At 38.8% G+C, this 272,765-nt stretch overlaps 3 protein-coding genes across 5 annotated transcripts in view; 1 reads left to right on the forward strand and 2 right to left on the reverse strand.

Moving 5' to 3' along the window:
- The window catches only part of RDH10 (retinol dehydrogenase 10), a 26,288-nt gene extending 15,194 nt beyond the window's left edge, over positions 1–11,094 (forward strand). Inside the window, exons 3-6 of the mRNA XM_036378585.2 lie at positions 5,652–5,750; positions 7,056–7,201; positions 7,513–7,644; positions 9,696–11,094. Of these exons, the coding sequence (XP_036234478.1) occupies positions 5,652–5,750; positions 7,056–7,201; positions 7,513–7,644; positions 9,696–9,819 (501 nt within the window). The 3' untranslated portion in view covers positions 9,820–11,094. The remainder of the gene's footprint in view (positions 1–5,651; positions 5,751–7,055; positions 7,202–7,512; positions 7,645–9,695) is intronic.
- Positions 11,095–48,041: 36,947 nt separating this feature from the next.
- On the reverse strand, positions 48,042–218,951 carry STAU2 (staufen double-stranded RNA binding protein 2). Of its 3 annotated transcripts, none has more exons than XM_036378678.2 (15): positions 218,865–218,951; positions 199,191–199,398; positions 197,999–198,129; positions 193,223–193,382; positions 190,813–190,948; positions 166,706–166,865; positions 163,062–163,169; positions 156,822–157,034; positions 154,204–154,341; positions 150,960–151,091; positions 146,897–146,957; positions 133,213–133,520; positions 109,518–109,631; positions 50,012–50,100; positions 48,042–49,166 (listed from the first exon to the last, which is right to left on the reverse strand). In XM_036378678.2, the coding sequence occupies exons 2-15, from the start codon at positions 199,387–199,389 to the stop codon at positions 49,073–49,075; spliced, it is 2,043 nt and encodes a 680-aa protein (XP_036234571.1). In that variant the 5' UTR covers positions 199,390–199,398; positions 218,865–218,951; the 3' UTR covers positions 48,042–49,072. The 3 variants fall into 3 exon arrangements, with proteins under 3 accessions (XP_036234571.1, XP_036234572.1, XP_054372209.1); XM_036378679.2 differs by lacking the exon at positions 218,865–218,951 and adding an exon at positions 200,483–200,502; XM_054516234.1 differs by lacking the exons at positions 109,518–109,631; positions 218,865–218,951 and adding an exon at positions 200,483–200,502.
- Positions 218,952–232,208: 13,257 nt separating this feature from the next.
- Positions 232,209–264,555, reverse strand: UBE2W (ubiquitin conjugating enzyme E2 W). The gene is made up of 6 exons (XM_036401219.2): positions 264,518–264,555; positions 246,244–246,335; positions 243,145–243,247; positions 240,541–240,696; positions 239,330–239,405; positions 232,209–235,095 (listed from the first exon to the last, which is right to left on the reverse strand). The coding sequence occupies exons 1-6, from the start codon at positions 264,530–264,532 to the stop codon at positions 235,082–235,084; spliced, it is 456 nt and encodes a 151-aa protein (XP_036257112.1). The 5' UTR covers positions 264,533–264,555; the 3' UTR covers positions 232,209–235,081.
- Positions 264,556–272,765: the final 8,210 nt, after the last annotated feature.

Genomic DNA, 272,765 nt, shown 5'->3' on the forward strand with positions numbered 1-272,765 from the left:
TTTTCAAGGCCTTTTCTTAAACCATTTGATGATGACTTCCCCTGTAATCCTGTAAGCGAGGTTTTAGCCTGTGTTTATAAACTGTATGTAAAGTTGCTGTCTTCTGAAAGGAGTTGGACTATATGACTGTAGCTGAAAATAACTTTAGTGTGTTTACTGATAAGCTTGCCATGGGGTTTTCTGCCTTTCAGGCACTTTCCCTTTCAACATATATAGTGGTGCATTAGTGCAATACCACATAGTTTGGACAAACCTACTTACAGGTAGGGCTGCAGAAAAATTAGAGGTGCTCTTTTGTGGGACCTTGGTGCACTTCTCTCAGTTACTGGAATGGAACAAGGAGCTGGGGCATGTGGAAATCTCTATTGGTTCTAGGGTGGAGCGGCCACATGCTGTCCTGCACAGGAGTAAGAGAGCTTGCAATGCTGTGCTGTAGGCTGTGAAGAAGAATGGGAAGAAAAGAAGACTCTATGTCCATGCTAAAGGAGAAGGAGAATATAACATGTATTTTAGATTAAAACTTTTCTTGTCACTGTTAGTTAAACTAACAAATTAGCAAACGTGGGGCAGCAGGCTGCTATGGTCTCTCGTACCCTACTTCCTAGAGATATCTGAATGTGAGTCCTTGCCTAACCACACCAATTTTGCTTCTTGGATTTGCCTGAATAGTTTTTAATATGAAGATGAAACAATACATTTACCCAAAAGTGCACTCATTTGTGCTGTTAGGCAGTTGCTCTGGCTGTCAGGAATAGCTGTGGCTTGGGAGAAAATGCTTTCTCTGTTATACCAGTACACCACTGTTGTGTATAACTAGTGATGTGAAAACTCACCTCCTTTGATATTCAAAAGAATAACCATGCTCCTTACCTGAAGGCACTGTATGGAAAATGAGCTTTGGCATAGACTTTGGCATAAAGATACTTCAACTTTACAGTAATACAGCTTGTTTGTGCCATTAAAATAGTTTAGAAAGACTGTTGAGAGAAGGCAGAAAGTATGAAGAAATGTATTGTATTGAAAAAGAGAAACCTGAAGGACTTTATGTGTTGGTACCTGTTTATTCCTTTCTTTGCTATAAAGGCAATTCTCTAAACATGAGGCAGCACATACTTTTCTACTTTGGTGTGCTTTCGGCATTCAGTATTCATTGTTTTGAGCTGCATACAGCTAAAATTGTTTTCTGTGGATGCTTGCTTTCTTCTTTAAAAATAATTAATCCAAAATTTAATTAAAAAAATCACTTTCCCAAACACAGTATTTCTTCATATTCTCATTTGCTGTATTTAGACTAATTTGTCTTGACATTGCAGCTGTGCTGCTCTTTGTGTTTCACAATCTTTGGAGTTTTGTTTCATTAAGAATGGAACTAAAGAATTTGGGGAAGGGGAGGGAAGAAGTGCTAGACTGTTAGAAGTTAATTTGCCGTAAACCAAAATGTTGAGAACAGATTACGAAAGCTATGAAGTGACATGTAAATGCTTGTTCAGTTTCACACTTGTGAGAAATAAGTCATTTAAGCTGTGTGCACATGAAATAGAAGTTTGGTTACAGCTACTGGGAATAGTTTGGTCTTATTGGTATATTCAAAAGCATAGAGGAACATGCTCACAAGATTAGAAATTGATCTCTAGGTTCCAAAAAACTTAAAGGCTGAGCTAGTTTGAAAAACTAGCTCTACTCTGTTCACAACAGCTTTATACATTCTGTCTCTCCTACCTAGTTTCTACCTATCTAAAGTATACTGCAGGTTAGAAAATTCATGTTCCCACTGTGCTCTTGGGGTTTGCTTTTTGATTTTGGTTTTTGTTGGGGTTTTTTTCCCCTTAAAAAAAGAAAAAGGTAATTTTGGGTGAAGAAGATGCTTAACTTGCATTTCTCAATGTTGAACACTTGCATAACTTCCCTGACTGTTCGCCCTGATGCATCACAATTCCTTTCATCCTCTATATTCTACTTACTGGTTTCTCCTCAGTGTTGAAAACTGTGGTGTGTTTGTCATGAATAAATGACCCAGCTCTGACTTTAAATACTTCTATGTTTTGGTTAAATGTCTTCCTGTGCAGCTGTGAGAGGTAAAACTGAAGCTTTGAGGATCAAACCAGAAGGCAGATAGTTCAATTAAACCACTTGACTTGATTTGAATTATTTTGGGGACCTGGTTCATGACCTCTAATGCCATGGACAAAACCCATCTTTTGCTTGGTGTCTTCTAATTTATTTTTTTTTAATGGAGGATTAGCATGTCCATGCATCACCTCAGAAGACTAATGTGGTCTGTGTACCTGTTCAGACAAACTCCAGATGGGAAGGCCACCCAGGAGGCATCTTGCCCAAAACCAGTCAAACTCTTAACTAGTTTGTCAGCAGCACAACAAGCACACAGAAGACTTCAGGTCTGGTAGGCAGATGTAGTTGAAGCTGAAAGAAACTAGAAACAAGAAACTAGGTTGATCTGGTTTATGTAACGGGTAGAAAAACTGGGAATCAGAGTATGGAGGAAACTGCTTTGATCAAGGACGTGTGTGGTGCCAGAAGCTCAGTAAGAACACTGATTTATTTAGGGATTGCTTATACCACGAAAGAATAACTTCACTTTGGGATTGTTTTTCCCAGCGAGAGGAGGATGGGAGGAGCAGTGGGCAAGCATTTACTCTGAGCCTGGAAATGCATCCCCCGGTAGGGTGTGTCTGCCTCTGACAGTGCTTGTTTTCAAGTGCTGACTCCCAGCTGCTGCAGATGGCTGGAGGATGGCAGCAATTGAGATGACTTTCTCTAACATCCATTTACTGGAGATGCTGGTAGTGGACTGCTAAGTTTTCTACATATGATAGTTATGCTATCTTTATAAACTCCCTCAGCTTCGGATTTTAAGTGGATTTTTGGGATAGTGTGCCATGGCAAAGTATAAGGATTGCTCTGAACAGGCTGTCTCAACACTGAGGTCCCATGCAAAGATTTCCATGAATTTCTAATTGTCTTTAAAGCAGAGGAGCTGTGTTTTTTTTCCAGTTGAGCCATAAATGGCTTTTAAGAGGTGACTTACATGACGTGACTGTAGTTCTGCTGCTGGGAGTTGTTCAAGTCTGCACTTGAGATGCTGAAGACGTCACCCAAAAGTGTCCTCAACAAGCTGTACTTGTCATGTGACAATTTCATCTGTTTGAAAATGGATTAGTCTAGCCACAAGCTCTGAAAACTCAATTTTTATCATCTTTATGTTTTGACATAGTATAGCATAGTTGAATGGGCTTTCTGGAATTTACTAGTCTGGTTATGTTGCATATTTATATATACATACATATATGACTTTGAAAATTCTCTTCCTCGGCCAAGCTAAACATAAGACACTTAAAGACACATAGTTGTAGTTCACCATTTTAAAAACCACAAAAAAAAAAAAAAAAGAAGAAAAAGCAGTGCCATAGCAAAGATAATAGCTTGGTGCACTTGTCTGTTCATCTCTTGGAAGACAATACTGACTCCTACCTTGAAAGTGGTAGAAAAAAATCTGTCACTACTTCTTTCCCTTCTTTCTCTACCCCAAGACAAGCTTCAAGGCCCCTTTTCTGTAGTTGCTGTGGTTTGCAGCCAGAGCTTCAGTCTCCATTATCAAGCTTTCTGGCAATGTGAGGTGGCAATCAGTCATTCCAACGTGATGTGGACAGATAGCTGAGACATAAGTGGAAACTGCTGATGGAGCTGACAAATGTTGGGGAGTGGAGTAAATGGTTTAGCAGGACTGAGCTGGGAGCATGGATGTGGTACAGGGATAGCACAGAGGATCAGGGCTGGCATACACACCATTGGTGTTGCAGTGTGCAAGGCAGGCTGCAAATAAAGAGCGCTCTGTAAAACTTCAGTGCCGTCCAAGCGAAGCCTCTTTTTCGGGTGGCCATGCCCGATGATGACTCGGCTTTGTTGCCATGCAACATGGGAAGAGAGGCTGAAACTTTGTGTGCCTGGCACAGATTAGTTTAACAGCAAACTGATTTCTTGTCAGAGGCTCTCTGTAAGAGGTTTAGAGATCCCTGCCATGAGGAAAGAAACAAATGCAAGGCAGCTTGCTCTCAGATTATTTTTTTTATAATTAGCTTTGTTACGTAGTTATGACAGAATCTAGGAGTTGTATGAATCAACAGTAGAAAAGGCAAGGAGTCAGGAGGTCTGTTAATCTTCTATCATCTGCCAGCTGTCCAGTGAAAACACTCTTTTGTGTGGTGTTAGGAGGTCTGGATTAGTCATTTAACACCTGCAGGCAAAAATGTTGTACAAGAACATGTGAAAATCATTAGAGCAAAACTGTCCTGACGTCTGTGATTGGAAAATGCAGACAGCATAAGAATGGAATTAGATGGATTCAGCTGTAGTTTGCATGTCTTTTTAAGAATGCAGCTGACAAGACTCAGACCAACAATTAAGCAAGTAGGAAATACTTAAGGGGCATTTGCATGCTCCAAGTTTGGATACAAATTACATGGGAAGAGTTGGTTTTTGGCAAGATAAAGCATTTATGGTACTGAGCGAGTTGGAATAGATTGGTAGCTCTGTCACTAATAGATTAACATATTAACTAGGCATGTTTGTGATTAAAAAGCATTGTCTGAAGTTCTTGGGCAATTTAGAAGTGATCTCATATAGTACACTGACACCCTAAAAGCTGAAGTACGTCATAACTACAGGTACCATTTTACTGCTTCATTGATTTTTGTTTTAAATATGGTGCCCTGCTCAATAATTATTTGTAATGGGGAAGTGTTGAGTCAGCTTCAGAAAAGAGATGACAAAGATAGGTATTCTAGTAGAGGTGATCTTCCAGCAAGTACCTTCAATGTGTGTTGCTTAAAACTTATTTTAAAAGGTGTTAACTCTGACTCAGGTTTTTAAACAGAAACAAACTTTGTTAAAACCAAAATATAAAAATTGGAGGTTAAAATTAAAGTTTCATCTTGAGACTTGCTTTGAGTTTATTTTGTTTTATTTTTAAACTTTTAAGGAATTAGTAACACAAATGTGTATCTTGTCTTTTTAGCTACACAGTGCTATGGATCCTAATAAAGATGGGAAGTAATTTAAACTAGCAGATGTTGGCTCTATTGTAGGTAAAAAGTAACAACAGCAAAAACCCCACCTGTAGTGTTTCTTTTAATATAAAGGTCCTAAGGCAATAAATTACTTGGATAAAATTAGCAATATCTAACTTAAAAAACACTGTCAATAATTAGAACTGATACTTGGTACTGGTCTCAACAGAGATGTGGTGGATGGTGTAATTAAACACTTTGCGTTTCGTTTTCTGTTTTTTAAAAAATGTGGCTTCCATTTTAAGGTCAAATTATTTCCTTCTGATAACTAGTCTCTTCTGCTAAAATAAACGTGTCTGAGCTCAATTGATCCTTTAACCTTAGGATTTCTGCAGATATAATCCTTGCTGCCCTGCTCTCTGGATTCACAAACAAGCTGTAGGTTTTCTGTTATCATTTTTGACAAACTCAAGTTCAAAACCTGTAAAATGATTGTATTGCTATATTCTTGATAATAAACTGAGAGTTGCTGAGAACTCATTGCTAATGTAACTTGTTCATGAAGTGGTTTTTCTTTTCTTTATGTTGCTTATGTGTACTTTGTTTTTTGTTGTTTTCTTTTTGTAGACCACTAAAGCATTCCTTCCCAAGATGCTGGAAATGAACCATGGACACATTGTGACAGTTGCAAGTTCCTTGGGGCTGTTCAGTACTGCTGGAGTGGAGGTTTGTTAGACTATAATGAACAAAAAATTTGGCACTTTTTGCCAAAGATAAGTTATTTAAATATTATCAGCTAGAGGAAGTAAGGTCAAATCTTCAAAGATATTTGGAGATTATGGTGCTGAGTACCATATCAACACACGGCTCCCTGTGAGTGGGAGCCACAGGACTTGGGCAGGCATTGCATTCATTTACTTGGATGGTGGAGTTGGCACTGAGAGCCAAATCCTAGGGTGGCTGGGGCTTTCAGAATGCCAGGTTATCTTTGAATTACCTGATAAATTTAGGAGCTTGAAAGGAGTCATTTAGCCTATTCCTGTCAAGCTATTCAGTGCTAAGCTTGAAACCAAAGGCAAGGGCTTTCAAAAGTAAAATGTTTCTTGTTTCTGTGGGGAAATGATTGCAAAAGTTCTAGAATGTATGGCTCACCTGCTTCTGGCAGGTGTTTGAGAACTCCAGTTTGTGAGACTTGTCTGGTGCATAAAAATGAGTTAGGACTAGAGCTTGTCATTTTTAAAGTCATTAGTACAAATGCAAGTGTGAACAAAAAGCATTCAGTTAGTGAAAGTTAATTAAGGTGTCTAAAATAATAATAGTCTTATTACCCCATAAGTGTAGGCTTCTTTGCATACAGGTAAGGCTCAATCCAGGACCTTAAACTGCAGTGTTTCATAACCTAAATGAAGGAAGATGGTGTAACTTAGGGCTTTTTAGAGTATTTACTGTCTTGAGAAAGTTACAAGGAATTTCCTAAACTGGGTGTGACCACCAACAGAGATGGACACATCCAACTGAAAACACACTAAGTTCAGCAGCAATAAAAAGTTATTGCATAGACAGCAGTAGTGTTTTTGTGCATCCCATAGAAAAACTCAAATCTTGGTTGCATCTTCTGTTGAAACTAACCTTAAATATAACACTTTTAAGATTTTTACACCTATGCCCTGCCAACTCTTCAAGCTTTTTCAAATCTGACCCGAGGTAGTATTAGGTATCTCAGTCCTTTGTTGCAGCATTTATTATTAAGCAAACTGGTAATTGGAGTAACTTGTCATGTGAGCCTGCCTGATTCAAAGACTTGAATCCAAGTAATATCCTCCTACATTCAGCTTTCCTGCTTTCATGATTCTGTGCTAATTACCTCAAAAGTAAAGTGATAAATGAGTTGATGTGGTGCACTATTCAGTGGGTGTCTTTTGTTGTTGCTTTGAAAATCTGTGCAGAATCACTTCAGGTATGCTGGCTTTGAAAATCATTCATATCTGTCCTGTTTTTTTTTTTTCCCTGCTTTGTTTATTGCCAACACAGGATTATTGTGCCAGCAAATTTGGAGCTGTAGGCTTCCATGAGTCTTTGAGCCATGAATTGAAGGCTGCTGAAAAGGATGGAATCAAAACTACTTTAGTCTGCCCTTATCTTGTAGATACAGGAATGTTTAGAGGGTGCAGGATCAGGTGAGTAGAATTCTCCTTCTGCTCTGTGCTTGTAGTGCCATAAAAGTATTTAAAGGTAACTCAGGTGTTACCATAAAAATATTAAATATTATCTCTGCTTTAGTATATGTTAGTGTTAGACTCAAAAAGAGACTTTCAAAATTCATGGTCTTCTGTCCTTTTGTACACAGACAATGCAAGTTTTGAGCTATAGTCTTTGTAACTTAACAGTGAATATAAACAAGTTCCAAAGAAATTGAGTTAATGAACTGTTCACTGGGGTCTATGGTCCTTTGGGTGTCATATTAATCTGTCCTAATCACATGTTCCAGAAAAGAAATAGAGCCTTTCCTTCCACCCTTGAAACCTGAATACTGTGTGAAACAGGCTATGAGAGCCATCCTTACAGACCAGCCAATGATCTGCACACCTCGCCTCATGTACATGGTCACCTTCATGAAAAGGTAAGAACTGAAGTGCCAGTTATTTGGCAATGCAATCCACAAAATACATGAGCATGTCCAGTTTCATGATACAAACACCCTCCCACCCACACAGGCCATAGGTGCTATTTTGCTAGAATTCATAAGTCTCTGTTGGCTTGCAAGCTTGTAGGTTGCTTGCTTGGGAAGCTTCATTTAACCAAGGTCCTGTGTATCTATGCATCTTTGTTTTAACCTTCTTGTATCTTCCATCCTCCTTGGATTCCTATTTTCTTTTTAACAGACTATTAATTCCACTGTTTGAGTTCCTCTTTAGGAACGGGGCATGAGGCAGCTCTCAGCAGAGGAATCTCTAGCTGCTTGTTTCTAGAACAAGTGTGTGAGGAGGCCCTTCCTACCTGCAGATTCTTCAGAACTTGCACAGATGGTAGATAAACTGAAAATTGGTACTTTCAGAACTAATTTTCAGAGTCTTAAGTTTGGCAAAAGGTCTATTTAAAGGAATTACTTCTTTCATTCTAACACACTGCTGTTTGAGAATGAAAACTGTTTTAATCTGTAACCAGGCTAACATTTCAGTGATGCCAGATAATGCAGGAGCTGCTTCAATTCCTGTGATATAACATCACTTGAATTCTAGTTTATGGAGAGCAGCTTCACAGGCATCTGTGTTTTGTTTTAAATCTGTAGTCTGTGGGAGGAACATATAAAATATAGTATTGTATTATTTTCTTTCTGCAAGTGATGGTTGAAACTGAGCACCTTGGTGTTTTTTATTCCACTTACAAGGTGGTTATTCTCCTCTGGCCCAAGTATCTCTTGGTGGACAGGCTCACCAAAAAATAGAGGTATATTGACTGCTCACCTCTTTCCTGGAAGAGAGAGATGTGTGTGTCTATTCTGACACCAAATGAAGGCCACTGTCAGTATATTTAAGAACTAACTCCTTCACCCAGAAGCTCAGAGGGTGCTTCAGTGCTTCCTGCACAGGCGGTGCCTTACAGCAGCAGCAGCCACATCAAAAGCCCTTTGGGTTTTCTTGGTTCAACACTTCAGCTTCCAACAGGAAGATCAAAGCTTCTGTATAATCTGTGCCCCAGGCAGCAGCCTTTAGATCAAAGGCCCTCCAGTCACTGCACAAGCAGTACTGCTGGCACTGGAGGCACCTGTACCAGTGACATCTACTTCTTGGTGCTTCAGTGGTCATCACTCCTAATGGCTGGAATTGTACTGCTTGCCACTGAACAAGTGCCTGCTGCTATTCCCAGGGCCTGAGGAATCCCATTTCATTCTTTCACTAGAGCCCCTGAGTCTTACACTTGAAATAAAAACAATATTTTGTTCATGTGAGAACAAGGGGAGGATCTGTAGCCAGGTATCCATCACATAATCACCTCTTGGAATTTTATCTGGAGGGGGGGAAGGAAATTGCTCTCTTTTACTTTGGACCTTTCTTCTTGAGGATGGATGATTGAGTTTAGAATCTAAATCAAGGTTGTTAGACATCTGGTGATCAAAGAATGGCATTAACTAACACTAATCCCACATTAAAGAATATCTTAAATGTCTGATGACCTCTGCTGATGTGGCTTTTAGCAGATGCTTTGCTTTTACCAGGCCTTCTGTGATGCTCTTGCCCCCCCCATCCCCCCTGCCCCTGTTATTTAAAACAAGCTATCACGCTTGTGAAGAAACAGAAAATCTGGTCTAAGATGGAAGCATGTGAATAAACAGCTTCTTTCTCCTTTCTGCTTGCCTGTATGATTGGGACTCTAGAATTTCAGTTCTCTCTGAAAGTATTCCCGTGAAATAAAGATCCCTTAAGTTTTTAAGAAGGTACCAATATATATATAATACCAATATATATATAATATATATATATAATATATATATAATATATATATTATATATATATATATAATACCAATATATATATAATACCAATAGGTATTATATTGTTTTTAAGGAGACCAAGTGCATAGTGCATGCAAATACATGTACTTAAAAGTGCATGTAAGCAGAGGTTTTGTCTTATGCTATCTTTTAACAAATCTATAACCTCTTTTTTCCAGTATTCTGCCATTTGAAGCAGTGGTATGCATGTATCGATTTTTGGGAGCAGACAAGTGTATGTATCCTTTCATCGCTCAACGGAAACAGGCTACAAACAACAATGAAGCAAAAAATGGAATCTAACGCTTTTGGATGGACTAACATTTATAGGTGAACGCAATAATGTTACATGACTGAATTGCAAAGTGCACTTGCATCTAACAGATGCAAATGTCAACATCTTACTGTGGCATTCTCTTGGGTCCTAAACCTGTGTATTGAACTCTAAAAATCAATGGATTTTTATATACTGTAAATAAAACTGACTAGAGTACTTGGGAAATGTGATAGGTAACTCAAATGAATTTACAATGTAGCTGCCACCATTGTCCTTTAGAATATCACTGTATGTACAGTAAACTAGTCATACTACTTGTTGTAGGGATGCACTGTGTGAAATCTCTTCCTTAGTCTGCTAAGGCTTCTAAGAGCTGTCTCCAACCAGAAGATGGAATGCTTCAGAAGTGGTTTGACTTTCCTTACGTTACTTAGGAAGGGAGGGAAATCTTGCAATTTAAGCTACTGCTCATGATCTTATAGCAAATTCAAGGACAATTTCTGAATGCATCTCTTCACTTGTTCACCCACGTTCTCTAAAGGACACATGGCCAAATTGTGGTGTAATTCTCTTTTGTTGCAACTGTGTGTGTTCTATTTGAACAAAGATGAAAAGAAATTTGTAAATCTCTGCCAATTCAAAGGCAAATGAATGTCTTACATACTGTCAAAGCAAACTTGTACTGGGCATCTGGTTTTTTTTAGGAATGCAGTCAGTGATTTCATTTGACTTTTTTTCCAAGTTGACTTAATTTGAAATATGCTCTGTTCCATTTCCCTCTATATGTCAGAGTCCAATTTATTATGGACTACATGTTTCATTTCTTCTTCCTCATTCTTACTTCTGACAGAGTTCCCCCACCCCCCAAGGAAACTGTTGTGTTGAATTCTCTAACTGGACTTGTGCCTAAAAGACAAAGCAACTCAGCTGAGATACAAACTGTTTATGTAAGTGCTGGTCATATGCCAATTATTAGCAAAGGAAAAATAGAATAATGCCTGATGCAACTCTACATTCAGAATATGAAAGGGTGTAAAGATTTTTTTTTGAGTTGTACTCACGTTGTAGAACAGCAAATGACATTTTTACAGTATTTTTTGTAAAGCGAACAATTTTGTGCCTTGAATTTGGTAATCTGTATTAGTGAAGCATTGTAAAAGTGAAATTCTACCTCTGTATCTTAATGTATACCATCCACTTGTAAACTACTATCAGAAAAATTGTGATTACTTTTTTAGAATGTCTTATTAAATAGTGACCAATGCCTGTGGTTATTAAAGTGAGCCACCTTTTCCTTAAAACAGTGATTGGAATGTTTCCTTTAAAGACTGAACTAACACTACTTGTTCCACAACTCTTTGGTGTCAACACAGATCAAATATTTATGGCTCAACTCCTGTATCCACTTTGTCAGCTACATGGTTTACAGTGTAATCTACTGAAGGCTATCAGTAGGTACTGTGAAATTGAGCTTTTGACAACTTTGTCTTCCAAACTCACTGATGAAGTAGGTGGTTCAAGAGGTTATGAAGAGTATTAATTTTGCTGTTCTATAGAACTGCTTTCAGGTCTGGAAAAAATGATCTGGTGTGGATGCAGTTTCAGTGAGTTAAAAAGTAAATGTAGTTTCAGTACAGCTGTAGCTGTTACTGTAGTTATATACATAGCACACATATAAAATAAAAAAAATTGGTATCTGTGTCAAGAACAGTGTTGTTAACTAACTCTATTTAGAAACTAATTGAAAGTAGAAGAAAATGTTTACATTAAGCCTTACTCCAAATTCCATGCTCTTTTTCAAGTCATTAGAAGATTTCCCCAGGGCCAAATTACCTCCCATGTTCTTACGACAAAGTCACTAAAAGCAAGTACAACAAATTTATTCTATTGCATAGCATCATTGTATTGCACTTTTGTTTTCTAAGATGTCTCAATCTCTGCTGCTCTGTCAGACTAAGAAGCAACTTTTAAAATCTGATGTATTGATACTTGACACTAACTAGCCTGACAGAAAAGGAAAAATAAGAGGCCGACCACCAATACCAAGGTGCTCTATAAAGCATTCTGCCAATTTACAATGTTTACTTAAAAGCAATTTCAAGGCTTGCAGAGTTTTACTTTATTATTGGAGGTGCGATCATCCTGGTTTCTTTAAATTTGCTACCTTTTCTCTCAGTTCTTCAGCTGTGTAGCTGGGGGGTGGCTTGTGGCTGTTGCTCTCTGTGAGCATTTTTCTAAAACTCATTCTCTTAACTTTTCATCTTCTATTCAAAAGTCAGTGATACACACAGAGAAAGGGAATACTAGATGCCTTCTAGATCTAATGAGAGTTGCTTGGGGGGAGAATCTTTGAGGGTGTATAGTGCTTATCTTGCAGAGTGGGAGACTGAGCCTAAATTCAATTCAGGCCTCCAAAAGAATTCAGCTTGTTAGTTTTTCTGATACACATGAGCTATTTTGGAAATAATCCCAAAACTCCTGTCATCTCTAGTCACACCTTAAAAAAAATCATGTAAAGAAGTCAATCTCAGCTCTCCATTAAGGTTTTCTGTTGACTGGATCGCTTCCCAGTTGAATCGGTGATTCCTACAAAGCAGGAAGAGATTTGTGACAGGATGGAGTGGAAACTGGGGTATCCCTTGTTTTTATTGCCCTAAATTGCTGCAAATACCATGTGATGGTGAGAGTTTCCTTTAACACTACAATCAGAAACTATGAGAATTGTGTCTCTTCGGGGCTGTGACTGATAGACTGTGCTAATTCACATAAAGCCAGCCTAGTTTAAGAAGCTTGGGTAAAAGTTCTAATTTAATACTTTAGACTAGTAGCTTAATGTAGGAACTTTTTCCTTCATTCTGTAAGACAACGCCATGAAAGATTACTGTTAAACCCAGATGAGCTGATGTGGGTGCACCTCTTGGTATTTTTTGTCTTGCTGTAAAAACCTGGTGGGATGTGCAGCTGATGAGAGTTTTCTCAGGAAGCTCCTATCTTAATAGTGCTAGGCTTATAGCCATGTAAACAATGTGTTTGAAGATCATTCTGTAGCAGTCTGCTTCCCAGTGAGCAGGACAATTTGCATCATTGGTTCATCTACGGGAGGCTTCTAGGGCTTCTCCTCTATTTCCTAGTCTTTGAAAAGAATCTAGAGGTTGCCAGACCTCTAAACTTGATGTACCAACTCAGCCATTGGAATGAGATAGACAAGTTTAGTATCGTTGCTTTTGGTGTCAGTAGTTTCCTGTATCATGTGCTCGTAGGTTATTTTATGTATTAATGTAGTTGCAGCTTGGAGCACCTAAACTGGATGCCCACTGTAGTATGAATTGTTCTTCCCCCCCATTAGGCCTGTCTGTGTATTTAGAGTTGGTAACACACAATATATATATGTTTACCTTACCTCATAAGTACTTGTGGAGAAGATCTGAGTGAGGTGAGCTAATCAGGAACAATACTCTTTAGCTTCATAATGACTAAATAATTCAGCAGCAACCATTATTCTTAACATTCAAACACCATCATAATCTGTCCTAACTCTTGTGTATAGACAAACCCTTATGAGTCTTATCTTCAAGAGCAACTTGGGAAGATTCAGAGGGATCAGAGCTGTGTAGTGAATGCGCATAAAGGAGTAAGTTATGGGCCACTATGGTTCTGAAAGTGTGCGCCTGCTCAAGAATTTGATGCATATAAAATCATTAACCTAACCTCTGAATTTGATTCCTAATTTTTTTTGTGTCTCTGGATAGATAAGTCCTCTGCTCAGCAAAAAGGGATAATCATAATGCAAATGGTAGTTGACCTCAGGAGTTTGTTTCTTTCCATTAAAACCCAGTACAGACACTTTGAGGCTCTGCTCAGCTTTCCATTGCAGCCAAGTTCATAGCCCACAAACAGGAAATAAAACTATCACAGAGATGAGGTCTTCTAACAGTCCCTGGAGCTGCAGATCAGGAAGAATGGTTGATGAGGGCACCTATTTAAGTGTTACTTTGTTCTGAGGCCCTGTAAGCCTAAATTCCAGATGTTTTGTCACACAGCTTGCAAAAAAAGGCTGGAGAGTCTAGGAACAGTACCCTACAAAGTTAGAAATGCAGTTACAGAAACCCCAGGCCCTTGGTATGCTAATTAGCTGGCTGTGTTTTTTCCCTGACCATTAAATGCTGATGTATCTAGTGACACAAAGTGTGGCTTTATATTGGCTTCAGTGAAATGAAGAAATTCATAGTAACTTTATTTAAACATAGCTTAAGTAGACAACCCAAATATTTAAAATAACTTTAGAAATAACATTCCAGCTTACATACTTATCTATCTGCTTAGTGCTGACAATACACAAACAATTAATTTCTTCCACAATTTTTTTTAAAAAGCTTTTGAGCTAAATGATGAATGTTCACAAGTCAGGATCAAGTGTTTGTGTGTGTTTGTGCCTAAGTTAAGTTGGCAGGATGTTTGGTTCCCTCTTCCTAAGCAGTGTAATTGTAGCACTTAGTTAAGGAGCCACAATGTATTTGGAAAAAAATCAAACCTTTAAACACATCCCTGTCTGTAGGCTGACCAAACTGCCTTTAAAATGTTATCTATTCTGATTGAAAAAAATTTGGCAAACAATATGCCTGGGCCAGTGCCTATGGCACTGGAATGACTGGAGCTTTTCTCTCCTAATCCAATTATCAATAAAAGCTGCTGTGGCAGTAAGATATGGGGAATAGCTAATGCTGAAGCATTTGGAAAGCTAGTAGCTGTATGCAGGGACAGGTTCTTCGTGGGAAAGGAAGAATGGGGTGCTAAGATGGCTCCAGGGATCTCTCCTTTGTACCTGCTCTAGCAGCTCCTGTTGCAGGGTGTGTGCATGCACAGTGTCTGCTCGTGCTGACATCCAGCCCTCCCTTCCCATGGCAGCTGCAGGCAGCCCCAGCCCGGAGCTCATCCACCAGGGCTCTTCCACACACAGCCCTGCACAGGAGTTATTCTGAAATAGCTGCACTTAAGTGTGCAGAGCTCTGTGCGTGTGTGTGTGTGCTACCTTTATATCTTGCATAAACTGTTCCAGCCCAGCTTAAACAAGAAGGATACTCTGGAGCAAGAAGTTATGCGCTCTGGGACTTTGGACTAGCCAGTGCCTTTGGAATGCCTGTCACACTGCCATTTCAATCAACCATCACATCTAAACAAGCCCTCAGAAGATAATTACAAACTTTCATTCAGATGCAACCACTTAAGATACAGATAAGCAAAGTTAGCTTAAACTGTTCTATTTTCTTAACAGGCAAGTGCATTTGGATCCGTGTTTAGAACAAATCTTACTCAATACAAGTTAGGTCTCTGCACAGATCAGTAGTTAATGGGCAAACGGAAGCATCCCACAGTGATTAAGGATGTTAGGTTATCCTGCCGTGCTGAGAGCCAGGAATATTGACCTCTGCACTGTTTTAGAAGAGCTTCTCCCTACTTAAACCTTTGGCATGTGAGGTAAGGAGTTATATGTCAACAGCAGGATTGGAGCAGCGGGTGGAATTAAGGTCTCCCAAATATCTCCAAATTTAGCTAGTGTCAGTGCTCTTCATTTTATTGGTGTCTTCAGAGGTCTCACCATCAAGTCTTGTCTCGTGGCTCCTATTAATTCAGCATGGTAGCAGCAGTGGGAGCCCTCATACAGATACAGCTCCAAGGGCCCAGTGTCTCCTCAAGACCTTTGCTTTCCCAGGGCACCCCTGTGAACTGCAGTGCTTGAAATGCTGAGGGTTGCCAGCTTCTTATCCAGAAAGTCCTCACCATGGTGGAAAATAAGCGTGACGCAGATGGGACCAAAGCTTCCATTGGAGACATCATAAACTAGAACAGTCCAGCAGAAGTATTGACATGTGGATTTCCTCATCTCTTGTATCCACAATCCAAACAACCTGATAAAAAAATGCCAGCTTTTCTCTGCTTGCAGTGACTCTAAACAAAGATAATGTAAACTGTATTTTATTTTTGAATTACAGAAGTGATCACTTGTTCAGTTCTTTAAAAATTTTGACATTAAAACTAACATATGAGTCATGTAATACATCATCTGTTAGCATGTGAAAAATAAGGTACTCCATTAGTCCCAGGACTAACCTGGGAATTTTGGAGGAATACTAGAGTGGTTCTGAAAATCCAGGTTACTCAAGCAGTCATTCAGTCTCTTTAACATTTTTATTTTGTATAGCAAACTAGAAAAAGAGAAGCAATTAGAAGATGTATAATTGTTCTTACTAGATGGGATAACAAACTAACTAACAATAGGCCTATGAAGAGTTTATAAGCTTTGGGAGTATGTTTTAAAAATAATTTGAACTATATTTTAATATGGAATCCTTATTTATAGGCAGAGCACTTCTGAGCCACAGCTGTTGGTAGATGGTGTTTTCTCAAGGAAATAAGTAATTTCTCCTTTGCTTGAGGGAACAGTAGTAACTTTCACCAAGCCACAGCCCAGGCCAGGTTGGGGCTGGGACTGAGATGGGGACAAGGACCAGAAGATAATTTGTCCCCAAGTTCTTCATACCTAGAAAAGATGCTAACTTTCAGCTGAAATTATTGCCTACAAAAGACTTGGAGGTAATTGTTCCCAGAGTCTCCAACAAGCAGCTTTTACCTTTCTCTTTTTGGTGTTATAAATATTTGCAGTCCCCTGTGGAGGTCCTCCTCTGAAGACCTAGAGCACCTAATAAGAGCAGTCAGGTCAGCCAAGGTAACCCCTTTTTACTGAAGGGACAAAATTGCACATGAAATTCTGCAACCCTTGAGCTTGTGGGACCCAAGTTTCTTGTTTTCTAAAAAAACCTGCATATTTTAATTTTTTTTCCTTCCCCCGATACTTGAATGATCAGATGTGGAGATGCTGTCAGTGTTCCTGGGATTCACCTTGGGAAGTCAAGCCTTTGTTACTAAATATTTGGAAATGGACCTAAAATTATACTCTCACTGGGGACTCATAACACAATCTGCTGCCTTGAAAATTCTTACACGAAACAGCTTGTGGGACTGGGATGGCTGGGAAGCGGAGAAACTAATACGGCACTCTGGGCCAGAGGGAGCAAGGCAGAGCAAAGCTAAAGCCCCACTGGGAAATTCATTAACCGCAGCTCCTACAGCTGCTGTAACTTCCTGCTCTGTCACTGTCTGGAGCTTTTCCTCGAGTCTCACTCCCTGAAGACAATTCCAGTGTCTTGGTCAGGATTCTGAGCTTTCTCACCTGCTGAGGTGCTGCATCCTGGCCTCCTCTTCCTGCCGGGGCTGCCAGCTCTGGTCCCAGGGGAGCGGGAACCCAATTGCATGGGCAGTGCGAGAGCTCCCCATCTGCCGTGTGATTTTCACCAGGGGAAAGAGGAAGTTATTTACCATCATCTTTGTGATTTTGCTTCTCTCCCAGCCTACACTGGGAAGTTTCAAGTGCCCTCAACAAAGCAGGAAAGAGAGCTACCACCTGCACTCTGGTCCATGCATGGAGGTGATTTTTTTAGGCCCAGCCTTCTAAGCTAGAGAAGTTGTCCCTCAAGCCTCTGTGATGCACCACCTAGAGCCCTATGAAAGCATCTTTAGTCCTGGAAAAGTCAAACATGAGGACACAGGCAAAGAGCACATATCTGCAGGGAGCTCCAGTGCCCATGGGCAGCCATTCTCTGTCAAGCACATTTGACTTCTTCCCAGGCAGGAGCTTGTTGCAATGCATCTCTATCAAAGAGAAAGGAACCACACATGGGAGAATCTCACCCATTAAAGAGGACCGAGCAATGCAGTGGTCACTGAAACCTGGCAACAAGTCCTTCCCAGCTTCACCAGTACCCTGGTCTCTGAATGGCACGTCATGCCCAGTTGTGCCATCAACCATGTAAGGTGGTACCCTTGAGGAATGGTTCCAGATCAAATTAGGTCTTTCCACATAGGAAGTGTGGTTGAACTGCTTTCACCCATCACGGTTGTTTGGCCAGAACTGACATTTGAAGCCATTGAGGCAGAGTCCCATTAAAATCAGCAGGACTTGCTGGAGCTGGTCACTCTCTGATGAAGCAGCCATTGCTTGTGTGCCAGCAGCAGAACTAACTGGAAGGATTTCTCTTGTGCTCTATAAAGATCCATCTTCAGCTGCCTGGCAGCTGTCTGGACTAGATAAATTGTTGACTTTCCACCTGGTGTCCTGTGAAGGGTTCCTACTGATGTAGTGTCGTATAGCTTTGCCTCTCCTGTGCCAGTGCTGAATTCCCTGACTCATGGAAACCCAGCCATGAGTACTGGCTGCAGCTGAGAGCTGGTGAAGGACAACTGAGATGCTGAGAGAAGAAAACATAAAGGCTTGCTGTGTAGTAGCAGTACTGTGACATTAAATCACTGTCTACTGTTCCTTTGAGTGTTCCACTGGTTTGTTCCAGCTACAGATTCCTGGCAAAAATTGTTATTTGTTCTCACACATTACTTAAAAAAACATTATTTGCATTCTATCTTAACTACAGCATCTTTTTTTTTTTTTTTGTGCAAATCCTTGCTGCATGAGTACCTCTGCCTTCTTCCTTAGACAGTCATGCTGTGTTAGGTCAAACCACAGATTTTCAAACCAATCTGTCTTTGAGTTTGTAGCTTGACTCACTTGGACACTCCATTTAACTTCTAAATCTGCTTCACATGACAGTTCTGTATATCTCTAAGCAGTGAGTATGCTTGCAAAGAGCAGTGATTATTAGCAAGCATACATGCAAAGCAAGCTGGCATTTGAAAACAAAGCTTGAGCACAGAGAAACAGAATTTTATAGCTGTCTACAATGCATGAAAAGCAGATCCAGCAAACAAATACCCCCCTAGTTCTTGAATCTGTATTTTGAACTGACTTTCAACCAGGTGTTTCCACTTTAATTTGATCCCAGGCATTCCTAGAGGTGATGTAAGATCCAGATCCACAAGGTAATAATGAAGTCAAGAGTTGAAAAATTATCAAGGCCTAATCTGGCAATTTAGTCCCTTGTAAATCATTGTGGTTAGTTATTGCAGAGCCCTTCTTACCAACCAAGTTCTCTTGAGGGTTTGCATCAACTTCACCACCTGTTTGACTGTCAAAGAGATAAATTTCCTTGAGGGGAATCTCCCACTCCTGACTTTATTTATGTCAGGGGTGGGGGGAAGAGAATAGATTGACTGGGAAACTTCAGCAACAAGGGTCTACATGTGCTGAATCAGGGATTGATGCAATTCACTCACTCTGTTTGATATTACACATAAGGTCCCAAAATGAAACGTAGAATTAAGAAGTTCATCTGGCCTCTTTGCTGGATGAAAAGCTCTAATGAAATATAGACAATTGATGCTTTTTCTTCTTTTTTCTTTTTTTTTTTTAACAATCAGATGCAAAAGCCAAAAGATCACATCGGTTATTCTGTAACCCAATACTTCATGTTTTTCAGAGCACCTGTGCATTCAACATCTCAGTAGCTACTACCCAAAAAGTCCATCAATGAGTTTGAAAAAAATCTACTGGGAAATAAACAAAAAAACAGAATAAAAAAAATAGATCAGTGGGATGGAGCCTTCAGCTAACTTTCTGGTTTGCAGGAGCAAGCCACGAGTTAACTTGTAAGCTCTGACATGTGTTAATGAACTGAGTAGCCTGTGTCTTGAATCAAAGATAAAGCAAAATACTTTCACGAGTTCAAGATAGAGACTGTTACACAAAGTATAAGCTCAAATTGCTGCTCAGACTTTTTTTTTCATTCTTTTAAGAAAATCCTTTGAAACGACTGAAACTTGAGTGGACTAGAAGTAAAGAACGAAAAAGATATTTTAGGTTTTAAATCTGTTATTTTCTCACAGAGCAGTTGCCTATGGCTGTATTTTCTAGAGTTTCCTCTGTTTGAAATGGTATAGCTTCTAGTTTGGGCTTTGTAGTGAGGGGTTTTGGGTATGGACACACATGTGCCACAGCTCTTATCTTTGCCTCCTCTCTTTCAGCCCCCCCAGTCTGCATCCAGAATCTATGGCTTATTCTGTGTGAAATCTGCCCAGTGGCAAGCAGTCTGCTACTGCTCACAGCAGTTTTCCACACATGTCTCATAGGTGACACTATATTAAACCCAGTCAATTGATGCTGCCTCTGCTGAATGGCAAGAAAACAGCTTCCACTGCTTCCCTACCCCATCAGTGCTCCCCACCACACAAAGCAACCAGTGTGAAAAAACCTTTTACCTGAATTTAGACAGTGTCACATTTCCTTGGCTCTTTAGGGATGCTTTTTTGTTATTCTGTACTCTTGGAGACTGCTGGCAGCAGTGGAAGGGAGGCTGTACCTCCACTGGTGTGAGGGTAGAGAACTCCTTGTTCCTCCAGGCTGGTTTACCTGCCAAGGCAGTGAGAGCAACCAACAAGCTGCTCTTTATCAACAGGGTTTTTCAAAGATTTATGAGAATATGTAGGGTTGGGAGGGAGTGGAGGGACAGCCTTTCAGCCACAGACAAGATCTGTATTGAGAGATGTAAACTAAGGAACTACTCAATAGAGGTAAACCTGCAGAGCTCTGGAAGATGCCATGAATAAAGCTGGGAATGAAAATGCATCTGAGAAAACTGGAAAAAGTAAGTAAGATGATACAGAGTTTAGGGAATACTCAGGATATGATTCAGAGATTTTTTTTTCAGGGTGAGAATCCTGCATGTTCTTTATGATCAGCTGTATTGTGGGCAATGCCAGAGCTGGGGTCTTCATCACTCTTTGTCCTGCTCTCCCCAGTGGGAAATGGGGGAGAGGGACAGAACCAGAACTGAAGCTCTAAAACACAACTTTTGAGGGCACTGGAAATGTCTCCATGTAGATGGAAGCCTTTCTAGCGCACTGGGAACATGGCGTTAATTAAGCTGTCATTGAAGGTATACTCTATATCCTAAATGGCCAGTGGCATTTTTGGAAAAGACTAACAAGTTTTAGGTCCCAAATCCCAACAGTCCACAGCCCAAAAGACCTTGGGCTGTTTACAAATCATTCACTGGGTTAAATCCATTACCTTACTTTGATTATACTAATGTTACCCTTTTTTTGACCCAAACTTTAGCCAAATATGTAGAGCTGCAGGTGTTGCATGGGAAACAGAAGATGGAGTCAGCTGTCTCTCTGAGACAATCCTGTTTACTTACAAAAAATTCAGAAAGTATCCTTTCTCTGGAGGTCTCAAGCTGCAGGTGACAGTCCTTTTGCTCCCTGTTTCACATCGCTGTCAGCCAGTGCTCTGTTTGGGATACTGCCTCTCCCCAGGCTTTTCTGAGAATCACATGTCTGGACAAATTTAGCAATGCAGGAACCACCCAGGCAACATAGGAAGTGGTATGACACTGTAGCCTGTTTTTGGAGAGTCTTAGAAATGCATCTTTTAAACTGTCTTGTCACTGAGATAAAAATTAAAATATTGAATAAGCGACCAGAATTCAGCTGCTTTCCAGGCAAGTCCCAGAACATTCTGCTGTGGGGCCATGGTCCAGTCCATGCTGCCTCATTTGCTTCTGGCTCACCTTCAGCTAAGGGAGGTTCTGAAGAGCTACATGGTGGGAAAGGTCCTGTTGCAGACAGGGGTGGCACAGCTTTGGCTAATGCTTCCTTCTTCAGTCAGAACATTTCAGGTTTGTTTCCTAGAAGAAAGACCTACTCTTTGTCAGGGACCCAGTTTTCTTCTTTCTGTTTTTAGCCTAAGGGCCAAATGAACATTCAAAGCAAGCTGGGATGGGACTTCTTTATGCCCAAGGAAAAAAGTGGGTGGATAGAAGGATTTGCAGTTTTGATTTCTTGTTCTTTGAGAAAGTCAGACCTGTAAGCCTTTTCTTTTGTGTGACTAGAGATCTTCCAATTTCCAAATGTAGAGCAGCTCAGGCAACCAGATGTGCACAACTCCCTGACAAATTGCTGACTGCAGCAGCAGATAAACAGTCATGTCTGTGTGGTCATAGGTTGTCCTGCGTCCAGGCTGCTCAGCTCAAGCAAATGTGAGTTGGCTTTAAACTCTCATCTCCTGTCTTTAGCCCCTACATCCTCCCTTTGCCTTCATCAGCAAACTGGAATTAGCTGTATCCTCTACTGACTTGGGCAGGTGGCAGGTGAAGTGTGTGGGAGACTTGTTGATAGACGGTGTATTTGTGTGTGTGGAAAATAATCACCTGATCTACAGCCAATTTCTCTCCACTGTGCTGTGCCAGCTTTCAGTGAGAACCACCCTTTCAGAGGAGAGCTGGGAGATTACTCTGGCTTTTGTGGGCCAAGAGCTTAGGAGACACATGGAAAAGCAGGGCAAGAGGGATGAGAGGCTGGGATGTGATGATCACTTTGGATGACTGGCCTCGACTGGCCAAGGTGACAGCGACCCAGGAGGACACAGTGGGCAGAGGGATCTGATAAGGGCAAGTGCCAGAGTGAATTGTGCAATGTGAAGAGTGCATCGACCCTAAGTGGAAGCCATCTCCTCAGACCCAAGTGTAAGAAAAGTGAACAGAGTTGTGCAAGCAATTTATTCTGGCATTTCTTAACTGTTGAGTCCTTGGATCATTCAATTACAGTATCTTTCACTGTGTTGATAAGAACATAAGAAACATACACATGCTTAAGATATATTAAAATGAAAAAAAAAATGCCCCAGCAGTTCAAAAATAATATTGGTCTTATAGAAAACTAATTAATATTTTCCCAATCCCTCTTTCTAACTGTTATCTCTCTGAAAAATGAGCAAGAAACACTGTAAAAGATAAAGCTGAAAAAGAAAGAGCCAATGTAATCAGAGTTGCACAGAAATTTGGGGTTAAATCCCACTGGCTATTTTTAAAATATAACCCTATAGGGAGAAGATTTTGTGTGTTCAAAGGTATGAATTAAGACCATGTGAGACCAAACTCTGAATTTCCTGGCTCATGTCAGCCTAAGCCATTATAAAAAAGTGTGTATAGAGGTGTGGGCACTTACAATTCATGCCTTTTGGCTATCTGGGATACGCTTTCATGTTATTCATATATGAAATTTAACAAAAAACTTGGAAGAATAAAGCCTGAAGACGTAAATCTTCAATTATAATTTGAATACACACACTTAGCTATGAGAAAACAGCCAAATCAACCAGTAATTTTCCAAACATGTGAGTTTAAGATGATTTACTGGCACTTGGGTGCACGCACATGTACACACACACAGAGTTGCTTGCATCCAGCTGTACGAGAAATCTCGGAAAATATCCCGGTCTGCTTTTCAGAATTACGGTAAGAAGAATGTGACACCCTCTGCCATTATGTTTGCTGCCAGTGATTCAGGCGGGGGTGGAGGGGGAGGGGGAAAGCTTTTGGCAGAACAGCTCAGGGTCCCCCTACACTTGAACTTTGAATAAGCAGTGACTGTATCTTCAGGAGAACTGTGGGTGTTAGAGCAGGACAGTGAGATAGAGCAAGAGTAAAAATACCTCAGCAGGGGTTTTCCTTCTGCTTTATGGAAAATGATGCAAACCCATTCGTGAGTTCCTTGTAATGGGAGTGAAAAGGGACACAGGATTATTTTTTCTTTGATTAAGGCAGACAGTGGTCATCATTCTTAGTCACAGCTATCTCACAGAGGCTGAGCAGCTCTTCTGTCTTCACCTGGCTTCATTGCTCATCCAGTGTCCTGGGAGACTATTCCCAACCAGATTTGAGAGGGCTGTTTGGATGAGAGGAGCTTTAAAAAACAAAGTCTGCTTCCTTGTGATTAATCCCTTTCTGATTTCTGATTTCTGGAGCCATCTCCAGCCAAAACTGTGGCTGATTCTGCTTCTGCTGATACTACATCCCTCTATCTATCTATCTATCTATCTATCTATCTATCTATCTATCTATCTATCTATCTATCTATCTATCTATCTAATTTGCTGATTTATCTTTGCCTGAGAGGAACAGCTCAAGAAATGTTTGAGAGTGTTGTAGCCTTTCCCATCATCTTCACATATGCAGGACTACCTGAAAGTGAGGGTTAAAGGACAGAACTGTCCTGGTTCAATTTCAGGATCCCAACCTTTGCTGAATCTGTGAGGCTGGGAGACTAAACCCAGCCTTCCTGGGGCTTTGCTGGGTCAGAGCTTCCTGTCCATCCCCACAGTGAGGGGCTTCACTGCAGCTGGGCTCCTCAGCAGTGTTTTCCCCCAAACAGGCTCCTGGGAGCAGCAGCAGAACCCCATCCTGCACTGGCATCATTCTTGCCTCCATCTGTGCTTGGGCCACTGAGAACACCCTGCTATTGCTGTCCCTGGAGTGTTTGAAATGAGGGCTGAGGAACCCCAGTGTGAAAGAAGAAACATTCATGTCTTAAAAATCAGAAAAAAAGCTGCTTCACAGACTACAGCCTGTGAGAAATGAAGGTTGCCTAGTGAAAAAACATAAATGCATTTACCTGGGCACGCCCAGGTACACCTTGTTTAGACAATCAGCACCCACTGGGTCTTTCTGTTCTTCCTGAACTTAACTCAAAATATAAACTTATTTTCCACATAGACTTTGTTAAAGATATGGGCACTTCAGGTGTATCTGTCTCATGTGTTATGACCAAAATCCACATTAGATCAGCTCATATAGCCAGCTGAAGTTTTTCCTCTGCCTTTAATGGTTATTTGAGACCCACAGCTAGTATCTAAGAGCTTCCTGACTGTTTATAATTAAACTGTATCCCTGAAAATATTACTAAATCCTATCAAATTCTTTTCATATTTCCTTCCAAATCAACTTTACCCTTATGAGCTGAGAATTACGTATTATGCCTCATGGCAGGTTTTCAAATAACATACCAGAACTGTGTTTGCCACTTGCTAGCCCTAGTAAATTTGATATTTACTCTGTCATCAGCTAAAGTGTGTTGGGCTCCTGTTGTGTGACTTTGGGGATTTGCTGGGGTTTCTATAAAACACAGGCCAGCTGCAACAGTGAAGGCAGTTCACTTTAATAAGCTAATAAATACATTTAATGACCCTCATTATGTCTCACAGTGATATCTGGTATTAAAGTGCAAGTGTTAGCCCTAGAAGAATGTAAAATAGAAAGTCCCCTGCTGAAATGGTGAAGTCTGTGTGTGTGCATGTGTGTACACATAAACACACACACATATGCATATAAACCCATTGGAAGGTTCCTAGGGAAGATTGCTATGGCGTTTATTTTTCATTAACTCTTGAGAGATTTCAGCTGTCTTTGCAGATCGAAAGAAGACAATATTTTAAGCTCTAGGAGAGTAGGGTAGATTGGAGTCTAAGGATAGACCTGCCCTAACAGGAAGGTAAGTGCTTGCTGGCCACCAGACACACTGCACCCAGACTGTGCCACTGGTGGGTAACTGCCCAAAATAATTCCCCACAGGGCATCTTGTGCTTTCTACTGGACTGGGGGAGGAGGGTCTGAAATCCCACAGCTTTGAACTGCAGTGGTGAAATTGGTCACCAAGCCTGCAGGGGGTGTGTGCACCAAAAGGCTCCCCTTGGGGCTGACAGACTGGGAAACAAACCAGTCACCTTCATTTACACAAGCTGGAGATAACACCAGCAGTGCAGGCACCGAGTCTCCTCCACCCCATGGAGCTGTTGGCTTCCTGGGCACTTTCCTAAAGTGATGCCATAGATAATCCCCTGGGCCAATGTCCTGGGGTGGTCCTCCAACCACCTGTGAGACTGTTCTGCCTTCATGTCAGGGAGGGGGACACCCTAAGGAGCCTGGGGAAACTGGAGGTCCATGTATCTGCTTTCCTGCTTAGTCTTTGCAGCCAAAAAAGCCAAGGAGGGGCTATGACTGTGAAGAAGGGCAAAAGCCTGTGTGTGCCTGCACATTGTAATGTGAACACCATGGAGGACACAGCATCAGCAGGTACCCAAGACAGCTGAAATGAATCTCCTCCAGTGCTGGAACTGGCCAAGGCAAAACAGCACAGCCTCTGGAGGGACACCATTACCCCAAGGGATGTCTCCCCTGCTCAGACTGCTATGGACTCAAGCACAGCATCATGACTACTATTAGAAGGGTAGGGAGATTTGTCACTTCAGGCTAAATGGAGGCTACAAGGGGTTTTAAAAAAATCCACTCCCTGAGCAGGTTCGTGAGGTTGGATGGACAAAATGAAAGGGACATGCAATATGGGGAAAACATTTGAAGTAATTAAATCAAAAAAGAACAATTTCTTATTTCAAAACAAATCTTCTGGTAATGTATTCAGCATTGGGTTGATGAATCAAAATATGCCAATCACTAGATCATCTGTACCCAAATGTCAGCATGTGCTCTAGGCACAGACATATCTTTTTTATGTACAGTATAGATAAACTCATGAATTAACAGGCTAGAATGAATTGGAGCACCACAGAAATCAGAGGAGAGAGGCTTGAGTTTTTTCTATTGTCACCAGAAAAGCAAGATTATCTTAGAATTCCAAATATGTCCAATCTTTATTTTTAGTTAATATGTTAATCCGCTTAGCAAAATCTCCCTCTCTTGCAATGCCCCTCTGCTTTCCTGCTTGTGGGAGAGAAAATGATCTTGATTATGAAAGAGTCCACTCCGGCCTTGTTTTTGGTCATTTTTCCATAAACACAGAAACTTTTCTGTGTCAGTCAGGCAATGTACTTGCACTGTGACTTTCCAAGCCAGGCCACGCTCCTGCACACTGTAAGTGGATGTGAGGGAGCTCTGAGTGTGTGCCCACATGAGCTCTCTGCTCTGGGCCCTTTGCAGAGGGTCCAGAAATGCCATGGTGAGCTCTGTGTTCCTTCTCTCTCCATGCACAGCCAGTGTTTTCACCCCACAGGGGCCCCAGATAACTGTCTAGCCTCATCCAAGCCCTCTTCTGGGGGCAGTGTGTAATCATCTAATCATGATTACAATTTCCCTGGCTGCTGGGAACATGGGTGCTCACATCAGATATGCCTTGTGGGATTCTCTGATAGTGGCAAGTACAACGAGCCACATTTTTGCTTTGATCAATGACTCTCATCAGGAACAAACTGATGAATGATAGCTTTTGGAAAGAGATTTTGTAGCAGGTCAGGAAGATATAGGACAGGCTGTAAAGCACTGGACCACAGGGTTTCAGGGACAAAGGAACTGTTTGGACAGCAGGCTGCAAGCAGGAAGAGCCAGAGAGGAGGCTGGGACCTGCAAAACAAGCTGGTCACCCAGCAGCAGAAAGATTGTTCTCCTCAGAGTTCACTAACTGTTAGTCACCAAGAAAATATGGAAAATGTAAACTATGGGTGAACTTCTCCTGGACTAGAAAGCTAAGCTGACTCCCAGAGCATCCCCTCTGAACGAGAGACAGGAACAGTATAAACTGCTCTGAAGTCAGCCACCCATGTTCAGTGACATGGCCCGAGTTTCTGTGTCCTCAGCTAGAGTCAGGGGGTTAGAGCTGACTATCTCTAACCAGCACTGCTGTGTTTTCCTTTGCATCACCACAGAACAGTGTGGCCACATGTTGTGACTCATCCTAGGAGATTCCATACTCTTTTTCCTCTTTTTACTCTTGCCTTGCAGCAAGAGAAGCTGTGAGAAGCACAAGCTGTGGAGGATCACAGCCTCTGAAGGCACAGAGGAAGAGACCTGTCTTCTGATAATAGTTTAAATCTCAGGTCTGTGGGTTTGAAGTGAGATTTTGTGAGCCTTACAATGGCAGTAGGCTCACCAGCCCTGCTGCTTGCTCCCATGGTGGACTCTTCTGTAGATGGACGTGGATATTACAGTTATTTTCTCATTTCCAAATGTGTGAATGCCCTTGAGAAAGGCTGGTAGAGAGGCTGCTCTTTGGCAGGCTGTCAGGTGACATGCCAGGACACAAACCTTGGAAACAAGGGCAGCCAGGGAGCATCACCTCCCTGGTAGATTTTTCCTGTCACATGTTACCAGGTAATATTGCAGGCTGCACAACCACCACTGTCAATTCCCAGCTGCTTTAGAGAGTTCTACACCACAAATCAGGAGAGCCTTGGAGACTTCTACAGCCCCAGGGGCTATGTGCAGCAAAATGATAAAAGCTGGCCATGTCTGCTGGATGTGACAGGATCGATGCAGGGCATTTCCTTGAGGTTCACTTGCATTTTCCTGCAGGGAAATGTGCTCCCAGGCAGTGCCTGGGGGAATGCAACTTGCCTCCAAAGGAGAGGGCTGGATTTAAAGAGATCTGGGGGATCTGCACTGCACAAGGGCACTGGCACAGCCGGTTGCATGCTGAGAAGGAGCAGTCATGCGCTGGTGAACCCACCTGGGCTGGGGTGGCCTGCCAGTGCCTTTTGGTGGGAGACCCACAAGCAGGCCTTGTATTCCACAGAAACCTGGAGGGCTTTCCACTGTTCTGTGAGTTCGTGGGAAAGTGTCATACCTTTTTTTTTAAATAAATTTTCTTGTTTCAGATTGTGATGATGTCAGTCCAGAAGTTTGAATCTCTGCCTGGCTCCTGCAGTCCTCATTAGCTTTGCTTTGGCAATAGCTGTACATTTGCTTTAACAAAAACAGACAACTCTTGCTGTGGCACTTCCTAGTGTTTTGGAACCAAAAGGTGCTTTTACAAGCACTTTGCAAGACGGAAGTCCTGCACCTGCCAAGGGAGCTAGAAGGGAGCTGAACAGGCAGCTGGCTGGGCAGGCAGGCAGGCAGAACAGGAAGCAGAAATGGTGCACTTCCATTTAGCATTTCAAAATTTTCAACACAAATTGGCTTCCATATATCGTGTTTTCATCAGAAAGAGAAAAACATTTATCTAGAAAACCTTTAGCTATCTGTGGTGGCAGGGATGATGCCACTATCTGGGCCATAGGAAAACCAAAGGGAATCTTTCCCTTGTCCTGAATCAACTCTGAAAGAAGCTCTTGTAGATCATCAGGAGGAGGCCTTGCAGCTCCATTCACAGTCCCTAAATTGCCTCTTCTGGATGTACTACATGTTGCACCACTGGCAGTGGTTTGGCCTGAACTGTTAAGATTATGTGTCTGGTATTTCTGTTGACTAAGAACAGAAGAAGAAAAGAGCTTTTCATTTCCTCTGCTTCCAGTGCCTTTCCCAGTTTTTATTCATCTTGATAACCTCAGCCATTCTCTGCTCCCAGTTTGAAAGAGCTGGGCGAGTCTGGTTGAAAGCAGACTTTTTTCCACACAAACAAAAGGCTCCACCACATCCTTATGGTGACAAGAACATTCAGACTGGGGGTACATCAAGAGATGGGAGCCCATCCTTTTAATTAAAAAAAAAGAGTTATTTAATTTATTTGTTTTCCTTTAAAAATGCCCGCTGAGGTGACACAGGCTCAAAGCAGACTCAGCCTACATAACCTGAATGACAAGCCCCCATGTGGGATAGACAGTGAAAACTTCCTGCTCAGTGAAACCCAGATTATTTCACAGAAGCACCCCCAGAAAGAAAACTGAATGTTGTTCCAGACAGGAAAATCAAGGTATGTGATTTATCTGTGTCTGGCCTGCCTCTCCTGTGCTCTTACCCCACCTTCCTTCTTCCTTGTATGCTTTCTGTCTTAGACTGGTAAGCTCAAGGTGTTGAGGGAGGAGAAGGCTGGCTGAACTTTCATTTCCTGCAAGGGTTTCCTGCATGATGTAACAATGAGAGGGGGAGCAGCAAACAGCTCCTCAAGCATTAACTGTGTCAGGATGTTTGAGATTGTGTGAAGCAAACGGTGCTCAGAGGCTCGAAGCAAAGTTTTTCTCCATCGGTAAGTTTAATCATTGGGGGATTACTTTTTAAAAAGTTTTCGTTCTCCTCAGCTCTCATTGGAATTTGAAGGTTAAGAAGGGGCACACCAAGCTGAAAGGAAATGTCCCCTCTCTTCAAGTTTATTATTGAAAGTGGCCAGATGTCATTTGTTTGTGACTAGAAAAGGGAAGTTATATTACAGAATGTGACACTTCAAACCCCATGGTAAAAACAAAAGCAAAAATGGAAAAGCATTCAGCTGCTCTCATTTACATTTGTGATCCACAGCCTGAGGCCCTTTGACATGGATGTAAGAACTGAATTTTACCACTCTTATGTACACTGTGAGTGTTGTCTGTCCTGTATGATCAATTGGGAGTGTATGAGATGAATCCAGAGTTATCTGGACTGGTGGGTGGTAGTCTAGTGGAGGACATGGACTACATGAACTGGCTTCAAGTAATATAAGATTAAGGGTTTTTTCTTTCCCAGTCCCAGCCGGAATACCCTCTTGTACTTGGACTAAGACCTGAGAGTTGTTGCCTTGTGTGGGATATGAGATCTGCTAAGAAAAGCATTGTAAAGTTCTTTAGCAATGAACTAATTATTCTGGCACTTGATTCGAAGCAATAATGGGAGTGGAGGAGGTAGAAACACCCTAGCTTGTAGCTATCCTACTAACTTTGATGAAGAGGTACCAGACAAAACATTTGTTACCATCCATTCCTGGATTCACATGAGCATTAAGGATCTCCTGCCACGGTCAAAGAATGAGATGGTTTATACTACCCTGTAGCACTTACAGCAGCAAGGCTTCAACATGCCCACTTGAAATAATTTAGGCTGCCTTTGTTTTTCAAGGAACATGAAAGAGATAAACTGACTAGTGAATTTATGGGTTACAGCAGAAATTATACAGATGGCATAACATCAGATTCAGGTTCCCTCCACCCAACCAGTTATGAACTTCTCCAGTGAGAGAATATGCTGGAATAAAAGACACATTCACTATACAAGTATGATTCACCCTACCTTCTCCATAAGTCTTCACAACAGCCAGATAATTTCTATGCCATGAATAGCCAAAGAATATGAACAAGAGATGAGACCAGGAATTCCTGTCCCACTGACTTCCAAGCATGAGCAGAATGTTCCAGCTATATCAATAAGTGCTGGACATGCCCTGAAAAACAAATAAAAATCTCTGTGCTGTCACTCAGATTGTCTGCAAAGTGCTCTCCAGAAGGATTTCTTTTACCAGCCAGGAATTATTACCCTTGAGTAATTAGATCTTGGATCTAGGAGATATTCAATTGGAAAGCAGTTAAAAAGTGCTCAAGGTTTTTTTTTTTTTGGGCAATATAATGGAAAAAATAAAACAATAGTACCAAGAAATGTTCCCAGGCACCAAAATGTGTTTATGTTGCTCAATTGTTGCTAGGGTTCCTGGCATATTTCTAGCTAATGCTAAGTAAAATTCTCCCAAAATTTTCCCTGCCTATGTCAGGAGATGACACAAGCCATGAGTTAGATCCATAGGTAGAAGGACTCTGCCTGTCCCATGCTTTGGTGGGCAAGAAAGCTCAGGAATATGGATGTAGCTAGAACATGCCTCTAGGTCTCAGGGTTGGCAGAGTTTGAGATACCAACATAGATACAGCTACTGGGACAGAAAAAGAGAAAATATTTTTGCTCATCCACTCCTACCTCATTAGTAATACCCCCAGCATGTTTTGGAAGACTACAGGAGACATACCAGGAAACTACTGGAGACAAACTTCACACTTTTCTGGGAGAAAAAACAGCAAGAAAGGAGGTCAAAGAACATGCCCAAGTACTCAACAGAGAAAGTAGCTTGTCTCACATGAGTAAATTTTACTCTGAGCCTAAGAGTCCTCAGGCTTTTTCAGGTGCCATCACAAAGAGCTGCTATCTGTGTTCCAGGCCATGTGGAAGCAGAAGCACTCAGCTTGTATCTGTGTATCAGCTGAAGATGCAAACATATTTTGATTATTGCTAGTGACACCTGTGCCACAGGATAAGACCACTCCTGCTGCAATTTAACTCTCCATAAAGAAAACTACCTGAAAGAAGAAGAAAGGAGGGCTTAGAGAGTCACCTAATAGCTACCTTTCTGGTCATACTGTTATAATGAAAGCTTGTCAGTATCTTATGAGGATATCTGTCAAATCATCCTGGGCAATAAGATGAGAAAAAGGGTTGATAAGCCACTGGCAACGTGATATACATCTGTATTTGCAAACTGAATAATGGGGTGTCCTTTCAGAAAGAATCAATTGCTCAATGACCTCTGCAAAACAGAGGTGAAAAAACTGGGTTCCCATCTCAGGATCAGGTGAAAATGCTGCCTGGGCTAAAGCAGCAAGACACACTCCTTACCATATCCATGTGTGATTCTCCAGACACTGAATGAGGATGAAGAGTCACTCAAAGAGCTGCACAATCAGTGTGCAGTGTAATCAGTGTACTGTGTAATCAGTACTTACCTACTCAGAAATCAGAGGTTTATGAACAATCAATATGGATGCCAACTACACTGTTTTTCATTAGACTCAGACTAGGGTGGAATCATGCAAAGCCTCTGGAACAACACACCACCTGTTAGTTACACTGAGGACTGTTACAGCCTCTGTGAGATACAACTATTGGCTCTGTCTTGTGTGTGTCAGCATTATCCAACCCAGCTGGTTGAAATATTCTGGATTGCTTCACAGATCTGGTACAGATAGCCTGTCTCTGAGTCAGTGAACTGCCAGGTCACAGTGAAAACATGCTTTTCCTCTGTGCTGTCTTTCTTCACTAGTAATAGCCTAATTTCCTAGGAATTTGACATATACAGATTATGAGTGATTTTGTACATTTTAATCTGATCAGTTGCTCACAGTAACTGATCGTTCCTCAAACTGAAGAAATGAAGGTATTTCACAAGGGAAGTTAAACTCTTAAGTCTACTCTTCAGGCTGCACAAAGTATAGGAACTAAACTCTTGCTTTAATGTGCAATCACAAAACAAATATGAGTGGTGACCCTGACACAAATCAGAGCAGACTTGATTTAGTCAGAGCACTGAAAGTGTTTGTAGGGTTTTTCCATTTGCCATACAGCCTAAGGTCAGACTGTCCCAGCTGCAGATAATGCAAAACTCTACTATAAGTGAGGGGTAAGGTCTCAATAAACTCATTTGGCTTATTTTTCTGTAATAGCTATACCAAACAAGTGGCTGACACAGGACTCCACAGGGCATCATGCAGCAGGCAATCTGCAGGACCAGGTCCAATTGCAGTCCAGAGTCCAATGCCCCTTCCAAGGGTGATTTGTGCCTAGATGGAGCAAATCTTTGATATGCTGTGTGGAGCAGTCATCAGTCTTAGCAGGCCAGGACAAAGCTGAAAGGTGAACGGAGTGAGTGAGAGGAAGCCATTTCAATTGAAAAGAGGATCTCAGAGATTTGTGTTCCTGGCATATTCCTATGCTCAGCAGGGCTTTCCAGCACAAATTAACAATGGACCAATTTATATGTGCTCAGTGGATTTGGGCTCACAGACCAAGCTCAGCCAGAGGATTCCAAGAACATTCCTTGCAGAGCAGTGTTTGCCCTGGAACTGGATGCTGTCCGTCCAGAAATACACCAGATGAAGAAGCAGCTGCTGGAAAGGAGGCAGAAAGCTGGCTTCCATGAACCCTGTACATACTGCTCTATGCTAATATCCATGAGGAAAGGGGGATTCTCATCTGAATCATGGATTTGGTAAACAGTAAGGACACATAATGAGCTCATGCTGCAAAGTAAGGAAGACTGACATAAAATGGGTGAAATGTCAACCCTGGGGAAAAACACAGTGATACAAAGTATGACTACAAGGCTGGACATGGCAGAAGCAGCATCATTGGTGTCTTCTACCACACTACATGAAAATGGAAATGAGAACCAAGTCTATCAGTGAAGAGCATTTGAGATTGAATCACAGGAGACAGGAAAGGCATATGTCTGTGCTGATCCAGGTCAAACATAAGTAATGGTAAGATTATGGAACAGAAGCTCCAAACCTGGAGCAGCCTGTAAGCCTCATCTAACAGAACGAGTGATGAGGGAGTGTGGGCTCATCCACGCAGCAGTTTTGAAAATGGGACAAAGTGGCATCGTAGTGCAGTCAGTGCTTGGCTATTTGTGTAACAGGGCTGTGGGAGAGGAGCAGCTCAAAGTGGATTCAGAAGGACTCCTGCAGTGATGCTTTGGGGGGTGCACTGAGCCAGCCCAACCCCTGTGCTGGTACAATTGTGTCAATTGGGCCAGGGCCTACCTGTGTGTCTGTGTAGGGGTCTCCATGCTGTCATCTCCTTTAGCCTGGGGACACTTGGCCTAGCCCAGAAGGCAGCCAGCTCAGGCTCAGCAGGATATATCTGCTCAGGATCCTCACCACCCAAAACCAGCTAAGCCATCTTCCAGCCCAGGCTGACCGTGACATCCACGGTGGCCTCCTGCTGCTGGTAATTTGCAATTGTCCATCAAATATGGCGAAGACCCGAGTGAAGTGGTTCTTAGTACAGCTTGATGATTATGAGTAATAGCAACTGAATGTGATTTATATATGTTTATGTTTATTTATATATGTTTATGCCCCAAAAGGTGATTGCACAAGAATTAGGCTGATTATTGCTCGGTCACCTCTACATGCCAGTTGTAAAAGTCAGTTGGGATTTAGAGCAGGTCTCATTCACGTTTAATTTCTTAAGAAGCACACAGCTATTAAGTTCAAGGTACTGAAGCATCAGCCATGAACACACATATACCTGAGGAAGTTGTGGTGTAGCTGTGACAAGGGGGTGTATTCTGATGAACTTAAATGTCTGTCATGTAGCTGCCAATCACAGCTGAGTCAGACAGGTCCTGACTGCTGGAAGTGGCACTTCAGGCTTGTCGTGTCCCCTTTTCTGAAGCATAATACAAACTGCTTCACAGGGTGGGAGATTAGTCTTGAAGACCTCCATTACCTCTAGGTTTTAGAAAAAGGTTCTAGAGCTCTACGAGTCCTTATTCTCCTTAGCACATCTACAGCACATCAAACTGTTATATTAAACATTTGCAATGATAATCAGTTCATGGGAAACTGCTTTTAGTATTTGAACTTGTCATTCTCTAAATGTAAAATCACTTAGAGTGATGGCCAGGAAGAAATTATCGTTTCACAATGATCAGAGCATGAAAAGGTACAAGATGGGTTTGCTTAGATAATTTCTAAATAAACATTCAGATGAGACAAGGCTGTGGAAACATGAGGCATGATGATAAATTACATGTACAATTTATAATGCAAAATATGTTGCCTCTTTGACTTAAGAAGCTGGGTGCCGTGTTGAGAAACACTGAAGTTCAGTTTGTTCATGCTGAATGAGGTGGGGCTCCAACTTCCCTGAAGTATTTTGGAAATCCCTACCCCTTCTTTTTCATGATCTTAAATGCAGCATGTCTGTGGACTTGAAACACTTCCTAACACAGCCTTTTGGCCTGTATCTTAACTGAAGAGATTTGACCATGCTGCTGAGCATGTGCTACCCTGGCTGGTTCAAAAAGCCAAGACACTGCTAAATTCTGACACTGTCAAACAACACGTTGAATTTTCTTCAGTGGTCTTGAATCTCTGCGATTACATCTTTAACACATCAATAACTTAGCCTCTGGTTAGCAAGGATTGCTGAAGCATGACTAATCAGCAGATGAAAGTGTCTTTGTGGGGATTAGCTTTAATGAAAAGAAAAGGGATAGTTATTTTGGTAGTTTGAAATCTTCCATAAATCAAAGCGAATACTGACAAAGCAGGTTCATACGGTAAGAATGAAGCTATTGTGAATAAAATTAAGGGAACAGCTACTTTTATATAAATCACAGGCCAGGACAGAATTTGTAAGAGAGTTCATGGGAACAAGATCATTTAACTTCTTCAGGTGTAAATAAGTGATATTTAGCTAATGTTAAAGCATCCCTAAAGAAAAACAGATGGATGAGGGTCCTTAGTAGGGAGTTTCTTTTTTGGTTTTAATTTTCTTTGCATGCAATTAAGACCGAGCTACTTTATCTTGACCACTTTATTCTGTGCAGGGACAAACATCCAACATATAACTTGGTCTTTACCACTGCCAGAGAGGAAGACAGAGGAAGAGAAACTTCAGCCTTGATCTCTGATAGGAGTTGTTTCTGTCTGGTGTAAATTAGAAAGTTTCTTCATCTTCTGTAATGTGGCTTGGAGGAGCTCACAGGCACCATGGGGATAGTGGCAAATAGAAAGAAATGCAAACTCCACACCTTCTGGGGAGTATTCATGTTCAGATCCTGAACTTTAGACCTCCTATATAGTCCTGTGTGGTTAATGTGCTGTATAAATAATCACCTCTTGAGCTCCTCCAGGCAGTGACTCAGAGCACCCACGCTGAAAGCTTAACCCTCTCCGATGACTGTATGGGAAGGCTGGAGTTAGACTGTATGTGTTGAGGTACCTTACAGCTCCCTTCCCTTTATGTTCCTCTCTTGGTTTATGCTGTGCCTTCTCCATTGCTTTATTGTGACTTTTGCATTTATCACAGATAAATTATTGCAGATGTGTGACTGAACCCCAAACTCTTAATGTTCCAGAGGGTCTCTCTACCTCTGAGCTAATGGAACATTCTTTCAGCTAGCCTGAGGCAAATGTAAAAACTGCTCAGATCCAGGTTCCCTTGCTTTCACCTGTGCTTTTGTACTGCTATCCTATGCACTGTTTGAAAAAAAAGGCTTATAAAACATTCGGTCTGCATGCTGCAGACACTGATGTAAATGGTTCACTGGAAATCACAAATGCTTGCTTGTCTCTCTAAAGAAATGTAGCATTAAAGGTAAGGCTCTACACAGAAATATTGGCTTAAAGTACTGCTCAGTTACACTTTTGGAGAGCTTCCCATACTCTGGCATCTTTCAGTTTGGGTGCTTTTTGTTGATTTTTTTTCTTTTATTCTGTCTTTTTCTTGTGCTCTTACAGTACAAGCTTTCGTGAGTCTCGTGATCGAGTGACAGAGCTCTACTGAAGAGTTTGTGAACCAGGGCCTTACTCTAACCTACTCAGAGCTCAGCTTGTTTTCATACTTCTAGACAATTTCCACATAGCTGAGGCTAATTATTATATATTTAATATGCATCTCTTTTCTAACCAGTTCCAATTTTTCTTTCTCGTGGTACAAACATGCTCTGTATTCAGAGTCAGTGGAAATGTGTGGTGTGTATGTGTGTGTGTCTGAGTTCTAAAATCAGTTTGATTATTTCAAGTCTTCTATGGAAATTACAGCAAATGACTGTGTTATTACATAGTGACAAGAGTAGAATTAAAAAATAATTTTCATGGCAGAATTTACCATACTGCCTATTATAATTACTCTTTTATTAAGTAGTTTTTAGGGTCATGGGGAAAAAATAAAAACCCCAGACTAACCAAAAACTCTGTAATTCATGATGTTTACATGATTCATAATTTATAATGGGACGGAAAAGGAACATTATGTGAAAAAATGCTATGCACATTTTTGCACAACATTCTACTGGTATATGAATCATGCTTGTCTTGGTTAACTCAAGGGAAATAATCCCAGTAATGTATGTAAGGCAGTCATGCCCACATGTCTGGGGTTTTTTATATCCAGATTTCAGTGGAAAGAGAGATACTTTTTAAACAGATGGCAAACAAGCCCCTTTCCCCCCAACTACTTAGCAAATTTAATAACATAGCTAATTATAGTACTGTGTATGTTAATCCATTCATGTGCTTGCTCCATATATTTAATGTCACAAGTCAAAGAGATCTATGGAATTGCTGGGCAATAGCAGCTAAATTACATCCAGACCGTATTCTCTCTTTAGGCATACTTTTGAGACTGAATCTCTTGGGATTTCTGTTGGCCATTCAGTAAAAAAGCTAACATAAAATTCTATAGCTGCAGCCTGGAAGTGATGTCAGGAGAAGCAGAAATGCACTCAGAGGCTTTATTTGCCTGGTCTAAGGTGATGTCCCATGTCACATTTATTCTCAAGGGTCAGAAGGGAGAAGGTGAGGACAGTTCTTCCTGGTGAGTTTTCCCCCTTGGCTGCTGCTGTGTCTTGGGGCTGAGATGCTCCCAGGGCTGGTGGCAGGAGCACCACAGCCATCTGATGAGTTTGAAGGACCATTCCCTTCCTCACTCAGAGCTACTGCATCTTCTTTAATCCATCTGGACCCTCCACTCCACTGTGGAGGACTGGTCACAACTCGTGGAATAGTAGAGCAAGCCACCACCAATTCCAGCCCATCAGGCACCTGCCAAGACCTGCCTGTTGAGGGGCCAGGAACCACCTCCAAGTCTGTGGAGCATCAGCCCCACCTTTGACTGCAAGCTGGAGAGAGCTCCTTGGTGCTGCATCTCATGCTATTGTGCATGTGTTACAGCTGAAGCATGTGTGACACCACTCTTGCTTTGAAAACATCCCTTTGTGAGGGGAGAGGTGTGCTGATCACCTCAGAGGACAATGGCTCACTTGGCTGTGACTGACAGCCTGGAGTGCCTTGTACCAATAAAAGCCTGATCTCAAGTGTCAGATGCTCTGAGTAAATATATATGGGGTTCTTACATCAAAAGCTGTCTGTACAGTATGGAAAAAGAGCTCAGAGCCAGACCATCTCCTGGCTAGTTTTGTGTTTGTCATATGTAAAAGATTTTTCAGGCAGGAAGATCTAGCTGTTTATGTCACGAGTTCTTTTTATGTAGAATTCAAAGCATATTACTAAGAAAGTATAAAAATTTAGGTTAAAAAATGTGAAACTTGTAAGAGAAACCAGTAGTACTGTCTGGAACAGGTTAAATACTAAAAAGGGCAGACAAAATTAAGAGTATCTGAGTTCCATAATCTGTGGATCTGCCTACACATATCTGTTTGCTTGAAGTGCCCTTTGTGATCTGTCAGAATTATTTAAAAACTTTAAAAAATGTATGGAAATGAATTTAGTCACGTATCACAGACTAACTCAGGAAAGAGAAGAGTCTCACAAATCACAGAGGGATTAAGGTGGGGGGGTGGGGATTCAGAAAAGTGAGGGTTGGTGACGTCTGTTTCTGTGCAAGTGCCATCCTCACCCTCCAAGTGTAGGGGCGAGGTGTCTCTCAGTTCATTTAACCATTGTGACACCCATTTGGTTCCCACAAAATGCAGAAAATTCAAAATATTCATGCTGCAGAAAGTGACTGAAAGCTAATCTCCTATTTGAATTTCCCTGTTAACTCCTGTTATTTTGTTAGTTTCATAATAATTTTTTTTTCTCCCAGATTTTAACTCTTGGAGCTGTCAGAAAAGCCAACCTACAGTGAATTTACAGGTTCCTACACAACCTCTCAGAAATCCTGTGTTTTTCCCCAGCCGCTTGGCCTGTCCCTAAAACTCTTGGTGGGGTGGAGGTACTGATGTTCAGCCTGTTTCTGCTGCAGGCTTGTGCCTGAAGAGCAACAGTCTCATACCTCTGTGCAAAAGTCTTCACCTGAAAAAGCCTTCCAGGAAAGATTTCCACTGAGACCAGCCCAGCAACTCAGCCTTCTCTGCTACTGCTGGCTTTCTCTGGAGCCACATCTCGACCTGTGCTTTCACTTGGAAGGCAGCATCCCTTCAATATTTATCTGAAGTGCCTTGAAATCCTAGAACAACCTCTCCCCTGACCCCCATATCCCATATTCTTCCTAAAGTCTGTAGGTTCCTTTTAAAAACAGAGCCTGCCCTGCCTGCCTGTCTCACTGGGCAGAGAGCCTAGTGCCTCTCGTCCTTGATGTCTTTCTTACTACTTGTTTCAGCTGGATGTTTTCTCGGTATTTAAAGGCTTTGTTGTGTTCCACACTTTCAATTAAGGAGGAAAAATGCTCTCTGTGTTGTAAGAGTGAAACTGGCAGTTGTATACTTTGGTTTGTAGCATAAACAGTTGCACAAGGATTCATTGGCAACCTTCCCTTCACTAAGGAGGCTATCAGCTAAATGTCACAGATGTGCCTGGGACTTGCCAAGAGCTGGAAATGTACTGGGAAACTTCTGAAAATGCCCTCAATTTAAGGGAAAAAAAAGGATGCAGTGGACACATGTTAGCTGCAGCAGAGGTTGGAGACTCTCTGAGTGTCTGGTCAGCATCTCTTCTTGTGCATCCCTCCTTAGCTCTGGAGTCTTCTTCCTCCTTCGTCTCTCCCTCTGCTCAAAGCCAGTCTTTTTCCTCTCATTGAGGAAGAAGTGAGCAGCTCATTTCTTCCGTGTGGCCTGTAAAGCTGAGCCTTTCCTTCTCAGCAACAGGATCACAAATAACATAAAGCATTAAAAATGCCCTGGCCCTTGACACCTTCGTTATAACTAAAGCAACAGCGTGATCTTGTTGCTGGAATGCTTGCTCTCCCTTCCCTCATCACCCATCATCACTTCATGGTTTAACTACAGCCTAATCCTGCAAACACTTCCTACCCAGCAGAGCACTTAGCAGCACCTAAGTAGCCCACTGACATTGGTGGATTATTCCAGGTAGTACATCCTAGGAAAGCTAAAGAAGTGTTTGTACCACTGGGCCGCTCGCTTTGCAGGCTCTTGGGGGATATTTCCTTCTGTCTATAAAGAGGCCTGCACACGCACGGTGCTGTATAAATAATTAATAATAACAGAACTCACACTGAACTAGCACATAGGGGAATTTGTACCCCCGGCTTTCCTGGCTGCTAGAAGGAAAATCACAGAATTATGGAGTTTACAGAAAGCCTCCTGATAGCATATCTGGCTTTGTTGTGTTCCCTGCACTTTGAGAAAGTGTTATCTCTTCCTCTGCACCAGAGGAAACATTGAAGGACCTTCACCTGGCAAGAAGTGCACAGGAAACATATTTTAAGTTAATTCAAAATCTGATTAATATCTCCCAAAGGTAAATTAAAGCTCTTATCACCCTGTCTAACCTTTAATTGCACAACACAGGAGGTCTGGGTTTCATCAAACTATTGACTCTTTTTGTTTAAGATTTCTTTGGCTTTCAGGAATTTTGCACAAATTATTCCTTGGTGAAGGCCTTAAGCAATAAAATAAGCTGCTAATTTTATTTCCAATGGACTCACCCTTTTTGTTCTCAAATTTTGTTGAATTTTTTCTCTCAGAAATATGATGGAATGGATTTGAATAGATCCAAATTATCAAGCAAAAATAAAAAATTAAACCAGGAAAAGCAAATATAGAAGTAAAAACAGAGCTGAGAGGCCACAGAAGTTTGAAGGTCTTTGTCATATTACAACACAACTTCTGGCTTAAGAAGAAAAGCAAAATACTCCCTTTATGAATATTTTTAAGAAGGAAATCAAGCTGAAGTTCTTTGTTGGAACATAGTCTCCTCCTGACTGAATCCATGGAAATGAGCCTTTCTGTAAAGGCTCTATGTCATGATCATACATTTCTCAGGCTTACATCATCTGTTGCTCAGAGAGAAGTTTATCACTCAAGTGCAGTAGTCATGAAGAAGGTAGTTTCCTCCTCTGGAAGAAGACATTTCCTTGTGAGGAGGGTGATACACCTACCTCACATTCAGCTGCTCTGCTTTCCACGTGCTTTTGCAAACCAGACTGAGCTGTAAAGAACTGCACAGGGTAAGATTACTATGAATTTTTGTTGCACTGACAATGTCTCTTAATAGCAGGCAGAATATAGCTTTACACCTCCAAAGAGTGCTTTAGCCACCAAAACATGGAAATCACTGGGCTACGTTTCATCCCCACAGAAAACATTCCATTCTTTACAGAATAATTTAATATTCAGTGGTTCAGAAAGTACAAAAGTGAACACAAGTGACTGTCTCATCATCAGCTGATACTGATATTTCACTATTTTAAGGAAATAACTTGGAACACTAGACTTTTTCTATCCTAGCTGGCAAGTACTCTAAGTACCAGGTAATAGGAATCATGTTCCTGTCTCACTAATTTAGTAAATGTTGAATAGATCTGTTCAAAGTGAGGAGGATGAGTTGGAGAGCTGTATGATGCCTTGTTTCGGCAGAGACTACAGCCTGGTGGACCAGGGCATTCCAGAAGCAAGATGCAGAGGAAGAAGTTAGTCTCCAGTCTTAGCTACTGAGTAAAAAGCAGATTTTTGATGGCAAGAGTTCGTCCTTCACCAGTATGTTGTATCTTGCTCAAAGCAGTAAAAATCCCTGAACATCTACAGGATAGGGTATCCTCTCCTTGGGAGGAAGGGAGCACCAGAGTCCCAAAGTGAGTGAAGGAGGAAATAATTCATGTAACTAAGATCAAAGTGCTTCAGAACATTCCCAGAAATGGGGATTTACATGGGCAATCCTCTGCTTTGAGAAGTTGTCCGTCTGTGCACTTTAAGATGTTTTGTGTTATACCTGGGATACACAGAGATTTTTCTATACTTAGTTTGTCACCAAGTGACCTAGTTTGGCACTTAAAACATTTGTGTATTTAGATAATAGGTGCTTCTGTTTTCAGTTTGGTGGACAGATCATTTGTGTACATATATTCACATGTACATAGACACATGCACAAATGTGTGAAGCTTGGATCCATTCACACACACAGAAACACACAAGTGCATACATAATATTTAAGTAAAGTGTTTATACATAATGATTATATATATATATATTTATAATTAAGAAAAGTTTGAGTCCATTTTAAAAAGCCAGTATTGGTCCCTTTTTACAGATCTTGCAAAACTGCCATTTTGTCTTAGTTCTTCAACTGAAAAAATATGAAGGACTTCTGTTTGTAGAAACAAAGGGTTTTTTGGTTAACCAAAATTTAAAAGAAAATAGCAAAAAAAAAATCCTGAAAGCTATTAAGTCTCTAATTTCTCACAAACTCTTGTTCACAAAAAATGTTTTCACAGTATTTTTGAAATATGTGTGGAAACTTTTTCTTCAGCTGTTGTGCAAACACAGCAGTTGGGAGTACAACTGATGCTAAGGGAAGAGACAGAATTCCTTAAGGCACAGAAGCCTTACACTTATCCTTTGGGTTCCTGCAAAATCTGCTGCAAAATTTTGTACATAAGGTTGTGAAGGCCTTGACAGTGTCCTCCCTCCTTAACAAGCAGCTTACTTTTGTAAGTATTCACAAGTAGATCTGCTGGTATTTCAAAAATAGTTTCCAAATGACTCCAAAGGTGATATTCAAGATAATTGCGACCAGTTGGGATCACATTTTCAGAAGATATCAGAAAAACTCCATCCTTTCTGATATATTTTAACTAAGTCAGTGCTATTAACGTTCTGGCCCTGGGTTATTTTGTCTATGAGTTAGAAGAAACATTGAAATAGTAGCAACATATTTCTCAGTGCTGTGTTGATCACATGCAACAAGTATTTCACAATAATAAGAGTATTTATGTTGAAGTGAGCTGCCTAAATTGACTGCCCAGCTTTGGGCTGGGTGACTTTTCTTTTGCAAGGAACTATTGCATTTCTGTGCTCATTTAATTGTTTACTCCTACCATGTATTGTACATGGGAGCTGTAGTCCCTACTTACCAGATATTTAACTACAATATTTCTACAGCATCTTATAAACAGTTCCCAGTTTTACAAATTATCAGTGGGATTGAACCTTCATTCACATGGTTAATGCGTAGTTGCTGTGCTGCACTGGATGGGAACTTCTTCCTGGACAAGGAAAAAGCTCTGCACCTTTTTTACTTTATATTTTGTTTCCATATAGGAGGAGGTCAACTTTGGTTTGCAATAAATTTTCATTTTATAAAAATAGAAAGCAAAAAAATTCAGCTGAAGCAATTGGGTTACCACAGACAGATGTCACATTTTGATTTTTTTTTCCCCTATCCTATTTAAACATGTCTGCTTTGTTTTGAACCACATGTGAACACCTCCTATCTTTAAACCTAAATAAATTTTAAAAATTCTAATCTATTTCCAGCCAGTTCAAATACAGTTAATTTGGGGTAGGGTGGGGATTGGAAACAGACCATTTAAACCATTTAAAAATAGGGAATTAGATAACATTGACTTTACTATTATTGTCCTTAAATATTTTTAACAATTACCAGTGGTTTAGAAAAAAGAAATTTATGCTGCACATATAATAAAAAACAAAAGGACATAAGCAGGTTTAAATTATCTGTTTAAACATACAAATGTATATTTAATATGTTGTAGTGAGGAACATAAACTGTTTTATCCATGGTAATTTTCTTCTCATTTATTGTGTGTTGTTGGATTAAACTTCATAGGTATTCAGGCTCCCCTAGATTCTGGCTATCACAAATAAAAGAAAATGTGGGCCTTAAATAAGTTATATTTTTATGTTAGCAACCACTTTGTTTAACTTTCCTTCTTCTCATAAATCAATTATTGAGGTCTACTTAATTAAAAACGGATTAGAAACATTTTCATTGTTGATTTTTAAATTTCCTTTGTACTGAAGTGCTATGGAGTTAAAACACCAAGCACAAAAGTGCACAGCCAACCATGACTAACTGCATAAAGCAAATAACAAGCTGTACCATCAAAAACAAGAGTCAGCACTGCTCATGTGGAATAACAGAAATCATACCACAAAACACTTCACACACGTCTCATCCACCGGCGTGCACACTTGCTCAGCTCATATCACACCTCAGGAATGCAGTCACAAGCAGCAAGGGACTGCGGCAGAGGTAAATACCCCGAGGGAAGCAGCATTTCCCTGTGCCTCATCTTGGCAGCTCCTCACGCCTTCGGCTTGGGGATCATCGGCCACGGGGAGGGAAAGGCAGAGCAAGCTGTTGCTCAGGACATGCTTCCCTCCTTGCAGCTCTTCTGGAGGTGTCCCTGGGGAGCTGTGCCAAATGTACACCTTGAACAGTATTGCCCAGTGCAGGTAACTTGCCATGTTTAAGCCAGAAGGCTGATGGAAGATAGCCATTATCCATTCTCACTGGTCACAGAACCGTGTCTCCCCAAGGCACACAAAATCATCATTCCATGTTGCATTCTAGGCTCTGACAGTCCCTGTCTTTATTATCATTAAAAATCACCTCCCACCTTCTGCTCGGTTTTCTCAGGAGTTGCAAAGGCCATTCTTATTTGAGCAAAGAAAATAATAAATACCTGTTTTAGGATGCAACTAAGAGTGTGGCATGCTGGATTTGACTGGGAGAGGATAGAAAGATTACCACGCTTTTTTTTTTTTTTTTACTTAGTGTTTCGAAACAAACAAACAAAAACCCAGCCCTCTGTCTATTAACTGGAAAACAAATCCAACTTAAAATTTTTGCTCAACTCTCACTGCAGGAAATGGAAACCTTCTGCTCTTTCATGGGGAATTAGAGCAGGCCAGAAAGATGAGAGCAATAACAAGCAGCCACCCACCAATAAAATGCATGTAGTAAAGCACTGTCAGAGAGATCAAGGGCTTTGCATACACTTTAGGAAGGATTAGATTTCGTTGTCACTTCAGGCCAAGGAGGAGGAGATTCCATATTCCTGCAGTCATTCATCCCAGCTACTCCCCTACTTCTAAGGTTGCTCTCTACTCTCATCCAAAGACCCTTTAAAAATGCTGCTGATAAGTACTAAATATTTTAAATCCCATGACTATGACTTCCATCAGAGGAAATTAAATGCCAGCTTAATTATCTCTCAAATTCAATGAGGACTCTAGCTGAAGGGTAAATTCAGCTCCACTGGGAATGGAAGGGGAATGCTGGGATGGCTGGGAACAGAAATCTGCACCCAGTTCTGCAGCTCTACAGCCCTGGTGCTGCTGTATTTTGTATTTGTCAGAAGCAGCACATCTGTCCCCTTGGAGACCAGTGCAGTCTGGAGTGTCCCTGGAGAACAGGGCAGTGTTCCACTGAAGATGATAACTCAGATACAAGATTATCCATGCATATTCCCATCCTTTATGCCATATCAGATACCCCCTTCTGTCAGCCATGAGCCTTTTCATGTGCAGGTTCTTCATTTGCTGACACCCAGAAGGTGTTGAAAGATTTTTGAGAGGATACCTAAGTGACCTGTTTTCTTTTTAACATAATTCCTGCTGATTAATGAGTTCTATAGGTTCAAAACTGATGACAATTTGTGTTCTGAGTCCTTAAAATAAGTGTTGAGAACATTGTAGTCTGCTAGATAGGCAAACTGGCTATCCTAGGCTTTATTCCTGATTCCTACCTTACTCCTAAAGACCAGTTTGCACCTTAGATCCACTTCTGTAAAACATGGCATTTGCTCATCTTTAAAGTGCTCTGAGACACAGGATGAGATGTGTGGTATGTGTGTGCAATGGAGAACTAAACTGTACTTGCTGCTTTGCAAAAAGAAGTTGGACAAAATCTATACCTTAAACAACATATAATCTAGAAATGAAAATAAAATAAGAAACATCAACCGCTGTCAGAAAAACAAACAACCGTTTTAGAACTAATAGCAACATTCAAACATATTGATGCTCTATCAGTGTCCATCATTATTTACTTTTTAAACAAAACTAAATATAAAATCTGTTCAGTTCCACGTGTACTTATTTTAGAAAACAAAAAAACAACAACAACAAAAAAATGAGGTTAGTCTAGAAAAATAAAAATATATTCATTTTTAGATTATCAGACTTAATTCCCAGCAGCTTTCAGATACTGACAGCTCAGGAACAAAGAGGAACAGCTGTGAACCAACCAGACTAAAGACTGGAGACAAGTCCAGTGGTTGGACTTGTATATCATTGATATCATTGATGCATATCATTGATGCAAGAATTTTGCTCAAGCTCTTGGGAGGTTTCTAGCAATAATGCCAAACTAAAGTGCATTTCTTATATGTGTGTGAATACTGCAGAATATTCTTTGAGAAGATAAATGCTGCATGTAGAACAGACTGAAATCTCTCTACTGACACAGAACCTTGGAATGCCTTAATGACACCAAAATGACACTGTGGTGTTCAGGTGCAGTGTCTTGATGAGCTCCGTACAGAGGTCTTTGTGATGCTGTTGGTACCTGTAGGGAGCAGGAACTCTTTCTTCAGATTATTCCAGAAAAAGCACTGTCAGGCTTCACTGGGGCCTCTGTGATGAAGCTTTTAACCTGTGGCTTGGAAGGTGCTTTGAAACAGCCATCTGTGTGCACTTGACATAAGGCTGCAGACTTTCTAACTTGTGATTACAACAATCATTAGTCAGCCCTGCTTTTGGAAAAGAGTTAGAACTTCTGCTACTATATGACCCTCCTCCCCCAGTCTGCTCCATGTCTCTACAGTTTTGAGAAAAAGGAGTGAGCCTCCCAACTCAGTTACTTGCCTTTTATGTCAGAATCAGAATCAAGCATAGTTCTTACAAGCAAGAGAATGTGAAATAAGAGTTTCACAGAGACACTCTTTCTCTACTGTTGCTTGATTGAAGAGGCTGAATGAGCTCTCTTGGGCCTAGACAGCTGGTTGCACACATTTGGTTGCAATTTGATCATTGAGAGTGAAGTGAGCATCACTTTGTTGCACTCCACATGCACTGGAGTAAGCCTGGTGTCCAATGCAGAGCCCACCTGCAACAAAGCAATTAATCTAAAATTTACTGAGACAGGGAACACACCACAGAGGTTCTGTTGATGCCAGGGAGACCATACTGCCAGTCTCCTTGTCACATTCTCCCCAGTAAGCACAGCATCTCACTCTTAGGACAGAGGAATGGGTTTGCCTCTTGCTTTTGTTCTTGCTCTCCCTGAGAGGGGACAGTAATGCCATTTGTATCCTGCATACTGGCAGGTACAGCTAAAGCACAGACTGCGGCTCTTTCTGAACTCTCTGAGCTGTCTGATGAGCTGAAGGAGCAGAATTTCTGCTCCATCTGCCAATTAGGCAGGTAACATATCCCTGAGAAAGGTGGTGTGTAAGAGCTAATTATTTTTGTGTGCTGCTGCCTGAATAACTTGAGTCTGCCAGGTGCCAAACACTCCTGGAAATCTGTGGGAACTGAAAGGCTCAGCTTGTTCCTGACTCTTTTATGGAGTCAGACCCTAGAAAACTTCAAACTTTTAGAACAAAGACTCCTTATCTGCTGGGCTTGAGAGTGAATCATACCCATGAGAAACATGAAGTAGAAAAAAAGGCCTCCAAGCACTGGTTCTGGCAGAGCAAGATGTGTGTTCCCCTAAAAGCCCATCCCAGAGGTGAATCAATGCCACTGTGCCTTGCACCATTTCCTCACATTGCTGTTCCTCTGCTTTTCTGCATGAGTCACTGAGTTGTGATCTCTGGTTTTGGTGCTTCTACAATCTTGTGCAATGTTGTCATGGCTGTTATGCAGTTAAGCTTTATCTGTTGCATGAAATGAAATAGTCTGTATTTTGGATAGATAATAGACCTAAATACCAGCATGTCTGGTCCAACACAGTAAGTTTGTAGAAAGTGTTAGCATGGGGACAGGACAGCTTGGTTAAAACCTGGCTCTAATGTGGCAGCCAGTCATTTGCTAGTTTTTAATGGTTTTCTTTTCCTTTTTTTTCTCTTAGTTGTCTAACTGTGAGTGATAAAGAAAGAGAAGACACTGTCATTGTACACATGAACTGATGTGGTTTTACTGCATTTGGCCACACACTTAAAAGAAATATGCTGGTACAGAGCAGCCACAAGTCTTATCTCTGCTGCCACTCCTTTCACAAAAGAATGATCTTTACATCAACAGTTTCCACGCTTGGCTTGATAACGTTGCAGTCCTCCCTTTTGCTGTTGGTCCGAATGCAGAGATTAAAAACACTCAGTTGATGCAAATGGTGGGTTGGTACAACACACAGAATGGGGTGTAGATGTGCTTCACACAACAGAGAGCAGAATCGACGGGGAAAATGTTGCTTGGAGGCAAGACGCCTCTTTAATTGATTATGGCAAGGAAAATCAAATACCATATTTGCTTTTTTCCTGGAGTATATCGAAAATGATCATAACTAACATCTGTTCATGTTAAGCAAATACTTGTCAAGATTTAAACTTCTGTTTGCATACAACTCTGAGTAGTGCATCTTAAAGTCATACATATTCATATAGAATGAAGAATGCATAATGTCTGCATAAAAAGATAAGCTGTATGACTATATATGAAGACAACAACTACAATTCTCACAGCACTGTCATTGGTTAATTTTAAAATATTCAAGCATTATTTAAAAAACAGTAAGCTGAACTTAAAACTACACTACAAAAAATTGTATAACTGAACCAATGCTCTCTTGTTTTCCTCAATATTAATCAATTTTAATCAATTGTAAAGTTTCCCTTTTTTTTTTCCCTAACACTTTTTGTTAATTCATTGTTATTTTAACCTCCAGTAACACGATCAGACTTCTTCTGCCTCTGGGCAATTGAGTTATGCTCTGATCTCGAGTTCTAAGGGAAATGTTCAATTTTATTTTTTTCCACAGTTGAATAAACAGTACCATGTATACTATCTCTTGTGTTAGAATAGTGTTGTCTTCACATAAGACTCAAATAATGGTATTAGTCATTCATTTCCTTGTACACATACACCCTATTGCGTGTTGACAGGTTTATAAGGATGCAGTGGCAGCCGTGGGTGCTGGGAAGCTCCTAGACGACAGCCTTTGAATCCTTGCAGTCCTGAGCAATGGTGCCTGAGTTAGTCTGTTTATTGTCTGCTTTCTCTCCCAGATGCTTGACTTGTCTGAAAGATTAATACATTAACAAGAGTGGTAAGGTCCAGGGTTGCACATCTTTAAGACATGTTTATTACCAGATGGCACATGAGATTCAAAGGTCATTGTGGAAGGTAACATTTTAAAGTGAAACAACAATATTTATGTTCAAATACTATGCTGATGAGATCATATGGAAAAATGTTTCTGATTAAATTAGTTTATAAATAGACACAATATATCTACTGGAAATTCCAAATGCCAATTTTAGTCTTACTTCTTTTACTCTATTACTTCCTAATTTATTTAGTAACACAAGACTACTTTCTTACATAAACAGACTAGCAGCTGAAAAAAAAATCTTTACTGGATGGACAATCCCACTTTCTTAAATAATTGAAAATCCAGTGTGAAACCCTGTTCTATTGTCTACTGCTTAAAGCTAAATTCCATATCAGAGTTTTTTAAGACCTGAAAGAAATTTCAACTTTTAAATTCTCTGAGGTAAAATTCAGCTTGCAGTCATAATGACTTATTGGCAGATAGCTATGCTTATTTACAGGCAATATCATGTGCTACAAGACATTTGACAAAAATCCTGTTATGCTACTTACACAGAACCCATACAATGAAAAGAAAATCCTTTTCTTTAGCATTTCCACAGGACTGACTATCTCATAGCTAATTAGTAAACATTATCAGTTACACTAAACCTGAAATCGTGTTTTTCCTCTCAAATTGTCACAAACTGCATGCAAATTCCAGAGGAAATAGTTTTGCATAGGTTTAAAAGGGCAACTAAGCTCTTAATTAACATTTCTTATCTACCATGCCACACAGGCATTAAAATGCAGAGGATTTAAATGGTACTTACTTTTCATGAGAACCGTTCTCAACTTTCATAGCTCCTTCCACTGGATCCAGTCCTTGTTCTGAAAACTGTTTCAAGGCACTTAACGCTGCCTAAAGAAAAAATGAATTGTCAAAAAACCCAGTGGCATAATTATATTAGCACTAAATGAAGGAAGGTGAGTGTTTTGATTTTCTAGATTCAATTAATTTCCTGTATATCGAAGCCATCCAGCCTACAGGGCTAAGAGAGTGGGTGCACAATAGCTCCATGATAAAGATCTGTGCTTGTGCATGGATTGAGGAGATCTCCTTCTTCCTGGGCATATCAGTGACTCCCATTTGTGCCAATGCAAGCTTCATCACTTATAGAAAGAATAGGATAGACTTAGGATTCTTGGCTTTCTGGCTGTAAAGTCTCTCCAGCTTCCCCATATACTTTCCTAGAGCCCACACCTTCCAGAGATCCTATGGACAAACTTTTGAGTTGCAAGTGGTTGCAGAAGGTGTGAGAAGTGGGAAGAGGGTCAGCAGGACACTACCAGCCCTCCAAAGTCAGATCTGGAACAATGTTACAGCCTGAGGTTTTATATACAGTGAGTGAAATGTGCTAATCAGGGGGAGCCTATATGGAGTGATTAGGGAGAATCAGGAATAGAAGAACAGTCAGTTTTTGTCTAACATTTTCCATTGCATTCTTCATTGACCAACTTCTGCCTCATCTGCTATGAGTCCTCTCTTCTTCTCTTGCCTCTATCTGCTTTGGTAAAAAAAATTCTTTTCTGTAATTGATTCACAAAAGATTGATTATGAAACTCTCTGACATCACATGGCCGACTTTGAAGATAGAGCCAGCACAATAAAACAGCTGAGGTCACTTCTACTGAGAAGGTGAAATGTAAAGCAGAACTGCAAAATGGATTTTGCTTTTTAATCACTTCCTCCTGAGATGCATTCAGACCTAATCACAGGGGAAAGAAAAGGTGACTTTTCACATTGTGCCCTAAGCTAACACCGCAAGCAGTGGAACTGACTGGAGGCCCTAAACTGCTGTTCACAGTGAAGCAGCAATTGCTGCTGTCTTCTTATTTGTTGGGACAGAAAGAATCTGTGACTCTATCTTCCTTTCCCTCAGAGAGCAGGGACCCTGCCTGGAACAGGAGCTGCCATTGTAATGAAGTATTAGATTTGCCTTTGTACTAATTCTTTGCCTGGATTCTCTCAACAACTCCTTCGCTTGAAAGGTATGTTTATACAACTTAAATATTATTAGACAATGTGTATTTTGGTGAGATGAATAACAGCACAAAAATTGCCAGGCTGCCCCAAAGTAAAAGACCATGTGTCCCATATTTGTCTATAGTAATGACTAGCTGCTAAAGCCTCAGAAGGTTGTACAAGGCACTCCCACCCATCATGCATGAAAGTAGAATCTTTGTAGTCTGTGAAATGTTATGGTTTGTTCCCTGACCAAAAGAAAAAAAAAAAAAAGGTGAACATTTTATAAAGTCTCTTGGTAAACCTCAGATTATCACTGTTACCTACAATCCACTCCATCTTGACCATGTATTGTGAGCCCCCTGTATGAGATCCCACTACTGGATCTTTCACTTTTGTCACTCACTGAGTTCCCCAAAGAGATTTTCTCTTTCCTCATTTCTTCTGGTTTTCTTGATGTTTTGATATATTTCCATTCTTCACAAAATTTCTTTCTCTAGCACCTCATAGTGTTCCTTCACAAGTTTCACATGTGTATTCTCTACTCCCATAAGACCTAACCACCATCTATCTTTCCATCCTTGATCTTGACTGCAGAGCAAAATCACTACTCATCACAAATAATTCCTCTAGTGGCAATGAGGATTTTCAACTTCTGTCCTTGTAACTTTTCTGTTCCAGTAACCCAACATACTTCTCCATCCCAATTTCTCTCTTCTCCTCCTCTCCCTGAGGTCCTTTTCATCACAATGCAAGCAGGACTCATCATGTGAGGAAGGGGAGTGATTTGGGCTCCCGTGTATCCTTGTACTTTAACTGGTCATGGGTTAGCAACTGTGAGAAGGAATCCAATGGGTAGGGACCAGCACCCAAGAATCTCCTGTCTTCTCACAACCATTTTTTTCCTGATGCACATTAGCAAAACTATCAAATCTCCTTCCTTCTTATGTGTGGTAAACCAAAGCCCATTACCAGGTAGCACTTCAAGGAGGGAAGGAAGCTGAGACATCGGCTCCTCCCACACAGTTAAACTGCTACCTCACATGTTTCTCAACCCACCTTGTTTACTTTTTCATACCCACTCTTAGCTTCCTGGTCTGATGTGTGAATTGCAAACTTATTGTGGAAGAACTTTGTGTTCAGGTTATTTGTTTGTACAATGACTTGGACAAAAATGCCCTAATCATAGTTTGTAAGTAGAGCCAAGTAAAGTTTCATTCAAGATCAAATCACAGATTGATCATATGATCTGCAGAACAGTCTGGTCTCAATTACGGGAAAATGAAATCCCCAAATCATCAAGAGATTAATTAGACCAACACAAACATACAAATTCTAGATTTGGTGAGTAGCTCTGTGGCTTACTACTGTTTTACTCACAGAACTGGCTACTTGCAAGGCATCCCACATAAATTACAGAATTACAGAGCAGCTTTCAGGGTTGTTTTCCAGGAAAACTGATTTGAAACTTCCTAGATGAATATTAGCCACTAGCTTAATAGGATCAGATCAAGAGAGCCCCTCTCCTCTTCTAACAGCAAGGGAGGTACTACAATACAAAATAACGAACACTTTGCCTATAAGCACGGATCATTGGGTATCCATGGGAACATATGGCTGTCAATAAAGTAAATACAGAACAATTAGAGAAAATACATAAAATGATAATATGGCTCAAGGTGTGAAATGATAAGCATGTTTAAAGCCAACACAATTTCCAAATCTTAATGCCTGTAACATGGCACAGTCTTATTTCACCATCTCACCCTTCTTCAAGCCATGCCTTTCCCAAACTGAAATATGACATAAAAGATAAAATCTCAGACCTATTGCATTTATGAAACCAAATATCAGAGAGAGCAATCAGCAGGGAAGCAGTCCTGTGCCTGTATCCTTGATCTGCCAGCTACAGGTATCAAGGTGTTTTTGTGAGCACTGTCAAAGTCTGCATTTTTCCAGCTCCTAAATGCGCTCCCACCCAGGACTCCAGCAGCTCCCAGGGCTAAGCTTTTCTTCCCCAGGTTCTCCCAATCTCCTACACCTCACAGTCCCTCTTTAACTTCCAGTTTCCTAATGTGTTCCAGGTTATTTATGAGGTCTGATTTCTTTTTCATGGAACCATGTCTTACTCTCCGTAAGTTACCTGCGGGGGAAGCCTAATTACTTATATCCCAATATTTGCAACAAGATTTGAGTTTTGGAAAAGTTTATTTCCTTTTTAAAAGGTTCATTCATGGGATGTGGCTGAAGGGGAGTACAGAAATGGTAGAGAGAGCCTTGCAGTGTACTAAACCCACTCCCCCCTTTCTTTCCCCCATAGCCTGCTTGTATTTGGAAGGATCAGCACGCTAAGAGAAGCAGGTGAGTAAACAATACTCTGGATCTTAATTGATGTCTTTAATGTTTCTTCTCTCCCCATCATGCCCCTAGACAGACATGAAGATTCTGGATTCAGGAAGGAAGCTGGTAGCTTAGGAGCTGTGACCTGAATAGTCAGCTGAGCGACACAGAGCTCAAGTAATCTGCAGTGAAGAAGAGTTACAAGCAGACACCAGGGTAATTTAATCCATGATTCAATTCTATTAGTCCCAATAGATTTACACCACTTGGCTTAAATATAACTTATGAATGGCAGATAACTTAGGTTAAATGAAAAGGAAAGAAAAGAATGGAACATTTGACAGCAAATCTGGTGAACAATTTCCTCTTTCAAAGGCTCAACACTTCCTTCCATTGATATTTTTCTTACAATAGAGCATCTGCACAGATACAGAGAAATTTTTCTCTCCCCCAGAAGATTTTACAACTGTTTTGTGAGCGAAGCCCCATAGGTTACAGAACAGATGTCTTTACACATTTCTTGTATCACTTGTTTTCTGTGTAGCTACAACAGTGCCAAAAATCCGATGCCAACAGGATGCACCGCGCTGCTAGCTGTTTGTCTTGGCTGCCATTTCCATTATTAGTATGTGTGTGTATCAGGATGGGGATGGATGTTTCCAGTCATTTTTTAGCTTTCCTCAAGTCAATTGGCAATTAGTAAATAGCACTGAAACTTGTAAATATTCTTCCTGTTTCTTACTCTGGGGATTAAGTGTCTTATAATGACAATCTAGTAACATTAGATCATTCTCTAGCAAGAGCAGCAGACAGGCACTCCACTAGCCCATGTGCATTTAAGATCACATCCTCATGATAAAATTTCCACATTTGTTTTAACACAGTATGTGGTTTGTGTTTTTCCTCTTAAATCTATATTACATTTCAGCTTATTCTGTGAAACTGAAAATTGTAAAAGTTTGTTGCTCTCCTCTGTGGCTCTTCCAGTTGACTTTACCAAGGAGGTCTGAGACAATCCTAATAAACACTGCTTCATACTGTTAGTTCACTGGCAATATGCCTCCTAACATCAATTTTCTAAGTACATGAAAAAACATATTCAGCTTGGCTTTAATCAGTGTTTTCTGAAGACATAAAATTACAGGCAGAAACTGCAAGACTGACTTGTCAGGGTCTAGAGAAGTTCATGAAGGACAAGATTTTATTGCATTTAGTAGCTGGGTCTTAGTTAAGGACTGAGTTTGCTGAGTCAAATGATTCATTGTGGTCATGTTTCTTGTAGTCACATGCCATATGCATCAGCAAGTCTCTGTTGCTCAAGTTTAGGCTTGAGAACATGTTTGCATACCAGGTTACCATCATAGACTCTAGTCCTGGATTTAAGTTTCTAGCCAAAAGCCTAGACCATGGTAGAGCATGAGCAAAACTGGTAGTATTTACAAACAAATCAATGTTTATTTATTTTCTAAATCAAAAGTGTCCCCCTAATCAGTGAGTTTCTTTACCTCTCCCTGACTACTGAGGCCTCAAAAGGCAATGTCAGCTATGCAATAACATTGCAGCAAAGCTGTCTGCCTCAGTAATGAGATGCACTTCATGAATTTTTAATATATGGATTTTAATTTCACATTTAAACGCTATTGAAAAAACCCCAACAATATTACAGCTATAGAGGTGAGTTTGAAGGTTCAGTGCCCCAAAACTGAGCAACTATTTAAATTTGTATGTATTCAAATTATTGTTCTTGGTGATTGCTTTTCATTTCTCTAGATGAAGAAATTTTTTACTAAGCTTCCACCTGTCTTTAACTTGCCCACACTCAATCTTTCAGGCATAGAGAAATGCACAAAGAGAAGATATATTTCTTTGTGTAGACTTACAAATATGCACACAAAGTAGCTAAAATTTGACTCCTTAACATACCTATTTAATTCTCTTGAATTTGCCAGGTTGGCTACATTCAAGGCAAACAAAAACCAAGTATTGCAAACAAATCCCTTTTTCCCACAGCTTCTGTTGTAAATGAATTTACTATATTGCAAGCAATAACTCCTGCTAGGAGTTTTCATCGCTTTCCTTTCAATGTGCTGTTCTCTCCAGTTGATTAGATTTCATGCGAACCAATGTTAAAATCTGTTTGAATATTAAGTTCGGAAAGGCTTTTCACAGCACACAGTGTAAACCTTAATTAAATGACTTTAAGCTCTTTCCTCATATGGTTTATGATAAGCATGAAAAACACAGGATTATAATCTGATTAGCTCGTGTAGTATACATGGAAATAGCATTTTCCAAAACTGATTAATCTCTGCACAAAGGCATAGTCACCTGATAGGCACTACACTTAAGGCTACTGATGGCACCTGTCAAGAGAAGGAGCTTGGAGGATAGGAGGAGTTCACTATTTTCAAACAAAGAATGATGATTCACAGATGTAGCTTAGAACAAGTCCCACGTTGTAGTTAATGCTGCCTCCAGGCAAATCATGCAGCTAGAATTTAAATGACACACAATCCATGTACAGCCTGACCTTGCCAGCTTTCTGGGGGTAATCCTAAAGTAAGGATTAACTGTTCTTGAACAATTTTTCCAGCATATTAAACAGAGCTTCTATCAACAGCATGCATGTCACCTTCTTCCACCTAGTTTTATTGGACACGTGTACTCATTCCTCCATGCCTCTTAATATGCTGAGAAGTGCATGGAGTGAAAGACACTATTCAACATGGAACTTCATTTCCATAGGTTTTGATCTTCAACCTAAATTCATCTACATCTATTGAAGAGACTGCTTAACAGTAGAGAGAGTCAATTTGGCATAGCTTATTTTCCATGTGAACCACCACACTCAAAATCTGACTGCCATTCTTGCGGCCATGCAATAATTCCAGGAGTAAGGAATGGTGAAGCATTCTCTTAAAGCCCAAGAAAGAGCTGCATAATCATCTGGGGTGAGACAGATCTATTGTTCTAATGGTGATAGAAAGCTTTCCAATCACAAAGAAAGAAAAGCTGAAAAGCGCCTATTTAAAAATTAGTAAAACGGTATGTTTTTGTGTGAAGAGGATTTAATAAATGATACTTAAAGTCAAACACATCAAAGTTAACAGAATATAAGAGATTAATCCAGCATGGAGAGATTAGTCTAGTAGCCAAGTTTAGGTTGTATTCTTACTTGCAGGTAGGAATAAGAGAAGAAGGGGTTGCTAAAGGATCCGAATGGGACTCGGACTGTACAGGACTGTTCTTTAATCTGCATCTTCTCAGACTCCTCCCACACACATATTCCCACTTGAAAGGGGCAGTGTGCTCAAGTGCTACCAAGACATTTGCCTTCATGACAATTTATGCAGGAAACCAGTAAGCTGATGCTTGTCCATGAACATCTCAAAAGAGCTTTCAGGTTTAGTGCCAGTATCTACTGAGGTGTGTCTACATTCTCTCAAGGTGAAGTGAGGTGTGAAAGTTGGGCCCCAGTACCAGCACTTAAAATAAATCTTAAACAGTTAAAACAGAATTAAGTGTTAAATAAATCTTCTATCAGATATTTTCAGTATCTTTTCAGTGTATCTGCTATAGATTTTGTCTAGAATTCAGGAAGTTCTTTTAAAGTAAATTTATTTCTAAATTCAAGACTCTAAATTTTTCCTTCAGTGGCTGCAATTCCAAGAACAAATACAGAAAGAATCATGAATCATCACAGCTTACTTAAGAACATGAAAGAAAATATTTTAAAATAAAATTTCCAAGTGTTTGCACTACTAATATACAACAGAATTTCACTAGACAGAAATTAATCCTAACTTAATCTTGCTTCTAATTTTATATCTGTAGACAAAAGCTACTTAAACACTAACTTTCAGAAGGAGGTAGACATTTAAGTAATGTAGGGGCTTTCAGTAATTAGAGACTTCCAAATGAGAGTACTCAGATGGCCAATTATTGTATCGGTAGGTGGAGGTTTAAATTATGCAACTAAGACAACGCTCAAGCATGATTGAGGAGCTGCAGACAAAAATTATAGGAAATTTTAAGAAAGACAGCTTCAAACATAAAGCTGAAAACAGCAGAATGCATATCCTCAGGCAAAATCTTGCACCAGCATTGAAAAAAGGCCATGAATCTCTCTCTCATCACTGATGGCTGGACAATATCCTTGTCAGCTGCGTTCTCAGAATGATCTGGTTTATTATTTATTTATTTATAGGCATTTCTCCACATCACTGCAACAGAGTTGCAAGTCTGCTGCCATTAACCCTATATACATTGCAGAAGATTTTGACCTCTTGATTTTAAATAATTTGACTGAGATTCCTAATTGTGTAAGAGTTTACAGTGACTTCTAAAATCTGCTGTGTTAAACAATCCTCTTCCTTCATCTGACCTCCAGAGCTCCATCCTGGTTTTGACATCATTGCCACTGCCTTCACTGCATGGGGGTCAACACATAAATGACAGGGAATGGGCCCGTTACCCACATAATAATGAAGATATAACTAGAACTCTTTTAACAAAATTAATGAGCTATAAGCATTTATTCTGTTATTTAAATGGTTTTCTTAGGTAATTGCTTATACAGAGCAGTCAAAAACCCAAAATATATTAGAGGATTTTTATGAATTCCAAACTATCCAAGCCAAAATCAGTATACAACAAGATTCAAGCTATCAAGTATTACTCAATACTTGTTTCCACATGGTTACTCTTTCACTTAGTAAACTGAACTTGTAAAATACTCTCACTAGTGTTTACATACTTTTTGTTTCTCCTTGCCAATATCCTCTTCTTCATGAGACAAAGCGTCACTGAAGAACAGAGGTAGTTTAATTAATGTTGTTTTAAAAGAGAAGGAAATCAAAGCGAGAGAACATGAGCACAGAAAGTGCTGGCTCAAGGTCAGACAATAAAAGTAAGAATCAGTTTTACTAGTTTGCATGCATTTTGTCATAGGCCAAGATAGAAAGAGGGAGATTCTGAATAAAGGCATTTAATGATAGAAAATTTTGAAATCTGCACTGCAGCCATTTAATTCAAATGCCTCATTCCTTTCACTATCACTCATCAAGCTATCATCTTCCCAACAATGCAAAACATTTTCTATAGAGGAGAAAAAGTCTCCCTTTTAGGAGGAGATGACTGGTGAGAGCCTCTCACAAATTTTTCTTTGCTGAAACATTCTAAAGAGTACTTTTCTCCTTACAATGTTGAACAAAACTACCTATTTTTTTCTTTAAATTTGACATATTTTTATGTCTAAAGACCATACAGTTTGCTTTAGACATGGGAGCGATTTCCTAAATATCAGATTCCTTGGTTTTAGCAATTTTAGAATGAAAGAATGTTTGTTCTTTCATACTGAGTCCATTACCTTAAATTTTAAGCTCTTGTCAATCTAAATATGACCAGAAACTTCAGTTTGAAGACAAAAGCAATAGATTACCCTTAATGCAAAGCACTGGCCATTGGTTTCTTCAAGGAGCAAATTGTAGCTGGAACAATGGGGGAGTTTAGGGCTGTAGATTCTTGCATTACAACATCTGTAATGAAGCCCACATACTAAATTGTATCCTATCTCTGCTTCTGTGAAACTCTACTCCTGTGGCCAGCACACTGGCATTCAGAGAAGGATACTTCCACCCTCAGAGCCCTAATGACCAATCCCCCCTCTTCATTCTCCAAGTCTCATTTTACAAGTGTGCATGTATGTCCAACAAAGTACCAAATCTAGATTGACAGCTAAAAGCATTATATTTAGCATATAAGGCATGTAATTAGAAATTTGAGTGTTTCCAAAAGGAAAAAGTTTTTGATTCTGATCTTAGAGTATTCTTTCACTGCATTAGCTGGTATTTTTTCTCCTAATTGAAGTTGATTTAAGTGCAAGCAGAGTCAGACCCAAGAGCAACAGGACAAACTTCTCATCTGAAGTAGTTTGTAACATAATTTTGTCTTCGCTAACTGTTGATGGCTCATCCTCATCCCATTTTAACCTACAACCATCAGCTCCCTTAATGGAAGTGTCTATAAAGATCTTCTCTAAAATATGCTTTTCCAGCACACTTAATGTCTTTTAATGTCTTTCCAATTAAATCCAGATGTGAAAAGCTTAAGGAACAGTTCTCAGGACTGAAAAAGATGACATAAATCTTGCAGCTGACAGAGATCCCACTGAGCTCAGTTGGGGAAATTCACAGAGGACTTCTTGTGGGCCAGAAAAGCTGCTGGGTATAAAGACAGATGTGTATACTCCTATTAAAAAAATTTAAATAAAAACTGACTCCTACAATGAGGTATCCACAATTATCAGGGACATTACTAACTCAATCCCTCAATGTGCTGAGCACATCCTGTGCTGTACAAATTTCCCTCATCTTTTCGGGAAGTTTATCAGAGTTGCAGGGGGTCACATCTGCTTGGGAAAGAGCCCCTCACCTTTCAGGATTACACCTCTTAAACCACTGGAGGGGCTGATACTGGAAAGCACTGTCTGTCTTGCTCTCTTACTGCTATCAACAGGGAGGTAACATACTCTGCAAAACAATCCTGAATTTCGGTCCACTCTCCTTTATCTCTTCCATAATCGAGTTCCATATTAAATTGTGGTTTTATTACAGAAGACTCCCCAAATGTGATATTAATCATAAATTCTGACCAGTATGATGGGAAACTGGTCATTCTTAGTAGCTGACTACCACTGCTGTGCAAGTGTTGTTTGTGCAGCTGTCAATTTGGGGTTTGTTTTGCTGTAATCACTTGCACACCCTTAGGATTTTTTTATTTTATTTTATTTTAACAACAGTACATCATCTTATTTCCCAAACACAAACTGTAAATGTAGGCTCAGATCAAGCTACATCTCTCAGAAGGACAGGAAATACTAATACACACAGTTTGTATTAAAGAATGTCTCTAGAAAACTGCCCAATGCTAACATCTTTCATAATTTCCTGCCTTTCTGCTACTTAGTTACTTTTGAAATTAGTAAATTATCCAGACATATCAATGATTTTTTAAACAGCTACATCCTTGTGAGATGTCTGAAAAGGGAAGAATGTTCCAAGACAGAAGAAAACCCCATTTCTAACTGAAGCTTAAATTTGGGTCCATGTTCATTAATGATGGGAACTTCAATGGAGACATTTTGTACAGCACTACTTAATTTCTTTGCATTTTTCTAATGTCCATACAAAGCAGGATTTGGTGTCATGAGTGAGTGTACAGAAATATGGAACTAGCTACCTGAATTAAAGGACAATCTTGCATCCTCAAGTACAAGAAGTGATCCAATACCGGGATGTGAACAGTAGTGCAAACCTAGTGCTGAAAGCAGCAGGCTCCTAAACACACACAGACACACACACACACACACACACACACATACACACACACACAAACTCTCTTGAAGACAAAATTCCTCTGGTTAACAGCTTGCTTTACTTTTCACAATGGCCAGCACTTTTCAGACTATCACTCCTTCAGGGCTGAAGGCTGGATCTGACTCCCACCAAAATCACTGCTTCATGACCATCACCCAGGAGTCACGAGGAATGCCCTTCCCTTGGAATGAGCTGCTGCTGCCATGAGGATCCCACTCTTGGCTAGCTCAGGGAATGAGCTCAAATCTTTTGCACTTTGCTGCCAGGGACCACCAGGCCAGCTCTGATTTATAGCTTTTTCTTTACAGTTTTATGATACAAGAATGTTCACTTGTAATTACAACAGCATTTTGTTGGCTCCCTGCCTTCACTTGGGTATGTGCAACACCATATCCTTCATTCCAGATTTTTTTATGTCAGGACCCCAAATTTGAGAAGAAGTACATCAGTATTACAAGGATGGTGCAGATCTTGCTGCTCCTTAAAAAGAAGACTTGTACATATTTTTTCAGGGAGACATGTAAGCAGCTGGATCTGACATTCGACTAAGAGCCTAATGGAGAGTTGGTCAAAATTCTTCCTCAGAAAAATACTAACTTAAGAAAAAACTTTGTATGGGAATGTATGATTTCTGAGAAAAGGTTTTTTAGGTCCAAGATAGACTCTTCAGTCAAAATATCACAGACAAGTGCAAAATATAACCACTGCACTAATGAGTGTTTGGTTGCCACATTCATATACTTGCTGATTTGTCTCTATGAGAAAAGTTCAACAGGTCTCTAGTTTATTCAAAAGTGAATGGAAATACTTGTACTCTTGATGTGTTTTGTGGGATAAAAAAATCTGGTTTATTCAAAAGAAGGTGACCCTGCCATTAAGCTGCTGTATCACTTTGAAGAAACACTTTAGGTCAATATTTTTCAGACATACACTTAGCTCCTGACTTTGAGATAATCAAGTTGTACATTTCCATCACTTGTGGTTTAAACTTGATTTTTTCATTTTCAGTAGAGGCATAACGTCCTTCAGAGAAAATTCCAGGTATTTTAGATACCACTTAACAGTTAACTGTCAAGCAATTTCCAAGTCTTTTAAACAAAGAATACTTCTGTGCTAGCTTAATTTATAGAGCCATATATGTCCCACTTTAAGTGGATGTGATTAAGAAGAAACACTAAGCTTAGATTATTCTACTAAATGAGAAAAGTTTAAAGCCAATAAACTGTATCTAGGATTTTAGCTGGGAGATGAAATAAAAGGCACATTTGTTCCTGGTCACTGAATTTTTAACCTGGGTCTGTTGCTCCTGCTGTTAAGCTCCTATACATTCCTTACTAGCCCGTAGTGTCCAGCATTCCCAGCTCTCAGTGCTTGGAATTAGAGGTGAACTGCAAAATAAAACCAGGGTTTTTTGAGAGCTAGTGTATGGGAAGCATCAAATATTCTGACAGAAGGAGGCAAGTGAAAAGCCTATTTTTTAAAAAGAGGTCTTCTACAGATTCTTGAAAATTTAGATTACATGTATAAAAATTCCAAGCTACCATTTAGGTCTGAGAATTCTGGCACTATCTGAAAAGTGGGAAGATGCTGCTGAATCTGGTGGATAAATGAAAGTTGTACACTGTCTAGCTCCTAGTTGTACACTGTCTAGCTCCTTAGTAAAGAAAAGGGGAATTTGAGCCTTATGCTCTGACTCAGGTCTCCATCTCATGTGTGAGAATACTTTTCAAGTGCCCCAAGGTTTGCCTTTAATATACAACAAGCAGGAAAGAAAAAACCCTGGGTTTCTAGCACAAAACCTGAACCTATACTGTTTCTATCTCTCCTGTGCCTTTTCAAGCTTATATTATTCTTTTTTTTTTTTAAGTAGAATATTTTGACTTGTGTTTTTGCAATGCAGGAGCTCTAATATAACTTAATTGCTTCTCCTTTTAAGCCAAAATCCTGTGAGAGTATTTGGGTATTTCCTCAAGGTGAAATAAACTAATCTGCCTTCAGTGGCTCATCACTCTGGTTATCAAGTTAAATGACACCATTGCAGAAAAGCCTCATAATACATATTCTCCCCCTGCCTAGTCCAGTGCTGCTTTTTTACACACAATTTCAAGCATTTCTTAGCAAATGTGTCTTGAGGTGGACGATTATTCCTCACTTAAAATCAGCAGCAGCTACCTTCCTGTGCATCTTTTGAAATAGTAGATGCGCTTTTTGTTGGATTATTTTTTATTTTCTACTGCTTACAGGTCTCCTTTTTAAAGGAAAGGCCAAATCTACCCTCAAATTCAGCTTCTGTTGCTGTTTGTATGTTGATTTAAGTAGGAACTGGCCTTGTTCACTTGGATTTGCTTTAGTCATTAAGACCTACTTCAGTCTGCTACTGCACAGGTAGAAAGATAAAAAGAGTAGTAAGTGGCACCTTCAGTCATCTCCATGATTGCTGTCCTGTGTGTTTTTCTGGTAAGAGTGGTACATGTTGGGTACTCTGTACTTCAAAATGTGCTTCAAGAGAGGCAGCAGGAACCAGATTTCCTCAAGAACTTCTTAAATTCAGGAACCTCTCCAACTAGTGGGTCACTAATGAAGGTTAGACACTCCTTGTCTCTGATTAACTGAGCTCTGCATCTATGGACCTGCTTTTACTCCATTTACAGTTGCAGTCAAAAATATAGATATATGTCCAAAAACTTTACTGAACAGCTGGGGTTTAGTCTGGAAGATCTGCTAACAGCTATTTTATCATTTCATTCTAGCATCTAGTATTAAAATTCATTAACCACAGCTGTCAAAAAGAGCTAACTCAAAATCTTGCTAGTTACAAAATAACCTGTCAGGATTAGATTCAATTAAAAATTCAGGTGCTTACAAATTAGGCGCTGTAAGAGTGAAGTTTTAAACATCACATCCCTGGAATAAAATCAAAGGTCTAAAGTTAAGTACTCAGTTTTTTTACTCAGCATAAAGATCAGAGACAGGTTTCTCTGAAGAATGAGCTGAGAAAGCTACATGGTGAGTCTGGAGCTACCTGCAGGCATTGAGGTGCTCCAAGCCTAGGGGTGAACTCCTGGTCCTCTCTGGAATTCCTCTGCAAAGCCAGGACCAGAGGCAGGCCTGGCAGCTTGGTCAGCTGGTGGCTACAAATGTACAGTGCTCTCCTGAAGACAGCTGGCCCTTCAGCTCTCTGAGAGGCCTGAGCAGAGCTTGCTGCTGTCATTGAGAAGGTGACCAGCAGAGAAGTGGGTGTAGGTGAGACTCTCCTTTTTGTCCTTTTCTCAATGGCACAGATGTGAGCACTGCTGTCCAGAGTATGAGACATACAGATTTCAGATTTCTTAGCTTTAGATAAACAAGCTACATATCCTTCCTCCTAGGTGACAATCTAACCTCCAGGATCAGTGATAGGGAAGATTCAGCTAAAAAACAAAAAAGTCAACATACATGGATCAAAGAAAGGGAGGAGTCTGACTCCACAGGCTGATCACAGCAGTTACTAAGCTGTCCTGAGGATCACCCCATGCTCCCTAGATAACTTCTGTTCTTTATCTAATTGGTACTTTAGCAGTAAGTTCAGAAGTGATAAAAGCAGGAATTGCAATCCACTAGTTCTGCTTTTGGGGGCTTCTTTAAAAGGTAGGATGCAATAATATTCTTTCTCATCCTTTCTCTGTGCAGTCCGGAGTATTTTAAGATTTTGTTATATGAAGGCTCCAGTTATCTGGGAAGGTAGATAAATAGCTGCACATGCATTTAGTCAGTCTCCTGTGACATGTAATTATTAATACCTGAAGGCTGTGGGAAGAGTTCATGTTTCCTGAGTAAGCCTATGTTACTGGGTAAAGCATGGAAACCACCAGCAACTGTCCAACCACAGCTAAGAAGAAAAGCCCTCAGGATGCTGTTTCATTTAACATCCTTCTGTATAAGGCATTTTAATGAACATACAACTCAATTTTAATAAAAGATTTTATTAAGATAAATAATAATAATCCTTCACTATTCAAGCTCTTTTCATGCAAATGATTCAATAAGCCTGCACATGTATGCAAACCCTTTGAGAGGGTTTCCAGGATCAGGATACAAGCAGTTTTATGTGCCATCACAGAGTACAGTTAAATTAGTTAAAATCAACACACTCGGAATAAAAGCAAAAATACTAATGTAAGTTAAATGACAGTAGAGACTAAAGCTTTATGTCCAGTCTCAGTTAGTTCTAAGAATTTAATAATTTTAGCTGTTACATAAACAATAAAATCAGAGCATGAAGGAAGCACTAGAGTTCTAAGGCTGCTACCAGAAGCAGAGAAAACCCACACATAATGTTATGCATATTAGACCGTAATATTCCTCAGGCACAAATAAGACCTAACTGAAGCCATGCTTGGGATAACTGTCATGCTATCGAGTTACAGTAAAGAGGAGATCAGACTTATTCTTTCCTTCCCAATGAAATCAGTATAAACAAATCATATAATGTTTGGACACCAAACTCCTGAAACAAAGAAACCTAGAAAATCTCTTAAAACCACCCACAGACTCCCCATGCTGGTCTGTGATTATACAACTGGAGAAGATCATCCAAACTGTGATGTAAACCAATGTCAGTCTGCAAAGGATAGTGCTACAGTGGTTCTAACAAAAAATAAAGCAAGTCCCTGGAAGAGCCATCAGGAAGGAATACTTTCATACTTACCATCCATTTTCCCTGTAAATGAGGAAAACTTTTTTAAAGCTTAGAGAAAGAACTTAACTTAATCCCTACACTAAGGATACAAGACCCAGACTCTCTTGTGTGTTTTTACTCTACTGCAAAACAAATTCGGCTAAACAAAAGTGAGCCTGGGACCAACCAGAAAGGAAAATACTTCTTAATGGACCCCACTGCTTTATGTATTTCAACCTGCTCCTCTATGAAAATCTTTTTGTCCTCCTTATTTGTATGTAGATACATTCACCTTCATTTTTAGAAATACACATGCAAAACAGTATTTTTTTTTCCTGTGGACTACTCACCAAGAGAGATGATCCAGTGGTGAAAACCTTTCCATTCTATCAGTAAAATATAGTGTTTCTGTAGATTGCATTTCTACCTCAGAATTGTAGTTTTGCTCCTTGCCTATCATCTGGAAGCAAACTGTTCTAGACTTGAAAACAACATGTGCCTGTCTAGAAGAGATGTGAACGGGTCCAGCTCTCTTTCTGTAGACATGCCCTGGAAAGTGTAAACCTCTGTGCACCCTTAGGTGAGGCTTTACAAGACTCAGGACACACAGTGCTAAGGATGCTAAAGCAGTGGACTAACCCAGCTGCCCTGAAGGTGGGCTCTATGACATATCCATTTTTAGCCCTGCTTCTACTCAATTTAGATTCCACAAGGCTAAAAAAATGTTTTACTGAAGGAGGGAGCTAATGGTACAGTGCAAGACCATTTTCAAATATTCTGGCATTCTTTCTTTCTAGCTATGACATAGAGGAATTTAATATTCACATGTGTTTAGTAAAGAAACTTACTTCATTGGAATCAGCCACCCCTGCAAATTGGTTGATAGTTTATGTTTCCCTAACATTAATTTCATTCTTGTTTCTAAGCCACAATTGACTGAACTGTAACTTGGTATCAACAATGGGGATTAATCATACAAAAGAAAACAAAAGAAGCAGTAATGAACTGACAGCATTTGTTAGTCTTCTCCAGTAAGGGTGCAACAATTAGCAATACAGTGAATATCAATCATTCAAATGCTGAAAAAACTGTCTGTATAACGAGAAGAAATGAAAAATGGTAGCCGACAAAAACTCAACAATCTTGGAGAAAAAAAATACCGAATAATTATTATACTTAACAGACTGTGAAAGAACACTTCATTAATAAGATGGCAAAATATTTTGTACTAGAATTAATAAATTCTCATTCTTAAGAAAGTATGTTCTGCAGAATTTACATGAAGTTTGTTCTTTCATATAGTCAAATGCTTCTTATATATTACTAACCTTCAATCTTTTTCAATCTTATTTACAATATCATGCCTGACTAAAAGCTGTTCTACTGGCATCAGTGTTACCAGCAGCTGCACATTGAGTTATCAACACAATTGTACATGAAAAGTGCTTTTGATGAAACATAAGAAAAAACATTTTATCTGTTCTTCATGATCACTAGCTCTCTTGTGTTTTAACTACTGCAAGGATTCAATCAAAGCTCATCGTATATGAAGAACTAAAGTCAATTAATTTCCTCCAATATTTTCACATGATTTTCCATATGCAATTTTAACTTACAATGTTTATAACTAAATATAAATTATTATTAATTATAAAGACAAAATACAAAAGTAAAAAAATGTATTTTTTGAGTTATGTGTTCAATAAAATATAACTCTCACCCTTCACTGGAGAAGGGACAGAAAGAGGTCTTCAATAAATTTCAGAATAATTTGCTGATATTTTCTATATCAGAGTTACAAGTTTACAACATACACTGAATATTTTAATAAACATGCTTACTTGGCTAATAATTTCTAAAAAGAGCAAACCCCTCCTTATAACAGCTGCAGTGGCCCAGATGTCACAAAAGCAGAATGCCTTTGCTATGCAGGGGAGGGGCAGGCTTTCCCTTTGCACAGGCACGTGGAGGTCCCAGTCAGCACAGGCACATCCATGCCTGATGGGGTAAAACATGGAATGAATTTATTTGCTTCTGTACACATGGCAAAGGAGCTTCAGACCTGGAAAACAGCACTTCCAGCCCCATGCATCAGTTTCCCTGCTCTGCTACAGTGCAACTGCCCAGTTTTTCTGATTTGGCAACAGAATCAATATTTAGCCTTGAAAAATTGACTCATTCCATGTTTACCCCATCAGTAGAGAATATGATGTGCATGTGCTAAATAACAACTTACTGAGTAGTCAGAGCTGCTTGTTTCTGATGAACAGCAATGTTTGGCAGGCAAAGTTGCTACCCATGCTGTTCGCTTTATGCAAAGGTAACATTTTTTATTGTGGTCTCTTCAAAGGTCTTAATACACCATCAGACTAAAAGAGCAGGCAACAAAAGCTCTGATTTCTCCTGGAAAACAGCAAAGCTTCTTCCCTGTAAAGCATTGTGGAAGATCCTACTTGATACTGCTAGAAACTCCAGCCCTCTGCTTTCCCTGGGAAGCAGCAGCACAGAGCTTCTAGTCTCCTCCCAAATTTGTTAGTCCCTCTGTCCCTAATTCATGTTTTTTACCATTCCCTCAGTAGCAAAATATCAGTCATTGGGCCCATTGCACTGCTGTGCTGCTTCAGCCTGCAGGTTGCTTTGGGTGACAGGTGGATCCTATCCCTGGACATTCAAAGAGCTAAACATAGTGTCTAAGGGGAATGGAAGAAGCAGGTTTCTGCCTCTAACATCCTACAATTGGAAAAGGTAAGCAGAGCATGAGGAGAAGCTTGAAATTAGACAGAATCTGTGATCCTCATCATGCAAATGAAGGACTTAGTCATGCAGTTTTCTGTTTGGAGAATGCTACCAGTAAGGAGTAACTTGACAGCTGCACTCTCATAATAGCCAGTTTGGATTCCTCTATACTCTTCAGTCATTGTTTTATTACTTTGCATTTAGACATAGAAAATTCCATGCACCTGCACTATGCAGCATTAAACCCCATATCTACTAAATCTGCCAACAAAGAAGCCAGCTCAGCCAATGGAATTATTTGATGTGGTCACTCACTAAAAGTGTGTTGAAAGCACAAACCTCTCTCAAGCCCACCCCTGTGGAAACAACTGCAGCTTTTTACTGATGTGGGCAGAACCCAAGCGAGTAAGGACAATTTGAGCACACTTGAAAAATAAGTTATTTTTGAAACAAAGAAACAAAGTTTCTTTGTTCAGCTTTTACACGTTTCTTGACTTGTATTACCCACTTCTCCCTTTCCCATTCCCAAGGAAGTTTCCATTAATCATCCCTCTAATGGAAACACTTGTGTCTGATCACTGAGCAGTGGACACAGGCATAGTCTGTGGGCATGCACTGAACAAGAAGCCCAAGGGAAGCCTAACTGAAAAGTTTGGGAAAGCAAGGATGCCTTTTTAAAATAAACTTTGGAGAGGTCAGCGGGACAGCAAGGGGTCAGCACCAGGCAGCCATTGGGTGGATGGCACAGGAGAAAGACAACAACACTTGTCATTAATTATATCTGTTGGAATGCTACACATTTTCCCCCCCAAGTGGTAGTACTCCAGACATCCAAGCACAATCTCTCCCACGTCCCACTTGACCCCAGGCAGGCACATGCCAAGAAGCTTTCATACACTAGAAGCCAAGAAGTAGCTAATACAAGTGGAGCTTTAAGAATTTAAATTGTCCCTCCACTTCAAAACCCTCTGTTCCTTTAGTTCCAGGCCATCCTCACGACTGTCTCCTTTACTAGTGAAACACATTTTCTCTTAGAGCTAAATATGGCTACATTTCTGTGCCCAGCCTCAAGCTAACAAAACTCTAAACTTTCATTGGAGAAGAATAACTACAGGGAAGTAGACTCTGCTCAGAAGCGCTCTACTCCTAAAATCAATCCTGCAATGTAAATGTAAATGGTAAATGTACCATTTACCCAGGTCTAGAGATATCTGATCTACAGAGGTGATGTCTCCTATAAACACTTTTTGCAAAATGTCTGCAAATTCCAGAATGAGTCACTACTGCCAGTGCTCTTGCAAAACCTTGAACCATACCTATTTATAAAGCTAAAGTTTCATAAGCAGCAGTATCTTTTATTTTAACAAAAAACCCAATAAACTGTTGGGCGCATAAGAAATGGCAGGCTAGTAATTAATGGATGGACCCATCCTCACTTCATCCTGAATTCACCAAGCACATAGTCAAAGTTCATTGTTGTGTGCAGAAAGAGACAGAAAGAGTCTAGGTATCCCTAGAGTATGAATTATCCTCTCCTAAATAAACAGATGGGAGGAATGAGCCTTTGGAAATGCTTCTCTCTGTACTTCCACTACAGAAAAACTCATAAAATTAACTCAACCTGGAAGCATTGTAGGCATCTGAAAGGTATGCAAGATGCTTTAGTGACTATAGTTTATGAGGAAGCTTTGAGTATTACAACTCCAGCACAGTAGTTATAAATCACAGTAGTTGTAAATCACAGCAGTTATAAAATATGGAATTAAATTACCTGTCCATGTCGTGAAAAAAAATTCTGCTCACTTCTGCAAAGAGTGGCCAGAGATGTCTTAAAATTAGCCTGTGGGGTTCTTTGGTGTATGTGAAACAAAGAACCAGAATTGGGGCGGGGGAGAGTCAGGAGACCTTGTACACTGCAGAACCGTGTTTTGTGCTAATGGAGGGACAACAACTCGAGCAAGACCAATCTGGGTATGCTAAGCCTTGCTAATGGATTCTGATTATTAAGGGGGGAAGAAAAGTAATGCCTGCAGTGGGGCAGGATTCATTACAGGCTACACTATTCTGTGGCTTAAGGACAAATTCCTCTACGATACAAGCAACCTTCCTACCTCAAATCCTTATTTTGGGATTACAGTAGAAAATAATTTATCTTTTTGTAGAGAGCAAGGAGACTTTTAGAAAGAGAGAACTCTTCCATCAGATAAAAAACCAGACCATTGTCCGTGTTTTCACTTGACTGATGTATCCAACAGGAAGAATTTAAACTGTGCTACTGTCTTCCAGTTCAAGCTTCAGGATGGGCTTTGAACCCACAGCTTTGGAGCCCAAGTTAAGTCACCAAACTTTTTCGAGAGCCCTCCTGTAACTTTTTCTCTGTAGTTTTCAAGCTTTCATCAAGTCATAAAACATGGGAAAAAATAGGCTCACTCTACCAACAGAAAAATATCGTGTAAGGAAATATATGCTGTGGTAAGTATCCACAGGAAGGTATTAATCATTTTTTTTACTAAAAGAAGGAAAAACCACCCAGTGCTGAAAAAGTAGTAGCAATGTAAAAGTAACTTGTTGCATGGATAAAGAATTCCAGTGTGAATGACAGTGTTTGTCTTTTGGAAGTCTGTTCTTCAATACCACAAGAATTGTGAGATTTAGCATTGAACAAGAGAGGTAAGAATAGGGCCTAAGTTACATATAAGAATTTAAAAAGCAACTTGTCCTGATTTCCCCCCAGAAAACAGTAAATGAGCTAAATAATTAGCCTGGTTGTGTTGATTTAAACCATTTGCAAAACTGCACTTCTGAGTTGTGTTTGCATTAAGCAGAGCCAGATGCCAGGCTTCCTCTCTACTTTGAGAAATTCATCATAGCTAGAAACTGCAGGAGATAGAGAGACAGGCCCAAAACACCATGTAAGCACAGTGAATTCACTACTCAAAACCCCAAACAAAAGTGGAAAAGACACTGAATTACAAAAAGAAGCACTCACAGGTAGTAGAATTAGTTCCTCAGATTTCACCTGAGACCTCACTATGAAAGCAAGTTGGCATCACACCCCAGTATGCTTCCTTCAGTTTAGCTCCATGCTCTCTCTCACAACGTGCACTGATTTTCCTGGCCTGTGCAACTTGATCTGGTGATGAAAGTTATAGGTTTGTGAGATTTCTATGCTCTTCTGTAGTTGTAAAGCACATAGGTTCATTAATTCATAAAGGAGGGAACTTGGGTTGGTCTAGTCTGTCCTCTTATGATACTACCATCCTTGAGTGTTGACCAAAGCAATCCTATCCTGTTAGGGACATTTAGAAGCTTTCATGGGTAAGCATTTTTCTGTTCAGAACAGAAGAATGTTCTGTTTGTCATCTGAATTTCCATACCTTCAGATTTTTGCTAGTGGTTCTAATTATGTCCTTCTAAGGTAGATTAAGGAGTCCCTTAGGAAAAATCAAATTTTTTCCTAAGTATTTTTCCTTAAAGAATCAAGCCAGCTCACAGTTTTTTTCCTTTAGACGTTACACCAAATGAGCTTCCAAGTCTCTCACCAGAAGGCATTTTCCCCACTTCCTCAAGCAAATACTTTTTTGTGGCTGTTTTCTAAACTTACTTCAGTGTTTCCATATCCCTTCAAAAATGCTGACATCAGGACTATAATTCCTCCAGCATCAGCTTGACCAATGCCATATACAAGGATATATCTTGCAACTCATAATTACTATTACTTGTTGTATTCATGTTCAAGGGCTCAATGGGATTTCTTACTCAATTCCCCATCCTATATGACCCCTGATCACCTAATTAGAAGCCAAAATTCTCTGTGCTGACAGTATGGCTTTGATCCCTTGTTCCTTGATGAATAAGTGTGCAGTTAGCTGAGTCAGAATGCACTTTGTGGAATCAGCAAGCCTTACTGCATTGTATTCTACAACTTATCACCATTTAACACTCTGCTGGCCTTCGTGCTACCAGCAAACATTACCAAGAGATGATTTCATGCTTACTTCCAGACCCCTGATGAAGATACTGCCTATAATGTTGAAATGTTTATTTCTGTATAGTGTGGAGAAAGAGCAATACAGTCTTGTGTACTAGAAGAGATTTCTCCAGGTAACTCAGGAAGTGCTGTATATATAATAAAATGCTGGGTCACATTTTCTGCCCTAGTCTCCAGTTTTTGAGTAACTTAATGATAGCACTGAAATGAAGACATTTATATATAGACACTGCAGGCCAAGTTATTCAATTTCTGTGTAGATTAGGTACATGGACCCTCCATTTTGATCCTAGTATGATGCCTTAAATTTTAGCTTTCTTTTTTTTTTTAGATTCTGTGCTGCCTAGGTGTGTAGCTCTGAGCTTCATATTAAGTTTCAGTAAGTTCTCTTCACAGAGTAGGTAGAGAAGACAATCCTTTTCCAGCTTGAGACCAAGGACAACCTATAAAAATTTCAGGCCCAAAAAAGCATAAACTACAGTGGACTGAAGAGAGAAAACAAGAAGCATGGGACTTCACAACCTGAGGGTGTAATTGGACAATTAACCCCAACATGAAAATAGACCAGAACTTACAAAAGTGTGAAACCTCATGGCTGGTTGTCCATTTTGTGACCATTTTGGGTCCATCTTGGGTGTAGCCCTGGCTGGGCTCTTGTGCTGCCCAAGGTGTATCCTTTAAGGCCTTTTAATAAATACCTACTTATTAGCTCTGTCTAGCCTCTCTTCTAGGCCAGCCTCTCAAGGCATCAGTACATGGTATGCTCAAAATCCATGGCCTTCTCATACTTCCTTGGCAGATTAGGTTTAAGAAATACATATGAGATCAAAGTCTTGAAATATGTGTCCAAGTCAACAGGGTTAAAAATGAGAAAAGAAAAAGGAAGGAATACTTAGCCTTTGTTATATTGTGAGCATAAAGTTGATTATTGACAGCAATATCAAAGCTGAAGCTGGGAGCTTTCAGTGCTATACACCTTGTTAGTCCAGAATACCATATTCTGCTGAACTGAAATATTTGCAAGTATCCAATATTAGTGGTGCATTTAATCTGACTGGTATCTAAGCCTCATCCAGCCTCTCACTCCCTCTCCCAACAGTGGGATGGGGGAGAGAATTGGAGCAGCAAAAGTGAAAAAAACCCTCATGAGTTGATAAAGACTATTTAATAAGTGAAGGGAAAGGAGATAGAACCATGTGATATAAAGGCAATCACTCACCACCTCACACCAGCACAGCAAATCTCAGCCACTGTCCAAGTGATGGTTATCTTGGAAGGACTCTCCCCCTGCTTTACTGCTGAACATAATGGAATGAACAGCATGGAATATCTCCTTGGCCAGGCAGGGTCATCTGTCCCAGCTGTGTCCCCTCCCAAACTCTTGCCCAATCCAAACTGCTTACACTGAGGTAGATTGTGATAGAAAAGGCCTTGACTCTATGCAAGCACCATTGAGCTGTGGCTAAACAGTGGTGTGACACTGGTTTTGTCACAAATCATAGCTGTAGCCTCACACAGGATGCTAGGAAGAAAATTAACTCCATCCCAGCCAGACCCAGTACACTACTGGACAACAAAGGAGAAATCACAGGTGCCGAATTCAGATTACAAAAGCAAATGTTTGGTTGTTTACAGCTCTGCTCTAGCCCAAGTAGGTGTTTACTTTATTTTGATATAGAGTATATAAAGTTGAAAACAGCTTTATATCCTAAATTCAACAGCAATGCCCACCTCCTTTAAGCAACACTGTATTACTTTCATGAAAATAAAAGCTATACACATTATAAATGATAGAACTCTTTCCACACAGGACAAAGGCTGTTTTTAAGATAAACTGTGCTTCATTGAACTTGTACTGCCTTTTTTAAATATAGATCTTTACACAAATCTCATTTGTCTTTATTGCCTTGCAGTCTTAAACTTCATGCTCAGCCTGCTTCAGTATTTGAAAATCAATTAGTTCAAAGTATTAATGTTATGAAGAGTTGGTTGCACAGTTTACACTAAAAGATTGTTCAAAACATTCAAATTGCTTGTAATTATTTAGAGTGGCCTCGCTTAGATGTAAAAACAATTACTATGCTTATATCTTACTCTTTTGTTAGCTTACCAGCTCATTTTAATTTTCAAAATTCATATACTTGCATACTACTCACTGTGTAGTAGCAGCCTGCACTGTCTCAATGACAGGATATTAAATACCCTGCACTCTGTTTCCATTTAGTGTAGAAAGGAATCTAGGTCTGCTGCATCCAGAAAAGGAATTAAGTTATCACAGAATATTGATTTCAACACTGAGAAATTATGTGTCTTTGATGAAAAATTTAAATTTGAAATAAAGTTGAAGTAAAAATAAGATAGAATGTTATCTGTTAATTTCAAAGAGTATTAGAAATATGAGACAAAATTAAGAACTGAAAATTTGGGTTTCTGCATCATCCTCACTCAACTCTGATGTTATTACTTGCCAAAATAACTTGGGTTTGTTCCCATAGCTTAGCTAAAAGTTTATTTGTTGATATATGATCTCACAAAAATCTTTCTCTGAGTTGGGATGGGAAAACAGCTTAAACATCCAGCCCTTCCTCTGGAAAGGTTTTGTAAAGGCTCCATTGCTTTGGTCAGACTTTTGTGTCTGGGCTCATAATCTGGGAGAGCAAAGCCATGAATCCCTCAAAGTTATTATTTTATATAAAGTGACCAGTTCTCAGGCTGTTATTTCAACCAGGGAGGTTGGCAAGAAAGATGAGGGTAATACCTACCTATAGTATAACAGGCTCTTCCCACTAAGCTCCTGAAAGCTGAAACACTGTGGATTTTCTATCTTATAAATATCCAGTTAAAGAAGAAAAAAGAATCAGATTATCCATGAATTTAAGTGATATTGGGATCCCATTACAAGCATAAACTTTTTTACGTTCCATTTCCTGAAGCATTTTCTTGAATTCTTTGTTGCAGAGTTCAGCTTGTTGAACAATGGGGTTTGAAGTTTGGAGGAGGAAGATTTGGATACAATGGAATTATCTGAGATGTGAACACCAGCCAGGAGAACAACCACAGAGTTTCAGCCCACTTCAGGACCAGACCCAGCATATTTCACTCACCTTGGTGAGTCCTCCCTGGCCATCCCTACCTACAGGGATGATATCCCAGGAAAGTCAGGGTGCTGAGAAGGCAGGAGGGAAGGCTGCCAGGCACCTGCTTCTTGTCCCTGTATGAGGCTAAGAGACAGACAGAGTACCAGCCTCAGGAGCTCAAAAGTGATTTTCTAAATAATGAACTCAGATATTTTTGCCAGTAGTTACATCAAATGATCAGAAAATTGGAGAAAGAAGGTTGGCAGACATTTTATTAATCTGACTGTACAAATTAAGAACTCCATTATTCTGAAGTTTGTTCTTTTCTAGACCTGCCAGAAGCAGGATATTGTGAATCTAAGGTTTCCACACATGGAAGAAACATCAAATCACATTACAAATATTCAGGGAAAGGAGCTGTGCTTTATGAAAAACCATATTCGATTCTCATTATTAGTTATCAACAACATCCATCCTCAGTGAAAAAAATTCTGATTTCTTTACTGTGTAAAGCTTGAAGGAAGTACACAGGATGATTTTGAAAAGCGGATTTGTTTTCTTCCATTTAATATTAAATCTGGCTCCTTCCCTCTGAGGAAAGGAACACCGCTTTTTTATCTTCTCTTGAAATATTTTTTTCTCTCTAGTTCTGATGAAACTTCACTACTTCTGATGAAGGAGGAAGTGGAGATGCCAACATTTGATGCTGATTCAGAGGCACCCACCACATGCTATAAAAGCTGCTGCCTGAAAGGGATTATGTGTTCCTTGAACTATTATACGCTTAAGGAGATATGAATAAACTTCCAAATTCCAAAATGATTGAAAAAATAGAAATACACCCACAGAAAAGAAAAAAAAAAGGAGAACCAAAAAGGAACTAGAAGAAATTGAATCAATTCATGACAAATTTTGCCAACACATTTCATATGAATAAGATGTCAGATGTCCTGGAGTTATTTCTACAACTAGTCTACAAACAAGAACTGTCAGTACAAGAAAAAAATGGGTTGCATCTGCTTATTCTTTAGTTCTAGAATATTTACAAACCTGTAGCAAAGAATAATCCAAAAAGGCTTTCTTGTTCAGTAGATGACACAATGAGGACTCAGAAGACTAGTTTGTTCTGCTACAATTTTGAGCAGCATTGAGGCTAAGTCATGCTAGACACTGCACAGACCATACATAAGTCCTTTGACCTCATCCTGTAGATCCTACATCAGAGAGTGAAAAGCATCTAAAAAGGGACCAATTTTTCAGAGCTTTCTTAGTCAGACATTGTCTCTTACATAGGCATGATGGTCACTTTCCACTGAGCCTATTTTCATCATCATTACTCTCAACCAGCTCCTTAAAATATATTAAATAGCTTCAGGTCACCATGCTGGTTTTGGTAAGTGCAAATTATTATCTACTTTTTTGTCTGAAAGTTCAGACAGGAGAAAAAGCTACACCCTTAATTTCACTAGTCCTTGGCATTTATTAGAGGATTTTTTTTAATCAGCAAAGAATCATAGTGGGCTGAAAACCTGAATGCAACAATCCAGGAATTACTGAACCAAGCCATTTCATAATATATTGCAGTTCAGTTTCAGTATAACCCTAAGCTTTATTGCATTCTTTTCTTTTCTTTAGAAGCAAATTTGCCTCAGGCATATTATTTTTGACAGTCTAGAATACATCCTCCATAAACCTAAATTCATATGGTAAGCTCTTACTCTTCAATCCAATCTTATCCTTATTTTGGGAGAAAAACTAAAGATAAGGATCAGTTTCTACACTTGCCCTTAGCTGCTTCAGAAAAAGGAATGCAAACTGACAAAGCATCTTTATTTCAACTTATTATTCCAATTACTTATCTGCAGTTTGGATCATGATTGCTTCTATTTATACTGGGAGCCTACACATTGCACTATTTCTGCATGACTGCTTGTCAAACAAACACCTCAGACAACGATAAACAGCTCTGTTTGATAATTAGAAATTCAGAATTTTTCAGGGGAAACAAGTGAATATTTTTTATATAGAAGGTGACTGAGCTGTGAATTGGGGCTGTATGCCTCAAATTTAGTAACTGAGACAGCTAGAAGTAAAAAAAGTCCTAAAATAAAGATCAGGGCTCACAGTACATAAAGCAAACTTTTAGTAATAAAACATATTTACACACATGAAATATTCAAAGTTTATAATGCTATGTAGCATGGGGCTGCACTCTGTAGATATACATGAAAAATACTTCAGGTGATCCCATTTTGACTGAAAAATTGTTCAAAATTAGCATTAAATGAATGGGGGTTTTTACTTAGGGAGTACAAAATATTGTATATAGGTAACTCTGCTTCTGTTTTGAAAGGGTATAAAAAATGGAATTAATATGTAATACCAGTTTTCATTTACTAAAAAGTCATTATTTTAGGTCTTGTTATAAAGACTTTATACATGTTACAGACAAGAAAACAAAACCTGAACAATATTGTATGTTAGGAAATGATGTAATTAAGTCAAAGTGACAGTCGTGTTTCTATCTGAAAATTAGGGCAGCTAATGGGGAGCATTGACACAAACTGGTTTTAGCCTTCTAAGAACCTGAGGTGGCAGTGACATGCCCTATGGGTCTGGCTCTCAGGACACTCTCCATGACAAATTTTCTCCTTCACACACTGTGGAGCAAAGTAGCACTAAAGAATTACTTGAGAGTAAGTCTGTCAGCCCCTAAAAATTTGGGCAGAAAGGCACAGGCGATTTTGAGGGAGCAGTACTTGATTTCCTTCCAAGGAAGTTAACATAATGCAGTCCACTTGTTAAGAGCCTGCTGTGGCAAGGTGTTGAGAGCTCTCTGGTTCAATGGGCCGTAGTCAGTGTGGGATGCTGAGCACATTTCAAGTTGCTCCCTGAATCATGCAGGCATCCAATATGCTCACAACTGTTCTAGCAGTCACCCTAAAGATTTGCACATAACCCACGGACACAGAAAAAAAGAAGGTTGAAGCATATGGCAAGATTTTAAATTTCTCTGAAAGACATCAGAGAACTTTATATGCAATCACAAAATATTACACATTCAAATGCTTCAAAGCTGTTTGTAAAAGATCACTGTCATACTGTAGGATTGATTCTTCTGTTATTCTCTTTTTGCTTCGGTAAGCCCCTGCTGAGAATCTGAGAGTGCATTGGCTCTGCAGGTTTTTATGGGGTAGCATTTATTGGAAGATACCAGCAAACACAGAGCTGTAGTTAGACAGATGCCAGCATAAGTTCTTTAGATGCCAAGGCAGGTTTATGTATAGAAATCCAAACTTTTGCAGGTTCAGATTTGTCCTGTCATCTATCCAGGATGTTTGCTCCAGCTGAGAAGTTTCAGAGGGATGCATGTTCCCAGACAGGTGATATCTGCAAAATGCTGCTCTTGCTCTCAGCCCCTTGCTCCCTCATTCATCTTGTGTAACCTACAAATGCTGAATATGCTATCTAATCCTAGAAGGTCCTTCTAAAACTAACTTACTGCCAGTTTTGGCCAGACAGCTGCTTTATCTTCCCCTATATTCAGGGCTCAGAGTCGCACTCCCTTTCACTGACAAGAAGCAAGCTGCCTTACCCTGCTAATCTTTGAGATTGTCACAACAATTCAGTGTGGCATGTTGACAATAAAGCTAAACTCAGACTTCTGCTCCAAATGTAAATGTCCCTTACACTTTAGAAAAAGGAAAACCTTTGCTGAATCCTTACCACAGCCATGGTTATAGTGATATTTTTTTGGTGCCAATATTTGTTTAAGCGCTTCCTTGCTCCTTCTCTCTCCACTCCTCCATCACCCTTCCAGCCCTTGTGTTGCCCCATTAATTATGCTGCTACAACTGTCTTTCAGGACATGCCAATGGCCAGTATACAAATAATTTGGCAGGAAAAATGAAATCATGCTTAATGCTGGTCAGTTTTCCCACCTCATTCTTCCTACAGGCCTGAAGAGTGGCACCAAGAGAAGGGGTGGCATGTCAGGCATACACATCAGTTTCACCACTAACAGATGGTCTGTGCAGCCATGCCCAATGAACTACATTAGAAACATGATTCACTGGGAAAGTTAATTCAGTTATACAGGCTGACTCACCACAGGTTTATTGTGGAATAGTGCAATTTTGCTACCCTCCACAGAATACCAAGGCTAGTTTGGCAAGACAGCTAAGCTGACCTAACACTGTGTCACTGCTAAAATTGGCTGTCCAGTCTCTCCCCTCTCAGGCCATGAATGTGCTCCTGCCCCAGACTTTCACCACTACAGGCACCTGATTGACCCCCAATGGAAGCTGTAATTCTATTAACGTATTTTTTTAGGGTTCATTCCTTTTCTAAGTCGAGAACTCTAAACCAAGTCACCATGGGGACAAGGAGACAGGGCAGTCATGCAGTTGGGAATGAGATGGCAGGAAAGGAATGAGACTGGCTCTTTGGGTAGCAGTGAGCAATTAAGCTGGTTTAGATTTTGGGTCAAACTAAACATAATGACTAAAGAAAACACAAAGAAGTACTACCTATCTGTCAGTCTCCAGTGAGCACAAAAGGGCAAGAAGGTTCATTTTCCTGGCTTAACTTTGGTGGCATGTGTTAGAACCGGGCAAAGAAAGTGGATTAATTTCTGCTGAAACAAGAGTTTTGGGAGGATAACAGGCATGGCTCATTAGCTCCACTAGGGGTAGGGGAGGGGAAGGTGGCTTTTCCCCTAAGGGCTTAGGTAAACACAGAACTTTACAGGAAAGTGCTTTAAGCAGCCACGCTTGAGAGGAAATATCAGACAAATATTTGCATCTTAGCTGTTCATTCAAATAACAGCAGAGTTACACTCTATGGAAATTACAAGATTGATTATGCTTATTCTCTATCCCATGCAGGCTGTCATTTTTAATAGCCTTTGACTAATTCTTTGGTGAAGGTTTCTGAAATGCAGCTTCCCTAAGCTGGTGATTTGACCATATGGAGACTTCAGCAGTAATGCCAGCCACGGAGTAAGAAGAGTTAATTTGGCATCCCACTTGGCCTTAGATTTCCCACTTCTTATATATGCCTGTGCACTAAATGAGAGAAGCTGGGCTATACAGATGAAGAAGGTCTTGCTAGAGAAAATTATGGTGCATGGAAGTATGTCCTTCTACTCTGAATACCTGGATCTAGTGGAAGGTGTCCCTGCCCATGGCAGGGGGAGTAGAACTAGACAATCTTTAAGGTTCTTTTTAACACTCAAAATTTTATGGTTCTATGAATACAGACACAGGAACAACAACAACAAAAAAGAATTATACTAAATCGAGAAGATTATTTCTCCCTCTCTCCCCCTGCCCACAGCACAATGTCATCTGTGAGAAGAAAGACCTGGATTTTATTTTCTACTCTTTAGATTTTTTTTTTTTTTAATGTAAAGTTTTATTTTATAAAAATATGAAGAGTTACAGGTAATTTTAAGGTGTATTTGTAATTAAGCTACCATTAGTTAGTATGATAGAAGCTTATTGGTTATACTTTGAGCCACAGGCCCATAGCCCATGTCTTATATTTAGTCAGAACATTGGACATTTTTATTAGCACCTATTTTTAAGTAGTAACTCTTTGACTGGTTATAACACTAAACACCTCTTTCAAGTCAAAAGATCCAATGAATTTAGCTCCAATCTTTGACAACTTCACAGAATGTGGCAGCAACTTGGGCTGTGGGTGACAGTCTGCACAGCCAGGGCTACCTCTATGGACATATGCCACCAAGCTTGATGAATATAACCCAAGAGGTCATTGAGAGCCTGAGCAGACCTCAGCATGACAGGTGAGCAATTTGTTTAGCTTTTGTATCCTGAATAAAGGTTTAGCAATAAACTGACCACCCCAGTTAGCAGCTCACAGCACTGCAAGTGGACTTGAAGCCAAGTGTTTCTTCACTGGTGACATGTTTTCTGACAAACAAAGTCTGTCAAGCCAGTTTTCCTTTTAATTCTTCTAACTGAAGGTTTGGGGATAAACCACTGCCATTTTAAAGGAGATGAAACTGTGACTTCTCTGTTATGGAATCCAGCCCTTCAAAGTTCAGACAGAAATTCCACGTTGTTTTGTTATCCAGTATTGCTTATTCACCTGTTACCAGCCCCACAATGTTTCCATTCAACAGAGAAAAATTTGCCTGATTCCTACCTCTCAACAAACAGAAATTAACTGACTTGCTTGCAACCATGCATGAAGACATTAGACCCAGCTGCTGTACATCTATAGCAGGCCTTGAGTTAAGATTAAAGCAGTGTACAGTGCCAAGTAAATTGACCTAACCAGCAGTTTTCTCTGGAAAGAATACTGAGCAGCACTGTAATATACCTCCTCTAATTTTCTTGTGTCAGCACTAAAGATAACATTAGGTATTTGCTTCACATCATTTACAAGGAAAAAAAAAGCTTGCATGGGAAAGTGTAGCAAGGAGCTGAAGTAGTAAGGGAAAAAAGCCTGGTGAAATGCAGGTTTGTGGGAAGGAATCTGGGACAGAAATAGGGAAGGGCATTAAAGGGCATTAAACCTGGCATTAAATCTGGCATTCTCCAGAGCTGCCTCACTCTGTAATGCTCAGGCTTAAAGAGAACTGCCTGCACAAAGCAGCTCAGGACAGGTTCCTGCTTCCCTTGAGCAACCTCAAGGTGCAGGTTTCACACTGTTCCCCGTGCAGGCACAGCCCAGCAGCAGAAAGCCCCCGGGTCTCACCCTGAGCCTGGGTTTCCACACGGTCCCTGCAGCCGTGATGGCACTGCCGGCAGGGATTACTAATTCTGGCAGCGTGGGACTGCAGTGCTGACACCTGCCTACCCAGCCCCAAACCTGCAGCTTCCTTCACAGGCCCTCCTGCAGACATCACATTGGAGCAGCTGTCAATCACCCGTGCCCCAGGACAGATCTGTGCAGCTGACCTGCAAGTGAAATATTTCCTCCCACTAATCCCTGAGAGCCACCAAGGGCTCCCTTTAACAACTTAAGATGTCACTATGTCAAACAAAAATGGTACTAATTTCTGGTTATGAAGTGAAAGTTAAGTTTTGTTTCCTAGTAATTACTTATATCAAAGGAGAAGAAGACCGAATCAGTGACCTGTTCTTTGCTCTTGGTTTTCTTTGAGCCCACTGATCCTTGGGACAGCAACAGCCATAGGAATCACAGCTTCCTAGGGCCTGGCAGCTCCACAGTCTGGCAAGTGTGTTATGGCACTGAGCTTGAAGTTATGCCCTAGTGAACAAAGAGCAGCAAGGAAGCTGAGCAGTGAACAGCCAAAGGCACCAGGGATCAAAGGATACAAAGGATCTCCTGGCTTTGGTGGGGTGATAACAGGACAGGCCAAATACGTCTGCTAAATATGGTCTGGAGATGGTATCATCAGTGGGGACTTCTTAACCTACACCGAAGGCAGAAACCCAAACCAAGACATGAGCTTGGAAGTGTGCTAATGTTTAGCTATTCATAGCCCAGCTGATCTGGCAAGCCATGTACTTGTTTCCTCTGCCAATAAAACTATAAGGATCTAGATACTTGGGGTTACATATGGGAGAGAAATCTTAATGAATTCAATATGGCACCTTCATGTTGCTTATTTTATATGGCTACTCAAGTACTTATATTTTAAAAATATAAATGTATTCCTTCTGTGGAGACACAAAAATATGGCTATTGGCCCTCTATTGAAAAACAGCTTATGTGGCAATTTTTAGCTAGATTTGGTTTAAAAATGAACTATGCACACATAAAAAATATCTATTTTTCTAACGAGAGACTTTCAAAGAGCCTTTTGAAAATTAGCTATGCATTGGAGCCAAATATTTCACAAAAATAACTTGGAAACAATACACTGGCATTTTTTTCTTGGATTACTCTCAAACAGAGGCTTCTGACTAGAATAGTATGTAGCACTTGCATGATATGGACAATTGCCTTGGGACTGAGAAATCAATTCTGCAAAGCACTGAAAATGCTGACGATCAGCACTTTGTGGGATACCACCAATTCTTTCTGGGACTAGTTAGTTGCTGAGACACTCAAACTGACTTAGTGCTACTGATGTATTTCAAATGTTAAACAATCTCTAAGTCTTAATACTACTTTAGCAAATGGTTTTTCTTTCAAGCATCTACAGATAAATCCTTTAAAGTCTCTTCTGCAAAAAGACCAATGTTTGTGAGTACATACTTCAAGGAAAGCTCTAGATCAACTCTGTAGGTCAAGGTATATACAACATTCAAAATTCTGTTTTACTGGAAGTGGTTAAATATATTGCTTGGGGATGGATGAACTACTTTTATAGAGAAAACACTTATGAAAAAATAACCAGGTAGATATTTGTGGCTTAAGAAGATCTAATGGAAAATAGAGGATCTATTTTTTAAAGCATATATGGACTACAGTAATTTTACAGTGTCTTGGATTGTTCAACTATTCAGGAAAATTTAACCACCAGTTTCTCCTATTCAGCTGCAACACTTCTGAAGCAAGCTAATACTTACAGATTAAAGTGGTGTTCTAGATAAGTAACTGGAGTGCAAAAATTTTATGATGAAGCTTTAGAGAAGGATTAACATAAGTAGCTGTGCCAATGCTGGTTGACTTTCAGGTACCTACCCATACCTTGATTTTTCAGAAAATATTTGCTTGGCTCTTAAAAATCCATTTCCCTGATGATTTTTTCTAAAGTGAAACATCTCTAATCACAAGTCACTTGAAAATTTATTCTTTCTTCCCACTAATGCATTTTGATAACTGCACTTTTTACACTTCTAACTATCAATAGTGAAAGAGTGAAGAGAGAGTTTCTAAAAGTGAATCTTGTCAGCAAATAAGTCATTAGTATGCCACCTAAATAGCTTCAGTCTTGGCATGCTAAATAGTCATGCTCTGATAAGAATTTGGCATGACCCTTTAATTATTCTTGCAAAGAACACAAGTAATTAAATCATGAAGTACTCAGTTTTCTTCATTTGGTATTGGAATTGGTATTGTTCCCAATCAAAGGCATTATACCTATATGCAGAACATGAGTATTACTATTACACTGTAAATAAGGCAGTAACTCCCAAAAAAACCCCAAAATAAAGCACTAAAGCATAATAACTATGCAAACATTACGTGTTCTGCTGTCATTCTCTCAAAATAGGGAATAATGCAATCTGCTCTAAAATGCAGATTATGTATAAAGGCTGAAGAAGTAAGCTGCTTTCCTTACAGAGTTTCTCAAACCCTCTTCTATAGCACAATTGGCTTTGTGTGTGTTTGGGGAAAAGGTGTCCAAAAGCTTTGTGAATTATTCAAGAAATCTAAAAGTATTACAGAGGACTTGTCCCAGAACACTTTGTCCCTGGCTCAGGGCCTTTGCTCAGCAGCACACACTGAAGGAAAGCATAGTCTGAGGCCCTATAATTGATGCCTACTGGTGATTCTTTGATTCTTTTCTTTGCACAGATCTCCAGCACCTGCTTGCTTTCTGCCCATAAGTGCCAGTGTGGATGCAGACACACAGTCATCTCTGCACTCTTCCTATTTCATCATGCTTTCCTTTCATCCTGATCTCTCTGGATTAGGGGGCTAAGGATTTGGGCTTCAGGTCCCAAACTCTTTTAATCCTGCCTGTAAGTGAAATGCACACATGGAAAATAATGAGTGGAAGTGACCATTTACCTCATGGTCTGATACAGAATCACAGGATTGCCAGGGTTTACCTAATCCAGCCATCATTCTACCACCACCACAATCACCCCTAAACCATATCCCCAAGTGCCACATCTAGATGCCACTTTAACCATTTCCAGAGATGATGACTCCACCACCTCCCTGGGCAGACTATTCCAATGCCTAACCACTGTTTCAGTAAAATTTTTTTCCTAATATTAAATGTAAACCTCCCCTGATGAAACTTAAGGTCCTTTCCTCTCATTCATTTATTTGAGACATGGCAGAAGAGACCAACTCCAACCTCACTACAACCTCTTTTCAACCTCCTTCATACTAAAGAACTGCCAGTTCTCTCAGCTGTTCCTCACAGGACATGTGCTCCAGACCCTTCACCAGCTTCACTGCCCTTCTCTGGACTTGCTCCAGTACCTCAATGTCCTTTTTGAAATGAGGGGCCCCAAACTAAACACAAGATTCAAGGTCTGGCCTCACCAGTGCCGAGTACCGGGGGACAATCTCTGCCCTGGTCCTGCTGGCCACACTATTGCTGGTACAGGCCAGGATGCCACTGGTTTTCTTGTGCACACTGCTGGCTCACATTCAGCTGCCTGTCAGCACTCTCAGGTCCCTTCCTGCTGAGCAGCTCTCAAGTCACTCCTCGCCAGGCCTGTAGTGTTGCATGGGGTTGTATAAATGGTTATATACCATTGTATTAATTCTGGAGAGGGATGATGGTACAGAAACAGATATAAATGCTTAGTGTGACCACAGAGACAACGTTTGGCAGCTCCTTTTTCAGCTACAAACTTATCTAAATTATGTGTCTGAGATATTCCCTCTATCTGCTGCCAACACTGCCACAGCCTGTGGAAAGGAACTGAGACTAACAACCTCACACACAAGTTAAGCCTATTTCATAGACCTCCAAGCACTCAGACATAACCCATGAAGACTGAGAAGCATGAAGGCACTGGCTATGAGATTGCCTGTGTAGCCTTAGTGTGGTCCTTCATGTGTGTGCAGTATGGCACAATCTTTACTCACATACTCATTCCATCCCTGTCTAATGCCACGCACAAGATGGGCATACTCAAGAGTCACTCTTTCCCAAACATGTCCCATCAAAACCACAAAGTTTCACAAAATAAATAAGATAGCAGTTTGTAAGGATGACCTGGAAGGCAGCAGAACCCATGAAATAGAGCAGTGGGACAGTGTTTTTACTTCCAGGTTTGCCAGCACCATTCCAGCAAGATGCTGAGCATCCTCATCCCTCATTTCCCCACTCATAACATGTGCAGAATAATATCAGCTTTCTTGATAAAGTATTTGAGATAGATATACCAGTAAAAAAGGATATGCAAGACTCAAGTCTGTCTTTTGAGAGACAGGAGTTTCACACCTCACACAATCCTCCCTTCTCAGTGGAAAGACTGAAAAAAACTCTACACCTTTCAGTTTAAAAAAATCTAAACATTCCTAATCCTTGGATCACACCTGGAACTATTTATTACCAAGATCCAATCCTGTGATGGGATTAGTTCAGCCTCAGTGTTACAGTAACTCCACTGTGGTTTCACTCATAACAGGGAATAAAAATACATACTTCTGGAGTTATGTTTCATATTAGATGGTGAGCATATTTGTATGAGCCCTCATTTTCCCATTCAGCTTCAGAGGATCCCATTACAGAGTTTTGTATGATTATTTTCTACTTCTGCATTGGGTCAAGCTTTCCCCAGGGTACACTTCTAATTCATGGTCTTCTACATTATTATTACCCTTTTGACCTAAATGATTAGCCAAAGTTTGAGGCCCTGAGGGCTGTTTCTATTAGGAGGAGAAAATTATGAAGTCAAGCATCTTTTAGGCATATCTAGTTAAAACTCCAAAATCACCCACCCCCAATTTTACTCCTGTTTCCTTCAATGCAGGAGACATACAACAACAACAAAAATCCTTGCTTTCCCTTCCTGAAGCCTTTTCAACCAGCACTGACACCTTTGTAGGACTGCCACAGTGATTATCTAATTCTTTCTTATTTGCACATTCTCTTCCTCCTTTGAGTCTTCTGGAATGCTTTTTCTCCTGCTTTTTTTCTATCTTTTGCTTTTGCCCTACTCTTCCAGACACATCCAATTTCCACTGAGATTAATTTAATATCCATTCATACTCTTCTTCCACTTAATTCAAGTGTCTGAGTACCCTCACTTATGCTTTTGTTTCCGGAGGCGAAATGTGCTGGAGTTTAGGGTGGAGCAGCTGCTACTGTTTGAGTTGCTGCTAGCATGAACTTACCTGTTCCTTAGAGGAAGGATGTAGCATTCACCAAATTCACCAAATTCCATGGTACTTTACATGTTCACATTTCTGGAATGCTGGGAGATCCTTCTGGTTTGCTTCCATAGCCCACTCATCTGGCTCCAGAGTCTGCAGCCAAACCAACATTTCTGCTGGTTGTACCAGAGCAGTGAGTGATGGCAGCAGTCCTGTCCTCCCCCAGCCTCCTCTCCCTCACTACTTGTAGGATAAACAGCTGTGATAGCTCACAGGATAGCGTGGTAGAGGGTCAGGAATGAGAAGTCAGGAGTGGGGGAAAGGCAGGACGGTGCTTTTGGCACGGGTGTCAGCACACCTCGCTTGAGGCATTCATCAAACCAGCCTGATCCATTGAAATCTCCCTGAGCTCTGAGCAAGCAGAAACGCTTGCAAAGTGGATGCCAGTAGCTGCCAGTTCTAATCTGAGAATGGCATGGAAAAACAGTGAATTTTTAAATTATGGCAGTTATGTAGAGTAGCATAAGTCTCAATGCTTTCTACCTGTCATATTTACATACCTATCCAAAATGAATTAAAGAACATAATAGAAAACATGCTCATGATGAGTTCCAACTAACACAAGAGGGTTTTGATATTTCACAGCCCTAACAGCTGAAACCCTTCAAAATTTTAAGAATGTAGGACCCTCCATAAGACCACTGTGAAAGATAAGTGCAATTTACAGTGACTTGCCCAATATTAACAATGGCATTTGTGGCACAGCACCCACATCCTCACCTCCTCACCCATCTGACCCCAGAGCTTTCTCACAATTAGAGTCCAACTATTATCTTGGGGAAAACTTTGTGTGAGTAAGCTCTAAAAATAACTATAGAGAAGCACATCAGAGAATGCCCTGCTAATATTTCCTCTTGCAGATGCACATTTTCAAACAAAACTCCTGCACCAGTTCTTGAGGCAATGCACGCAGCATTCTCCAAACTGCCCAAACAGTTGTGCTATACCTATAACCCCAATCTAATAACACAAATATTAAAGCGGAAAAAGCTTGCATAAAATCTATATTGCCACATTAATCTCAAAAGGACATTTGGCTAATATAAAATTCAGCATCATCTTCATTGATGGTTCAGGGAAATAAAGTTGTAATAAATTGCCTCAAGGCAAAGTACTAATGATTGAATGAGGCTATGCAATTAAGGTGTAAGTTTTTTAATCACCTTTGAGGTTAAACATAGAAGAATTATGTGTAAAAGGGCAATTAAATGCCAGAACTTTCAATCTCAGGTCTCCTCATCAAAGATTCAGTTACCTAAATTGTTTTCCACTATTTCAGAGGAAGAGCTGGATGTAACAATATTTCATGCCCCACAAGAGGAAGTAAAGAATACTCTTTCAAATAAAAGCATTACCAGGCTATCAAAATCTTAACAAAGAAAAATAAACGAATCAAGATTGATCTCTAGTGCTCTCAAGTTCCTGAATTCCTAAATGTTAACATTAAGTTATAAAAGGGAAAAGTAGTGGAAAATGTAGCCATTATCATCTTCGTACCATATCCTTAGGTAATATATATATCTTCATGAAATGTGAGTTGCATGAGCCGTCCATTTGATATTTCTGTAACTTTTTATATAATTTCACATGATCAGTTTAAAAATACTTTCCTTCTGAAATGGTTTAAGATCTTTTTTTTTAAGAGAAAAATAGATTCATTTATGCTCTGATCCTGCAGATGCTTATATATCTGACTGTCTTTGAGTAAAATTGTTCAAATGAAAGTGTATTCAAGATTGTCAAGCCAATTGAAGTTTTCTTCAAGGGACACATGATAAATCCTAATACTTAGTGACTGAAAAATTAACCAGCTTCAATCTACTGTTATTTGTGAAAGTTATAGGAACATGCTATGCACAGTATTGAAAATAGTAACCTTTTTATATGTTTCCAAGGAATGTTAAGATGGAGCAATTTAATAACCTGACTTGTTTTGTGAGGTTTTGTGCCCCTATCTCTAGCAGAAAAAAATGGGGGAAAAGAAATATTAGAAAAGAGGTTTCTCACTCAAGATCAGTAATATTTCTATTACTGCACTGTAAGATTTAAACTACTATATTTTCATAATATAAACAAATAAAGGCCACATGCAATTTTCCCTTGGGCAGAATGAAAAAGGGAGAAAAGAAAAGAAAGAAGCACAATTGACAGATGCTAGTCACTTACTACATGCTAAGCTGTTAGAAGGCGTATCTATTTCAAAATAACTAAATAAATTCAAAATTCACACCAGTTTGTTGCAAGAACTCACTGTTTTTATTTTAGACTAGGAATGTGTTATTTTGCTCTAACTTAAAATAGCCATACACAATCCTCCCTTAAAAAATACCACACCGAAAAATGTTCCCTTAAGATACACATGACAAAACCGACTCTCCTAGTGATTGAAGTGAAACCAAAGTATCCTTAATTAAAAACTTACCTCCAAAGTGGACAGAAGAGTTTAGGAAGATGGGAGGAAAAGAAGTGTATTAAAATGTGGTGCTTTTTACCTTATGCAAAATGTGTGTCTTTGTCTTCTCTTCATTTACACCTCTAACCCTGTAGCAACACAGTTGTACTGTACAAGTTTCCCTGTGCATTGGTTTGAGTAATTATTGTTATTTACTACTGCCATTTTCATCAGGTAAAAAGCCAGTTCTCTGACTTTCAATAAACTTCCAAGTCTCTTCCCAGAGCTATTTACAACAGCCTTTCCAGCTTAACATTTCTGAGATATGTAGGCAGGTTTCCTGACACATGGAAAAGAGTGCGAATTACTGGAGTATTCAGCATCATAAAACACAGTCACTGATATAAAAGCTGAAAATGTGCATACCAGCTTTTTATTGTGCGTTTACAACCCCATTCAAGTTTATGAATAAAGTCTCATTAAAAGTTGAATTATTGCATATTGGGTACACTGGCATTAAAATAACACTAAACCAAAAACCAGAATCAATTGCATTTCTCTTGGCTTTATGCAACAGAGCTTCTCCCTGTACATCTGTAATTTTTAAAAATTCCTCCTGCTTCTACAACAACCTTCTGCTAATTTTCTTCAATTTTCTGCTCCACTAACTTAAAAGTCATTTCCTTAAGAAAACAGATGACAGGCAACCTGAGTGACTGATTATATTGTGCCATCACTTTGTTTTTTCTCTGAGGCCTTGGTTTAAGAGGATGGATGTTAGTGTAAATGACAGAAAGGGGAGCTTCGCATAGGATTTCACTTCTGTTCAAAGACAAGCTAATGCAGCCTTGCTGAGGTGCAATCAACTTGACAAATGGATGCTGTGCAGCCCTGTGCCTCCCACTGAAACCCGAGAGTCTGATTTACACAATATTCCCCCTGTAAACGGAGGGAAGCCCAAATTCCAATCAGACTTAACGCTGCTCGGCTGTATAATGGGTTGATCAGATAATTCCTCCCATATAATGAAATCTGATAATAGTGGGAAAAATACATCAGAGAGAATGGAATACATTAATGAACTTGTAAAAATACACTTAAGTCTTAACAGATTTAATAAACAGAGGAAGGATGGCTCAAACGGGGAGTCTTCATATGTGGTCAGCAGTTCTCCGTTTAACAATGAAGCTGACTGAAAATACAGAGTTTCTATTTACAATTGACTACATTCACCACACCTTTTTTCAGATGGCCAGGAAATGAAAAAAAAAAAAAAAAGCATTTAAATATCAAAGTAAGCTTTGTAATATGTTTATATGTCTTGCCTTGTTCTGTTTCCCCTTCAAACTAAACTAATTCTATGATACAAGCTGTTTTCTCAGGGAAATGTGAGTCAGATAGAAATGTTTTCCTACACGAAAAACAGTGTTTCATTTACTGACTGGAAAGAATAGGAAACATTTGCTTTTAGACTTTTAAGATTTTTTTGAATTGAAAAACAAAGACAATTCCATTTCAAAACACTTTTCACACAAGTTTGACAGCTGGCACAAAAATTAACTGAATGTTTACATAGAAAAATGTGACAGAAATGTCTACTAAAATCAGTACTTTTTCTGTATCATAATAAACTCTCATTGTCATTGTTCTCTACAAATAAATATTTTGCCTTAGCAGCTACAATTGTGACCAGAAGCTGTTCTCACACATCTACAAGTTGAGTAGTACAGGATTTTTAGGGTTTTATTTACTTTGCTGTTGTCACAAATAAAAGAAAAAAAGAAAAAAACTTATGCAAACATTTCATGCTGAAGTGAATGGATTTCAACAGCTGCTGATTTGGTGACATCGAGAACCCCAGTGGAGATGTCCTGCTGAATTAACGTCTTGGAAATGTTAAAAAGAAACTTCAAACAGCCCTTGTTTAGCAGGCGGTCGAGGCTCGCTCTCGGTGGGGATCATGTGAAGACTAGCAGAGCAGTCACTCAGTCATGAATCAGACTTGTCAATAGTTGCCTATTTTCTCAACAGGTGTCTCAATCACACGTCATAATCCTTCCCCCATAGGCTTCTGTTTAACAGAAATGGCTCTGGCACGGGACGCTGCTTTTCCTTATATGAGACATATATTGACTTCTTACTGAGCAGCTCCCTCCTCCAGCCTCTGCTGAGCTTTGTGCTTGGTATAAACATGTCTCTCTCGCCTGTGTGAGCCAGCAGGGAAAGAATGGGGACTGCAACACAGGAGCAAGGAAGCTTTTAATCCTTTGTTATTGCTGCAGATAAGCACGGCAAACACCAAACCATCACTCGCTGCTCTGTCAGATAGTTATGAAGTGCTGTTGTGGTGAGGTACCCTTTGTGAATCCCTGTGCAATAATGCACTTGGTACTCAGAAAAAGCCATTGCTGACATAAAATATCTTATGCTGGCTAAAATTGAAGGGAAATGCTTCATAATAATTAAACGACAACAAAAAAGTTTAAATTAAAAACCCAGGAAGCCACTTTCAAGTAGGTATTTTTAATGTAAGTAACTTTCAATCATTATTTTTACAGTAATTTTGGTAATTAAATTAATTTTCCTAAGTTTTGAAATCCTCATTTCTTTTATAGGACATATACATTCAGGCAACTGCAGAAGTAAATCAAGTCCTATGGGTCCCAGATGTCAAAATCCAGAACAAATGCAAGTGTTCACAGAAAATTTTAAATTACATACAGTTTTTGCCCTATAAAAAAGTGTTTATATCTATGCTTACCCCTATGCTCTTTGAGTCATATCAGTATTAAGCAAAACAACAAAGATATTTAAAGAAACTTTGGTTGGCTTTTCTATCAAAAAGCAACAAACCAGTAAATATTCTACAACTCATCTTAAGCTTGCACAGTTCATATAATTTCTAATGTATCACCAAACTACTCTGGGCTTCCTAACCATACTTTTGTTTTCTAATGTTACCGATTATATGTCTACAAAATGCTGATGAGCTAAAGCAATTTTCTGTATTTCTAGGCCAGTCTCTTCCTGTATCAATGGAAGAAGTGTGCTTGCGAAATAATGTGGGCTGGTTAGTAGCAGCATGCTTCACTTTTATAGTAACAGCTCCTGTAGAAACTACAGCTTCTACATGACTTGAAAATTAAACATAAAAGAAGATTTACAAAAAAAAAAAATCAGCTTTATGTAATGTTTTGAGATCATAAGCTCCCTTGTATCAGACTTTATTAAAATGTTCCATAAGGAAGGTAAACTTTCCAACTGTAAGACTGTATACTTAAAATTTAAAAACTTAAAAATTTTGAAATATCTTTGAAATGCACGTCAAATGAAGTTAGACAGTAAAACTGCTGTAGTTTGATCATTCCAGCCATATGTCAAAATTCTTCCACATTGCTGGATAACATGAAAGTCCAGCACCAGTTTCTGTCACCCTCAATTTAAAAACTTTTGATATACTACCTCTGAGCATGGAGTTGTTTAAATACTATCTCTAACATCAGTAAACTGCATGTACCACCTGCACCATGACTTGAATTACTGAAACACAACACTACACAATTAAAGAGATCTTCTCAGATTTCAGCAGAAAAAACATTGTACCGGAGAAATTTATAGCAAAGGAAAATATTTAAAATGTATTTCAAACGTGATATATAATTTGATTCTGCATCTGATGTATACTTCACACTGGAAACACCACAGTGACTAGGTATTTTAAGTATGTTGATAGAAACCTATGGTCTGGGCCAGGTCTTGAAAATACTATGCAAGTGAGTGATTTTATATACAAGTTACTCCTGTGAATTAATTTTAACTACTCACACAAGTGCTTTGTAATGACATAGAAATTTTCACAATTTCTGTCAGAATGAATGTAAAATATATACACTACTTCCTATGTAGACAGACAGCATGTCAATATATTCTTTTTTTTATTTTTAGCTCTGGGGCAATTTGGAAGAACTCTGTTCCTAATCACAGTCATAATTTTATTATATTCAACACTGTATAAGTATTTTGACATAGGACTGGATTAATAAGTTGGTTTCAACATCACTGCTCAGATGGATGCTGCTTCCTGCACATTTGCAGGAAAATTTGCATTTTTTAAGATGTCTTTTCTCTGTATTTTTTGACACTACATAAGGATATTATGCAAAGGGTATGCCAGATGACTATTTAGAGAACACAAATACATTCTCTGTAAATGCAACTTTTAACGACATTTACTTAGAAAACTCACTGGGCACTGATTGATTGATTCTGAATGGGAGCCCAGCCTCATGCAAACCACATTCATCAAAAGCATCCTAATCATATCACCATGTTGACATTTTGAACTTTACTTTCAGTACTTAAGGAATGGAATTCAAGAAATAATCAAATTTAGGGGAAATTGACTCTTATTTTTCATTTATAAAGACCTACTTTCAACACAGATAAGGCATTCTTGCTGTATTCTATGCTTTCTCCCAAGCACAGAGTAAGAATTGATAAAAAGGGAGTAAACCCCTAGCATTGGCATATAAGCATTGTAAAATGGAACTTTCAATGGGTAATCCACAATGATGCAAGTTCCATCTCATTCAGATGCAGATCATTTATTCCAGAAAAGACAACATTAAAAAGTTGATAACAAAAGTAAGGCAAAGGCTACAGCAGCAAATGTTTAGGCACATGGTCAGAATGATATCAAGAAACAGAAAAGTGCTATTACCAGTAGAGATAGCATTGATATACTAGAACTTGATCACATTTAGCTCTAAGCTCTAAAGTTTAAAAGGTATATTGAAAAATCAGACATTTTCTGGAAAAAAAAAGTCAAGAATGTAAAATCTTGCCTGTATTTGAAGACTAAAGAAGTTTAAGTTATTCTGCTTATGAGACAAGGCAGGGGTAACCTGACAGTGGACCTGCAATACCTACAACAAGAGAGATTTGCTGGGAGATGTTTTAAGAGTATCAAAGACAAAACCAAGGTCTTGTAAAAGGTAGAGGAAGATGAGATTAGAAGAAAGGTGCACAACTTCTCCCCAAAGTAGAGAGCAGTAAGAGTGATACTGAGATTTTTCTTTCTTCTGCCAGACAAGGAGTGGAATAAAAACTTCAGATGCACACTCTGAAACATTGTCTTTAGCAAGATTCCAGAGCCACTACACCAGTTACTCACACTGTCCAATTCACAACCTGAAGAGACATTCTGACTTCTTAATATAACATAAACCAAAGCATGGCACCTGGTTATACCACTTTTAGCTAGTAACTTGGCTTGTTCACCTCCCAATTTCTACTTGAAATGGAGAACATGACTGCAAATGCAGAAGGTCATAACATACAACCTAGTATCTTCTTCCATCTGATAAAGACCATCCTCCTAAAAACTGCACTCATGATCAAACCATCAGTCAAATACCAGTCTTTGATACTCTGGGTTGCTGCTTTCTCAGTTGTGAATGATTTGTGATCTGGAGCAAGGTTTTAGGAGGGAGGTTTAGGAGGGAAGTAAGAGGCATTATTCAAAAAAAGACACTGCTCTTCAAGATACAACCCAGCCACATATCTCTTCTCAGGACAAGGAGCATGAATTCCTGTGATTTCAACAATGAGCCTTTACTTTTCTATGCTTCTCATCACTTCATTTTTTACAACCATGAACAAAATTTTCCACTTCAGTCACTTTTGTCCAGCTGGAGGCAATGGGCATGCAAGTGGCAGCTACAATGTTTTGTAAAAAAAAAAATAGGGAAAAAGGGAGTTCAAAATACAAATTACTCATTCTACTATAAAAATCATAAGACAGCTGGAGACTGCAGCTTTCACGCACCCTGGCTTTAAAAAAATAACTATAGGAACATCAGTTCTTAACATGACTGTGTTCAGGGATGTGGTGGTTTAGTCTCAAGCACTTAGAAAAGAGCCCAGCCAAAACAAAGATGGGATCCTAACCCCAGACCATATAGCTGCATTTAGTATTTCACCTCAGATCAACCTCAACTCACACCAGCTGAACTTGCATTTTTGACTCTGTACCTTGCACAGACCAATCACGTGGTAACCTAATGGAACACCTCATATGTAGACCTACATGAGTACAGAAATGTTTACAGGATCAGGACATTTATACAGAATTTCTTAAAGAACTAGTGTTTTAAAAGCTGTGTGTGCTCTTTTTTATAAATACTGTAGCATAAAGTATCTTGAATCAGAAATCCAGAAGTAGAGGGTATATTTGAAACATAGACTTTTTAATTTTTCTCACAAGGCCTTGATTTGTACTTTAGACTTTGTTTCACAATCTGTATTCTTTTTAAAGCCTCATGATTAACCTCTATTAAAACTGCTCAGATGAGTGCTACTACATTGTTACACACAGCACTGTCCTTAGGCAGCTGAGGGAACACATCTTGCCTAAATAACTAAGCAAGTGATGATAACCTTTGAAACAATTTCTGGCAGGCTGTTATTTCAGACTGTTTCATACCTTCTCATGCTTCCTTTCATTAAAAGTAAATCTTTCAGGCAAATAATATATTATCTTTTTTATAATTTTACACATCGCTTTAATAAGCTACTGTTTTATTTAATCAAAAGTCTCTGGTACCTTTAAATCACTATGCTTTTTTGTCCAAAGTTGAAAGCTTATTGAAAAATAACAGTTTACTCCTTATCACTTTTCTCACTGTCATGATCTGAAACTAGATGTTCCTTAAGATTTTCCATAATTTTATCAAGTTCTATCCTTCCTGTTTTTTCAACTGGTTTCAGTACAGTTCTCTTCACTGCACTGCTTATTTTGTCACATTTCCCAAGTTTTACTATAACCCAGTGCTTGTTATATTGCTGTATGTTCTGGAGGCTATTGAGATATGAAGCACTCTTGGCATGTTATTCTAAAAGGCATCTCTTGTACACAGAAAATAATCTGACTCTGAAGTTAACTCTTAGCTTGCTACTTTTCCTTCCAGATGCTATCAAGTATAACTGTGACATTTTATTTGGTCATTGGCTTAATGCAAGTTATTTGGGGCTTTGACAGGTAAATAAAATCCTGCTGTTTACTCATGACTTGCCAACACTGTTAGGATAAGAAGATGTATGTCTAAACATATTAAAACACAGATTCATAAGGCAGATGTAGTATGACCAGTATGACCTAAAAAGTCAAAGTGTATATATATAAGTGTGTATATATCTTAGAGCAGTCATTTCTCTAGATGAAGAACTAAGACATATTGCACTGAAAAGGATTGTGTCAGGGGGTAAGTGTGGACACCCACTGCCATGCTGCTCTGCTGACTCTCTGAGAGGCTGCTTTGCTTCTAAAACTTCAGTCATGAACTTCTCTCCAAAGTGAAAATTGCTTTCACCAAGCAGCTCCAGCCATATTAAAGCTATCAGCTTTTGATTTTCTTTTTCATATTTCATAACAACTCTGTTAAAACATTTGTCATAGAGCAAAACTGTGTCCAAACAGCAAAGTTTCTTTAAAATCCTAAATATTGTTCTTTTCTGAATGTTGGTCTTGTATCACTTAACACTCAGAAACACTTTGACCCAAAGAGTGAACAAAGCCATCAAAAATAGGGAGGATTCAGCCAAGATCTTTATTTTTCAGGGCTATATACATATTTCTTTTATTCTGACTAATAGTTGCAGCAAAACAAATTCTTTGAGAGAAGAGTACAAACTTTGACTCTTTCCATTTACATTTGTCTCAGGTGTTACCTTTTCTAAATGAAAAATAATTTATTTAAAAGTATAACTTTCCCTTTTATATGAAAAGATAATATATATTTTCCAAAACACAATTTCCTTACACTCTACTAAACACAGACGGGGATGGCTAGAGGCTACAAATCTTTAGGTTCTCCACTGATGCATAAACTAAACAAAAAAGACAACCTTACTTGTTTCAGAAAGCTTTATTAGAATAGGAATCTTTGAAGACAAACACAAAAGATTCTAATATGTTTAGATTTTATAATGTAAACAACTAATTTAATGCATCACTAACAATATACAATACTCGCCATCTTGCAACATGAATGCAAGGAAGAAACTGATGTAATCTGTGAGATATTTCAAAATAATTAATTTGAGAATAAAAAAGAACTTTTATTGTGCAAACTCTCCCTGTTTGCTTTTTTTAAAAGGATCAGAAAACTGCAGCACTTGAACATTTGTTAAATGAAGGTAACAAGCAATCTTTTGAACTGGCCTCTAAATTAAGAACATGTAATTGCCTGAGAAAGGGTATTTGATCAAAAGGATTTTAAGTGTTACTTATCAGGAGAGTTCCAAAAAACTCAAGATCCAGTTTATTTAAATGAAGGCCAAGAAACTTTCAAATTATCTTAAAGTAGTTTGACATGTCTAAATTGTGCCTTTGCCAGCATGTCAGACTTCCTCACTAGTATTTTCATTCTGTAAGGGCAAATGGGATTTTAAGCACTTCTGGATCAGGCCAATGTTTGATGCCTCCTTTTAATTTCCTTAACTCCCTCTCAAACCCACATCTTCTTGCTTAATTATTTTGCAGCTTATAAAATTATGGCAAACATTCCTTTGCCCTTTTTTTCCCTATTATTTTTCTCACAAGCATGGACAGACACATGATGACCAAAAAAAAAGTTCTATACATTGAGCCTTTACTTTTTATTTAATTAGGAAGAATGATCCTGTTTTGTGACATTCCAAAATCAAGCCCCAGGTTCTGCAGTATTATCTGAACTGATGAACTGAGGCACCCTGGGAAGTCCCACTCACAGGCACAAAGGTTCATGTATGCCCAGCTCCCCACTAAATGACTGGTAGTGTATTATTGTACCACTCACATAAATGACAATGGAGTATTGAATCAAACACAACAACATAAAAATCTCCTCAATTCATAATTTCATTCAGCATGCTGTGCTAGAAAGAACTACCCCAATTATTCAAAACAATGTTGAAGCAGGAAATATTTAGGAGGGAGTATGAAATAAGACTGACTTGCTGAACAGCCCAATATTTCGAAGAAATGTCTAAACGGGCATTCTGTGGCCTCACAAACCATCTAAAATCTTTCCATTACTGGGATAAGCCTTGTAACCAGTATCAGCAAAAGGTGTTATTTTTATCTAAGTGGCTGAGACATAGTGGGTACAGTGACTGCTCAGAACTCCACTGCTATCAGCATAAGAGACTTGAGGCTTTGGCACTTGCCTTACTTTATCTACAGCCGATACAAGAGATTCAGCAACAGCCGCTGCCAAAATGTCCTTTATGAATCCATGCCATGCAACTAAGTTTTAAATATCCTGAAACAAATGTAAAGCTCTTTTACAGACAGCTGAAGAGCTGAATGTTGAAGAAAGAAAGATCTTGTTTTGTCTGCAGGTTATGCTTAGAAGAAATACACAAGGGAGGAAGACAAAGACTTTCCAGGTACTGCTGGGGAGCACAGTGACTTCATCTGCCCTACTGCCTTAAATTGCCTTTGTAGCCTGACCTGGCAGTCTCAGCTCTGGGTCCATGTGGCAGCTTCCACCCAGAGAAGCACATGGCTGGAGGTTTGAACAATGCCGCCACCAACTGGGTACCTCCCCAGGGCAGGGACGGGGCTGGCTGTGGAGCAGAGCAAGCATATTCCTCCAGGAAACATTGGAATACATCGGAAGGAGCAGTTTTACTTTGGCCAAATCTGCTCCCAGACTCAGGATGGATATTCTGCATTGTGAACTGTAAATACCTTTAGAAATTAGTAGTTACCTGCTACAGTTTCTTTAGCTTTGTCCGCTTGTGGTGAAAACTGAAGGGGAAGAAGTATTGACCATCAAGTCCAGTATTGACTTGATGGTCAATACTAGACTGTGAAAAATCATAGCTTAAGTCTCTTTAACTCCCAGGAGGATAAGAATTCTTCTTTTCATTATTCAGATCAAAGGGGTTAATATCAAATAAGAATTCCACCAAGATTTTCTGCTCATGCAGCTCTATTGAGCAAACTGTTCATTGAGTCAAAAACGGGACTGTTCTGTGGTTACCACTTTGTGCTCCTGGGACTGCCCAGTTGTGACTCTCTATTGCATAAGAAGGGTTCCTAAAGAGGGTTCATGGTCCTGTGGGGACAAGGACAGAACAAAACTTACATCTTCTGCATCTTGCGTGAGAGTGTGAACCCCTGAGCTTACTGGTAAAATAGTTCATCATCTTTCCCACCAGTTTTGTAAATCTCAGCCATTTTCTTAGTTTCACTACAAATGCCCAAGTACAAAATTAATTATTTTTTTTGGCTACAAGCATTTTTTTCTTTATTTTGGACCAATTTGAACTGGTGGGGTTTTTTTGAGGGGATAAAGGATGAGAGAGGAGATTTTGGACTGTAAAATCAATTATTTGTACAGCCGTAAGGATCTGTGGAAAACTAGGTCTCACATTCTCTCTTATGATGGGAAAGAGAAAGAATGAATATGAAGAAATATTGATAAAATTTAAAGTTTAACTTAAGAGTTCACTGCTTTGGTTTTGCTTGATACCTCCATTCTAGTGTTTATTATCTCAAGTCCTGGATCCTTGAGAGAGCGAATTACTTGGAAGCACTCTTACATTTAGCATATGTGAAGGATCTTGCTGGAATGAAGCATTAGCATTGGAACAAAGGCAGTCTGTAAGGGCTATGAAATGGAGGGCACAAGTACATACAGAGCTCTGGGGACACAGAAACTCCTGTAACAAGTAAGGACATTGAACACTTGATGCTTTGGAGAGAAGGTTGGTTGGTGACTCCTTCCTGTCTCAAACAGTGGGATATTCAGACTCAATGATCTTAGAAACCTAGTGTGGCTACAAACAACCTGTACAGGTAATGACTCTGGAAGCAGAGAGAGGGACTTGGATTTTATGTTAAATGAGCTATAGGGAAAGAGTATAAACACCTTTATCCCTTGAGATGTTTGACACTTTCCATCAGGGCATCAATGACAAGCACGTAAAAAAGAGAAGTGAAGTAATTTTCTCAGGTAAACCATTAGTCATCAAGCCAGGCTAAGTCTTCAGCTCTTTCTTGATGGGGTATTTAAAAAAACCTCCAAGGAAGAAAGCACAGATGTCTAGGAACTGAGTTTAATCATAGTGCTCCTCAACATTGCTCCACAACTTTCTTGTGCTCACACTTCCAAAATTACCTGTTACTAATTACTAATTACTTATGAGTCCTGACCTCATTTATTTCCCCTTAAGTCTATTGTCAGAGCATTTATTACGAGATTCTGGCTTCTTGAAATGAATCCTTGAAATGAAGGGATGTAGGATGTCAAATTTAGTTTCTGCTTGCACTGTGTAGATCAAGGGGTTGTATGACGATTGTGCAAATCAAATACGATGAAATTTCATTTGTGCTAGATGCATGCATAATGCCAGCCGTGGGATATTATTTCAAGAGAAGTGGAAAAATTAGGTGGCAAACAGAATTTTGGCAAAAGCACAGTTCTTCAGATGCCACATGTGCAAATCATTATTTTGTCTTGTAGAATGGTTAAGAAAATGTAACTTGAAATGCCAATTATATAATTAGGGTGTTAAGCAACTTCACTGAATGACAAGTGATTAAACACAAATCACCAAACAGACATAGCGTTACTTTGAGTACTATGTGAAGATGCCACAGAACAACTCCAGCTAGCACTGGGTGGGCAACAAAGTTCAGTGTATCTATTGCTAATGTCTTTCTTTGTCTAAAATAGAGGTGCCTACGAAAGCTGGGCTTTGACTGAGTGCTAGTTTTAATTCATAATTTTGAAAGGTTTTACCAGTCCTATAAATTAAAATGGACAAAACTATTAAAATTAAAATGCTGCTTGTCAGGGGTTCAAATGAAAAAACCTAGATCTTTGTCAATCCCAACTGCAAGACAAGCTACTTGGGGGTGGGTCTCCTCCCACTTGATTTTTGCCTCTATCTCTGTTACTATCTTTTGTCCAGTAGGTGTATGCCTATCCATTTTTAGCTGTTGAGTAGGAGAAGAACCTACCTCTGTTGTCTTCCCCATGCTTTTCCCTGACAGGGAAAAATCTGTTAGATTTCTTGATAATACAAGTGGGTTGAATCTCCTGCTGAAGCGTGACAAGGCAGTAAACTGACATTTTTAGCTTTTCCAAACTTCTCCAATCCCTTTCCCTTTTAAGCTTCTTCCCTTTCCTAACAGACACAGCAGCAAGAAAATTCAAGACTTTTACATTCCACCATTGTCCAACTGAGCCTAAAGTAACAGCAAAACAACCAAACCAGAAACAGATTGCAAACTTAGGATAGCGAACAGCTGGCCTGTGGTCCATGGAAGGTTGGCTCATTGTATGTTGTTAATGCCTTTCTTGCCACTTCCACTGTTACACTGCACTGAAAGCTTGCTAAGGTATTTTAATGCAAGTTACTACTATGGGTGCAGCTCCAAAACAGCTAAACTTCTGCAGGTCAGGGTTGCTACAGCCCTGCTCTTCCTCCCTCCACGTGCCATTCCTGATCTCCTATTTGTGTCAGGTCATGCTACTGCACAGTGAACAGCTTTAAGGGTACTAAAGACACACATTTCTACAAGAAATTAACTTCTCTGTACAGTTATTTTTTGCCTCATCCCCTTTAAACATCATTTTACAAGGTGGGTAAGCTGAACCAACAGCTTGCTGCTGTGGAAAGGGATGACTCCCTCTCCTCTTCAGTCCTGATGTCTCCCTTGTTCCAGGCATTCATCTAAGGCCCAGTGGGTCAGTTCAACTCAATGAGCTTGTGTGCACCTAGCTCAGCAGTTTAGGAAGCAGCCAGGACTGGAGATGAAGTAAATGGGAAAGAACAACCAAGGCAGTGTCTCACCTTGAAGGTGCTCAAAAGCTGCCTCGACATGGCCTGGGCAGCCTGTTCTAGGTGGCCTAGAAGGGGCCTTGGACTAGGTGATTTCCAGAGGTCCCTTTCCACCTCAACCATTGTGTGATCCTGTGAACCTCACCACTCTTGTGAAACCTCACCAATAGCAGTCAGGAGGATATTCCGGCGTTTTTTTCTCTTTTCCCCACAGATGAAGACAGTCCCAAAAATATACATGGTCTTTGTTTGTCATTAGTTATGAGTTACAGGCCAAGCATTTAAGATAGGCAGAGACTGCAACAGAAGCATTTCATACCCTGCTGACATTGCTGTGTAAACAAACATGCATACACAGAGCACTGAAAAATCCTATTATGCATCTTCAGCAAGAAGCAGTCACATTGGGAATCTACTCAGGAAGCCCTGAATGAGAGGCCTGAAACAGTCTGGCAAGGAGATAGGCTTGCCTTGGTTTGCATTTTTTTCCCATTCAGCAGTTAATTAGTAACCCACTTTTTGAAAATTAAAGATTACACTTCCTGAACAAATACAAGCATTTGATCTTGGGCTCATCAAGGAAAACTTTAGCAGCTGCCAGGGAAAAGCAAATGTTCTGTCACGTACATCCAGACTGACATAATGCAAAACAGAAGATGAAGAATACGGAGAGAATGTACCAGTACGTCCACACACAGTCGTGGGGAGCACAACAGATGAGGAAAAATATCAAACAGCAGACAACAATCCAGTCAGCCTAACTAAAACCTGATGGGATGGCTCCTTACTGCAGCATCAACCTAACAGATTAAACAGAAGAAAAGCAAAATGTGGTGCTATATATCAAAAGTAGGTTAAATTTCTTTCCTACATGAGCTGGCTCTTTTGGAGCACTGGACACTCAGCTGTGGTCATGCTGACACCCTCTCCCTTGAAGCAGAAGGAGACCTAGTTGTGTGAGATGTTTTCAAAAGATCAGGTAGAAGTCCTGATGCTGTAGGGGATGTAATGGAAATGCCAAACTTTGGGAAAACTGCTAGAAAATTTTTACTTATTAAAACTGAAGTTGTACCATTTTATTCAACAAGCCACCCTGAAGAAAAAATAAATGTATTTACAGTAAGTAAAATAGAAATGAGCTGATAAATTAAGCATATGACATCACCTAAGGGAAAAAGAAAAAGACAAAAAAGGATACATCCATTTTTTTAAAGAAAACCTTGATATTTTTTCATTTTTTGACCATGTCCAGGACATAAAAACCCACTGTGAAGTAAATCTCAATATCTAGAAAATACTAACTTCTTGTTACAAAAAAAAAAAAAAAATTAAATTGGTAATTAATATAGTGTCCAGTAAATCATCTGGTTTTCTGACCTGGAAAGGTATCTTAACAAAAAAAACCACAACCCCATTTATCTTTTCTGGTTACATCACTGGACAAATTCTTATCCTTCACATACTTGGTGACTACATCCTTAGTTATTTTGGCTTATGTAAATTCCCTAGATGCTGCTTCCTGAGCATGCTCTACAAGCAATTCTGAGACCATAACAGAGATGTGGAGCTTCTTTTCAAAACTTAATGCTCCAAGCACCTTCCCTTGAGCCTCTCTGTCACCCCTCTCTGTTGTTCTTTGAGAACTATTTCTGCCCTTCCTGTATTCAAATGCCACCAGGAGCTGCTCACATCTGGGCATCCCCAATGTCTGTTAACCCTGTTGAGAAGTGCCTGTTTGCAGGCCAGCAAAGATGGCGTGATACAGAGCACATTTCAGTTTTCTCACCACTGCTGTCTGCCAAGCTTTCCATCAGTGATTTCTGAAACTGCTGAGTGTGGCATCTTCCTTTCAGTACATCCTCTCCATGTTGGGCTCTCTGATAAATTCTATCTTATCAGTAGCTCTCCCACTTCTACAATTTCTGCCCCTGCTCATTCTCTTTCCAGCTATTTTTATACTTGAAAATAAAAGTGCTATTAGTGGTAGATTAAATATAACATTAAACATTTGGTATCTTCCTGCAAAATAAAAGTGTTCTATTCTGTGCATTGCTAAGTGCAGAAGAGCTCTAAAACTACAATCTAATATACAACATAAATAGAATGGATAACATTAAGAAAGCAAGGAATGAAAATATAGGCATAAAATGTTCATTGATATCACTTTAACAGTACAATTAGGTGAAGTAAACAGCTGAACTTAGTAATAAACAGATCGACAGCATTGCCAGCTCCAAAAACATGCATAGGGTTAAAACCTCCAAAATCCTCAGAAAGTATTAAAGCAATGAGACTTTAAGACAATGGACTGCTCTTTGATCTGCCTCCTGAAATTCAAGTAGAGAGCTGGTCACTCCTCAATGAACATTAAGTTTCTTGGCACTAAAAGTTGCTTGTTCAGGCAGAGCACTCCATGGCAAGCATGCTAAATCTCAAAATGGACCCAAGATGTTCTTTTTCATCACTAGTACTGACTTTTAAATAATTTCACTTTAAAATGAATGTTCATACTTTCAATTTGCCTGCTATTCAGTAAGCCTTATGAATGCACCCAAGATGTTTATTCTTTCACAGCTATGACCACCACAGGAGTGTGATACCCCAAAGCACTCAGGTCATGCAGAGCAGTAACATCCAGAAAAACACTTATTACAAAGCCATTAAAGATGGTAACATGGCAAGTTTCTAAAAGATATATGTAAACACGGAAGCTGAGTTTGACATTGGTTTGTTCAAGGCACAGCAGAAGTATGTCACTTCTAAGATTGATGTCACAGGCTGTCTTGTTTGACATAGGGCATCAAATTTAACCTAGCTGCCATTATAGTGAATCCAGTGATATTTGTTGAGTGCATCTATAACAACTTTAAGGTATTGACTAGAGTCCTCCAGGGAAAACATAAATCTCCATTTCCTACAACTGCTAGCATTACAACTTCTAACTTGGAGTTCTTAGTGTGCCTGCACTCAAGAATTCAAAGAACTCTTCATGTGTCACAGTTCACTAAAACTTGAAGATATTTATTTGTAGCAGTAACAAGAAATTCAGGTTTCAGTACTTTGAGATGTAGCAGTGTGGATGTCTTTTTTTTGGTGGGGTTTTTGATCACCCCTTCTGCTTAGTTCTAGCTTCTCTATCACTCTTCTGTGGCCTTCAGACATTCACTGCCCCATTTCCCTGCACTTTCTTAGTTTCCTGCTTCATTCCAACTATTTTTTATTATATAGCCTCCTGTCTATGAATGTTTCCCTTTTCTGTCTCTTACTTTTCATATCTTGAATTTTCTCAGTGACACAAATTAAAAACTATCTGGACTTCCTTTCTATTACTTTGACTTTAAATTCATTCCCCAGCTTTACAATATATGCCTGAAGTCCATCATAAGCCCTGAGAATAGGTTGTCACCACTCCCACAGCAATGTAAAAAATGCCAGGCTTTACTACCATTAAGGAAAAACTCATGTTTTATTGAGAAAATCAATAGAAAGTGGTGACCATTTTAACTAATAGCTACTTGTAACTAAATTTTACTGAAAAAAAAAAGCCCTCCAAAAAATAGTTGCTGTTAAGGAAAGAGAATTTTAGAGTTAGAGTCAGGTAACAGGAAACAGAAAAAATAGAAAGAAATCATTCAGGAAAAAAAAAATTATGAACCCCATTAAATTTTTATAAAAAGAGATTGGCATACCTGAATGCAAAACCTAGCAAAACACGTGGCAGGATAGACTGCAGTGGTGCTTTAGGAATGTTTCCCAATTTTGATTTTTGTCAAAAGAAAAGTGAAAGATCAGCAATTGCTTCCACAATACTGCTTCATGACCAAATGAGATTTGCCTTGTCAATCAGACATTCGAAATACACACTAATTAGTGTACCAGTATGATATGTTTATATTAATCTGAAATTGCTCAGATGAAGTATGTGGGGAAAATATTTGAACTCATTAAAATCACAAGCTAGACCAATCTAAAGAATGAAAACTCCCTACAGAGTACAGGAAAAGAGCAAGAGACTTGAAAAACTGCAGTGTCAAGTCTTGACATATTTGAAACAGCCAGATAATGTACTTATGTAGGATTGTAACCACTTTGGTATCTGCTGCTAACAAATCTCCCACTGGACATGAGTAGGGAGACACATTACAAAACACAAGTCCAATCTAAAAGGTATTCTATAGCAATGGAGATGCCATTGGCAACATAGTTTTCCTTTTTTTTCCTTTTAATTCCTATTTTTTCTTATCAGCTGCCACGTACCACAGTATTGTGGTTCTCCTGCCACAATATAGTCACAAATCTGTACATAGCTTTTTTGTTAGATACTCTCACACATCACTTTTCACCCCTTTTCCATCAAAATATTCCAGAGTCTCATTCCTAAAGTGTTCCATAAAAAATCTCTAGAAATTATAGAATTAATATTTCAAAATGAATGTGAGAAAAATTATCTTCATAAGCACAGAAGCCGACAGTTCCTGATGTCAAACCATGCCAGGCCTCACTACTGAGGCAGAAATCACCATCCCTCCACTGAAATCACAGGCTCCAAGTGATCAGCCCATCCTACAGCCATAAAATACTACGGACATGATTGAAAAGTAACAGATTATAACAGTTAAAGAAGAATTTCTAAAATTCAAGGTTTATAGCACGCAGTTATCTTGCACTTAATTTGACACTTTAAAATGAAGTTCAGTTTAACAAAGGTGCAGCATTTCTGTCTCCTATTTTTAAAAGAATAATAACCATCGAATCAACCTACTGTGAGTAAAATTGTAGGAAACAAGGAAAAACATACCGAGCACATAGGAACAACAGAGAAAAGGGAATTTTTCTTTTAGTTAGTCCATTAATAGCCCTAATTTTGTCATTAATTTATTAATTCCAGTGCCTTGACTTGCTAATGATTAATTTTTCTCTTTTTATTCAGGTGATGGAAAATGATACTTTAATCTAGTCTTGCTACCCCCTTATCAAACACACCCATCAATAGCACCCCTCTTCCCCAGAAAATGAAATTCCTTTGACACTTAGGAAGGCATGAGCAGAAATTTGTACATCCTGTCCAGTGAGTGGATTTATTTTGTGAGACACTGGTTGGCATTTGGCTTTCAGATTATTATTTTCTTTTGCTCTTGGCTCTGATGAAATCTTTGCACAAGTGATGTGGGTTCAGTAACACAACAACCACCCCATCATGCAATAACAAAACATTTATCTTTCCATTTTAAGAACCCTGTGGAAAATTACGTAACTAAAACCAATTATGAACAGTTTTTAAACTTCAAATTGAAACAAGATGAGGAAATTCCAGCTACATAATGGCCCAAGTAAATTTAATTCTACCTATTTGTGAACGTGCTATGATACAATCTTTACCTGTGATTTTACAGAATTTTTCTTTTTCTTCTCAGAAGAATATCCTGTTTGGAGCACGGAATGGGTACATTTGGGATGAAACTAAAGCTGCGCATAATCTGGAATTTCCTAATTTCTGGGTGCTTGACTTTGCAGGCTCAATACAACATTTTCATTTAGAGGTCTTAAATATATAATTATTCAGATGGCTTAAATGTGCTTTTTGCTTACAGAGTCTTTTTTCTGTTTACATATCATACTCTAGCCTAAATAAATGCTAAGACAAAGGCCAAGCTGGCTGGTAGCCCAGAATGTAGTTGTTACCAAACTGACAGGGACCACCTTAAATTCATTGAAATGTCTAAATATCGTACTTGTGTTATAGCGATATTTTAAAAGCCTATCCTTACTGAAAGAAAAATGGAGCAGCTTTAGAGCAGCATAAACAAGTTGCTGGATGAAATGAGAATTGAATGTCAAAGTATGGTCTGACTTACCACAGCTCTCCATTACTGTAAAATACCAAACACTTAAGGGCAGGAAGTATCCTCATGTTACCATGTAAATAACTAATGGGCTTAGTTTATGTTAACAACTAACTTAGGAACTTTCAATAAAAAACCCACCAAACAAAAACATGGCTAAGGGTGTCCAAAACTTTTCCCCCAAAGTAACTAATTCTGCTAATTCTTAAGGCAGCTTTCCTTTTTTTTCTTAGAGAATCTTGCATGGAGTCTGATAAAATGTACAGCAAATGCAAACGCAGTACCATTTAAAGATAATCTGCAAAGGCAAGTAAACATGGTAATTTTTCTAATCTACTGAAGATATGAAAGGTGCAAGATTTGCTTTAATGTTTTCTTCTGCTTGTTTCCTTTTTGCTTTTAATACTTTCAGAGTATCAAAGTCTTGTCTTGCTTTTATAGGTATGAGTGTTGGAGGACAAGACAAGAAGAATGGAAGTCCCCCTCAGTTCCCTCTGAAGCAACAGGGTGATAAATGATTAACATTGAGCCGTTTTTTTTTTCTTCAGGCTTTTTGCCAGAAGCTTGAATTAAATATTTTAGCAACAGCCAAACAAAATGGAAGTTTTACACAGTCTGATTAAAAATGCCTTTCCCCTCTCAAATGCCAGTTTCTTGTGACAGATGATGGCTAGAGATGACAGCTTCATCTCTCTGCTTTTCCAACTACTCATAATCGTCTAACAAAAACAGGATAGACAAGACCTGATACACACATAAAAGCAAATAAAACCTTTGCAGAAACCTTACATCTGACTTTAAAACCAAAGCAAGCTCTTCAGGCTTTCCTAATATTTCTTAAAAATATGTTAAAGGCAATATAGTTTTGTCTCCTTTTCATTTCACTCTTTGGATCTAATCAGGATTTTAGTAGGGCAAGAGAGGCAAATCCCTGTGACAAGAACATGCCATATGAAAAGCACAAGATGTGTCGAAATTTTAAATTTACTAACACTGACAGTCTGACCTTACCAGATATTAATAAAATTACAAGAGTGGGGGTGAAGGTATGATACCTGGTCATGGCTGGCTTCAATGGAGCTCCCGATACCTTGGAAAGTCATCTGCACAGGAGACAGTGTCAAACAGGTCAAACACTCTTTGCCATTTTGTCTATCACTGTAGTGTACCTATAACAGAATAACATACGTAATCTGCTAAACACCAGGTTTGTACAAGGGAGTCATGCTAAAATACTGTCCCTTTTCAACAAGCTTGTAAGAAGAATTCCAGACATTTACATTGAATTCATCTTTAATATCAAAAAAGGAGTGTGTAAAATAGTCTAGATAGCCACATGTTGGACTGGGGCCCAATTTTCCATGATATGCCTGTTGCATAATTTTTGAAGTGCTGAATTCTTCAGATTCTGACATCTTTCAGACTGAATTCAAGGTGTTATATCTATATAAGAATCTAGCTTCAAGTTAAAATTTCCAACCTACATGCCATTCTTAGAGCATATTGTAGCTTAGTTATAAAACACCCAAGTAAATCATTACAACCTCGAAAAACTTGCCAATAATAGTTTAATTTTTTCTATTTTAATTTCATTTCTAGAAAAATCCACTAACACTTTTGACATTACTATTATGATACATATTTCAATTAAATCAAAACGACGGATAAAATGGAGAAATCACTTTCTTCTTGAGGTGTCTAGACTATCCTTTTCTAAATGTAACTCATTCCCCGTGGGCATCAAGATGTGTATGTTGAACCTGAACTTGCATGAAATACAGAGAAAGATAGTGCTTCTACTTGAATTATTCTCTTTGTCTTCAGGTTCCCTTCAGATGGTTTTTAAATCCCCTAAAGAAAGGATGGATTTTAACATGGTGAAACAAGATGAAATTAAATGTTGCTAGCGTTTCATTATTAAGAACAGGTTGCCACTCATGCTGAACTGTTGAAATATTACAGTTCTCTGCATAGCTCCTGACTTCTGGACAGGCTGATCAAGCACTTTGTTCTACAGGAGAGGTGGAATTTAGTTTATGGTGGTAATTTACATTGACTATGTGACCCCTGTCAGAATTGGAAAGAGAGATCAGCTCTGCTGGAGACAGACCTTTTATGTTAGTATCTCTTTACAGCTGTATGGCTCTCAGGCAAAAGGTACGTGGTAAAGTCTCATCCTGACTTCTAGGCTACAAAATAAATCTTGCTATTTCTGAAGACAACTAGGAACTACATTAGGTTTATTCCTGTGGAAACAGTTTAGTGACAATATGAAAATTGTAAACCGTGTATTAAATCTATCGTGCCTAACTCTTCTCTGACACAGGTGTATATTTGGAATACTTCAACTGAAGTAAAACCAGTGCAAAACTGGTTGAGTAAGAGGAAAACCAAGTTGGTGCTATGTTTCAGAATTACTTTACTGACAACACACCAAAACAGTTTTGCTGTGGCCAAAAGTAAGATACAGAATGTGACAGTCTTGTACTGTGCATAGAAATACTGATTTCATTCAGCCCTTCTTAAAGCTTTCTGGATTATTCCTGTCTCTCTTCCTCTCAACCCCCACATTATGTGCCTACTAAATTGCTTGTGGCTCTCTGCCAGAAAAGCCATACTACTTACTTAGAAACCACAAGAGGCCCCTTCACATATACAATGGTTTAACTTTGATTAATTGAAAGAGGTATAAAGGTATGAAATTTGGCTGACAAATATAAGCTGAAGTCCTTTAAATGTCAGGGACTACTGTTATGACAAAGGCTTATCAAGCTTCCACAACTAGTTGCAAAGTAGATTTTCTGCTGAGTTTGTGTTGTGGGAATGCAATGTGAGAAATGGGGCAGCAAAGATCAAGAACATGGTCCTGTGCTGCAAACAGAACATCACAAAAGGGGCAAAATCTGGTGACCGAGAAAAGCACATATCTAGAAATGGGGAAATGGCCCTTTCTGAACTGTGCAGCATGTTTGTTAGTTAAGTTTTTGTCAGAATAATATGAGTATAAAATTCACTAGTGTCCACTGGAATAAAGAATGACTAACAAGCTGAAAGAACAGGAGATAGTCAGAGGAAAAAACTATTAGTATTTCATGACACTACTATCTGCAATAGCAGGTTTGACTCATATCCGCTTTAGAATCCCACACTGAAATGGCAATAAATTCAGAATTTTGGTATCTCTATAGGCTTAACTTTCCCAGGGGGATTTCATTATGCATTTTTGGCCTCATCTCAATGTATCAAGGCCATTATTTTGGAATTTCTCAGACAACAGTTTTCTAATTATCTCTTGCTCTGTTGAAGCTCTTCAGCCAAACCAAAACACTTTCTATATTAATGATATGAATAGTGATATAAAACACAAAAGACTGGACTTTAAATAGGAACAAATAAGACTTTGTCCTTCCATCAAATCTCTCTAGTCTACAGATTAGTGCAGTCAGAAGAAACATTCAGACTTCTACATTTGGCATGTGTATGTGCAATTTCCCAGTAATCCTGTTTTGTTGTTTATCAGTCCAGTTGCTACATTCTCAAACTACATTATTCCTTTCCCCTCCAAGTTTGCTCTACAAGCCAAAATTTGGGGCTTTTTTATTTACCTATTAGAGCAGAATGTCCAAATAAGGCACTCAGAAAGAAATAACAGTAGTCAAATAATTATCAAATAGCTCAAATTGCAGCAAACACTTCTTGGGTTTTGGCCAGCAGCATGGTGCAAATATTTCAGTTTCTATGTCCATGCTATTATTACTAAGTGTGGGAAGAATCTGAACATCTATAACACTCTTTCAAGAATATCATATCCTTTAAGGCAGAGCACAGCAAATACCTGAGTCAGTATCTGTGATCAAGGAGTGATGACTGAAGGCTGGCCAAATGCTCTGATGGTGATTATGAAGCCATTATTGAGATTAATGACAACAAAAATAATGTTTCTAAGTTCCTCTGTGCCTTAAAGAGTCAGGAGTGCTTAACTACAGCCCATCTCACCAGGCCTCTGTTAGGCAGGCAAGGACACTTCATGGACAGCCTTTAAATGACTCATCCAAGCTGGACTGGACTGACTGGCAGAGCTGGGACTCTAAGCCATCATAAAGGCCTCTGGCCTAACCACAATTGGTCATTTTCTCTTTCCATATGTGATGGAGGTAAAAACAAAAGAGTTATGAAAATAATTACTCTCTGTGTCCAGGACCTAATTTCCCGGCTTCACTTTTTATAATTAAGGGACACTCACAGATTAGCTCAGTGCATTTAAGGATTAAACAGCAATGAAATTTCACTCATTAAAATTCAGAATGTTTTATTTAGATAACACATAAGCAGACATCTTATGGAAAAGAATTAGAATCTGGTTAGAAACAATGGCCAGAATATAGATATCTCTAGCAAGAATTGTGCAAGTTTCTGAGTAAAATGCAAGACTCCAGCCTCAGACTATTATGAGTGATTTACATGAAATTCTCCTCCAAGGTTTGTCCACACAGCACAAAGCGGTGTCAGCACAACAAGATCCTGGCAATAATTCTAAATGAGACTGCTCATTTACTGGGAAAAGCACACAGCAATGCCAGCTTTTCTCCTAGGTAACTACATACACCTGAGATAAATCATGTATGGCCAGCTCAAGAATCCCAAACACAGCACTCCATGGCACAAAACCTCAGTGCATAAAACACAAAGGGCATCCCGGACACCAAAATACAGAAATAAATTCTAGAAGTATATTTTTTCACAATGCCACAGATTTACTCACATATGTATGTTTTCTTGTTCCAGATCCACATGACATGCAAATGTAGATTCATTTTACAGATTGCTTCAGTAAGGAACAAGCAGCATGGTATGAGTATGTATGGATGGGTACCATTCATTGGAGTGTGTATATAGAAATTTATGTGAAGGTCTGAAACAACTTGACAACTTATGCTGAAATTTGGCCCTTGTTTTCAGTATTTTAAATTATTGAAGAGATGCAAACATTCTGATGGGCATTTATAGCTACATGTAAAGGAAGATATAAGATTAACGTTTACAGTGTTACAAATGAATGGGGAATGGCATAGCCAGAATTCTTAATTTTATATATTATTTTATACAGAAGAAAGTAAACTACACTGCATAAAACTGTATAGGAAATTACATTTTAGGGTACTTCTATCATAATGCTGCTTCACAAGCAGGAAATTTCCCATTTCTCTCATATTTATATAAAGATGTCTCTTTAATCTACCTTTACTATAATGTAATACTCCTCCCTACTTGCAAGTGTTCTCATGGAAACTGCAAAAATATTTCAGGATTCATCTTGCAATAAGCTGCTTTAAAAACTGGATCAATATGCAATTTCAGATAATGGCCATAGTTAAACTGCAGAAATGATTCTGCATATACAATGTTCCTAACTTCAAGAACAGCACAGTCTGCTGGCCTTCAGCATGCATCTCTGAATTTGAACATCTATCCTTTTGCATGGACAAGGGCTGTGGTTTACTGAATCACAGCTGAGGAGGGTGAGAGACCTGCTGTACTACTACTTAATCATTAAGCTTGACTATAATATCCCAAACTACTTTTAGAAATGAGTTAACTAACAAGAGTCTGAGGGGAACAAAAATAAAGGATACCCTTTTCACACACTACTGCTTAGATGTTCACAGTTTGAAAGACAACTTCTGTCAGGACAAACATTTTCTTTCTTGAACATTTAATAGTTAAAAAAAAATACAAATTACCAAAAGAAAGAAGTCATCTGTGACACTGGAGTTCAAGTTTCCAAACTGAAAACTACTCTGAGTCAAAGCATCAGCAGGAGTCTTAGAATGCTAGACAGAAATAAACTAGGTAATAAAATGCCATTATGTTCAGCAATGCACAAATCTTCTGGATTGACAAGCCTGGACTATTTTGTTAGAACAAAGGATGGTATTCCTTTAAATCTACCCCTTAAAGGGAGAGCACCCAATTTAGTCTTGAGTTTACAGAATAGTTTCCAAGATTTTACATAGGCTTGGATTTACAGCAACAAGAAAACCAGAATAGGCTCAGAAATTAGTTGTTAAAATAGTAATTCTGATTTGGACCAGAGTCTCATGAAACAGTTTACTTCCTTTGGCATCCTGGTGAAAAGCTTTCTTTTTCATATGGGTTTTTTTATCTTCCACTTTATGTTGCTCATCTACAGTTAGTCATGTCAACTATCAAAGAAAAAATGAAACAAACCTGTTTGAGCTCCAAGTCTCTTTCATGCTTATTTATTGCTGAAGAAATACTTCGGGCACAGAAATAAATTTAATATACTTGCTCATTTCAAGCATTTTATCAAAGCCAATTTTAGGAGCTCTCACTGTATTGTATTGTAATACTTAAAAGCATGAATCCTTGTATTATGTATTATCCATAGAGGTTTCCTAACAAATATTAGATCAGTTCCTTCAGACACAGAGCAGTATGAGAGAGATTCCAAATACTTTTCATTCTTAATACCTGTTTAAAAAATCCTTTTTTCTTTTTATTTTTTGTAGTAAAAACAAAACCAAAAATGGGGGGGGGGGGGGGGAACTCCCATCATCTATACAAATCTTTTTTAAAAAGTTGAATAGACAAAAAAAACCTAGTCCAAGTTGGAAAAAAAATTATCCCAGATGAAATAATAAGACATACACTAAAAAAATTTGTTTAAAAAATCAGAAAAAAAGCATTGAATCAAACTGTTTCCTGCAATGCTGGAGTTCCTTGATGTAGTGCTCTTACTAAATATAGTATTTTACTAATCTCAGCAGGGTGCTGGCTAACTGCATGCCCGTCAGATGTTTTTAACGGCCACCCCCTGTGGAACAAATCTAAGGAGAGCATGAAAAACACCCACATTTAAAAAAGCCCCCTTGCTAGATCATTAAGGAAAGATAAAGGCCTGTACATTGGGATGTGATATATAACACAATCACTGTGCCAAGAAAACACATGTTTGATTAGCGCGCCTCAGGTTCATTAATCGCCGTGTCTGCCTCACAGCAGTGGGTACAGTTTCCTCCGTAGCTACTGCACCAAAGGGTAAAGACACTTGGTAGCTTAAAGACTGACAGTTCAGCAGTAAATCTTGAGCTATTCCAACATGCCTCTCTCACACAGTTTGAATAGCAGCTGTATCATAGCCTTAAATCTTCATTAAAATACAGTCCTAGGGTTTAGACGACGAAATAAACCATTACTGCACCATAAATAGGCAACAACAAGCAGACTAAAGGCATTGTCAGAGGTTACTGAGGCAGTATTTCACCCTCCTGGCTACAGTAAGGCAGACACTTGACATCTACAAAAACCAGCAAAGTACAAATAAGAGGAGAAAAAAATTATTTGATACGGTTTCCAAAGGCAATATATAAAATATCTGCTAAATGCAAAGCAATTCTGAGCCGAAGAAGCTTGGAGAGGGGTTTTTTTCCTGTTATTCCTCTGAATTCAGAGCTCCTGTTTCAGTGATTCATGGGAACTGGAAGGTCGAGCCATATATTATGCTCAGTCAAGCAAGGGAGACCCAGCTCTGTCCCACCTCTGGATGTGATGTTCGGCTTCACAAAAGAGAAAATCAGCTGCCATCATAGCATAGAGGATAACCAGTGCAGTAAGGTGCTCACTGCTCACCTTCCATCTGTTAAATCTTAACCCAGGCATGTATTTATACAGACAGTGTCCCTTTGCAGCACATGCAAAGTGAGCAACTATGTTTCCAATGGCTGGCACTGAGAGGTGCAAAAAGACATGTTTGTCTGATAGGAAAGCTGAAATCAGGAGATGGAACTTTCTATTTAAAAAAAATAAATCACACTTTCATTGAAAACTACCTGGCTATCCTGTTCACTTCCTCTATTCTGTAAATAAGATACATATTTTTTTGTCAATATAGGAGAGAGTAGCTTAACTACACTGAGTTTAAACAATTAATACAACCCTCCCCCCCAAATAAACAATAAAAATGTGATAAAAATTAATAAATTAACTATTCAGAAATTAACACAATGCAGAGCCCTACAAAATAATGTAAACTATAGCTGACATGGTTTTTGCAGAAACAACTTGTCTGCCATACATCTAACAGGTAAATATTGTGTTTCCAGAGGGAGAGCTTTAATTAATTTTATAATTCACGTCAAAGGAAACATGAAAAAACTGGCATCAAAGGGCCTAAAATTAGGAGGGAGGTGAGAAGGTGTGTTTTGCTAATAACATACCCTGAGTATGAACATGGTATGGAGCATTAGTGGAGGAGCCTATGTCTTGGGTACAACCTGAACAACTGATGACATGAAAGAGCAACTTGGTTACTTTGGAAGGACAAAGTTGCTTGAGTTTGAAATAACTTTCTAGCAACAGCATGAATGGAAATAAGTTCTCAGGAACACTCTTTTTAAGGACTAAGGTTGTCACTGAAGTGAAGAGTGAAGCAAACATTAATGTTTCTCTGTCTACAAACCACGTGTGAAAGCCCCAAATGCTGCGTTAATGAAGGGAGAACAGGATCACTGTGAAACTGTGAATAGAAAATCAGCTGCCTGAATTGGCTAAGAAATCTGAGGCTGGTACAGACCCTGATGTTGTGCACTAACCTAGAAATAGGGCAATATGCATAAAGAACCACCCTTCTTTGATTAAAACAAGAAACAACAATTTCACTTCCAAAAATTACCCTGCTCCATTGTGCTTTCAGTTTTGAATGAGACTGAAGGAGAAGATATCCAAATAAACCCTCTCTTAAAGCCTCAGCTTCAGTCACAGAGAGGGGAATAAACTCTAACTTGTCTCCTTTCTCCTTCTTCACCTTTTCTTATTGCCTCTCTTTTTAAGGGTTTTTTTCTTGAGAGCTGAATTCCCTTACTATAATTAAAACTAAACCCTAGTCTGCTACGAATTCACCACTGCACCTTCACATTTTTGCCAACTGAAACTTCCAGTCTTTCAAAGTTTGGGCTCTATTCCAAGCCAAGGTCTGTAGCTAAGTTATCAAGTCACATTAGGATTTACTGAGAAAGATTTTGGCAGAGAATGCAGTCCGGTGTGTTCAGTGCTGGCTGCAGTATTTTGAGAGATCCTGATAGCTTTTAAACTTTCTCATACATAAATCCCCTAAATTCTAAAATTGGCTATCAAAATATAACTCACATTTTTTCCACAGACCAAGTTACATGCAGGGATATGTGGGAGGATTTCAAACTCTTATTTGCAAGATGCCAAGCAGACAAGCTAAAATGTTACCAAGGTGACATCCACACCACACCTGAGGACCCACACACTACCAGCAGCCAGTTATTCTCTGTTTACCTTCTTTCCTTTCAGAAACTGAAACAAAAAAGAAACCTGGCTGTTTCTGGAGACAAGAAGGCCAGTGCTTGAATAAAGGGCTTGAAATAGGGAGAAAGGTAATGATGGCCAGAATAGAAGAAAGCTAGTTTAGATAGAAGTCTGGCCCTGCTAGTTGGATAGCTTGTGCTAGATTTGCATTTGTTTTCCTAATTCTGCATACTCATGAGTCAATTTGGAAACACTCTTGCTGCAGCAAATCCTACCTCCTGCAGTATGCTTTGTGAACAAATAGGCTACATTTCCATTTTGCATAGCTTTCCTTATGACAACTCATATGAAAATGATTTTTATGTTTCTTTTTAAACAGAATGCTGCCACCATTCTGACTTCCTTTCAGGTCAAAAATAGGATAATATGAACTAGATGGTCTGTAGTCCACAGAATCATATCTGAAATAAATGAAAACTATAAAACCACTTCTTGTAGATCTACCTTGGGTCACTGCCATCAGCTGTGGTTCTGCCTACCTTCCCTCAGAAGTTGGGTGATTAAGAAAACCTATAAACCAGAATGCAATGAAGTCCAGGTGCTTTGATTTTTACATGAGGCTCTCTCTGAAGATCAATTCTTGCTATCATCTTGTTCTGGTTTATCTCTCCCTCTATTTCACATTCTCAACATATTTTCTTTCCTTTGGCTAGTCATGTATAAATCAAGGTTTGGAGACCTAGAAGTCCTTTCCTACATAACACAGCCATTTGATGTCAAGTTGATTTTCAGTAGCAGGACACCTGCAAGTCTCTGAGAGCCAAGTAAAGATTCTCAATTATCAGGCAGCCTGGAGTTGTGCAAATCAGAAATGTCCCTAAAATTGTAAATAAAATCCTGCCTGACTTGCAGTCATTCTTGGAGAAAACTTTTTCCCCTTTAAATAAAACAAAAAATAGTAGTTGTCTTGAAAAATGAGTAAGTTTTGCAGGAAATAATTCAATAAAAGGGTGTAAGTTCTCTTCCAAGCACAATGACTGTAAGTTCACATGGATAAAAGGAGCTTTCCTATTTCCTGACTTCTTCCCAGTGGCACACAGTGGCAAAGATGTTACTGAAGCATAAAAAGCTGTATGCAGTTTTGACTGGGATTGAGCTTCTTTGCTTCACAGCAGTTTGCTTAGTGCTGTGTTTTGGCTTTGTGACCAAAGTGTGGGTAACACACCAATACCTATTGCTGAGCTCTGCTCACGCAAGGGCTTTTCTGCTTCTCACACCACCCCACCAGCAAGAAGGCTGGGGATGGGTAAGAAGCCAGGAGGGGACACAGCCAGGACCCCAGCTGAGCAAAGGGATATCCCACACCATATGGCATCACACTCAGCACAGAAAGCCAGGGGAACAGGGTGGGGGTGTTGGGAGTGATGGTGTTTGTCTTCACAAGTCACTGTTACATGTGGTGGAGCCCTGCCCTCCTGGGGATGACTGAATACCTGTCTGCCCAGGGGAAGTGATGAATGATTTGTTTTGCTTTTACTTGCATGTGTGGCTTTTGCTTTCCTTATTAAACAGTCTATATCTCAACCCTTGAGTTTTAGCACTTTTACCCTTCTGGTTGTTCTCCCACGTCCCACTGAAGGGGAGTAAGAGCAGCTGCATGGAGCTGATCTGCCCACTGGGGTATAGCTGTACAATCCCTTGTGGCCAGTGTGGGGCATGAGGAGTTAGAGATAACAACTGATTCAATCAGAGCACGCTATACCAAATTTATATCTGTTTAGCTACTAGTTGTCAGGCTCCTGTGCTTGCCATGGGGCTTGCTTGCCTGGATGTAGATTAGTAACTAGTGCTCACTAGTGACTGCTTTTTGCTTCTGTTGTTTCATTTTCTTCTTATCATCCTATTCTGTTCTGCCTGGGAAGATACTGATAACAGGAATGGGCTGGCAGACAGCCAGGGCACTGGTCCCATTCCTGAGCTGGACAGGCTGGAACTCAACTTCAGAGGACTGTGACTGTGGCTAAAATCATGATGGTACAACCAAAAACACACATGGCCATGGAGAGGTCTATACTAGAGCAGGTACTCCCCTGAAGGCAGAGTGGCCTATGGATACTGTCATTCTGGAGCAGTCACATCCCCAAAGGATGGTGGTGTCTGTAGACAAGTCCACACTGCCCTATGTGGACTGTGGGCCTGTGTGTAATCTCAAACTGGAGGAGAGACAAGGGGAGAGTTCATTGCAATGCTGAATCCTATGGCCTGGTCTAAAGGGATGAGGCCTGAAGATTGTAGTGGAAACACCTTTAAATTGTTGTAATCCAGGATCTGAGCTGCATGTCATGGGAATTACTATAGCAGGAGCCCCTCGTTGCTAGCCAGGCAAGGAGCAAAGGGAGGAGTTTGCTGCAAACCCTATTATGTTTTGCTGTTAAACCTTATAATCTGGCCCAAAGGAACCAGCAGTGGAGACTGTCACAGGAATACCTTTAGACTTTTGTAACCCAGGATGTGAGTAGCATGCTATGGAAATTAGCACAGCAGGAACCATCTGAACCAATGGAGAACAAGCCTCACAAGATGTGAAAGTACAGCAGCGACCCAACCTGAGCTGTCTTTGGTGAACAGTAACTCCATGGATCACACCACCTCTCCTGTCCTGATTGAACTGATTGAATACAGATTGAATAACAGACTGAATACACATGGACTAAATGGACTCAATGGACACTTTGTGGACTTTTAAAGGGGTGATCCTGACTAAGGTAACAATTTCCATGTATATATTCCAGGATCGGTAAGAGGAGGTGGTTAGTGAGGGAGAATCTATTGGATAATGTGGGACCTGAGCACAGTGTCAATAGTACGGAATAAAGGGTGGATTGCACGGGTTTTTTTCTGGGATGGAGCTAATTTGCTTCATAAAAGCATGTACAGTGCTAAGTTTTGGATTTGTGACCAAAACACTGTTGATAACATACTGGTAGTTCAGCTGTTGCTGAGCAGGTGCACAGCACCAAGGCCATCTCTGCTCCTCACCCCTACCCATCAGTGAGCAGTCTGGGGGTGCACAAGGAGCAGGGAGGGGATACAGCCAGGACAGCTGACCCCAACTGACCAAAGGGACATCCCAGTGATATCCTGCTCAGTGATAAAAACTGGGGACAGGAGGAGGGGGACATTCAGCATTATGGCCCTTGTGTTCCCAAGTCACCATCACATGTGATGGAGCCCTGCTTTCAGGAGGTGCCTGAACATCTGCCTGCCCACAGGAAGTGGTGAATGAATCTTGTTTTGCTTTGCTTGCACACATAGCTTTTGTCTTCATCTCAACTCCTGAGTTTTATCACTCATGCCCTTCTGATTCTTTCCCTTATCCCACCAGGGGGGAGAGAGTGAGCAGCTGTGTGCGGCTTAAGCTGCCCACCAGAGTTAACCCACAACAAAAGCCTATAGTAATTGGAACATCAGGCAATAGTTTGGTAATTGGTGAAAGTGCAAACTTCCCATTAGAAAAAATCCCCACAGCTTTCAGAAGACACAGAAACTGAGATAATGAGGGCTTTGTCAACCATTTCTAAAGGTGTTTATACTCCCTGAGGGTAAAACACAAACATTGCTGTTGAGATTATTGTACTGGCCATTACAAGTGGCACAGTACAAGCACACAGGAGATAATACCCTTCTGCCAAAAGCCAGGCTTTAATACTTCTGGTGAAGACAGAGCACAACATCATTTTACAAAAACTGATCTGACCAATGAGCAGGAACAGTGATAGTACACCTGACTAAGATCTCAGGCACCAGGACAGGAAACAGAAGCCCAACTCCACTGCTTGCTTTACAGAAGGAGGTATTGATAATATATGGCAGCAAAGTCACTCTCAAGCTACTTGAAGGGAGTTAAAATAAGTTGTCATTATATTTTTAATATAAGTTCAATAATTCCCACTACCCTCTGAATGTTAACACAAAGGCAAATCAGCTGATCACAGTTCCCTCTGGGACTGACTGTACACTGCTATTTTAGAATAATTTCACTAATATTTGCAGTCTGGTCAATCCTGCTGGGAAAGAAGTCCCCAGTGGTTCTGGGGGTGTGGGGAGGGAAGGGGTTAGATGTACAGTTACATACATAGAATTATAGGGGGTCTTGACTTCAAATGTGGGCAAATAAATACTGTCTTTAACAGTCTTATTTCAAAAGTATTCTTCTCTAACACAATCATGCAAACATTTTCACTTTTTAATATCTTATTTTTTCCCAATTTTTGGAGATAGGATCTTCAAAGAACCATTTATCTGAAAACATTTTATGGACATAGCTTTCAAATCTGTTTTACATTAATGATGCCAAGAAGCCTGATGCTGTAATTTCAAATGCTTAATTATTATTTGGGTTTTCTACTTTGAACAAGTGATGGCACTTTTGTATTCTTCAGCACTAGCCCATTTTTTGGGATTCCAGTCCCAAGCTGAAAGTGGCCACAAACTGTGTCCACTGCCAACACATTCAAGGACAGAACGGTATCATCTGGATTTACATTCTTGTTTTTAGCACTTGCTGCACTTTCTCTCTTTGGCTTTATCTGGAGATTTGCTAAAACATACCTTTTGATTCATTCATTTGCAGGGAGCTTTGAAAATACACTCTCTCTGGCAGCTAACACAATAACTACAACTATCTTCATTATAAAAGATTCAGTGCACAGAACCCTTCCCTCCATCAAACCAATAAACAGCCCAAGTTTGCAAAACAGTATGTAGGGTGCCCCAACTAGTGAAGTGGAGGTAAGGTACCTAATCTGCACATGTGTATATGTAAATCCCAAACAGCTTCTACCTTTTCAGATTATTTTACAGCTTTAAATGACTTCCTATTAGCAAGCATAGGGCCTGTGTCAATTTTGAAAATGGTATTTAGGTCCTTTTTAAAAATCTGACCTGCTCAGACAAATCATCAATTATGTACAGATCAGACCAAAACTACAGGTCTTTCCTTGAAATCCACTAAGGGTAGAATTTCCCTGAAATTCTCCTCACATGCATACCTCAGTAGTGAGATCCAAGCACTCCTACACTGATTTCCAAATCCAACCTCCACAAAGGGTTTTGTTTTGTTTAAGGCCACTGTAGGAAAATGTTTGAGCTCAGTGTCAACCCTAATACAAGTGTAGAAGTTTAATTTCAGTCTAGTCCTGCCAACAATTCAAACCCATGCACTGGAATGTATGAGCCACAAGTAAACCTGACTCTAGAGCATCCAGCAGGACCTCTCCTGTGCGTGCAACCCTTCAGAAATGTGTGCCATTGGGGAAAGGAGAAACATTTAGAAATGCCACACAATAAAACACTGAAGTATCCATGTATAAAATGGAACAGTTAACGAGTAAACAAATGTGGAGGGGAAAAGAAAATTGTGTAGCCATTGCAATCAAAGGAGAACATCACACAGAAACTATATCCTGTGTGAGGTTTTGTTATGGAGCCACTACGGAGGAAAAGTTAAGACCTCCAAGCCCTGCCAATGTAGCAAGCCAAATATGTCTACAGCCACGTACTGGGACTGATTGTGGGCACTCAACCCTGGCATTTTACATTTTTTATGATCTTTGCTTTGTGGAAATTCACAGTGGAATTTCCTACTGGACTACCTGCAACTTGTGTTTCGCTTCAGTAAAAACTGGAGGCTCAAGTTATACATGTGTAAACAGCTTCTCTAAATGTTTCCATTTAAACAAATTCTCTGAATAATTTACGGCACTTAAATGGTCAGCAGAAATAACTGTAACTTTCCTAGTCTGGTTACAGAACAATGGCCAAAATACCACATAGTCACTTAAAAATAACAATTTTACCAAAGCTGAATTTTCCTTTAAACCATTTCCAGGCAAAGTCTGCAAAACAATTAACTGGGTAGATAGCATTCATAAGTACGAAGCAAGCACTAAAATGCTTTATTCAGAGTTTGTAAAGGCTTGCTTGAAGAATTTGTGTTTAATTATCACAGGTAATTTGAAGCCTGACCTTTGAAAGTATCCAAGCTAAACACCTGTTCTTCAGTAACACTGAGCTGCTGCTTATCAATTACAAATGTCTTTAGAATAATAAATCATAAAGAATGAAAATGCAATTTTTTACTACTTAACTATACATTGGTTCCAATAACTTAATATTAAGGGCTTACAATAGAACATAGCTGAGATCATATACAAACAGTTTAGAAGAACTTAAGTTAAATAAATGTGTTTTAAAGACATATCCCCTGCAGCTAAAGCAGCTGAAGAAAACCATTCAAATAAGCAAATAACATTGTTTACATTTACAAATGAAACATCATATGAGTATTTATTGATTTTTTTAAAAATTCAAAAAATACATTGTAACAGAACAGAATGTATACGCTCTTCAATGAAAGACAAAAACTATGGTTATCATCTGGACCAGAATACAAATACATGCTAACAATTTAAAAATCATTTTGGGTCATTCAGGAAACATGAAACAAGCTAGCTGTTTGGAAATGCAGTAGTCTTCTCCTTTAGTAAATATGCCTGAGAAAGTTAACCTGTAAAGACATCGGCTTTTAAACTCTAAAACACAAAGAGCTTTCTAGGCTGAAATGGTGAAGAGACCTGTGATATGCACCTGACAGGCCACTGAGCCATTTCCCACAGAGATTCTGTTCACTGCTCCACCTCAGCTCAGCCATCCAGCAGTGGCAGAGTTTCACATCAATACCAGGCTTATTGAAGCGAGGTGTTAAAAAGCATGCTAAGATGATGTAAAACCAGCAGTTACATACACAGTGGATAGATGTTAATAATCAAGATTCCGTACCAAATTCCTTGCTTTGTATTAGGGCCAAGCAAAAAGTAGTAGTCTGGTTCAAGGATGAAAAGGACTATATTTTTTGGCTCAAGGTAAGACCCTTTAAAAACAGTTTCTACAAAAGCATCTAGAATCAAAGCATGAGAAAAAAAAACCCAGGACAAACACAGCTAATCATTTTACAGTAACCACATACTTTAGGCAAGGAGGACCCAAAACAGTAACATAAATTGTGCATCGGTTCTATGAAAATAAACCATTACTAGGAGACACAAGCAATCTGACAAGATGTGAAAGTGAGCAGTGAAAACTTCATGGATTGAATTTCTTTTCATCAGAATTAATCTTTTTCTACTGCAGGCAGGTAATAAATGGAACTCAGGAAAACTGAATTCCTATTAGCAGCTTAACTCTACTACAGTGAAGCTGAGGCTATTACTGTTTCTTTCATTAAGAGACATTCAAATGAATGAAGCAAAAATGACATTTCAAAAATGAAGACCAAAAGAAAGCTGAATGTACATTTTAGACAAAAACAGTGTTAGGTCAAATTCACAACTGGTGATATCTGATGTAAGAAAAAGTAATTTTACTATGCTGCGTATACCAACAAAACATCTGACACTATTTCTTGAATTCTAGCAGCTTTTTTAAAGTCACTCAACAACTGCATACCTTGTAAATTACATGGGACAAAAAAGTTCATTATCAGGCATGCAAAAGGAACCTCCCATTTTTAGAATTCAGTTACATGATCAAATTACATATGCTAAAGCATACAAAACCAACTCTTCAAATGAAGCAAATTCACAATTCTGAAAAGGGAAAAAACTCCAGACAAAACAAAAACTCAAAACAAAAACCTGTGACAGGAAAAAGTATATTTCTAGATATATCTCTGAACAGTTCAACACTGTAAAATGAACCACTATCCATACACATGTGTAATTCTGCATGTAATGGGATAGGGAAGAGGCTTCCTCTTCCTAACTTCCACACCACAGAAATGACTGGATGTACTACAGAGGTTGCCACTGTCCTATGAAATATAGGGTACTTGGCATTGCTGGATACAGTGTTCAAGGACTCAGGCACTGACCCAGCATGTTTCATCTTACATTCTCTAGTATTGACTATGATGGCAAAAACATTCTGCATTGCTCTGACACCAGCTTGGCTTCTAGGCTGTACCTTCTGAACAAAACACCATTCCCAGGTGTCCTGGTTCCAGCCAGGAAAGGGTTAACTTTTGCAGTAGCCAGGAGGAGGCATGACTAGGACCTGGAGGTTATTCTCTAACACCTCACATCACTGCTGCAGGGAGGGAGTCTCTTCAGGGGAGAAAGGGGACCCTTCTGGTCAAGTAGTGCGGCAGAGGGAGTGGCTGGGTATTGTCCATCGGTGGGGGGGTTCTGTGTGATTCTTGTACTCTCTGTCACCAATATTGGTCAAATTCTTATCTCATGGCTGTTTCCAATAAGTTGTTCTTATCTCAACCTGTGATCTTTGACTTTTGTGCTTCCAATTTTCTCTCCCTCCAGTTTAAGGGGTGGGAGGAGGGGGAGGGAGGAGCAAGCGAGTGGCATGTGGTTTGGAGAGTCTCAGTGGGAGCACTAAATTGGGGAGTACCATTCCTAAATCACTACAGCCTTACTGGGCACCCAGTGTGTGGCATCAAGGGTTGAGGTAACAACAGATCTGTCCAGAGCAGCTTGGAAACAAATTCAATCTAAGCATTTGTTGCATTAACTCCAGAGCCACTGGTCACAATGCTGCTTGGTCTGTTCATGTGGTTGTGGTACCTAATCCTTCATTCACATATTCCCCTATATTCCATATGTGGTCCTTGTGATGTTCTTTTTCAGAGCAGGGAGAAGGATTGGAGTTGCTTTTTTGCTGTATTATGGGATATCAGTCTATGACTGATCAAGGGCAACGAGCATAATTTTGAAAGTGTATTCAGTGCTGCTCTCCTACCTTTACTTAGGCACTGTCTTTGGGAGTCAATTAATAATCACACTCAGTCTGTAGGGGAACAGGGGAAGATTATTTTCCCCGGTCTTTCACCTCCTTCTCCTCCTTCAGCTGTTACAACAGCTTTTGAGAATTTTGAATTTCCCTTGGATGTTGAGGAAAGCATGTTCTTGTGGCTAAGACTCACTGTCTCAGTCCACACCATGTCTAGAGTCAAGAAACAGATTTCTAGGAAGTTCATTCAGAGATATGCCCCAAGGATGGATAGTCATGAGTGGCATGAAATGTGGCAAAAAATGAAGCAGGTTTTTTTTTAAATCTTCTGCTCCAGGGGTTTGGAAGTTCATCCCCGAACAACTACAGGATCTTGCTAAAGTGACAGAATATTTGCAAGGAGCATGCTGTGGCAACTCAAGAAAGGGGCAACTTATTGTAGTGTGCTGGGCCTGGCTACTCTTTACTGGACACAGTTCAATACTAGACAGCACCCTCAGGGGAAAGAGGAAGAAAACAGACCTACAGGCACTGTGGCCTGATTTGCAGTTGAACCCAAGGAATCACCTGTGCCAGTAGTAGTTGCCCCAATAAAGGAGAAGAAATTCAAATCAGCTCAGTTAGTGAAGGATAAAGAGGAAGTAGAGCCCTCACAACGGAGGAAGAGGCAGGGCCAGAGATAATCACCTGATCCCTATTCCCAGCTGTATTGAGTTTGCATGGCCTAGGTTTTGGGGGGGCTGGGAGAGAGGGGCTACAAGGGTGGCTTCTGTCAGAAGTTGCCAGAAGTTCTCTCCATGTCCAGCAGAGCCAATCCCTGGCAGTTCCGAAAACTGATGTGCCTCTGGCCAAGGCTGGGCCAATTAGAAATGGTGGTAATACCTCAGAGAAAACATACTTAAGAAGAAAGATAAATAAAAAACTGTTGTGCAGTTGAAATTGTGGCTGGAAAAGGATGGAGTGAGAACATGTAAGAAAAGCTCTGCAGACAGCAAGGGCAGTGCAGAATGAGGAGCAGGAGGAGCTCCAGGCACCAGAGCTGGGATCCCCCTGCAGCCCATGATGGCCATGGTGAAGCAGCTGTGCCCCTGCAGCCCATGGAGATCCACGGGGATGCAGGGATCTGCCTGCAGCCTGAGGAGGAGCCCCACCCTGGAGCAGGTGGGTGCCTGAGAGGAGGCTGTGAGCCCATGGGAGACCTGTGGAGGGAGGGGCCCTGTTCCTATACTGGAGCAGCCTGGCCTTGAAGGACTGCACCCCATGGAACAGTCACCCATGCTGCAGCAGCTTGGGGCATGGACTGTTCCCCATGGGATGGAGTCACACTGCAGCAGTTTGGGGAGGACTGCAGCTCATGAGATAGACTCATGTTGGGGAAGTTCATGAAGAAGAGTCTCCTGTGGGAGGGACCCCACAGCGCAGCAGGGGAACAACTCCTCTCTCTGGGCAGTGGGAGAAGCCACAGGTGATGAACTGACCAAACCCCCTTTCCCCTGTCCCTTTGCTGTCAGTGGGAAAGGAAGGAGGGGTGAGGGTATGAGAGATGAGGTAATATTTTGCTGAAGCCAAAAGGTTGTTAAGTGAAAGTTGTTGGTTCTGTGTGGTGTTGTTTGTGGTTTGGATTTGTTCTGGTTGGTTTGTTGGGTGTTGCTGTGAGCTGGGAGAGGGGCAGAGTTGAAGACCCGACTAAAAGAAAGTAGGATGAGAGGGGAAGAGACAGAAAAGTAGGCAGTCAGGAGATAAGGTCAATCCCCGAGTACCCTGCCAATGGGAAGAGGGTCAGGGACCACCCCCTAGATGGGAAAAGGTATATTTTGTAACCATTCTGTTGGAGGGTGTGTGTGCTCAGCTCTAGGGGAGAGAGGTACACACTTGGCTCAGTTAAATCAGTATGTTCTTAATATGAAATCTCAGTACGTTCTTAATATGTTAAGAATATGTTAAATTAGTTAAATCATTACTAATAAACAGTTTTCTTTTAGTTTGACAAAAGTTTGTCCCCATTTAATTGTATCTACAAGTTAGTTCATTTCTAACAGGGGGAAGGTGTTTTCAAGGTTCTTATTGTATTTTTCATTATCCTGCTCTGATTTTGTTAGTAATAAATTCAATGCATATCTCTAAATTGATAAGCATTGGGGAGTACCTGTTTTGCCCATGATGGTATTTGATGAATGATCTCTCCAATCCTTACTTCAACTCATGGATCCTTCATTATATTTTCTCTCCCCCATCCAGCTGCAGAGGAGAGAGTGGCTCTGGTGGGTGCTTGGCATCTGACCACTACACCAGGTGAGCAAAAATACATCAGCCACCAGCCAGGCAAGCCCCTGGTGACCTGGCTGCTCCTCTGCTGGGACATTGTGTCCCACAGTATGAAACTAGGTTGTAATAAAGCCAAGCAACTGGAATCCCTGTCACAGGATGCAGGTATTGACAAAGAGATTGGGAAGAGGACAGAAACTCTCAGCTTCTGGAAGTCACTCCTGTCAAGCAGAGGGAAGGGCGTTCTCTCAAGGATGATCTAACAGTGTGTCCAAGCAGGTGGAATGCCATTGAGAAAAGTACCTGAGAGCATTAGCTGTGCTAGAGGTACTTTAAAGAGCAGCTCTCTGTAGCTCCAGATGAGGTCCAGTGTACACACAGTCCATGCGGTGGAAGTTTGTGCAGAGCACGCCATCATCATACGCCATTGACATTAATGGCAATGAAAGGAGAACAAACAGTGCTTCAGGTGACTACCTGACTCTGGAAATATGAAGATCATGTTTTTACCTCCCTGCCAACCTGCACCTCAGCTGTGCAAGACTGTCCAAGATGGCAGACAGATCTGAAAGACCTGAACAAGCTAGAGAGGACATGGCCATGGTCCCATGGCCCGCCAGTATGGACCAGAGTCCTTTCTATTGGTAGCAAGGGCCCCCTGCTTGAGAGAGAGGGTGCACACCACAAGGTAGCCTGTGGTTTTACTTGCATGACCATAGAAAGGACATGAGGAAGTGGAATGGAAAACCCACCTGTGCCCTAGCAGCATGGGTACATGATGTGAGAGGAAGAACCACCACCGCAGAAAATCCTTCAAGGATAAATGCTACTCCAGTTTCCAGCAGACAAATACTCAGACAGAACAAGAGGGCTGATGTTGCTTGAATCCACTTGAAGTACCCTCAGTTCAAATTTGTGAGCAACAAATACCATGACCAGAACTGGAAGGGTCCTGACTCCAGCAAGGTGGAGGAAAGGGGCAATCAGATCTCTTGGATTGTGTGGATCTGATGGCTTGGCACAGCAGACCCACAGGAGTTTAAGGCTTTACTTGACACCAGTGCACCACGTACTCTCATGCTACCAAGATAAGTAGGGGCAGAATCTGTTTCTGGGGTGACAGGAGATCCCAAGAGCTGCCTGTACTGGAAGATGTACTGAACCTGACTGGGTCTTGTGAGAGACTGGAGGAGATTGCTTGCTTAAAACATTTTGGAGGTGCATGTGGGCAAAGGGGCAGGTTGGGCCTTGCCCGGGTGGGGCAGTGCCCTGCTCCACAAACCTCATCCTCTAAAGCCTGCATCCCAGCCCCATAGTGACTGCCAATTACAGGCACACTGGAGGCAATGCTCCTCATCCCATCTCTGAAGCCCTAACCCAGCTCCTGAGTGGCTGCCAGACCAGAAGTCTCATCTGGAGGAAGGGCCCAGGAAAGCCAAAGGGTACTTAAGCCAGGACACCAGGCAAGCACATATCTTGACCCTACCTTCCCTTGGATTTTATATCAGCTGAAAGACCACTGGAAGCAAGAAGTGGTAGCTGTATTCATTCTTTTCTGCATATTTTCTCTCTTTCTCTTTCCTCTCCTTCTTATAATGCCTTCTTCTCAAAGTTTGAGTAACTTAAACTTGGATTAGTTGGAGTTTGCTAAGTTGATCAGGCTTGGAGTTTGCTAAGTTAAGGCTTGGCAAAATGTTTTATGTTGATTGAATGTTGCTCTAAACTTTTGCTTAAGTTCTCTGATTTTCTGAAATTTGCCAGTAAAGTTTTTGTTGTTTTCATCTCTTGAGAACACCTTGTTGGTATTTCTCCTTTGCATCTAATTCAGGGTACATAAAAAAACCTGCAAGCCCTTTTAAAAGACTTGTCGAGTGAGTTCTGGGGTCTTGCAGGAATGAATGGAAAAACCACCCCATTGTGATGGGCCAGAGGCCTTGTGCATCCTTGACATAGACTGCCTCAGGAGTGGATATTTCAAGGACCCAAACTGACATTCAGTACACCTGGAACCAGCTGCCCAGGGGTGGAAGCACATTCCCACCATTTGCCATGGAATGATCCAGACTGCACTGGAAGAGAGTGAGGCTTCATAACACTTGCAATATATTGATGACATCGTTGTGTGGGGCAACCAAGCAGAGGAAGTTTTTGAGAAAGAGAAGATAATCCAAATCCTCTTGAAGGCTGGTTTTGCCTTAAAGCAAAGTAAGGTCAAGGGACCTGCCAGGAAATCCAGGCTTTAGGAATAAAATGGTAAGATGGATGTCATCAGATTCTAATGGCCATGGTCAACAAAATAGCATCTATGTCCCCACCAACCATCAAGAAGCAAATACAGGTTTTCCTAGGAGCTGTGGGCTTTTGGAGAATGCATATTCCAGAGCTCGATCAGATTGAAAGCCCTCTATATCTTATGATGCAGAAGATGAATTATTTTAAGAAGGGTCCTGAAAAACAAGCTTTTGAACAAATTAAGGAAGAGATTGTTAATGCAATAGCTCTTGGGTCAGACAGGACAGGACAAGACGTGAAAACTGTGCTCTCTATACTGCAGGAAGGGAGAATGATCCTTCCTGGAGTCTCCGCCAAAAAGTACCAGGGGACACTGGAGGATGACTCCTGGGATTCTGGAGTTGTGGATACAAAGGATCCAAGGCCTGCTACACAACTGAAAAAGGGATACTGGCCTTCCAAAAAGGGGTTCAAGCTGTTTCAGAAGTGACTGGCACTGAAGCACAGCTTCTTCTGGCCCCCTGACTGCCAGTGCTGGGCTGTGTGTTTCAAGAGCAAGTCTCTTCCACATGTCATGCCACTAATGCTACATAGAGTGAACTGTGCTAATCATACAGTCAGCTTGAATAGGAAACCCCAAAAGCTCAGGGATCTTGGAAATCATCATGAACTATCTCCAGGGATTTAGATTTTTGGGTGAGAACAGTCTGTGCTGTTGAATTGTGTAACATTGGTTGCTGAATGACACTGTGTGCTGTAACTGTGATGGACAAGGAGTATGGACTGCTCCAGATGCACCAGTAGTGAACTCGTGATGCAGCCTGCAACCAGCCAACAGCACATCAGCCTTCCTGACCTGGAAGACATCTATGATGTTTCGCCCTGTTCTTCTAAGTTCTTCTAAGCCTTCTGATGTTTACATTTTTGTAATGGAGTTTCTCACACACTTTTCATGTAAATAATGATTGTTTTGCATTCCTTTCTGGAGGAGAAGAAATTTGATGGACTGTTGGTTTGACCAGTGTGGCTGGAGAGGTGGCATTTTCATCCTCCAATCCATTGTCACTTTTGAAAGTCTATAAATATTGGAGTTTGAAAATAAACTTCCTTCTTTTTACCTTGGACGTTTCAGCTTGTGCGTGTCATTCATTCTGTGTCCTATTGCGACATCAATGGATAGAACCCACAGCCATGGACTAAGTGAACTCAGCAGACATCTCGGAGGAAGAGCCATTGACTAGGGAAATGATACCTCTGTTTGCATATACATATATGTAACTGGAATGTGTAGGATCTGGGCATGCACGATGGTATAGAACAAGGGGTGGATAATGTCCTGGTTCTGGCCAGGACAGGGTTAATTTTTGCAAGTGCCGGGAGGGGCCATGGCTAGGACCTGGACATTATTCTATACCACCTCATGTCATTGCCATGTCTGGGGAAGGGAGTCTCTTCCAGGTGAGTAAGCATGGCAGAGGGCGTGGTCAGGTATTAGCTGTTCTCAGGGGGTTTCCATGGGAATTGTTCATTTCTTCTGTCATTTGCATTGTTGCTGTTACTGTTCTTTTCCTTATCCCATTGCTGTTTCTAGTAAATTGTTCGTATCACAAACCAAGACATTTACCTTTTTTGTTTCCAATTCTCCTCTCCAGCCCACCACAAGGAGAGATGGGAGTGGGAAGGGGAGAGTGAGTGAGTGGCAGTGATTTGGAGAGAGTCAGTGGGACACTAAATTGGATAGAACCATTCCTAAACTGAAACATCAGGTTACATTTAAGAAGTGAAGGGTGGGAAGCAAAGAAACTACTTGAATGACCTGGCCTAGAAGACAAATGCCAAGGTAAGGTGGTGCATCAGTAGCTTCTGGATCAGAGTCGAAGGGAGAAACCAAGAGGTGAAGACTCTCAAAGAAGTGCAAGTTAAAAGCATAATTTAAGCCTGTAATTATTTAAGGAGAAGAGACATAAGAGAGAAAGATGGCCTGCAGTAAGATAAATGTAAGGTGGAAATCTGTATCTCCTGGACCCAGAAACTGCCTCAGACACCAGCTAATTTTACAAGATAAGTTACATGCATGCCCTCATTCAAGAGGGCAAGAGTGAAACCTTGATGGCAACGCTACGATTCTGGCTGAAGAGCTTCATTTTCCCCCTCCCATACCTGAAAGCCTTGAATCCTTGCCAAATATTCCAGCTGTTTTGAAGGCTGCACTGTAGAACAGGGGGAAGCAGGAGCTATTCCTTTTAGACCTATGGCTTCGGCAGTTGGGGACGTTCCATTCATGAGAAGTTCCCTGGCAATGGTGGCCGTGCTATTTGTGGTAGGAGATATGCTGAAGAAAGAGCTAGAAGTCTGGCTCATTTCTTTGGATGGCATATAGCTTACAGTGGTACCAGGGGCTGATTTGTTGCGGCTTGCTTCCATCTCTTGATATACGTCAGGAGAGAGATGGAGTATTCCCTTTGGTGCTGAAAACAAAACCAAAGATCATTCTCATTACTTTAGAATGGGTTCGACATGTAGACAATTTTCATTAGCATATTTTACAGTGAAAAACAAAGTAAGAATTTAGAAGCAGTAATTTTTTTTTTACAGTAACTGTAAATGAAGTCACCTAATACATTTAGAAACAAAGCAGATCTGAAGGGGCCCTCTTCTTCCTCTTCCCCAACTCTTTTAAAATGGTACAAACCTTAACTTTAAAACTAAACTGTGGCTAGCATAGAACACACAATATGAACAAAAAATGTTTGGAGACCTACAAACCATGAGGAACAGATGTTACTTCAAAATAGTAGCACAATCATTATTTCCCTACATTCTTCTACCTCCTATCTGATACAATAATTTAGGCTATTTTTTCACAAATAATTGAAACTAGTCTATATCAGCACTGTTGCCACCAGAAGTAGTTTAGTTTTTTTCTCCCACCTACAGCTGGTGTTTGTACTCCCCAGCTACTCTCTTGCCAGCACCAGCACCTGTAGGCCCATGTAGGGACATCCGTGAGAATAAGGTGCTGGAGGTATTGGCTGTTCTCAGGGGGTTTCCGTGGGAATTGTTCATTTCTTCTACCCTCTGTCATTAGCATTGTTGGAAGGGCAGTGTGGTTCCTTGCAGTAGCAGCATTGCCTTGAGTGCTGGCTTAAAGAGTTTCCTGAATCACAACAGCAGCCTGGGGCTAAAAAATCTTAAATTACCCTGCAGCCAGTGTTACTGTGCTAATGATTCTAATGTGACTGACTGCTCTGCAGTGGAAAGGAATTTATTTATTTATTTAGCTGCATATTCTATAGTTTTTATCCTATAGTTTTCAAATATTACTTGCCTTTGAGAGCATTTATACTGAAAAAGGAAAGCATATATGTGTCCTACTTAATATCAACAGTGTTGGGGTGCGATGTAATAGCCTGTCCATCCCGGTTCTTTCCCCAGGTGTGCCAATAACCTCTCCCTTCCCCTCCCCTTGCCCCCTGTTGACGGCTGTCCATCAATCTTGGCACTGCAGAAAGGGCATCGTGTGACTGGCGAACAGCAGGGGCAGGGGGAGGCAAGGGAGAGAGGTTATTGGCACACCTGGGGAATGAACTGGCACGGACAGGCTTTTACATTGCACCGCAACACAACAGGAGTTAGGGTGAACATTGAAAAAGCTAGATTTATTTATGTGAATAAATTCTAAATATTTCCAGTGAGATGTAAATTAGGGATAATTTATCTACATTTAAACATTTTGAATACCTTTTCAGAAAATATCTCAACCCTAAACCTGCTTGGAAAGAGAAATACATACTTGATCAGTTTTGCTGATAGTCCTGTGCATGGAAATGTGCAGAATTAAGTCTGAAGTTTGCTAGTTTTCTTACACAAGGAAGCATTTTTTGGAAACACAAATAACCAGTTGGCTGATACTAGAGGGAAACCTTTTTCTTATTATTAATGCATCAGAAAATGAGCTTGAAATGTGTAATTTCATATTAAGAACATACTTTAATCTTCTAGCATATAATATGAGTGAACCTGAGCCATATGGCATTTCATGCTAGGGATAATAAACCTGTTTGTTAACTGATTTAGTAATCCCAAGAGAAATCAAAGGGTTCAATGTTTAATTCATTTGCAGTACATATTAAATTAATCTCAGAAAGTAGAATAAATTCAAAGAAGAGGAGGAAATTAATTTCCAGTACCTAGGAAAGATTCCTTTAATCCTAGAAGTGCAAGTAGTACTTTTAAATAAAATGTCTACCGCAAGAAGACTCAGAAAATATTACCTGTAATTAATATCCTCATTTTCAACTACATGGTGAAAATGGAACTTCCTCAGTGCCGACTCAGCAAACTGCTTACAGGTGAATCTTTTAATTGATTTACTCGTACATTTGGCTTTTAAATTCATATTGCTTTTAGAAATCTGGAACATCTGCTTATATAATTTACAAAGATATATCTGTTATTCACGTGATTGCTCTCTCCACCTACCTCCATAGGGCTGGGGAGTCTGGTTGGATCCTGGTTGGAACATTCAGGCTGCTTTTACCTAGTTTAGAACTGGCTCCAAAGGCAGTACACTGAGCTCCTGAGCTAAGCACAAATTCAAGACAATGCTGCTGGGGAAGATGAAGGATAGGATCCCTAAAATTTCTTTTTCTCCATCTGGGACAATTTCAAACATAATCTAATAGATTAACAACTGTGTAAATACACAGCATTATTTTATGGCACATAATCACTATATGAGAAGAGAGACTTGACACACTTTTCCTGAGGCTGTAACCTCCAAGGCCTACCTCTGCCTGGTTTTTAAAGTCTTACACAAGATGTAAGATTAATGAAAATTGAAAAAAACAGATAATACAGATCTTCATAGTTGACGTTAGGTTACAAAACCAAACAGCAGTAAAAATACTGAGTGGCAGGTGTCCACCACCTCCTAAGAACTGCCCACTGTAAATCTGATTTCCCACGAATATTTCAGAAACAGAAATGTAAACTGAACAAAAGATAAAACAGTCTACTTGTTTAGAAATAACATGATATTAGCCCCCCTAATAAATTTTAGAAAAACATAGTACAATGTTAACTTGAAAAAAAGTTTAAAGAAGTTTAAAATCAAGTCCAGTGCTGCAGATGTCTGTTCCATTGATGTAATATTACTTAAAACAAACATTTTACATGCTTTCTCAGCCATTTCACTGTTTTTACATGATCCACCCAAATATCTAACTGCTGTCTGGAACAATGGTTTGGAATACTTCCAGATTACTAAGCTTTCTAAATGTTAAAATAACTAATATGCAGCATATGATGAATAGAAAGATATTGAGCAGAGTATAGCAAATGCTCTTAAAGTACTGACTTTAATGGTGATGTTAAATTAATAATAGTACTTTTACACTTTGCAACACCTTACTGCTAAAGACTTCAAAGTGCTTTATAAGCAATAATTAATTTAAATCATACATTGGCTCTGAGAGGCAGATATTATATTACTATCATTGATTATCTCTGGAAACAAAGTAATGTAATATTCTAGACATTACATTAATGTAGTTGCAAGATATTAACTTTTTATATTCAGGGCCTATGTTTCATGAAGCTTCTTACAAACATGTTTTAAAAGGCCAATAAAAACTTGGTTTCTTTAAAAACTTCTATAAAACATACATTAATTGTAATTCATTATTTATTTTTAATGTATTACTGAGATTATTTTATATATCATTCCTCACTGTTGCCTGCTTACTTCAACTCTGCTGTATTATAGGAAAGTGTATAAATATATTTAGTTACAGTAGTAGAGTTATCAAATGACAAGGGATAAAACAACAACAACAGAGGATTAAGTGCAAGAACAAAAGAACCCTTGAGAAATTATCTTACTTTGTCCTCTAACAATCAGTTGATTAAAAAGCAGGGGAAAGAGTAATACTATCCTCTAACACCTTTATGCATTGCAGAAGAACACCTCCAGACAAACATTTTAATTCATCTTTACTTTTCAGCTAAGAAAAAAACTTAGACTTTTGGGTCCATTAAATATTTATCCCATACAAGCTTCACCATACTCCCCAGGAAGAATCATAATTATTAGGAGTCCCAGGATCTATAATAGATGAACAACACTGCACCTTCTGGTGGACATTAACTTTGAGGCACATTTATGAAACATGTTAAAATAATTTCCATTTATATTATTTAAACCTGTGGGCAAATGTGCTACAAAAATATGCAGGCTAGCTATGCAATGTAATCACTAACATTTAAAAAACATGTCTTACTCATCATTGGCAGTAATTGTTTGCAGTCTCTCACAATCTTCTGAAGTCTATGAAAACACACCAAAGACCTTTCTTACCTAAGAATAAATTTCTTCATCTTCCATGGTCTACTTTTGCTGTCACATACCAGATAATAGCAAAATAGCTTGGACTCCAAGGTAAATGTGTGAATCAGATATAAGATGGCCCAACAAACCCTCACAAGCCTTGCCCTGGAAATGTCATCTCAGTGCTTTGATTGTACCTTTTTTCACAGCAGCCATAATAGAGACAATCTTTAAAATCTCTGTTTGAGAGATATTATTTTTACCCCCAACCCTTTCTCTTCAGTGCCCCCTTGGCTGGGAAGACAGGGGGACATTTCTACAAATGGGTCCTCCACTTTCTAGAGTTTGGATAAACAAAACTAACCATTAGAAAACTGTCTGCATGGGTAATGGGGTGAAGAACAACAACTGACAATATTACTGAACAAGCCTCAATGTAATAAGACTCTGCAAAAATGGAATTTGCTGATACAGGAACAGTGACAAGTTACCCACAGCAGTGGGCTACTAAATTAAGAAAAGTTCAGAGTGATGACAGCATTGCCTGCACACTCACAGCTATTAGAGCCTACACAGGTACCACTGGTGTCCTATTTCCAATTTTCTGTTTCTCTCAGGAAGAGCAGAAAACATTATAAGTTGAGATTTCAATTTTAACATTCAACTCCACAAGATGGCCTACAGAATCAGGCTTGTGTTGTCAAGCTGCATATATACATATGTATGTCAGTGCTACTTTTCTCTTCTATATTTAATCAGTAGTGTAGGGATACTCTTCCTCTGCCTTCACTCAATGACTTCTCTGGTTCAGAGGCACTCACTAACTTTTCACATTTATACTTGGTCTAAACCACAACTATATTCTTTCTTGGATAATACAGTTTTCTCCCAAAATTTTTGCTTATCCTACAAAAAAGCTGTACTTGTTCATGTGTCAGAAGCAGTGCCAGCTGCAATATGACTTCCCCTGACCCTGCTGAAGAGCACATGCTCTTCCCTGCACTACAATCAGTGATATGGGACATGGCACAAAGGAGTTTTCATGTCTTGTGCAATGATGCAGAGTAAACAATGGTATAATTCTGTATATGATATGCTCATGAATTAAGTTTAGCACCCTAGTATCTGAGACAACCCATCACCAGATGAAGAAAAGACTGTTCATAAGGAAATAATCAGTATTTTTGGAACGGAATAAAATACTTGATAGATAATCATCAAAAAGCTTTCTTTCAGATTATGCTATCTGTAGTCACATTGAATTAAGCCTTGTTATAATGTGGTCCATAAAGTACAAGGAAAAAATTTGTAGTAAGGCTCTAAGAAGGAAAAGTTAGAACTGGATCTAATCCTGATTTCACAATTTTGTACATTAAAATGGACAAGAATTTAAGAGGTATGGGGGATACTCAAACACAATAATTACTCCCTAGAACTGGCAGGTTCTCAACAGGCCCTAAAATATGGCCCATTACAAATCTAATAACATAAAAAAAGAAAAAAGAGAGAATTTACAAAACCAAATAACTACTTCAATAACAAGACTGAAAAATGTAAATATTATAATAATAAGAAATGATGGTTTTTTACCCCACTCAGTGTAAAAGGCTATTTATATACTAGAATATTTTCAAATTTCATTACCTCAGTAGGAACTCAGAAAAGGTCAGTCAGACAATTGAATAGGCAAATAGTATGGCCATTACGTTCTCTGCAATTGTCTACACACAATCTTGGCTTGAAATACCAAGCTGCAATCATTACTTACTTAACACAGCTATCCATGGTATTTCTAAGTCACCAGCTACTGCAATATTCAGACATGAAAAAATGTTCTGTCATTACACAATGTCTTTCAGTCAAAAGATCTTGTCTACATGACCTTAAACAAACTGATGTTATATAAAGCTGCTCATTAAAATACAAGCTTTGTTTAATCTTAAAATAACCATGGTACTGAAGTATATACTATTTAGCTCTTCATGAAATCAGGTCTTGATATCCCTAATTGCACTGGACTATTTTCTGTATGGCCAAAACAGAAATTGCAGTATTGCAGGATTTAAATTGTATGCATTTCTTAAATTGTATACATTTGGCATTTAAGGAACATGAGGAAAGTCCTTTGAATTCTCCCCCAGCTTCACTCCTGCTTGAATACATAAGATTTTGGTAAAAAAAAAAGACATAGTGTTTGCAGTGGGGAATTTCTACAGGATATTCTGGTTTATTCCAATAGACAGATGAAACATCTACACTGTAAGTTTTACATGATAATTCCTGCATCATAATTTTCCAGCAATATGTCCATGTAATACATACCCAAAGATTAAGATTGAGCAGGTTCAGGAAAAAAGCAAGCAAAATACAGAAGGAAGGTCAGTATTCTTAGCAGTAAAGAGGATCAGCAAATTTGGAGCAGGAGCAAATCAAGCTAGTGAGCTGGCAGATCAAGGTGCTTGTAACAGCTGCTAGAAAGTGATATTTGTGGGGGTAAAGCAATTTAGGAGAGTGCTTGAGTGCAACTGGAGGCAACCTGTGCAGGCAAGACCATTCATTAACAGATTAGGAGGGGAATGAGAATGGTGATGATGAAAACAATGCCTGACCCACACGGAGAAGAGAAGAAATAATGAGAAGATCTACTAGACAAGGACAGAGAGGCTGCTGAAGCTAAGAAGGCCAAGGGGGCCATCAACAAGCACAGCAAATGTATGAGTGAGGAGGAAATCAGAGGAGAAAGCCGTGTTTGATGTTGAAAGGGCATGAAGGAAAGAGTGGAGAATTAAGTTTTAGCTCTGTCAGCAACAAAGTTTCACTTCAGGAGAATCACTTTTCCAAGGACATGATTATCCTAGACTAAGGGTGAGGTACATGGTGGGTTCCAGGTTGGAGGGAAGGGTGTTGGAAAAGGAGAAAAGACTCCAGAAAAGTGAAAGTATTTAGAGTAACACCGTACTGAGGTGAATTATGTGATACTGCTCCATTTTCTCACCTGAAGACAGAATACCAAATGCAGATACTTAGCATAATTACATAATTAAATTTGAATTGGAGAGTTAACATCAAAAAAGAGCTCTGCATTTCTGCTTCATGTGCAGATTTTTCTAAAGGAATAGACTAGCAACCTTGAATAAATGCAGTTCATATCAGCCTTTTAGGAGACTGATAAAAACAAAAGGATGCGTTATCTGAAATCATCTCTATCCATAGAGCTGGCTGTCTCCTGCCATGGTGGCTGCTTCCTCTTTATACATTTCATACATCAAAAGCTTGATGGCTAAGCAGTCTCTCAGACAGGTGACTTGAGCTTCTTCTTGTCTTGAGGGCACCCAAACCACAGATCTCATAGCCCAAGTCTGTATTTCTCACATATGCACAATCTGTACAACTCAACCAGGCAGCAGGTTTCTCACTACTCTTTCTTTTTAATCTGTATCTAAAATAGGCAGAATACCTGTAAACCAGCCAGAGAACACCTGAATACACATCTGCATTTTCATTCACAAGAGTTTCAATCAACAGGCAAACTACAGTCATGATTACTTTAGATCACTCCTTCCCCGTGAACTTCCTATATTTTAATAGCATTTCATTGTTCCTTTTTTGGCTGCAAATCATGTTAGATACACATCTCCAAAAGGCAGCTGCCATTATCCAGATTACTCTGCACTACATGAATACTCTCCTTCTGCTGAAGAAGGAAACTAATTCTCCAATGCTCTGGGCACATGCTTAAAACACTAGGCTCTTTATAAACACACATTGCACTAACTCAGCACAGAAATCATCATCTCTGAAGATGCAAACCTCGCAGAACTTTAAGCACTTAAGGGAGCATCTCAAAAGGGGAAATGTGGGAAATAGAGAAGGACCACTTGCAGTTGTTGTCTTATGCTCCAGAGTTGAGCCCAAATCCCACTCACACATAAAAATGCTAATTTGGCTCTTGTCACTAGTTCTCAAAACAGCAAAGAAAAAATAACACTCTCTTCCCTGTTTTGTTAATATGTTTTTTAATATTAGGTGTTTTAGAAGTTTTTTCAACTATCAAATAAATGTAAGCTGCATTTAACTGGTATTACACTGGATAAAATTATTTTCATTGTTAGAGGAAACTGAAAAATAACACATCAGTTATTAATAATGCCAAATGCAGCATGAATTTCCTAGTTTCAGTAAATTAGGAAAGAAATAAAATTGAACAAATCTCCTCTGCTTCTAAATTTAATTTTCCAGTATCTTCAGCTAGAAAGAAAATTTAATTAGAAAATTAGCAAATCAACTCAGTAGTTACAGAGGCAAGGTATTATTTAAACATAACCAGCTGTGATAAGAGCTAGACAAGGCTGTGAGACATATAAAGTGGAGACTAATGGCTCAGCTGAAGGAACTGCTCCATTGATGGTATAAGGCTCACCTGACAGTTTGTTAGCTAAAAAATCCCCACAAAACAGAACAAAAATATCAAAATGAACAGATGGAAAACTATTGTTCTGTGGCCTTTCACCAAGTAAGTGGTGTTGTCAATCCCTTTACTGTGGTTTCTAGTCAGAATGGCCAATAATCAGCAAACATTGAGTGATGTATCAATGTAACTCCTAGCAAGAGTGCATTACAATTGACCAAGTTGAGTAAATTTGGAAGCAATTCAAAAGCCAAGTCCAATGCAACAGCAGTACTTAGTAAGTAAAAATGCACACATCCACTCTAAATCACCTCTGAAATATACCAAAAAGAATTACATATTTCAGCAAAATATAACATGCAAACATTCCAATGAAAAATGCCCAAATTATAACACAAAAATTTTATTCCAAAACTGTAGACTTCTGTTCCTGCTATGGAAACACAGGGGTGTTAAATTATCTACTGGAAGTTTTCACCAAAATCCCCAGTTGAAAAACAAACAATTAGAGGACTATATAAAAAAATATCTTTCTGAAGCTACTGAGGACCAGAACTACAAAGTTCAAATAAATTTTGTTTCCTTCAGTGTGAAGGAAACAAATAAATTTTGTTTCTTTCAGTGTGAAGATGTATTAGTATGCAAAATTTCATAAATACATAATTTATGTTGCATTTATCTTCTCCAAAAAGCTGGTGAAGAAACTTTTAAGTAAGGATCTGAATGTAAATCTTTTTGTATTTTTTATATTTCTTAATTATATTCTTAACTAATATTGAAGTAGAGTTTTAAAAATAATAAAATAAATGTTATTTACAGAAAAATACCAAATTTTCTCATTACAGTCTTAAGAAACTCTTCAGAATATCTGTTTTTTTCTTTCCTTTTTCTTTTTTTTTTTTGTCACTGAGAACAATTGTATGAGATCAAGTATCTTTGTTCCTTAGGAGATCATCTGCTCCTGCTGCTCATTTACCATCTGAAATCATAATCATCTGTTGGTGACAATCTAATCATCTTCCCAGTAATTAATTGTGATGTCACAAACAAATGGTTATGATTTCAGGTGGTGAACAAACAGCAGGAGCAGATGTACTCCAAAGAACAAAGACTGTAAAGTCATGCACGAATCCCTAGTAATAAAATGTTAGGCAAGAAAAACAAAGAGTCTGTCCTTTACAGAGAGGTAAGATTGCTCTGAATGTGTTTTTTTTTAAATTATTGGATTTTCAGTACTTTGTGACTCCCAGAATTGTTAGAAATAGGTAAAGGAACCTATACGATGGAAACCTGAAATTGGGAAACCTGTAAAAAGAGTTATGGTCATTTTTTTCCTTCTTTGAATTATAATATCTATAAACACAGTAACATTTTACTTTTATTTTTATTCTGTTTTTAATAGCTTATCTACAGTTTCTCCTAGAACACATCTTGTATGATGTTTGTTATTACCCCATCCAGAAATACAAACCAAAAATATGTTCCCATGAAAATGCACTTTGTAATAGGATTGTTTATTTGTTGCATGTTTTGTTTCTGTTGATAACTATTTAAATCAAGAGAGATAAATCAGATTCTGTTTACAGTAAACATCTTCTATATGGGCTGCAAACACATCTGGTCTGCTCACAGTTTCTCAAAGTCTCTTCCAGAAGCATAAGGGAAAAAACCTCTATGTTCTTGCCATTTCACATGTGAAGAATATCAAAGATATCCCAAACCAAGAAACCAATAGCTTTGTGTTTAATCTTTCTTTGAAATTGTGAAATGAAGAAGACAGGTAAAGAAATAAACCTGTGGGAAGAAGCTTTGCCAGTGAGTTGGAGGAACAGAAGTGAGGTTTGCCACATGGATAATGCAAGAATAACATGATAGAGGGCAGCAGGAGAATTTAATATTCAAGAATATTTAATAGGCAATACTAAATATATATTGAGCTAGTAATTAGGAGGATACAAACTGTAGAGTATTTCTCAGCAAAAACAAACTACATTGTAAGAGTACCATGAAATCTGTTGTTCAACTGTACTAAAATATAGAACTGTTATGATTTTTGTTTTCTGTTGTACTGAAGTATACAAATTCCCTTTACTATTCCAGTTTTATATGATTCAGATGGAAACACAGGGCATTATGTGCACGAAGAAAGACTATCTGTCTGCAAAAGGAAACTGATGCACAATAGCCTGGCCTAGCAAGACACAATTGTTTTCCTAGAATAAAATGTCTGGAAATATGAATAAAAGCTGCCCAATGGTAGATGTAGTAACCTCAGAGCCTCAGATTTTGAAGATCACTGAAATTTACGTTTATGGTAACAAGAAATGCAAACTGTACATTTCTCTTTTAAGAGGGATACAAAAGGGAGGAAGCTGCTCCATTTGCCCTCTTTTAAAGCTTCCTACCTTAAAAAAATTACTTTAAAAACTTCAAGAGTAAATTCACCATCCAAAAAGTGCTGTTCTTATAAATAAACTAGTATACTCACACCTGAAAGGATGTAACATTTTTTATCTCAAATTGTGGAACTTGTTTGGAATTGCCTTTTAAAAACTGTGCACTTCACAGGTGCATGAGAGATCATTCATAGAAGTGATTTCTTTTATTCAAAACACCCTGGCAGTGTTCAGAGTCAGGCTGGATAAGTACTTGAGTAATCTGGTCTAGTGGATGGTGTCCTGCACATGGCAGGGGTAGTTGGGACTAGGTAATCTTTAAGATTCATTCCAACCCTCTAACTTTCTATTATAGACTTAAATCACCTGTTTATTATTAATGTTACTTCTAGATTGGAACCCTCAAAAAAGGGGGTTAAGAGACCAAGAACAGTGGTCTCTGAACAAATGCTCTATGTCTATTGGCAGGCTCCATCTCTTTCAACTTCCAATTTACTTGTAGATCAGAAGAATGGAAATGAAGGCATCGAGCATTACAAAAGTGTCCCAGAATGAAAAACTGTTTCTGTACTGTCGCTCTGGTGGCTGCAAAAAGGTCTGTGAGCAGGTCTGTGAAAAATAAGTTATTTGGTACAAGTTTAAAATATCATTTCTGTTGATCTTGTCTTCTGTTGAATGAGTTTGCCTTTGTGTTCTCCTTCTAGATTTGGATTTAAAGGTATAACTGTCATAGTTGTCTTGAGCAGCCTAAGAGATTGTTTTTTCTTGTTGGTTTAACAGAAAATCATGTTTTCATCTATAAGTATCTCTGCTACAAGATACTGAAAGGACAGGAGAAAAAATAGAGGTCTTATGCTGTTGTCTCAAACTCTAAGATGCTAACATTTGAAGATATTTCACAGATCCTGTCCTTAGAGATTTTGACAATACAAATACAAATCATCTAAAAGTATTGATGGGAGTTGATGACAGGGCTGTAAGGAAGCCATTAATGGGAAGACTTAGATCCTGTGAATCCTTTCTTTCAGGGACACATAATGGCATGTGCTCCATCCAAGACCACTTGAAACACTAGCAAACTGTTGTGTAAGTTGAAGCAAAAATTATTCCTCAGGTCTCTGGGTCCCTCTGTGGTGAGTGGGAAGACCATATAAATAATGGAACACTACTGAAACTCCTTAAAACCTGCTTTTAGGAGCATGTCTTTCAGATGTATATAGGCAAAAAATAGAAAGTAGCTTATGTGTGCGTCCATGTCTCTACAATCCTTAGTTGAGGGAGATAATGTTTGGGACCCTTAAGAAGTTCAAAACTACACACAATTCTAGAGAAAAATCCAGGGCTTAAGAAAAAGTGAAAAAGTACTATTTCTATTATCTTTACCACATTAAACAGCAAAAATCTAGTTACAAACTCAACAAGTTCTGTCCTATTCTTTACCTGTTGCAGTGAAACTAAATTCAATCTTGACCAACAAGGTTTCTTGGGTTTTTGTGTCTTATAGACAAAGCTCAAGGAAGAGAGGAACTACCAGTAGCAGAACCTCATCAGAGTCAGGGATGTTGTGAGAAAAGCTAGAAATGAGCCCATATAAATCACAAAATCTCAGAACTGCAGATAGGTCAGGTTGGGAGGCACCACAGTTGGGCCATCTGGTCCAATCCCTCTGCTCAAACAGGGTCATGGCACAGGATTGTGTCCACATGGTTCTTGAATATCTCCAGTAAAGGAGACTCCATAACCTCTTTGGGCAACCTGTTCCAGTGCTCAGTCATCTGGACAGTGAAGTTCTTCCTCATATTCAGGTGGAATTTCCTGTGCATCCATTGCACCAAATGGGATCTATCTCAGTGTGCTGAGTCAACCAGCTTACATCATTTATGAGGTCACTCTCTGTTCTCTTCAAAAAGTCCTGGAGATCAGAAGAAATCTCCAGTGAAATGCATTATACTCAAAAAAGGCAGGCTGGTCAGCCTCAGTCTGGTCCCTGGGAAAATCATGTAGTCCTCTTAAAGCCATTTGTGGGCACAGAGTATGATTGTCTTTCATGATAAAATGATTGGTTTTATCAATGGAGAGCAGTGGATGTCATTTACCTTGGCTTTAGCAAGGATTTTGACACCATGTCTCCCTTGTCTCTAAGCTGTGATTTTAGAGTCTAGGTAGATACATTCCTAGATAATGGAAATCTGTTGAGACACAACAGCTGCCTTCCAATATCTAAGAAGAAGTTGTCAGAAAAGATGGAGCCAGGCACATTACTGAGGTATATAGCAGGAGATGACAGTCATAAACAAACAGGAGATATTCTGACAAGAATTAAAGGAAAAAAAATCAATGTGAAGACAGTTAAGCACTGGAACAGGCTGCCCAGAGAAGCTACAGAACCTTCATCGCTGGAGAACTGTTACAAGTCATAGGCAACCTTATCTCAACTCTGCACTGACTGCTTTGAGCAAGCAGTTTTGGTGACCTCCTAAAATCCCTTACAAACTGAAGGATTCAATGATTCAATTAATAGATAAAAATTTCCTTGTTTCTGCACTCATTCATACCTACACCTACACACAGGACACTCAGGGGTTAATTCATCTAATTGCAACAAAACCCCTAAAATATTTACAAAAAGCATTTCAATTGTCTTGGATAATCCAAATCATACAGAGACAAAGAAAAATAAGTATCAATATAAATTTAGAAAGCAATACTTACTATTACTTGTTGGCTCAGGAAACCCAACATTTTGGCCATTCCAACTTTTGTTTTCTCCAAGCTGAAACACGTAGAAAAAAATAAGTAAGTAAAGAGCAAACTGCTCCCTAAACAGAACACTCCTGTTTATAAATTTAGTTGAAATATACTAAAAAGGATGAGTTGAGACTGCCACATCTGTTCACAAAATTTTGCTAACTCATCTTAATTTTTGCCTGAGACAGGTTATTTGAGTAATGTACCCTTCATGAGTAAACATTAACAACTATTTCCTAACACTGAAATATAAATGTTTCCCCAAGGATTAGGTTCAACTCAATGTGTTACCAAATCAGACTTAAATAAAATTAAATGTTTTAAGCAGCACTCAGCTGAAGACATAAACAGTCAACAGAGAAATTACATTCTAAAACAAGAAGATCCCAATTACTGCCTATGAAGGAATGTGTAAACAATATAAAGTACTTTGGGTGTAATTTAAAAATATTTACTAACAAGTAAATTTTAAATTGATTTAGTCACTGAAGTGGAAGTAAAAATGAATGCAATTTTCAATTATTTTAATATATTTTTGAGGAAGCTAACTGTCCTCAAATTAATTTTACTATGTTTAATACTGGGTATTACTCTGACATGGAAAAGGAGAACAATTAACACAGAGGTTCAAAATTAAGCCAGTACTGAGGTTTACACAGTAAATAAGATGGCAGTGTTCTAGGTTTATGTATAAAACTGAATAAAAAAGTCAGAGCTTCCTCATTACTTAGAAGCTATTGACAACCAGCTCTATGAATGTGAAATGAATGATCCTTTTCAGATTTCACTGGGATTTTCTGTGCAAACAGAAAACCTCACAGCAAAGCAGGCAATATGCCAGAACAAAGTTGTCATCATTTGCTCTCGAAGATGGGGTTGGAAAGTGAAAGAGATGAGAAGGAAAATCAACCAGCTGAAATCTGCCTCTGCATCTCAGAGGTTGCATTAAGGCTGTTTAGATTACTACCATGTCATAATACAGACCACTAGATTATACATTATTACTTGGAAAAGAGGATTAGAGAACACACTATGAAAAGCAGGTATTTCGATGATTGTTTCCCTGCTTTCCATCATCATGTACATCCCAAAGAGCCTTGGCAATGAGCAGTGAAAATGGGAGATATTTGATGGAAAAGGACAGGCATTACAGTCAGCTTTCAAACTGGTCAGCTACATCCATACACTTTAATTTCATGTAACTTGTTTTATCCATATTATGAAGCAGGTAATATGTATATTTGAAAATATGGGTGACAACAGTTCTTCATATGAGTAAGCAATATGAAATCTATAAATATGTTTTTATTTACTGCTGTTAACAAAAGCATGGTTTTGTCAGGAAATCATCCTGACCATCTGTAACATGGTGGCAGCACAAGCACACTGTTACAATAAGAGAAGATTTCCAACTTTCCTCATTCTTTTCATTTTTATTGTTTATTAACTTGATCATAACAGGGAATTTAACAACAATTCCTGTATGAGTAAGTGATCCTTTGTACTGCTGCCTCACATGAATGCAATCTACCTTGGTTTTCTTCTCTCTAAGAGAATAAAAGTGGCAAGAAGAAACAAAAAGGTGGAAAATGAAAAAATTACTACAACTCTCTATCCTCATCCATACAGCTGAAATTCTGACAACTGCAAAATATCTCCCAGCATACCTCCAGATTGCTCTCCTCAAGGCTCTGTACAACCATTACTGATTTCTTTCAGGAACCAGTTTAAGCCAGAAAAGAGCAGAGCCTTTACTTTTTTACATTACCTGATTACTTGTGCTGCCGTCAGCACTACACATTGCTCTTATAATGCTCTTAGGTCTCCATTAAAACAATAAATACAGTCACTTTTTATGTACCAGGGTCAAGGAAAAAAAAAAACCACTGGATTTGGTTTTGCTTGTTTTTAAGGGAGGAGGAATGGAAGGACTTGAGGAAAAGGGGGCACAGGGGAAAAAAGAATTGCCTTTTTTAACATCAAAAAATATACAGGTGAAAATTATCTATTTAGATGCCAACCTCTGATTAGCGTCAGCTAATCTACGCTGGGACCCATTTTGGATTCAAACAGTGAAACAAGTATTTTCTAATGATGTATCCTTATTGTGCAATTTATATGCAAGGAATTTTGCAATCCTCAAATTGATAGAGATCTAAGGGCTATTTTCCCTCTTCTCCACCACAGTTCAGTTTGAGAGTTAAAATTCCTTCAGCTACACAAACTAACTTGTGCATCTCCAAATATGTCCAGACATATATACAGAAGATGAAACCAGATGCTCTAGATATTTCATGTCCTTAAACCCCAACAAAGCTTTAAAATTTTGTTATGATTTTATTATGATACTGCCACTACATAAAAGTTGAGTACTTCACATTTTTTGGATACAGTAACGTTTGTTCATTGTATTCAGAATAATATTAGGCCATTGTACACTAGTCTACCAATCCTGAAATGTCTACATCTGCAAGTATGCAATTAAGCCTGATTTTCTAAAGACAATGCACTTGTAAGCAATAGCTTAATAAATGTAGGGAAACAAAGCAGCAGCATCCCTTTTTAGCCACTCAATTTTTTGGTAAGGATTTCAATGTAACCACAAGTTTCCACTATGTAGAGCTCTGCAAAGAAACTATGTTGTGGGTTGAATTTTTTCAGCTTTATCTCTGAAAAATACTGTAAAATTAGTTCAGCCAATTTAAAATCCTAGAATGACAACCTATGTTTTCCTATTAGAAAAAAAAAATGATTTTTCTGTTTTGACTTGTTTTTTACTAAAGCCATTTGGCAAAATTGGCAGTGAAGAAAAAGTGGATAGTTTTATACCATAGAGAGTATATTCTACAGCAGAAATGTCTCAGCATTCTGGTGAAAATGAATTATCATTTGACTCAGTCAGAAGCTTTTTTTTAAATGGCCCTGTCTGCACAGTGTGTTCTCACTAGGAACACCATCCAGCTTCCAAGGACTCTGTTTAGAGTATTTCACACTTGTCTACGACTAAGACATATAGTGAAGAACATAGTGAAGGTGAGTGTGAACAGCACACATATTGCTGCTACTCTCAAAGGACAGTGAAACAGAAGAAGGTGGGGTCAAGTAACCAGTACAGTATTTCTTTTTTCCTGGTTAGGAATATAGAAGATATAGAACAGAGTATCTTCATATTTACATACACATCGATGTGTACACATATATTATATTCAGATTTATTATGTAGTCCTAGAAAAGCCCAACAGAACATTCTGTTGGCTACCTAGTGCAGCCACAGTAAACGTATAAGTAATTATCAAAATATATACATGCAGTGAGCCTGTATATGACAGAAGCTGTTTAAGGTCCACAGCTTAGTTAAATACCTTACCAAGTATCTTTTCAGTAAACAAAAGGCAAAACTTTAACAGCCAATTTTGGTTACAAAAGCCCTAATCAATAAATTCAAGACAGGAGAGGAGTGCTAAGTTACAGATAGCTAATGTGGAAATACATACTTGCAACACATATGAATTTAAAATGCAATTCCTTCTTCATTAAAAAAAGTGACACACATTTTCTTTATCAGTCATCAAATGTGAAAAGGCCATTATTTTTCTGTAATGCTGTTAGTGCACATGCAATGGGAAGATAAACATTGATTACTACTTCACATATGAAAATTACTAATGTTGTTCCTTTCTGTTCCTTTGGGCTCTCATGAATGCCCAAAATGGAACAAAAGCAAGAGGTACATTCATCCTGATTTGTAAGCAGAAATAGGTGCATGGATCACATGAACACTTTTGCACACACACTATTCTATGGAACTCTGTTTCTGTTCCTCATTACTCTCACAGGAGCAGAGGCTGCACTTAATACTAAGGGTAGCTGTAGAGCTGTAGCTAAACAAAGGTTAATCTGTGACAAGCAACTCCCTAAAACAGGGTGTGCACAAGCTTAAGCTTCCAGTTTTACTAAATGATTAGCTGATACAGCTTAAAAACCTAGACAAGGGTAAATTGTGGGCAACACAACAACTGGTTCTCACCTTTTCTGTCTGGTCTTGAAGAGGAGTAGAGGCTTTGTACCCCAGCTGTAGCAACATTGCTTCTGCTGCATTTCTTTTAGCTATTTTCTTGTTTGGGCCTGTTCCAGTAGTAATGTCATTGCCTACTTTTACCTTAAAAAGAAAATATTGATCATAATCATGACAAATGCAAGACTCCTTATTATCATCATATAATACTCTTGCAGATTTATCAACAGCTGTCAGCTCTTTTGATGAAGATGCAATCTTGAAAAAGATACAGCAGTGCAAAAGGGGACCACAGTATTCACTTAGAAGGGCTTGTTTAGATTTTTCAGAAGATCACCAAACCCATACCCAAGAGCTATATTTTTTGGCATCTCAGTGCACACACAGTTGCCTCTCTCTTCCACCAGCCTCTGTGTCACCCCATTCTTCCTCGTGAACCTCTCCCCCACTCTGTTACACTGGAATTGCCCCAGGGTCTGTACTTCCTCTTTCTTGTGGGAAGGAGTGCTGCCTGCAGCAGCTCCCCAGCATCATCAGACAGTATGCAGAACAACGGACAGACAAACAGACTTGAGATTTAACGAGAGTGGCTTCTAAAGAAGGAAGAAAATAATATTTGCCTTCCTCCCACTTTGTTGCACTGCAAGGAACAAGGGGCTGGAACTGCTTACACCTGACAAGCTTTGAGCCAAACAGTCCTTGGAAAGAAGGCTCCAGACTGTGGTCTTCACAGTACAAAGGGTTTCTGACAAACATGATGCCTTTCATAACACTAGGAGAAATTAAAACCCCAAAATAAGGACAAACTGTATGTAATGGATATCCACAAAATGTGTGGCTCCAACTTAATCCTTGGCTTTGGTACCATTCTTAAAACTCTTGGTGCTGTATGTGTCTGGTTTGTGACATGAGCACTCTCACTGCTCTTCATTCATAGCTCTTTGATGGGTGTATTTTGCTTGGTCCATTAAGTCCTTCTATTTGCCAAATTGTGTCTCAAAATACTGCACAGTTTCAAAACCATGTCAAAAAAGGAAAGCAAAATCAAATAAAATTAATAAAATCATCAAGATGATCTGAATAACAAAAAAAACCAAAACCCAGAGGTCAAAGACCAGAGGTCAAAGACCAGAAACAGTTTGGAAGGAGCTTTAAAAAATGGTTAAAAAAAGGCATACAAATGCTAAATAAAGAATAAATTGTATTTAGGAGTTTATGTCATTTAGTAGTTTATGTCATTCAGTAATTCTTCACTTTCCTTAATTAATCATATATGTATTTTCCTAAAAGTTTAAACTCTTATTTACTCAAATACTCTTAACTCTAAATATTAAGAAGAGAATGTAAATAAATAATAATCATGAATATCCCTTCAAAGTAGAAAATAGCCAATCTGCTACAAGTTTCTATGCAATAAAATTGAGGGACTTTAATGGGAGAAGACAAAAAGATAATTTATAACATAGCTCACAATAAATCAATGTGTTGCTATTTCTCAGACCTGTAAAACTGGTTTTAGCTATTATTATAACCTCTATCAAGGATTAAAGGCCTGACTACAAAGAGAAAGAGCTTTCTGAAATTAACTTTGGGAACAGAAAACCAACTAATGTCATCAGAGGTTTTCTTCTGTTTATCTAGTAGCCAGGACAAGTAATTGGATCCATTTCATCACATCTAAACTTGCTCTTTGTGTGACAGATAAAAATGAACATATTATCTCTGGATATTTTACTTCCACATTCAATTAAATTAAATGAAAACATGGTTTAAGTAGCTTATACAAAGGTATTTTATTCTGATAAGGTTTTCTGCATGTCTTAATGAATCCACTGAGACTTCCTGAAGGTGGGATAAATAGTAGAATAATTTTAGTGTGAAGATATTACAAAAGGGTGAAAATGGAGTTTAAAACTATTTGTAACAAAGCAACTGCTCTGTGGAGTTTCTTTAACTCTTTCTTTCACAAACCTCCTTAGATACAGGAATCTTCTACATATTCACTGTGTTTAAGATTCCTTTTTTATACAGACTGGAGACTTTGCCATTATCAACACTCCTCCAACAGACAACTAAACTTCCAGCCCATCTTTCTAATACTGTGTTGCATTGTTCTGGCCTCATACAGCAACTACCAACTGTGGACAGTCCCATGGGGGTCTAAGCATGGGAAATGAGATTTTCTGACAGGATCACTCTTTCTCAAATACTTTCAGGTCTCATAAAATGTTAGAAATCCAAGTTTATATTCAAAAAAAGATTCTGCAACATAAAAGAACACAATACTTTTTTTTCCTTCAGAGAGAAAAATAATAAATCACAAAGAAAGGCCGCTTAGGCCCAAGAAAATTAAGATCACTAGCTTATCTTCATAGACATGAAGGAAGAACTTAGAGATTGAATTGAAAACATAACTAATTCTCTGGAGAAGGAGGTGCTGGAACGTCATAAATTTTGCTTGTGATCAGAAGTGACATTTTGGTGTGGTTGGTAGACAAGAAGTCAAAACATGCTGGGGTATGCTGTTCTGAGTTGTTCCGGCACAAAATTACCCTTGACTGAAAACACAAGGATACAGAATCCTTTCATGATTCTAATCTTTCTCAACCTGCTGTTGTGTTATCTAACAAAATATCACAGTTATGCCAATTTTTTGTACATGTTCTTAATTTAAATTTGAAAGGAATTTTAATGATCTACTGTTTCAGTATTAGGTCCAGTCAGAGGACAGTCTAAAACATGTGGTTGGTTTTTTTTGTTGTATTTCAGAGATAACAAAGCCACAAAGAAATTGGCAATCTGAAAAAATTTACAACACTATTTTATAAAGCCAAAATGCCTGATAATATGGAGATATTAATGTCCATATTTCAGAATACTAGGTATTGCTGGAATCCTCGGATCAACACCAGCCCAATTTTATTTTTTTCCAAAAAAACAAGTAAAAGTAAATAAATCATGAACCATCAGGAATAAAGACAATAACGATCAGGTGAAATAAAAAAAGGAGTGTAAAATAATGCAAAACACATGAAAAGCATCTAGAGGGCACATAATTCAACTGCCATTTGTTTCACTAAGAGGAAAAAGTTTAGACAGGCTTTCTGATGCTGTATTTCATACTATTCCTGCGTATCAGACAGCAAGGCAGAAAGCTAAACAGAAGGAGTTCCACTTCATATTATGCCACCATTTTGTTTGAGTTTGAGTAAAATACTTAGCAAGGCCATTATCTCTAACATGACACAAAGGATACCTGCATAACAAATTCCCGACGACGAGGCATTCCTCTCTCTGAAAGAAGAACATACTCTGGCTCCTTCTCCTTTTTGGCCTGCTGGATCTGAGCCAAACGACTGATGGGATTCATTCCTTGACCATATTCTGGTCCAGTCTAAACCAGGATTAAAGGAAAGAACCATTATTTCAGTGTATATCCCTATAACTAATACACTGCTTCAATAACATTTACTAGGATTCTCTCTTTTGTAATACTCCCTTAAAGAGAACCAGAAGTAACTTACTTTCCATTTTCTGATCATGAGACAAAAGACAAGAATCCTCAGGCTCAAAGCTGTGGAAAGAAATTGTCTGCCACTGTTGCAGGTATGTGTATACCTTGCATCTGCAAGCTAAGAAAACCCTCTCCTATCTGTGGAGGTCCTCATGAGGATGGATGAAAATTAGCAGATTCATTAGTCAGTTATATCTTACTGCCCTGTTTCTAGGACCCTTCCCCCTAACCCCTTAAAATAGCTTGCCACAATGCTGGAACATGCACTACACTGAGAACAGGTGGGATTTACACAGGGACAAAAACCATTTGCCATACATAAAGATGCTTCCTCTTCCAGCCTTCCTGCTTTCCTTCTCAGCACTCCAGACCTTCCATCCTACACTGCAACTTGCAACTAAAGGTGCAGAGGGTTTTACTCTGTGTGTCATACGAATTTACCCTAGAATTATTGCTTATGGTGAACCACCCATAAAGTATTTCAGATTAACAGGCAATAATCCTCACCATAACATGTCCAAAAGTATGGTTTGTGGGGGAATTGATCTCATGCCAGGGAAACATAAGGACTGACAGTGGTCTGTCCAAGATTATACAGACAAGGGGAAAACTACAGTCCTTGAAACCTCTCTAGCTCTGAAATTCTTTTAATGAATTATTGCTCACACAGCAAATGCTCTTTCAAAGCACATAGCTACGAAAATATTTGTTGGTAGATTTTAAGAAGAAATTAAGACCCACAAAAATTTATCTGAAGTCATACTTAACTGATTTATATAGGATAACATAAAGAATGCACTTGCAAATGTAAATGGCATTTGAATGTAAAATTGTTATTATGTTATGAAGCTATTTCCCTTTTATGAAACCATTTGCAGGCTAAGAGAAGATGAGCACTCATGCTTGCTTGAGCTTCTCAAATAACAAACAAGTGTTCAGGAAACTGAAGAAATGATCAGCAAAGACCAGAGAAGGATATTATATTTAGAAAGCTGTGCAGCAAATCCTACATAGTGTAACTGCTGAAGTAGTTAGAGAAGATGTAGGTGAAAGAGCTAAGACAATGTCATACACAAGGGCAGCTGTGTGGGCAAGAAGCCAGGCAGAGACAAAATGCAGAGCAGGCTAAATAAAGAGCAGGCCACAAGATACAGCCTCATAAATATATATGCAAATAAAAAGAAGTTTTTGTTGCCACTTTTTTTGATGCTCAAAACACATGCAAGTTAAATTGAAAGAAATGGGCACATTGAAAGCATTTCAGAAGTTTGGATATTCAAAAAATAAAAACCATCTACATATTCAGCTTATTTTGACAATTAATGTCCCTTTCTAACAAGGCCAACTGTGTACTATTAAATTTAAGTTTGTAATGGCAAATGGTATATGGTAATATAAGAAATCTTTTCATTATTATACCCTTAGCCTCTTTCTTGAGAAAAACTTTCCAAGATGTTTGGTGAAAGCCAAAGCCAAAAGACTTTTCCAATCTTCCAGCTTTAAAGCTGCATTAATGCTGATGGTTTTCTATTAAATCATTTTCCTGCCCACTTTTTCATATAAGTTTCTGAGAATTAGATCTGCAGGATTTTAATAGGAGACAGGTATCTAATTAATCTAGGTTTTCCTGAAAAATCACCTATTCTGTATTGAAGGCAAATGAAAAGAGGAAGGTGACGAATAAGTCTTTTGTACATTTTCCAAATCCAGTTTTTCATTCTCTTAAGTACTTGCTTATTTTTAAGTGGTTTTCTGGTGGCTGCTCTTTCAGAACTCTGCACTTTGTAGCCTGAGTGTACAGATTTCTAATGGTCAAGAAATCTGTATATAGTTTCTTCATATGTATATGAAGTATATATATGAAGTATATACTTCATATACTTCTTATATGAAGTATAATCTTCATACTTTCAGTAAAGTATTGAAACACTAAACTATCACCCCATTAGTTTCATTTTTCATGTATCTCTCTCCCTCTTCAAACTGGGGAGGGGAGAGAGCGCAGGGAGAGAACCACTACGTACGCCAGAAGGGATTCTCTGAGGAGATGATACTAAAACTTCACATGGCTGGACAGAGCTGCTTAGAGAGCTTGATCCTCCACTGGACCTGAACCAAACCCTTGAAGACCTCAGTGATGTGAGCTATTTACAAGCCATTCTGTTTGAGAATCGCACAGCATTCTCAGGATTTAAAAAAAGCCCAGGCATACTAGCACAAGCAAACAAGTAACAATATTGACAGTAACAAGTAACTGTAACAATATTGACAGAAAATGACAAATAAGCCTTTCTTGATTTTAAATCTGACTGTTACTTTCTGAGCAAACATTCTTAATTGTCTCAAAGGTAGACACATACCTTCAATATTGTTTTTGGACGCTTTTTAAAGTAAAGTTTTGGCTTTTCAATCACAGGAAGAGGAGGAAGTTTCTTAAGTTCTTGTAGTACAGCCATTGCAGCACGTTTCTTTGAGAGTTTCTTACTGTTGCCTTCTCCTTCTGCAGTGAATTCTCCTACTGTAACTCGTGTAACAAAGCTCTTCATGTGAGGAGGTCCACTTTCTTTAATCACCTTTTAAGAGAAAGTAACACTGAGTCAAAGCACCCTACAAGAAAATACCCTAATGTTTGTTATCTTTGCAATGAACTTATTACTAGTCCAGTTTTCCTGCTAACTGAAGGCATTAGAGTGGTTTCCGTAGAATTGGGACAAGTATTAATGAGAGTGCAAGGTTTGAGGACAGAAAATTAAGACTAGTTGGATAAAGCAAATTTAACCATCATATTCAGTGTTTCACAGAAAATAAGAGTAGACCTACATTTTTAAAGATTTATAGAATAACACACTATACAACAATTTTGCATATTTAGACCAAGGCTGATAGTTTTTTCATTGCAAGATGCTTCACATACTAAAGCAATTAAACCCATGAAGGTCTACCAGGCTTTGACTATTTCTTTATAAAAAACATATTCAAAACTGTATTAATTTGGCATTACCTCAACCTGTTTGTCATTTTTTTCTATTCTCATCAAACCATTGGACGTTCATAGTCCCAAACTTCAGTCTCAATAGGTGCAGGCTGGATGCCTGCTCTCAACTCTTGCCTTGCCAGATTACACAGCTCAGAGCAATATCCCATACATTTGAAAGGCTGACACATTCTTGCCTCCATGACTCTCAGCTGTCCCTCCCATCAGTACTGAAAAGAATTACCAGAAGAGCCACCATAACTCACACAAAAGCCAAACATTTCTCAAAAAAATTCATTTATTCATTCCCTTCCAAACACATTTAGTACAACAAAATAAGAAAACCCATTTGAAGTACTTCACTACAAGTTATAGTAATATGGAAAGAAATTAAGTTCTGAATGCTGTACCTTCCTGTAGTTGTTTTTCTGTCTTCAGTTTTACATACATACATACATCCATATACCCATACACACACACACATCTCCCTTCAGAAGGCTGATGCTAGGATGTGTTCACCCCCAAATCAGAGCACTGCAAGTGCTAGGGCAGCCATCCATCATTTGTGTATGCATGCACCATTTACTGGTCTGGACAATGTCTATCAGGAATTAAGAGACCTCATTTGGGAAAAGGTTCAGTTATTTTGTTTGATGGGCGGAAGCAGCTACCTAATTTAATCTTTGTTATAGGTAATATGTATAAGGAGACATTAGAGTATCTGACAGACATCTCTTTATAATATCTTAAAAATCAATATAAATACAAATTTTTTTTCATTTGATGGAATTATATCAAACCATTTGTTGAAGAAGAGTAATGTCTTTTTAGCTTGAGGAGGGAGGGGAATGGGAGCTGAGGTAAAGGTACCAGGGCCTTCTTGGTGTAATAACTATAGTTTTAATGTGCTCAAACCTTCAATTTCAACATTATTACAACATGTTTTGTATTAAAGTTCTTTTTATCAAGGTCATGTCCCTTGCATTATTTAGTTTTGCTGTTGCACTGTAATGAGGTCTCCTTAGGCTTGTTTTCCTTTTTTAAGTTCTCTTTTGTGGCAGCTTCACCCAGCAAATACAATTACCACAGCATATATCAATTAAAAGACACAAAATTAAAATTAACAGACAACTTTGGCCCACTTTCCCAGAATAAAATGACATCTATGCCAGGATGGGATTTTTCTGTTTTAATCAAGGAGTGTTCCCACTCTAAGATTCCAGGTATTAATTTCAGAAGTGTTTTCAACACTGCCTCTCTTTGAAGTTGCCCACTAAAGCTTGACCACACGAGAAGGCAGCAGTGCTTTCAATGCACTGAGCCCTGCTGAGCCCCAGGATGCTGCAGTGCCTGCACAGGAGCTGGGATGAGCCCAGTGCCAGCATCTCCTGCTCTCAGACACAGTCCGGCATCGTGTCCATGCTGAGCACCTTCATCACACTGCAGCATTCCCACTCGATTTTACAGCACCTCAAACCATCCCTGTACTTGGTTATCCAAGTATTACAACATGCTTGCTGTAAAACATAGCTAAATTAACCTTACTAAGGTCCTTAATCTTTCTGTGGTTCTACTAATACTGTTATATAGGTGTTTGTCTTTACATGCAATATAATGTATTAATAAAATATACAGGAATGTCTCTACTGACCAGATGAAAAAGGAAAAAATAACTTGGTTAAGAAATATAATTGCTGAGTTCCTAAAATATTAGTTTATATAAGTTTTCTCATATGTATATAAATGCACACAAATATATATATATATATAAGAGAAAGAATGTTAATACAAAACCAGATTATATTTTCATATACACAAAAACATATTTCTCAATATAAAACTAATGCATTCTGGTGTGGTTTTCATCTTTTAAATTTTAAGTATGTGACACAAGGTAAATAATTGACTGGAAAACATTAAAAACTGTATCTTTGTTAGTGTGTAAATGGAAAAAAGTCTGTGTTGTCAATGGAATGAACCCCATAGGATTCAGATGGGATCTGGATCAAGCTAAACATCCAAATTTGGTAATTAAGCAAAAAAATATTTACCTAACAACATTTTTGGTTAACCCCAGATTTCAGATCTTTTTACTCCATATGATTTCAAACAGTTGTGCTATGAGCCTTGGGACAGAAAACACTAAAAAAGAAATTCAACCTTTGCTATCTAAGAACACTATACACATTAGGACATTAACCTATTTCCTCAGTTGAAAGATACAACCTGTGGACCTAATCATGGCTAATTTAAAGCTGAGAATTTGATTAAGGATGACAGTTCAATACACTTTTCTTTTTCTGTTCCATGTATTTAAAGAATAATTACAACAAGAGAAAACACACGGGGCCAAAACACATCTAAGGTCAAGTTACATCAAGAATGAATTTGGCTCAACTTAATGAATCATGCTGACAAATGAAAAACAGAAGTATGATTACAGTGAAAGAGTAACACTGCTTTAATTATTAATAAGATGCCAGGTAGAAAATGCAAAAGATTAGGGCAAGATTAAATGGAAATTAAACTCCCCCCAAAACTAGAGGAGACAGAAATCAGATCAAAAAACCCATGTCACCGACATCTATGAATACATGATTATTTATAAGATATTAAAATATCAATATATTTCCAGGAGCTTGTGCAGGTAGACACACTAGATTTTCCCAGCTACAAAGGAAAAAAAAATTAAAAAAAAGAAAAAAGGAAAAGTCTGAATGTCAAAGTGTAAAAACTGCAGTGAGAAGGGTGACCATTCTGCAAAACCCAAATGAGAGTTACTCAGTAGTCAGCCCTCCAAAGCTTTAATCCCCAGGACAGCAGAAGCCAGATAGGTGTGAAACTTCCTGCTGAGAACTATTCTCCCAGAGTCTGCAATTTGGCCTGTCCCTGGTTCAAAATGCAGAATCTCTGATAATTCTCTGCAGAATCTTACTGTGGTAAGACTGGGACTTAAGAACACTTTCCAGCAGAACACTGGACAGGGATGGAGGGGCAGAAAATTGCTTGTTTAGGCACTCTATGCCCTCACTCCTGATACTGAGAATGAAAAAAGCATTATTATATTTGCTAGTCTAAAGAAATAACACTGCAATACAAAGAAAAATATTGAAAATAAAATGGCAATCTGAAACACCCCATTGTGTTCTAATATCTGAAGCTGTTGACCTCAGTTATGTTTTCTAGGCTCATCTATCCCTTACTGACCAATAAGGAATAAAAACCATCTACTGAAACAAAACAAAACTACAACGAAAAAAAAAAAAAAACAACAAAAAAACCCAAACCAAACCAAAAAAAAAAAAAACAACCAAAAACAAAACCCAAAAAACCAACAAGATTTTAGCCTACTGTCAAGGCAGAAATAAGAAGTGAACTGACCATTCCACAGCTACTCTAACAATTCCTACAGCAATCACTTTTGTAGTCATCCTTAAAAACTACTCATTGGGAACCCCACAAATGCCTAGAGCAGTTGCATTTTGACTTAAAAGTTGATGAATCTAAGTTAGCTAAGAATGCACCAGTGACAAGTATGGAGTAAAGCCTGTTCCTTGTTACAACTGAATGTTTTTATTTAACAAATTAATAGATAGAAAGTTTGTTAAAATCATCCTAAAGCTCCTAGACAATTAAAACTAGCCACATTACACAAAAGGACCGTTCACCCCTCATGCAATTCTAAGGACATGTTTACATGGAACTTAATATATATTTATGATCATTACTTTGTTGCATAACCCAGCACTGTTGGAACATTGGCTAAAGCTCTGTCAGATGAAGAAAAGGCAGATCATTTTATAGCTACCACACACAAAATAAAAGCTGGAAAAAGCTTTGATGCTTGCCTGGAATAACACAAGACCATTAGTGAATAAAATCCTATTAGAAACATCAGATCCTGGGGATTATCCATAATTGCTTAGCAGTTTTATTGAAAAGTAAGCCAGAACCAAGTTCAATCCAAACTCTATTTGAGAATGTCACCTACATTTAGATTTAAAGGCAGGAAATAACACAAAACCTGTCAGGAGAGCAAAAAACTGTCTTTTTTCAATGTTGCGAACATTCTTTGGCAAGTGACACATTAGATTTTTCCTCACAAAGTATTTCTGCCTTTACTCTCTCCTTACCAAATGCTCTCCCTTGAATAAGCTCAGCCAGGAGTGAAGAAGACATTCAAAGCACTACCCCTCTTTTCTTTACAGCTTCCAAGCTTCTCTGTGACCAGTGACCATACATCTCCTTACATTTTAGTGCATTGATTGATATAGAAATATTCCAAATATTTTAAAATGTTTAGGGTAGAAAATAATGTTTGAAAACTGAGACATTAATTATGAGCTTCCTTTTTGAAACAAAAGCATGTGTTTTCATTATGTCTGCTTGTAGCTAAGAGTTGGGTGATTGGCATGTAGTGGCAAACTGATACACCAACAGCCCCAGACACCCCAGTTTTGTCCTCTAGATTTTACATTCTCTTAATGTTCTAATTAGTCCATATCACATAGACCACATATATGAAGCATCTATGCCTTTGCTCTACCAAGGAATTCCTTAGTCATGAATAATATTCTTTGTCTTTCTTACCTACCTTCTGAGACATTTTTCAGATTTCTAAGAAGATCCAAATAGCTTATTTGACACTGGCCAATTCAGGAACAGTCAGTAAATTGCATACAGCACACTGCAAGGCATGCCACAGTTTAGGGGTTTTGATCCTTTTCACATGCAGATACATGCCTATACTTTAACAGGAAAAAGCACTGGAGAATATCACCATCACCAGTATAAGCACTATCCACTGAGTCTTTCATAAAGACTCAGTTTAAATGTAAAATAAAATGCAGAAAAATAAAATAATAAAAGGCCACTTACATTAGCATTTTCCGCATAAAAAAAAATAAAATAAAAACCAAAACAGCTTGAAAATCTAGTGCTTCCTACCACAACAGTGTTAGATTTTTACAAGGTTTTGTGAGAACTTTCTCATCAGAAAAAAATTCCTGTTAGTATCACTCACTCTCCCATAGCTGCTTCATTGATAGCACTGGAGCTATTCCAAATGCTCTTTATTACTTCAGGTAAACAAAGGTGTCAGAAGTGGGTTCATAGATAAAATCATAGGAAACAAACAAAAAAACTTGTGAAAGCTTAAGCAGAAATAGATAAGTGAAACAGAATCAGAGTGGAAGATACTCATGACTTTCTGAAGACAGCACACTGGAGGTGAATGTTTCAATTGGACCTTTTCTAGCATATGAATGCCAACAGCTAGAGCAAAGACTTTGGCTAACTCTTTTGAAGATTATTTCAAATCAGATTGAGTGTGGCTACAGATTCTAGTCCCACAGCTCTGTACAGAAAATGGTTTAACTGTCTTTCTGCCATCCGAGTGTTTGCCAACAACTATTAGATCTCTAAAAGTTCTGAAAGAGCATCTATTTTACCAGTGAAAAGTCATTGTCTTAGACTGATACAGTGACAATTTTTTTTTATAATTCCCATTAATATTAAATTAATATTTTTAATATATTGATATTATGTGTTGAGTTTTAGTGGTACCTTTTTTTAATACTTTCTTAGCAAGATAAATATGTAACACAGATAAAAATGTAACACATACCTCGAAAGTGACAGGTATATTGCGCTTCAAAGCAATTTCAAACACTACGCTGATCTCAGATTTGTTTGCATCTTTATCTTCTTCTGATTCTTTTCCTGTTTCTCCATTCTGAAAATGATGCATATATAATCATAGTACAATTCTTAGAAGATCAACAAAATACAATATCCTCCTCCTCCCATTTTCTCAAAGACTTTTGAAGTCTCCTGTCAGGCTGTAAATCAGCATTTGTACATCCATCTCAGCACCCCAGTATCAGACATCTGCTGACTGAAGCCATATATATTGTGCTTGTGCTTCATAACAAAGGAACACATACACCTTAATTTATAAATTAATTATAAACAGCCACTAAGGATGTTATTAATGACATGGATAACAATTGTCTGAGTTAACACTTGTGTCAAACATGAGGATCAAACAGATCCTTTGACCCATTTCTCAGGCTCTCTGTGGGTACCCCTTCTAAGCAAGGAGGAAATCTGTGCTTGTTGGAAAGTAGAGAAGACTGTACTTCTCTCAGAAGAAATTCAGTCAATCACCCCCACACTCTGACTGGGTCACCAGGTTACAGGTGTCCTCAGCAGGTCCAGCTGCTTAATGGCCCCTCCATCAACTTCCCTCTGGGAGTTATGACCAGTGTGAAAAGGTAGTGACAGAGAACAGCTTGCTCAACACAGAACATTATTTATTTATCCATAGGAACATAACAAACAGAGAGGCAAAGAGATAAAAAAACAAAAGACACATGAAACATTATTCTGCCTAAAATTCAGCTTTGCTTTACTCTTTAGGTAAATCTAAATTTTCTCACACAACCATTAGCACCAAGATCAGTCAGAGTTTTGCCTTTTGCAACTACTGCCTTTGGTGTTTGTCCCCAGGTCACATTTCCTTAGTTCTCAGAGGCTTCACTTCCAGCTATTTTCAAACTGCAAAGCTCTGAAATACTTCAAACTGGGATCTCTCAACAACCATGTAACCTTGGCCAGGGTCCTAATTTTTTATTAGTGGAGGTAAACATCAAAGACACTTGGGCTGAATTAGGTGGATTCCTGCAGAGCTCCCATCTTACATAACAAAGTCTGATCTAAATCTTCAGCCACCAGCATAGCTACGAAATCCAGATACCACAGTTCTAAAACAACATTAAAAAAGCACTAGGTTCTTCACATTACAATGAAATTGATCCATCTTTATCTACCTTTTTTTAACTCTTAATATATTAATCTTTAAGATAACACAGGGCCAAAAATCCAGCACTCAGCTACAGCATGCAGACACGGAACACCCTTTGCCTCATGAAATTGTTGCAAAACTTTGATTCTGAAAAAAGCCATTTACATGCCTGATATTGATCTGGAGCTAAATAAAAAACAAAATATTATAAATTTTATAGAACCTCCAGAAAAAAAAAAACAACAAAAAAAACCAAAAAACAGGTGCTGTGCAAATAACAAGGGTAGTTACAATGAAATTATGTAGGACCTCTAGCTCATTTCAGATAATGAAATTAAAGTACCACTGAAATGAAGAATGTAGATCATTACTTACAGGACAAGCAAAGCATTGATTAGTTTCACTGAGAAAGATTAGCAGAGTTAAAACAACAATATTTAAAAGTAAAAAAAAATTGGGGATATAAAGAATGGGATGCTACTATTCTGTAAAAAACCTTAGTTAGAATATTACTTGATATTGTATTCAATTAAGTTTGTGCTTTATAAAGGATACTAATAATCTAAAAAGCTGGCAAAAAATAGCCCAGAGAACAAACTACTGATTAGAAAAAAATAACTTTGCACTGACACACTGTGAAAACAATCAGTTCTACAGAAAATTCAAAAATACTTAAGAATAATCTCTAAATATATATGTGGGAGAGATTTTTGATATATGTTGGTTACATTTAGCAAACATAAGAAAACACCAATCAAATAGAAAATTAAGCTAAATTAATTCTAAAAGAAATACCTCACGAATTATCTTTGAAAATGAGAATAATCAAACAGTGGCATAATTTACATTAAATGATATAATGCCCACTGGACTGTCAGCAAGCCTTCAAGTCAAGAATGTTTAGGTTTTCTAGCTGTACTCTAGTTTAACCAGATATGTATAGTCTAAACTAGAAACTATAGTTTAAATTTTCATGATCAATACAAACACATCTGTCCAGAAAAATCCCTCATTGTCCCTTCTGCCCCTACAATTTAACACCCTGCATATTTTTTCCACCAAACATAGTAGAGAACCTAACAGTGAGTGGAGAAAAGGAAGGATCAAGGTTCAGACATTAGTAATGAGCAATACAGTTTCAAGCCTTAGGAAGATAAAATATGTTCAGGAGTGTCTCAGACACTTTGGATTTAAATTTGATCCTCATTCCCACAACTGACACTTCAATTGTAAGGCCTTTCTTAGCCTCACATCTATGAGACAGCAGAGGTGCTTTGGCAGACACACAATAGCTCTTTGTGAAAGCACATTCACCAGCAGCCCTGCCCTGTTGGCTGATTGCTTCTTGCTTCTGCTCACCTTATGCTCTTCTACACATTTGCCCAATTAGGTATTAAGGTGGAAATACTCCTTTTCAGTGGTTTAATATGGATAAAAGTTTATCCTTTATTAAGTTTTTTCTAATAAAAGGAAAAACATGACAGCTTGAAATGGAAGAAGAATACACAGAAGGCTGTGTTAAGGATGGCCATGAAGGCCAAAAGACAGACTAAGTAAGTAACTACTGTGCTATATTCCATGGATCCCATTCCAGTCAAGTTCACTGAGTTACTAATGGGATTACTAGATGGGTCCCAGCAGGTCTGTCCTTGCTCCCTCAGCAGCACACTGTCAGGGAGTGGGGAAGAAAGAGGCTCAACCTCATAATGGAATTGAGGCCAGCCAGAGTATGATGTGCACTGGCTCTGATCCATGCCCAATGTTTGAGGAGCAATGAATCAGTCATCTTCCACAGATAATCAAGCTGGCCAGTTTTGCCGAAGGAAATAGAGTTTTACTAAGATGGACCATGTCCCATGGTGAAAGCACACCCCACCACTGCATGGTGCCCTGTGTGCACTTCTCATGGGCAGCAGCAAGGAGGAGCCTGAACCCTGGCACCAAGAAGCCCTTAAACACTATTTCAATCAATCTCCAGTACTCTAGAGAGCTACACTCAGCTTTACACAGTGCAACACTTTGTATTCTCTCCATCATGATCTCAGCAAAGTGTGACCTCCAGCCTTCTCCAGCCACCTACAGCTCTAACCCATGAAGTGACAGAGGTGTTGTTCATGACTAACCTGCAACCAGTGCCCCTTAACCTCAGCATAATCAAGCAACAGAGATTTACTTGACTGAGGATTCAATTTAGTCTCCTGCAAACACACACCTGCTGTTGAGAACCCACAGTATCCCAAGTGGTCTTCAGCTGCTCCCAGAGGTCTTGCAAGTACTTGGCTTCTTTGACTGGGAAATGTTATTATATTTTTGCTTTTAATTTATTTAATTATTCTGAGAATAATTTTTCTGTTCAGTATTTTTTAAAATATGATACAACATTTTAATTTTTGGGCAGCAATATATGCTGCTTAAAGACATAGCAAGCAAGTTATTAAAAAGAAAAAGTTTCCTGAAGCACAGACCTGAGGTAATTTTTCTGGAATAGGCTCATTCTGAAGAGCTTGAAGGGCCTTCATTGCAGCATTATGTCTAGCAGCTTGACGAGTCTTTCCTTCACCAAAAAACTCACTGTTGCCAACAGTTAACTGGACATAGAAAATTTTAGGCACTGGGCAGTGATACCTGGAAGGAAGTCATGAAAAGAAAACAACAATACAAGTTAGGAATTTTACCCATCCATTTTATGTAAAATAGAGTAGTATTTGGGGATAAAACATTATCTTTTCTCCCAGAATAAGACCCAGGATTCAAATGCACGGACTGTTCTCAGCAAGGCAGTTGGTAACTCTGACAGCAGCTCCTATGCACAAACCAGCTCTTCACCTACATTTGTGGAGCTCTGCAATGACCTCTACTGTTTATCAGCCCAACAGCCTAGCCCTGCTCTCCTCTTGGTTTGAGTCTTGAGAAGATGAAATTCTCTCTCACCTAAGGAGAATCCAAAACTCCAGTGGAAGCCCTGCTTGGGAGACAACTCCTGTCCCATAGAGTTGCATGGAGGAAGTGGCATGGAGGAAGAAGGACTGTGAGGTTGTTCATATGACACCTGTCATCATAGCTCAGCTCTAAGGGACAGCAAAGTCAGATGACAGAGAATACACCTAGCAGAAATGGATCCTCACTTGACAAATAACTTTTTCATATTTTACAGCAATGTAAGAAAGCCCAGGATTCCAGGACTCCAAAAGCATGGACAAAAGCAAGTTCCATCAAAACAAAACTAGATTGAATCAACCCAGATTCAATCAAACACAATACTCTATTTTCCTTATTCCTCTTAAAGGATCCTTTTTAAAGTGTGCTCTCTCTACTTTCATCTGTGCACATGGATGACAACTTTTTAATATTACAACTTTCTGAATTTTCATTAATAAATGTAACCCAGTCATTCCAACTGTAAAACAAAATACAAAGTTAACCAGAGAGCAGCACACTTCAGAAGCAGACGAGTGTGAGTAGGTACTCTGGCCTCAATGTCCCTAAACTTTGTGCCTAACTCTAAAACTACATTTATATGGAAAGAACCAAGCATAACAATGGCTCAAATATACCTCTGGCTATAGGACCTTGGAGGAATGAGCTAAGTTGCCTCTATGACATGCAAAAAGAGGGCATTTACTTTGCTTTCTTGTTTACAGTTTAACACTGTTTATAGTTTAACACATTTATTGAGAATTATTAAGGCCTGGAAATACTTTTGCTTATGTAACATTTTCATAAAATTATATAACTCCAGCTGGAAAGGCTTCTGGAGATTATCTGGTCCAAAGCAGCATCCAGAACATGGTCAAGATCTGAAGTTACACTGTCTTGTCCAAGGTATTGTGGAGGTCTCCAAGGATGAAGATTCCACAACATCTCTGGATGACCTGTTCTAGTGTCAGACCACACTTTCTGGAAAACTATTACAAAGTTCCTACATGCCTAATGGAATTCAAACACTTGGCACTGATATTGTTGCAGATTTGCAGATGGAGCAAAACTTCCTGCCAATGCCAAAAATTACCAGCTTCCATCTCTTGGCATCACAGGACTCCCTCCCAGTTTCCCAGCCCAATAAGCAGTGACTCTCCCTGCTCCTCCTTTGGTATGGCTGGGAATTCATGCTCTTGTACTTGCAGGGTCTTAGAGAGGATCCAAGTGATCTCTCACTCATTTGATCTAGTGATATCAGTAGTTTGTTGACATCTTCCTGCATCTTCTTTGGTAACACAAATCCTCTGACATGGCACACCTCCTGCAGACAAGACCACTGTCTGTACAGCCTGGCTAGAGCTCTGGAGCTAGCTCTGACTCAAGGTCTCTGATGTAACAGGAGAGCTGCTCCAGATGGTGCTAGGAACTGTGCCAGGTAGTGCATCACCAGCACTGCTGAGCACAACCCCATCCTCAGCAGAGTTTCCAACTCCCTTCTGCATCTTCTGCTGTGCCTGCTGGCTCTCTCTGGGAGCAGTGCTCTGGGCCCTGCACTTACATGTGTTCTTCCCCAGTACCTGCTGAGAGGGTGCTTGACCCTCTCTAATCAGATGACTGGAAGGAAAGTTCAATGCAGCTTTTGACCAGGAGCAGCTGACAGAGCTTACTGGCAGCTGCTAGAGCTTACCAGAAGCCACAGCCTCCTGCAGTTCTCTTTTCCCTGCAGCAACAGGTACTCTCAAGTTCCTTGAAGAGTTCCAGGAATCTTCCCACCATCCCAGAAGATGCAGGACTGGAAATGGCTGCATGTGTTGGCTGCTACTTAGCACAAGACAAGCTGTGTAATGCAAAAGCAGTAGGCACCTTGATAGCATGTCCCACCTCATTACTTCACAATCCTCTTTAAAGAGGAAAAAATGAGGTAGTGCTGTTAGCAACTACCTGGATTTAGGGAAAATACAATATCCATCAGAAGTTCCTGTTTCCTGTTGAGTTACTAGACCTACCTTTCTCCTCACTGCCTGCAAAGGAGGAAAGCACATGAACTTAATCCACTTTATAAACTCAAATCCCACAACAAGCCTTCTCTTTTTCCCTCTCCCCTCCCCACCTTTTCATTTAAAGAGTGTTTAGGGAGCTATTTATGTGATAATAAGGAAAAATGATATTCAGCCTGTGGCTCTAGAGCCTCATGCAGCTCTTTGGCATCGCCAGAATGATTAGGCTTTTACATGGTTTTGATTAAATTTTTCTTGCTCTCCTTGGCCTCAAGCAGAGTTGTAACACAGCACTGATAATATGAGCATTGCCAGGAAAGTGCAAAGGAACACCTGAAATCCTCAGAAAATGAACAAAATCTGTGAGGCTACTGGCTTCTCTACAACAAGGAGCATGTCAAAGGAAACAACATCCTCCTCTTTTCAGTGAGGACAAACACTGTATTAACAAAAGCCTCAAAAGTAAACATATTATTACAGTCTGAAATTACAGTGTGACAATTAAACTGATTTTTAATAATGAATGTTTCTGCACCCTGAAGATGTACATTCATGTAAAGAACAAGCCCAGGCAAAGGCAAAATGCTGTATCTGCCACTGATCATTAACAACCTTCCTAGTATACTACATATGAGTTATCAGAAAGGGCTGAAAGCTTTAGCAATCTTTGGAATATTTATATAGAATTTAGTGATTATTCTGCAATAATGTATCAGCACAATATTTTCCATCAGAAGAACATCTACTCATCAGCTCAGTCCTCTGTCACTCTGTTCTGCCACAGAACTGAAAGAATCAGGATTTCAAACAGTAACACCTCACATATGGACTCATTAGGTCTCTAAAAGTTTTTAAATTATCTTCATTTAGAAAATATGCATCTTCCTGCATTCTACATGGCAGCTACAAATGCTAGGGTTTTCCTTGGAGAAAATGCTTATGTAAAAGAGATTTGCAGATGATGCTGGCATACTCCTCAGAACATAAGCTGACCAACACAGCCAAATGAAAGAAGATTGTAAGACTAGAAGACAACAAAATGGCATGTGAAATGATACATTCAGTTGGAAGAAAACAAAGTGTGATAACAGGTAATACACAATCAGTCACATATAACCTATAAAAACAAGTTCATTTTCATCTGGCTGTTCTGGACATTTGAGATTCTTAAAAAGATTCTTCAAATAAGAGGTCTGGAAAGCAGGTTCCCTTTATTCCCTTTAAGTTCACAGCATCTAAAATCTACTTTTTAGCTAATGCCACTAGAATAGTCAACCTGAAAAAGGATATTTGCTCTATGAATGTGACCTTGATGTCAAGTTTCAGCAATAAGTAAATATTTACAACTAGTTATAAACCCCTAAAAATAGGGGTTCATAACAGAAATGCTGACAGACCTCAACTAAGTTGGTGTGAGTGGGCGCCACTATAATTAAATAAATCACCAAGGTCTGCTGACAATTAGAAAACTCATTTTGGTTTGCCACAGAGACAAACAAAAATTCTGTTCATTATAATTTTACTGGAATATGATGTCATAACATGTAAGCATACTGAAACAATCTGCTGCTTTTCTAGCCAAAATATTAATTGCATACTAAGGAGCCCTTGGGGCCTCTTCCTTTTTGGCCATCAAATCCACACACACAAAGACAAATAAAGTATTAGTACATACGTTATGTGTTCATACTGCATTTCCTGCATTTCTCTGGATTCCTCAGTGGCATAAATGGTTTTGATAAATATTGTTACCTTCTTCTTAGAAAGGGAAAAAAAGCAAGTGCAAGATGCAGCTCACAGAAACCGGGAATTTTATTTAGATTTAGCCTCATACTAAAACGTCAGTGAAGTTTTCTCTAATTTCTAATGGTCAACATATTCTTAAACTAAGTAAAAGAGAACAAGTAAACTCAATTACTTCCCCACTACACAAGTGTTACAGGAAGTATTACCCTATTCCCACTCCATAATATTAGCAAAGTGAAGAGGAACTGGGACCATATTTCAGCAGCCAAGATAAAGGCCACTAAAATATGAGCTACAACACAGAATGGGAAAGTCATTCTTCAGATGCCAGCTCTGTTGAAAGGGTCACTCTCTGCACTTTTTCTGTCTGGCTCCTTTTTCATAAGAACTCAATCAAGCTGGCAGCCCTGCTGGCACTGTTTAATCAGGAAAATGCTGTGAGCTTTGTGAGTGGAGGGATAGAGAGCCACAGACCATGCAGGGGAGTAGGAAAGAGCATTTGCTTGAACAACTTTTTCTCTGCAACATTTGAAATTTCTCTAGGGGAGCAAGTTGCTTAGTGCAGCTGTTCCCTGGCTATATCCTATTTTCCTAAGCAGTCCATTAGCCACGTGCATTTCTTACAGATGTGAGTTCTATGGTTTGAAGAAGGAAACATCCAGTATAGTCACTTTTGTCTCCACACAGTGAACCTTCTGGTTCTTTCAGCAGATCCACAACAACACCTGGGAACAAAGAGGCTCTCTTTTCCAAGTACCCCTTTTGAGAGCTACAGTCCATTATTCTTGAACTGTGTCTACTACAGACTAGGCTGCCTGATCAAGCAGAGTTTATAGATGAAGCCTTGTTGCTCCAGTTCCAGGAAGGATTTTGCTCACAGGCTCTTGTCCTACTGGGGGACTTTAACCACCCTGACATCTGCTGGGAAAGTAGCAGGGTGAGCTGTAGGCAATCCAGGAGACTCCTGGAATGCATGGAGGATAACTACTTCACCAGCCTGAATAAACAGAGAATTCAGGAAGAAAAAGAGAATATATCACCCCTAGAAGGAGGATCTGGTAACTTGGGAGGACTATAAAGATGTTGCAAGGTCATCTAGGGAGAAAATTAGAAGGGCCAAAGCCCAGCTAGAACTTGATTTAGACACTATACTTTAAGCTAACAAAAAAAGTTTCTATGAATACATTGGCAGCAAAAGGAATGTCTTCAGCATTTGTTAAATGTAGAGAGTAGTGATAGGGGATGAGGTAAAGGCAGAGATACCTAATGCCTTCTTTGCCTCAGTCCTTAATATCAAGACCAGCTGTCCTCAGAATACCCAGGTCCCAGAGGTAGCAGTTGGTGATGGGGAGCTGGTGAAGCCCCCGTAAATGAGGAGGAGATGGTTAGTGACCTGCTATGCTAACTAAACACCCACAAGACTATGGGCCCAGATGGGATCTACCCCAGAGTCATGGAGGAACTGGTGAATTCCAATAGATTCCCTATAATCTAAAAGCAGTTCTGGTCAACTGATGAAGTTCCAGCTGACTGGAAATTAGCAAATGTAATACCCATCTACAAGAAGGGTTGGAAGGATGATCTGGGGAACAACAGGCCTGTCAGCCTGACCTCAGTTCCAGGCAAGGTTATGAAAGAGATCATCCAGGGTGACATTGCATAGCACATACAAGACAACAAGAGGATCAAGCCCAGCCAAAATGCATTTACAAAAGGAAAGCCTTGCTTGGCCAGCCTGATCTCCTTCTATGACAAAGTGACTCACTTTAGTAGATGAGAGAAAGGCTGTGGATGTAGTCTACCCAGACTTCAGTAAAGCCTTTGACACCATTTCCTACACCATCCTCCTAGAAAAACTGTCTTCTTGCAGCATGGATGGGTGGACTCTCTGATGGTTAAAACCTGGCTGGATGGCTGGGCCCAGAGAGTTGTGGTGAATGGAGCTAAATCCAGTTGGCAGCCAGCTGCTAGTGGTGTTCTCCAAGGCACAGTTTTGGGGCTGGACCTGTTAAATCTGTGTTTAATCTCTTTACTGACGATCTGGATGTAGTGACTGAGTGCAATAAATTTTCCAATGACACTCAGCTGGGTGTGGCTCTGCTGCAGGGTAGGAAGGCTTTGCAGAGAGACCTGCACAGGCAATCAGTGGGTTAAGGATGACTGCATGAGGTTCACTAAGGCAAAGGGCCAAGTCCAGCACTCACAACTACCCCATGCAGCACTCCATGCTGCAGGAGGAGCTGCTCGGCAGAAAGGGACTTGGCAGTGCTGGTTGACAGCTGGCTGAATATGAGCTGGCTGAATCTGAGCCAGCAGAATGTCCAGGTGGCCAAGAAGGCCAATGGCATCTGTATCAATAATGTAACCAGCAGGACTAGGGAACCCCCCTGTACTCAGCATTGGTGAGGCCATACCCCAAGTACTGTGTTCAGTTTAGGGTCCCTCAGTTTGAGGAGCTGGAGCATGTCTAGTGAAGCACAACAAGGCTCATGAAAGGTCTAGAAAATGTGTCTTATGAGGAACAGCTGAGGGAGCTGGGTTTGTTTAGACTCAAGAAGAGGAAATGGCTTTAAGCTGAGACAGGGGCAATTGGGATTGGATGTTAGAAAAAAAAATTTCATGATCGGGGTGGTGAGATATTGGAATAGGTTGCCCAGGGAGGTGGTGGAGTGACCATCTCTGGAGGTGTTTAAGAGGCACTGGATGTTGTGGTTTAGTGGTATAAGAGTGGTAGTGGTGCATTGATATTGTACTTGATGATCTTAAAGGTTTCTTCCCACCTTGATGATTCTACTTTATGATTCCTGAACCAAGTAATAGACAGCCCTACCAGAGGGGATGTGATACTGGATCTGTTGGTCACCAATGCAAGCAAGCTAATGAGGGACATCAAGACTGGAGGCAGCCTGGGCTACAGTGACCAGTGAACTTGGTGTAGTTCCAGTCCTGAGGGATTATGGGTCAGGTAAAGAGTAAACTTAGGCTCCTGAATCTTAGGAAAGCTAACTTCCATATATATTCAAGGAGATACTCAATAGGGTCTCCTGTGAGACTGCCCTCAGGGACAAGAAAGCAAAACAGAGCTGGCAGATCTTTAGTGAAATCTTCCATGGAGCACAAGAGCTAGCAATTCTCAGGAACAAGAAACTGGTCAAGAAAAACAAGAGATCTGTGTGGCTGAGTAGGGAACTGCAAGTCAAACTAAAGAGAAAGAAGCAAATGCAGAGGCATGGAAACAAGGACAGGTAACCTGGAAAGAGTATAGAGATGAAGCACAGTTGTACAGGGATGGGGTGAGGCTGGAAAAAAGTGAAGCTGGAACTGAACCTGGCAAAGGATGTAAAGAATAACAAGAGGGGCATCTACAAGTATGTTAACCAGAAAAGGAAGGTCATAGAAAGTGCTCCCTGCTGAAAAACTGGTAACAACAAGAGAAGAGAAGGCTGAGGTACTCAACAACTTTTTTTGCCAGTCTTCAATGGCAACCTCTCCCACACCACCAAAGTCCCTATTGTAAGGAAAGGTCAGATTCATGACCACCTGAGGAACCTGAATGTAAACAAGTTTCTGGGACCTGATGGGCTGCAACAGAGTCCTGAGGGGAATAAGTGGATTTTGTTGCCAAGCCACTCTCCACAATATCCCGCTCTCTAAACTGGAAAGAACCACATTTGATGGACGGACTGTTAGATGGATAAGAAAGTGTTTGGACAGTGCAGCATGAATGTAGCAGTTAGTGTCCCTGTCCTGATGGACATCAGTGACAAGTGGTGTCCCTCAAGGATCTGTATTGGGACTGATGTTATTTAATATCTACATTTATAATATAGACAAAGGGATCGAGTGCACCCTCAGCCAGTTTGCACGTGACACCAAGCTGAGTGGGGAGGTTGTCACACCTGAGGGATGGGATGCCATCCAGAGGAACCTAGGCAAGTTCAATAAACAGGCCCATAGGAATCTCATGAGATTTAACAAGACCAAGTGCACAGTGCTGCACCTGGGTAGAGGTGACCCCTGTTATCAACACAGGCTGGGCGATGAACAGATTGAGAGCAGCTCTGCCAAGAAGACTGGAGGGTGCTGGTGGGTGGGCTGGACATGAGTGGGAAATTCTTTAATGGGAGGGTGGTGAGACACTGGAACAGGTTGCATGGAGCAACCTGGTCTAGTGGAAGGTGTTCCCACCCATGGCAGGGAGTTGGAACAAGATGATCTTTGAGATCCCTTCCAACTTAAACCATTCTATGATTCTATGATTAATTAGTCTGGCTGTTCCCTTCTAGCTTACTTTCACATCCTCCAAAACCATTTTTAATGTAAAGTGAGCAAGGCACACACTGTGTATGTTTTAGCCACAGACATCCCTTATTTGAATGCTGACCTCCTCCCAGCTACCTAGATGTGAATTAAAAGAAGAAAACTCATGTATACTTGTCCCAGATTATTATTCATTCGAAGGATGGTGCTAAATTATAAGTCAAATCTTTTAAAACTTTAAATGAATTTAATTAATTCTGAATTATTCAGGTTTTTTTTCTCTATTTGGTATTTGCTATGGTCATTTATGAAACCAATTTTGACCTAGTTATAGAAAATCCCTAAGCAAAAGAATGTTTAAGTGACTACGTAAGAATTGTAAAGAAAACCATGTGATGGAAACATATTATTAACAGAAAGACATTCAAAAGCATCTGTCCATTTTTTAAAAAAATAGTTAGAAAACATAACAAAGATGCTTCCCATTTTAAAACATAGAAATGTTTTCTCTATTTCAAATGAAAGAATGCAAGAAAATCCCACATTAAAGAGCCAAAATCCATGAGTTGCAGGCAACTGCATAATGTAATCCTCCTTATCTGTTAAGGTCTATTAGAAAACAAATGAGATTACTTGCTTCTGCTGGGAGGATGATCTAGAAGCTGAGTTGATACTTAGGAATCTCCTACTGTTCACCTACTTTTACATATATTATTTTGTTTTGTGTCAATACTGGCCCATAATTTATATTGCTTATTTATTTTTCGGTTGTTTACCCTCCAAGATGAGCTTTCCTACTCCCTGTCAGCCTTTGCTTTGAAAGGGAACAAGTTAAAGTATTTCAGAACTTTTCTGTATAAAAGGCTACCCACTGTCTTGATCATCCTTCACAGCCCTTCCCCATACTTGCTCCCATTGTGAAATACAAAAGCCAAGAATGATAGACAACATACCAATAAAAAGCAAACAGTGTTCTGTATAATAGGAATACTTATGTATCTATGCCAGAATATATTGCTCAACACATCTTAAAAATCACATTTTCCTCTCCACTAATTCAACCACGTTAGTTCTCGGATTCTCTTGCAAATACTTAATAATATAACACTTCTGTTCTGTGATTTTCAACTGAATAACCCTCAGGTGACAACAGAGTTAGTACTACTAGTGCCTCTGTTATTAATCTTCCATTTTAGACTGGAAAGTCTAGTCTTATTGCATTTCTAATATATCAGTCCTCTCTATCACTCAAGTCTTCCTGCCTATGATGCCTTCTACATCTCATGAACATTTTCCTACTTCTTGTGCACCTTTAACAAAAATAACTTAAAAGGTTGATTCTAAAATTGGAAGAACTGTACCTAATAATCTTCCTCCTAGCTTGACTTTTAATACTGCTGATTATTTTTCTTTCCTTTTCCCCCCCTGCATTTCTTATACAAATCCCCTTCTCCTTCAGTTTAATGAAAACATTATCCTTATCTAATACAATAAAATGCTTAACTGAATCCCACAAATAAAAGATTTACTTTACTCTCTTTACCTAAAAATGAGTTGGCACATAACATGTAAGGTTAACACATTAGTCATACACAATCTACCTTTAATACACAGTAATTTCAAGCTGAGTTTTATACCTTTCTGTCTGTCTTTATTTATACTTTCTTTTAAACTTTGTTGTGAGTCTGGGAATTTTTCATGAAGCTAATGATAACTCCCTTTTCTATTTTTTTTTCTTTTCCTGAGCTAGAGGCTATGTATTTCCTTCAAGCAGTATGAGTAACTTAGTAAGAAAAAGAATTTACTCATATTTCCACGATCACAATATCGAAACATTCCTGAGTGAAAAACAAGAGGGAGGAGGATTCAGTTTAACATAACATTAACTAATCTGGAATCTTCCCAGCAGAATTTGTGATGACAAGACAATAATATTGCCACATCACTGTTTCTCCGAATTCCAAGTTGCTCAATAGACGTTTGACTGAAATAAATATTTCAATATTTACTCTCTGCATTTATCACTACTGATTGTTTACCATTTATAGCAAATATGTACAACAAGAAGTAAAAAATAGAACTGTTGCTCATTACAAGTAATTAGAAGAAACCAACAGAAAGATACAGACACTTTAAGTTCAGAAGTTTGAAGCATCATGGATTAAGCTGACAAGTAATAGAGCAAACATACTGAATTAGCTGTGGAGCACTACTTTCAGAGTAATTTCAAGTCTCTGCTTCCAGTTTTATTGCTCTCTCTCCTTCAACTGAAACCCCTGAAGTTAAGATGAAGCAGTTGTCAAAGTTCCAGAAGGGTCTCAAAACCAGCCCAAGTACTCTCTCTTAAAGAGAAACTAGTGCAAGAGATATGTAAGAAGAAAAAAAAAAACAAACAAAAAAGGCTAGGAAGAAGTAATAGGGAAAAAAACAGAGGAAAAATGATGATGAGAAAAACCTCCAAAGTACTGCATATTGAAGACTGAGGTAGAAAAAACAAGTGAAAACCAACAGAATCAATATGAGAAAATGGAACAAAATTTTATGATCCTCTGAAGAAGTATTTTTACCTATCAACTGAATAACTAAGTAATGAGAATGGTCTACAAAACGTCAACTTATTCTTGACTGTAAAAATAGCACAAATAATATAGGAACATAACAAGAATACTGCCTCCAGAGTTAAAGACATTGGAAAATGTCAAGTGGACAGTGCTGAAATGGAGTTGGGGGCTGGGGGAAGGAAAAGATAAATACCAGGAAAAAGAAAATATTCTTTTCTGTGACACAAAACCAAGTATAATAAGAATAAAAGGGGAAAAACATAATGAAACTGTGATGTACACTGTATATTTCAGAGGTTAAAGCAGACATCCAGAAGACAAACATCTCATACTCTTATCTACTTCAACTCATAAAATTTCCCATGAACTGTATTACTCACTAATCTTTACAAGTATGCAGAGTGGTTACTGAGAATGCTGTCCAAATAGCCATTACAGTAAAAGAACATAAACAATGCTGAATATCTGACTGCAGAATCATTTTCTTTTTATATAAGAAACTGATGTCAAAAAAAAATAATGTCACTTGCCAGCCTCGACACTAAGTAAATGAGAGAATGAAGTATCTCACTTATTTCATTTCATCATATACTTATGCCAGTAATGTGATACTAATAAAAGTGTTACTAGTAAAAACATCTCAGGGCTAGGAGTTCTTAGGAATTAATTAACCTGAAGGAGGAAGACGGTCCACAGAGGAAGAAGGCTCAAGAAAGCTCACAAAGTGATTCTCACCATTCAAACAATTAGTGTGTACTGTTCTACATTCTCTTCCCACTTTGAGGAATGTAAACATACAGGAATTAAATTGCATTATCATGAGTAAGAAATTTAACCTATTACTTTAAAACTGGAAATTGCAGGATTGAAAGCAAGAACAAGCTGAAAAAGCACACTTAATTCTGATTTAATAAGCCACTCCTCAGCAGATGAGCACAGTTAATTGAGGATGCACACTCCCCTACCTTGCTAGTTATCCACTCTGCAACCTCTAAAAATGGCCATGCATGGCCAGCTAAAGCTTCTATCCAGAAATCTCCTCTGTGCCATCAGACTTGCAAAGAAAAGAAATGTGAGAGAGAGCTTGGTCAATTGCAAAGCCAGAGTTGCCCTGCACATCATATCAGAATGCTGACAAAAAAGTGGATGGCCTTAAGAAGGAAGATTTATCTCCACCTGGAAGGGGATATGAAGGTGTCTCTTAATTAACCATACAGAAGATTTGTAAAGAGCCAAAAGGTGAGAAACCAAAAATTATTGGTGAAACCTTTCAGTGCATTGATTCCTTTCTACTGAAAAGCATAAAAAGTGCAGATTTCCTAGGTGAAGAAGACATAATATCCTTTAATATTCTTTTTAAGTATTTAATATTCTTTTTCAATCTTTGAATGGATTTACACCAGTGACTGACAAGTAAATAGCAAGTCACTGCTAATAAAAATGCATACATAATGCAATGAGACTGCCACAGTAGTGGTCACCAAAGCACAATGACTGATCTCAGTTGGTCCAGTGAATAAAATTTAGTACTGAATATTAACAAAGAAAAAAAAAAACTAGATCACATTAGATCAGTACACTAAAATACAAAGTTGCAGCCTTTCTAAAAGGTAGGAAACATAAGAAATGTTTATAAAATGAGGTGGAATTGTAGAGAACAGGGACTCAAAAGAAGTCTTGAAGGACAGAGATACCAAAGACTGTTAAAATGGAATCATAAAATTATTTAGGTTGGAAAAGAACTCTAAGAAAATCGATTTCAACCATTAACCCAGCACTAACAAGTACACCACAAAACTATTTCATTAAGTGAAACTAAATCCCTCTGTAGTGGTGACTGAAGCACTTCCCTGGACAGCCTGTTCTATTGCTTGACAACTCTTTTTGTAAAGAAATTCTTCATAGCACGTGAAATGGTTATTACAATGTTTGACTTAGCTAAACAAGGTCAACATAGAGATTACCTTTACTGAAGGGAACCATTTTAGTAAACCATTTTAGTAAAACGTTTAAGCCAAACAAATTATGGTGCTGAAGTACTTGATGAGCACCTGTGAGTGCACCTATCCTTTCTGTGACAGTAAAAACCAACTTAAACTGGCATTCTTCTTTAAAATACCTTATAAAGACATGGAGATCTTTGGAAGATCCTGTGAACTGGCATTTCAGAAGAGATGTTAACTGTACTTTTCTTGCACAGAATACAAGCACCCACCAAAATCAATATAATAGACAAGATGTGAAGAGAAACTATAACACAGTGATTGCTGGTGAAAAGTTCTGCCTTCAGACTGCACATATTCTGTTACAAAAGAATCTTTAAAACCTTCCTTCACAATATTTAATACTTCCTCATTCTGTGGCAGAACTTTCATTTCAAAAGTGACAAAGACCTTGTAGGGATAGAGTACAATTCCAGTCAGATCTTACAGAGATATAAGCTGTTAAAAAATTAGCCACTAACCTTTCTGCTTGCTTCCCTCAGGAAAATTATGGCAACCTCTCAAAGTAAAGTTTGAGCTCTAAGAGCAGTTCACCTCTGTCATTACCAAAACAAGCAGGCAAAGGAAAGAGAACATATTTACTGGTAACCAATATTCAGGTTCTGGACACAGCAGAAAGGCCATAAGAAGAAAGGAGGCCACACAGGCTTGTTTCCTTGAACTCACTATCTCACAGGTGTCCCATCTGAAATACCCTTAGTTCAGCACAAGGACAGGAAAAAGATAAGGGTGAATAAAAAGCTAACTGTGTGGAAAGAACAAACACACCCAAAATATTCCTGCTCCTGGAGGAGCATTCTGAATCAGTGCTTGTTTTCATACATACCAACCAGACTAGTCTTCTGTCCATATCCTGAAAGTAAAGTTGGCTGTGTTAAAGGCAGGCTAGAGAAAGAACACCCAGTGAGTTGCAAAGCCAACAGACTGAAGTGATTCACAAGGTGCTGGGGCAGGCTGTTGGCTCTGAGGATCTTTGGATGAGAAGGTTTACAGGAAGTCTCTCAAGTGGAAGGGCAGTGTTGAAAGACAAACATTAGGAAACCAAAGATCAGGATTGTATTACCCTTCTTTATGTTTTCAGCCTCTGTAAGAACAAGAAAAATCACATCTGAAGCTTGGGAGACACATCTGGAGCCAGATATATTTCCTCCAGACCAGATAAAAATCTGAGGAAGTTAAAGACCCAAAGTAAAGAACATTGTCCACTGAAGAAGCTTCAGGAGAATTAGTCAAAACATGAGCCAAGGACCACAGAAGGCAAGGGCAATGCTCTTAGCATAAAGCAAGAAAGCAAGTGGTCTGGGAAGGTCACTATATCCTGAAAGAAAATGAATAAAAATACTAATTAAGAAAAGATTGAAGCATTAGGGCTTAGGAGCTCCTCTACAAATAGGGCCAAAAGTTCATTGACAAAACAACTTCATCTTGAGCAAAGAGTGATTAGAATGCTGCAATACTGTAAAATGCCATGCCTGAAGCATCACATTTTAGGCACAAAGAGCAATGAAGCATCTAGAATGCTCTACATTTAAGGTTAAAAAGATTTTAATGGTACCAGGTAAGTGCATTGACTTGGAGAATGAAGGGACACTGTACTTGGAACTCTAACCTCAAACCTTGCTCTCTATTCTGTCAACTTGATTTTTAGCCTACATAACATTATTTTAACAGCTGTCAGTGTAATGTTGTAAATACACTTAAGAGTATATATGTTATTGATCCCTTAGAGGCTAAATGTAGCCATTAATGCAGTGGATGGTAGTGAGAGGATGCATTTGTCGGAAGGATTATACGCACCCTGTGCCAGGACACCTCACCCAACACCATTTTGTGTTCATTGTGCAAATTCATGATAACAGGATGAGGGGACTGCAGAAAAATCAATCTCGGACAGAATTTAGTGGAAACTGTAGATTCCATAGCAGAATCTGGGTTTTCTGATCCCAGATACTCTATGTATATTTAAGATTTAAAACACTGTAGAAATTAAACATTAGCTGTCAAAAATTTTACTGCAGGAATAAATATCCTCTGCCACTTAAGGAATCTTATTTTGTTTTAAGCCAACCATATAATCACTATTGTCTAAACTGATAGCTACTGGCAATGGCAAAGCTCATCACCTGCAAGCTCCCTTGCCACTGTTCTTTTGGGAAAACTATCTTAAGACAAACAGATGTTTCTGCTGTTTTAAACCAACAGGAAATGGACTGACTTTCTCCCTTTTCCTTTCCTAGAAACAGATACTAGCAAAGAAAAATCTTAGCACAGCTGTACTCAACACTTTTCTTGTAACAATATGTCTGTGTGGGAGGCAGGCAACTAGTGGGAACAAACAGGCCAGGGGAAGTGAAATGTAGCATGCAGAAGATGAACACAAAGAATTAATTTGAAAGTCTGTGACTGGATTATTACACCATAATGCCAGTGCACTAGCAGGGGAAATAAAAGGGTGATGGACAAGGCTTTGCTTTTAGATATGATCTGAATCCTATCTCAACTGGTAATGTACACAACTGAATTAAGTATCAGCTGGCAATCTCAGTCCCTTACAAGCAAATAGATGTTCAAATAATCTGAAAGCTTCTTTAGTACAAATAGACTGCAGGTTTAATGGCCAAGTTGTAGCCTTATCTTTAAGGAAATGTCTTTAGGGCAGGCCTGAGGAATGAATTAATATGATGAAATGCAGAATTCATGCTTTGTGCAGATAAACCAAACACTTAATTGTCACTGCTGGCAAACTGGCATCCTTTACTCACACTAGATTTACATAAAAAAGGAAAACTGCTGTTGAAGCTACTGCATTAGAGCCTCAGTTATTATAGAAGAGGAAAACTTGAAGAAAATGATGAGACAAAGCCTTGCAGAAAACCTGGTTTAAATTGATTTGTGCTGGAATTATGACATTTTAAAGTCATGAAAAGCTTCAGAATAGAAAAAGGCAACTTTTTTGAGAATGCTTTTGCTGAGAAATTCTTGCACAAATTCATGCTGCCATCTAATGGTCTAAATCAGCTATTTCCAGCTGAATAATTAATCTGAACAATCACTTGCATTATTCTTTGGACTATTCTTTATTTCCCTCAGTTTTAATCCTTTGAAATCGATATCTATTGTTCAGAATTAAGGAGATATAACCTATTTTAAAAAAACTCTGAATTTCTATTTTCAAGTAGTTTTTAATATTTCTTCCAAGGTTCTTTTCCCAAACTACTGGGAGGAGTGTGAGGAATGCAGAAAGGAGGTTTTGCAAAGTCAGTCAGCAAACATTTTTATCATCACATCTCTCAATCCTTAAAATACAAATTTTAAGGACAGAATTTTGCAACATTGAATGGAAATGCAGGCAAAGCACCTCTGACTCTGGCTTTTTTGGGGGACGAATGTTGTACCCTATGGCTAAGGTCTGAAGCTGACAACTGTAGCAAAGTAAAAATCCCTGTGGCACCTCATACTGCTCCCCCACAAAACAAGAGATTTGTTTGCTGTGATCAGTTCAACACAACCCAGGAGTGAGGGTTCACTTCACGTGGGGAGCAAGGGCACTGGTCTCTACAGCCAAACAGCTTCTTGCAGCAAAACAGGACCTTATTCAATCAAAAGCAATTCAGTGCTTGCATGCCTGCCTCTCCTCAAAACTGCTGTTACCCAGATATGTCCCTAAAGAGTTTGTTCTTTTAATACTTTTCTCTCCCACTTCTCTCCGGGGAGAGATTTTTGTCCTTTTTTCAGTCCTTCCACTGCGACAGTCAAATTACTCCCACTATAGCACTCATAAAATTATTGCAAATCAACATTCTTAGGATTATTTCTCAGAGCAGGATTCAGCCTTAGATTCAGAGGCCTAAATTTAGGTATTTAGTTAATGTGTAGACACTAAGTTGCTATAAAAGTGAAGCTCTGGAGAGATCCATACAAAACACAGACAACCTAGCTTAAGGCACGACAAACAGCATTCTGGACTAGAAATTGTTCTGCCTAATCCTTCCACTATTTATAAGGGGAGACTGAGACTTTCTAATGCACAGGCAGAGACTATTTGAAAGGCATCTGAGCTTGGATCCAAATCCCACCAGCACCCTGAAGAACTGCACCTAGCTTCCTGAACACAAGCACACAGTACAACTTGAGATGGAGTCATGTACCTAAACATCCACATGATGTGACACAGGACTGACCCATGGAACAGACAAGTTTCTCACAAATAGCTGGAGTCCTAGTGGATTATATGAAACGCTACGATGACTGAACATCACTTTTAGGGATTCTGTCAATTGCCTAAACTTAGCTACACAGGGCCATTTGAAATGCTCTAGGGTATCTGACCTTCCTGACCTTCTGCCTGCCCTTCTGCTGCCACTCCAGTAAAGGTCTCCTCCAGGTCTTCTGCTAAATCCATTGGTACCATGTGGATGTCTCACACACCCTGCGATGTCTCAAGCGGCACCAGAGACCTATGTTTAGGCAACTTAGTGTCCCACATCTGCCACAGCATTTTTGCTTGGGAAAAAAATCTGCTTTACACACAGCTGTGCATAAAATTCTCCTCTGTTGCAGCAAGCCCCAACATAAAACCTCAATAATGGGAATTTAGCAACAGATATTAGGCTAATCATGTGCCTAGAGTAAAAAAAAGACTGCCTGGACCAATCTGAATTTTACATTTTCCAGGCTGCTGGCTGATCTAATTAATAAGAGATAGAAGTGTTTCAGATCCAACTGCCTTTTATATTATGCACTGGAATATTTGTGCCTCAAACAGATGAGGCTCTCCATGCAGAGAGCTGTCTTTTGCTAGAAGGTAAACAGGGTGCTCAAGCAGCACAGGAGAACATCTAAAGGTCATGAAAATTTCAGACCTCATTCTCTTTCTATAAATTAGATAACTGGGTTGTATAACTGTAGGTGTAGTTTTGGAAATGCTAATATCAATAGATTTTTACATTGTCTCCTGCATTGCAACCCACTCACTTCAAATTTGGCTTCCACAGCTGTTCTTCTGGCTAGATTTTCCTTTTTCCCCCCCTCATAGGACTATGTAACTTTTGTGAAACAAATGAAGTTGGGTGAGGATTTAGACTGCATTACTAAGCACTCATGTCAAGTAACACTTCTCTCAAATATTTTCCCTTTGATGCACATATTAAATCTTTAGGTCAGCATTCATAAAAGAAACAAACTCTTCATTTTATTCCATTCTTTCACCATACAATCTTTTATTAATATGACTTGACAATTTTAGTAACTTATCCCATAATCACACAGTCTGCTCTCTCTTTGATCATTAGATTGGATAACATGTTAGTCCACTATGAAGCTAGCAGCTGCAGATGTAGTTGGCCACAGACCAGCCCTCAAGCTTTCTTTTATTATCCCTCATTTTTAAAGTGCTTGTTCAGTATTTAGGCACTGGTCCACAGGGCTGATATACATCACTTCAGGAGCAGAGAAGTCTACAGTTCCATGCAGCAACTGAGTACCTGGCAGATAGGAACTACAAGCCCAGGTAGGACGATAGTCTGTGCTTTGTGACCAGGCAGAGTAGCTGGCTCCACAAGAGGCAAGAATATGCTGTTGCTTTATTTTTCTGAGTTTGGTCTTGCAAATGGCACTGTAAAGAAGCACTAATTAACATCAAAGAAAAACGTGCTCAGAATGGCAGAGCTATGAAAAAAGAGAAGATGGGGAATGGTTTGTGCACTCTCCCATGCTCTGAGGAGAAAGGGGATAGTCCTCTCTTTAGTCTGCAGTACACAACATACATGCAGGAAGAAGCAGCCCTACACAAGACCAAGATGAAGGCTCAGTGCAGCAGAAACTGTCCAAGTGCACAGAAGCTGTAGTTTATCCAAGGCACAATACCACTTTGCGTGACATGCTTGCAGAGCTATCACACCATCCAAATTCCTTAAAACCAAGCAAGAAACTGCTTTAATTATTTTACTTCCGTTCTTTAGCTTGTCATTGTTTTGTATTTCCTTTGTTCCTATATTTCACAAGTGGTTTTAATTTTGAAACCTCTTTTTTTATATATATAGATTTTTCAAGCTCTCTAGATTGTGGTGAGACACATATTAAGGAATTTTATATATTAAGAAAACAACTTCTGAATTCTCCTAAAACACAAGGTTTGGGTTTTATGATCTCTTTAATGTTACTTTCCAAACTAAAACATCAAAAGCTGCTGTTCAGTTTCTAGTGGTTTTATTTCCTGGCTGAAAACTCTTCGTTTAGGTAAGTCTGTAAGATATAATTTCTTCTGTCACTTATAGACATTCTATAATTGAAAGTACTTCAGGACAATTAAACTTCAGGAATGACTCTTCAATTCTAACTGAAGAAAAAAATAAAACCAGCATTCAATGGTAACAAGGCAAGTTGGACAACCCTGTAGTCAGAATTGATACCTTATTTTCTTCTTTAACTGCTCTCATTTAAGCAGTCGTGTTTTTAATTCTTTTTTACATGGTTTAAGCCAATTGCATTTTAGCCAGAGATGCAAGGGAGTATGGGTTCTAGCATTGGCTACAGATATGAAAGTAAGCACATGTTTTGTCCTCAGCTCTGCCAATAGTTTTCAAACCTGACCTGGTGTCTCAAGGCCTGGGCTGTGCTGAGCAGCGTGCCAGTTCTCCTGACTCATGCCAAATGCTGTGCTGACAAACACGCAAGCTACATCAGTTAACAACCCAGTGCTGAAAGCAACAGCACCTCCTTCCCCAGAGTCAGCCTGGAAAACTCTTAAAGAAGCCATAAAAATTAAATCTTCACCATTTTTAGCTTTTCTGTAACAAATTGTGTTTGAACTGGAAGGCCTTAGTGTGCTTTTGTTGCAAAATTGCTTGAAATTCCAACCTGTGAGCTTTCAAATTGGTTGTATATAACTGGTAAATTTTGAGTGCCAAAAGAGTATTTTCCTCTATTATAATCTCTGTTAGGAATACAGAAACCTTTGTTAAATAAGAAGTTGTCTAACCTGGCTGGATTCAGGGTTGACAACTTTTTTAAGAGCTCTGTCATATCAGAGGCCATCAAACTTTCTTTTACCAAACTTGCATGGATTTTACTTCAATAAAGAAAATCCAGAGAAGACTCCAAGTTGTTATCTACACTGTGAAATAAATGAACAGAAGTATACACATACCCAAGCTACCAGAGACCTAAGCTGGTAACTTCACATGATTCAGCTCAGCCTCACACAGACTTCATCAGCCTGTCACAATATGCAGTATAATGGCAATGGCCCAATGCTGTTAACAAGTTAGCAGTACTGCACTCACTATCTTGAGTGAAGAGTAAAGATGAAAACATTCATACCTCATCCAGTTCCAAGCTGGACTGTGTTTTATCTACTTAGCTACCCTAAGAGGGACACTGACTTGCCTTGCACCTCCTAACTTAGCACAGGAAGAGACTTAAAGGCTAAGACCTTAACACAGTGTTAAACACTGCCTTAAATGTCTTGCTGTCTGCCATGCTGAGTTTTGCATGCACAAAGCTCTATAAACAGCCAGTATCCAACACCTACCCTGGTGCAGCACTATCAGCACTGTAAGCAACAGGTAGCTAGAGCATGTCCTGACAAAAACCACAGAATTACTATGGGAAAATGTTACTGAGAACATTTGTTTCATTGAAGAGAACACCTATGGAAGGATGCTCATTTGAGATATCTCATCACTTGCCTTCCATGCTAAGCAGTAGAAAAACCTTCCCTTTTTCCTCTCACTTGTTTGCTGTCCTTCTCCCTATGAAAAGGACATACCTATCACATAGCTATCACCTTCACTATAAATTTACACCATCAGCTTCAGACCTTGCCAATGGATGTTGGCCCCTTACAAACATGCTTCATCATCCTCTGTGCAACATACTGCCCATATAATATGCTCCACTGCCACTTTGACATAAATCATCTTAGCCTGGCAGGGAATCTAGCCATCAACTTTGAATACGAATTGCAACTCTCAAATCATGTTTCCATGAGATACTGAAAAGGATCTTTTGTGCCACTTGAAACACTAGACTTTACTGGTACAGAGATATGGCCTAGAATGAACTTAATAATCTGTTTTTTCCTCAAGACATTAGTCTTGCCAGTACCAGAGTTTCCCTAATGCAACCTCCTAATCTTCATCTGTATCTTCATCTATTTGAAAAGCACATTTCTTTAAACAGAGATCAGCAAAGGGAATGCAGACACAGTATAAAAGACAAAGCTTCCAATTTATTTAACATATTATGTATCTCTTTTAATAACAGAAAATAATCTACAGTCAGAAACTAATGAAAATGGAAAAAAAAGTTCATGCAGCATCTTATCTACATTAATTTTCAAATCTTGTTTTTAACTCTCTATACAGTCTGCATTTACTTGGGTACTCCAACAGTACTTCTATTCCACTACCCAATTCCCAAAAATCAGCAAATGAATGCTAAATATAATGTGGCAGTAGAAGAAAATAAATGTAGCATATTATACCACAGGAACATAATACAGTGCTGCATCATATGCTTTATACTTCAGACTTCACTGGCTATTACAAACAATGCAGCCTGTGTCTCCAGACTTGCCTATGGTGAGGGTGTCTAGGAGGTGCCAAGCGATGCTGACTGGAGGAGATGCAGGATCGTGCCCATCACACCCAGTGCCCACAGCGCAGCCAGGCTGAGCCATGGGGGCTGTGCTGAGCTGCAGGGCCCGTGCCCAGCACAGCTCACAGGACAGGGCTGTGTTGCTCAAATCCCCTGGCCACAGGACAGACCTGTGGCAAGAGATAGGCCCCTGGGCAGCTCCCCCTTGGTACCACCTGCGGGGCCCTGCCTTTATCTGACAGCACAGCACAAAGTTTTCACAGGACCATCATTCCTGACTATTCCTGACAGGGTTGTCCCCTGGTAAGCAAATCCTGTAAGAGTGTGAATGACCAAGAGGGGTTAATCTCTGCTAAGGCTGAGGTCTGCATGATGTGGTGCCCATGGGGAACAGTCCTGGTCAATGCCACACCACTCAGGGCCCAAGGTATAGAAGGCATAGAAGATTATCTGTAATATTTGTTTCTTAAACCGGCAGGTATAACAAACAGCATTTAAATGACGCCTTACAAAGTCTAAGTGCCTTTCTTACTGTGATAATAAAGGGCCAGCACCTCCCTATGCAAAACAAGGCAATGAACAATTATTTCTAACACAGTAGTCCATCAACAGTACTATACAGATCATTTTTCTGCTTCCTCTTTCCTCTGGCATTCGTCTGCATACATGGTGTGTGCACAGCAGGTATGTATTCATGCAGATAGACAGGTATGTCCAGTTATTTACTACTTAGTAAATATTATTAGTTATTATCCAATTTACTAACCACAGTATTATTAGCTATTCTGCATGGGTAACTGCACTCAAATAAGCACAATGAAAAAGCAAGCACAGATTGTGGAATTCTATCCCACCTAGCCTGTTTGTTTGTGATCAGAAAAATCAAGTGGCCTTGGCTACCTAATGTGCCCTGAAAAAGAACCTTCATGTATCATTTTACCCTAACACCAAAACATGGCTCTCATGCAAGAAAGTTTTCAAAGAAGCAAACTTATAAATTGAGCTAGACACACTAATCATTTTCTATGAAAAGAAATATTAAGAGCCAGCAACTGCTGAGTGTTTTGACATTCTATTTCCACCAATACCTTTCCATAATTAAGTTCAGATTCCAGAATTCCAGATTTCATGCCTTTAACTAGCTTTCATTTTTTCCAGTATAGCATTATATCTGCTAGTCAAGCTAATCTCACTATAAAAGCAATTCAAATAAATGAAGGATTTCTAAATATTAACTAAACTCATTTCAAGCACCATAATTAGCTTTTTAAACCATGATGGATGTAAGCAGAGACACAGGTCAGCGGTGACTAGAAATATAAGACAAGTGATACAAAAACCAGGCACTGTTCCACAGAATAATTAAAGGGTTTCTTCCAGGTTATATTGGGGTTTTTTTGTCTTCTATAATTCTAGGTATTGCTGTTATAAAACAACACAACCCACTAGCCAAGCAAATTTTAAAAAACAATAAAAAATCAAACTCAGAATGAAGTGTTAAAACCCTACACTTACCAAATTATCATGATTTGGGGAAACGTAAAATAGAATTAAGTAAATTGAAATATTTTCCTTAGACAATTCTGAAATGCTGCTTTTTTTTTAAACCCCTTAATTTTTCAACATTGCAATAAATTCAATTTCTAATGAAGAGTAATTTTGAACCAAAATACTCGTTCAGAGTTCATATCCTCAAGCCATTTGACAATTATGAGATGCATAAAAATGAACATGAAATCCATCAAGTCAAGCTTTATTAAAAAGACAACATTTTCCACTGATAAAACATGTGATTAGAACTTTCTGACCTGTTCTGACACACATTTCATATTACAGATCATATTTTGTCTCACTTTTGGAGCTTCAAAAGACCTGATTTAATATAGTTCCTCTGGGGACAAATATGGAAAAATGAGGAAAAATCTATCTCAGAGAAAGTTTTTCAGATTAAAAATTGACATAGTTCTGAATATAGCTTTTTAAACTGTGAAATAAAGGATTTTTCCTAACTAAACATTGAGGATTAAGGAACTGAGATAGCTGACCAAGAAGAATGGCTAAAAAAAACAGAAACTTGAGAATGGTTTCAAGCCAGTTATCAAAATGCAGTCCTTCCAATTTTATATTCAATTTCTAAGAAAAGATTGCTTCATTTTTGATGCCACAGATTCTAATCACATGACATGACAGCAAAGAAAAGCAAAACCTTTCTCTGAAGTTAATGCTCTGCCTCCTCACTACCATGGCTGTTTAATGTGCTTTTTAATGCACATAAAAAAAATAAATGCAGTTTTACACATCTTTATTCTTTTGATGAGCTATGGGCACCTGTCTCTTTTAGGAGGTAATTATGCATGTTTCTAAATAACACTGCAGACTCTCCTTAACAAAATTTTTTAGTTTTCTTTTACTCTGAAATAACCTAGAAAATTAATGAAGATTTAGGACATAAGGATAAAAAAATTAAAATAACAGAAAGAGTCCAAACCTCTGATTGTACATGCCCCGGAAATTATAATTTGCTCTATAATTGGGGATTGGCTTTGGATCTAATGGCCTGTAGATGGCAGGCTCTCCTCTTTTCATTGCCAGACCATTCAGCTCCACAGTTGGTGTTATACTGCCTGCAAAAAAAACCACTGTGAGTAAGGTGCTTAAACCAGAAATACTGAAAAACACACAAGCAGGACTGAGCTACAAAGAGAGATATTTTTTTTACTCTTAAATTCAAAGGATGCAACTAAAAACACATTTCAGTTTCTTTAAAAGATAGGAATATAGATGCCAACTTAATCAAAAGCAATGAGAAAGAACATTTAAAAATCTCTCTCAATGAATTCTCTATGCAGTTTCAGTGGATTAACCTACAGATATGAATGAGAAAATCAGTGTAATAAACAAGCTGGTTATTCATCTTCCTAAAGTACTTATAATACATTATGATACTTTCCGAAAGAACTATAAAGATAATAGAATAATGTGTCTTTCTGCTGAATACCATTAAATAAAACCACAAATAGAGCAAAGAGTCATTGAAACAAGCATGAAGTAAAAGGCATTACTGCAGTCATTCAGGAATCTTACAAGTTAGAAAAAAATGTTTTATTTGCAAGACTTGAAAACTTAAGACTATGTCTAAGAACTAATGGTCCCACAGGAGTGATCTAACAGACTGAGCATACAGCTCCTGGAGATCAGTGCAACTACAGCCATCTACTGGTGACAGAATGCAAAAATAGAAGGCAGCCAGTACTTGCATGCTTGCATGGTTTCAAAAATGCCAAATAAGCTACATCCAACGTCTTTCTTTCTTTTTTCTTAGTTATAACATTCAGCTACTGTAATCCCCACTTACACTGTTGTCAGAGAATCCTAAATGAGCTAAATATGCATTCCAATAAAAAGGATTTTATATATTCTGAAAATATTTTCATGAGAGATTCAAATAAATTTACCCTTTAAAAAATTACAATTAATTTTCCAGTCTGACATTGAAGCTTTATATGCCAAATGATAAAATTGTTTATGCAACACTTAGTCAAAAATTTATACCAATAATTCTTATAATTTCCAGAGCAAGACATTCCTATGAATTAAAAATTTTTATAAAAACACAAAATGTCATTTTGATGAGAAGATACCTGTACATATAAAATGGAAAAAAAATTATAGTGTTAAATGATAAAATTTTTAATTATTCTCTTAAAGCCTATTCCTCTTGTTATCAGATTTTCCCTCTAAGAATATGCTCAAAGCCAAAAAAAATCTAGAAACTCAGTAATGCTCTGCAATGTCAAGAACCAAACTCAGGATCCCTTTTCACAGAGGTTTGAGCCTCCTGCTTTCTAAGCAGCTAAAGTCACAGCGACTGTGAAGGAAGCAGGGCAAAGCCAGTGTCCTGGGTCTGGAGAGGAAACATACTGATCTCCAAAGGAGAGAGAGAACACTAGCATACCACTCTCAAACAATCCCTGATGCTCAGGATAATACTCACAAGTTCTAAAGGAAATTTACTCCTGCTTTTCTCTTTCCAACATAGAGAAAATGAACTGCAAAATTACTTAATTTTAAGAAAGTGGCTAAAGAATACATTTTTTAAAGAGGGGGAGGGGCAGACGGAAATTAAAGGGGGGAAAGGGAATACAGAAAAGAGGTGAAGGGAACGGATTGTTTAAAAATAAAAATGGGAAAAGATTCTCACCACTTGATTTCCTTTACATTAGTCTGAAATGAAGTTATGATTTTTTTTCTTTATTGATCAAGACAGAACAGATCACTGAGCATGTGCATGAGAGGTACCTCAGGTTTTGCATGCAGTGAAGGCAACTTGTGGGTAACAGCTCAAAATGAAGGCTGCAAGACACCAGTATACATTCTTTCTATTATTGAATCAAGTTTCTAAAGCCACCTGAAAGCTTTTTGAAAGCACAGGTTGCTCTGAAGGAAATCTCAGCATGCAGGAAATTACCTGTCAAAGTTCTCATGTCAAATCCCAACCTTTTGTTTATGCCAGAGATGCAATTTCACAGGATTGGACTGGATAAAATTTCCAGCTTCATTGGAAAGTTAGCTAAAATAATGCTTTGGGAAATGTGTTTTAGTTAATTCAGTCTGGTTTTCTCCTTTCTCCAGTCTACTTACTGTTGATCACATACCATCATCACTTAGCACACATCTAAGCATTACCTAAGAATATATTCCCTTACAGTTCAACCATTTTAGATATGTGCATTAAAAATTCTTCCATGAGAGCTTACTAGAGGTTCTGCATTATCCAATCATACTATAGCTATGTTGATTTTCATCCTAGAAATTTAAGTATCTTGTTAAAATTACTTATTTAGTGCTATAATATGTTGAGACTTCAACAAGATCTAACACAGAGGAAAATGTCATACCTGGATTATTGTTTACATTGTTTTTGGGTGGTCTAGGCGTTGGCTTGGGAAGGGTGGTTTCATTCAATGCTTTGCTAGCAGCAGCATGTTGGGCCTTTTTAATACTGCTTCCTTCAGCTTCCCATGTCTGTTCTCCAAGAGTCAGCTGCACTGTGAACATCTTCAAAGACAAAGAACAGGTAAACACTGGCAAGATTATCACTGTGGATTAGAACAATATGTATAAAAGCTTCCAGGGCAGAAGAGAGACCGTGCTTTCTTTTCATTGTATTCAACTCCCAGATAACACATCTGATTCTTCCAGAGATCAGGAGACCTTATCAGTGAGCAACATTTGGCCTTTCAAATCACAAAGTAAAATAGTGTAATGGTAATGTCATCATCAAAGAACAGAATAGTATTTAAACCAAGTAAGAATAACTTCAAACTGATCCTCTGCTCTTAGAAGACTATGTACAGGTCAGCTATGAACACATTTCTTCCTATATTTTAGTATGTTTAGTCACTTTACTTGTAGAAAACAAATACTAAACATGCTACTGAGAAAAAAAAAATCAATTCTGTAATGATTATGAATGAACATAAATGACTACACACTTCTCAAGGCAGCAGAGAATTTGGCCCAGATAGTTTTACAGAGTGAATTAATTTCTCACATATCCAGATTTCTAAAAATAATGCCTTTTGTTAGGGCAGAGTCACAACTCAAGCATGTTCAAAAAGAGAAAGTAAGAAGCAAAAGAATTACTATCTTTTCTAATGAAACTGCAATTCTTAATGTAAAATCTATAGTGAGGACAGGAACTGTAAACATCCAGAGTTCAGAAATGGACTAACTGATAAAAACCATATATTTCAAATTCTGTGAGAGAGGGCTATTTCAAGTATCCATGCTGTGCAAATTGTGCCGATAAAACTCAATGCATGTTTAAGATATTAGAGAGACTCTATCTTCTGTATGATACATAAATGTTCTGTTTAAATTTGAGCAGCTGAGAACAAGGGGAGAAAAGCTAGGAACTTGATATATTTGCCACATAATCCCTAGATAAAAAACAAGACTTAATATATTGTCAGACACACACAGTAAACTAAGATTCACCTACCTCAGAAAACAGAATAACTTACTTGAGTCAAAGAAAAAATTATCTACATATCAGTATGAGAAGTATATAAAGTAAAATTTTAATTTTGACAGCTCTCTAATTGTTTCACTTATTTAAACTTGCTAGATTCAGGACCAGGTTTTTAGAGATTAATGTGGTGGTCAGCCTTTAAATCTGCCTTTACACATACATTTTTTTAGCAAGTACTTGCAAACAAGCAGTTGAACACAAGAATGTATGTGACTCCCAGCTCAGCCCTCTGCACATGCACATATTGCATTCAAACTGAATGCTATAAATACATACTGGTGTCTTAATTACAGCCTTGAGTTTTGGCCTACTGTAATTTTCAGAAGCACAATGCAAGTCCCTGTATCAGAGCTCCTATTGCCATGTTGGTTTTGCCACAGCAGTCACAACAATTTCCTCATGGAAGAAAAGAGAGAAATAGTCTCTTAATTTTACACTCTGTCAAACCCTACCCCCATCTGAAAGCTAAGATGGGTATTAGAGCTAAATACCCATAATTATATAAATTACCTACGAACATACATCCTTATTACTAAAAAAGTTGAAATTTGATTTCTGGATCTGAAGTTTATATATTTTATATTTTGCAAGAAAGTATCAGTACAATATTTTTATAGGAGGAGGAGAATCCTGAATTTAAATGAAAATATTATTAATAATGGCTACTTATCTACCTATAACTCTTAGTGCTTAGAGCAATAAATAGGAATTCCAGATGATAAAGGGCTTGCTCAGGAAATTTCTGCCAGTCAGAGCACCTTCTCACTTAACACATCTGCCAAAAAACTCCTGCAAAAACCCACACACAGAAGTAGGTTTATTCCTTTATTAAAGGAATTAACCTGCCTAAATCCAAACTCTGGAGCAGACAATGGAACATTCAAGTCCTGGAATACCAGAGCTAACAGTTCTGCTATTGACTGAGAGACATTTTTCACCTGAGGAAATTTCTAATCCTTACACCGAACATAATTTACCTGATGTCCAGAGAGCAGAAATGCACAGGCCACCATGCTTGTGCTTGTTTCCACTCTGCTGTGCTTGTAAGGTCAGTCTCTCTAAGCTCTGACAACTCTTTAGCCCTCACTTCTTCTGTGTATAACCTTCTCTCCTCCTTCCCAGTTTTTGAAGTGCTACATACCTTACCCCTTTCCCTCTTTTCTGTACCACCATCCACTTTCTTTTGCCACTGTTCCTTTTAAATTTGTGTCCTGAAATGACACTGACATGGAAGGACAGAAGACACGATCAATCTGACTTATGTACTCCAAAATGTCATTTATGCCAACAAAGACTCTGATTTTTCTTATGATGAAGAATCCACCTGGAGGGCAGACTCCTAGAAACCCTAAGTGCACTGTTAGGAAGAGCCACTTCTCTCCCAACTGCACTGTTTCTAGTTTTCCATTTCACCCCAATTGTCTAAATTTATTTTCCAGAGACAACTAGAAAAAAGGGTATAAAAATTTACTAGCATTTGTGGTCACAACACAGACAGCTATCTTGGAGAGCATGTCTGAAAATTGTGAAAAACACCAGTGGTCAGGAACAGAGTATGTGTAGGAGCAAAGCAATATGAGAAGCTCCTTGAATGGCAAAGAGCAACAGCAGCACTACATCCTTCAGGTCATGCTCCCAGGACAGATTTAGGTCTGTTTCATGTATTCTGTCAAGTATATCATCATATTACTAGCAAGACATGATACTAAATTGCTAAGAGAGTCATAATAAATTCTATCTCTTTCTTCGCTTTTCATAGGTCAAAACCTGCATAATCTTATTAATATCACCCTCATTCTTCATTCATTTCCCTTTTTTTATCTCACTACACAGATCAAAATTAGAGTTAATATCCTTCTGAGTCTACAGATCACATAACTGGATTTTTTACCACTATGAGCACAACTAAAGGAATGAGGAAAATTGAAAAACTGAAAAATTAAGGCAGTCATTGAAAATCTGAACTTCACAAGTGCAGGTAATGCAGACTTAAGTAATTTCAAAGATATCAGTTCCTTTAAAAGTAATAACAAATATATCATAGAATCAATATAGTTGATTAGACCTCTAAGATTAGCAAGTCCAAACTTTGACCAAGGACCAGCACCCCACACAAACCATAGTACTAAGTGCCATGTCCAGTCATTTCTTGAAAACTTCCAGGGATGGCTATTCCATCACCTCCCTGGGCAGTCCAGTTCAATGCTTAACCACCCTCTCAGTCAAAAAAAATTTTCATCATGTCCAAACTGAACCTCCCCTGGCACATTTTGAGGTTATGTTCCCTTATCCTTTTGCCAATTGCTTGGGAGAAGGGCGCCCCCTTCCATATGTGAACAATTTCTTATCCTACTAAAATTTTAAGCATAATATGAATGTCATATAACTCAAATCTCCTTACTGCTGAGAAATGTAAACAGCCAAAACCACACCTCAGTCAAAGTGATTATTGTTTCAAAAAAATGGGAAAAAAAGGTAACACAATAAATACAATAGTGGGAAGTTACAGAAAGCCCAACAAATTTAATATGCAACCTAAAACCAACCAGTCAGTGTACTCTGTGGTGCCAAACACCTCCAGGAAGAGGAAGAGCTCTTCAATTTCCATTTGCAACGAAGATGCTAAAGCCCCACACCTGCTGACATAATTTCCACTACTGTAACACGTTCAGCATCACCAGCCAGAGCTGAAGGTCAGCAATTTGCATCAGTTCTGCACTAGCTGGCAACACAGTGTGCAACACAGGAACAAGGGGCAAGGGCAGAGACAGCCCATGAAGAGCTGAAACTGTTACTAACCTACACCCTGGCCCTGCTGCCTCATGTGATTTAGCCACTGCAGAAATACTACACACAAAGCAGCTACTAATTATGCCAGTGTCTCACTCAGACTTTTCTAGGATTTTTTTACTCTCCCAGTTTGCTCCTAAGTAGGGAGGAAATACAAAATTATATCAAAAAATTACCATGAGGATATTCCTCTGTATTCCCCATCATCTGAAAGCACCCTAATTTTTACTTATTAAGTTGGACATCCACCCAACAAGCGGCCAGAGTTAGCTGTCAAATCACTAGAAACTTCTATGCTATAATCACATCAGGAGTTTTAGTATAACCCTACGTTGTCAAGTTGCACAGTAATAAAGTTTGTGCCCTAAAATGCAAGACTCAAAGACAGACTATCAACTTAATGGACAAAAAATTGCATCAATAAGCACTTTAAAAAATGTCACAAATTTGTCATCACCTGCATTACCATGAAACAAAGGCAGAGGTAGTTATCAGAGGCATGCTGACTGCGGAGAAAGATTCATGCAGCCTAAAAAGCAAATGCCCCAGAAAGATTAAGGAAGGGTGGTGACACCCTGAAAAGACCTTCATGAGGTCTATATAAAGATCAGCAAATGTAAATTCAAAGATGAGAGACAAAGTAAAGTACAAAATGATCTACAGGGCTTCTGTAACAGAAATACAGGCATACTTTCTGAAAGTGTGGTCTAAAAGAGCAGCAAAATAAAGAAGAGGAAGAAAGCCCTTACACTAGAAATGTAGCTGGGTTTGACAAGCACATTTGTCCAAACCATGATATTATCTGTTCAGCATGTAAGGTATGGCTCATCACCTGGAACTGTGACCTTACCTTGGCATGAGCAGGCCCTCTTTCATTCAGAAGCTTATACTGGGGTTGAATTCTATTGAAACGGGCTAACTCATTTACCAGACACATTGGAGTTTTCTCTTTGGGGTTTGCCATGTTATCTTGGAGAGGAGCTGTAAATAAAGAGTCTGTAAAGTTTTTGTGGAGAAATGTACTCTTCACAACTTCACAAAGCTTTGCAAAAGCAGCATGCTTAAAAAAAGGAAATACTTTGGCTAAAACACAACTTTTGCATATATGCTAAATACAAAGTTTAAATACCATTTATATATTAATCATATGAAACTATGTAGTTCCAATAACAATTCTGATTACATGCAATTAAAAAAGCCCCAAAACTAGTTCTTTCCAAAATGTCTATATGAAAGATGACAGTGCAGGAGAGCATATGCATATTCTCTATTTTCTGTGTCATCAAAGTTTACTGTCAGGAATATACTGGTTCCAGGGGTTGACTACTCTTCAGAATGGTTTTTCCACTCTTTGAAGCAGAAGTGGGTAGCATAAGAGTTATGAGACAAATACAGTAGATGAAACCCTGAGGTCCCCATTTGTTTCTGCCAGCTTCTTCCCAGAGTTTTAGACTTTTCTCACAATACCAAAGTCACTCTCAGAACACTCACATACAACACCTCCCCCTTTAAGGATTCGGTTCTGCTTTCTTAAGACTGTTTCACTTTCTGTGGGGTTTTTGCAATTTATTTGTATTTATCCCTAACACACACACGTTGACATTTCTTGCTTAAATTGTTAGGACAACACTTCTGCATTTTACACCCAGTTCAGCATAGAAACTACAGCGTTTACTAGGCCACAAAGGAAACACCAAATACTGCCAAGCATTCAGAATACATTCTGTTCTAGGGAATAGAAATAAACTTGGAGACCTTCCTGCTCCACTAAAACTTCTCTATAAAAGATACACCAAGAATTTGACAAAATAGACATGTTCTTTCCTGAGCTTTTACATCACTGATCAAAACTTCACTCCAAATCTGAGCTCAATAAAGAAACTAAAGTTTGTAAACAGCTTATTTTAAGCCAAAACATTTTTCTACGTGTGTTTTCTCCTTTATTTTAATCCTCTTTAAGACCTAATTATTATTTTTTAAATTAACAAGTCATCAGAAAGATTAATTTGAACACCAAAGATAATATATCTGGACCAACTTACCTGGTGAGTTGATCAAAGACGTGGGATCCACAAGGCTGGCAGTAGGACTGCTACAGCTGGCAGCTGATTCTGAAATGGATCCATTCATTGAGGATGGCAGACTCAGTGTATTTGTAGCTGTAACTGGCAGCGGTAGCACCACAGGGGCCATGGTGGGTCCAGACAGGTTTGCTGTAGTCTGCATTTTAACTTGTGCCATTGCCTGTCACTGCAATAAATACATTTATGATCAGCAGAGCACTCTGCAGTTTGAATGTCCAATGACTACAGTGCTATTAGCAACACTCCTTTTTTGCTCCTGGATCTGGGTCACAAAACTGTCCACAAAAGTCATGCCTCTGTAAACACTACTTCCAAATGGATGCACAGAGAAAAAGAGCTCAGAGCCAAAGAACATCCCTGGAGAAGAACCCGCACACTTTGGCTCCAGGTTCTGCTTTTCAATGTTGGGGTCACCCTGCCTGAAATATAGCAGGAAGAATTACTATTCCAGAATCAAATTCTACACAATTATTCTGCAGATGAGATAAGAACTTGCCAGTATCTTTAATTGCAACCAAATACCATAGCAAACTTGTAAACTTTCGCCATTGTTTCTCCAGTAAATTACACCTTAAGTATCCAATAAGGCACAAGAGAAAATCCCTAATTTTTTTGGCCAGATACCAAACTAGAAAAGAGGGAAAAAAAAAAAAAAAAGGAAGGAAAAAAAATACAAACAAACAAGCCCCACCAATGATGTAAGATGCAAGTTCTTAAAAAAAAAAATCACTGTTTATTCAGTCAACAGGTGGAGTACTTCAAAATCCTTGTATAAATTACTGGCAGAGGTACCAGGATTTCCTAAACTAGCCTTCAACCCAGTGGCTAAAGCATTTCCTGGGAATATGCCAGGTACTAATTATCTCTTTTCATCTGCCCAAATTAGTTTCTTTATTGCAAATACCTGTTCTCAGGCTAGGTCTACATGCATAAACAAACCAGGGTCAGGGCACCACTCCATATTACTCACTGAGACTATGCTTCTTGGCAAAATTTGGGCTACTGGCTGAAAACTCCTGCTGTTGCAAAAACTATGCAAGAGCAGTTTAGGTGCCTGCAGGCATCCCAGGTAATCCACTCAATTAAGAGAGAAACCAGTCATTGTCAATCATCTGTGAAAAAGATTTGGGCTTCTCCTGTCCCATAAGGAGCAGGATGATATATTTTACTCAGCAGCATGGACACAGACTGTATTATTTGGGTTTCATACACATGAGCTGATCTGTACAGAGCAGATAGAGACACAAAACCTGTGAGAGCCAACAAGTGGCCTGGGCAACTGGGACTTGTCCCAGCAGCAGCTCTGGTCCTGCTGGCCAAGGCAGAGCAGGGGTTCAGCTCTCCTCCATCACTAAGCTCTTTGCTTCTTCTGCTGGGCTAATTCTCTCTCCCTATCAAAAAAAAAAAAAAAAAAAAACAAAAAACAAACAAACCCATTCAACACCTGAGAGACTTTCTAATGGAGGGCTTATTGAAATGAATAACCTATTTAAAAAATACTGATTACCATCAGTATTTTTGCCCGTCTCCCCCCCAGTCCATTAAAAATATCCAAGTATCTTTACTCAGAGGGACAGTATTGTTGGATTAAGATCCCAAATCACTCATTACACCTTGGAGTACAAGTACTTTAACACAGTTGCACTAGTATAATGAAAATAATAAATCCTATTACTGTGACTCTGTGCTTTTGAGAAGAGGTTCAGACTGGAATGCCATTTTGATTACTGAGGAAAGACAGATAACTGATTTAAGTCTCTGGAAAGGTAAAAGTAGAAAAAAATTTAAAATTGAGATGCAATCACCTGCCCTTTTCATAACTTTCTTTGGTAAGATACTAGTAGTGACAGATTTAAAAAATATATATAGAGTTAGCTGAGATATGTTCAAATACCTCATGTGTTCAAAAAATATACTAAATTCATTCTGTAAAAATCCTATCACTTCACAGCAAATGCCATACAATACAGCAGTACTGTTAGAAAGGCCTAACCTAAAGACTGAGAAGGTGTAGAACTATAGAAGTCTTTGGTAGAGAACATGTCTGCTTCTGATTTTAAATACATTAGTATAAAGAGGAATTAACTGAAAAAGATTCTTAATTGTAAACATTAAAGTCAATGATGGCAGAATCGGGCCATATGTCTTAAACATATTTAAAATGAAACCAACAAACCATGAAATATCACCACAATAGTTGAAGTTTAAAAAACTCACAGTACTTTCAGCATTTTATCCCACAAACATGAGTATGAGAAAGGCATCACTCATATGGTACTACATGAAATACTACTGAACACCTGGTCTGGAGCCCTGCCAATTGTGAATTACCACTTCAGCTTCCAGTATTTCAAAAGTTTATTCTTCATGAAAGCAGAACTTACTAATAAACAAAATATTATGTTCTACAGTACTGATGTTCTAAAGGGAGAAATTGTGGGAGGGATCCTTTCCTATTAAGGATAAAACAAGAAAAATCAGTTTAAGAATAGTATTGAGGAACTGCAAAAATGAACATGATAAGGTTTAGGGAAAAAAAAGACACTAAAAGTAAAGTACATAGAAAATTCAATTCTGAAATCAGATTTTATCATAACATATTGAGTGCTGGGTTGCTTTTTTTAAAAGCTGCAGAACCTACAAGAAACTAACTATTTTGCAAATTAACCTGTATAAGCAAAAATGTCAAGGCAGTAATATAATCGTGGAGACTAATTCTTAAGCAGATGAGATATGGAGATAATAAATTTGTAATCAGTTCTAAAAATACACTAGTAGAGAGAGATAACAGAAAGAGTACAGTTGATATAGTGATGGCATGTCATTCTCACACCACCAGGCAGCCAATCTTCAATATCATGACAAAAGATGTCAAAAACTCTACATTCCACCTTTTCTTTACATTTTTAACATATCTACACCAGTGTTGTACTGCTTTATAAACAGTGAAGCAAAAAACATTTTGGGGCCTTCCAGCCACAAGCACACACATAATAAAATACACAGTTACCTAAAATATAGGACTTAGGGGAGAGAGATTTCACTAAGCTGGTCAGAGATGAAATGCAGTTATATAATCAAAATACTTTACATCTTCTATGCAGATATTTTTGAAAAATCTGACATATACAAAAGCAATGGTTCATTTAGGATTAAGATTACAAGAACTAAGATTACAATTAGAAAAGTCCCCACACCCCATTTCAGGTGGCTACCCAACTCATATCTAGGAAATTCCTACACCCAAGTGTCTCCAAAGATGTTTCCCTTCAAGTTTAGCAATGGTTACAGACACTTGCACCTCTCAGAGAAAGCTGGACTGCACAGCTCTGCCTCCCAGCTTTGTGCCTTTACTCAGTTTCCATGTCAAGACACAACAGAAATGATGTTCCCCAATGTTTGACTCACACACATCTATGCAGTCAAAGTCTGCATGTCACAGTGCTGCTGTTTTTGTAAGGCTGCACTGCAGGGCCTATGGATGGCATACTGCAATGGTTTCTCCTCATAGTCTCACCCACACAGATGCAGTAGAAATGCAATAGCAAACACATAAAGGGATGCAAATATATTAGAATTGCATTTTACTTCACTTCCCCTTTTGAGCACTTACTACATAGGCAACTACACAGGTTTCATAAAACACTTGGTACTGACTTTCATATTAAACTATGTACAAGCTGTGAATTTTCCTGACAAACTAAAAATGACCAAATCAAAACAAACTCACACCAAAACAACACTCCTCACATTTTAAAGTGAAAATATTGTCGTAAAATAGTCCATTCACTTTTTAATATATCAGGAAACACAATGCTGTGAGTTGACCATGTCTGTACACTAGGTGACCACAAAGGCTGCTCTGTGGCTCACCACCTCAGCTGGAGAGGGGAGGGAAAATATAATGAAAGACTTGTGGGTCTAGACAAGTGCATGAAAAGACCACTCACCAATGACTGCCACATGCAGAACAAACTCAACTTGGGGAGATTGACAATAAATTCATTTAATCAAATCAGAGTAGGAAAAGAAGAAATAAAAACTAAATCTTAAGAACACATTCCTCCCATTCATTCTTTCTTCTCAGGCTTAACTTCACTCCTGAATTCTCCATGGCCCAGAAGGATGGTGAATGGGGATTACAGTCAGTTCATCACGTGTTATCTCTGCCACTCCATCCTCCTAAGGCAAGATTCCTCATATTCTTCCCCTGCTCCAGCGTGGGGTCCCTCCCACAGGTGACAGTCCTCCACAGATTTCTTCAATGTGAGTCCTTCACACAAGCTGCAGATCTTGGTGAACTGTTCCAGTGTGGATCCCTTCCACAGGGTGGCATCCTTCAGGAACAGAATGCTCCAGCAGGAGCCTCCCACAGGGTCACAAGTCATGCCAGTAAATCTGCTCCAGCATGAACTCCTCTCCCTCTCCAAGGGGCCACACATCCTGTGGGTCTCCCCTACAGGCTGCGGGTGGATCTCTGCTCCACCATGGACCTCCATGGGCTGCAGGGACACAGGGCTGCCGTGTTTCACCATGGGAAGCACCGCAGGCTGCAGAAGAGTCTCTGCTCCGGCGCCTGCAGCACCTCCTCCCCTTCCTTCTGTACTGAACTTGGTGTCTGCAGAGCTGTTTCTCTCACATAGTCTTACTCCTCTCCTCTCCTCTCCTCTCCTCTCCTCTCCTCTCCTCTCCTCTCCTCTCCTCTCCTCTCCTCTCCTCTCCTCTCCTCTCCTCTCCTCTCCTCTCCTCTCCTCTCCTCTCCTCTCCTCTCCTCTCCTCTCCTCTCCTCTCCTCTCCTCTCCTCTCCTCTCCTCTCCTCTCCTCTCTCCTCTCCTCTCCCAACTTTTCCTGTTTCTAAATCTGTTATCCCAGAGACACTACCAACAGCACTGACGGGGTCAGCCTTGGCTGGCAGCAGATCCATCTCAGAGCCAGCTGGCACAGGCTCCATCGGACACACGTGAATCTTCTGGCAACTTCTCACGGAAGCCACCCCTGTAGCCCCTGTTACCAAAACCTGGCCATGCAAACCCATTGCAAATATTAAGTTACATTTACAGATGCAGAATACTTTTAAAAATTGTGACTATACTTGTATCATGCTAAAAGCACCAAAATAATTAGTTAACACTTCTTCTGATTATTATTACTTTTTGTATTTTTCTGGAATCACTTTATAACCTTAGATCTTGCGACAAAAATATGAACTGAATGCTCTGGTGAAATGATTCTTGGACTATGTCACAGTAATTGAATAAATTAAGACAGATAAAGTAGATAAAACACCACAAAAGACAGAAAGCATGGACAATGAGTTTTCAAACCAAACAGACTCGTACAATGTGGGAAAATTGAAAAAGCAGTATTAAAAAGAGAAGTTGTATGCACAATCAACAGACAGAGAAACTAATGGCCTGAACAGTCAAAACAAGGCTGGACTTCATCTGTGCAGAAAGTGAAAATGCACATATGCAGTCACCCCACTTTCACAGTGCTCTGTCATACAAGCCAGAGTACTAAATTTAATCTGTGCACAAGTATGTAATGGTGGCACATACTACATATGTTGAAGGACTTTACAAATGGAACAACTGCGGGCCAGCCACTGCTGAGCAAGAAAAATTACTTGACATATCTTGTATTTTATATAACCAAGAGTTCTGCTTACACTTTCTGATTAGTGTCCATTTTTCACAACAGTATTATATTAATGATCCCAGATCCTTTTCTACAGAACTGCTACCCAGCAAGTTCTAGGCTGTGCTCTCTTTGTGAAGCTGTTTCCTAGCTAATGAGACTTTGTTCTTGTCTTCCTTGAATTTTCTTATTAAAAAACCCAACAGAACAGAAAAAAATTTATTTTTTATTTATTTTCATTTATTTTTTTCAAGATCACATTCAATTTTAATACTAATTCAAAAATGTTTGCAAGTCTTCTCTAAGCCTGTTTTATAGCATCTCCAATTTAATAACTGCACTGTTTCATCCACATCATTAATGAAAACATTGAAAGGTACAGGAACATCAATCCAACAGACTGGGGGCAGTGTCTAAGCAGGCAGCAAGCATCTCAAGACTTTTTTTCAGACCAACCCCATTTTGGTTAGAAGCTTGTTAATGTGATTCTTCTGTGAAAAGTCCCAACTCACAGAACTCTAATAGTTAACAGCTTCCTAACTAAGAAGGGTTTGGTTTTACACTTAGCTTTAAAATTCCATTAAATGTTCAGTTCTTCTTCTATTCTTCTGATATTAATTCATCCATTCAGTTACACAAAAGCATACAAAACTGCTTAAAGGTGAAATACATTTCTGGTGTGCCATTTCTCACATTTATGGCTAATATTTATACATTTCTGGACATTATTACAAAAAGTACTAAAGAAGTTCTAAGCCTTATGCAATTTTTTTCACTGTGTTATATCTAGCTACTTATTTGGGGTTGACAAAAACCACACAGCTCTGGATTACCTTCAGAGCAGCCTAATTAGAACTTCTGTCTTCTAATATCAAGTAATTAGATGGCCACACAGTAGCAGTTTAGCAAGAGTATGCCTTAAAGCAACAATCAGCAGATGATTATCCAGACTTATTTGCAAAATTAATTTTATTTATACATTTTAAATAGCAAAAAATAAAACACTAGGCATGAAATTGCACAGGGTTTCTCTGTTTTAAATTTTTTTTTTTTCTATATTACTGCTGGTCCCCCCTGTTTGTTCTTCCCATTTGCTCCTCCATCAATTTCGTAGCTTTTTGCCTTATGAGGAGTGGTTTGTCAACAGCTAAACTGATCTAATGACTTGCTGCCATAGCAAGGGACAATCCCATGTCCTCTCTTCCCTGCAGCAAAAAGCCAACACTTTCCGTCCATCTCACTGAACCAGTTTTCGTGGCAGGTAAGGACAAAGACCAGAGGAGCATCTGGTCTGTACAAGGAGGGACACAAACTCCTGACCTGGAGTGGGTGCAAGGAATTAGCCCTTTCAACTCCTGCTAATCAGCTTAGCTTTGCTGTCAAGCCATACACTGAAGTTCATCTCCTTCACACTGTTCCTCACAAAGCCCATGATCTTATCCCTGATGATTACATCTTCAGAAACCCGTGGCCTGGTTTCTTTTCCTTTACTGTGCCTTACACTAGAGAACCTTAGTTTCAGTGAATTTATGAACACAGCTACCAGCTAATTAACAGGTAAGTAATACATGGCAGCAAGTGAAGTGATGCCTTAAAAGCATTTTACTTTGCATAAGTGTAAGAAGGGTGGGGGAGAAATCACTAACTCTTTTATTTTCATTGTTTTGGTAAGATATTTTACAAGCAAAGGAAGTGACACAGACTATTAGGGACTAATACCCAAAATTTAAGGAGCTGCAAGGCCTACAAGAATGTTCCCGGTATTGCTCAGTGTTGAACCCAGTCTCTGAAGACTAAATAACACAGTTTCTTACAATTTGTTTTCTCTGCTCTTGGACTGGAGCAGAAAAGAGTTGTAGATAAAGCCCCAGGAAGGCAAGGAAGGGCCAAGCAGGTGCAGTGAACAGCAGGTCACAAGATCCACACTTACAGATATTATCACCCACAGAGGACTATCCTTTGCCAACTCTCATGTACAATCAATAGGAACCTTCCTGAGGAAAGAAAGGAAGGTATTTTTGAAAGAAAAAATCAAGTAGGAAACAGACTAAAAATCTGCAGTCATATTTTTCAACCACTTCTTCAAACAGTCAGTTCAACCTCCCTTTTGAATTACTACACAGAACAGGCACATTAAAACAACATAAAAGGACTTAAAAATTAGAAAACTGAGGTAGAAACAGCTTCATCTTGCACATTTTTTTCATCATGAAACCATATCTGTTCCCTAGCTTCCAGTATGATGTTGATCCAATTTGGTACAAAAAGCATGCAAGTCTCCAAATCAATGACCACATTACCATTATCACAGAATCACATTATGTGGGAGTACATATTATTTATATCTGCCACTGAATCAATCCTTCTTTAACAACTCATTTTAAAAATGTTTCATGTAAATTTGAAAAGTAAAAAAACAAACCAGACAAACAAGGCAGCTAATTATGGAATCACAGACTAAACCTAAAGATTTTCTCAATCAACAAAATGGCCAAACATGGGGAATTTTACTGCCATTTAATTATGGTGTGTTAGCAACAGGGCAAGAACCAAAGTCTTACCCTGCAATCAAGATTGGATTTATACAACTTGAAATACATAGAATGTCCCAGAGTAAATATAATAAACAAAAGTTTAGGATGTAGTAAATTACTTAAACCACTACAGCAAAAGTCGAGTAACTAATATGAAAAATCAGTGAACTAAAAAGCCATTTACATGCACAGTACCTGTCACACCAGCACAATCATCCACACTGTATGGCACAGCTATACAGTGAGATATGAGGACTCAGATAAGGATTAAAGGCATCTATAATTCAGGTTTAGAAATATAAGCAAGGTCTAAATTGTCACTGAGTAAAATGAAATACAGCATGGGATTACCATATTTACCAGAGGGTACTGGGCTTGCATGGCCAAGCTTTGGCAGCAGGGGGTTACAGGAGTGGCTCCTGTGACAACCTGCCAGAAGCTTCCTCTGTCCAGCAGAGCCAATCCCTGGCAGCCTCAAAGATGGACATGCTGCTGGTCAAGGCTGGGCCAATTAGAAATGGTGGTAATGCCTCCAACATATTTCAGAAGAATAAAAAAAACCCTTGCACAGTTGTAATTGTGGGCAGAGAAGAGCAAGGTGGGAATGTGTGACAGGAACAAGTGTGCAGACACCAAGGTCAGTGCAGAATGAGGAGCAGGAGGAGCTCCAGGCACCAGAGCTGGGATCCCCCTGCAGCCCATGATGGCCATGGTGAAGCAGCTGTGCCCCTGCAGCCCATGGAGATCCACGGGGATGCAGGGATCTGCCTGCAGCCTGAGGAGGAGCCCCACCCTGGAGCAGGTGGGTGCCTGAGAGGAGGCTGTGAGCCCATGGGAGACCTGTGGAAGGAGGGGCCCTGTTCCTATACTGGAGCAGCCTGGCCTCGAAGGACTGCACCCCATGGAAGAGCCACCCATGCTGCAGCAGCTTGGGCATGGACTGTTGCCCATGGGATGGACTCATGGTGGAGAAGCTTATGGAGAACTATGTCCTGTGGGAGGGACCCCAAGGTGCAGCAGGGGAAGGACTCCTCTCCCTGAGCAGCAGGAGATAAAGCAGGTGATGAACTGACTGTAATGCCCATTCCCTGGCTCCCTGTGCTGCTGGAGGAGAGTGCAGAGCTGGGAAGGAGGGAGGGCTAGGAAAAAGGTATTTTTAAGGTTTTATTTCACTTCTCATTATCCTGCTCTGATCTTGTTAGTACCGAATTCAATTAATATCTCTAATTTGAGCCTGTTTTGCCCATGATGGTATTTGATGAGTGATCTCTCCTGGTCCTTATCTCAACTCATAAACCTTTCATTATATTTCCTCTCCCCTGTCCAGCTGTGGAGGAGAGTGAGAGAGTGGCTTTGATGGCTGCCTGATATCCAGCCAGGGTGAACCCACTACAGTCTTTTAAAGACCCAATACACAATGCCAGCTGAGATATCCTGAGACACCACATTTGGAGACCTGCCTATTCCATCAGCTGCTGCTTCAGGAAGCAGACATTCTCTCTGAAGACTCCTGCCACATCTGACACTGCATGTGGCAGGCAGTTCAGAGAAACCCTGACATGAAGAGGCAATGAAATGGCAATAATGTGTGTGTTTAAAGGAATGTATTACACCAGTCAGTACAGCCAGCAGACCCAGGGAGTTATTCAAGGTGATCAACAAGTCGGCTTCTAATTTAGGATTACTAACCACACAGCTGAGTGGCAGCTGAGAAGCAGACAGGGTAACTTAGTGTCTCAATCTGCACAAGAATGCAAAATACAGGCACCTGAATCCTACCCAAAGTCTACTGCCAAACTTGTCTTCAACAAGTGATCATGGATGTTACTAAAACTAACAAACACAATTACAGACATAAATAAGCTCCTTTGAAGAGACAAGTATTTTGTAAAGAATGATGGAAAATGCAGGGGTTAGGGCACTGACTGCAACTGTGCACATTTGCACGAGCAAGAGCATAAAACCTTGTAACAAGAAACTTAACAGAAAGTGGAGCATACTGACAGGCAGGAATGCAACTCTTCCCTTGCTTCCTTGGCAACAGCAAGGCTGACATGAAAAAGCTGGGAACAGAGCAACTCAGGCCACAGTGCATCTTACTGTGTACAGCAAAACTAATGACCCCAGACTGTACATGTGGCTAATTTTCTTTTCTAACAGAGAAATCAGTCAGGTCCTGTGTATACTAGTCTTGCCACTCAAAGACTCAAGGAAAGACTTCATAGACAGACATCCTAACAGAGATCCTAAGTAGAGAAACTATTAATATTAATCTGAAAAATTATGAGAAAAAAGGATTGCTATTTTGTATTAAAATGGTAAGGGACATCAATCAGATTATCAACTTGAAGATTTCAATGCCAGAAGAAAACTAAAAGATAAAGAAAGCCAATCTGTTGCATCAGAAACTGTTTGGCATCTCAAAACATTTCAACCTGTTTATAACCCAAAGCCCAAGGGGGAAAATCAGTCTGGTTTACAGAAATGTTTGCTGTGTTAAGATAATCTCATCAGAAAGTCTCTCTCAATTTATTGTTCCTGTCCAGAAAATAGAGAAGATGGTATAAAAGCCACGGAAATTTCCAACAGCCAGTACAAGCTAACCCAGTTCTCACAGTGCCACAAATTTTAAGCACAGAAAAGACTCTGAACCATCCAGACAGAATATTGGTTCAGACACAGCCATCAGTTTGACCCAGCCAAGATACCCTGAATTACTACAGGGAAGAAAATGTGAAACTCCTTCATGAAACAGCAAGGTGATCATCAGAGCATTCTTTGTGGGAAGCCTTCCTCATCCAAAACTCATTGTGGTTTGAGGTAGATCCCAAAACCTAGTTTACAGGTGGTTATAATGCCTTACAGATGCCAGGCAGGACACACACCCTACCCAACACCAGAGGTAATATCCTCTTTGTATTTGCTTACTGCACCTGAGAGCAAGCACTAACCCAAAGCACAAGAGCTGGCTGTCCACTATTGTAACTCTTCAGCTCTCTCCTTTATCATGACTATAAACCACTTATGACTTCTGGAAAACTGGAAACTTTTATCTCCCCCGGACACTCTGTGATACACAATCGTATCTGTAACAGTTTTTAAAGGATGAAGTGGTCATCATACCATCTTACTCCAGATACAGGTAACTTGCATTCACCTTATGTTAAACAAAAATGAGTTAGTCAGCTTTCCTGAAGAAAAATAGCTGAATAGAAGGGAAGTCTAAGCCACTAGTTTAACAATCAATCATCAGCTTAAAAGTGGAGAAGAGGATTAAGTAAATGAAAAAACATGACTCAAACTTGACACTCTGAGGCTACAGACTTGTTTGCATCAAAGCTCTAATTGGTTCCTTATTTGTGATGTTGGAGTCTAATCTGAGGTGCTTCCAAGAATCTAGTTTCTGATTTAATTAGTATTTTGAAATTTCTCTCCTATATATTTCTAAAAGCTTTTTTCCCAATTTGTGCTAACAAGTAGTGGTTACATTCCTAAAATCTCCAGTAAGCTTTGACTGATTTTAAATTACAACATATTCTTACTTTAAGTAAAACATCCCTCCAACTGTTACTTTGTTCTGAAGCAGGAAAAAATTACTTCTTGACTTCAATCCCTAAGTAGAAATTGCATTTTATTAATGGAATTCAGAAAATCTCAGTTTTCCTTCACTGCCTGTGACAAACTACTTCTTATATAATTCGAAGTAGCAAATTTGGTGAAGTAGCAGAACCATGCCTTTTTCTTTGAAATGAAGTTACAGCTCCTGCCACCAACCCTCCTCATACTGCAGTCTGCTGTCTATAATTAATAGCTGCAAGTTCCTCAGAGAAGGTGGTTTCAGTGGACTAAGCAACAGGTGTTGCACTCTATTGTTAGAAGCAGATAAAATTCTGCTTTGTGTGCCTTTTTTTTTGTTATCCACGAGTGTATTTAAGCAAAACCACTGTATTTGACAGCTAAAGTGATGAATGCCCACACTGAAGTCGCATCCAGTTTCCAAGAAGTTGCAGCTCCCAGAAACAGCTGGGGTCAAATTGCCACCTTCTGTTCCTGAAACATTCCCGGAGTTCCCCCTTCTCTCAACTCTTCCACAGACAGTTTTTAATTGCTTGGCTATAAGATAATGTGGACATAGAGCTCATACAGAGACTGGCTCCCTGCTCACTGGGGGACAGGACTGGGACTCTGCTCCCAGGCACAGAGTACCTGTGAGATCAGGGGTCCTGCACTGATTTGACAGAGCTTCCTTCCAATTTCAAGTGCAGCTCTCCTCAGTCAATGAATTTAAGTAAAATAATTCCTGAGTATTGGATTGGGCCTACCAAGTCTCTGACTGAAGATAAGCACAAAATCTAAGTTTTCAACCAGAGAAAATTAAGGTTAAAGATGCTGTGTTTGGGGACACAATCAATGCTAAACATTAGCTGAACACAAAAAACCTGCCACAAATTCAGCTGCAGCACAGAGGCAACACCCAACTGGCAGGATAGCAAAATGTTATTTCTGGAGTTGAAATCAGCAAGGATGGTACTAAAGTAACAACAAACAACAGAAAGGAAGAATGCTGGTAAAAAGATATTTTTTTCAAATTGAGCAAACTGTGAGGGCACAGAACCAGCACAACAAAACCAGGCTTTTTCCTCCAACTTATGTACTAGTGTTTAGGAACACTAAGTAGGATACATCATAAAATAGCAAATAAGAGACCTTCATCTATAGAGCGGATGATTCAGAATAACTCGTTTCCTCAGACCAAAGGAAGTTATAAACGTAACTACTACAGGGAAAAAATGTAAACAAACTGAATTAAAATTTGGAATTGTCTCAAGTATTTTTACCCAGATAAAGTCAGAAATAAAACAAAGGATAACACTGGCTTAAAGTGCAAGCTGATGCACTGGTAACACGAAATGATTCAAAATAATAAGAAAGAGGACCTGGAATTGAGCAAAAGCAAAAAAAAAAAGATTGCATTTATTAGGAATGGGAATGCTGTAACTTCATAGACTCGCGACCACCTAGAGGATGGATGGGTGGATCATGCTCTGAGCTGCCCTTCAAAGGAATGTCCTTTCTTACCACTTACTGTACTTTGAGGACTCCAGGGTCATTAGACTCAGCAGGGTAAAGTTAGCTTTTGTGACTCTGGAACCACCCTAAACTAGCTTGAACAGACTTGAAAAGAACAAACTTGCTTTTGAACTTGCAGGGAGCTAACACTTCCTGTTCACTACTAAGACTCCTACTCTTTCCCCTCCAAATAAAAATCAAATTTAAAAAGAATACTTCAAAAGGGAAACAGGACCCTATTTTCTAGGATGTCCAAAAGAACATGTGCTATTAGGCTACAAACACATGCCTAATACAGTCTAACCCCCTGCAAAAATGGATGTTCCTAGTTAATGAAGGGTTGTGCTCCTAGTCCAAGGGTCAACCAAAGTCTGTCGAGGTTGCAATGACACACAGCAGAAGCTTAGGTAAAGGTGCTGACCCCAGAGGTGTGGAGCAGATCTGCAATCCAGCACAACAGCAAAGACATCACATTCAAAAACAGAGCAGGCCCTGGGAATAGAACTGCCTCAGCTAACCCTGTTCACCTGCAGTGCTCTGTCCTGTCCCATCCTGGGGATATATCAGGTATATTTATCTGACAGTACCTATGTCTCCCATGCTCCTGTCAGCTATGAGATACCTGAGCAGAGGTAAACAGTACCAGTATTTGCAACGACAGCAAATAAAACCACTTCTTTTTGGTGTTAATGTCAAAATTCCTAGTGAGTAGAAATTTTTTTGGCTTAAAAACCTTGAAAAGATTCCAGTTACTACTGTGTCCAAGAAAAGAAACAATTTCAAATCCAGGATGGGCAAGTTGATGTTTACATTTCTTTTAAAATACTTTTAATAACTATTAAAAAAATAATAACTATTCTATTAAAATACATTTAATAACTTAAGTTTCACCAGCTACAGTAGCTGCTTGCCCTCATGCCTACTGTAACCTGTAAATGTTACAAAGTATCAAGAGGCTCAAACTGCAGTAAGATTTGAGTAGAACCAGAGAAGGAGATAAAAGTTTTCCAGGTACTTTAATGGTATCCTGGGAAGAGAAAAGGCCTCCAAAGCCACCTCCTCTGGTGAACTGCCACTGAGAGAAATTTGTGGAATGGTCTGTTTCAGAAGAACCTTGTAATGTAACAGCTGAAGAATTTAATTAAATATTAAATTATTCTCATGGGACTTGGCAAATACTTAGGGTTGCCTGGAAGTCCAGATCCAGAACATCCTCATGAATGGCAACTTCACCAAGTCCATGGAAAATTGATCCAGTCCTGGCACCTTCAGCCAGTTTTCACTTGCTGAAGGCTCTAAGTAATAAAAACTGGCCAGTTGAAAAGGGGTGAAGAAAAGATGATGTGGGCCACTCTCCCTTCTGAAGATTTCAAACTCCATACCTAACCCAGTGGATTCAGCTAAGAGAGAATATTGAGAGATGGCTCTGAAAAAACAGGGAGCTTTAACTGAATCCTGATCCAGGACAAGCTTCTCATTCCTTTTCACAAAGATGAGACAGCTCTAGGTGCCATGCACAAGCTGGACACACATTTAATACAAGACTAGTAGTAAGTGTCTTGCACTGAATTCTCAGAGGGTCAGAAGGGTTTTCAGGAAAATCCCTCTGGAGTCATTCATTACAATTCCCAGGCCCTAAACTGGTACAAAAGGAATGTCTCTTGGGTATATACTCTTGAGCAAAATGCCTTCTTGAATGGACATTGCCTTCACAGATGAAACACTACTCAAAGCAGGCAGGTTTAAATACTATTATTTAGCCTGAAACAAAAAGCAGAGAAAATATTTTCCACAGTCTGGAAAGAAAAAAGCAACATCGTATCCAGGACTGAAGAAGGACCAGCAGAAGGGTAAAAAATTAAAACAAACATAAGAACTAACAGTTAACATGAAATTTTAGATTGCTTCTTGATCTTACCTTGTCTAACAAAGCCAAAGCTACTACAGAGTGTTAATTCATTATTATTTTGTTTGTATCAGAACAACTGGGTATGCTTCTAAGTGACCAAACATTGTCCTCTACCAGGCCTACATTTCCACCTTGGGAACAACATTATCTTGATTTCATCCTTCAAAATGTATCAATTGCATGGATGTGTTGCCTGGGTGACATGGAAAAAGTTCTCTACCACTTGCAGACAGTTACTTATCCAGACAATTCCAGTTACTGATATCAATCTGCACATTTAGTATACTGATATTTCCTTATATTCGTTTAACACTGCTTTTTTAAACTGGGGTCATTGTAGGAGAAACTGGGAACCACAAATACCTAACAGGTGCAAAAAATAAGCAGTAGCAATAAAAATTAGCTTACTCATGTCTTTTCTTGATCCAACAGGTGACTATTTTCATTGCAAGAAACTTTTCAAGAAAATCTTGTCTCCTACACTCAAAAACATTTCCTTTAGCCTGGAGGCAAAACAGCCTCCTCAAAGCTGACAAGCAGTGAAACTGGAAGTGGAACCTTTGTGATCCTTTGGAAGTTTTCAGAAGATGAGACTGTAAACATACCCTTCAAGTGAGCACGTGCTACTATGGTAAAAAACTTAGTAAGCTAACTTCTCCCAGAATCTAAGGATAGGAGGTTAACCCATACTTGATATAATAATTGGCTGCTGGTTATAACCAGGTTTGGGACACCAAGAAGGATCTGAGCTCAAAGCTTGTGTCCTAACCAGTCTAAAAAGTGTCCCCTCCCATCATTTTAAATGTGACTAAATCAGAAGATTATGGGGATACAGAAGCATAGTGGAGTTACAATATTAGTAATTAAAAATGAAAAAAGTGCTATTTACTAGGAAAAAATTAAATTTCATAATTTGATTTTATTTGGTTAAATAGAAACAAACTTGTAACATTCTAGTGATGTACTGTATAGATGTATAGTTGACTAAAGCAAATGCAAAGATGGAGCATGACACAGTATGATATATTTCATTAATGGGAAACACTCCAAAAACTACCAGTTTAACAAAAAAGACCCACAAAACAAAACCAAAACCACAAAACACTTGCTCTTGAGATGAGCTATGAACAATCTTTAAGAGTTACATAGATGTGACTTTAGTGTTACACTACCTCAGATGGCTTTTCAAAATTCATTTTAACATTAGGAGCTGTGACAAGCAAGTTTTTCATTCTAAATATTTTTCCAGAACAATGCCTGAGAAGACATCTCTCAAATTCTTGCTGAACTCTTGATCCTTTAATGGAAACACACTTTGGATAATGGCAATTGTGACTTAGTGCTGACAATGAGCAGACCCCTTAAATGCAGAGCCCTTGACTTTATATATATATATATATATATATATATGTATATATAAAAATTATATATGTGTGTTAACTACACTACACACAGATTCCATTTCCTCTCTTCCCAGAGTTTGTCATGCACTCCCACCAATTCCATTCCCCCTCATTTACTATCCTTTCCCTCCTGAGCAAAACTGCCAGCCAGTTCGCTGATCTGCCTCCACAGGACCCCTGCCTTGTGCTCTTTATGCCCCTCAACCAGATGGAATCCCTGTCTTTCTTTCTCCTCTTCTTTTCAGAGGAGAGATAATTCAAGAACTATTGTGAAAAATACAGGCTATGTGTAATCGAAAGATTAGAAATACAAAACAATAAGTTCTGGCAAAAGACAGGCCTCTTTTCCTATAGATTTTGTTGCTGGTGATAGGAAATAAATGTAAGCAGTGGAAGGAAAAGTGAACTTCTGTTAATGAGCAATCAGAGCTTATGTTGTTTCAGTTATCCTGAAAAATGCAGTGTTAGGTCCTTCCCCAGCATATCAGTAATACATGCATGAGGAAATAGATACTCTGCACCCCATCAGAAAAAAATCTGTGCCCATATCTATCAAATATATGCCAAAAAAAGGGCACTTAAACCCACATACTTCCTTTATAAGACCAGCTCTCCAATGGAATTATACCATCAGAAGATGTATTTTGGGGTGAAGGGGTGGACATAATTGATGGGAGTTTTTCAGTGTTTTCAAAGACTTACAAATCAATAGCCACGTATTTTGGGCAGGTCAAAACAAACTGTCTAGACAGAGCATGACAGGTGCACCTTTCCTAATGGCTAGGGACCCAGTCTTGCAATAGGAGGATCTGCTTCACTATGGCTTGTTGGCTAACCTTCCCAAGGTCATTTGTCATGACACTTTACAAATAAAACACATAGTATTTGATTCACTTCCCACATTCACACCAGTGTAGACCAGAGTTAGAATGACGTTTACAAAGCTGTGGAGGAAAATCAAACCTTTGCCCCCAAAGAAGAGCCTAATGGTGTTAAATGCTTATTTAAACTTAGTCCAGTCATTAAAACACCTCTGACCAGGTTTTTCTGCAAGTAAAATTACAAAGTTTCTTTACAATTTATTATCTTAAATCAGAATTTAAGATTAGTCAAATTTATTATTATTTTGATGTAATTCTTGGGGAACAAGGTAGGTTGAGCTGGCAAAAAGATACATGAAGACTTTGGCCTCCAAGCTGAGCACCCTGAGCAGAACCCAAGCTGAGTAACATGGCTGAAAAGTTGTCTGCAAAGAAAAGAAAATCTGAACTGTCCTTTCCCCTCAAAAACTACAAACAAGCAGGCAGCCTCAATCCTGTTCCTAGCTGGCAGCAATAGGAATCTTCGCAAAGACTGGCAGGAGTAGAAATCTCTCTCTCTGAGGTTTTTTTAGGTCAACGCTAAGGTTCAGCAGCTGGAAATCAGTACTGGAAATCTTACACTGCTGCTGACTTTCTAGAAAAAAAAAGAGATTTCATTCAGAAATCTGACAGTCTGGCACTGTTTATGTAAGAGCAATGTCACAACAAAGCCTATACAGAACCTCCTTATAGTTAGGAAATGGCTTAAATGCATTAGTATTACTTCACTGGTGTAGACTGCTAACCTGGAATTACCACATAATGCAGGAAGACCTTACTTCTGTGCAGCTTGATGCCACTGGTCAGCACAGGTGAGATACACCAATGTATGCTCCCGGCCAGAAGCACAGCTCAACCAGCCCAAGCTATGGCAGAGCAAACAGCCTTCCTTGTGCCTTGCTACACTGCAGTTACTCATACACATCCCTCAGTACTGTTCAAGCCAGTATTGCATGCAAGGAGAGGGGCTACATCAGCAGCACTTATCTACTCTTTTGCCCAGCATAAACTTTTAGTACCATGGTAGTTGCACAGGGAGCATTCCAAACATGGCTTGAGAAGCTTACGTCTTGGTATTCACAGAAACAGCTTGCTGGCCGTAAGGCAACACCAGCCAGATACACTGCAGGGCGATTTTTCTTGGGTATCACTGACTTGTCAGGAGGGACCCTGAGCACTACAAGGCAAACAGTTTGGCTGCAGGATTCATCCTCACAGATAAGCCCAAGCAGCCCACACTTCTCCAGGAGGGCATGGCTGTGACTTCCAGGCCTGGCTGTAATCAAGACGAACTTTTTCCCACCAGACACCTGAACACTGGGAACATGCCACCCAGCCCACGAGAAGCCTGGACTAGGCAACTTCACAGCAGTGTGTCCCTGGGTCCCACCTCAACGACGGCCCCCAAAACCTCGTGCTGGGCGAGGGCCGGTAAACGGCTCTGCCCATCGCTGGAAGAGATGCCGACATCCATTTTGGGAGTGGGAGAGCCCAGCACCGATGGCAAAGTTTGGGGCCCTGTCCGAAGTTTGGGGGCAGCGCAGGACGTGCACAGAGAGGGCTGACTAGCACACACGTACAAACACACGGCGGCTGAGCTGCGAGGTCCGCGCCGCTGACCGGGCGAGCAGCGCCGGGCGCCCCTCGCCCCGCTGGCGGCGGAGCGGCCACCGTGCGCCCCCGAGGCCGCGCACCGCGACAGGCCCGGGCGGGACACAGGACGAGGAGCAAGTTCGGTCGCACAGAACTCCTTCCCGGGGATTGGGGCAGGGCAGGCCCGGCATGGTCTCCACCGAGCTCGGCCCCGCCGCACGGCCCGGCCGCGGCCCGGCCTTGGCGCAGCGACCGCCGCCGGCAGCCGGATCCGTGTGCGGGGAGCTGCGGAGGGGATCCAGAGGGGGCTTCCCCGGCCCCCGGGGGTGGCAGCGCTGCCCACCTGTGCCCCCGCCCGCCTCCTGCGCCCCTCGTCGGGCGGGCGGCTGGCGGCGGACGGGGGCCCCGGGGTGGATGGCGGGGTCGGCGCCGCCGCCCCCCGCCGGAGCGGAGCCGAGCGGGCCGGCAGCGCCGTGGCGCAGGAGCGCCCGCACGGCCCCGGGGAGGCGGGGGGCGCCGGGGGAGCCCTCGCCCGGGAGCCGCCGCGGCGGCGGGAGGAGCGGGAAGCCAGGACGGAGACTAGGACATCGCGGCTGAAGCCGCCCCCTTCCCTCCCTCCCGGTTACCTGCTTCCCGGGGACACTTTGGAGACGCCTCCAACATCGGCAAACACTAAAGAGAACTGACCCCGCCGCCGCGGCGGCCGCCGCCGGCCCCAACCACTGCGCCCCCCCCCCGCCCTCCCGCCGGCGCCGCCGCCCCGCCCCGCCGCCCCCGCGCCGGGCGTCGCCCCCCGCAGCTCCCCTCGGCCCCCCCTCGCCGCCGCCCCCGCCGCGCCCGCCGCCCCCGGGGCGCTCCCTGAGCGCTCCCGGCGCCGCGCTCCCCCCGCGCCCGCCGCGCGAATGGCCCCGTCCGCGGCCCGGCCCCGGCCCGGCGGCGCGCAGCGCCCCCAGCGGCGGCGCGGGGCCCTGCGCCCGCCCCCAGCCCCGGCGGGCCCCGGCGGGCCCCGGCGCCCCGCGCTCACCTGCCCGCGCCGGACCGGACCGGGGCCGGGCTTCCACACGGCGAGGCGAGGCCTCGGGACCGCGGAGGAGGAAGCCCCAAGCCGGGGAGCGCGGAGAGCAGCGGCGCGGGGGATGTGCCGGTCCGTGAGTGGGGCTGAGATCGGCCTGGCGACTGTGCTCTGCCCACTCTCAGCTGCTCCCGAGAGCCGCTGTCTGCACCGCTCCTTGCGCGCCTGGAGAGAGCGGGCTGCGGGACTTCAGGCAAGGAAAAAGGCTGGCAGAAATACAGGGAGAAGGGGGCAGCCACCGCAGCACACCACCGAAGAGGCTTTATTTTATTTCCCCCATCTGCTGTTACTCATCTCACTCTAGCTTGGACCACTAACTCTCCAACGTATTTCCCCTCTCACCTTTCTCCTCCCTCAGAGAAAGGTAAAGACTCATAAAGAAGATTTCTGTTAATATTTTCTTCTGTCTAGAATTAGGGCAGATCACTGATGCAGTTGCTGGGAGCTGCCTGGAGGGAGACCGCCGAACGAGGGCCAGGGAGTGCAGCTGTGGAGGTTCAGCCATGGAGGTTCCACGGTGCATCACTGAAACCTCCTCCTTCCCCGGGTGGGCATAAACCCCTCCCCCTCCTTACACAGGGCTCAGCCACATAAAACCCTGGGATAAATTGCTGTTTCTGTGCCTTTCCAACCAAAACCAACTGTCTTTGGTTTTGCCACCATAAAATGATTTATCTTGTTGCCATGTTTCAGGTTTGCACATCCCTTACAGAAGGCAGAACTGGACAGAAAAATGTAAAAAAAAAAGGCGAAATAAAAAAAAAAAGCTTATGCAAATTGAGATTAAATTCTAAAGTGTTTCTTACTTTAAATTAGAAATTAATAAACAAATAAAAGGGGACAAATCAAAGAAATCAATTTCTGACCAATCAATTTCTATAGCATTAAAAAGATAACATTCAAATCTTTATCACAAAGTCATCAGAAGTTTATTGTTCATTAGTAAAAGATTTCTGAGTTTAATCCACCATCTAATTTATTTTGTAAAAATCCGTTTTCTTGATTGGCTCAAGTAAAACAAACCAAGCATTTTTAAATCTGTGCAAAAGCCAGGTAGAAGCATCAGCACTTGTACCAATCATGTTCCTACCTGATTTGCAAGACTGCAGTAAAAAATATCAGGCTCAGAAACAAAACTAGATTTTTGAGGGGCAAAGATCTATACCTTTTTGCCACACAACTAAGTTTTAATGAATCTTTTCATATGAGAGCTATAACATTAGTCATAGCAAATGTAATTTAAAAAAATAACAGATAAGTCAGGAACAGAATGAGTCTAGAGTTCATATTGCCTGAAGTATCTGCTATTATATGATAATTTTTATTTTTAATTATTACTTGATACCAAGAGGTGGATCAGTTCTGAGCAAAAACAAAAGATGTAGCCTGACAAAATTCCCAAGTATAGTGGAGGAACACTCTAAAAGCACACACCAGGTGAATTTTGGTAGTAAGCCTGCATATTGTAGATAATTTACACACCAAATACACATCATGACACCTAGTGGCAGAGCTGCATTGTGAGTATCTAAGTGATAGCAGAATTTTATTCATACTAGCAGAACACTAATATGCCATTTACAACTTGTTGAAACTCATGTTGGGAACTCAGCATTTGCTATGAGAGTTTTATACATACCCTTGTATTCAGCAGTGGTAGCTCGTTAATCCTCCCCTTCTCATTCCTCCATTGTTTTGTTTTCTGATTCCTTACCCCTTAATTTAAGAACTGAGGACAGAAATACACTGTATAATACAATTTCTTTTGTAGTCTTCTGATATAATGTAGCAATGGATAATAATGCAAGTACTTTTCATTAGGCTACTAGGAATTTTTGCATGAGTAAAGTTCATCCAGATGCTGAATTGTGATGGTGCTGTCCATAGAAGTTTCTGGGGGCTTTTTTCATTTGTTTGTTCTTGTTTTTTTTCTTCATAATTTTATGTCATGTCATTTTTACTTTACTTACTATGAGTAGTTTGAAGAACAACCCTACAGTATAGCACATACTTAGCATCGGCACACCCAGAGAAAAACACATCTAGTGAATATCAGCATCAGATTATGAGGGGGGTTTTGTGAACTTTCTGCAGTAGACAGGTGTAATTCCAACAAGTCCGTAAAATCTCCTGCTATTATTTCAATAGCTAACATTTTTATAGAATTGCATAAACAGCTAAACAGCTAAAACTTTAAAAACATATCTTGAGATACATGTATCAACTCAGAAGTATCTTGATATACGTCTTGTGGTGCAAACAGAATGTAGCTGGAAGAAAACTGAATAGAGATTTTATCCCAAAACTTACCATGTATATGTACATATTTTATAAAAAAAAAGGTTACTATATTTTATAATAATTTTAAGTCCATGGGTGTATTTTGCTTTTTTAATGTCTCCTATATGATTGCAGCTTTACTTATATGAACAACTACACTGCATTACTAGTCACTTCTTTAAGATTTACAGCACCCTTACTTTTGAGGGTCTTTTTCCTGCTACTGCTGAGGTACAGGATAAAGACTAGTCAGTATCTCCAGTAAAAGCAGCTTAACACATCATAAAAACTTCTCAGGTTTTGAAAACAAGATGTATAGTTTGCATGTACTCTTTCACACTGCTCCATTATTAAATAACAAGAGTGTCATAACTTGCATAACAATCTGTTTCAGTATGCAAATTGTTAATAGAAGTGATTAATTCAGTATGCAGTTTGAAAATAACAAAAAGCCACATTAATGCCTAAATGCCTGCATAAATACCTAAGTGAAGGAAAGGATAGAGTTATTCTATTTGGTCTGTATACATGAGTGCAGGACACTTGAAGATACTTGGCCTTTTCACTTTGAATCTCAGATTCAGAAAAAAATAAATCAGCACTTCCACACTGACTTGCAAAACATCATAATATTCTAATTTTTACTAATATATTTTATTATTAGAATTATAGTTTCAACAGAAACCATCAGGAAATGTGTTTCCACCCCTCAACACACTTTGGTGTAACAAACCAAACCAAACGAAAAATAAATCCCCAAAGAAAATACCCAACTGTGTATTTAAGAAGGAGGAGATTTGCAGAAGTGATTGGAAAGGCGTTCTGAAGGTCTGCTCCACCACCCTCCCTGCCTCCTCGAAGTAGGACCAACTTTAAAGCTGGATCTGACCTTCAAGTTAGCAGGTTGCTTGGTTTCGTTTAGAAAACTTCCAAGACTGGATATTTTACAGCCTCTTCCAGCATTCTGTTTCAGAGTATTAGAAAGTTTCTTTGTAGCTGTACTATTTGTTTATTTATTTAAGAACTTGGATGATATTTGATACTAAAGTTGAAACCCTAATGAAGCTAATAGAGTGCTCATAAAATACCAATAAGAAGTGAATAAGGCATTATTTACATTAGTCAATCATTCAACTGAATAAAAGCCTCTAATAGCTTAGTACCAGAAGAATGAGTCACTTAATTTAATAATATTTTTTCAATCATTAAAAGCAAAATGCAGGCAAACACTAAAGAGAACTGACCCCTCTGTTTTGGATTATATTTGATTAAAACCCAGTATTAATGAACCTACGTCTAGTCAGACCACTGCTCTCCCCAATTACACGTGCAGAACTGTGACTATAAAAGTAGAGCTTTAACTACAATGCATGACAAATTACTAAACCAATTTGTCACTAGGTAGTACATGGAATGAGAGGCATGAACAAACCAAGACAAAACAAACTATAAGTAAATACTCTGAAGAGTTTTCTTGGGTAATGGAAACCATTTACTCTTCATGCTCCAACGAGGACTCACAAGCAATGAATTTTAACGACTCACATTAACACACTATCTGATAATTCATGTCTAAAATGTGAGTTCCCTAAAACAGATGAATCACACAATCACTTCAAGAATCTAAATTAAGTGAACTAGATATGCACGTATCAGCATATATTGAATTCCATCACTGTTGATACAAGGACATTGAGAAACCTCTAAGTCCTTATCCCTTTAACAAGTATCAGTTTTTTAGAACACAGAGTGAACCCAACCAAAAAGATGTGCTGATTTTGCAATTATCAGCCTTCATCTAGGTATCCTATCATTAAGGTGTCAATACTTTTTCATTATTAATTGACCCACTGCCCCAAATTTAGATTGTTTTGCAGGTAGCATTGTATTTCCCAGCAATCACTTGCTGCCATCGCTTTCATATGTCCATGCTGGGAATAGTAAAGCCATGTGTAAATAAATGCTTTACCCTTCTAATAATGCTAGCGAAACTTTAAAATTATACTGGTAAATTACTTTAAGTATTAGAAGTTTCACTGTACATTCAGAAAACTTCATTAATTATCATAGTTCCTGTATCCAAAACTGCATAAAAGCCCCAAATCCCTAGTTTTAATCTGTACATTTAAGTTGTGACAGATATTTCCACAAATATTTTTGATACAAAGTACTGTAAAACCTTTCTTTTGTAAGGTACAGACATCTCACCGTACAACTACAGAAAATATGATGTTGCATATTTATGCCTATTTAGTTAATATGTGTAATTACTGCATAAACTTTATGTGTATGTGCACAGATGCTTCATACAAGTTCATGACCCATTATGAATATTGGAAGCTTCTCAAATATCCTATGTGATTTCCAGATTTAAAAAACCCAAACAAAAAAAAAAAAAAAAAAAAAAAAAAAAAAAAAAACAAAAAACCACCAAACCAACAAGATTTGGATTACTTCTTTAAAGCACAGAGCATATAATGGTAGAAGAAAATCAGGAAAATTCAGGTCAGCCAGGGCTTCACATGTCACGACTACAGCAATGGTAACTACAGTTTGCTAAATCAGCAAGAATAATAACAGAACTAGCAACCTGAAGATCAATTACAAAGCACACAGGCATTTAGAAATGGCCTGTTTCTGCATTAGTAGGCATTGCTACCTGATGAGACTACACTGGCTTTGCTCAGGAGAGAAATATGTGAAAGCCAAAGTGTAATTACAGGTCAAGGAAGAAATAGATTCTATAAGATGAAATTCCTGTTTACAAGCCTGGGGTTTCTGGGGTTTTGCTTTGCTGATAGCATTGTGACTACATAAAAGGCCTTCAGACAAGTCCAAACACAATGCTATTTCCTCATAATATTGTATGAGAGGATCACACACGTCTTGAAATGCTTTGGATTCTCATTAATGCCTCTCAGTGCAGGCAAAGATTACAGCAACACTTCAAACAAAACCAAAGTGACACCAGTAATGTGACCAGTTTGTACATCTGTGTCCATACTAGTCACATTTATCCGTAGTCATGCTCATGAGAGAATGTACCTTATCATACCTATTGCCACCATTACAAGCAGCAGATTAGATCCCAGAGAGAGCAGGGATTAGGCCTTTTACATCTTGAAGCTAAGGCCAGTTTTGGACATGAAAATTGAGTGTTTTGTTTTACTTTTATCAAATGTGTATATAAATCAGTAATACACTGGATTCCATAGTGAACTTAAAGTGTAGCAAAGAATCAGATAAACTGTTGTAAAATTTTCAGATCAGTCTGTAAAGATGCAGTGCCCTGTAATTTGTTAATGCTTTGCCTTAATATGGCTTTGAAGAATCCACACATTGTCAGGCATAGGGATGTTTCCCTAACTTCTATGAAGGCATGTGGGCACTGTTAGTGTTTAAACTTTCAGAGAATTCCAGAGATCTACAGATCTGCCATAGACCTTGCCTTTTTAAACATTTTTACTTATTGTTCCAGGTAATAGATTGGTCCTATTCTCTCATTAAATGAACACTGAACTTCTCAAATTATGTGGGGGTTTACTCTTGCTTAGATTGTCAAATCCAGCAACATTCAACTATCACAAAACTAGTGCTTTTGGTAAATTATTGAATGGCTGGGAAAGGTCTGGCTCAATGATGTTATACAGCAATATTTTAGCAAAAATACCCAGTTAGTGCATTTGTGTCGATTATCAAAATATCCTAGAGCTCCTATAACTCCCAAACCCCTGTTGTCCTGGCATAGTTAGGACATAATGGTAACTGATGATTTGGTGACAATGCAGGATAAGGTGGGAGAGTTTTATCATAAATGGGAGAATGTTGCACTGACTGTTCATTAAAAAAAAATTACAAAGTTAGAACTGCTGCAAATCTTACTGTCTACTGTGTTGCACCTTCATATAGCAATAAAATTCTGTCCAGCTATTTTTGTCAGTTTATATACATGACAATATTTGTGCTTCATTACAGCCAGTAATTTAGAATTGTCATCAGACTCAAAAAATTTCACTAAGAGGTGGGGTCCTAATTTTGGCAGGACTGTAAAACAATGTAAAGCCAAACAACTTTAACCAACTTCATCTAATACTGATATGAATTGTCTTACTCTAAGACATTGTTTTACTATTTTTTCATTGCTGTCCTTTGAGAAAGTCAACAGTGCTTTGTTGCTATAACATGCATAATATACAGCAAACTTCTTGCACAGTAAACCTCTTGGAAATGGTTGAAACTGAGGACTTCAATTACATTTGATATAGGTGTAACATGCATCGATTCTGTATTTTCAGCTAATGTAGTACCTGCTGCTTACTCTCAATTACACTCCACCTGTTTTGAGGCTGTCTTTTGTTATGGTCCCTAGAAGTAGCAGGAGTCTTGTTGCTCTAAGAGCTGTCACTTAAATTGAGCAAACTGAGAATGAAGCTTGTGTGTGTGCTGGCAAGAGATAGTACAAACAGCAGATTAGAAGCATTGGTAATCCTCTAAAAATAAACATCATTTGAGTGACAATGCTGCCAGTTGCCCTTGCTTTTAGTGTTTCCATTCATGAGATTCTATACTTAGAAGCATATGTGGGCAATGCTGTATTACCATTCCCATTACCACAATAAACCCTTTATGTCATGTACTGAGTCATGTCTGCAGTACCGGTAACTTCTGAACCTTTCTTTTTCTGGGACTGAGAGATGGGGAACCCATTTTTCTGTATGAATGCTGACTACAGACAACTTCTCTTTTCTGCTCTTGCTGTTTGGTTTCATGTAAGTCTAAGGCAGTTCTTGTTCCAAGAGAATAATAATTTAAGAGATTACTAGTTTAATACAGGTTTAATTTACTGTATAAATCCTTAAGTAATTTTTTTTACTTCTCCAAGATGGTAGAAATACAGGTTCTTTTCAACTTGTTGCAGAATTGTTCCACTGTCCTGCAATAAAAGGTTATTTTAGCAGTGTAACTTAATAGGGATGGATGGGAAGCAAACAAACTATTCAGAATGGGAAGCATCTTTCTACTGGTTGAATTCTTTGGACTAGTTGTGTCCTTTGATCTCTGTATCTGTATCAGATAAATTTAATGTCAGTACAAGAATGTGTTTAGAAAAAAGACAAAGTCAACCAAAACAATAAAAACTTAGATTAAAAAATTGAAATTTGAAAGGAACATTTTGTAAGAATTTTAAAGTTCCAGACAAAAAATAGCAAGTTCTCACTTCCTTTTATTCACATTATTTTTAATGCAGTATCTTTGATTTTAAAAAGCCCACAAAGAATGAAAATGTAAATGTTGATGGAATCTTGCTCTCTTAAATGAAAAGCTGCAATTAATAAAGTGTTTGATACTATATAAAGCAATGTAAAACATATAAAGATTGATATACACTAAAATAAACTCAAATAAATGCAAGGCCTAAGCAAGATTAGTACCCACCTTTGTATGTACCTACACATAAAACTACTGTTGAGACCAAATACAAGAAATGAACTCTATGACAGAGAGAAACAGTATTCTGGTGCAGACTATGCAGGAAGATTCCTTTCCAGAGGCCAAATTCTGCCATTATACTTTGCAAATATAAGAAAGAAAGAATTAAGCAAATGCTTTACCATGTGACAAACTCTCAATAATGACAGGATCCATTTCTCAAAATCGAGCACTGGTGCATTAATAACTGCCTTGAAATACACAAAAAACCATCTCACCACAAAACAGTATGGAATCAGCTTATGCAGAGATCACCACAAATTTTCCAATCAGATCTTTGGTTTACTACGAAGAAAATCCTGAGACATTAAACTTGGTGTGCAGGGATGCTCCAGACTGAGCTGGCTGGCACAAGACAATTCTTGTTATACTTACCCAGGTACATCCAATACTGAATAAAAAGTTCAGATGGATTTACATTTTAGAAATCATTCAAAAAGACCTAAGCCTTACTATATTGCATGCAATAGTACTAATGTAAGGAAACTTGCTTTCTGGATATTTATACCAATATCCAAGTGGTAAGCCTTAATAATGTTGACTTCCAAAAAGTGTTGCACAGAAATGAGTTTAAAAGCTCTTAAAATTACAAGGTAGCTGATGGGAAACATAAGAAGTAGATGATGTATTTAATTGAGTGTAACAACAACCCAGAGCTTTCGGGGAAATAATTACAGGCTTTTCTGTACAGCATTCCCCAACAGTACCTAAGATACCAGGAAGACATAAGTAGTGCCTAGGTATTATTTAGTCTATTCTTACAGACTAAAGAAACTAAACTAACAGAAGAAATTTTCAGAATTACAAAACACATAACAAACTACTGTATTCAGTCTATTTTCCACCTGCAAGACTTCAAAATCTCTTGTCAGGCACTGTATGACATCTACTTTGCTGTTTATTAAGGTTTCTGGTAAAACTATTGCAATGGAAATAAGAAACCTATTACCTCAGTTCATAGAGAGAGCTACCCATTTTCTTTTCCTTAATATAGCACATCTCAACAAACTGCTACTGATTGTCATAGAGGACCTTGATCCTTCAGCTGCATCGGCATAGTTGCATTTGCCCTTTTGCAGCTTTGGAGAACTTCGTATCATAAGAATTATAGATTGGTGCAATTACTGATGTCCTCTTAAAAGCAAGCAAACAAACAAAAAAAACCAACAACAAACAAAACAAAGCACAAAAAACACCACCAAAAAATAAACCCAAACCCAACACCTCAAAAACACAGAAACCCAAAACACCATGCCACCAGCCACTGATTTTTTAGAGAATCTTCAGGATGATAACAAACTTAAAACTTCAAGGACTGACTGCTCTCCCTCCTGCCCTACTTAGTGAGCATAGCCCATCTCCATATGGTATCCTTGTTGTTGGTCAACAGTTTGAAGGAGAATTTGAAAAATCATTCCCAATACAGGACTGTCTGGGCTATTATTATTTAAGGAACACTAAGTCACCTTTTACTCCAGCATAACACTTAAAATAGTTGCTACTGCCTGGGACAGATGACAACACACACACACCTAAGAGATTAAAAGAGTTCTAGTCCAAAGTGTGATACAGAAGACATCAGTGCAAGATGATGTCCCCAAAGTCTCCCCTCACCTCAAGCCCCACAAATGTAAAACCTTATGCAAGTCAAGACTTTAGGCTTGATATACTGTAAGTCACCTGGAGATTTGACAAGTTATCTTTGTCACTTGTTTACTTAAGTTATGTATACATTCTATACTGCATCTTCCAAAGTTCTGATCTTCAATAAATTGTCTACACCACGTAAGCAAAATTTACTTTATTCTGTGCATGTGAAACATAGCTAACAATGTTTAGTGCAGACATATGGACATTTTAGAGAACAAGAGACTCAAGAGCTATTCACACTTCTTCACCAGAGTAGCAGCTGTCACACACTGTTCACTGACCCAGCACAAATAAATACAGATAAAAACCACAGGTTTCATCCATTCCTTGAACAAGACCTTCAGAGAAAGGGATGAAGTGGCAACCAGCGTGGTTTTGTCTTGAAAACCTTCTACCAGAGTGCAAGAGTCCCATTCTTGAAGTATACAATAGACAAATGAGACCTCTGAGACTTGGGACACAAGTGTTTTCTGTGTTAGATGAGTGTAAATACACCTGGCTTTTTATCTAATCTCAAGAATATTTTATTTGTAACATTATTGCCTTTTTTTCTGGAAAATAACTGGCATTTTCTAAACAGTTTCACCACATCCATAACTATACTTGTTATGGATACAACTATATTTGATACTGTATACAACTGTATTTGATTAAGGTTTGACAGCAGTGATCTGATAAAAAGTTAACTAAAAATATCCTCACAGGACAATAACTACAGACTTGCTACATTAAAAAAAAAAACAAAACAAAAAAACCAAAACAAACAAACAAAACAACAACAAACCACCCACCAAAACACAAAAAGCCACCCTGTTCCTGAGCACTAAAACTCAAGGCATCTAAATGGAGATGTAACAGATGGTTTGAATATTTTGGAACAAGTTCAGATTTTTTTTACTGGAAAACAGAATTAAAAAATATAGGAGAGTCCTCTCCCTTAGACTGTTATAGGCAGTTCAGAGCTCCAGCTCTCAGGCTTCTCATACCACATTACTCAGCTTCTGCATAACACAAGGTTGCCAATATTTTACATAATATTTTATTATGCAGAAAATTCTAAAGATACACATCCTGTTTTAGCCCCCACCTTCCAAACCCCAGCTACACAAAGCTTTCGGTTTTTTGCACTAGCTCTGAAACTACTGCTTATGCAGCAAGCTGATCTAATTTGCTAATTGAGAAGATAGATTTTCACTTTTTCAAGTCTGTTTCCTACTGGTTTAGCATGTTAAATCATCTCAGTGCAGACTCGAGAATAAAGTTAGATGCAAGGTAGGAATGTAAACCATTAGACTGGAAAGGAAGGAGTACAAATTCCTCTTTCTCTGGTAATAGCAGAAACCATGCTTGATTTTATCTTTAAGGATTAAATGCCCTGGAGAACTGCATTAGCAGAATCCAGATAATATTGTAGTCCTGGGAAGAGAAAGGGCCCAGAATGTTCATCTGAACAGACTTAACCCTGACCTACTTGGCACAAAGCACTTCAAAGGGCTTGAAGAAAACAGGTTCCCCAATGGCTGAAGTCAGGACAAAAGTTTTAAGGTCTTACCACGGAGATTTTAAATAACAAAAAACAGGCCAGCATGAGGGAAGAACTGTGGTCAGTGTTACAGGAATTCAGATTGTAACATCTTTCTTTGAGGCCAGCATTATGGTTTTCAACTCTTCACTGGACTCCTATTCAGAAGAGTCTCTTGTAAGCCGCTCCTTCACCAGCAGAGGTCAAGAGAAAAATGTCACTTCAAAAGACAAAGTTACACTGCATACAGCATGTATGCAAACAGAGGGAATTAAATACAATCTAACCTACTACCACTGACTCATGTATTAAAGCTCCTATGAAGTACTATATTAGAGACAATGGGCACAGGCTTTTTAATCCAGTCTCTAGACTTATATACACTGCATGGTCAATTGATTTTGCATTTAATTTTTGGTTTTTAAATACAAACTAATTATCTGAATGAAACCTATATGGTTTTGCCTACATACTCCAGGACAGAAATTACTTTCAAACTTCAATGTTACTGAAATACTTTGTTTTGTAATTTGTTTTAAAAATCACTTTAAGTAGCTGCAGAGAGAATTTGCTACATTGAATTAGCTGATCAAAATTTCTTTAACACTGTTTTTAAAAGTACATAAAATTTGCAAGAAAAAGAAATGAAGAGTGAATAGATTTTCCTGCACTGCTGTATCAGTAAAATGAAATAAAAACAGAGACTAAGTACGTTCAAATTTGTATTTCTGGATTACATTTTCTAGTAAAAGGTGGCTCATGATATTTCTACTCTTCCAAGTTTATAAAGGTACTTTAAAGCCAGGAGGTTTGGAAATTTATTATTAGTCTTAGAAACAACAGCCAACAAGTACGTGGCACACGAACCAAATCCAAAGTCTCTCTTCCCATGCTGCTGTGTGACTGCAGCTGAAGATGGAATATCACTAAGACAACTTTATTCCCCTTATTCAGTTCAACACCCAACTATTCAGGTATCACTGTGTAAATGCAAACTGGACTGGGTGATATGGATTAAAAGTAATTGGTTTTAAAAGAAAATTCATTCAAACCTGTTCTTTAGAATGATCAGGATTTGTGGGCATACAAACACAACATAATGCTCAATTGCTCTACCAGAGAAGGCAAAAACTGTATTGACCTCCTCCAAACATTCAAACTCCACAGCTGCATTTTTGCAAATCTTTTCATTTAATTAGGGTTTAATTAGGGGGGTTTCCTCTCTCTTGGTTTTCCTCTCTCTTTTTAAAACATCATTAATTACCTGGAAATGGTATGGTCTCCTTAAATCATACCTATAAATACAGTTCACATCTTAGGTTTTTCTCAGACTTTAAAAAAAAAAAGCATTAAATAAAAAAATCAAACATTTAGAATAATATTAATGATAGAAAACATATGAATTTTAGAAACTTATTTTTCATAAAAATACATGTTTTAGGTATGCAGTGCCTTGCCTTTTACAAAGCAGAAGACATCATCTTTTGGAAAAAAATGTACAAAACTGAAAGCAGTTATTGGTATGAGGCAGAGATTTGATTAAACAGTTCTGATAGATGCTGACAAAATAATAGAAACTCTCTTCCCACCAATGCAGGCAAACAATAATCCTGCATCTGAAACTTCCCATCAAGTATTTTAAGTGCTTGTCAAATGGCAAAAGAAAACAAACAAAAAAAAAGATAACAATTTGTTCATCTGAGAGAAATGAAAGCATTTCAAATGAAAGCATCTAAGTGATTTTTTTTTAAATTAACTATTTCTTCCAGCTGAACAACAGATACCCTCTGGAGGATGAGGAAACACCTTGCTGTTATACAAATTCCTCCTCTGAGATGCATCACAACATTTCAGAATCACTGGCAGCTTTGTCTTAAGAGTGGCTGACTGTTAGGAACTGTGCCCCTGCACTGCACCATGAAAAGGTCCACACGTATTTCCATTCAAGGGTAGTAATCTATTTCAAAACAAGAATTTATTGTGTTATAGTATAAAGACACTAAACACAAAACAAAGTGTTTAACAACATGAATATCGACACAAAATAAAAGCAAGATAGTTTCAAGCCAATTCTGTAACTATTCCATGTGAGAAATTCCAAGTGAAAGAAAGTTACATACACAGGGTCACCCTTGGGAAAGGATGGCACCACCTCCATCTAATTCAAGCCCTTTTTCAGGACATCATAGCATTGTCAGAATAGTTGCATTATCTTGAGTGCTTGAGTGGTATATAAGCTTTGTCTTGGCCCTCTCTATATAGGTGAACTTACCCACAGATCTACAAGAGAACCAATGAGGCATTTCTACTGTAAACTATAAGACCTGAGGTACATTCTCTTCTAATCTACCTTGCATTTTCTTGATCTAAATAAAGATATATTATAGGGGGTGGGGGTTTATTAAAGAGCAGCATAAATTTGGTTATTTAACTTCACTATAGTCCATGTGACAGCACAGGTCAATAAAATGCATAATGCTTTGTACTACAACACCCATCTTCAACAAAATACATATGGTATGTCATGAAGCTTCTCTGAAACCATGTATTGTTGTTTCCCAAGCCACTATATGAAAAGGGAACTGAATTTGAGATGTACTTAAGCCATTTCTTCAGACATTACCTGGTCACATTGAGGTCCCTTTCTGTGGAGTATTTTGATAGGATCTACTATATGAACCAGTCATACATTAATTTCTCAAGTGTTTCAATTCATACAGAGCAGTGAACAAGACTATACAGATTAAGTATCAGATTACTGCTCGTTCATATGAATCATTTCCAAAACTAACCAGTTTGATGATCTCACAATAAAATTTTGCTAAACAAAAAGTTTAGAGCATAAGTATTTCTTTTGTTTAAAACTACCTTTTTTGGCTCTTAAGAGAAAATTAATTCAATGTTTCCAAGGCTCATTGTGAAAATATATACACACATCAAATTTATATCCAAAGCTAGATTTTTACCATTGAGTTTTAAAGGCCAAGAGATATTTTCAGTACAGTAAGAAAAAAAAAAGCAGTTCCTGAAGTATATTGTAGCCTCACTTCACTGCCAGTATCTACAGTTCTGATGCTGTACAAAATACTTCTCTGAAGCAAATCCATCTAAACTCTATCCACCCTGAGTTAAGCATCTATACTTTTTTTAAAGTGTTTTAAACAATAAGTAACAGAGAAGTATGTACAAGGCTATAAAACATCAGTTATCATACAGCAGATTTAAAAAAAAAAATCAGTCTTTTCAGCCAATTTTCTGTTTTTTATTGTAGTTAGTCATTGTGGATTTGGTTTAGGGATTTTATTTTTGCTTTTGTTTGTTTTTACATCAAGCTATTACTTGATTTAGACATTCATGCATTAATTGCTTGAATTTTTTTTTGAGTGCAACGATAAGGCAACAGTAAAAAAAATTATAGAAATTTTGCATATGTGTAAAGGTATTTAGTTTATAAAAGTGCTCCCTAAAAAGACAACCTAATTGCAGTATCAAAATATTACAGAGTGCTGAGAACAACTGTCATTTCAGTAAATGTTGCTCCAGAGAAAAATGTCTGATTTTAGGCTTTTCCCCATTTTTTTGGTGAAGAAAAGCCTGGAAAAAATTGGCATGGCTACGTGGGACAAACAAGTTAAGAAAATATACTTTAGTCTAAACTTAAATAAGAAGGTCCACACTTTTTTGTGAAAACTTTAAGCCTCTGTCAAAAATGTATTTTTTTTTTCTTTTTATAATACAGGATTAAAAGACAAGATGATGCTTACAAGATAAAGAAATAATTTACATGAAAATATCTTCTGACAAAGCTTTTCAATCAAAATATTGTTTTGTAACATTCAAACATGACATACAACACAAAAGAAACAGTGAATGCAAACAAAAAACGTTATATGGATTGCTTTCGAACACATAAATAAATGAAATATTGGTGTAGGCAGTAGGGCTCATGCTGATGGCTAGCAGGAAATAACAGTGTGCAATCTATTTGGAAAAAGCTCTAAAGTACAAATTACAAGCCCAATTACGGACTGCAGCAAGTTCAGTTATATCACTGCCATCCTCTATCTCCAAAATAAATTCTTGTTTAAATCACTCATACCCTAAATTACTCATACCTTTGCTTCAGAGATATGAATAACTATATACAAAAAGTAGTTTTATTTCACCATAGGGATAACATTGTACCTCTCTGCCAATGTCACTTGAAAAACCGCCCATGTCAAAACAATTTGACAGCAGATAAACAATTTAATAAATACGTAATGATCTTATTACAGTCCTTCAGGTAGGCATGTTAACTCATGCTGCTAGTTTTGTGGTCACAGTGCATAGAATCCAAATATAAAAGAATGGGCTGGATTTCAGGTAATTGTCAATCCCTTGCTTATATTCCAAATATATCCAAAACTTTCATAAACTCAGTCATGTGTCAATCTTTTTTGTGGCAGGAGCAAAACCTTTCCCTGGTACAATGTCCATTGCCGGCAATGGATGCACCAAAACCGCCAAGGAGCTCAGTGTTATTGCACAATATATGAAGACCTGGAATTCTTCCAAAAGCTTAAAATAAAAATAATGGAATTATTCTGACATTTCTGGACACCTGCATTAATACTGTATGACTAATAAAAGCATGTCAGTTGCATGGACTGAACCAGCGATCAACATGCGCCCAGAATGCACACTAGTAAAAATGCAGTCAAAGGAAGTAGTCTTCATTGCCTATAGGTCACTTCCAGTCAAAGGTTAAAGTTCAAAGACTGAATGATCAAAGTGCTCATTTTCTCAGTAGGACTATCTTCTGCTACGAGGATCACAAAATGGTGGCATCAACATGTGTCATCTTTAAAATAAAAGAAGAGCATTTATGGAAAACATATAAACATTCTAATTCCAAATTAGCAAGGTGCTATAGGCAGAAACAATTCCTAGCACAGACAGTAACATGCAGAGGAAATACCCTGATTGAATAATTCTGTGATTTTGTTCAATAACAACTCGGGGAGAAAAGAGAGTATCAAAAATTAAACTTCCAAAATACACATACACCCCCAAAGACATCAGTATTAGCAAATACTCCATAAAAATGACAGTCATTTCCATGCTTGATGTTTAGAAAACCACTTGCCAGGAAAATGAAAAATCAAATGCTTAACATTTTGCACCCTTGAAGTACAGCAGATCCACAACAGTTATCTAATTAAGACATCCTTTTAGAAGGAATATATAGGGATAAGACTCAGAAGAGTGGGCTGCTTTGATGCATTCTCAATCCTTTATATGTGTTTATGTGTGTGTGTGTGTGTGTATATATATATATATATGCATGTATGTATGTATATTAGTTTATTTATCAAGACTCAAAACAATAGCTGACAGATTTATGCAAAAAGAATAGGTTACTATTATATGCCTAAAATCTTAAACCTGGAAGTAAATTACATACACTAAATTTTAGATACTGTGATTAGACAGAACATACTACAGAAATGCACATTCTATACCTATCTTTTCTGCATTATGCTCCCTACTAATGCTCTCCCCTTTAAACATTCTCCTTCACACATCAACCTGCAGTATATTTGCACCTGCTAGCAGTAAATATTGAGTTGTTAACAGAAAGCAAGGTTACTGTCTGCTTATTTTTAAAGGACTTACTTGTAACCTCCCACACCTAAAAAATGTAGCCTCATAAACATTCTACATTCTCATGGGAAAATATTATATCAAAGCTATTACTTATAAAAAAACTCTTTAATTTTTCAGTAGGCTACTGCACATGTAAAAAAATGGACAAGGATGCAAAAGAGAGAGAGAGAGGGACATTTAAATGGTACACTAAAATTTTAGACCAAATATCAGAGAAAACACTTTCTACTTAGGAAAAAACCAAAACCAAACCAACCTCAAAACCCAAAAGTAGCAAGGAAGTGCTGGTTGAAAACAAACACCACTACCTTTCCCTTCTTCCACACCACACCCTTCCCCCAGGAAAAAAAAATCTACCCTCTGAGAACAACAAAGGAAGTCAACAGCTTAATGAAACAGATTTCAGTCTGGATGCCCAAGTAAACCGTATCTGGAAGATCCTCCTCTGTCTTTAAGACAACATGAGCAAACTTCAGATGGAAATTCAGCAGGAAAGTCAATGTACAGTTGAAACAGACATTGGGTAGGGTAGACAATCTAGAAATATTTTCAGTTATCAAAGATCAGGAGCTTTAAAACAGGGCTTGTGAGGACATCATTTTGTAGCAAATAAAGCTCCATAATTCTGCTTGAGGAATAAGTTGCTGTGTTGGGGGGGGGGCATGTGATATGACAGATTAAAAACTCTGTATTAAGATGAATGCAGACACATATTTACATGTCAGAATATGTTTCTAAGTGCCACTTTATCACTCTGTGCTCATCTGGGTTTTCTTTACATCAGCTCCCAGCCAGGGACTATTTTTACTCCCAGATAAATAAATTCCAGGCACATACTGGAAAAAAAAATTCCTTCAAATGCATGTATTAATTCCTATGACAGACTTCTTCCTAACTCTTCAAAACACAGAGCTACTATGTCACATAAAGCTAAACCAGTCCAATGGGCAGCAGACAGCAGAAGGACAGAACCACTCTGCATCTCCCTGCACAGGTTGTTGTATTAGCACTGGCATTTAATTTCTCACAACAGTTAACCCTGGACAGCTGGTTTTCTTTCCTGGGTGGGATTGTTTTTTCTTCCCTCACTTATCCAGCCAAATGTGGTTCAACCACAAGATTAAATATATGACACTTCAGCTGAAGCATGAGCAGAAAATAAACATCTTTTCACACTTCCCATTTTACTGTAACAAACAGTATTTCTTTACACCTGTTTAGAAAGCACCGACAATTTAAAGATCATGCCTTGACAGTCTTGTTCTATGTCCACATAGGAGAAACAAAATTAAATGAGAAAAGAAGCAAATGACACACACAAAATTGGAAGGGAAAACACTCTAATAATTTATGAATTTTTTCTCTTGTGGATATCAGGAATATTTTGTTTTTTCATGTAAGAATTCAAGGTGGTGGGGAGCCCAATGAATTTTTAATCAAGACAGTATGAGTTATTTAAATGAACTGACTTTCTTTTTCTTGCTCAGGTTGGTTTTTAGGTTGCTCTGAATTTGAGGAGGGGCAAGGTTTTCTGACTTCCAGAAAAAAACCACTGCATAGTTACTTCATAGTAACTAAAATACCCATTCAATGAACTGTAAGCTGTGGTTTTGAGCCATAGCAATACAGCAACCTTCAGAATCAGTAACTCAGATTTCTTTTCATACTAAGTTTCTCTTTTGCTTGTTTAACACAAATCGAATTTCATTATTAAGAAATAAAAGTAATATCTGCAGACTGTTCTGCTTTTAAAGATTTCTACTCTAAATCAAAATGAGACTAGTACAAATTAAAAGCAAACAGAACATTTTAATCACAAGATAAAGCAAATAAATGGAACTTTACCTGTTTGTCTTTAAAAATAATTAGCAAGTAAAAATAGCAAGTTAACAAAAACTCTCCCAAAACTGCCATTTAAGAGAAACAAAAACAAGAAATGAAGAAGTACCAAACACATTATGAGAGCATGAAAACAGAGAGAGAAAAGAAAGTGACTGCTGAATAATCTGGTGAGGATGAAAAATCTATCCTTGTGTACAAAATGATTATTATTCTCGGAGTCAACTCTAAAAACAACCAGATGATGGTCCCAAGTTTCTTAGATATACCTTAATCTCATGGCATACAGCAATTCTCTTAGTGTACCTGAAACCACCTTGTTTTGGGGTTACAATTACTGTATTATGAGAAACAAAGTTTCATTCTGTTACATTAGCATATGTCAAAATCCCATGGGTCTCAGCAAGTATTATGAAACTATCAAGTTTCTCTTGTTAGGCCATCCATGGGCTTTTAGGAATCTTAAGAATTTTCAGGGTGAAGACTTTGGAATTTGCCTGTCCAGTTAGGAACTCTCACTGCCTCAAAATACTTGCTCTAGTTTTCACATCAGGGACAGAACCTATGCTGGAGTAAGGAGGCCATGAAAAACAGAGGATGTCTTATGGTGGAACCTTCACCCGCCTCTGCAGTGATGGAATCAACTGTTCTGCACTACACTAGCATGGAGCGTTACCTTCTCTGACATATCCCTTCCCAAAGTACTCGTGCTTCGAAGGACTACCATTTGTACAGAATTTTCCTAGGGAAAGCAAGGAAAGCATTGCTAACAAGAGGAGAGAAACAAAGAATGGCCCATCTCTATCCCCTTCTTCTCTCTTTCCTCACCAACGGAGTGGATAAGACAAGCACATACAGCCAACTGCAGCTCTGGGTGGAGGATGACAAATGCTGAGGCAGAAGAAAGAAACCACAAAGTATAAAGCAAGACACAGAACACATGGAAACAAAAGAAAAAAGCACAAAAGCAAAAGCAAAGCAAACCCCAAACCAAAACCAAACAAAGAAAAAAAAACCCAACACAACACTAGCACTGCAGATGCTAGAAGTTTTAATATGCTTTTTTCTTCTTGATCGTGTCCATGGAGAATCTTATTACTATATTATTGAATATTAGTTTTTAGGAGCCTTTAAAGTCAGTCAACTGTCCCATACTGGAAATTCTGATTGAGGAAATCTATCAAAACACATAGCTGTTTACAAATACATAGGTACCTTTTCAACAACATAAAAGTTTTTAAAGTGTTAATAACAATAACAAAAAATGTTTAGAGCAAAACCTAGTTTCACCATGGACTTTCCCCTATCCCAAACTTTGTACTTATCATGGATTGATAAACTTTACAAGAACTTTCACTAGAAGTCAATCCTACAATTTAAAACATGTCTAAATTTCCACCAGGAATTATTCAAATGTGATATAGAAAAAAAAATCACAGCAGAGTATCTCAAAAACAGGATTTAAATAATGTTTACAGTTGAAAAAACATAGTTTAATGCTTTGAACACATTTATCCTACTTTGCTACAATTTAATTGTCTTCAGCCTAAAAAGAAGTTAAAAATTTCTGGTCCTAGTTAGATACTTACCATGATACCACCATTTCGTTTTCTTTGGATTCTTGTTACATGTTCTTACATAAAATGAGTTATCTGGAGGTCGCCTCTGCAACAGAAGAAAAGACCTACAAATAATCAAACAATCCTCATATTGTAATACATGCACTATTTAATAAGATTATGGAAGATTACCATGTGAATGCAGTGAAAATGAGGTAAGAGGCAGGACTAGACCATTTTGGTGAAGAAAAAACTCTCAAAAATCCAGGTAACAAATTCTTACTTGAGATACTCCAAGAAAATAAAACAGTAAAAAATATCATACAGTTTGATGATAAATAGGGAAGAAAAAAAAGAAAAAATGAGAAAAACAACAAACAAACAAAAGAAACTAATTCACAAGAAACAGCTGTTGTTCAAAAAACCCCCCAAAATTAAATTCCTTTGAAGCTTGGAATCTAATTCTGATGCATTACATCCAATTCCCATTCTAAGGCTCAGCTTAGAGTGGGTGAAAAAATTAATTTCAGTATCTGTAGCTGATCATTATTACATATTCTTCGGCTTTCTTCATAAGTGCCATCATTTACAAAAGACATAGGATAGAATACAATGCAAAGCCATTTTGGGGTGTTTTTTTGACTACATATATGACCAGGACTGATTGGAATGCAAAATAAAAAGGCATGCTTGGATAGCACATATGGACAAGCTCTGACCACATCTAACTTCCACAGACAGCCCTCTGCGAAAGAAACGGTCAAAAGTGAAAGGGCAATCGCTTTACTAAAAGTCTCTAAGGTATTAGTGCCAAAAAAGCAGCTCAGCACCATTTACTTCCTTGAAATGACAATTATCAAGTTCACTGAAATAGTACAGATGCAAAGTTAGAAACATCTGCATTAAAGACGTTTCACTAGTCATTCCATACTCCTTTTAGAGGAAGGATAATTTTACACAGAATTGTCCTAAAGCATGATTGAACTTCGCAGTTAGTACAACTGGAAGGGTTCCATCCACTGCTCTTTTCCAGTAATGATACATAAGCAGGTTACCATGAAAACAGTGGCAAAGTACTTACTGCACTGTTTATTTTGCAGTTCTAGTTTAGTCAGTAGTAGAAATGTAGATACAGTAGTTTTGCCTATTTCAGAATTTGAGAAATGAAAATTTTACTTTGTAAAGTACAATATTACGAACTTTTACTTATTCTACTTCAACAGTGCTAAAAAAGCCCATACCTTTTCTTTGCAGCTGGAAAGCATGCTAATAATGCTAAGACAAACAGATTGCACTGAGAGGGCTGGAGACCAGTCTTCCGTTAGAATGGATAAACAGATATGACCATTGCTATAAACATGAGGATGAACAGGGATATTGTCTCCAGTAAACATGACCTAAAAAAAAGAACAAAAATAACTAATTTATAGTCCCTGTTTTATATAAAACTGTATTGGTTCGGGGAAACAATATCACCTTATTTAAGAAGCAGGTCTGCCATTTTCACTTATACTAAGACACTTCACCACGTTGGGTTAATTCAATTTTGGAAACTAGTAAGTGAAATGTAAAATAATCAATGGAAGTCTAAATAGCTAGTGAAGATGGAGTTAAATAAATGGTTAATATAGGGGATTTTCTATTAATATTTATACAGTATAAAAAAATGCAAAGGTAACAATGTAAAGACTGCAAAATCTTGCAGCCTCTGTCTTCCACATCCTAAGGAATACAGCTGTCTAGCCAAGCCACTGGATCTAATGACTTCATAAGCCACAATGTTATGCTCCAAGAAGCACAACAAGATTCATAAATGAGTATTTCTATAAACTTGGACATAACAGAAATAAAATTCTGGACAACTCATCCAGGTTCCAGCATGAAGAATAAAATTAAAATTCATCAATCTTATTAACTATAAATAAAGGACTTGTGAAACCAAAGTTTACCAAATAGGAAATATTTGTAAAACATTACTTCAAATAAAAAAAATTTTGTTTGACATGGAGAATATGGAAGAAAAGCATTTAGAACCTGAACTCCTTTCTATTAAAAGATACTACTACAGTCAAAAAAAAGGCTAGAAAAGCAATTTTGACAATTCCTGCTCTTACATCAAGTTTTTGTCAAAATATATCATTGGCTCAGGACGAACAGAAAGAGAGTAAAAGTGAAATCTTTATATCAGTATTATACTCCTGAACTCCTTTTCCAACTCCTTTTATGCAATAAAACCATAAATCTCTACCACTCATAACTATAATACCCAGCAGTTTCTTAAGCTATATAGGTAAGCATAAAAATATGTAAACATGTACACACACACCCACCTCCTCACTGATGACAAGCAACACCTTCATCATATAGGAAACTGAAATTAGAGAGCTTAATTCATCTGCAAAATGGCAGACAGGTTTCTAAGGTATAAGAGAAACTGGATGCAGAACGATCTTTCAGACGTCTTCAAACTGGTATTTCTTAAGCATTGAAGGGCTTACCTTCATAATCCTGTAATGTATTTCACTTGTAATTAATATCCTGTTTTTAAATGGCAACCTGAACTAGGCAGACTAGGTAAGTAAAAGAATGCACTCTATGACAGACAACATACATTTAAAGGCAGAAAACATCCAAGTGATTAAAGCAGTACAAGTGAAAACTGTCAATTCACAGTAACTAGATTTGCAGGAGAGGTAATTATGACAAAGAAATTGTAGTGCAGACCCTACTCCACAGCAATGCTTGAAAAATTGAAATTCTAGTCATTAAAAACAACCCAGTACTTAAATTTTTAATTGCTTTCTGTGATAAAACTCAGTGTAGATGTATGGATCTAATTTGCTGCTTAACAATAAATTGCACAGAGCAACACACAGAGGTTGGGTAATGAAGACAAACAACCTGGAACCAAATTAAACTGGTGATCTCTTGTGGATCACCTATAATTAGTATCTTGCACACCTGATGAGGTGCAGAAGTACAAGTAGCCAGTTTATTCTGTAAAAGACTGAAAGTCAGCATTCTAGTGTTTATCATGGTAGCTAAAAATATGTTCATTTTTATAGCTTAAGTGTCTCTCACAGCTCCATGCTTCAGTTTTAACACCAACGAGAGAAGTTGCAGAGATAATTTCTAGAACTCTGAGCTGAAACAGACAGTACAAGAACTAAGACACTCTTGCTTTTCTATTTCCTTTTTCAGAAAAGCAGGGGTGATAACTGGCCACTACTCTTATCAGCCATATTTTGAAGTGTTTCCCTCAGGTAATGGAGGAATGGTGGTACACAGCACATTCTGCAGTCTCTAAGTTCTGCTGCTCCTTCAGCTCTCTAGGTTGACTTGAAAGCAACACGGCATCACATACCTCAGTTATAACACTATTTGCAGATCTCTCAAGCACGTTATGTATCTACGAGAATCCCTATCAGAAGCACAGTATGTCTTCAGCTGTATTAACAATGGCAGCACAGAAGATGCAAGAGTCTTAAAAATCAACCAGAAAAAAATATGTTGAAGTAAGAAGGGATGAAGCAGCAGTTTATTGTTTACTTGGCTCTTGCATCACAGTAAAGGGGATCTTCCTACTTTACCCTGTATTTCAAGACATGAATATCAAAATCAAAGAAGCCTCCAAGTTACACTAATTTAATCTGTTCAAGCAGACATCAGAGTCCTATATTTCACTGCAGAATCATGTGTAAAGAAAAGGCACCTGCACAATGTGTTTAATACAAATTAAAGTAAGCGAAGCTGACATTAGGCTATGTGGATAATACAATACTCAGCACAAGTCACACAGCTGTAACCTGAAGGGAGCAGGAAGAGAGAAAGAAGGCAGCAGTTACCTGAGGCGAATCAAAAGGATACCGACTACTAAACTTAAATAAAAGCTGAAATTTCTCCCCTTCATAGAGTGTTCCTGGAGCACCTTCCATGTCTACAATCCACCTAAGGAACAGGGGGAAAAAGCAGTTAACATTGTGGCCTGACAAATAATTACTTGTACTCCTGGAGCACTGGACTAATCAAATCAAATATCAATCACAGCCAGACCATCTAACTTCTCTTCTAATACTGCAACAATCACAAAGGTGAACAATACATCAAGCCTGTATTTAAAAGAAACAAGCTTGGTGTTTTGCATACAGGCACTGACACAGTGATGCAAATTGTAAATGTAATTATGACTTGAACTATACACAGACTTGTCAGTTCCCAAGAAATGGCTGCTAATGTGAGACAACAAAGCTGAAAAAAAATCCCTGCTTGAAAACTTAAAAGGTTTGGAAGGAAACAAACTAGTACACATTCTCTTTTGGGTTGGTTTACTTCTCTGTCAATGAAAATTCAATACAGTTTATTAAAATAGAATCTGTAACAAAGGGGAAAGGGCAAAGCTCATCTTGTACTTATATTTGTGAAAAACTCAGAAATTAAATGGTATCTTGCAGGTAATGGAACCAAAAATGGAAAAGTTAATAGTATAAAAATTAAAAGGTCCCAGCAAATTAAAACAAAATCCAAAACCAGGGTAATTTGAATCTGTAATGAAGATAATAACTCAACATACCAGTATCCTTTTCCCTCTGCTTCTTCTCCTTCCACCATAATACCATTAAAGTAACGGACCGGAGTTAGTTGGAGTTGCTGGGGAAGATGCTGGTGATGTTGCATGTGGGGGTTTTACTGTTGTTGGGTTTCTATTGTGGTTTTTCTAGTACAGCTAAAACCAGATGCTTTGCACATTGTTTGACACATACAGCAACATTCTGCTATTTAACTTCCATGATTTTACAGTTCTCTTGACCACTTAATACCATCCTTTGCAACATCTATTTCCCATTTTTGGTTTTTTACCTTTCATTGAGTTTTACAGAGCTAAGCAACACAATAAGGTAAAGAGACTACAAAAATACTCAGATATGGTTTACATCAACTCAAGGAAGGCAGCTGAGATTTTGCAGAACAGCAGTGTACTCAGAAAAGTCGACATCTCCAGCTGGCAGCTCTGATGATCCTCCTGTAAGACACTCTCCCTCTGTATTTAAACCATGCACATTTTGTATTTTCCCCTCTGTCACTCTTGGGCGTTTTTTTTTTTTTTTTTTTTTTTTTTTTGCTGGTTTTATTACTGTTGTTGTGCTTTGGGTTTTGGCATTTTTTGAGAAAAACTGCTAGCTCTCACACTCTTCAAGAGGAATGCATCTTCAACAGTAGCACAGTGGCAATACAGTGAAGGCTGATGAAGTAGGTTTCATATTTTAACTTTGTGAAGATGCCTTTGATTTAATCTATCTGCACTCCAGATCACTTATCTCTTCTTATGCTTTCTGCTTTTACATTTATACACACAGTGCAGCAATACTCTTTAGATTTATTGGTTCTTGTGATCCAGAACTTCCACTTTCAAGTTTTTTAAATACTTTACTTTACTAAGTAGAAGATAACTTTGCCTGGACATTGCTCCTTTTATGGTCAAGGAATCAGAAGAACCCATATTTCCTGTGTGCTTTACAGTTTACCCGTCTCAAATTTCTAATCCTTGTATATTTAAAATAAAAGATTGCTCAATGTTTTAAGTGACCCAGTTATATAATGGGATCCAATTATTTTATTCAACATCTTTAAAACCCAAGCAAGTATTGCTACACAAATTTTTAACACAACCAATTCAAACTGTAACTTGATTAATGAACTCAAAACATGCTACCTGATACCAAAAACCCTCAAAGAGAAAAAAATATCATTTTACTTTTGACAAGAAGCTTCTAAAACAGCGACAGTTTCAAAATCTAGCATGACAGTAAATAGGAAGATTTTATATGCAAGGTATTGAAAGGTATAAAAGTTGTACAGGGCAGAAATTATAATGAGGTAGTACTCTGGAAACAGAGATATCCTTTACAATCTGCTCTAAACATTGATTTAATACTATTTTGTTGAAATAAGTGGATACCATTTACAATATTAGACTGACTCATTTTTGCAGAAAACTAAAAACTGCTATTTCAGTTTTAGTCATATTCATCTGAATTATCACAAAGGCCAGCGTAATTTAAAAAGCAGTGAGTGTTTAACTCATGCTATATGTATATAGCAGTACATATGAGTCTCAGAAAAGCCTCATGTAACATGGTCTGAATGCCACCTCCTAAAATACAGATGTGAAAACATCAAAATTCAGCTCTATGTTTAAGCTGCTCCATCAGTCAATAGCATAGTCCAGAACTTATAGTCTGAGATCATATTCTCATCAATGTTCACATAGGCTTAATTTTTAACATTTCTCTAAAATGAAACTAAGAAAGTTATGAGAAAAAAATGTCAACACAGCCTGAATCTTTTGAATTTCTGTCAATTAAAAAATAGATTAATACCAAGAACAACCCCTGTCCATTTCAATGGACACAGAATATTTTACCATGTTTCTCTTCCCATTTCACAAATCACCAAGAAAGCCAAGTCAGGGAAAAAAGTGCAAACAATTGTACCTGGGCAACTTTGCTTTTTAAGATGTTTTCTTCACTTGCCTTGGAGAAAGAAGGTAATGAAAACTAACGGCTATGACGTATATTCTGTTCAAATGTCACAGAACTCTAAAATGGCTACTCCATTGTTTCAATAAATCTGGAAGAGTTTTGGAGGTTAGTAGCTATGAAAGAAAATTAAATTATTTTATTATAAAATACGCAGAAGCTTTTACTAACTGACAGTTTGTTAGACAGTAAAATGCCTAATAAAATTTAGTAAATTCACTACCATGTTCCTGAAAGTGTCCAACACGGTATGGCCATATGCTTACTAAGGAGAACAATGTTTCATTGCCTAGACTAAAAGCAAAATTCACAATGTTACTTGGAGTAAGTCGTGGAAGTGTGAAAAGAACTGCTCATTATTTAGTCTTTTCAGCATGATAGCAGAAATAAAACAGTATATATACTTACTGTGTAATTGAATTTTGTACACTCTTTTCATCTAGAGTCATTCCTGGAGGTGGATCATTTTGAAATGCCAATAGTTCTTTTTGTAATCGTTTCTATAAAGAAATTGTACGGAATATTTGAAATACTAAATAAAGTTCAACAATAAACATGCACACGTAAGTACATTTCATCAATGTTTGAAAGGTAAAAGGAGTTTTACTTGACAATTTAAAAACAAAGTGAAATTGAAAGGTGAGAAAGAAGGACGACTTCGCTCCTAGAAATTAAACTGAAAAGACATAGGCAAAATAAGTTACAAGCTTTAAACTTACTTTTTGGGTAAAATACAGTGGCACTTACATTCACAAGCTTTAACTTACTTTTGGGTAAAATACAGTGGCACTTACATTTGCAACACTGCAAAGGGAAGGGAAGAGCTGTTGTGTTACAAAATACATAGAGGTATAAATGAATTTGTTGTATAACAAAAATATCTGGAAGACCTCTACCCCTAGCAGCAAACACTTCATATTTACACAACATCATTAGATTTATAATTAAATCTACAAGACTTTAACAGCACAACTCCCTCCTCTAAGTAACCTAAGACATTTCCATTTGGCATCCGTGCAAGCCTTTGCCTTGATCTAAGTCATCCCAGAGGACAGAACAGAAAACTAAACCAAGACTATTTGGATTGCACAACACAAACTAAAAACTTTACACTAACTGCATCTAAGAACCTACAGAGTCATAGCACTTATTAAAGTGTTATGGCAGTAGCTCAGGTAATTCTTGCCTATTTTGGCAGAGATAAATCAGTCACTGCAAGAAGGTGTTTCTGTAACAACTACCAGAACAGTTTCTTACAATCTACTGAGCAAGGGAAATGCAGCCTCTGTGCTGTCATTGGCACTGCTCACAGAGTCAATTTTCTCCATATAAAGTTACACAATATGTTTTGTCATTTGCAAGCCATCTAGATGATAAAATGTTCAAGGCTTTCTCATTTCTACTGTCCTTTTTTCCTGCCAACAATTTTAAGGTTACCATCTACAAGTTCACTTCAACCTCACTACAAGTCAAAATTATTTTATACTCCAAAGGAATAAAAATGTTTGGGGATTTAGTACCTCATTTCCATTCAATATCCAAAATTTTTAAAACACAAGTTTATCACACACTTGTAGCTGCTTTCTAGTGCCTGGTAGAACTTAATGAAGTTCCCATGGTAAAATAAAGTGTTGATTTGTCAACACAGAAACGATTCAGTATCCCATCAAATATATTTGAAATCAGACTACAATAAATTCAACCACACAACTCACAAAGAAAAGGCCCAGAACTTACATTCTGAAAGTACTGAAATAACTTTCTGTCTCTATCAAGCAGCCCTAAAAACTTCCTTGGGATTCTATATTGAAAGTTCCTACCTAGCACTGAGATATAACATATACAAACTGAAAATCCAATGCTAACATTTTCATAAGCTGTCTACATTGCTCACACATTAAAAAAACAGGCTAGAATCCTAGTGTTGACCTTTTCCTTTCTCCTCAGATTAAGAAAACACTAACAGTGTTTCCAACACCACTATTATGAATTAAAATGCAAAGGAGCAAAGTTGCAAAACCATTTTATAAATCCTTAATTTGAATGGCAGAGATGTTTTGAAGTCAATTCTTTTTCTGGCACTTCCCCCGACCACCATCAAACAAGCCTCAAAAGGAAATCAACCTGTGTACACTTTATCACCTAGAGAAATATTTTAAGAGTTCAGAGATGAGAATGTTTGCCATTGGAAATTCAAACTCCCCCAAAGAGGGGATTTGGAAACATTGGTTACAAAATAGCAAAGAACATATGTATATAAGAACAGCAAATCATTCCGTAGATCCATTTACTTATACATGTAGACCAACTATACAACTTTGTCTTATAAAAAGGAGCCTAAGACACATTTTAGACTTTAATTAAAATCAGAAACATTAAGCTATCAGTGTCTGACAGTAATTTGAAGAGACAAAATTTTGTCTGTTCTGTATCCTAAAAAAAATTTCAAATTACCAACACTTAAAATATTATCTAATTTTAAGTTTTCACCTTTGGCCCTTTCTCCAGCAACCACCTTTTCTGTCTAACACAGACTCAGTCATGCGTTTGTCCATATCACTAGCACAAAAATATCCTCTGTTTCATAGGTTTTTGGTTCTCACATACTATGTTTATAGTACTTTCTAAACAGAAAAGCCAGTAGCAAAAAGAAAAAAACCCATTAAAATATATACTTGAACAACAGAGTAGCACAGAAGTGCTCTGTTCCTCTGATCCTAAAACATTTGTTGACACTGGCATGAGGGCCTGTCCATTCAGCAAAAATAACACATACAGACAACATGCTACTTCTCATTGTTTGCAATTCAAAACAAAATTCACAAAACATATCCCAGAGAAATAGCAAGAAATACTATTTACACTTTGGGTCAAAAGTAACATATCAAACAAATCATATTTTTAAAGAGGTTACTATTTCCCAGTTAGCCAATTCAAATAAGTATCAATATAAGCCAGAAAAAGAAAGTCAAAGAAGGTATAACTCCTCCCATCCATAAAAAATCCTGGACAACTAGAAAAAACTGATGAGCAGAAGGCCACGGTACTCAACAACAGGACTGGGGGTTTTTTGCCTCAGTCTCCAATGGCAACCTCTCTTCCCACACCACTCAAGTGGATGGACAGCAAGAGGGAATGATGTCCCTCCCACTTTAAGTAAAGGTCAGGTTCATGGCTACTTGAGGAACCTGAATATAAACAAATCTCTGGGACCCAACAAGCTGCATTCCAGACTCCTGAGAGGAATTGGTAGACTCAGTTGCCAAGCCACTTTCCATATTTGAAAAGTCATGGCAGTCAGGTGAAGTCCCAGCTGGCTGGGAAAAGGGTAAAAAGGAGGACACTGAGACCTGTCAGCCTCACCTCTGCCTGGGAAGTTCATGGGACACATCCTCCAAGAAGCTGTACCATGACACATGCAGGACAGAGAGGGATTCAGGACAGCCACCACAGCTTCACTGAGGCCAAGTCCTGCCTGACCAACCTAGTGACCTTCTACAATGGAGTCACTCATCAGCAGACAAAGGAAGGGCTACAGATGCCATTTATCTGGACCTCTGGTAAGACTTTGGCATGGTCCCCTACAAGATCTTTCTCTCTAGGTTGGAGAGAGATGGATTTGATGAGTGGACTGTTCAGTGGATAAGGAACTTGTCGAAGAGTCACATCCAGGGGCGTTGCAATGAAATGATCTTTACAGTCCCTTCAAATCCAAACCATTCTATAATCAGTTCCATCTGACCTCTATTTGCAGCTCTCAGTGGAAATATCAATACAAGAAAAAAAAATCTATACCATTCCCATATAAAGCTGAAAAGAGCATGTTCAGTAGAAAATGAATGTGTTATCTATTAAGTTACAGAAACTCAATAACCCAGAAAAGCAAGACTAAGATTCTCAGTGTTACAATGAAAACAATTTATAGCAAATAAATTTATCACATTGAAATAAGAGACTCCACAAAAAACCCTGACTATGGTTATCTATTGAGCATAGGAAACTCCAGTGCAATTCTGATAAATGGTAAATTCCTAGACACAGCTCCTCACTGGATAGGGAAGGAAGGGATTTAGAGGTGAAGAAACATAAAACTCCTCTGGAAATGTTCTTGATTCAGAGTAATATCCCAAACAAAAGCAAGTTTCAGCAAAAGGCATTATTTCCTTCTGCCTTACAGGAACCTCTCTAACCCTATGTCTGCCTAAAGAACCTGTATTCCATTATATTATACCTTGATGGATTTTATGTATCTTAGCACTGCTCCCTCCCAAATAAAGAGGCTCTCAACCTAGAATTATTCAAAACAGAAGAGCAACAACTAGCTATTAGAAATGGCAGAGAACTCTTAATTTTTCTTATCTCCAGCTATACTGACAATCTAGATAATTTGCTTTGATATTGAAGACCAAAAGAGGTATCTTGTAATAAATTCCTGGATTTCTACAGTCCTCAATGACAGGAAGCCTGAAACTGTTAAACTGTTAAATTCAAGTGGAAAAAATGCTATTAAAGATTTCGTAAGTATTAAATTAATCTTGCCACTAGAGACAGAAGTTAGTTTATATATGAAGATAATTACTGCTATTGGACCGACAGACACACATTTAAGATGTGATTAAGCCCATTATTTGTTGGGGTTTTGTTTCCCCAGCTGTAATAATAAAATATACTCTATATTTCAAAACACTCTACTATTCCACACCATAGAAGTTAATCTTTCCTAATCTGATGAACATATCTGGGTATCTTTAACAGGCCTTCACCAGACATCTTCAAAATTTGGGGTTTTTTTTAATCAAACATCAACTCAATTATTTCTGTACAGAATAACAAAGAGCTGCCTATAGACCCTTTCAGAACATAAGAGCACTCCATAGACACTGGAACAAAACTGCAGAGGGCACAAAGTGCCTACTAACCAGAATTCATTCAAACGGTAAAAAAAAAAAATTAAAAATTTAAGAGAGATAATAAGTAATATTTAGAAAATAATCTTAGAATTCTCTGGTCAATGCATTCCAGTGTTTCACTACCCATGGTATAAAATGTTTCTTTTGTATCTTACCGAAATACCTCATGTTCCAATTTGTATCTCTTGCCCTTTGGCTTCCCATAGTGACTCTGTTTTCCCTCGATATCTTCCTATTATATTGTTGCAGGCATCAGCAAGATCTCTCATTTGCCTTCTCTTCTTACAGCTGAAGAAACCCAGTCTCCTTGGAGGTCACACAGTTCTGTCCTAGCCATCCTGCCCATCATCTGCTGGATTCACCCCAGAACCCCAAAGTTTGTCCTGGACTGCAGCTCCCTGAACACAGCACTCCAGATGTGCTCTCAAGCACCAGAGGGAGAAGAATCACCTTCCTCGAGCTGCTGGCTCCATGCTTGCACAGACAGCCTAACCTGCAGCTAGGGATATTCAGAAAACTTGAAGATATTTTCCACAGATATTATGAAGGACTATTTTTTTCTTTCTTTCTTAAAATAATTTGTCTTTTGCTGTGTCTCACTAATACTGAATTAGTATTAGAAACTGAATTATCAGGAGACTAATCTAGTTATAAAAAAACCTCTTAAATGAAGCCCTTAAAGACCAGATTCATACAGTTTAATTAGGAAACTGAGTTCCTCGTTACCAAAGTAATTCAGAAAACATCTAAAGTTTGAATTTAAAACCTTGAAATTAATTTCTCTTCAGTGTTGAATAGTATTTGCTGGCCAAAAAGGTTACAAAGGACAATGATTTTCTTACAGCAACACAGTCTAAACACCCACTCTTAGCTTCAAGACTCAAATGTACTTTAAAAAAACATGACTCTGGTATATCAAGCCCATACACAATAGCTACAAAAGACACAGTGTGACTGCAAGATTCTGAAATCAAGCATTTGAAAAAAAAACGTTTCAGCAGTGGGAAACCATGAGTGCAGAATTATTGTTTTTGTTTTCACAAACATTCTAGAAAATTAGCAGCAATATACATAGGAGGACAAAATATAACAGATTAACACTTGTAAGACAATTTTAACTCTCATTCATAGAATCTTACAAAGTTAGGCTTTAAAGATACCTCTCCATCTTCCTAACATAAAAGGAAGTTGTGCTAAAAGCCTTCAACATTTTTTCACATCACTTTATCTCTTGCCTTTACAACTGGAAGAATTTTCTTTACAGTAAGAGATCCAGGTGGGTTGAATGAATTAGGGTCAAATTACTTCTCTTAGGCTTCATGGATGTGAAAATGTTCTTTTATTTACTTCAAGTCACATCTCACCTTTCCCAATCTCACACTTCAAAGCCAATGCAGACTGGCCTCAAAATACCCTTTGGCAGGTTCACTCTGTTCAACAGAACCAATCACCCCCCCCCCTCAATCAGACACCCAGCCTAAACAACCAACTACAACTTTGATAACTTGTGGTCTTTATGGTTTTAGAAAAAACAGAGTCCACATGAACAACACCACATTTTTCTTGTGTGCTTATTCAAATGTCACATCAACATACATTGAAAATTTTTTGCACAGTCAAAATATAGCTACTGCTCCTCCTTCACAACAGTTACACCCCAATACAAGGAGAAAATCATGTTAATTCAATTGATTTTTTTTTTCTTAAATACATTTGGCTAATAGTATTTGCTAATTGTTGACTGTTTGCTATAGGTATCAAAGACTATCTGGTCCAGTGATTTCCAGAAGTCAAACTTTCACATAAGAGTAGAAAAACAAAAGTAATATTTATCATCTGGAAACTCACTCAAAAGAATTGTCAAAAAAATCAAAGATTCAGTTGCTTAAACGCTTTTTAAAAGCAAACCAACCCACATAGCTAAATTTTAATTACTGACATAATATCCAGTGTCTAAAAGACATTGAATCTGCCCTTTTTGTTTGGCATGCTTTGTCATCAATTCAAGTATTTGTCACCTATTCTTTGCTTTGCTTTCCTTTCCTATTTACAGGCTGATCCCTTTCCTCATCTTTCTAACGATTTATAAGAACATCTTTTAATGCTTTTCAAACATACCAATTCAAAACAATGAATCGTGAGTAGATTTCACCCTTATATGCTGATCCTTTTAACAGGAATTACTTCGTTTCACTTTTCTGTACAAAGCCTCCTCAATCTTCATGTCACTGAACAGGCCCTCATGGTGCCACATTGACTTTTACTATTATTCTTATTTTTTTCCATATTGAGAAAGCTTGATATCAGACATTAGTATTTTTGTTTAAAAACCTTTGTAGCCCTTCAACACTCCAGCTATATTAAGACATGCCTAACTAAAGTCAATACTGCAACTGCCTTCAGCTTCTTCCTTACCATGAATGAGGAATACTTTTTTTATCACACTCAAGTTGCTTTCAGCCTCTCAACCAGCTTCTTCAAGTCAAAATAGAAGCTAATGCAGCTATTCATGCCTAAAACAACCCCCAAACAGATGTTTTTCATACATTAATATTCTCTTGGGAGCTGTGCTGGCTTTACTGTCCTTTTCACATCACAAGACACTCTCTTCAATGGTTCTGCTAATCCATCAAAGGATTTCATATAGTAGAACCTTCCTGCTTGCCCACTTTCTATTAGGAGGGGCTGGAAGAAAGCAGGCTGCAGACTTATAGGGGAATACATGAAGGATGCACAAGCAATCTAACTTTGACATTTTCCTTATTTCTGATAGAGAATCTTATGCTTAAACATTCTTCTAATACAACTTTAAAGGAAGCCAGAACTAAAATGTATTAAATTGATAAAAACTTTCACAATCTAGAAGGAAACAGAACAGCTGAGTAAGAATATCAGAAACCCAAGACTGCTTAACAGCACAGTTCTTCTACTAAAGGAATAATCATATGCAAAATGCAAAGGAGTGACATAACCAGTAGTTTATGGAAGTATTTTCAAGTGTAAGTCTTTGAAACCAAAATTACTTATTCCTTACTTATACCTATCTCTACAGGAAAGGATGAATCAGGGATGAAATCAAAGAACACAGCTTAACACTGATCCAAGCATCACTTCCAAAAGAAGTTTATTCAAGTACTTGAGACATGACTGACATAGCAATGGTTTGTATCCTGTTGCTAATTCTGTCAAACAGGATTTGTGCAACTCCTTCAGTGATCCTCCACAGATTTTCTAAGGTATCAAACTCTTAAGACTTCTTACAGCTTATGGAAAAAAGAACTCAAAATCAGCTGGCGCCAGTGGAGTAAAATTCCTGACAGCTTCCCAGACAGCTCACATCTACCTCTATCATTTCTATCCTGATAGACAGCACACACTGTCTGCCATGGTTCAAGTTAAATGTATGTCTGAAGCCAACAGCTTCTAGCAAAAATACACACTCCTCTTTCTCCAAACTGGCACATATCTTACTTGGTCACCTCTGGAACTGCGGAGGTAACATCTCAAATGCCACAGCTGAATTCCCACTTGAGTTGATTCTTGGTGAATCACGTAAAGAAGCAGGCAGGGCCTGCACATAAAAAAGATGCAACACATGAAAAGAGAGAGGGGGCAGCAATACAGGACAGGAAGAAATTCAGAGGTTTTCAATATTAGTTTTTCAAAACCAGCCCTAGAAACAGGTAGTTTGTTCGCTGTGTACAACTGAGCTGAATATTATAGCACATAAATGCTTATTAACAGCTACAAAATAATTTCACTGGTCTCTGTGTCCCTGTTAGTTATCTCAAGTGTCAATAACATATATTCCTAAAGCATACATGGAATCATCACCATCACATTGCCCAAAAACAGGGATTTTTTTTTCTGATTCTACCATAAACAAGGGACACCCAAGGACAGACAGAACAACAACAGAGTTTAACCACAATCCCTCACAATGAAGTAGTGCAAAGGTTCTTTTTTTCATGGTGGGTAAATCTTCTTTACCCACCATGAAAACTTCCCTAGCTCTTGGAGGCATGTGAAAATTACCTTTCTCAACGGCTTTAAAAAGGAGTATCACAATGTCAGTTCTAAGCCCATTGCCAGAACTCTTACAACAGCTTTGCCCCTCCCTTGGAAAAGTGGAGCACAGGGAATTAAACTTTAACAGAGCTAAGGGCAAACAAAAACATGTGTACAATGAAGTTAGAGGGGTCACTACCAAGTACAACTTACATACAGCTGACAGCACCTAGGCCAACCAGTAAGTGTTGCTTCAGGTAATATTTTATTCTTCATAACTGGAGTGGGAAAAGTGTACATACAGAGGTATATTGGCTGTTGATTAGCAGTAAAATATTAACACATTAATCCAATCAAGTTTGAATGTATGCCCACAGTCCTGCATTATTATTTCCTATGAGTTGAAATTACAAACTTTGAAAAGATAAATAATACAAAGAAAATAAAATTGCAATTCTTGAATACTTCACTTTTTGGTGTTTCAAGAAATGCAACACAAAATGTGCAGTGTCTTAAATCAGCAATATCTTAAATGAGTAAACTAAATGATGAGCTATCTTAATCAAATACCTTACCTACAAACATCCTATTTCAGCGATCTTCTTTTTCACAGAGAAATAAAGCAAGAAGGAGCCCAAAGCAGATTCACAAAAGACATGGCATATTAAGGGAAGTGGTAAGAATTTGGTAGAAAATAGCTAGGGGAAAAGCAAAACTATCAGTAGAGCAGAAACATACAAGCAGAGCAAAAAGTGGCAAATGGACAAGCAGATTCCTTTCACTTCTCCTAGAGAAAATGTTTCATTCCCACACCTTATTTCACCATTAAAACAAGATGTGGTGGGCAATTTAACTGAAATGTGGTGACCATTTCACCTGGACTGGCAGGAACTCAACTAGCTATGTCCAATAAGGTAGTATCATGATGTTATGAAGAAACAAAGATGGAATAGCAACTTCACAGACTAGGAAGCATGCAGGACCAAAACATTTGCACTTGAATTGTGTTACAAACCTTTTATTTCTATGCACTTAAATTCCCTTCTCTTTGTTGTAAGAAACTGTGAATGTAAGAAAGGAGTCATCTTCCAAGGCCAAGCCTTCCTGAACACTGTAAACTCAAATCTTAATCTGGCTCAAAGATCAAAGAGAAAGAAAATTAACTCATAAATAGTTAGAAGCTAAACAATAATCCCATAGGGGCTCCATTCTTCTATTTTGGTGTGTGTGTGTATATATATATAATATATATATATTAGGTAAAGCTGCTGCACCCTAGGGAGACCTAACACTATTTCTTCTGTAAGTACCAAAGCTCTCTTCCACATCCAAAAATTTAAATGGGCCCAAACTCTGTTAGCACCAAAACACTGACAGTAATATGATAACATCCTGGCAAAGAATTTACATTTTGCTTATGAGCTACAGCCTGTCACCTCCTCCCACATTCAAGTTATGAAATGTTTCACAAAAAACATCCTTTCTGTTTTGGAGAAGTTCTTACATGCAGGAGACAGTCAGTGTGCAGAGACAAACAGCAAGCTTGTCGCAGAAGAGGAGCTGAAACCAGGCTGCAATGACAGTGTTGTACAACAGCGCCATGTTGATTCATAAGCAAAGCCTGACTGTTAGTACCAGCTACCAGCCTGAGAGCGTATCACCACTGAACTCTATTTTCAGTATTTCAGTTTCTTCCATTCACATGTCTCTTACTGAAAAGTGCCTCAAATCCAGAATATGAAGTTCTAAACACCAGGTAGGTAATTATGCTTTTCAAACTAAACTCGTCTACAGAAGAAAAATCCAACATATTTGAAACAGTTGAAGTATTCCAGAAACTCATTGCACATTACTCTCTAATTAAAATACCAAAAAACCATCAAACAGAAGAGAAACAAAATTAAGACTAACAATGGTGACATTTAAGAAAGTTACCTGCTACACTCCATCTCGCTACTTAAGAAATCTAGAGAATGACAGTTCCTACAAATAAAAACCCCTTTATTTCCCAGTCAACCAGGTCATTCAAGAAAGTTCTTGCAGATTATATCCCATAATTCAGGTGAGATCATTTGCTCCAGACTCTCAAACACACAAACCATCCAGATACTTGATTACCACAATCCTGCCTGAATTCTTCCTATCAAAGTTGTTCTACTAAGCTTTAGTCAAGGCACAGAGGAGGAAAGATTGATAATTGTCTGGATGTGGTCAATTAAAGCTTCAGCAAGATGCATAACAAAACAGGTCCACAAAATACTCTGTCCTTATTAAAAAGTAATACTGGGATTTTAGCTCAAAGAATTGTTTTTCAGTTTTATCTATTTTTGGCTGAATAGCAGGTTTTCAATCTATACTGAGAATGCAGAAGCAGATTAGTCTGCTCCTCATTTCTAACAAAACATGTTAACATCTGGCAACTGAGTTCTAATGTTATTTCCTCAGACCAATCCTGACTTCAAGATCTGAACCTCAAGCATTTTCCACATTTCTCTCATTTTAAAGGAACCAAATGGCAATGCATAAACCTTGTTTATTGAGGTTCCTATCACTCATCTTTTGTTCTTCTGAGCATTTAAAAATTTCAAAAATCAGTTATGGATTGAGGGTGATGGGAGGAGGGATTGTTGATTTCTCAGTTTGATAACAGAATATTATCTTCATATGCTCCAAGATATTCTAAAATATTTGAGTGAAAGGTCAAAGCAACAATCCTCTTTCAAAGAGAATAATACACATGACTAAACTCACTAAGAGACAAGATCAACCTGAAATCGTAACTACAGTATAATTAGAGATAAATCACAGTAACTATACACACACAAAGGAAACATTCTGTACTTCACAGTCTGAAAAGCTTTTTGCCAGATAATCAAATTTTTTACAATGAACCTGTCATTTGAAAGAAAATTAAGTGGAATCCACTATTACAGGTTGAGATGAAACTGACAGCGAGTCATCTGCTTTGTAAATGGAGTCTTTAAATGTACCAACGCCCAGCACAAGCCTCACACAGTAATAAAAAGTCAACCGCAGATAATTTTATCTTTTAAAGAAAAGAGTCTGGCACTACTTGAATTGCTTCAGTTACAAAAATTAATTTAAGAAAATAGTGAAGGCTGGCACAATGAGGTCAACCATATGTTTACCAGGGAATTTCTCAACCTTATAAAAACATTCCAATAGCTGGTAACCAAGATAAAGTGTTCTATTCTGACAAAAAGCATTTTAGAAAGAAAAAGAGGTAAAATGTTGGAAGCAGCAAATAGCAACAAGATTTAAACACTCATTCAATCCATACCCCTAAATATGACAGGGGGAGAGTTTTTAACTTAAGAAGGGGCAAGGAAACCGAATGGATTTAGGTTTCTTATTACTGGCCACCAATTCCTAATGAAGAAGAAATAAATAAATCAATATGAACAAGTAGCATCAAATTCTATGAAGGATTTTATTACAGCAGACTTTCAGGGACAATATTTGCTATGCTCTACTAAACTATTATCATCATTTACTGACACATATAGAGATTTTCTTCTTGAAGCTGATTAAGCAGTGCTTTTAATTAAGTTGAATAAAAAAAGATTACAAACAACTTTGTATTTGTAATCACCCAAGGAGAAACAATTATTTTTTAGTACTGTGTATGAAAGGATGAATAGCTGGTAACCTCAATGAGATCATTAATTACCAAAAATGAAGCGTCTCACAGTTCCTGACTTCCACCACTAACTTCTGTCCTTCCTTTACTAACACATTCATATTGCTTTTAGAAAGGTAAATTATAAGGTTCTCTCCCTTCTTTCCCTGCCATCCCTGACTGATACCTGTTTTTCATACCAGTAATTAAGGTCACCTGAGGAAAAACAAGCAAACACAAAAAATTAAACTGCAAAGGCTTGCACAGATTCCAGAACCTATTTTTGAACAAAGCAAAGTAAAAAAAACAAAACAAAACAAACAACCCAAACAACCGCAAAGGCTCAAACAGATTCCAGAATACCTTTTGAAAGCCTTCAACTATAAAAAGCAGGCAGAAGACATGTTACATGACCTTCATTGATCACAAAAGGTTGCCTACTGGCTCTTTTTATTTAAAGCATTTAACCTATTTATTTTCATTTGCTTGCAGTAAATGAAGTTGTAATAGGTTTCAGTGAATAGACAGTACTAGCTCTTCCTCCCTTCAAAAGACAAAACCTATATATCCAGCTGACAGTTCTGTCACAGCACTTCACTACTTCAAAGCCATGCAAGACACACAAAATTTCTGCTCCAAGAACTTTCGTCATCCTCTTCCCCTCTGCCCTAGTGGAAATTTTAGCCTGGAATCTGCTTGAACGCTCATCTCTCAGTTGTAAACCAAGGCTGTGTGAGAGACACGATCTAATGATGTGAAGGCATTTACGCTGGCTGCACAGAGCCGTAACTGGGTACATTCACTGGCAGATGTGCCTTCTCTCTTGCACATCAACAGGGGTAATTTAACCTCAGTCTCTGGGTGTAGTCACCAGTATGGCCTAGACCTGTACAACACATAGTGAAGATCCTTTAGTCTAAAACTCTTCGCTTGGTACTGGAGCAAACAATTGGAGAAAGTACTTGATCACTGAGTTTCACACATTGTTAGAGCTAAGCTGCTTTAGCTTATTAAAGACAAACCCACAGAGCCTTCCAAGGGAGCAGCTTAACAAGACAACATTCCCTGGCTCTTGCAAATGTACTGTGTTATATTTTTCTCTTCCCAGAACTTGAATAGCTAGGCCTAAACACAAGCATAACATACTATAAAACTCAGAGCAAAAATAATTGTAATCAACCAGAATTACTCTTCTTTACAACAAACACCTGTCTACTTGATTCTCCTGACTGAAATCATAGACATATTCACAAGTGTTCAACATGACAGGTTGAAAGCATCCATTGTTTTTCACATTTTAGCTGTATAGTTGGTCTATTTGTAAGGAAGAGCTGCTGATAGTACTCAGGGGGCACTTGTTTCAATAAGCTTTTCCATTACTGCTTTCTTTCTCTGAAGTGAATTCTTCCAACCTAGCTCAAAAATTCTGCAGCTGCTGCACAACAAAGTATTTCCCAAAATTCTATTTACACAGGCAGATACAAAAACAAGCAAATGTGACTCCTTAGGGCCAAAAGCCATAACTTCTATTTTATTTATCTTTACTGAATGAAGACTATAAATTTTAAGCTTCAGTTGATATTCAAGACAAAATTTTATTAATAAACTCCCAAGATTAAATTAACTCATCTTGGTAAAATTACGAAGAATTTTTTATTTATCTTACTTCACTCTAGCATGGTTATACACCAAAGCTAATAGAGCACACATCAGTACAGACTGATTACCAAAAGTTATGTAAAGGACTGACAATCTCTTAGTGGATAGAGGAAATTATTTTTACTGTCTACTCATTCCAGTTTTAATTATGGTACTCACATTTCTCAGTTTAAATAATTACTGAAATCTTTATCTTCAACAGCATTTCACCAACGGAACCACTAAATACTTTATTAACTACCAATAATTTTATTCTGTTTATATCTCAGAATTGATTATATAGCTACAGTACCCACTAATTTTTTTTTTTTTTCTTGAAACAACACAAATAGCATCCCGTACTATGACATTTAACAGCACAGAACCAATGTGCATAACCATCCAAGTTCCAATTCACTGAAAGCTTTCCTCACTTAAGGTTGGGGCTTTGGCTTTTTTTGGAACACACCATAAAAATAGTTTTGTACTTTTTTCTGGACAAAGCTTTTAAATAAGAACAAATTATTGCCAAATCATTAAATAAAAACACTGCCAGTGTTGAGCAAAGATTGTGCAATAAGTAATTGTTCTGAGAACAGCTGGAAACACAGAACTTCCACTAACACTAGAAGCACAGGTAAAGAATAGAAGGAAGTGTAACCAAGAGTGTATGTGGTTTTTCCTGGAGATTTCAGTGGCCCATAAATATTTTCCTCAACCCCCACCCCACCGACTGAAAATATTGGGGTGAAACTTGCAGTTAGTTTTCATGTTGTTACTACCTTGCATTCTGTGATACAAGTTCATTGGGATCTCAAACTGGCCATGAATTCTGCATTGCCATCTCACACAGTTATTTTATTAAACAGTTGCTTAGATACACCTTTAAAAAAAATCTATTGATGGAAAAAGATTTTTCAAGTAGCACTTTATTTTGTTGTGTGCAGGCAATTTGATGGTAGCCCACCACAGCAGTTTTCGAGGCATGACAGAGAAGCACAGTGAAAGCCAACATCCTACACTCTTTACTGAAGTTGTTTGTGTCATTAATTACATTAGCTCTGCATTCAATCAGATGTAAATACCTACAAGTACAAATCTTATGTGCCTAACTTTGCAGAATACATGAGAAGTTATTCTGGTGATAAAAAAACCTAAAACCATCCCTCTAAATATTCTCACAGTTTCATAAATAAATCCAGGGTTTGTAGTATTTAAACTAAAAGGAAGTGAAAGGTAAATCATAGCAATTAAGATGTCAGTATTATTAATAAAGTCAAATCTTTCGAGTTTATGATGCAAATAGTTCATATCTGGACACTGAGGGAAAGGCTTTAATAATTTAACACTTGGTACAGCAATGATGTATTTTCTGTGCATTTTTAACTGATCTTCCTTACTGTATTTTTACCTGCTCTTCCATTCATAAGGCAAGTCCTGTGTTTCCAGCTGTTCTGAGAACAACTGTTTACTATTTCTCCAGTATTTGCCTTTAAAGGCTTCAGATTACTAAAGATGCTGTATCAAAATTTTCTAAAGCAAATCCATTCTCTCCCCTTGTTCTACATTACTTTTCAGAATATTTATGTGTTTTTATCCAGGAGAACATTGCACAAGGTTGGGCTTTTTCTGGGAAAATTCTTGAAAATAAGTGCTCTTTTCTTTAAAGGCTTGGCTGGGGTATGTTAGCTTTTTTTTAAGAAAAAATATGATTTGCAAAAAAGTTATGCAAACCAAGTTTAAACCAGTCCAGCAATGGCAAATTAGCAACAACAGTGTGGTTAGAAAACAGAACACAAGATCTCTATTTTTTCTGTGATAATAGAAGCATTGGCTTCTATTATCACAGAAAAAAAAGGATTACAGAAAACCCCCATTAAAGACTGTCCACACAGACAAAAATCACTGTAATTTTAATGATACACACAAAGGCTCAAAGTCACAAGTTACTGTGCATCCACTGAACTGCAGTAACTGTTCAGGTCGATGTTCAGAGCCATTAACAAAAAAGAAGCAATTTGTTACAAGTTTCAAAACTTCACTGTAGACTGACTAAGAACAGGCTAATCAGGTAACTCTTGTAACTTAATCTGAGACTTCAGTGGATCTGTAAAAATAAAATGTAATTAACCTGGGGCATTATACACTGTTGTATAAAATTACAGCAGTTTAAGAAGTAACTAGAACTTACTCTGTGTACCAATGTATCATTTTTATCAATAAAATCCATAATATTGTCACAATGGTACAGTGTCAGACCACTGGTAGAGTCAGAGGTGGCAAAGAGTTACACAAACATTTCAAGTAAACACTGTGTGTGTAAAAACACTACACTTAATCAGAAAAAGGACATCTCTTTGTTGTGTCTGGCAACTTAGAAGATAGCAGTAATTATAATAAATTATTCTATACCAAAAAAAAAAACCACTTAAAATTACAGATATCAGTTTCCTTTGTAAAAGACTTTTTCACACTTAACACTTAAATGTTAATTGATAGAATTCAGAGTTTTGAAATCTTGCTCACCTGGGAGCATGTCCATCATAAACTTACTAGTTCACTTACTAAATTTTCATTTATGCTTCCTGTTTACAACTCCTTTCCAACATGCTAAACGACATTATTAAATTAGTAGTTTAGTAAACATAGGAAAGAGTAATTAGAGCATCATGCAATTAGCCACATATAGACAAAAAAACCTCTATAAATGTCCTTGAATCTCTTATCAAAAGACAACAGAACATCAGGTAAGAAAACAAAAAGTGTCATCTTACAACTGGTATTTCTAAAATGAAAGCAATTACAACATCAGGCTTAACATGGCTGTAATTTCAGGAAGCGAGTATTACCCTGTACACATCTGACATTTAGGCAACATTTGTCATTCATGTATCCTCAACAGCCTCATTTAATATATAACCATTTTTTCCCCTTTCCAGAAGGAGCAACAGGAATTAGGGTGAGGCACGCTGCAGAAGGTCATTTACTAGGCCAGAGACAGCGACACAGCACAGCTTTACCAAGTCCTTTTACAAAGTGCCTCTTTCCTGGTTCACAGCTGCCATTCCCCTACTTTTCACAGTTTTATAAAAGACACTTCTTAATAAACTATAGCCTCTATTTTGCAGTTGAGCTTGTAAAAGTCTGCCTATTAGAAGAAGAGCATTGCAAAAACACATTTGCCAGATAGAGCTAATAAAGCCAAAGCACATCAGACTACCTGCCTAAGCTACTGCTAGAAGAACATTCTGTACAGTATGTTCAATTTCTTGATCTCGTTTCATTTCAGTAACTCTGAAAGACACACTATGGAATGGGGGGGAGGGGGAATTATGCTTCTAAACTTCAGGAGAATAATTTTTATCCCAGACAGTTCAATTTAACATTTTAACTCTTTTTGGCTATACTAAATGCAGGTTATTAGGAAAATTAAACAAATTTCACTCATTTTGTACACTCTTTCTGTTCTGTTCTATTACTAGTGACAAAAAATGTAAGCTATACTGGACCAAAATGAAAGAGATCTAGATAATCCAAATATAAAAACAAAATGGAAAACTAAAAATATCCAAGGAAAAATAGAGAAGGTGCTGGTTAAATAAGAAGAGACAGGGGCCACTGCCACAAAACCTAGAGATCTTTTCTCCTGCCCCAGTCGTAATAAAGCACCACCCACTCAGAGCAGCACACAGTGAAAGTGATCCATTCTACCAGAGCAATTTCTGCAGCCCCTATTTAAGAACCCCTTCAGAGTCGGTATGAATGAATAATTCAGCTGGAAATACCTGTCAGGCAGCAGGATGTTCCATCCTACTGTACCTACAGCAATACCATCCGACCGAGAAAGCCAGACGTAACCTGTCCACAGAGCTGACACCACAGCGCAACCTCATTTTACGCAGAGAAAGAAAACCCCACGGGGAGCACGCGGCTTGGAGCAGGACATGCCTGTCCCAGTCCCCCTTGTGCGGGGGAATTACAGCGCCGGAACCCCAGGAACCCGGAGCTGTTGGTCACGGTCCCCACGATGCCACGGGGAGGGTGCCGCTGCCCGCGCACGGTGTGGCACACATTGCCATGGCGTCCAGAGCAGCTGCGGCCCCCAGGTCCCGGGGGCAGGGATCCCTTCGCCCTTCCCTCGCCTGCCCAGGAAGCGGCGGCATCGCTGCCAGACGCCTCCCTGAAGCGCCTCTTCCCCCGCGCCCGCCCCGCCCGCCGCCGTCCGGGTCCCAGCCTCGCCCCTCACACCTCTGCGCGTCTCACCTCCATCCCGGCCATTCCCTGCCGCCACCTGCCCTGCCCGGCCCCGCCACCCGGGACCTCAACGCCCTCGACTGCTGCCCGGGCGGTTCCTCCCTCAGAGCCGCTCTTCGCGCCGCGCCGCGCACGCACGCGCCCGGAGGAACGGCTGCTCTCGGCTCCCCCCGCCGCCGCCGTCGCCGCCCGGCCCCAGCGCTGCCCCTGGGCTCCGCCGCAGCCGCCTCACCTGCATCGACGCCATGATGGATCCGCCTCCTCCCCCTCCCCTCTGCGCCGCCGCCGGGGCGGCCCCGCCCCGCGCGCTCCCCGGTCACGTGCCCGTGCCCGCCCGTTGAGCGACTGCGCGTGCGCGGGGCTTGGGCGAGGCGAGAGCAGTGCGGGCGGGCCCGAGGAACGCTGGTGGCGCGGGCGGGCGGTGTTTGTGTGTGAGCTGCTGCCCCCGCCGGCCAGGGAGGCTCCCCCGGCGCTGCCCGTACCCTGCTCGCCCTGCGGGCGGGGCGGGAGCGGCGCGGTGTCCGTTCCCGCCACCCGGGATGGGGTTGATCCCCTGCCGCCTTCAGTTTGTGAAGGTTTTTGGAGCTGTACCTGCAGAGTGTTTAAGTGACTCAGTTAATGCGGACTGCGCCCCTCCGGTTTGTGGGTTTCTCCGGGCTCCCCTCACGCCTGGTGTGCCCTCGTGGGAGGGCCATACAATCATAGAACCATAGAATGTTAAGGAGTGGGAAGGGACTTTGAAGATCATCCAGATCCGACAGCTCCGCCATGGGCAGGGACACCTCCCACCAGACCAGGCGGCCCAGAGCCCCTTCCAACCTGGCTTCCAACACTGCCAGGGATGGGGCATCCACAAACCTCCTCCTCCAGTGCCTCACCACCCTCACTGTAAAGAATTTCTTCATGATATCTAACCCAAATCCCTCTTCTTGCAGCGTGTCCCATTGCTCCATATGCTGCCACTTGATCCCGCCGCAGGTCGGCCCGGGCCGGGCAGGCCCAGGCCCGAAGGGCCGCGGGGAGCGCGGCTCTCCCGGTGAGCGGCTCTCCTACTGTGAACCCTGTCCTTCTCCTTCTCTCACCCTGTCCCTGGGTGCTGCTCTGCCGCCGGTCATCTGATTTTCCTGCACTGGTGTCTGAGTCCAAATGAACATGGGTGTATTTTAAGTCGGAGCTGTGAAATACAAAGCTGTGTTTCGTGTCAGGTACAAACAGGCGACGTGTGTATTTGTGAATGCGAAATGTGTGGACCCAGACAATGGGAGAGCTGTGAATTCTAATAATAACTGAGGAAAATAAAGCATGGAAAAAGGCATTTGAACCTATCTTTTGTTTGCAATTAACCCTGGTTTATTTAGGAGCACTGGAATGAAGGTGTTAAGGATGTTGCTTTTTGCTTGCATTTAATCCATAAAGACCTCTGCAATAATAACCTTTTGAAGTATAATTTTTGAATATTACTTGTATCCTTGAAACTATAGCTTTGGAATATATATAAAGGAAATATGCTTATCTCACGCCTTATGGAAGCAGAGAAAAACAGCTTGAGAAAGGAAGATGAACATCACCTCAAGGATTTATGGTTTCGACTGAAGGGAAGCTGGATATCACTGTTGTTAGATTTATAGTCTCTGCAATTAAAAGGTGGACCCACATCTGGGGAGCTGGACTCTTCTTCTTTTGGAAACTGGACCGCCACCATCTGGGATACTCCTTTTGAGATACATCCTGAGAAACTAAGATCACAATAGTGTATAGAATTGTGATGTAATAATTTGGAATAAAATTGCTGAGTAAAAAATTGGAAATAGAGACTGCTGAAAAAGCTGATGAGTACCCCTATAAATACCTGTAACCCTCAATTATCGGTGTGCAGTTGGAGGGAAAACTTCCCGTACTGTACCCAGCACTGTATTGCTCATACTTTACCACATTAAATAATAAATTGATTGCTGCTTGAATATTGGCCTAGTCAAGCTTCTTATTCATAACAGAGCATTTCTGGATTCTACATTTTCCTTTCCTGGACTGGAATAATCCCTGTCCTTTGCACCAGATGATTTTGCCATATCTGTGTAGGTGAAAATAAACAGGCAGCACTCAATAGAGTGACTGTGTGCAGTCAATAAATTAAACAGCTTGCGGAAACACGCTTCATAAAGCTGGTAATTCTGCTGTTGTATTTCAGACTTACGGATCCTCAAGACAAATCTACAAAATGTTTATCCAAAGACAACCTATAAAATTTATAATCCCAGTGGTTATGTAAAACTAAGGATTTAACAGAGAAACTGATTTTATAGGTCATTGTAATCCCCATCTTCCCACAGCTTATGTTGCACATTCCAAAAACACTGAAGCCCCTTCCTCTGTCCCTTCACCCCTCTCCTTTCTGATGATGTTAAAAAATCATCGCGTCACCTCTGCTCCAGTGGTAGCCCTGATTTTTTCTTCAGAGATGGCCTTATAAGCAAAAATTAAATTATTGAACAATTTTTTGCAGTTTGTATTACCTTTGAAATCTTCTTTAATTTTAGACATCTAGAAGGGTTCTGCACCCAAAATCCTGTCTACCTTGTTCAACCATATTACTGAGTGTGATGCAAGTGCTACCTTTATGTACAAGTTTCACTTTCTGGTATGTTTTTAATATCCTCAACTTTGAAAACAGTTAACTGGAGGAAACACAAAACCTCAGCACAACATAGCATCAGTTTCCAACTTTTATCCAGTATCAACACTGTCATGGATGTTAAAGCAAGCACACAAACTTGGGGTTTGCTTAAAAGGCATAACTCTTTAAGCAGAAAAAGACAGCAGGAGTATCCTTGCCCTGTGAGGTAGCTGCAGAAGTGAACACGGCCCTTGGCTTTGCAGGAATTTGCTGAAGACAGAATCAATATTTGTTGATTTTTGTGTAGGAAATGAAATTAGCCTGTGAAAAGTAAGGATGGGAAAAGTATCGTAAGTTGCATCCTATACATTTGTCTTCTAAATTCAATTCTCATTCACAAACTCTGGGCTCCTGATGCCATGCAACCTGACATTGCTCAACTATGTTTTCCCTGGAAGTCAGTATTTATTACTATATGATTTTTGCAAGACCATTTAGGTTGCAGAGGATTTGTTGCATTAAGCAGATGCATAGAGCTGGTAAAGATTTTTCTTTCCTGCAGTTCTTCAGAATGAACTTAGTCTGTTACAGCACTAAGTGGAACATTTCTGTTTTACTAGTTGTCGTTGTTTTGCATGAGCCAAACATATGTTTATCCTAAAATACATCTTTTAATGCCGTATGCCTCAAAGACAGCAAGAACATCAAGTTTAAGCAATGGACATGTGTTCAGTTATAAACATGGACATATTGACATATTGTGTTGATGTAATCACAGCGAGATACAACTGATTTCAAACAATTATACTCTGTTTCTTAAGCCTCTTCCAGAAAACCCTGTTGAAGGTCAGAAGATATAAAACAGCATAAGCTTGTGAATGCCAGAACACTTCACAGACTGCAAGCTGGTTTTGCATGGAAAGATCAGCTTTGTGGTCTTAGGCAAATTGTATTCAGTACAAATATGACTTCTACTCTGTAATAAAGGAAAATTATCTCTGGATGAAAAGGCACTTTTGCAAAAAAAAGCATAGCTTTTAACTCTCCTTATGCTCAAGAAGTCTTTTTTATCTATCACACAGAGCTTTTCAATATTAAAACAAGTTACCTACTATGTTTTTTACTGAAGTATTGTTTACTGAGATAACTTCATCCATACTGCAAATCCTACTCCTGAGGATAGTAGGCATGAAAAGCAAGGGATAGTTTGCCTGCCCTGCATATAAATAGAGCATGAGTTAATTACTACCTACTCAATCTTAACTAGGTATGTAAGTAATTAAAGCATTACGCTACAGCTGAAACTCGTGGGCAGAATCCCCCATCCCTGAATACACTTTGAGTTTATTCTTGCAGGACTACCAAAGGTGTCTTTTATGACTCATGTCACATCTTGTTTTTTAAAGTGTCATGCAATGCCTAATATATATGTGAAACAATTTTTTTTAGCTCCTTGTCCTCATGGGAATAGGGGAATCTGGAGAATTATCCCTGTGTTTTATTGGTTTTTTTTTTCCTTTCCTCATTTCTTGGTAACCTGGCTTGCAGAGATGTTTTTGTACAGTGCATAACACTATAGGGATTAGGGAATCAGTCCCATAAGCACAGTAAGAAAACAAACACTATTATCAGACTCCCAGAAAGAATATATGAATATCAGTGTCTTCTTAAGTTATCCAGTAATCCCACTAAGGAAAGGCCCTAATTCCCAGGAGGGTAAATTTCACTTGGAGTAAGTTATTGTAATTTGTTTTTCATTTCAGTTTTGACCTTTACCTATGCAAAACATAGAAGAAAACACTTCTGCAGTTAACCCTTCCTAATCTGTTGCAGGTATAGAGATGGATGACACAATAACTGGTTCCTTAAAATGACTGCTTTAGTATTTAGCTAATGCAGCCTGATCTTTCACCAGTCAACCTAAGTTCTGCCAGAGATTTCAAGGATCAGAGACCTGGGTCCCAAATATTCAAAGCTTATGAGGTAAGATTTAATTTAATCTGTTATCTTCATTATTTCAGAGGCTGTCTTACACTGATCTGATCAACTACATGATTATGACTCGCATATCGAAAACATATGGAGCAAATAATGAAATTGTACCTCCTCCTAAATTTTTTTTTTGTAAATATTCTTGAAGTTGATTCTAAAAATCCACTTTTCTTCAGAGTTTGCAAAACCTTATACTTACAGGAAAAATGCAACTAATGTTCAAACTGCATTTATTAGATAATTTTCTGATATACCAAGACAGTTTCAGAAAGGTAAAATATAATTCTTGATTAGGGTCCCTATAATTTTACATTCTATTCCCATCTTGTCCATAATGTTTTCAAATGTCACCAAATATTTTTTCCTCTGTTCTCACCCTTTATTTTTTTGTATCATTTTTCTACACACTGAATTGTCACTATGTGCTCCTTTATGATTCCTGGTGAGAGCTCCATTTCTTTTGCCTGTGTCCACTGTACTTTTTAGCTTTTCATCTTGTCTTCTTGCACACAAGTCAACTGTACATTCATGTAACTCCCCTCATTACTGGAGTGGCATCACACCAATCTGCAGTGCCAGGAGACTGCATCTCTGGAGCATGGAGGATTCCCTGCCCCTCAGAGGAATTGTGCCAGCTGCTTCTTCCACTCCTACCTGCCAATTTAGGAAGGGCACTGAGTTTAAAAACTCTGTGGAATGAAGATCATCTTATAAACAAGCTTGGTGCACCTGCAGAAACCATCAACTAAAGATGCAGAATCAAAGAAATACAATATTATATCAAGAATATAAAAGTAATAAATTGCACACATAGCTAAAAATGAAAATAGCCTAATAAAACGAAATTAAAATTGCAAGATAACTTTGAGTTGTTGAGATTTTATTGTTGATTTATTCCTTAGTGATTATGTAGGTTTTTCATCAATAGTATATTTAATTTTCATCTTAGTTCTTAATAGTAACAGGCAAAATGTCATTTCCATCCCAGGACTTTCAAAGGGATGAAAAGATGCTAAAGAAAAGAAAAGTCTCACCTTATTCCTAATCTGCTAAAAGGGTAGTTCCTGCAGGGGAGGGAAATCTTATTCTCAGATGACATATGCCTCCATTTCTTCTCTTGTTTGGGATTTGACCATTTTGAAGCTACTGGGTGATCTGGGGTTTTCATCTTATCCACAGGAAGACTAAACTACCAATGTAATTTCCATCAGATCAGAAAAGAATTTTCTGATATTTCTAATATATTATGTGGAGATACAGTTATAATTACAGTTGTAATTATTGCAATGCAAGAAGCAGGACATGGGGCTAGGGAAAGGGGTGGAATTGTCTGCTTTAGTAATATGCAGAATCACAGAATGGGTCAGGTTGGAAGGGACCACAGTGGGTCACCTGGTCCAACCTCCCTTCTGAAGCAGGGGCATCCCAGAGCACAATGCTCAGGGTTACATCCAGGAGGTTCTTGAATGTCCTCCCCAGGGAGGGAGGCTCCACAACCTCTCCAGGCAGCCTGTTCCAATGCACAGTCACCTGCACAGTAAAAAACTTCTTCCCCATATTCAGGTGGAACTTTCTGTGCATCAGTTTCTGCACATTGCCTCTTGTCCTATTGTTTGGCACCATGTGCTGTAATTACCAATTTGTAGTAATTGTCAAGCCATGTTTTTAGGCAGCAGGAGTCCTCTAACTCTTTTAAATGCTGTAAAGATAAAAACTTATAAAAGCTGTAAAAATTTAATGAGGACTGGGTAGGACCTATACTCAATTAAGTAGATGAATACATTTAAAAGTGTAATGTTGTATAATTATTAAAAGTTCTTCCATATCAAAAGCATCCATGGCCTATGTGAGTAGGTTGATTACTGTATCTGTCAAATCCAAGTGTTCAGGAACTTCTCAGTGATAGTACCCCCAAGATTTGAACCTAATTATAATTTAGTAATTTTATTTTATCTCTAAAACCTGTGATCTGGACGCTTCTCAGGTGACTCCAAGAGTTAAATGAAAACCTAGTTCATGGTGTTATTAGGAACACACAGAAGTGAGTCTGACTTCATAACCAACAAAGATTTTGATAAAGAATTTTCAAAATGAAGTAGCTGTTTGGTTTTGCCAGCCTAGAAGCAAGATAAAACAACTGAAGAGGCATCTTGGGTAACCTCTACAGATACAGATGTGTGATAAACCACCAGAGGTCCCAAGGGCTGAGAAGCAACTGTGTACATCAGACTGCACACTGTCCTTACTGGACCCTGCACACTACTTACAGAGCTTGAAGAATTTAATTTCACAGGCCTGTACACCAAGATGACACTGGTCCAGCCTGTCAGTTTATTTAATGTCCCTCAGGAAAGAAAAGACTTCATATGGGATAAAATTACCATGAACCAGAGCCATGATATAAAAACAGAATGGGTGAGCAGTTGACTGTTTCAGCTGCGTATTTTCAGATGTTCTCTCCTTAAGTCACAGTTGTTTATTACAAGTCAAATATCTATGACAACTGTGAAAGCAGCTTAAATGTTAAATATTGATATATCATTTTAATGTTTCATTTGTAGCAAACTACAAATAATTCTGACTCAAATGGAGTGTCACTTCTGAAAAACATTATATGTCAGCTTAGTATGGTAATGCAAGAAGCTTTTCCCTGGATAGAAAGAGAAAATAAATCCTTTGTGCCAAATGCATTCAAATTCTAGATATTTTTTAAGCTTGTTGATACCAGCTAAAATTGACAACTTTTTAATCTGCATAACAGGCATCCCATTGTTTTGCTAGACAGAGTAATAAGAATTCAAAGCAACATAAGATAGTTTATGTATTATTTATAGTTTGTGTAGTGGTGATTTGGTAGATACATTTTTTTGGTGTGTAAATAGGATACCAGTTCCATGGGAAGAAAAGCCTTAGCTATGAATTCTCACCTGAAAAGGCAGTTTTCAATATGAAACAATGGAATTAACAGTATTTGTTTTTTTACCTTCAAAGTAACTTCTGGTTGAAGAAAGAAATTAACTACAAATAAATACAGAATTGCATTAATCCATTCATGTATTCACAAAAAACTAATCCCACGAAACTATCCTGAAAACTAGCAACTTTAGCACTAAACTGTAAATTTTAATTTATTTAGAAGCTCTCATGTGGTTACTTTCACTGATCTAAAAGGCAGTACATATTTCAGGGGCAATTTTAATATAATTTTCCAATTCTCCTCTCAATATATGAGAACAAAACATTACATGACTCACATCTTGAAAACTGTCTGATTACAAAAGTTCAAAAGGATAAAATGTTGAAGTACTCTATTTGTGAAAGAACAATCGTGATCTCGCAACTCTGATCTCCTCCCATTTAGCCTGAGAAGAAAATCCTGTATTCTGTAAATGTAAAACAGTAACATGGTAATGACAGAGAGACAAATTCTTTTGTTGTTGTTGTTGTTTTTTTTTTTTAATCTCAGTGACCTTTCTCCCATAGAGGAGAAATTGCACAACCTACATTCCAGATGCAGCATATGCAAAGCTTTATTTCATTACACAGTAACACTTGCTAAAACTCAATAAAAACTCCCTCTTCTTTTCTCTGTGCTGCCTTAGTGATGACACTCAAGCTTCACAGGTGACTAATACTAACCACAGAATCTACTCTGTCCTCTTTCCTAGCTCATCCAGACACTGGGCCGCACCTGCAGTTCACAGCGTTGGTTATCTTCCCATAAAATTGCCACCTAATAAGCTACATTTAAAAAGAAATTCAGCTCCAATGAAGTTCATGATTTGTCAAAAGCCTTCAAAAGTTCAACTTGTCTCTATGGGAAAAAATCCCTAAAGCCTTTTTTTTCCTAAAGCTTTAGTCTGTCTTTAAAAAC

The sequence above is a fragment of the Molothrus ater genome, chromosome 1, assembly GCF_012460135.2.
Source record: "Molothrus ater isolate BHLD 08-10-18 breed brown headed cowbird chromosome 1, BPBGC_Mater_1.1, whole genome shotgun sequence".
NCBI classification, from domain to species: domain Eukaryota; kingdom Metazoa; phylum Chordata; class Aves; order Passeriformes; family Icteridae; genus Molothrus; species Molothrus ater.

Excerpts from the sequence above, each read along its gene's own strand:
- STAU2 (XM_036378678.2), bottom strand. The coding sequence starts at position 199,389 with ATGGCACAAGTTAAAATGCAGACTACAGCAAACCTGTCTGGACCCACC. Across the intron at positions 198,130-199,190 it reads GTCTTTGATCAACTCACCAG|CTCCTCTCCAAGATAACATG; the intron begins GTAAGTTGGTCC and ends CTTTATTTACAG. Across the intron at positions 133,521-146,896 it reads TCCTGAGCCAACAAGTAATA|CACCAAAGGGAATACTCCAT; the intron begins GTAAGTATTGCT and ends TTTTGTTTTCAG.
- UBE2W (XM_036401219.2), bottom strand. Across the intron at positions 243,248-246,243 it reads GTACAAAATTCAATTACACA|GTGGATTGTAGACATGGAAG; the intron begins GTAAGTATATAT and ends CCTGTTCCTTAG. Across the intron at positions 240,697-243,144 it reads ATCCTTTTGATTCGCCTCAG|GTCATGTTTACTGGAGACAA; the intron begins GTAACTGCTGCC and ends TCTTTTTTTTAG.